The 265,000-nt window shown below is 39.0% G+C and overlaps 14 protein-coding genes and 1 long non-coding RNA gene across 37 annotated transcripts; 7 read left to right on the plus strand and 8 right to left on the minus strand.

Annotated features, from left to right (window-relative positions):
* The first annotated feature begins 10,210 nt into the window (after positions 1 to 10,210).
* Positions 10,211 to 23,756, plus strand: LOC114481223 (uncharacterized). 5 transcript variants are annotated; one of them, XM_028475911.1, is made up of 8 exons: positions 13,555 to 15,900; positions 16,725 to 18,374; positions 18,794 to 18,883; positions 19,950 to 20,033; positions 20,413 to 20,577; positions 20,680 to 20,853; positions 21,015 to 21,106; positions 21,931 to 23,756. In XM_028475911.1, the coding sequence occupies exons 2-8, from the start codon at positions 16,878 to 16,880 to the stop codon at positions 22,118 to 22,120; spliced, it is 2,292 nt and encodes a 763-aa protein (XP_028331712.1). In that variant the 5' UTR covers positions 13,555 to 15,900; positions 16,725 to 16,877; the 3' UTR covers positions 22,121 to 23,756. The 5 variants fall into 5 exon arrangements, 4 of the variants coding, with proteins under 4 accessions (XP_028331712.1, XP_028331792.1, XP_028331875.1 ...); XM_028475991.1 differs by lacking the exon at positions 18,794 to 18,883; XM_028476074.1 differs by lacking the exon at positions 21,015 to 21,106 and having other exon boundaries at positions 13,559 to 15,900; positions 21,931 to 22,078.
* Positions 23,757 to 25,176: 1,420 nt separating this feature from the next.
* camk2d2 (calcium/calmodulin-dependent protein kinase (CaM kinase) II delta 2) lies at positions 25,177 to 71,255 on the minus strand. 12 transcript variants are annotated; one of them, XM_028476463.1, is made up of 22 exons: positions 70,835 to 71,254; positions 64,910 to 65,004; positions 47,050 to 47,109; positions 45,902 to 45,956; positions 45,042 to 45,107; positions 44,387 to 44,459; positions 42,132 to 42,234; positions 41,906 to 41,989; positions 41,046 to 41,140; positions 39,876 to 39,998; positions 39,691 to 39,774; positions 39,423 to 39,465; positions 38,399 to 38,436; positions 36,827 to 36,886; positions 35,513 to 35,557; positions 34,715 to 34,763; positions 34,283 to 34,381; positions 33,877 to 33,897; positions 33,407 to 33,482; positions 33,204 to 33,298; positions 31,267 to 31,495; positions 25,177 to 26,798 (listed from the first exon to the last, which is right to left on the minus strand). In XM_028476463.1, exons 1-22 carry the CDS (start codon positions 70,894 to 70,896, stop codon positions 26,795 to 26,797), a joined length of 1,659 nt encoding a protein of 552 aa, XP_028332264.1. In that variant the 5' UTR covers positions 70,897 to 71,254; the 3' UTR covers positions 25,177 to 26,794. The 12 variants fall into 12 exon arrangements, with proteins under 12 accessions (XP_028332264.1, XP_028332093.1, XP_028332423.1 ...); XM_028476292.1 differs by having other exon boundaries at positions 38,399 to 38,439; positions 70,835 to 71,253; XM_028476622.1 differs by lacking the exon at positions 36,827 to 36,886 and having other exon boundaries at positions 70,835 to 71,255.
* Positions 71,256 to 72,534: 1,279 nt separating this feature from the next.
* On the minus strand, positions 72,535 to 73,461 carry cxcl8a (chemokine (C-X-C motif) ligand 8a). Its single transcript, XM_028477263.1, has 4 exons — positions 73,224 to 73,461; positions 72,973 to 73,105; positions 72,792 to 72,878; positions 72,535 to 72,677 (listed from the first exon to the last, which is right to left on the minus strand). The coding sequence occupies exons 1-4, from the start codon at positions 73,285 to 73,287 to the stop codon at positions 72,665 to 72,667; spliced, it is 297 nt and encodes a 98-aa protein (XP_028333064.1). The 5' UTR covers positions 73,288 to 73,461; the 3' UTR covers positions 72,535 to 72,664.
* Positions 73,462 to 78,654: 5,193 nt separating this feature from the next.
* On the plus strand, positions 78,655 to 80,453 carry LOC114464690 (interleukin-8-like). The gene is made up of 4 exons (XM_028449155.1): positions 78,655 to 78,793; positions 78,939 to 79,068; positions 79,142 to 79,227; positions 79,801 to 80,453. Exons 1-4 carry the CDS (start codon positions 78,742 to 78,744, stop codon positions 79,839 to 79,841), a joined length of 309 nt encoding a protein of 102 aa, XP_028304956.1. The 5' UTR covers positions 78,655 to 78,741; the 3' UTR covers positions 79,842 to 80,453.
* A 5,840-nt stretch (positions 80,454 to 86,293) lies between these two features.
* Positions 86,294 to 99,118, plus strand: fbxo10 (F-box protein 10). Of its 2 annotated transcripts, none has more exons than XM_028456726.1 (11): positions 86,294 to 86,625; positions 86,840 to 87,468; positions 88,460 to 89,293; positions 91,685 to 91,834; positions 93,869 to 94,005; positions 94,849 to 94,919; positions 95,026 to 95,178; positions 95,268 to 95,609; positions 96,782 to 97,086; positions 97,172 to 97,359; positions 98,601 to 99,118. In XM_028456726.1, exons 2-11 carry the CDS (start codon positions 86,884 to 86,886, stop codon positions 98,779 to 98,781), a joined length of 2,946 nt encoding a protein of 981 aa, XP_028312527.1. In that variant the 5' UTR covers positions 86,294 to 86,625; positions 86,840 to 86,883; the 3' UTR covers positions 98,782 to 99,118. The 2 variants fall into 2 exon arrangements, with proteins under 2 accessions (XP_028312527.1, XP_028312537.1); XM_028456736.1 differs by having other exon boundaries at positions 86,854 to 87,468.
* Positions 99,119 to 99,906: 788 nt separating this feature from the next.
* On the minus strand, positions 99,907 to 106,234 carry polr1e (RNA polymerase I subunit E). Its single transcript, XM_028456750.1, has 12 exons — positions 106,141 to 106,234; positions 104,719 to 104,822; positions 104,561 to 104,637; positions 104,334 to 104,419; positions 104,208 to 104,263; positions 103,977 to 104,121; positions 102,432 to 102,542; positions 102,238 to 102,334; positions 102,022 to 102,152; positions 101,850 to 101,931; positions 100,303 to 100,434; positions 99,907 to 100,166 (listed from the first exon to the last, which is right to left on the minus strand). The coding sequence occupies exons 1-12, from the start codon at positions 106,202 to 106,204 to the stop codon at positions 100,001 to 100,003; spliced, it is 1,251 nt and encodes a 416-aa protein (XP_028312551.1). The 5' UTR covers positions 106,205 to 106,234; the 3' UTR covers positions 99,907 to 100,000.
* A 1,383-nt stretch (positions 106,235 to 107,617) lies between these two features.
* zbtb5 (zinc finger and BTB domain containing 5) lies at positions 107,618 to 115,264 on the plus strand. 2 transcript variants are annotated; one of them, XM_028455596.1, is made up of 4 exons: positions 107,618 to 107,888; positions 109,690 to 109,903; positions 109,993 to 110,832; positions 111,666 to 115,264. In XM_028455596.1, the coding sequence occupies exons 2-4, from the start codon at positions 109,694 to 109,696 to the stop codon at positions 112,818 to 112,820; spliced, it is 2,205 nt and encodes a 734-aa protein (XP_028311397.1). In that variant the 5' UTR covers positions 107,618 to 107,888; positions 109,690 to 109,693; the 3' UTR covers positions 112,821 to 115,264. The 2 variants fall into 2 exon arrangements, with proteins under 2 accessions (XP_028311397.1, XP_028311406.1); XM_028455605.1 differs by having other exon boundaries at positions 109,993 to 110,826.
* On the minus strand, positions 115,238 to 119,231 carry grhprb (glyoxylate reductase/hydroxypyruvate reductase b). The gene is made up of 9 exons (XM_028455617.1): positions 118,934 to 119,231; positions 117,950 to 118,083; positions 117,806 to 117,878; positions 117,579 to 117,695; positions 116,795 to 116,883; positions 116,614 to 116,718; positions 115,947 to 116,082; positions 115,673 to 115,803; positions 115,238 to 115,558 (listed from the first exon to the last, which is right to left on the minus strand). The coding sequence occupies exons 1-9, from the start codon at positions 119,098 to 119,100 to the stop codon at positions 115,437 to 115,439; spliced, it is 1,074 nt and encodes a 357-aa protein (XP_028311418.1). The 5' UTR covers positions 119,101 to 119,231; the 3' UTR covers positions 115,238 to 115,436.
* A 2,443-nt stretch (positions 119,232 to 121,674) lies between these two features.
* Positions 121,675 to 132,978, plus strand: uba6 (ubiquitin like modifier activating enzyme 6). The gene is made up of 32 exons (XM_028444544.1): positions 121,675 to 121,738; positions 122,145 to 122,228; positions 122,485 to 122,579; positions 122,672 to 122,700; positions 122,839 to 122,933; positions 123,070 to 123,181; positions 123,419 to 123,499; positions 123,587 to 123,709; positions 124,977 to 125,100; positions 125,406 to 125,509; positions 125,608 to 125,670; positions 125,890 to 125,966; positions 126,434 to 126,500; positions 126,582 to 126,725; positions 126,868 to 127,014; positions 127,110 to 127,190; positions 127,284 to 127,361; positions 127,488 to 127,669; positions 128,361 to 128,466; positions 128,545 to 128,634; positions 128,716 to 128,796; positions 128,882 to 129,010; positions 129,098 to 129,149; positions 129,251 to 129,314; positions 129,397 to 129,466; positions 129,543 to 129,614; positions 129,700 to 129,823; positions 129,927 to 130,120; positions 130,810 to 130,937; positions 131,110 to 131,197; positions 131,287 to 131,381; positions 132,347 to 132,978. The coding sequence occupies exons 2-32, from the start codon at positions 122,188 to 122,190 to the stop codon at positions 132,489 to 132,491; spliced, it is 3,081 nt and encodes a 1,026-aa protein (XP_028300345.1). The 5' UTR covers positions 121,675 to 121,738; positions 122,145 to 122,187; the 3' UTR covers positions 132,492 to 132,978.
* Positions 132,979 to 133,493: 515 nt separating this feature from the next.
* Positions 133,494 to 152,451, minus strand: polq (polymerase (DNA directed), theta). Of its 3 annotated transcripts, none has more exons than XM_028444526.1 (35): positions 152,179 to 152,451; positions 151,996 to 152,077; positions 149,732 to 150,204; positions 149,428 to 149,648; positions 148,410 to 148,586; positions 148,193 to 148,323; positions 147,956 to 148,112; positions 147,592 to 147,703; positions 147,314 to 147,515; positions 146,348 to 146,489; positions 146,088 to 146,234; positions 145,788 to 146,000; positions 145,573 to 145,715; positions 145,257 to 145,446; positions 144,977 to 145,119; positions 144,634 to 144,827; positions 144,258 to 144,382; positions 143,394 to 143,637; positions 141,366 to 142,707; positions 139,875 to 141,267; positions 139,650 to 139,781; positions 138,587 to 138,789; positions 138,065 to 138,272; positions 137,795 to 137,988; positions 137,549 to 137,677; positions 136,818 to 136,992; positions 136,619 to 136,730; positions 136,310 to 136,410; positions 136,140 to 136,222; positions 135,961 to 136,062; positions 135,770 to 135,881; positions 134,766 to 134,890; positions 134,557 to 134,692; positions 134,367 to 134,473; positions 133,494 to 134,297 (listed from the first exon to the last, which is right to left on the minus strand). In XM_028444526.1, exons 1-35 carry the CDS (start codon positions 152,244 to 152,246, stop codon positions 134,184 to 134,186), a joined length of 7,932 nt encoding a protein of 2,643 aa, XP_028300327.1. In that variant the 5' UTR covers positions 152,247 to 152,451; the 3' UTR covers positions 133,494 to 134,183. The 3 variants fall into 3 exon arrangements, with proteins under 3 accessions (XP_028300327.1, XP_028300319.1, XP_028300333.1); XM_028444518.1 differs by having other exon boundaries at positions 146,088 to 146,237; XM_028444532.1 differs by lacking the exons at positions 151,996 to 152,077; positions 152,179 to 152,451 and having other exon boundaries at positions 146,088 to 146,237; positions 149,732 to 149,856; positions 149,937 to 150,110.
* A 4,498-nt stretch (positions 152,452 to 156,949) lies between these two features.
* Positions 156,950 to 159,537, minus strand: LOC114463114 (uncharacterized). The gene is made up of 2 exons (XR_003674067.1): positions 157,653 to 159,537; positions 156,950 to 157,166 (listed from the first exon to the last, which is right to left on the minus strand). It is a non-coding gene; the product is annotated as an uncharacterized LOC114463114 (long non-coding RNA).
* On the plus strand, positions 157,679 to 169,469 carry ptpn9b (protein tyrosine phosphatase non-receptor type 9b). Of its 3 annotated transcripts, none has more exons than XM_028446361.1 (13): positions 157,679 to 158,153; positions 160,377 to 160,520; positions 161,653 to 161,742; positions 161,912 to 162,036; positions 162,489 to 162,621; positions 162,928 to 163,038; positions 163,123 to 163,988; positions 165,499 to 165,595; positions 165,823 to 165,892; positions 166,365 to 166,443; positions 166,530 to 166,680; positions 166,797 to 167,004; positions 167,583 to 169,469. In XM_028446361.1, exons 1-13 carry the CDS (start codon positions 158,121 to 158,123, stop codon positions 167,804 to 167,806), a joined length of 2,331 nt encoding a protein of 776 aa, XP_028302162.1. In that variant the 5' UTR covers positions 157,679 to 158,120; the 3' UTR covers positions 167,807 to 169,469. The 3 variants fall into 3 exon arrangements, with proteins under 3 accessions (XP_028302162.1, XP_028302170.1, XP_028302179.1); XM_028446369.1 differs by having other exon boundaries at positions 162,489 to 162,594; XM_028446378.1 differs by having other exon boundaries at positions 157,679 to 157,896.
* A 129-nt stretch (positions 169,470 to 169,598) lies between these two features.
* On the minus strand, positions 169,599 to 181,511 carry adamtsl7 (ADAMTS-like 7). Its single transcript, XM_028439397.1, has 12 exons — positions 181,377 to 181,511; positions 179,281 to 179,410; positions 177,447 to 177,622; positions 177,207 to 177,312; positions 176,372 to 176,560; positions 176,079 to 176,202; positions 175,101 to 175,323; positions 173,113 to 173,286; positions 172,634 to 172,807; positions 172,364 to 172,543; positions 172,080 to 172,224; positions 169,599 to 170,882 (listed from the first exon to the last, which is right to left on the minus strand). Exons 1-12 carry the CDS (start codon positions 181,509 to 181,511, stop codon positions 170,728 to 170,730), a joined length of 1,911 nt encoding a protein of 636 aa, XP_028295198.1. The 3' UTR covers positions 169,599 to 170,727.
* A 2,736-nt stretch (positions 181,512 to 184,247) lies between these two features.
* melk (maternal embryonic leucine zipper kinase) lies at positions 184,248 to 197,761 on the plus strand. Of its 2 annotated transcripts, XM_028450153.1 has the most exons (18): positions 184,248 to 184,374; positions 184,462 to 184,546; positions 184,624 to 184,709; positions 184,900 to 185,016; positions 185,122 to 185,265; positions 185,381 to 185,449; positions 186,157 to 186,249; positions 186,436 to 186,534; positions 186,670 to 186,738; positions 186,904 to 187,002; positions 188,265 to 188,351; positions 188,473 to 188,604; positions 188,710 to 188,871; positions 189,846 to 190,125; positions 194,249 to 194,345; positions 194,790 to 194,946; positions 196,592 to 196,695; positions 197,035 to 197,761. In XM_028450153.1, exons 2-18 carry the CDS (start codon positions 184,468 to 184,470, stop codon positions 197,210 to 197,212), a joined length of 2,052 nt encoding a protein of 683 aa, XP_028305954.1. In that variant the 5' UTR covers positions 184,248 to 184,374; positions 184,462 to 184,467; the 3' UTR covers positions 197,213 to 197,761. The 2 variants fall into 2 exon arrangements, with proteins under 2 accessions (XP_028305954.1, XP_028305944.1); XM_028450143.1 differs by having other exon boundaries at positions 184,275 to 184,546.
* A 17,278-nt stretch (positions 197,762 to 215,039) lies between these two features.
* pax5 (paired box 5) lies at positions 215,040 to 261,052 on the minus strand. Its single transcript, XM_028447032.1, has 11 exons — positions 260,896 to 261,052; positions 253,528 to 253,693; positions 251,127 to 251,324; positions 250,260 to 250,324; positions 245,408 to 245,533; positions 236,981 to 237,081; positions 225,281 to 225,413; positions 220,821 to 220,922; positions 217,822 to 217,908; positions 216,766 to 216,852; positions 215,040 to 215,200 (listed from the first exon to the last, which is right to left on the minus strand). The coding sequence occupies exons 1-11, from the start codon at positions 260,936 to 260,938 to the stop codon at positions 215,118 to 215,120; spliced, it is 1,191 nt and encodes a 396-aa protein (XP_028302833.1). The 5' UTR covers positions 260,939 to 261,052; the 3' UTR covers positions 215,040 to 215,117.
* Between the last annotated feature and the right edge of the window lie 3,948 nt (positions 261,053 to 265,000).

Genomic DNA, 265,000 nt, shown 5'->3' on the forward strand with positions numbered 1-265,000 from the left:
CAGGGCCTTGTCCCCAGAGTCCGTGTGTTTCTGGTTATGATTTTTCACTCCTGAGAGACTGGCTGGCAGATTTTAAGAGCATCGTCTCCAGAATCTGTGGCATCCGTTGAGCAGACTTTTGTCCACTATCAGAGTACACATTGTGAGTACTTTTTGGACTATTTTAATGGCAGACCAAGATCACCCTGTCAATGTTTTCAGATGTTGAAGACTTTGAGTTTTGTCTGGATGAATTGTTTGATGACAGCAGAGCAGATTCTCCAGATTTCGCTTCCTTCGAGCATAGGAAGCAAATCGCTGAGCATGCCTGTGACCACCTATCCACTGCTTTCACCAGTAGACCTTTGTCTTATGCAGAGTTGTGCGAGGCATTAGGCCTGAGAATCCGCTGATGCTCCTTGGGGCCACAATACTTCCGAGATGAGAGTGTTATGGCCTTGTTTTGATTGTTAGAAGATGAGGAGAGCCTTTCTACAACCGAAATTTGGGAATCAGAATTCAGACCATATTCTCCAGAGTCAGTGTTGTCTGAAATTGAACTTAGACCCCTCTCTCCTGACTCTCCTATTCCAGACTTCTCACAGGTCTTTTTTGACGACCATGAGGACCTTTCCAGGCAAAGGTCCTGTACACCAGAATCACTGTATCAGACTGGGAAGGTACGGATTTGTGTTTGCAAAGCCTGTTTCATGAAAGTAGACCAACGTCTCCTCAGTCGGGTCCTTTCAGACTTTGAACTTGACAAGGTTTTTGGAGGTAGCAAGGCCTTGTCCCCAGAGTCAGTGTGTTCTGGTTATGATTTTTCACTCCTGAGAGACTGGCTGGCAGATTTTTAGAGCATCGTCTCCAGAATCTGTGGCATCCGTTGAGCAGACTTTTGTCCACTATCAGAGTACACATTGTGAGTACTTTTTGGACTATTTTAATGGCAGACCAAGATCACCTCTGTCAATGTTTTCAGATGTTGAAGACTTTGAGTTTTGTCTGGATGAATTGTTTGATGACAGCAGAGCAGATTCTCCAGATTCGCTTCCTTCGAGCATAGGAAGCAAATCGCTGAGCATGCCTGTGACCACCTATCCACTGCTTTCAACCAGTAGACCTTTGTCTTATGCAGATGTTGTGCGAGGCATTAGGCCTGAGAATCCCGCTAATACTCCTTGGAGCACAATACTTCCGAGATGAGAGTGGTTATGGCCTTGTTTTGATTTGTTAGAAGATGAAGGAGAGCCTTTCTACAACCGAAATTTGGAATCAGAATTCAGACCATATTCTCAGAGTCAGTGTTGTCTGAAATTGAACTTAGACCCCTCTCTCCTGACTCTCCTATTCCAGACTTCTCACAGGTCTTTTTTGACGACCATGAGGACCTTTCCAGGCAAAGGTCCTGTACACCAGAATCACTGTTATCAGACTGGGAAGGTACGGATTTGTGTTTGCAAAGCCTGTTTCATGAAAGTAGACCAACGTCTCCTCAGTCGGTCCTTTCAGACTTTGATCTTGACAAGTTGTTTGATGCAGGGCCTTGTCCCCAGAGTCAGTGTGTTCTGGTTATGATTTTTCACTCCTGAGAGACTGGCTGGCAGATTTTAGAGCATCGTCTCCAGAATCTGTGGCAATCCGTTGAGCAGACTTTTGTCCACTAGTCAGAGTACACATTGTGAGTACTTTTTGGACTATTTTAATGGCAGACCAAGATCACCTCTGTCAATGTTTTCAGATGTTGAAGACTTTGAGTTTTGTCTGGATGAATTGTTTGATGACAGCAGAGCAGATTCTCCAGATTCGCTTCCTTCGAGCATAGGAAGCAAATCGCTGAGCATGCCTGTGACCACCTATCCACTGCTTTCAACCAGTAGACCTTTGTCTTATGCAGATGTTGTGCGAGGCATTAGGCCTGAGAATCCCGCTGATGCCCCCTGGGGCCACAATACTTCCGAGATGAGAGTGTTATGGCCTTGTTTTGATTTGTTAGAAGATGAGGAGAGCCTTTCTACAACCGAAATTGGGAATCAGAATTCAGACCATACTCTCCAGAGTCAGTGTTGTCTGAAATTGAACTTAGACCCCTCTCTCCTGACTCTCCTATTCCAGACTTCTCACAGGTCTTTTTTGACGACCATGAGGACCTTTCCAGGCAAAGGTCCTGTACACCAGAATCACTGTTATCAGACTGGGAAGGTACGGATTTGTGTTTGCAAAGCCTGTTTCATGAAAGTAGACCAACGTCTCCTCAGTCGGTCCTTTCAGACTTTGATCTTGACAAGTTGTTTGATGGCAGGGCCTTGTCCCCAGAGTCAGTGTGTTTCTGGTTATGATTTTTCACTCCTGAGAGACTGGCTGGCAGATTTTAGAGCATCGTCTCCAGAATCTGTGGCATCCGTTGAGCAGACTTTTGTCCACTATCAGAGTACACATTGTGAGTACTTTTTAGACTATTTTAATGGCAGACCAAGATCACCTCTGTCAATGTTTTCAGATGTTGAAGACTTTGAGTTTTGTCTGGATGAATTGTTTGATGACAGCAGAGCAGATTCTCCAGATTCGCTTCCTTCGAGCATAGGAAGCAATTCGCTGAGCATGCCTGTGACCACCTATCCACTGCTTTCAACCAGTAGACCTTTGTCTTATGCAGATGTTGTGCGAGGCATTAGGCCTGAGAATCCCGCTGATGCTCCTTGGGGCCACAATACTTCCGAGATGAGAGTGTTATGGCCTTGTTTTGATTTGTTAGAAGATGAGGAGAGCCTTTCTACAACCGAAATTTGGGAATCAGAATTCAGACCATATTCTCCAGAGTCAGTGTTGTCTGAAATTGAACTTAGACCCCTCTCTCCTGACTCTCCTATTCCAGACTTCTCACAGGTCTTTTTGACGACCATGAGGACCTTTCCAGGCAAAGGTCCTGTACACCAGAATCACTGTTATCAGACTGGGAAGGTACGGATTTGTGTTTGCAAAGCCTGTTTCATGAAAGTAGACCAACGTCTCCTCAGTCGGTCCTTTCAGACTTTGATCTTGACAAGTTGTTTGATGGCAGGGCCTTGTCCCCAGAGTCAGTGTGTTCTGGTTATGATTTTTCACTCCTGAGAGACTGGCTGGCAGATTTTAGAGCATCGTCTCCAGAATCTGTGGCATCCGTTGAGCAGACTTTTGTCCACTATCAGAGTACACATTGTGAGTACTTTTTTGGACTATTTTAATGGCAGACCAAGATCACCTCTGTCAATGTTTTCAGATGTTGAAGACTTTGAGTTTTGTCTGGATGAATTGTTTGATGACAGCAGAGCAGATTCTCCAGATTCGCTTCCTTCGAGCATAGGAAGCAAATTCGCTGAGCATGCCTGTGACCACCTATCCACTGCTTTCAACCAGTAGACCTTTGTCTTATGCAGATGTTGTGCGAGGCATTAGGCCTGAGAATCCCGCTGATGCTCCCTGGGGCCACAATACTTCCGAGATGAGAGTGTTATGGCCTTGTTTTGATTTGTTAGAAGATGAGGAGAGCCTTTCTACAACCGAAATTTGGGAATCAGAATTCAGACCATATTCTCCAGAGTCAGTGTTGTCTGAAATTGAACTTAGACCCCTCTCTCCTGACTCTCCTATTCCAGACTTCTCACAGGTCTTTTTTGACGACCATGAGGACCTTTCCAGGCAAAGGTCCTGTACACCAGAATCACTGTTTTCAGACTGGGAAGGTACGGATTTGTGTTTGCAAAGCCTGTTTCATGAAAGTAGACCACGTCTCCTCAGTCGGTCCTTTCAGACTTTGAACTTGACAAGTTGTTTGATAGCAGGGCCTTGTCCCCAGAGTCAGTGTGTTCTGGTTATGATTTTTCACTCCTGAGAGACTGGCTGGCAGATTTTAGAGCATCGTCTCCAGAATCTGTGGCATCCGTTGAGCAGACTTTTGTCCACTATCAGAGTACACATTGTGAGTACTTTTTAGACTATTTTAATGGCAGACCAAGATCACCTCTGTCAATGTTTTCAGATGTTGAAGACTTTGAGTTTTGTCTGGATGAATTGTTTGATGACAGCAGAGCAGATTCTCCAGATTCGCTTCCTTCGAGCATAGAAAGCAAATCGCTGAGCATGCCTGTGACCACCTATCCACTGCTTTCAACCAGTAGACCTTTGTCTTATGCAGATGTTGTGCGAGGCATTAGGCCTGAGAATCCCTCTGATGCTCCTTGGGGCCACAATACTTCAGAGATGAGAGTGTTATGGCCTTGTTTTGATTTGTTAGAAGATGAGGAGAGCCTTTCTACAACCTTAAATTTGGGAATCAGAAATCAGACCATATTCTCCAGAGTCAGTGTTGTCTGAAATTGAACTTAGACCCCTCTCTCCTGACTCTCCTATTCCAGACTTCTCACAGGTCTTTTTTGACGACCATGAGGACCTTTCCAGGCAAAGGTCCTGTACACCAGAATCACTGTTATCAGACTGGGAAGGTACGGATTTGTGTTTGCAAAGCCTGTTTCATGAAAGTAGACCAACGTCTCCTCAGTCGGTCCTTTCAGACTTTGAACTTGACAAGTTGTTTGATGGCAGGGCCTTGTCCCCAGAGTCAGTGTGTTCTGGTTATGATTTTTCACTCCTGAGAGACTGGCTGGCAGATTTTAGAGCATCGTCTCCAGAATCTGTGGCATCCGTTGAGCAGACTTTTGTCCACTATCAGAGTACACATTGTGAGTACTTTTGGACTATTTTAATGGCAGACCAAGATCACCTCTGTCAATGTTTTCAGATGTTGAAGACTTGAGTTTTGTCTGGATGAATTGTTTGATGACAGCAGAGCAGAATTCTCCAGATTCGCTTCCTTCGAGCATAGAAAGCAAATCGCTGAGCATGCCTGTGACCACCTATCCACTGCTTTCAATCAGTAGACCTTTGTCTTATGCAGATGTTGTGCGAGGCATTAGGCCTGAGAATCCCGCTGATGCTCCTTGGGGCCACAATACTTCAGAGATGAGAGTGTTATGGCCTTGTTTTGATTTGTTAGAAGATGAGGAGAGCCTTTCTACAACCGAAATTTGGGAATCAGAATTCAGACCATATTCTCCAGAGTCAGTGTTGTCTGAAATTGAACTTAGACCCCTCTCTCCTGACTCTCCTATTCCAGACTTCTCACAGGTCTTTTTTGACGACCATGAGGACCTTTCCAGGCAAAGGTCCTGTACACCAGAATCACTGTTATCAGACTGGGAAGGTACGGATTTGTGTTTGCAAAGCCTGTTTCATGAAAGTAGACCAACGTCTCCTCAGTCGGTCCTTTCAGACTTTGATCTTGACAAGTTGTTTGATGGCAGGGCCTTGTCCCCAGAGTCAGTGTGTTCTGGTTATGATTTTTCACTCCTGAGAGACTGGCTGGCAGATTTTAGAGCATCGTCTCCAGAATCTGTGGCATCCGTTGAGCAGACTTTTGTCCACTATCAGAGTACACATTGTGAGTACTTTTTAGACTATTTTAATGGCAGACCAAGATCACCTCTGTCAATGTTTTCAGATGTTGAAGACTTTGAGTTTTGTCTGGATGAATTGTTTGATGACAGCAGAGCAGATTCTCCAGATTCGCTTCCTTCGAGCATAGGAAGCAATTCGCTGAGCATGCCTGTGACCACCTATCCACTGCTTTCAACCAGTAGACCTTTGTCTTATGCAGATGTTGTGCGAGGCATTAGGCCTGAGAATCCCGCTGATGCTCCTTGGGGCCACAATACTTCCGAGATGAGAGTGTTATGGCCTTGTTTTGATTTGTTAGAAGATGAGGAGAGCCTTTCTACAACCGAAATTTGGGAATCAGAATTCAGACCATATTCCCCAGAGTCAGTGTTGTCTGAAATTGAACTTAGACCCCTCTCTCCTGACTCTCCTATTCCAGACTTCTCACAGGTCTTTTTTGACGACCATGAGGACCTTTCCAGGCAAAGGTCCTGTACACCAGAATCACTGTTATCAGACTGGGAAGGTACGGATTTGTGTTTGCAAAGCCTGTTTCATGAAAGTAGACCAACGTCTCCTCAGTCGGTCCTTTCAGACTTTGATCTTGACAAGTTGTTTGATGGCAGGGCCTTGTCCCCAGAGTCAGTGTGTTCTGGTTATGATTTTTCACTCCTGAGAGACTGGCTGGCAGATTTTAGAGCATCGTCTCCAGAATCTGTGGCATCCGTTGAGCAGACTTTTGTCCACTATCAGAGTACACATTGTGAGTACTTTTTAGACTATTTTAATGGCAGACCAAGATCACCTCTGTCAATGTTTTCAGATGTTGAAGACTTTGAGTTTTGTCTGGATGAATTGTTTGATGACAGCAGAGCAGATTCTCCAGATTCGCTTCCTTCGAGCATAGAAAGCAAATCGCTGAGCATGCCTGTGACCACCTATCCACTGCTTTCAACCAGTAGACCTTTGTCTTATGCAGATGTTGTGCGAGGCATTAGGCCTGAGAATCCCGCTGATGCTCCTTGGGGCCACAATACTTCCGAGATGAGAGTGTTATGGCCTTGTTTTGATTTGTTAGAAGATGAGGAGAGCCTTTCTACAACTGAAATTTGGGAATCAGAAATCAGACCATATTCTCCAGAGTCAGTGTTGTCTGAAATTGAACTTAGACCCCTCTCTCCTGACTCTCCTATTCCAGACTTCTCACAGGTCTTTTTTGACGACCATGAGGACCTTTCCAGGCAAAGGTCCTGTACACCAGAATCACTGTTATCAGACTGGGAAGGTACGGATTTGTGTTTGCAAAGCCTGTTTCATGAAAGTAGACCAACGTCTCCTCAGTCGGTCCTTTCAGACTTTGATCTTGACAAGTTGTTTGATGGCAGGGCCTTGTCCCCAGAGTCAGTGTGTTCTGGTTATGATTTTTCACTCCTGAGAGACTGGCTGGCAGATTTTAGAGCATCGTCTCCAGAATCTGTGGCATCCGTTGAGCAGACTTTTGTCCACTATCAGAGTACACATTGTGAGTACTTTTTGGACTATTTTAATGGCAGACCAAGATCACCTCTGTCAATGTTTTCAGATGTTGAAGACTTTGAGTTTTGTCTGGATGAATTGTTTGATGACAGCAGAGCAGAATCTCCAGATTCGCTTCCTTCGAGCATAGAAAGCAAATCGCTGAGCATGCCTGTGACCACCTATCCACTGCTTTCAATCAGTAGACCTTTGTCTTATGCAGATGTTGTGCGAGGCATTAGGCCTGAGAATCCCGCTGATGCTCCTTGGGGCCACAATACTTCCGAGATGAGAGTGTTATGGCCTTGTTTTGATTTGTTAGAAGATGAGGAGAGCCTTTCTACAACCGAAATTTGGGAATCAGAATTCAGACCATATTCTCCAGAGTCAGTGTTGTCTGAAATTGAACTTAGACCCCTCTCTCCTGACTCTCCTATTCCAGACTTCTCACAGGTCTTTTTTGACGACCATGAGGACCTTTCCAGGCAAAGGTCCTGTACACCAGAATCACTGTTTTCAGACTGGGAAGGTACGGATTTGTGTTTGCAAAGCCTGTTTCATGAAAGTAGACCAACGTCTCCTCAGTCGGTCCTTTCAGACTTTGAACTTGACAAGTTGTTTGATAGCAGGGCCTTGTCCCCAGAGTCAGTGTGTTCTGGTTATGATTTTTCACTCCTGAGAGACTGGCTGGCAGATTTTAGAGCATCGTCTCCAGAATCTGTGGCATCCGTTGAGCAGACTTTTGTCCACTATCAGAGTACACATTGTGAGTACTTTTTGGACTATTTTAATGGCAGACCAAGATCACCTCTGTCAATGTTTTCAGATGTTGAAGACTTTGAGTTTTGTCTGGATGAATTGTTTGATGACAGCAGAGCAGATTCTCCAGATTTGCTTCCTTCGAGCATAGGAAGCAATTCGCTGAGCATGCCTGTGACCACCTATCCACTGCTTTCAACCAGTAGACCTTTGTCTTATGCAGATGTTGTGCGAGGCATTAGGCCTGAGAATCCCGCTGATGCTCCTTGGGGCCACAATACTTCCGAGATGAGAGTGTTATGGCCTTGTTTTGATTTGTTAGAAGATGAGGAGAGCCTTTCTACAACCGAAATTTGGGAATCAGAATTCAAACCATATTCCCCAGAGTCAGTGTTGTCTGAAATTGAACTTAGGCCCCTCTCTCCTGACTCTCCTATTCCAGACTTCTCACAGGTCTTTTTTGATGACCATGAGGACCTTTTCAGGCAAAGGTCCTGTACACCAGAATCACTGTTATCAGACTGGGAAGGTACGGATTTGTGTTTGCAAAGCCTGTTTCATGAAAGTAGACCAACGTCTCCTCAGTCGGTCCTTTCAGACTTTGATCTTGACAAGTTGTTTGATGGCAGGGCCTTGTCCCCAGAGTCAGTGTGTTCTGGTTATGATTTTTCACTCCTGAGAGACTGGCTGGCAGATTTTAGAGCATCGTCTCCAGAATCTGTGGCATCCGTTGAGCAGACTTTTGTCCACGATCAGAATACACATTGTGAGTACTTTTTGGATTATTTTAATGGCAGACCAAGATCACCTCTGTCAATGTTTTCAGATGTTGAAGACTTTGAGTTTTGTCTGGATGAATTGTTTGATGACAGCAGAGCAGATTCTCCAGATTCGCTTCCTTCGAGCATAGAAAGCAAATCGCTGAGCATGCCTGTGACCACCTATCCACTGCTTTCAACCAGTAGACCTTTGTCTTATGCAGATGTTGTGCGAGGCATTAGGCCTGAGAATCCCGCTGATGCTCCTTGGGGCCACAATACTTCCGAGATGAGAGTGTTATGGCCTTGTTTTGATTTGTTAGAAGATGAGGAGAGCCTTTCTACAACCGAAATTTGGGAATCAGAATTCAGACCATATTCCCCAGAGTCAGTGTTGTCTGAATTTGAACTTAGACCCCTCTCTCCTGACTCTCCTATTCCAGACTTCTCACAGGTCTTTTTTGACGACCATGAGGACCTTTCCAGGCAAAGGTCCTGTACACCAGAATCACTGTTATCGGACTGGGAAGGTACGGATTTGTGTTTGCAAAGCCTGTTTCATGAAAGTAGACCAACGTCTCCTCAGTCGGTCCTTTCAGACTTTGATCTTGACAAGTTGTTTGATGGCAGGGCCTTGTCCCCAGAGTCAGTGTGTTCTGGTTATGATTTTTCACTCCTGAGAGACTGGCTGGCAGATTTTAGAGCATCGTCTCCAGAATCTGTGGCATCCGTTGAGCAGACTTTTGTCCACTATCAGAGTACACATTGTGAGTACTTTTTGGACTATTTTAATGGCAGACCAAGATCACCTCTGTCAATGTTTTCAGATGTTGAAGACTTTGAGTTTTGTCTGGATGAATTGTTTGATGACAGCAGAGCAGAATCTCCAGATTCGCTTCCTTCGAGCATAGAAAGCAAATCGCTGAGCATGCCTGTGACCACCTATCCACTGCTTTCAATCAGTAGACCTTTCTCTTATGCAGATGTTGTGCGAGGCATTAGGCCTGAGAATCCCGCTGATGCTCCTTGGGGCCACAATACTTCCGAGATGAGAGTGTTATGGCCTTGTTTTGATTTGTTAGAAGATGAGGAGAGCCTTTCTACAACCGAAATTTGGGAATCAGAATTCAGACCATATTCTCCAGAGTCAGTGTTGTCTGAAATTGAACTTAGACCCCTCTCTCCTGACTCTCCTATTCCAGACTTCTCACAGGTCTTTTTTGACGACCATGAGGACCTTTCCAGGCAAAGGTCCTGTACACCAGAATCACTGTTATCAGACTGGGAAGGTACGGATTTGTGTTTGCAAAGCCTGTTTCATGAAAGTAGACCAACGTCTCCTCAGTCGGTCCTTTCAGACTTTGATCTTGACAAGTTGTTTGATGGCAGGGCCTTGTCCCCAGAGTCAGTGTGTTCTGGTTATGATTTTTCACTCCTGAGAGACTGGCTGGCAGATTTTAGAGCATCGTCTCCAGAATCTGTGGCATCCGTTGAGCAGACTTTTGTCCACTATCAGAGTACACATTGTGAGTTCTTTTTAGACTATTTTAATGGCAGACCAAGATCACCTCTGTCAATGTTTTCAGATGTTGAAGACTTTGAGTTTTGTCTGGATGAATTGTTTGATGACAGCAGAGCAGATTCTCCAGATTCGCTTCCTTCAAGCATAGAAAGCAAATCGCTGAGCATGCCTGTGACCACCTATCCACTGCTTTCAACCAGTAGACCTTTGTCTTATGCAGATGTTGTCCGAGGCATTAGGCCTGAGAATCCCTCTGATGCTCCTTGGGGCCACAATACTTCAGAGATGAGAGTGTTATGGCCTTGTTTTGATTTGTTAGAAGATGAGGAGAGCCTTTCTACAACCGAAATTTGGGAATCAGAATTCAGACCATATTCTCCAGAGTCAGTGTTGTCTGAAATTGAACTTAGACCCCTCTCTCCTGACTCTCCTATTCCAGACTTCTCACAGGTCTTTTTTGACGACCATGAGGACCTTTCCAGGCAAAGGTCCTGTACACCAGAATCACTGTTTTCAGACTGGGAAGGTACGGATTTGTGTTTGCAAAGCCTGTTTCATGAAAGTAGACCAACGTCTCCTCAGTCGGTCCTTTCAGACTTTGATCTTGACAAGTTGTTTGATGGCAGGGCCTTGTCCCCAGAGTCAGTGTGTTCTGGTTATGATTTTTCACTCCTGAGAGACTGGCTGGCAGATTTTAGAGCATCGTCTCCAGAATCTGTGGCATCCGTTGAGCAGACTTTTGTCCACTATCAGAGTACACATTGTGAGTACTTTTTAGACTATTTTAATGGCAGACCAAGATCACCTCTGTCAATGTTTTCAGATGTTGAAGACTTTGAGTTTTGTCTGGATGAATTGTTTGATGACAGCAGAGCAGATTCTCCAGATTCGCTTCCTTCGAGCATAGGAAGCAATTCGCTGAGCATGCCTGTGACCACCTATCCACTGCTTTCAACCAGTAGACCTTTGTCTTATGCAGATGTTGTGCGAGGCATTAGGCCTGAGAATCCCGCTGATGCTCCCTGGGGCCACAATACTTCCGAGATGAGAGTGTTATGGCCTTGTTTTGATTTGTTAGAAGATGAGGAGAGCCTTTCTACAACTGAAATTTGGGAATCAGAAATCAGACCATATTCTCCAGAGTCAGTGTTGTCTGAAATTGAACTTAGACCCCTCTCTCCTGACTCTCCTATTCCAGACTTCTCACAGGTCTTTTTTGACGACCATGAGGACCTTTCTAGGCAAAGGTCCTGTACACCAGAATCACTGTTATCAGACTGGGAAGGTACGGATTTGTGTTTGCAAAGCCTGTTTCATGAAAGTAGACCAACGTCTCCTCAGTCGGTCCTTTCAGACTTTGATCTTGACAAGTTGTTTGATAGCAGGGCCTTGTCCCCAGAGTCAGTGTGTTCTGGTTATGATTTTTCACTCCTGAGAGACTGGCTGGCAGATTTTAGAGCATCGTCTCCAGAATCTGTGGCATCCGTTGAGCAGACTTTTGTCCACTATCAGAGTAAACATTGTGAGTACTTTTTGGACTATTTTAATGGCAGACCAAGATCACCTCTGTCAATGTTTTCAGATGTTGAAGACTTTGAGTTTTGTCTGGATGAATTGTTTGATGACAGCAGAGCAGATTCTCCAGATTCGCTTCCTTCGAGCATAGGAAGCAAATCGCTGAGCATGCCTGTGACCACCTATCCACTGCTTTCAACCAGTAGACCTTTGTCTTATGCAGATGTTGTGCGAGGCATTAGGCCTGAGAATCCCGCTGATGCTCCTTGGGGCCACAATACTTCCGAGATGAGAGTGTTATGGCCTTGTTTTGATTTGTTCGAAGATGAGGAGAGCCTTTCTACAACCGAAATTTGGGAATCAGAAATCAGACCATATTCTCCAGAGTCAGTGTTGTCTGAAATTGAACTTAGACCCCTCTCTCCTGACTCTCCTATTCCAGACTTCTCACAGGTCTTTTTTGACGACCATGAGGACCTTTCCAGGCAAAGGTCCTGTACACCAGAATCACTGTTATCAGACTGGGAAGGTACGGATTTGTGTTTGCAAAGCCTGTTTCATGAAAGTAGACCAACGTCTCCTCAGTCGGTCCTTTCAGACTTTGATCTTGACAAGTTGTTTGATGGCAGGGCCTTGTCCCCAGAGTCAGTGTGTTCTGGTTATGATTTTTCACTCCTGAGAGACTTGCTGGCAGATTTTAGAGCATCGTCTCCAGAATCTGTGGCATCCGTTGAGCAGACTTTTGTCCACTATCAGAGTACACATTGTGAGTACTTTTTGGACTATTTTAATGGCAGACCAAGATCACCTCTGTCAATGTTTTCAGATGTTGAAGACTTTGAGTTTTGTCTGGATGAATTGTTCGATGACAGCAGAGCAGATTCTCCAGATTCGCTTCCTTCGAGCATAGGAAGCAAATCGCTGAGCATGCCTGTGACCACCTATCCACTGCTTTCAACCAGTAGACCTTTGTCTTATGCAGATGTTGTGCGAGGCATTAGGCCTGAGAATCCCGCTGATGCTCCTTGGGGCCACAATACTTCCGAGATGAGAGTGTTATGGCCTTGTTTTGATTTGTTAGAAGATGAGGAGAGCCTTTCTACAACCGAAATTTGGGAATCAGAATTTAGACCATACTCTCCAGAGTCAGTGTTGTCTGAAATTGAACTTAGACCCCTCTCTCCTGACTCTCCTATTCCAGACTTCTCACAGGTCTTTTTTGACGACCATGAGGACCTTTCCAGGCAAAGGTCCTGTACACCAGAATCACTGTTATCAGACTGGGAAGGTACGGATTTGTGTTTTGAAAACCTGATTAATGAAAACAGACAAAATATTCCACTCTCTTTTTTAAATTTAAAAATAAATCAACTATTTGATTACCCTGATATGTTGTCCGAGTCAGAGGACCGTTGTTTCTTTCACGATGTCTTCCAAACGAGTGACCGTTCAAAATATTTTAAATCAGAATCACTTAACTCTTTGTCAAAAGTTGACCAAAGCTTGTCTCCTTATACATTTTATCAAATAAAAAGTAAATCCTGTAACTACTTTCTGAACTACAACTCAAAATATAAAGCAGCTTCAGAGTTCTTCACTGCACTCGATGTTGAGACATTAAAGTCTTGCACTGTGAAGACGCAGGAGGACTCAAGACCAATTGTCCTTGTTTCAACTTCACATGTTCAACCCCCCATTTTTAATTTAATGGAATTAAATCCATTATCATCGGTTTTAATCAATAACAGTTCTGAACAACAACTGTGCATTGAAAATCAAGATGAACCTTTATCCAATTCCCTTCAGACAGTTTCCCTGGAACAGAACATCATAAGACAACAATGTCTAAAAAATCTAATGTCACATGTGTATGACCCCATTTACAAAGGAGGTTGTCCTTGTTGTCTCATACCTTCAAACATAGATTAGATATTTAAAACTTTTTAAGCCAAAATATTTCATAATCAGAATACACACCAAAGTTAGTATACCTATGTTTCTTTTGCAATTTATCTGACTTTTTTTTTTTTTTTTTTTACTTTTTGTTTCTTTTATTTATTAATTCGCTTATGAACAGTCTAACTAAATAAACTAATTGACAGATTTTAATGACATTTTCAGAAAATATCCGAAACTGGATTACGAACACCTAATTAGATTTTGGGGATTACTTGGGTTAATTTACTGAGTTTGAATCAGTTTTGAAAATATAAAAATCCCTATCTCTCATCATTGGTGAAATTTCAGAAATTCACAATTCGGTTCATAATTGACCAATGGTTATTAATGGTTATTGACTCTGAAATTTAGAGGTGGTTCCTATTAGGAATGTAATGGTAGGAAAATGTCACACCGCGGTTATAGTGACCAAAATTATCACGGTTATCTGTGTACCGCATGTTTTTTTTAAATGTCTTGAAAATGTTGAAAAAACACTGATAAATTGAAATAATTTCACCAAGATTTAAATTTAAATAGATTTATTATATATTAAAGTCTTAACACTAACAACCTGAACAAAACACTGCAAAGTTAACATTAACTAAGTCGAAAAAACTGCAAAATAAACAATAAATACAGTAAATAAAGACGTGCGCAACATTAACAATAATCACAGTAAAAATATATATAAAAACAGTGCATAATAAACATTAGATAGATTTTAACTCTTGTGAGGAAACAAAAAAGTACTAATAAATAAATAAAAAAAACATAATTACACAAAACAAGTCAAAACAAAGTAAGATACAATTATAAGGTAGATATAAGCTGTAGTGACAGATTATTCTGACTGCTCCTTTTTAATTATTTATGTCATATAAAGATGCATGAGAATAGCATTAATGTCACCCAATTTCCTCTCAGGGATCATGGTTTACTGAATCGGAGCAGAAGCCTACACGCTTCACTAGCCAAACAGGATTGGCAGATTGAGAAAAATGCTTCTGAGGTCTGCAGATAGAGGTTGCATCCCTTAAATATTATGAAATAGAACCTACAATTTTTCAGACTTTGCAATCCCTGGCATCAATGGTGTTAGCAACAACAAAAGAACAGCTTCTCTCACCGATCTTCTGTAGCACTGATGAGATGTTGTTTAAACACTCAGCAGGTAAAGATGATTCAAGCTGACCATGTTTCCAATGCCGCTGCGCTTCTTGAAAAACGGACAGAGTTTCACAGGCACAGCAAAGTTAAACGGGCTCTGGTGGCTCTGTATTTAGGAGTCAGTGATGATTTGCGTAGTTTTTTGGCAGTTTAGACGCTGTTTGTGTTGGATTAGAGGGTGTTTAATGCAGCCAGGATGGGAGGGGGAGGGCGGTGCAACTAATGAGCGGTCCCCAGAAACATTTTACCCAAAAATAAACGTTCCACACCGTGGTTATCGACCGCGGCGGTTACCATGGTAATTAAAACATAAACGGTAATCTTCACCGTCGGGAATTTTACCGTGGTTTACCGTGATACCGGTAATCGTTACATCCCTAGTTCCTATGTCTTTTATCTGAATCAGACCCAGGATTTTCATTGGTGAATAACTTACTCAACAAATATCATAAATTACAAACAATTCTCAACGACATGTATGTATTTAAGTAGCAAGCGCTTCTTTAACTTCCAGTTGTAGTCATGTAAAGTGCAGGTTCTTGGCTCTTTATTGACTTTTCCTAAATATATTTATAGGCCCTTTTAGCTGAAAAGCTAGAGAAGTGAGTAGAAGACCACAAACTCTGCAGGACATCACAAAAATGTTTTTCAGTTTTTAATGCAAATATGTACAGTATTCAGTCAGATCACTTGGCACTACTGAAAATTTTATCCAAGTTAGAATTAAAAAAAAAAATTGTCCTATTTGAAAAAAAATATTTATATTTGTGTGTGTAAACCAAACGAACTGAAGGGAATATGAGGTTTATTTCTAAAGAACAATATGTTAGTCCTGTTAAGAAGTACTTACCTGCTGTAAACTATAAAATGTAAACTGTTATTCACTCTTTTTTTACGTAGGGTTGGGCTGACATTTCTAAGCACCACTAGCTGTATCATGCTAACTTTAACCAAAAATCCTGTGACACTCGAAAGTCGACTTAAGAAATGCTCCATTGGGGTGTTGTTCTTATCACCACAAAATATTTAGACCTGACCATGAAGAAAATTATTATCTATATTAGCTTACTTATTGTCCCATCAAAAATGTATGGATTCGCACATGCTGTGCTTCTGGCAGAGGCTTACCATGATGACATGAAAGAAACAAAAACTTGATGGCCCCTTCTGTTTGAGCTGAAAAGGACGTACTCTGAAAAACAATTGAAGAAGAAAAAATAAGTAATTCGTAAAAGCAGAGACAGAAAGAATGAGGAAAAAGCTCCTTTGTCGGTAAGACAGCACAAGCGCTTGCTTACGAGTGAATGTAGTGCTGATTTTAAATAATGGCCAAGTAGTAGCAGCTTCTACTAATGACAAAAAATTGTTTGCTGTCTTGCTCTGGCATGTGTGCTATAAACATGTGGAATGATCAACTACTAGAGGGACATTTATACAATTAAAAAACAATAGTGGAAAAACTATAAACCCAAATAATATTATGGGACAGATTATTGTTTGATACCATTCTGATTGTTCTACTTGATTGTTGTCTTATAGTGTCATTAATTATGTCTTAATGCAACATACAGAATAACTGCCTCTGTAATTTTGCACTGCTATTCTATCTTGTCTATTTGTGAATCCAGGTAAAATGGCTGAAGGTGCTTTTTATCTGTGCAAGTTGAGCAGGTTACATTACCAGTGGTATCCTGTTGTTAACACTAGTAAAAAGTAGGCTAAGGTTATGGTTTGTTCGACATGTGCATTGCATTTTCCCTTTTGTCTTTTGGTTGAGCGTTCTGTACTTCATTCACACCCAAATCATTCATTTGGGCCCTTTGTTCATGTGATATGATCATTTCAGTCTGTCCATGTTATTTATATATGATTATTTGTTTTCACTTAATATTTTTGACTACAGTCATTGGAATATTTTTTATATACACCTTTAACTATAAAATAAAATTTTTAATTTGTGGGCTTCAAATGAATTTTTTTTGGACTAAAAATATTTAATTTTTAAAAAATAACAAATGCATGGTTTATTGACTATGATTTAAACCAGCTGCAAATGACCTATTTATTTTCCAACTCCATTGTATTATTTCTTTCAGATCTCAACTGCAACATCTACAAAATCTCTATCACAATCTTCAAATGTTTTTAGAAAGGTTCAAGTGTTTCAAACAGAGGTGCCTCCTTCCCCAAGCACACATTTCATTCAAAAACTAGAATTACCTCCCTTGGATGCTGTTGGCACTTGTGCAATGACACTGACCAAAGAACCTGGCTTGCGAAATGAATGTTCTTTGACCGAACAATCTGAAGGTTCTGGCTCTGTGACTGTGTCTCCAGAGAGACAAGATATCCTCACTCATGTGTCCTCAAAGCCTAGAACAAAATCACCAGAACTTCCCTCTCTGCAACTTCTGTCAGATTTGGACAAGTTGAAACTAGACACAATTGACCCTCCAGTTCAAATGTTGATAAATCAAAGGTTTAAATACAATCAAAATAGCAATTTTAAAGACGAGTTATATGAGGATGAATGCCCTAAAAAAAATACCTGTCCTTCCCCACGTTTACACCCTTCAAAAGAAATCAGAAATACAGGATTCACAGGGTTGACACACTTTCAGATGTCTATTCAAGTTGAACCGGAAGCGACCTCTGTGTCTCCTGATGTAGCAAGAACTTTAAGCTGCCACATTCATCGGGACAATTCTGTATTACCTTTTGAGTTGCCTTCAATCCTCAAATCTCCTCAAGAAAATTGTGAAGAAACAGGAACATTACAAAGTTTAGGTTTTTATCTTGACATGTATGAGTCAACAAACCATTTGGAAACTGCTCTTGATACATGTCCTTCAGTGGCTACAAACAGTCAGTCCAACATAGTAGATCTGACCAATGAAGAAAACCACAGAGCAGGAATTCTTCAAAATCAAGAAGGACACAAACAACTTTCTGTATTTGATGACTCAGAAGAAACATTTACAATGAGTTACCAAGATCAACTACTGCAAAAACATGATGCAATACAACTTGAAACAAACCACTGTGATGAGGTTTCTCCTCAGTTTCTCTCTGATTTCACTTCTGAGACAATAACAACTATAAAACATTTTAGCTTTGAGGAACCGATGCCATGCACCTCCTCAGAGGACTTTGAGACATCCTCAGATAAGCAAAGCCTGAAGTATGATGGACATTATTCAGATGACTATAACAGCCATTTGGACTTTCAATATGTAGCCCCTAAATCTAATTCTGTCAGCCCTAAACCTGGGATGACCTCATCCACCTCACTTGAGGGTTATGATACACCTTCAGGGAAAGCGGATGTGTATTCACTAGCTGGCCACACACCCATTACTTCTGAATCTTTTGGAGGGGTTTGCAATGGACCAGAGAGTCCAACTTTTGAAAACTCGGACCAGGAGAATTACTTTGACTGCAAACAAGCTTCATCTGATTTTTCAGAGACTGATCATGATGAGCCTGAGACACATGCTTTCTCAGGTCAACGTAAGCTTTCTGTTCAAGGGTCAGAAATGGGAAAATTGAAAGTTTTGCTGTCTTCTGGAAGTGAAGACTATGAAGATGCTTCTTTTGTCCATGAGCATTTTGATTACAGCAAAAACAAAGACTTACTAAACAAGTCACAGGCTTCAGATGAAGAATTCTACTTATGTGAAACTTCACATCAGCCTTGTGTCTATGACACTGGAACATTCGATGATAATAATAAATCACTGGCAAGGGTAAGATGAGATTTGGTGTGACCCTGCTAACTTGTTTCTGAATCTGAGCCGAACCAGTCAGTGTTTGCATTGAGGAGCAATAACTGCTAATCCAGCCTCTCGAGCTTATGAATGGAATCTAAACCTGCACAGAAATGTTTTGTGTTTTTTTCTAAAAAAGCATGTCAGTTTGATACTTTTGTTATTAACATTATTGACAAATGCAACATACTTCTATAATTTATCAACAATAAGTACATGAACGGTCTGGAAATTAAAGGCACGGGATCTTTTTGTGTTTTTAATTTACAATGCCATGTCGTACTTTCAATTTGTCATTATTTAACATGGGAAGGTGCAACGTTTTGCTTGCCTTTGGTTTTGTTTGCAATTAATCATTGTAAACCCACACATTTTGACATATTATGTTACTTGGTTAGGAGATCACCGCAGAACTCAGATCAATGTCAGAAAGTTCAGACGATGAATTTTTGACCACCAGAATAGTACGAAGAAGAATTGTCATTCAGGTATCCCTCTGAGCATGAGTGGTTGTGTTACTAACTGGCATGGTTATAACTGCGTGGAACTTGAGCTTAAAGGCACACCGTGAACTTTTTGACCTAAAGAGTTGACCCAAGAGTTATTTTAAATGATTCCTCAGGCCAATATACAGCGCTTGACAGTATTAATGCTCCGAGCGGGGCTTCCCTCTTGAAATACCGCCCATGTAAGTTTGGAGAGACGGACTGTCTTTGGCCAAGTCATGTGACCTGGAGAATGTATCACTTTATGGCAGTTACGTGACCACAGGCTCAGATATACTCATTGGGCTGAGGCTTTTGCTACTATTTTTCTGCCTGTTTGACTCCTGGTCATGGCCGAGGCAAGAAAAAAGTTCAAAACTGCTTCTGAGGCGGCTATAAAAACGTCGCCGAGACCTAGCCCCCTCCGCCGACCCAATCCTGGCCTCTGCACCGACCCCCGGCGAAGGAGACGGACAATGGTGGCGAGGCCAGGTAGTAGGGGGCAGCGCCACCGACACAGCGAGAAGGGCCGGGCGTCCAGCGGCGGGGAGAGGAGGGTGGCCAGCCCTTAGAGCCAATCCTTATCCCAAAGTTACAGGTCAACTACTGTCTGCATACACAATCAAAAGACAAGGGAGGCTGGCCCAACCGACTGTTAGTGGATTTTTGCAACAGTGCTGCGGCGCTTGTGGCCACTAGGGGCGCTTGATGTGAAAGTTACAGGTCTAGTGCCCCTAGTGGCCAAAACATACACAGTGTGCCTTTAAATAGTCATCAAAAATATTTTGCTCTTTAACCAATGTAATTTAAAGGGAAAAAGGTTTGTTGATTAGTTAACATGCTAGTTATTTTGTTTTCCTGACTTAACCTGCTGAAAATATTTGACACTAATGTGAGTTCCTATTTGCTGGGTTTTTTACCAAACTATAAGCTTGTTTCATTGAATTGCTTATTTTCTAAAATGCACAGCACACATCCTGTTTTCTCTGGAATAAGTGGAGAATCATGCTTATTCAAAATATAAGATGGTGTTAGTAATTCTGAGTTTTGTTTGTCTTTGTGTTTTCAGAGTGATGAACTGGTTGATCTTCCTGCTGAGTCAGTCACAGAAGAAAAGTACAAGGATGAAAATGGCCATGTAGTTGTCAAAAAGGTAACTTATATGTTTCCTGCATGTAATATACTGCTGCAGTGTTGTTTGTCTGCAATAACCGTTTGTTTACACTATACATACTTCCGTCATTTGTTCTTTTTTTTTTAATTACATTTTCATACAATCACCAAACAGCAACAACACAATAGCTCACATATAACTTAATACACCTTCATTCAAGTCCAAACCTATGTCAGTCCTTAATAATAAGTATATAAAGTATCAGTCAAAATGATATACATCATACGTACAGACTTCTGGGAGTTATAGTCAATAACAGATGAGGCTGACTTTGGGAGTCCCTGCAAAAGAGTTAATGATAGTGTGGGTCCGACATATTGTAGTAATCTGTTATTCTTAATAAACTTCCTGCCCTCAGGTCACACGAAAAATTATTCGAAAGTATGTGTCAGCGGATGGCGTCGAGCATGAAGGGCCATCATCCCATGGAACTTCTGAGGGGACCATCGCAGCGGCAGATGGAGCTGGTTACTCCAAGGTGTTCAAGCGAACGGTACTCAGGAGTGAGGGCGACCACACGGAGGTGTGTGTGTGTGATGTGTGTAAATGTGGGCTTTTCTCCAGCCACCAAGTCTCCTTCTTATTGCTAGTTGTTAACAATATAAAACAATGTAATCCTATCCAGGTGACATTTGCTGAATGTGAGGGTTCGTCGTCATCCAGGCAGGAGGTACCTGATGGTTGTCGGATCAGCCACACAGAAAAGATAACAGTGGTGGATGGTGTAAGGACAGTGACACACCAAGGAGATCCATCTCTGGCCTCCGATCTCCCTTCAGCTCATAGTGACTTTAAAGAGGTTTGTTGAGTCTACAATCATCATTTATTGATGCAAACTGAGCCAATTAAGTACATGTTAGTAATAAAAACACTGAGATAAAAATTAGACGATTATTGCCTATTCAAGTGTATTCCACCAGTTTTACCATGTACATCCTTTTCTTCCTCTCGTGCTAACAGGCACTTGGTTATATTAATGATTGTAGCAGAGCAGAGCTCCCCCATGTGGTAGAAAAAGAGATCATCAGTGAGGATGGAACTGTTGTCCAGAGGTGTGTGGATGATGGGGGTGACCAGATATTTATGTGTCCTTTTGGTGTGAAGTTGTAGAGAGTTTTTCAACAGTTTAAAAAAAAAAATTATATGTAACAAACTAATAAAATTGAATGTAATAATAATCATAATAATAAATGCCAAACCATAGTCATAATAATGTTGACGTTTTGATATAAACCTTGTGCTGTGATGGAGAAGGATTTGCTCTTTAAACACATCTTATTCTGGTTAAGTGTGACCAATAAAACACAATATACCGTGTTTACTTATACACTAACTTTTGATGTATGACTATCACACTTTTTTGTGTACTGTAGTTGTAGTTGAAGTTGTAAATACAGTACACCGTGTTTAGCTAAACGCTAATTTCCAACCGTAGTCCCTTGGTGCAGGGGGTAGAAGCAGAGTGTAGCAACATAATGTGTTGGGTTACTTACAGGCAGAATGTATTAATAGACTCTTGCATTTGTAGGTTTCAAATTAAATCTGAAATTAATTGAACTAATTTGAAAATTTAAATCTTCACAACCATGAAAACAGGAACAAACAGGTCAGAAAATGGATGGATGGATGGAGATTTTAATCCTTTAGGAACAGTTTTTGGATGAAATCTACCGCTGAGATGCTTTGGATAGGCTAAACATGTGTCGCTCTGTTACATGTGGTTTATACAGATTTTCAAGCACATTTGCAAGTTTGTTTGACATGATTTTTGTACTAACATGTCTAACAACAGCTGTGCCATCTAATCTTTGCCTGATTTCTGAGTAGGCAGGGCTTTGTTTTCGAAAACTTGACATGTTTTCTGCTTCACCCTCAGGGCCCACATGCGTAAAGGTCAAACCCTCAGCCAAGCAGTGTTGAAGGAAGCTGGCCAGCCTGAACAAGTCCTTGTAGAGCAAAAGGACATCCCAAGAGAAGTGTCTGAGCCCAGTGACCTCCGACGGCATCTCCACCATTTCTTTCACCACTACTACGATGAGGAGGACAAAGTGGAGGAGAAAGAGTAGAAATTGGACTAACATTCTCCCCCAACTTCCCTGCTCTGCCAATGCTAAAATCTCTCCTAATCCTATGCATTAGCCTCATGCAATCCCAGAGTGCACCGCTGCACCTCAAAGATACCAAGGTCTTCCCAATTACGTCCCTGGAAGTTGACCCTTTGTTGTGTTTTCTACCCTTAATGAAGAGTTTTTGTCAAGATAATCTTTTCATTTTCTCTTGTTGTTTAGCCTTTTTTGTGACCAAAGAAAGTCCTCTGGTGTTTTCTTGATTTCTTTAACTGTGACCGACAGAGTTCTTGTTATTCTCCGTTTTCATCCTGTGGTAAACCCTAGAACAACTCAAAATAACTGAGAAATACTTATCACACCAACCAACTGACAGTCCTGAAGGGAAAGATTTAAAACTGCCTGTTCTGCTCTCAGAGTAGGTGCTCAGACTCATTTACAGTATATCACATTGCACTGCTTTTTACACGTAAAGTTTCTTGGAGGATTGTGACTCATCTCTCTGCTTTATTATTCAGGTGGAAAAGATGTCACAGAAAATCTGACTGTACTGACACTGAATTTAATCGCTGATTCGCCGCTGTTGTGTTTCGTGTCCATGTGTAATCCGTCTTTAACTATATCGTATCTATACTCTTAGAACACCGACATCTGTAGCCTAGCAAATAGTAGTCACTCATTTGAAGTAGAACAGGCATGACTAATCAAAAATATGTCAGTCGGATTCTGGCTTCGACTGCTTTGTCCGATTGTCCTTCAACCTTGTCTCTGTCCTTGTTCCCCTATTTATTTTTGGCTTAACCTTCATTCATATTAGTTTACACTGTGTGAATGCTGAGTTGTACATGTGTGACTGACTTTCCTTGCATGTGTAGCATTAAATGTGTACGAACAGGAGTCATTTTAAACTTGATTTTTGAAGAATATTGTAGATTTTAGTTAACACTTGAGAATTAAGATTTTATTTTATTTTTTTTTTAAAAAAAACTTAGACTTTAATAACATGGGAACAAATTCATCACGGTTGTTAGAATCTGAAATCTGCGATAAGGTGATCAGGAAACAAACCTCGTGTTTTTCTTTTTCACTCTGAGAGGGAAATCAAATGTTGGCTGTGGTGTGATAAGTTACCGAGTTGTGTGTGTGTGTGTGTGTCTTCTTTTTTTTTTGTCGACGAAGAAAAGTTATGTTAATTTTACAAAAACAGTATTTGTACTCCTGAATGTCAGAGGAAAGACTTTCAAGCTTCTTGTGCACAGTATATGAGATACAGTATGTGTGTCTCACATTAACAGATAAGCAGAGGCAGGTAGAGTGCTTACATATATGTTAGCCCTCAGCTCAGAGCATCACTATCATATGTATCATGTATTTATTCCACTTCACTGTTTATTTTGTGATTCAGGAAAGTGTAAAATGGAAATTTGGACATGGTTCACTGTGACAGGTATGCTTTTAATTTGAAAAATCAGCATCCCTTTTCTGTGATGATAGCAGTTATATTCATATATATATATCGCATTTAGTACTAGGCCAAATTATAAAGGCATGAATGACTGTATCAACATGACAACAACTAAATGGCTGCAGTGTATTTATGGCTGGTAGAAAATAAACATCTACATTATCAAACATACAGTGGGGCATCTGCTTGTCATTAAGTCAATCAGAATCAGAATTCCTTTATTAATCCCAGGGGGAAATTGCTTTTGTTACAGCCACTTTATGAAAACTAAAATCACAAATAAAAGAATAAAACGTTTAACAAAGAAAGAAAAAATAAACATTAAGTGTATAATTAAGTAAAAGATTTAAAAATAAGGATCAGTTTTGATATTTCAAGAACAATTTAAAGTTGAATACCTGACATTTTTTGCAAATACTGATATATAATGTTTCATACATTTTAAAGAAGGGGCGTACCGTGTCGTAGTGGCCAACACATCCACCTCACAGCAAGAAGGTCTTGGGTTCTAGCCCTGGGGTGGGTGGTCACTTGAGTCCTTGTGCGGAGTTTACATGTTCTCCCTGTGCTTTTGTGGGTTTTCTCTCTCTACTCAAGCCTTCTCCCACAATCCAAGCATGACCGTTAGGTTGACTGGAGTCTCCAGATTTCCCGTAGGAGTGAGTGTGAGTGGTTGTCTCTGTATTTTGAAATACATGTTCATGAATAATAAATGAGAACACTCAAACCTCCGGCAAGCGCCAAATCCTTTTTGCCAGATACTGGCAGTTATGTGGATCAGTGATCCTGCTCATGGTACCATGATCATTCACACTGCAAAAGCTTGAAGACATTTCTAACCCTTATTATTAACGACACAGTGAGTTGAAAAGTATGAATCCCTATTTTCTTTGGAACGCTCAAACCAGATATGATCTGTGTGAAACTCAGTGGGTTAATTGAGGAACCAACCCGACATAAATGAGTGAAGTTTCATAAAGATCGGTCAATTAGAAAGTGAGATGTGAATGTTTGCCAATAATGAGAGGATTTTTCAATATTTGAAACTAATCCATAATCTGTATATTGATCCGCATCAACTCCAAAATTTTATGGAATCTTCCATGCCCTAAGGTCTATCTAAGTGCTTTTTATGTAATCATGCTAACAATCATAAATAAATAAACACCAGTGACAGAGGTAATAACGTCTTTCACTAATATATTCGCAGTAACATCTTTGGATCAACTAACTGCAGAGGGGCAGTTTTACAGTACAGCATAGGGAGTGAAAACCTCTAGTCTCAATGATAGAGTCCAATTTGGTCAATTGAAAAATAAAAAATCTGAAAAGTAAAATTTAAAGCTTTTGAAGAACAGGTTTGGAAAGGTAAAAGCACCTTCCTATGGTCTACTGTGGGAAATGTCTTTTTATTCAGGCACTTAAAAAACCAAACTAAACAACTTTATCTTCTCCCAACAAGAGTCTAATAATGATGTCCAATTCTAATCATGTCATGTTATCTGTAACCACTGTTTAAATATTGGCTTCTTATCTCACAATATACAAAAATCCATAAATCTACCATCAACACAGAATAAGTTCAAACACCTTCAGTAACACTTTAGGATTTATTTAATTCTTAAACATGTTAAGCCATCCATTGCCATGCTGGCAACAGGTACACACCTTAAGGAGTGGTGCATTGCATTGACATCATACGTTTCATCAAAAAAAGAAATGTTTATCATATTTTCTTCTTTCAACCCCCCCCCCCACACCACCAAAAAAACAGAACAAAAAACAGACTAAACCAATTGAAGAGAGAATACAGTGTGGAGGATGAAGACACGTCTATTATCCTGTATAAGCTTGGAAAGAATCACTAATAGTCGTGGAAGACGTCCCAGTATTTACACACTCCACAGTCGGACTTAGACACTCCAGTGTGAATGTTCCCATCTGTTGTTGTCTTTCTAGTTATAGGAGCACTGAGATGAATTATTCCAACCATCTGGCTATTGATTCCACAGACGAGTTTCCTTGTTCCGTCTTCATAGTCAAACACTTTCTCTATGCAAATGGTGACACGTTGCTATGACAACAGAAACCGTACACACAGTCATACAATACAAGTACAAACATTATGAAAAATGAGCTCGATTTTGTCTGTTTTACATACAAAACGTTGACAGACGGGGGATGAAGTGGAGTGGGGGGGAGGGGGGGTGGTGGTGGTGGGGGGGGTTGATTCAGCCACCAGGGGTTTAAAGGTTCCTCACGTATCGATATGAGATTATGATATTTGCACGGGATGTTAATTGTTTTTTACAAGAGGTCAGTGATACCGGAGGACGTCTGAAACATTTGGGACGGGACCGATGCACAGCAGTAACAAACAAGTCAGTGATGGACGAAGTCAACTGAAGATATAATAGTTTCATATGCTCTTAGTCACAATTTTACCCAGCCCTCCCATGCACTACACAATAGTCTTGAGTTTCATATATTACACATATGCTACATTCTCTTAGTTGTTATTTTACTGATATAAAGGCAAACATATCTCAATGCAAAGGGTAAGCGGCTCCGCTTTTCTTTACATTTTAAATTAGTACTATAGATTGAAATCTGACCATTTAAACAGTATGACTTAGCTCATTGCAAACATAAATGGAGCTCATAAACTAGATTTTACGAAAACTTTTTAAGTCCTCTGATAGCAAGAATAGCAATTTTTCTTTTTTTTTTTTGATTAACAATCACAATGTATATATACATCACCAGAACTAAAGCAAGCTCAAATTTTAAACATTCTGATCCTCCAAATAATTTTGATTTTTGCACACACACACATGAACACACATAAAAATACAGAGCTAACTTCTGGGAAAGGTTACAGTAGGAGGTTAATAAACAACTCTATTTTTTATATTTAAAATGCATACCAAAACATCTTAGAAAACAACCAAAAAAAATGTTCTCCATATGCTTCATTTTATAATGTCCAAATATGGTGTGCAGCCACCCAGCGGTGGTTTTAAATGATGTCCATTAACAAAATGCCATAACAGTAAAATGCAATACTTGTGTCCTGTGCGATGTCATATCCTTAGACGGGTCAAAGGTCAGAGCAGTCATGGGTTGGCTAGTTGACTGCCCTATTGGATTCTCATGATGGGATTTCTCTTTACTTATTGGTATTTTCGAACCATATGTTCAAACTCCCATTAACTGTAACAAAAAAAAAAAGACGTTATAAATGAATAGCAACAAAAAAAACAATACAAAGTAATACATGTTTTTTAATGTGTTTCGATTTCTTTTTTTCTTTTTTTTGTTGCATTTTACTAAATGTTTAAATGAATATAATGTGCAACATAAACTCTGTTGCAGGTGTATATTTTTTGTATACATACAAAATACACAGAGGGCTTATGTCAACAAAAGAGGAACAAAGATTAACAAGCAAAAGAGTAATTTAAGCAAAATTAATCATTTTTATTTATTTATTCATGATGTGGTCAAATTGACCTTGGCATTCTAATGCATATGAGCATTGAGAATAGATGATCTACTTCTCCATTAAATCTCCGAAACTCTTAGCAAGTCGAAAACAACCTTGGGGCCATGACTCCATGTGAGGTTGCCTGGTTTTAAAATGGGGTCGTCTGAAATGTCTAGTAATAGATAAAAATTGCTTATTATTATTTTTACATTTTGCTTTTAGGTAAGTTCATGGTTTGCATAAAGATGGAATGATAACGTCGTGCGACAAAATATCACAATATTAAAACATCACAAGACATATCGCCGAGGGTACGAGGGAGTGGGATGGGGGTCACATAGTAAAAATATCTTTAGGTTATTTACATAAGCCTGGTTCTATGAGTAATATGAAGGAGATGTCTCACTATGGGATGCAACCTCTGTCTGCATTCCTCAGAGGAATTTTTTCAATATGCCAATCCCGATTGGCCGGTGAAGCTTGTCAGTCCACGAGGGACCCTCCCACCGCCTATAAAAGGAGGACACGGACAGACGCGCACCATTCAAAATAAGCACCTCTTCTCCTCGTTTGAGCTAGAGGGGTTGTCTGGTGAGACATCTCACTCATATTACTCATAGAACCGGGGTTATATACATAACCTAAAGTTCTATTTCATAATATTTTGTGAGATGTCTCACTATGGGTTATGGAAACTCCCATATTGCAGACATGCTTATCGAGTGGCACCAGCCCTCAGGGCATGATCACATCATGACAGTAAAACCACCCGTGCTACGCACGGGGCGGGAACGTCCAGCATGTAAAAGCGGACAAACATGAGGGGCGAGGTCCAATTCGCTGCCACACAGATGTCCTTGACAGACACTCCCCTGAACAAAGCCCAGGATGTGGCAAGACCCCGAGTTGAGTGTGCACGCACACCAACAGGCGACTGCAGACCCTGTCTTGAGTAAGCCAAAGCAATAGCCTCCAACACCCAGTGTGACAGGCGTTGCTTAGTAACAGGCTTCCCCTTGCGGGTATTGGCCCAGGAGACGAACAGCTGATCGCTTCTCCTGAGGTGGTCTGGAGATGGGGAAGAGCCTGTGTGCTCCCAAAGTCATTTCAAATCAACTGATCTGCCGGTTTAGGCAGATCAGTTGATTTGAAATGACTGTTGTAAATTGCGCTATACAAATAAAGTTGAATTGAATTGAATTGGATGCTGACTCGTCGGTTTGTCCTCAAAACCAACGTGACAGGCGGCGATCGCCGCCAAATACTCTTTCACAGTGGAAAAGGCTTTGTTTTTGTTAATCAGGTCCTGCAGAAATGACAAAATCACTCCTACCGGGCACTGACAAGGCACCATCCTTCAAATATCCTCCACTTACAATCATAAAGAGATCTAGTGGAGGAGGCTCAAGCATTCTGTATGGTGGAAATTACACTCTGTGATAATCCCACGGCTGACAGATTGAGACACCCAAGGGCCAAGCCCACAGCACCAGACGGTCTGGGCTTGGGTGAAAAATTGTGCCCCTCTCCTGTGACAGCAGGTCCCTGAGCAGAGCGAGCTGCCAGGTACGAGCACACAGCAGCTGGTAAATCTCCTTTGGGGACCAGAAAGTACCTGGAGTAGAACCCCTCCCGAGACCGAGCGGGAGGGACCACCGAGATTGCTCCCCTGTGCAACAGGGAGGCAATCTCCTCCTGTAACGAGAGTGCAGCGGCCGCATAGGTCCTACAGGACAGGTCCGATTGAAGACGGTCCGTTCTGGACGGCAACATGGGCCTCCATGGAGATAATGCAGGCTGTCGTGGGAGCAGGTGAGCCGCAATGAGGGGCTCCACCGGCGGCATTTGAAGCAGTCCGAGGCTCTCCATCGCCTCACAGTCGAGGAATGCGGCACCTGCCACCAGGATTTTTACGGTAAACGAACGGTCCTTCCAGGGACGCGCTACTTCAACAAGCAGCTCAGGCAAGACGGGAAGGATTTGTGTCGGAGCGCCCTTGGAAAAGGAGAGCTTTTTCCCTTCGTAGCGGGACCTGGTGGTTTCAGTCACAATGGCAGGCCACTGAATGGAGCCCTCCATTTCCACCTGAGAGGCTGCAAAGGCGGAAGGAAGCCCGCCTCGAGCCGGGGTGATAAATGTTTCATCTTCATTGTACACACCCGAACCCAGAGGGTCAGAGGAGTCTTCATCAAACTCTCCACAGTCTATAACGAGGATTTATTTATTTATTTATTCAGTTTATTTCCGACATGGTTGCATTCACAGAAGTTTTCTTTTTCTCTTTTTTTTTTTTTTTTTGTACATGCCGAAAAAGGAGACGAGAGAAGCAGGTTGCTTATCCGAGTCCCGTCCCCTATTTTGAACACAGAAAATTTACAACAGAGCTCGTCTCTCTGGTCAAACATTCTTTGGTTCTGAACACAATTTCATTTCGTTTCTTTCTTTTTTTTTTTTGTCCTTTTTTGTGTAGGATTTATTCTCATCTGTAGTCAGTGTTGTCTTCTTTTTTTTTTTTTTTTTTTTTTTATTTTTCCTCTCCATCGTTGTTCGTGTTGTCCTTCTTCCCCGTAGATTTCATTCCCAAACATTGTTTGTGTTCCTCCAGTTCAACTCGTGAAGTGGGGAGACAGCCGCCAGATCACGCTGGGTACTGCAGCTGGAGCCCTGAGCAGCCGTAGTTTACATCAGCGCAGCCTCTTCTTCACATGCTTTGGTGGGGACGCCGTGAAGAGGGAGGAAGGGGTCCTGCTCGGACAGATTCACCTGGCGTGGCAGCCTCCCGTGGAGGCTCCGACTGCCATTCGGGCATGTTCCAGACCCAGGCAGTTGAAGCAGTCCTTGTGTTTGTCTTTGCTGGAAATTTTTCCACCACATGGACAAAGGTAAGCCCCGAAGCATCCCGCTCCCTTGGTGAGAGGGTTCTTGGCTTCCATCACCACATGACGCATTTAGGGAGAGCAGGTGGCTTAGCTTGCACTACCACAAGGTGGCTAACACAGGTGCTAGCAGGCCAACATGTGCTGGAACGTCCCAGACGTCGCGGACAGCGTTGGTTTTCAGAACGGCAGCTGGTTCACTTGCGTCCGAAGCTCGGATACCGTGGTATCTAGAGCTGGAGCCGGGCTGCACACTTTCATGAGAGCCCAGAGGAAGGACAAGTCCGCACAAGCCCGTAGGCGCTGAGAGCAGTGGGACCAAGACGAGAGTGAGGTGTGCTGAGGACAGTTTGCACGGGCTTATAGCAGGGCTGAGAGAGCCGCTGGAGGCCAACGTGCGCTGAAGCGGCAGCGTTGGAGGGAGCAGTCAGTCAGAGCTGAGGCTAAGAGGTTCAGTACCTTTCGGTAGTGAAGGACAGCAGTCACCAAGCAGAGTAAGGTAATAGCTGTGTTTTCTTTCCCACTTCTCGACCTGTTGTGGTCTAAAGCAGGCGCTAGTTCTGCCAGCGTCTGTCGACTGGAAAACAAATCTGCCTGTGGACAGTTAAACATAAAAATGCGAGATAGCTGACAGGAGAAAAGCTTTTTGAATGGTGCGTGTCTGTCCCTGGGAGGGTCCCTAGCAGACTGATGCGCTTCCCCGGCCAATCATAATTGGCAGATTGAAAAAATACTTTTAAGGAATCGCATCCCATATTGAGACATCTCACAAAACATTATTAAATAGAACCACATTATCAACTACACATCAGATTGTTATGTTTTTATAGTTTATTTATTAATTGTTTTTAAGTTTCCTATTGTTTCTTTTGTGTGTATTATTGAAAAACGTAACTTCAGTGTTGTGATTTATGTTAGGCATAAAAGCATTTTTGCTTCTGCCTGTTTCAGTCTTGTTATATATTTTTAAATTATGATTTATTTTTTAAAGATTCATGAAAAGCATGGTTATTTTTTAAACAGGATTTTCTGTTCTTTTTTTCTTTCACAAAATTATTATTATTATATCCTTTTGTTATCGTGAGTCAATTATAGTCTATCAAATCGCATTGTAAATTTAGTGTATCGTATTTACCAGCATGCACACTTTTCAGAAAGTGCCAAATAACAATCAATTTTTAGGTTTTTGTGCAATATAGCACCATTTGTAGCTAATTATTCCACAAGCATCTTACATTTTCATCTTGTGCACTGGCTTTTACTTACTCGCTGTATAGTGACACTAGTAACCTTCCAGTTGCACCATTATTTCACTTACTGGGAGGGGATGCTGGGCGAACCAGAGCGATGGAAGTGGATATTCTGCCACTTCCCGTCTCGGCGTTGCCAAACGCGGGTCTCCTCTGACTGCATGGTGCGGGGTAGGCCACCGCCGTCCATGTACTGGGTCAGACGAATGTAAGCAATACATGCTGCACTTTCCCCAATGAGATGCACATGTGGATTCAGGAGGATTGTGTGCACTGGCTTATTTCCTTTGGAAAGGGCTGTAATAGATACATATTAGTGAGGTTATGTGTAGTGTTAAACATTAAAGACTCTCAGTTTTTGTACGTAAATCCAGCTTTAAAGCTTTATATTTATATATACATAGTGTGAAAACTCAGCTTAGAATAAAAACCAGTGAAAATAAATGGACACACCTGCTAAGCAATTGAGGTTTCTGGGACAGATCTGGTATTCCTGAACTATTTTTATCTCTACTGAGAGCCTTCTGTAGCCACTACTTGTGAGTGATTTTTTATTTAAATTGTTTTTTTTTAGAAGATTTGTCCCTGTCCTTCTTGCACAAAGGCAAACAAACTGTTAACTGATTGAAATAAATTGGGAAAGACTAATATAATTTGGTCTCTTATCATCAATGAATTTCTTATATTGACTGTTTCTAATTACAAATGTGAAAATAGAGGTCAAGGTTTGCTTTTGGCAGTCAGATAGATGGATGGGAATTTTATAGCAACCTTTCTTACAATAAAGACAAAAATACATGCCAACAAAAGTATTCCATTTATGTTGATTTTGTGACATTTATTGCAATTTTTGTGTGCATGAGAAGACAATGCAGAACTTAAAACAGTGATTTTCTGATGGTGCAGTTAAAAACTGTAATGATAGCCAATAGCTTCATCAGTAAACTAAAATAAAATAACAGATGATGCACAGCCTGCTCATCTAGGCAAATTCAAGTTTATTTTGTATGCTTATTTAACTTCTATAAATTACCCGCACCACAAAGCTATACAAAATCAGGGCCATAAATATTTAGACATTCAGCTTTTATTTGAGTGCATTTACTTCCAAATCACAGAAGCTATCAGTGGGTGGAAATGAAAGCCTATTAAATGCTCTTATCTAAAAAGAAGGTTTGTCCACTCAGTCTTTGACCCTTCGATTTTAAAAGAACAAGTGGAAAAACACAGAATGTTGATATTTTTTCCAGTATACTATGGTAAAATGGTGAATGGACTTGATTTATAAAGCGCTTTTATGCCCACACTGAAGTAGTCCCAATATCATCTCATTCACCCATTCACACACCAATGGGACTGAGCTGCCATGCAAAGCACTGGTCAACCACTGGGAGCAACTTAGGGTTCAGTGTCTTGCCCAAGGACACTTGGACACATTGACAGGTATCGACTGGGATCAAACCCCGAACCTCTCGATCAGATGGCGAGGCACGGTCATTGTTCAGCTGTACATGGATGGTAGTTGCTGGCCAATTATGACCTTTACAGCATTCGTCTTCTAAAGACAAATGGCTTTAAATTATCCATTAATATTAATAGAACCGCTTTATAAGTCATTGTAAGTTCAGCCTAAAAATGACTGTAAAAGATAATTTGTTTTCAAATGTTTTCCTTTATGAATATAAAAGCTATAAGAAGAGTTCAAGTTGTTGTTCCTATTTTCTCACTTAATTTGAAAGTAAAGTAAATATTTCAAAACAAAATGTATATGAATGTGTACTTTAAGCACATTTGGATTTGGAATGCCCTTCCTCACAACTTTTAGTTTTCCTTTTTCCTTTGAGATCGCTTTTAATGTGAAGTGCATTACAAATAAAATGTATTAATACAGTAATAATAATACATTCTAACTTCTTTGTGAATGTTTTGTCCAAACATCATCCTACAACTAATATATCTGACTTTTGCAAATCTGTAGGCGTCTTTTAATTTAAGTTGTCCTCACCATTCTCAAAGTAAAAGCGATGAAAGTCATGTCCCTCCACCAGGTTCCCCAGTGCTTCAGGTTCAAAAGAGGTGAGGCCAGGATCACAAATCTTCCTATAAAAACATTTTAAAAAAATGATAGAATAAAGCACACGTCAGTAAGATGAAGTGGATAAATTCAGTTGAATGTGTGTGTAAAAATAAAGAGAAAGTGAAACTTACGCGTAGGCCTCAAAGTCCCCATTGTTGATAGATTCGATCAACTGCTCAGTGACTTTAATGATCTCCTGTTTGCGAGCTACAGAAGAGAGAGGAAAAAAAAATAAATCTAATTACTGATGATAAAGCCACATCATTTTTGTTCGCTTGGCAAACATTGGTCTGAATACATCAAAAATCTACCATTAAATCAGCGTCAAATGGGATCTAATCTACAATCCAGCAGGAATTCAGAAGTATTAGAAATGGAAGGCACTCAGAAAAACTAAAACATATTACACTGTATATATATTTTTTATGATTTATGACCCAGGAACCAGAGAAAAGGCCTTCCATAACTAATACTGACATCATGCAGGAAATGCAAGATGACATCTTTCACCCAACAAAGCTTTAGATGAACAAAACAAACAAACGCTCAGATGCGAGTATTTGCCACAAAATATATTTTACCAAGTAATAATGGCAGTTACCTTTATTGTTATTGGTGCAGGCTGGGGGATATTGGAAAAATGACTTATTTGTTGGAAAAAAAAAGACACATTCAATACTTTTATGTTTTTTAAAAAAAAAAATTACAGGATGTGATTTAGACAAACTATAGAATTACTGCCAGTGATAAAGACAGCGTGTGAGCACTGGAGTTTAGGTTGAAACATTAGGCAAAAGAGGCATGAAAAGTCCATATTTCTGCACAAAGCACAGCAACGATGAAAAACATATTCTAAAAATACAAAATGAATTGAGTGAATGGAAGATATAATTGGAATGAACAACCTTATCTTCAAAAATGTGGGTTTGGAGACATTTTACTCGGAGGTGGCTAGGGTATCACAACAAAAACAAAACGAGGGATCTCTTCATTATACGGGGACTTACTCTGAATTGAGGAGGTGGGAGTCTGCCTTGAGTCAGACATCTGAGAGGAACGGCTCTTAGAGGACAACATGCCGCTCACTAAGCTGCCCAGACGAAGGGCTAGCAGAGGTTTCACAAAACATTGTATGTTTGGGCGAGTGGAGAATGAAACCAAGATATGCATTTTTCAAAGAATAGGATTCATATGGAGGGGGTGAAGATATTTTCCACAAAACACAAGAAATAAAGAAATCAGGAAATGGAACCAAGTCAATCATGCTAAAATAAAGAGGATAAAAAGTTGCTTTCAGGCATGAAATACATGGCTAAAGTTCAAACAGCTCTTTTAAGAGTTCATGTGGCGATATTATTGATACCTGCAGAGCAAGAGGACTGATGTCGAAGTGAAACGTTTGACCATTTATGTAAAGATGAGATGTGAGATTGTCCTACCTTTGACATCCTCATCCTCAATAGTGGTGTTGGCGCTCTCAATTGATTCCTGCCACAAAACAACACAGACTGAATATATATAGTCTAATTACATCAGTCAAGTAGGTTTATTTATTCCTTTGTTTGTCTGTTAGCAGCATTACATCAAAAGTACTTGACAGAATTTGACAAAATTTTAACCAAATATAGATCGTGGAAGATTCCATTACATTTTGAAGGGATAAGGATCATTATGCTGATTCTGGATCCTTTTTAAAATATAAAAAAAATCTCTATTTCTTGTTTCAAAAATTAATGTCTCAGTTCATAATAAATTGATCTTTTTGAAATTTGGCTCAGTTATGTCAGGTTGCATTCTTGATTTTTTTTTTTAGTTTTTGCTTCACTCATACGTATTATACAAACTAAATTGTGTCTTTTACACAATAGTGCAATAAATAATGCAACTGAATAGAAATGTGCATGAAAGCATCACCCAAAGAAAGCTATTTCAATCTTAGGATAGGGAATATGATAGCAAATGCGCATTTCATCACAATTTTTCTTAAAAATGAGGGGTGCCCCTTGATAATCACTTTGTTTGTTCACATTCACACTCATTTTTAAAGTGTACCGACCAATTATGGCAGCAGAGCAGCTGTTCCCTTTGAGCTCTAAGAATACGCACATGAATGCTGCATATTCCTATCAGGCTAGAGTTTTCAATGTTCTGCTACACCTACCACAGAAGCAGAGATGATGCATTTGTCAATGATGGAGGATGTGAAACCGTAAATGAAATTGAAGGTGTTGTTTTACCTTGTTTCCGTCCACAGGGTTGTGGATCACAGTTGTCTGAGGTTCCTAAAGAAAACAAATGATGATAAATTGAAGAAGAAATAACTTAACATTAAAGATTAAATTAAATATGAAAACAAATTGAAAAAATAAATGCACATGGCTACGGAAATCAATGTTATTTTGATGATAGAAAGATGCCAAGAGTTTGTGTATGCTTTGTTTCACTTTATGTTTGGAGTTATACACTTTTTTTTTTTCCACTTGTTGCAATTTATCCAATACTAAATAATAAATAAATAATGAGTTTGTTCAACAACATGTGCTTTCTTCTTGCTGCCTGGTAATGTTATCTTCTATGTGTCTGCTGCACTCATCAGATGTCTGAGCTTTTGTGGAATCGATCGTGATGACCGGCTTTGTCCTTCTAATCACTCATCCAGATTACACTAGATTATAACATCAGCAGCCTCAGTGTGTGTGTGTGTGTGTGTGTGTGTCTGTGTCTGTGTCTGTGTGTGTGTGTGTGAAAGAGAGGATAGAGAGAGAAGGAGACAGATGTCATGTGTTCATGTGCCATCCACTCGACAGCCAATCGGGAGCCAGAAAGTCATCGACATCATGCAAAGCAGCGATCAGGTGACCTGATGCAGACAGCCAGTCAGCACGCACCGTGCACGAGCCAATCAGGGTCAACCAGGAGGCCCAGAACCTCACACACTATTCACAGCCATGCACAGGAACACTATGTCAGCATCAACATCCTGAATAATGCACATTCCTGTCAGGAATGTTCTAAGTCAATCTTTAGATCTGACAGAGGAAAAGTGCTTTTCATGACATGGTGGATGTAAATGCACTGAAAAGCAAGGAGGGAGGGTAAAGGGTTGAGGTAGAGGTTGCCCCAAGTACAAATTTTAAACCAAGTGTGTGTGTAAAGGCTTTTTTCTACAGCCCAATGTGACGAGAAGAAGCCAAACCTGCGTTTTCTACTCAATAGAATAAGAAGTGCGAATACAGACTCTGACCTATAGACATTCTTTTCACAACAGAAAACCTTGGGCTAGTTAATGCTGCAGCCATAAAAGCCTTTACACACTTGTTCATTCAGGGATAGCCAACTTCTAAACAACAAAACAGCTTCACTTCCTTCTCCCACCCCCATTCCCCCCACCTCTATATTACACTATACTAGCTGCGGTTTAAACAACTTGTCAAACACAAGAAGAAGTGACCCAGAGATAAGGGTGAACCTGTACCTCCTCCACAGCAAGACAGAGGGCATGGAGGTAGACATGTGTATGGATGGAGGTGAGGATGAGGATGTGTGTATACCAGTGCAGGGGCAGGGCCAGTGTCTTTAGGACTGGTCACTGTGTTGGCTTTGTTGTTGACCTGCAGGGGGCAGTGTAAAGGGAACATGACACACTTGTGCACTTCCGACACACACGCACACTTCCTTTCTCTCTCTCTATTCACTCTTTTTGGCTGCCACCCAAAAAAAACTGTTATTTTTAGAATCCATGTGTCGCCAAATCTGACGTAGGCACTGATTTCATTTCATTTTTTTTTTTTAAATTAAATAATGGAACTAAGGATTTTTAGTTTTAAACATACGGAAGGTCAAGAGGTGTCAGAACGCAGTTAATTCAACTCATCTGCTTTATTTGGAAGGCAAATCAAATTATTTCAATAATAATATAAGGATTAGAAACAATACAGCACAGTGGCAGCTCCATGGGCCTAAAGATGTTATACATTTATGTAAAGTTGAAGTCCAAAAACTAAAGCAAATAAATTAAAATAAGCATATCCTGGTTCTAATTATGTATGTTTGTTTTTTGTTTTCTATGTATACCACTTTAGACATTTTTTTTCAATAATAATCAAATTAGGTATATCAAATTTGATGAATTTATTATTTTTAACTAATTAACTTTCTTAAGCTAATTGCAAATATTTGAAAGATTAAAACTTCAGAACTGTAAATTTAAACAAACATAATTACAGGATAATGATACAATAAGGTTGAAAATTGTGGTTAAAAACGTTACAAAATGAGGAGAGTTAAATTTACCCAATGTTTAAAAATTTCTTCTGTTGGGGATTTTTACCTAGCCAGTCAATTTGAAGGTTTCTGATTATTGAATTATTTGTTTATTAATGGATATTTCAACTAAATAAAATTGCACTTTGAGCCTTCATGGTGATTCTCAATGCAATATAAAAAATTAAGATATAAACATAGGAACAAAATCGACATGTACATTTGTAAGTGGAAGTTACGCATTTTCATCAAATCAAAACATGTGGATAACGTTTAATCTTAAATAATACCAATTACAGATTTATTGATCCGTGTCACTACAATTTGTGGTTTTATTTGTGTCATGTTTTGTTTAATTTTTTTGGACATTTAAGAAGGAAAAAAACTTTCAGCAAAAAATCTCCAAAAAGGAGATTAAACGGTATCAAACAAGGTACACACAACTTGAATACTAAATCATCACACTGGTTTGGGAAAAAAAGACACAGGGTATTAGTCACACCAAACCAATGGAGCACAGCGGGGGCTCTTTGGGTCAAACCTGGATGACAATGAACATTATGGCACATGAAACCTCAAAAATACTCAGCAAGACGCCAGTCATTTATAAATGAGTGATAACGGCAGGGAAGTATCTTGCATAAAATAATGATGATTTAGTAGATGATCTGGTGCACTATAAAACCTACAATGACATCAGGCCAAGAGCATAACAACTACATTCTATTTATAGCTCGTAAAGACTGTCCCTGAATGATGATGCTTCAGAATGCACATTGCGGAAAAATAATCAATGGGGCTCCTCGGATGCAGAGAATGCAAGTAACAAGGCCTTTGTCTGAATGTTCAGAGTATCTTACCTTAACGCCGTCGGCCTTCTTGTTCAGTAAACTCTTGGCTGCTGTAAAATAGATAGAGAGAGGGAAAATGTCAGCACGAGAGTTCACAGAGTCCAGTGCCTGAGGATGCACCAACATGCACGTAAGCAAATCGATCCATATTTCATAATGCAGGTGCAAAATTCAGCCACAGATCCAAACCATCCAATGAATGCTTCAATAAGCCATCTTTTTTTTATTTTAAATCCTGCGACATTATGTTTCACTAGTGCAGGCCCGCAGAGTGACATTTAACAGGTGATCAAAACCTTCCAACTAACTATTGCAACATTGTAATTTGTTTTTAATTTGCATGCATATGCGTGCGTTTATTTAGCATAACTATTCATACATCCCAGCAATCTATTTGATTCTAATATACACAAGAGGGTGTGAAACTATTCTAAATACATGCTGCATGTCAGTATATCACAAATCCTGGTTATATGTTGGTGCGTTTTGGTTCTAAATCTATCATTATACATGCATAGGTGAAGGCAATTAAAACAGCACTGCAGCTCAGATGTCATATTTTATAGCGTGGCCCTGATTCCAACTATTTCACTGTTGTTCAATAAATCTTACCTCGAATGGAAACCACACAAAAGGAAAGGAAAATTGAAAAAGAAAGAAAATGATGAATACAAAGACACACCAACGCATTTTACTGTAGAGTGAGCAGAAAGTACCGGCGCGAGTGCAGAGAAATGCAGAGAAAACAGAGATAAGTTGGAAAAACAAATCATGCAACAAAACATGAAAGAGAATATAACAGAGACAGAGTAGCAGATCAGCAGCAAGAGAAGTATAGTCAGATGAATGTGCCCGAATCCCAGTTGTTCCATATGTTTCTGATCTGGGCACATATGCCTTTGAAAGTTCTAATTGACTTTATTTCATGGAGTAAATGATCAAACTTGTGTGAGGAAAGACTACAATTGTTCCCAAGATACATTGTTACGTGTTCATCAGCTCGGTTTTTGACCCCTGGCTGTGGGAGACATACCTGAGAAGTTTCTTGTGACCAGCAAAGTGGTCAGTATTGCTCCCTGCAGTGACAGAAAAGAGGGATAGAAGAGAAGAAGAAAAAAAATGAGGATGTTTCAAAGGAAGGAAGAGAAAGGTATAGCACAAGGCTCAAAGCAAGAAAAGAGAAGCAGAGCAAGAGTTCATTTGTAAGTAAATCAAAAAAGATGACAGAGATGAGAAGAGGGTGATACTAGAATCAATCGATTAATTACCGCAGCATGACGAGGAGTCGCAGAAAGACTCACCTTGAGTTTCCTCCTGGCATTAAACTTCTTCAGGCACTCCACCGTCTCCTGTCTGTGCATCATGGAAGCTACAGTGGAGCGTTGCTGCAGGAAGAGGACACGGGTTGTATGCGTTTAGGGCGGAGCTGAAAACAACCGGTTAAATGGTCAAGAACATTTGAAATCACATCAAGGAAGATACGTACGCAGATCCAAGGGTGCTTGAGCGCTTCTGTCGCAGTGATGCGTTTACTGGGGTTGATGGTTAGCATCTTGTTGATCAGGTCTTTGGCCTCAGGAGTTACAGTGTCCCACTCTGGTGATGGAAACTGGGGATGAGAGTTTAAATAAAATATCAATCTATGAGACAGAGGGACATGGGACGAAAAGGGGAGGAAGAATGAAAAGAAATGGACTGTCGGGTGCTGGTGTGCATGATGTTTGTCAATAACATACATTGTTCACAAAAGAAAGCTTTAGTTTTATTTGAGAACACCCCAACCTTGGGGTCGGGACCCCATGTGGGGTCGCCTGAAATGTCTAGTAATTGATAAAAATTTAAAAAAAAAATGAAATTAGACTATAAATGTATTTTTGAAATGTTTTAATTATTATTCTTTTACACATTTAAACAACACACAAACTTAAACAACTGTATTGTACAGTTTCACTTTGTCAAATATTTCTCTGGTTAATAATAATTGTAAAATTCAGTATAAAAATATCTGAGCTGGCATAATTTGTTACTAACACTGGCAGCTCTGCATGTGTAGTACAGTATAACAAAGTCGAACAAAAACTACGGTAATTCGAGGAGAAAAAAAAAGTCTTTGGGGTCGCCAATAGTTCTTCATATCAAAATGGGGTCACGATCCAAAAAAGGTTAGAAACCACTGCCCTATACCATTTTATGGAAGGACCTTATTATTACAGCACTTTCATTTTGATTGTGCCTCCATAAATATATCTGCAAATAACTGCTACTAGATAGGAGGAGGAGAAGAAGAAGAAGTGCAGAGCATATCCTAAAGTCTACTGGGGTTTTTCAGAAGAAGAGTATATCTTTAGTCTTGTGGGGTTTTTTTCAGAAGATAAACAATGTAACATTGCTGCTTTTGATCTGATTAATTGCATGTAACACATTATGGTTGTTAGTTTGGTGAGAGATTTGTCCCAGACTACTACAATCTGAGCAGTTAATGATGTACATTACCAAAAACGTGTGTGCATATTATGTTCATCCTGATTTGTTTGGCTCTCACTAAAAGTCAATATAGGATAACCATAAATGGAAAACTTTCCAAATGATTAAACAGCAAATATAGGTGGAAGAGTTTAAAAATGTTAATTAGAATAATTCCAACATGCACACGTACATCGTAGGCTCCGGCTTTGATTTGCTGATAAAGGCGGTGTTGATCCTCATCCCAGAAAGGAGGATAGCCCACCAGCAGGATGTACAAAATCACACCTGAAGAGGCAGAAAAGGAAGGGTTTAGTACTGGTAGTACATTTATTTATGCATGTTCATGTACGTACACCTACATGTTTTAATTTTCTCAGACATTCTAACTTATTATTAGCGACTAAAGGTGGGAAGATATATAATGCGAGAACATATTGCGATATTAAGTTGTATCGTCAAGGGTATGAGTGGAATCACAACTCAATTCTTATTGATTTGAAAAGGTGATACCTAGAGTAAGTGTCTCCAGAGTTAAAGTCGAATAGTTGTTTTTCCAACTGCAGTTTTTTTTTTCCTTTACAAGAATATCTAAATATATTGTGTCTTTATGATGAGCCAATTCTCGTCTATCGTTTCGTGAACTCAGTGTATCGCCCCACCTCTATTATCTACTGACTGTATGCAAACTTGTACAGAGTGATGTGCAATAACACCAGCATGTGACCAATAAAAAATGTCTTTCATTCTGAAATTTTTGCAATCCAGGTTAGCACGTAATCAATGGCTTAACACTCTAGTCGAGGGGTTGTCAAACTGGTCTCACCCTGGGACCCATATTTTGCCACTGTCATTAAATTGCGAGCGACCCACTTTTTTTTTTTTTTAGAATTCAACCAACTAAATTTAGTTTGAAAGAAAAGTTTCTTTCAAAATAAAAGTATTTATTTATTTTTGACCAGCTGTCCGCGACCCACATTTGATTCCTGATATATATATATATATATATATATAGGGCTGTCTCTTCTATTAATAATGTGAAAACTTGTTTACCACATGCCCACATGTCAACTGGTTTCCCATAAGGGTCTTTCCTCAGAACCTCTGGAGACAGGTAGCCTGGAGTGCCAGCAAACCCTGCAGGATTAACAATGAAAGAGGGAGATTGCTGACTGGTCATATGGATCCAATATTTCAGTTTTAGTGTTAGTGGGATATTTGTCAGCAACCGAAGTTCCAACTGTTTCAGGTGGAAATAAGGGAATGAATAAATACTCACCAAACCATGCCTGCTGATCCCCCTGTACCTCGATAGCCAGCCCAAAGTCAGCCAACTTGACCGCCGCCCCCTTCAGCTTACTGGCCAATAGAAGGTTCTCAGGCTGGGGGGGGCGGAGTCAAACAGGTTAGAGGTGAGAGCTCTGGGAACAAGCTGCCCACAGACACAGATCTAAGATCAGATTAGCCAAACCAAATCCTAATCAAGAGCATTAGGGGTTAAAGACACTAAACTGCCCTTAAATCAGCATCTGGGGCAGCTCCCTTTCTGCCACACAAAGGACAGAAAGACAAAAAAATGGGCACAGGACCAGATCTCTACGTGACCACGGACAGTTTTCACACTGGAGATGTGGACTTGTTCCCTGAGTCACATGAATTCAAAGAGAGTGAGTTGGTTGTAGACGTGTTGGGTTCGCCCACAGTGATACCAATCCACTGTTCAAATCCATGAGTGGGAACAACGTGCACGCTGCAGGGATATAGGGGGGGGGGGGGGGGGGGGGGGGTGTAGTGCAACAGGAGACGTGGGTGTAAATGTCCAGGTTTTTCAGCCACAACAATGACATACTGCACACAAACATGGTTATAAGTACAATGTATGGAACAGCACTGCATGCACACAGGAGCAGAAAGGTCTTTGATAATGATAACATACACAGTGTTCTCTCATCAGTAATACATTTTCTAACATTTTGGGGCTCCAAACCAGGGGTCGGCAACCCGCGGCTCTGGAGCCAAATATGACCCATTGACTCTTTTGCAATGGCTCCCTATAGCTTTAAAAAAAAAACTATTGAAATAAACAGTTATTTTTCTTAGAGAGGCTATTAATGATTAATGACAAATAAAATCAAAATATAACAATTTGTTTACCTAAAAATAAACATTGTGCAATGACTCAGCACCTTCCTACTTCACCTCCTGCAACATCTACAGACCATCAACTTTCCTGCACCTGTGGCGAACCTTAAGTTTTAAATCCCTGATAAGATAACTAAACCAACAAAAACACTATTCTAGAAGAAAATAGAGATTTTATTTGTGTGGGGACAGAATCATTTAACCACCAATGTGCCGGTTAATGTGCATGCTTTATGTGTGGCAAGAAATTAGCTATTAGCATGTGTTGACCACATGATCATGCGTTATCAAATTCAAGTTACTTTTTGTAGCCTTTCAAATACATTAACTAAAAAAAAATCTTCTTTATATAACATTGTGTTCATGTAAACTAAGATGTGTAAGAATTTGAAGATGCAAGATACTGTTTTATTTCTTGATGTCAATTTATTTTATTTTAAACTGGTTTAAGTTGCCAACATGATCAATATAAATCAAATCAAATGAAATCAAACATCAATATATAATTTTAACTGTACAGAATTTAATACACTGTATTGTCTTCATTGAGAAGGTATTTTTTCAGCTCCGGGGGGACTTTAATCCAGGTGAGATGAGCCAAAATGGCTCCTTTGAGAGTAAAGGTTGCAGACCCCTGTTCTCAGATTTGTAACTGTACACATCAATATAATACATTACATTACAATTATAAATCTGGCTAAATATGGAGAGCAAAAAGATTTAAAACTAATTAATAACTATCCTGATTTCTTGAATTATTATTTCACGTTGTGAAATGAAACCCCACACGCATATTTAAATGTTTTCCAGTTTCCGATTTCCATCTATCAAAACTCTTATAATCAGTAGTGAGAATCCAGGTTACCATTGGAATATTCATGATCCCGGGAATCCTTTACATCTCACAGTACTTTACATATATGCAAATTGTGACCAATCCAATTTGTCGTGATTGTATCAATTTCCAATCACTGCTACACTACGCAAAGTATGACAGAAATAGTCTCACTCACTTAAGTATTCACTCCTACACCAGAGCAGTGTCTCACAATAATCTAAGGTACTAACAGAGAAACAGAACAAGAGGAAAGTATATATATATATTTTTAAGTACATCAATTCAAACCAGATCCACAGCACATTTCAATGCTGTGGTCGAGGTCACATCTGCTTTATTAAACCTCCAATGCTTTGATAAAAAAAGAACAGACACAGTGTCTTGAGGTGGGAATGAGAATCCCCTGAGAAGATGGAAGGAAATGAAAACCTTTGCGTTAGCATCTTAATTTGCTCATATATACAATATTTTAAAAAGAAACGACCGTTGGCGATGGCTCGATCTGAATATTCATTATTCAGAGAAGTTGCAGCAATGGCTGCAGTCATACAAACCTTCAGATCCCTGTGGACAATCCCGTTAACATGGCAGTGATGGACACTCTCTAGGATCTGCTGTATGCAGTGGCTGAGGAGTAGACAGTGGTGAGCCAGAGAAGGATGGTGAGGTTAAGAAAAGGAAGAGAACAGAAGAGGTGACAGGAAACAGTTCAGGGGAAGAGAGTAAGAAAAGTTATTCATATAGGGCGGTAAGATGCCCTTAATAACACACATTTCATGTATCATTGTGTATTTTTGATGGATGACCTTAAGTGGCATAAAGATGTATTATATCATTTGTATGTTAAAAAAAAAAAAGAAGAAGAAGAAGAAGAACTGTCTTTCTTGGACTGTAGCACTTGAGCATAAAGCTGCCTGTGATAGCCAGGCTGTGTATGATTAATATTGCAGGCTATATGTCATTAATCACTTTTATAAATAGCTCTGAGGGACAAGCAGGCATATCACACCTCTGGTGGGACCGTATGTGAAATGCACAAAATGTGCAGGTTTCAAAAAGCACATATAAAGGCTTTTTATAGCATCTAACCTGGATGCATAATGGCTGCTGTGCTCAGCAGAATGTGTGTGTGTGTGTGTGTGTGTGTGTGTGTGTGTGTGTGTGTGTGTGTGTGTGTGTGTGTGTGTGTGTGTGTGTGTGTGTGATTACCTGGCGTCAGCCTCACTGTAGTACTCCCTGGCTACTATGTCCTCAAACAGCTCTCCTCCTGTCACCCTGTATGAAGCATGAACAATCCTAGTTTGCACCTTTTACTCAAAACCACATCACATTAATAAACTGTAATGAATAGCAGCAAATGTACTTACTTATTTTACAGACTCCAAAAGCCCAACGTATTATTAACTACCAATTTTTGGTTCTTATAAGGCATCATTAACATAGTGTAGAGCCCAACCGTAATGGGATTTTTAGGGCCGATGCTTGATACAGATATCAGGGGTTATTAAAAAGGTGATATGTGATCTATCAGCCGACATATTAAATAAAAACACACAGGATATGCACTGCACATGAACACAAAATCTTCAATATCCCAAATATGATTTAAGACAGAAGCAAAACAATACTTAATTTAAATAAGTAACTTTAAGTAGTAACACTGTCAACATAAGGACTGTAAAGTCACTGATAAATAAAAAAAGATTTTTTTTTTTAAACTGTATTTACGGAATACACGGTAAAAAAAAAAAAAAATTGCAAACAGAGGATCATGGATCCATGAAAAAATTTAACTGTCCACAATGATCACACTTTTAATCATTATTGTCAATTAAAAAGTGTCAGCTTATAATGCAGAAAGCACAACACAGAGCCACAGAATCTCCATGCAGCCAAAAAGTTCATACATTAGTTAAATATTAGAGCCCGACCGACGTCGATTAATCGGTGAAAATGCTAAAATCAGACGTCGGGCTCTGACGTACAGTAGTGTCCCTGCAACTTTTTATTTACTCTGAAATCATTAACAGAGTTGTGTGTGTGTGTGTGTGTGTGTGTCACAGACTCACAGATCAAACACCAGATAGTGGAAACCCTCTTCTGATATGCTGTCATGGAGTCTTACTGTGGAGAGTAAAGGGAGAGAAGAATAAGCCAATCAAAATACTCGATATAGCTGAACATTCTTTCCTCCTACAGTTGCATCAAATGTTGCCTCTGTAGATATAAATAACCATGTGATTTCTCACATTCAATCGGCAAGTGCTTTGAGATTTATCAACATTCTGAGTACCAGTTATCGTGATGTAATCTGGGAAACTGGGAAAATATTAGAGAAACAGGATTTGTTAATAAGTGTTAAGACGGACAGTGAAACCATCTTCAAGGATTGAAGAAGTCGTTACTGTCATGAAATGGAGATGAAATACAGTTGCCAGGTTTCAGATAAGCTCAGAGTATGAAAAAGAAAGGAGAGGAGAGAAGAATATGTCAAAGCCTGACACATACGTATGATGTAGGTCTTCTGGGTTTTTTTTGATGACTCGCCCAGTGGAATGTGCTGGTACATCATTGTTAAAGTCAGTGTAAAGCAGAAATAAATTTATGTTATGAGTTTGTCACACCACAGAAAAATGTGCCATTGACCACTGAGCCAAATTTGAAAGATGAAAAAAATCACTAAGTATATAAAATTAGGTCTCAAAATCATGGAAAAACAAGCACTTCTCTCTGCTCTGAGACGCTGGGGGCGTGTCAGTTAGAGGTGCTGGAACAACGCCCACACGCGGGAAGGGCACCGCCTAATTACAGTGTCTATGGGAGAGAGCAATGTGAAAGCGGCTCCAGCGTCGATAGTGCTTCCAAAAATGCTCGGATCGGGCAAAACGAGAAATCAGCGGAAAGGTCTATAAACTTGCTAATTTCATGAGTCCGAATATGTGGTTTGTTTTCGGCTCGGGGCCAAACTGCGCTTGCTGGAGGGTCGCGTTACTTGATTTCTGACCCGCCCATTAAATACGGAACACAGAAACTAGAAATACAGTTTTTGAAGCCTAGCTCCACAATTAAATTATAAATGGTTGAATGGCCTAGTACATGTGTTAAGGAATATATTTATGACCCATTTAATGTGTTTGGAAGAAAATGTCAGAATTTGATTTAAATTCTCACGTTTTCACTTGTTTTCTCAGTCTCATAGCTGTGTGTCCCGACTTACCAATGTTAGGATGCTTCAGTAAACGACAAATCCTCGCCTCTCTCTCCAGCTTCTGATGATCTAAGAGGAAAAAAACCCAAAGAGTGAGAACATGTTCCCTATTTCATTCCATTCTCCAATTCTAAAAACACTTAAACTACATCAGGCTATTGAGTGCAAAGACACCACCACATCCTGTTCTCCACGACTTCTTCAGATTCCAGTCCTTTGTTTACCTGTCCAAGGTCCTGAAATCTCAGAAGTGCTACCTCTCAGAATACAATGCTTCTACCTGAGACTTGTACTCCACCAGTATGTTAGAATCCTCCCGTGTACTCCAGTGTCTTCCCACTGGAGTCTAAAAATGGACCAGGTTACATATTGCATGCACGCATGGTTGTATTTATCAGTGTGTTAGCGCTGTGATGGGCTCCTGCTCAAGCCTGTGTAACCTGTATTCCACATATGGCAGATGTGGCTACTACTGTACATACAGCAAGTCATACAATAACTATTGGTGGTTGGAATCTTGCTCTAAGTCACATTCACAGCTGTATAATATTACAGTTGACAGAGGTGAAAGTAATGGATTACAAGTACTCAGATTGTTGTAATTGAGTGGCTTTTATGGGTACTTGTACTTTTTTGAGTATATTTCTAAATCAGTCATTTACTTGTACTTAAATACGTTTTAAAAGAAGTAGTTTGTTACATTTCTACACCCAACCATTACTGAGTAAATTATTATTATTATTTGTTTTAAAATGATCAACGGACATTGTGAAATTACGAAAATTGAAATGACCAAACAACAATCAAATGCATCACATCACAGCCGACCAATCAGATTAAACGTAACGCACAGCACCAAAACAGCATTGAATAAAGGTTATTTTCTGAGTTTTAGAGTTCATAAATGTAGTTATACTTAGAGCCTATTTTGAATTAAATTCAATGGTGCTATTTTATTTAAAAAATATATATTTTTAATTATTTCAAACTGATGCCTTTGTGGAAAATATATTAAGTTCCAAATGTGCAAGAGTATTTTATGTATGATACTTGTACGTGTACTTGAGTACAATTGCAATCAAGTAACAGTACTTCTGCTTGAGTAGGATATACAGTATCAGTGCTCTGTACACCTCTGACAATTCAAATAACTATAAATAACATTCTGGTAACTTTGGTAATGTGTTAACTTATGACTGGATTTGAAATGAATTACTTCTTTCAATAAAATACTTTTTGAAATTTAAATAAATAAAGAAATAAATAGTGTGATAAAATTTTATTCTGAGGTCAGACGTTTGATTGATGGTTTTTATGTGAATACATTTTCCTCTAATGTTTTCTGTTCATTGATGTAACCTTCAAGGGACTACAATAGAGACTGACCTGAGATCAGTCACTAATTTTAACAAATGGCAGAATACATTTTCTTTCCTTGGCAGATCTATACACACAGATATATATATATAGTACAGAACATTTTGTTCGCATGTAGCGTGAGCGCTCGCTGTGAGTCAGTGTGAGTTGTTGTGAGACGCCTACTGCTCCTCACCTACAAAGCTCCCAGACAGAAGAGACAGAAGCCAAGATGGCATCTTACATCCCTCCTCTGTGCGAGCTGATGTGTCTGGCTTTGTGATCATGAAGTGTCACTAATAAGTCACTATGAATTGAAACAAGTGAGTCAGAATGGCAGTCAGTATGAGTGAGATGAGACAGTGTGGAGGTGACCCATTTCGAACAAGAGAGAAAAAAAGAGCAGCAATGGGTTGTGGGTTGTCCTTCATTTCTCAAAAAAAAAAACAAAACACGAGGCCTTTTTTTTTTTTTTTTTTTACTCTCGCCACTGCCTCCTTCCTCAGCTCTTCTTGATGCTATGGAAACTGTGGGCTCAGTGCAGCTAAAACTATCTCTGAAAACCAGGCAACTTGTTCTTATGATGGGTAAGTATAATGGACTGATCCGAGTCAGCAATGTACTCTTCTCACAAACAACAGGTAAGCACAGGTTTGTTTGTTTTTTGTTTACTTTAAGCCAAAAGAACAGCAAGCTGTCAGAAGTGGAGGAAAAATGTAAGTGTTCAATGTTATCATTGTGATGTGAGGAAATGTGTCCTACGTTATTTTCTCTCTCCCTGCACAACCTGCAGGCCATTAGGGACCAATTGTTTCAGTGTTTGCTGTGATTTAAATTATACAGATATGTTTTTTAGTTAAGTTTTGTCACCTAATAAATCAAGAATACGATTTGGGTACAATCATTCTTTAGGCTACAATTCTAGCGCAAGAAATGTTAATGCTCAAAAAGAGTAAAGAAAATCATGTGTTCCATTAAAACTTCCATCCAGTCTTCTTCTTCTACATTCCAAGTGTTTAATTCAGAGAAAATTAAGCCACTTTTATCCTCCAGCGTTCAAAAATGTACATTTTCTTTCGTTCCAACAATGACAGCGGCAACACAAATGATAACAGAAGCTGTCAACCTCCTGCAGACCCTGTGTGTGGCTGCATGTCAGCCATACCGCCTGTGAGAACACGCCAATTTGGATTTCACAGAAGAGAGCTGCCAGCTTTGGAGACGAGCACAGCAGCAGAGAGGCGCACGAGCAATCCTGATAGGCAGGGCTGGAAACAAGGGCAGCGCAGCCATTACTGCATGAATAGCAGGACCCTCTGAGCAAGGTCACTAATCTCTCCATCTCTGCCTCAGTCTTACCACGTTGCTGAAAGGCTCATAATCCATTTGAATCTTTCCCTCTCACGCTGCCTCTATCTAAATCACAACCTATGCTTTTTCTTTGCCAGTTTCCAAGGCTTACTGCCAAAACTCTAATAATCACGCATTTAATGTTCAACCTGTTAGGTTATGGTTTTGGTCGTATCTCTTTTAACCTATTAGCATCTTGCCACAACCTATAGGGTAGGCCAGTGGTTCTCAAACGGTGTGGCGTGAGGCAAGTCCGAGTGTGCCGTGGGATTTTGTGACAACCATACATTATTTGCAATATAGAACTACACAAAAATAATGATTTTTTTTAATTTTCTACTTTGTATGCACTCATTTCCTAATACAATGGCAAACTATACAGTACCTAATTTATTTATTTTTTTAAAATTATTATTTCTTTAAATAGTTCATGAGTAATATAGTTGTCTTTGTCACAATTTATTTGGCATTAGTAGATAATTATGCACATTTACAGATATTGTAGATGATATGAGTGATAACATTTGATATAAAGGCTATTTTGCATAATAGGTGTGCCTTCAGATTTGAACTTGTCATTTGGTGTGCCACAAAAAGTTTGGGAACCACAAAGGAAGGGGTCCACCAACATTTCTGAAGCTGCGAGCTACTTCACAGATAGTGAATAGTCTGAAGGGGTACCATTTTAAAAAGCACTAATTTAATACAAAATGTTCCATGCAACACTTTATTTCTGCTCATTTATACAATTTTCATTAGGTTTCACAGGAAATCATCATGTAGCCACTAAAAATTTTAAATAATCATAAAACATGCAACATGTTTGTACAAATATAACCATTATGTAATATTTTATGAGAATCCACTATAAAAAAAACAAAAAAAAAACATATTTTATCACAACCATATACAAATCTATGACACTTGAAAATAAACATTCAAAGATGGTTAATTTATTTACACTGACTACATCTGTCATCTGTATTTATCTTTTTGACTTTGAAGCCTGACAGGTAAATCAGATTTTAGTTGGAGCTAATTGGTGACAAGAGCTCCAGAACAGGCCTGAGGGCACCTCACATGGTCCATGTGGGCTCCCTGGTGCCCACAGGCACCATGTTGGTGACCCCCGCTATAGAGTTACTCAAATTGCGGACAGTGGGTCAAAAGCAGCCATGCACTAAGTCTTAAGCCCAACATTGAGCGTTGGGGCTTCATGCAGCCAAAGATGCTGCAATGCTTCAAAAGTGAAAGAAAAGTCAAATCATTAAGCTCTGGAATTTACAAATGACCAGAGGAGCATTATTTTAACCAAATTAGATATTTTTTTATTCCCAATCTCTTGAAATCTTCCAAGGGTCATTTATTGGGCATTTGATCTATTAATGTATGTGTTAAACAGATCAAATGTCATTATTTTTACAGACAGTAGATTAAACAATACATATTCATGTCTATTAAAGCATGATTGTCTTTAAATACTATTTTTGTTCACTCAGTAATAATAGGCATCTGCTAAATTTTCATTGTGCAAAATGAAATATTTGGAATTTGTCAAGAAAGCATATAATAGGATGATACATTTCCAAATCTCACTTTGGCCAAACATTTTGCGCTTGCAAGAAAAAATACTGTTATATTTTAAAAATTCAGTACATTAGAATATGTTCTGTAATTTTCTTAACACTATAAAATAAATTTTCATCAAGGGAAAGAGAAAGCTCAATTAAAAAAACAAAAGTAAAAAAAAAAAGTAAGCATAATAACTTACAATGACAACACTGAAATGTTCATTATTCAGTTAAATAAAATACATTTTTAAAGAAATAGTTTAAAAATGTGGTTAAAATTCTACTTAAGATCAACAAGTACCATTGCTATTATTATTATTATTTTAAGTTAAGTTGGTAAGTTACAGGGCAACAAACAGACAAATTCAGGAGGTTATCTGTGCATAAATGACAGAATTTATCTCTGTGAATAATGTACTCCATGATATTCTTTCAATGGGCCAAGTACACTTGATGGCCCTGTTCAGGTCCACTGACTGTATGTTTGAGACCCTTGCTCCCAAGAAACAAAAGCCACAGAATAATTTACTTACAACCTGTAAACTTCCACATATCTGCTGGTCAGCTGTGCGAAGATGTAAGAAGTTGGAGTTAGTTCCTGTAGGGAACCCTGAACCCTAATAACTTTAAAAAAAAATACCATTGATCCTTGGCTTGGTAACGTCCTGCATGGGTTATTTCAATAGATATTTACAATGTGTCTCACCAATACCTTGGGGTGATGTGTAGTATATAGTTCCCACACAAATCTGCATCCTAAACTAGACCAAGGGTCAACCTGGGGTCAGTGTACCAAAATATTAATCTCCATCGTCTGTGATGTAAAGACCATATTAGTTAGTAGTAGCATGAGCTTCCAGCTTCATTAACTCTCGCCCTGCTGTCGGGAAAAGATATTAGACCTTTGGATTATTTTTTTATCCTTCATAAAACATAGCATGTTAACAAAATCAATCCGTTTATTTGAAAAAAAAAAATAAAAATAGTCTAACGTTTAAAAATCAATAAGACAATAACAGGGTTTCAAATCAACAGTAAATACATTAAATCAACAATAAAATGATTAAAAGATCTGTCTCTCAGTCATACACAGTAGAGAAAGAGAGTGCCTTTTCACAGCATAACAACTAAAAGCAGCATCACCATAATTCCTGTGAGCTCTGGGCTCCACTATCTGACCTGTGTCCATCGATCTGTGAGACCTGCTGGGTTCATACCTGACTAACATCTCACTGATGGATTCTGGACCAAATCCATTCACACCAGTAGCAGAACTTTAAAGTCTATTCTGAGGCTTAGTGGGATCCAGTGTAAATAGTAAATGGACTAGATTTATATAGCGCTTTATCACCACACTGAAGCAGTCTCAAAGCGCTTTACATATCAGCTCATTCACCCATTCACTCTCACATTCACACACCAGTGGGACAGGACTGCCATGCAAGGCGCTAGTTGACCATTGGGAGCAACTTAGGGTTCAGTGTCTTGCCCAAGGACACTTCGACACATAGTCAGGTACTGGGATCGAACCCCCAACCCCTTGATCAGAAGACGACCCACTACCACCTGAGCCACGGTCGCCCGTAAAGACATTAGAGCATAGCACATTAGTCCAGTTTCAGTTAAGACTCGAGCTGCAGCGTTCTGAACTAGCTGTAGCTGTTTGATGCTCTTTTGGGGGATTCTTGTCAGAACATTACAATAGTCCAGTCTGCTGGAGATAAAAGCATGGACCAGCTTCTCCTGATCTTTCTGAGTCATTAAACCTTTCACTCTGGAGATGTTCTTTAGGTGGTAGAAGCTGTTTTTATGATTGATTTAACCTGATTGCTGAATGTTTCAGACTTGGTCTTTAGCTTTTAAAGATCGAGGCTCAAGCTACTAACTGACAGCAGTCCTCTTTTCCCTGTTACCAGAGACAATCACTTCCATTGCTTCTATTCCAGCCATTGGGTGTATAGATGAACTCCAAGGCAGTAAATCTATGTATTCAATGGCTTGAAAACAAATGCATAAGTGGTCTTGGGGATGTGTTGGTAACAACCACCCAGAAACAGTTTGGTTTGAGCATGATGCAAACTGGAATTTGGCAATGACTATGGTTCATAGCAGGAGCATACTTGCATAGTGAACTAACTTGTTACATACATTTTCTATTTCAGGTACGTAATTTAGTTCTGTGCATGTTTACATGAACACGACTGCCAATTGAAGATTCTTGAGTCCTTGAGTTTTCAACTTGTGAATCTGTCAGTGAAAGAAAAAACTCACTTTCAATGAGAAGGAAGTTGCTTTTGCATCACTGTGAGAAAATTATAATGCAACACTATTCAAACTTTGAACACTAGAAGGCAGTAAATATGTACTTTTTATCTGATTACCTTGCGAGCAGATACAGAGTTAGAACATTTTGCATTTAAAGACATAATGCTTTAAATCTTTGAGATAATACTGCTCAAAAACCTAAGATTTGCTTCCCTTCTGTAGTGTTAGCTTTGATAACTAAGTCATTTGAGCTTTTGAAACCAACTCTTTAAACTCTTTAAAGCCAGAATGATGGCTTGACTGTATTTTTAATTATTTACCTCAGCAACAGTATGTTCCCTTGTTAAAATGTGCACTTTTCAGTATTCTATTAAAAGGCACTCAAGTCAAGGCATCTTTAACATTCCTGTTTGTATGACATTTTGGTTACTTATTTCAACCTTATATTTTTAAAACGATCTAATTATCAAAACTGCCTCATCTTTTAATTTAATGAAATTAGGGAAGAATACTTTTTGATTTGATTGTGGATGATGGTGGTTCACAGAGCTATACTGGTTGAAAGAAGCTGGTGTTTGACTTGCATCAATTACACTGGCAACAATAATTCAAATACAACGGTGGTAATGCCAAGTTACTTGTGTCTGATGCTGTGTGCCTCACTCTAGACTTTAAACGTTTTACTCTTTATCTCCTATATTTTTCACCTCCGCTTTCCGGTCACTCTACCTCCTTCCTCCCTCTCCCTCCACCACAGGTAGTCCACCTCCTCGCCAGCTGGACTTCTGTTGTCTAGCAACTCCTGCACCAATCAGAGCGTCAGGCCCTTCCTCTCCTCTGCAGTGGAACCAGCCTTGCATGCAAATGGCAGACATCGAGAGTTCACATACAGTTAGCAAACTCCTCACAAAGCACAAAATCAGTGGGTTTTCTCATTTTAATTATAGCATCTGTGCAGTCGATAAATGTCACTCAGGGTGACGGTAAATGGAAAGCCAATGTTTGGAGCAGCAAAAAATATGATGCATGATCTTTAAAAGCCATGAATGACACTCTGTGTTTATTTGACATTAAGGGGCGGATTCACTAAAACATTTTTGCCGTACACATAGTTGGAACTTTTAGACTTTGAGAGCAAGATACCCATTTGCAATACTTGCTGTAAATCAACAGATAACTATTTCTTGTTGTAACTGTATACATTTTATATTTATTTAAAAAAAAACAGTGAGTAAAGATTTAGAAATGCTTTTGGCATGCTACCTGCTATCTCTTCTATCACACAGTAAACACACCAACACCTCTAAAAATAGGCTGGATAGACAACTGTAGTGAGTTTAAGCTTCTTCTACGTGTTTGTATGGCTTCGTGATAAAGACAGCACAATTGAAATGCTCCGAATCATTTCAAAAGTAAAGCAAAAGTGAAGGATTTATCATGTATGGTATCCTAAAGCTGAATTATTACAGTAAATCATGTGTCAAACACATTTTCCTCCATCCCTGGAGGCAAGTCTAAAATCTGCCTGATGCTCACAAAGTCTCCACCTGACAACAATGAGTTGGGACTGGCTGACAAAAAGTGCTTTCCAGTACTGGAGTGTGTCTGTGTAATCTCAAGCACCAAACGGCAGAGAAAGATTCTTTTCTCATGCTGTCAAAACTGACAGCGGAGTGTCGACGATGCCACAGTGAGAGCTACAATGATCTTTAATATCGCTGTAATATCTGCGTTTATGATCTTCTTGTACTGCAGCTGTACGTGCTGATGTTACACATAATCCTAGCAATAGAAGTTAAGCTATTTGCACTCCTTTGCTGTTACATTTTTAAATCATGTCAAATCTATCAGACCAACAAATATATTGTTCCAACATTGAATATTTGAATAAACTCAACATGAGTATTCCATCTGTAGGTACTTTTTCCGATATTATGGAACCAACCAACCCTCTGCACACAATAATGATGCCAATCTGTTTCTTTGCTGTTTTTGTTCTAGCACTGATCAGATCAAAATTGTATCTAAACCAGGGGTCGCCAATCTTTCTGAACCTGTGAGCTACTTTAAAGGTTTACTGAATAATCTGAAGGGATACCGATTTGAAAAGCCCTTTTTTAAATACAAACTGTTCGCTGTAATTAGTGGGCAAGATAATAAAGGAACATTACATTACATATTACAGAAAATCGTTGTGTTCCTATTTTACAACTTTGAACTTATTTTAAAATGATGCATTTGCACATTTGAATAGTTGTGTAATATTTTACAAAAATCCATCGCTTTTTAAAAAAGAATATATATTTATTTATATAAATATATATATATATATATATATATATATATATATATATATATATGTGTGTGTATATTACAACCCGTACACCAAATCTGTGACACTTAAAAACATTTGTCCCACTCTTTTAGTACAAATAAACATTCACAGATGGTTAACTAATACAAAAAACTTGTCGAGTGCAGCAGTTTAAATCTACTAAGGCTCTGACTACATACTAGAACTCATTGGTGACTATAGTGCTCCTGTTAGGACAGGCCTGAGGGCACCACACATGGTTCCCGCGGGCACCATGTTGGTGACCCCTGATCTAAACTAAGCTTTCTCACACGGTCCCATATATGTATGCATGCTAGGTTGATAAAAGTTTCTGTGTCTGACTGTTTGGGTCAATGCACCAAATGAATGTTTGTATCTTATCCTCTGCACCCAAAGGAAGCTGGGTTAAGCTCCAGTTCACTGCGACTATTTAAACAGATAAAGACAATTAAAAAAAACAGATATATGCTCAGTATATAAGCTAGAATTTTAAGTAATTAAATACCAAGAATAAAACATTTGTTTAGGGTGTAAGAGTGTATTGCTTGTAGTTATATTAGAAGGTCTGGATTCTGTGTTTTAACTTAAGTTAGGTCCAGTGGTGAAAGTGACTGATTACAAGAATTCACGTTACTGTAATTGAGTTGCTTTTATGGGTACTTGTACTTTTTCGAGTGTATTTCTAAATCAGTACGTTAATTACATTTTAAAAGAAGTAAAGTAATTAGTTACATTTCCACACCAAACTGTTATTGTTTTAAAATAATCAATGGACATCGTTAAACTACAAAAAAATGAAAAGACCAGACACACATCATAAGCCGACCAATCAGAATGAATGTACTGCACCGCGCGAAAACAGTATTGAATGTTGGTTATTTTCTCAGTTTTAGAGTTCATCTATAGATGTAGCTATACTTAGAGCCCGAAATTTGTATTTATTTTGAATTGAATTCATTGGTGTTATTTTATTTTAATAAGCTTTGTACATTTTGACAAACCTTTTGTTTTATACAGATGCCTTAGTGGAAGATAAAATAAGTTCCAATTGTGCAAGATTTTGTCTTTTTCTAAAAATAAACATGGTGGGTAAAAGTAACTAGTACCTTTTACTTTGATTACTATTTAATTGAGCTATATATGTATTACTTACTTGTACTTGAGTACAATTTCAATCAAGTAACAGCACTTTTGCTTGAGTAGGATATATCAGTACTCTACACCTCTGGTTAGGTTTAGGTCTGCTGTCAGTGGATGGGAGTATTACAGTTCATCGACCTCCTATGTTCCCCACCTGTTTACTTGTATCCTAATTGCCTCGCGTGGATTGTAAGGTGTGCTTGCTATTGTTATCTCGGTCCGTGTTTCTGCGTCAGTTTTCTGTGGTGAAAAATTACACGGTCAATGAGTCCAGCAACTATTGCCATTTCGTCAGTCCAATCTTAAAAGTGGGTTTTAACTTGTGCCTTCCTGTTTGCCTGGAAGCTTCTTCCCAGTTCTCTCGTAGCCTCTCGTAGAATAGTCAGCCTGTAATCCTGAAATACCTGCAGTGAACTCGGCACTCTCCCTTTCTCTTTAACTGGAAGATGTTAAGGCCAATTCTTTCATTTTAGAATTATAACAAATAGGATTGGATGGACAGAATCCAAACTCTTTATATTTGTATTACTTATGTTTCATCATTGAGTTTAAAGGGTTTACAGTAAAAAAAAAAAAAAAAAAAAAAAAATATATACATAAAAACGATGCACACTGCTACTGCACTCAGTAGTGCCATTTTTATACCATTAGGCTGCCTTCATTCTCCCTTTCATACAAGCAACCAGAAGCTGGGAATATCACTGAGTAATTTGGGTGTAAAAGGATGGCATCATGAAGTTATTACAGATTTGCCGGGGACAAAGTTATCCTCCTCCACAACCAACGAATTTGAATAATTTGAGTGACTGCAGAGGCAATTTGGTCGTGATTAAGTAGCTCCATGAATGCTTTAAAATGAGAAACTCCCTTTTCATACGGAACCTTTTTTTTAATGCCTGTTGTGTGCCTGTCTGTTCCCTGACATCTGAGTTAAAAGGTTTTTTAACAAATTGTTCACTGCATCACTGCATCAGCAGACAAATGTCAGAATTTCCATAGCAGACCCCGACAAAAGCCCACCTTTATTCCCCCGCCCGCGCCCTGTCTCGCCATGGCTATTTTCTTTCTCTCACAGTCAGTTCCTGATACATTGGCAACCGCACTGCAGCAGAGTGAAGCGGTTGGTCTATGTGCGTTTCTTTTCACACACTGTGGATTCAAACACAGGCAGAGGCCAAGAGGACAAAGACGGACTTAAAATACAAAATGAAATACACGCATAACCTGGTGAGCAAACGTAAAGTTGTACAAATGCAAGATGCCAAAAAATGATGCAGTCTGCCATTAATAATAACAAGTGTGGAGAGCATAGCTTGTTTTTTGTAACTGTGGTGAATTTTAATTGCAAGCTCTAACAAAAGATCATACTGTATATTATACTATAGGTTTAGTCTGGTAACTTTCCTTAAAAGTCCTTGTAGAGTAGCTAGGATAGGAATAAACTTGGATGACCAGTAGACACAGTGGGGGCCATTTTGTGCACCTCAGGCACTGGTCGGGACGTTAGATCGTTCCATTTAGCTGTGCCAGACTCTTCTTAGACTTTCTTACTCTAAATCACTTCAGTGTCTTCTCAGACTTGTCCTTCTGTAAGTCAAACTCTATCTTCTACTCACTCATATCATCTCTGTCACACCAGTATGTAAAACGTGCAGCTGACTGCCAGCTGTGGCTGCTCCAATGCACAACAAAAGCTCGCCATAAACACAAAAAACCCAGCTCCCTACCCCTCAGTAAAACAAACCTAGGCATAAAATACAGCCATATTTCATCATTCAAACTTGATGAATGCAGATGATATCACTCTTTAACAGAAGCATTCATAATTCATAGTAATGGCACTTCAATGTGTTGGGAACGAGGTCTAATTTTGGTTTGCTACTGTACGCATTGCTACAATGTCACTGTAATAAACAATGTAGAAGCTAAGAATGCCATTAACTCCATTTGTCTTGTAAAAAAAAGCATTCTTTATTCCTTTAATATCACATTTTATTCACACCAAAGTTGCAAATCTGGTATGTTTTAACTGGGAACATACTGGGAATTAAAGCCATTAACAATCATCCCTTGGGAGCCAGTGATGGACGATTAATTCAATGTTCTTATCTAACCTCTACCAACAACAAAGTCTTCCTCCTTCCTCTTCACAAGGTTACATTCTACCACCTGTAGAATCAAAACATCTAATGAAATCATCCAAGAAGTTCAAACCACCCCCATCTGCTGGCTCCCACAAGAGGAACAATAATGAGACAGATCATTCATGGCTTTTATTTCTCAGGAGGAAACAAAGGCTGGTGTTGGAAATCTAATTCCACTAAGTGTCTGGCTGGGAGTCTCATATGGAATGTTTATGTCTGGTTTTATCTCATCCAGTGTCATACAAACAAGTGCAAATGAGGCCAATATTGAAAAGTGGTTGAAACTTTAATACGATTAGAATAGTAGTTGAAAGATACCTTGAAAAGAATATCATTACCAAGGGAAATAACGGTATCAAATGTTTAAAAATCACAAAAGGCCACGGTCTCACTGCAACAAAACCTTTCTCTGCTAAACAAAGATAACCATTGTTATAAATGAAGCTAAACAGTAATAACAGAAAGAAAAAGTCAGTATGCTTTAAGAGGTCAATACTTTATCGTCAGAGATATCTATCATCACCTATATCAGCAATGCTTCCAAATAGGCCCACACATTAGAACCAGTACTTTATTTCATTCTTTTGCAGAACAGAGAGTAAAAATATTTAGCTGTCATGAAAGCTTTTTATTGGCACTTTGTGAAAAAACAGCTGGGCTTAAACCTTAGATGTGCAAAGCAGCAAGACAACACATCACTGCCCATTTCAATTGTACTGCAAATTTCAATTATTGAGTTTATTGATTTAGAGGGGCTGTAAAAACATTATGACAAAAACACCTATAACCTACGGACTAACAATATTTGATCGAACAATCCTGTGTTTCTGTGTCTTTTTCTAGCGAAAGCTCTGCAACGTCACATACAGAGAGAGACAAGACTAATGCCTCTGAAACCCACCAACTGTAGCTGTGCTGTATAGGGACAATGCTGGGGAACAAGATAGAGACTAAAACAATGGCAGATGAACAATAGGCAGAATGAGAAGAAAAAGAGAGGTGGTAGAAGACAGAGGCAGATGCTGTACTCTGTAATTAAGAACGCTCCTGCCTTCTCCACAGTCCATTAAGCCTGTTCCCCATACACAAGGCTTTCTTCTGCCAAATGAAGAGCCGATATCAACATTCTGAGGTGAAAATAATATGCAGCAAAGAGTTTGGGATTTTACCTTTAACAGTGATTTTATCAGTTTAAACTGTCTTCATCCCTAAAATAGTGCATCTTCAGTTAAGCTATATAAGCTTTTTTTCTTTTGTTTTTTTATGTTGTGTGTTTAGATCATTTGTAAAAAGTTGTCAAGAAGCAAACTTGCAGGAATTAAGTATAAAAAAACTTAAAAAGAGAGAATATATATAATCCAGTTTGTTAGATTGCACTTCAAACTGATTCTTAACACATTATTGACAATACTATAAAAAGCTAAGCTTGCGTTTTCCCCACAGATTTTAATAGCATCTTTTCAGATGGGGTTTTCTCAGTTGCCATGGAGCTGATTCAGTTGTTATCACCTGCGTGCACAAGAAAATTCTAAAGATAGCCACAAAATACAGAGGAACGATTCAGTATGAAGTCCAGTATAAAACGAGATGACCTTTTTTTTCTGTTAGTAACAGTCAGACAGTTATGGGTTTGCTCCCTGATGTTTCTGTGAAGCGTTTTTTGAGAAAACTAGAGTAAACGGAGAATCTTATGGTTATAGCAACACACAGCAGACCCTGACCAGTTCAAATTCAAACCCATGATCGCTCCTTTCTGGTGACAAAATGGCCATAAACAGAGGATTATAGTTTTAATCTTTTAACCTACATTATACATATAACAACACTAGCCTAGCCATACATTGAAATGTGGAAGGTGAGTTATGTATTTTACTTTGATAAATCCTTGATAAAAGCAGATTTTTTTTTTATTTGGTCGTCTGAATTGTCATCCAAGAGATGTACGACAGAAAATAATAATACATATTTTCAATACTCGGTACGTGCATGCATGTGCAAGGGATAGAGACACAGAGAGTGAGAGCACACCAACATTTATTTTTAGCCTCCAAGTACCCAGTGAGTCATGTGATCCCCCATCTTCCCACTGATCCCTCCTTCTTTCCTTTCCCTCCTGTTTCTCTGTCTGTCTCCATATCCTTCCCCCTGTCTCCCACAATCCCACCCCCACTTATCCCTACACTCTCCATCCTTACATTAGGTTCAAAGTGAAACAAATACACGAGATTAAAAACAACACGATCACTCAAAATGCAAGAAACCCCGAAATGTAAATGTTAAATGAATCATCTTCCATTAAATGTACTAGACCACATAATGCCACTGTTAAGGAAAAAATATTAACTTTGAAGCATATTACAAATTGGATTATAATTACAATAATGTTAGAATTTACATGGTAATTTTGCTACATAAATGTCGTAACAAAGTGAACCTTTAAAAAGATTTTCTTATCTCCACATCAGGTTATTCTACTAACTCAGGGCAATACTTGTCCAACTACAAAGCAAGATTTCTCATTTTTAAATGTTAATTCAATTCAATTCAACTTTATTTGTATAACGCAATTTACAACAAAGTCATCTCAATGCGCTTATGAAAATGTTACATGGAAAACATTTACCTGCACAACTAAAGCCACATAATGAAGCAGTAACGCTATAGCAAAGATCCACACACACATCCAGGGAGGTTGCAGATAAGCACAGAAACAACACAAACACACACACAAGCCGTCACAGGCAAATGCAAAGTGACAAAAGATAGCAGACAGAGTCAAAGTGACAAGGACACTGACACAGGCATGTGACGAGAGGACAAACATTTGACTGCTGCCAGGAATATGATGTGCACAAACACACAGGCATGAGCAAGAACTGGCTTTTCTCTGATTTTCTTTTTATTATCCCTTTTTCTTTTGTTGCCTCGGCATTTCCTCTCCTTTTCTTCTCCTCTGCTGCCTCCACTCATTCACTGACTCATCTGCAGTTTTTAATGAAATGCTGCATAACCAGGATTGCAGATTGCAGGGCTGCCACTGCTCCTATAGGCCCAACACATGCACATGTGCGACTGCAAAACTAGAATTGCACGCGCGCGCACATACAAAACGGAGCCTTGATCTGCCTGCATCCCTGCCACCAATCCTACTATAAACCCCTTTCAACTTTATACACTTGCACATGTGTGTGTATGCTCTCGCATATGCAAATGCACTCGCTGTTGGAGAAGGGTTGGGGGAAGGTCACGATCCTGCCAGAGAGAAGGGAATCAGAGTTGCAATTCCAGGGCTTATCACAGAAAGAGGGTAAGACCATATCTGACACGCCAGCATGCCTGGTATGTAAACCTCCATATGTACACACAAGCCCAAGCATGGTCGCCCACACATACAAGATAGAAGAATTAATGCGTGCGTTAGTCTGTGCAGACCCACATGCATCAGCAGAGCGATTCTTTGTAGTAATTTTGGACAATCTGTCGCTGTAACGGTGAGACACTGATCCGTCTTTCAAGGTGTCCATTACCACCACAGCGCTCAAAGGGAAGGTCAACATGGGCAGAACAAAGTAGCGAAGAAACGGGATTGGTAGAAATGAAAGCAGGGATTAAAAACTGTTGCCATGTCAGTGTGGGCATTCTGTGTGGGAGCTGCAAGTAGCTGCAGTAAATGATGACAGACACATCATGATGACATTAAATGGGACTTTTGATTTCAGGTTCAGGTGTTAAGATTGTCAGTTCAATTATTCCAATCAGCAAAGAGTGACATTCATCACATGACAAGAAACAGTAAGGCTTAAAGACTTAATGCATCCAAGACGACTCCTTAATTCATGAAAACAAAAGATTTTAGATATCCATACTTTCTAAAAAAAGGTACCCAAATATAAATTATTTTAAAGATTCAAATGAAAACGACATTGTTTAAAATTTAAATATGGAAAGAAACTAAGGATGCAAGTAGTGGTAAGAAATGGCAAATGAACATACTAAAAATAAATGCAAATCAACCAAGATAATAGATACCAAGAGCACTCAGAGAGCACAAACCTCCACCAAGCACCAAATATCCTCTTTGCCAGACTGTTGGCAGTTATCTGAATCAGTGTTCCTGTTAGTACGATGATCATTCACACTTTAAAGGCTTGGAAGAAAATTCTGTCCCCATTAGTAGCCATATATGTCCAAATGAACGAAACGCACAATTATAATCCAATCTGGATGAAACTCAGTGGGATAATTTAGGAACCAACCCAACGTAACTGAGTCAAATTTTATGAAGATCGGTTTTAAACTGATCCAAAATCAATATAGTGATCCAGATCCCGTCCAAAATTTAATGGAATCTTCCGTGGCTTAAGGTCTGTCTTTGGTTACAATTTTGTAAAAATCCATTATGTATTTTGACATAATCCTGCAAACAGAGAGACAACTGTGAATGTATTACCTCTTTGGTATAAATAATAATCAATTATGATTTTTGGGCCTGTTATTCATATTCACAGAGATTACACCAAGTATCTCTTCTGACGACAACCATTGATCATCATAAACAAGTGCACAATGGAAAAAATTATCTAAAAATTTTTTTTTTTTTTTTAAAAAAAACAGACACAGACACACTGGTTCATGATTACCAGTTGTTGGCAGTTCTTCGGTCGTGACTGAGATTGCATGTGTGCACGTTTGTTCATGTGTGTGTCCGTGCGCGTGTTTTCGTGTGTCAGGGTGTGAGTGTGTGTCCTAATCTTGAGGCAAGCAGGCCAGTGGCTACAATTACAGTAACGGATGTGAAAGAACTGGGTCGGCCTCTCAAGAGATCTGCCTCTGGGACAACAAGACCAGCCATAGCCATGAATCAATACAGAAACTATGCACACACTAAACATACAGGGATGTATACAAGGTAATACTGTATCTGCATTAAATTGTACGGAAATAATAAAATAACACAGATAATAAAAAAAAATATACCAAAATCATATCAGTGAGTGCATGTACATACAGTAAGAGCATATATCTAGAGCAGTGGTTCCCAAACTTTTGATAATCCCGTACCCCTTCAGACATTTAACCTGAAGCCATGTACACCTAAAAAACATAATAATGTAATGTCATATACAATGTAGCCCTACAGTTAATTTAACCTATCCTGTTGAGGAATAATAATAATATTAACAACATTAATTTTGACCTAGTATTAGCTTTAACATAGCATTATCATTAGCCTAGCAATAGCATTAACCTAGAAATAGCATTAGCCTAGTATTAGCATTAACCTAGCAATAGCAATGACTTAGCAATAGCATTAACATAGCAAATAGAAGCCAAGCATTAGCATTAGCCAAACATTAACATTAACCTAGCATTAGCCTTGCAATAACAATAACCTAGCATTAGCCTAGTATTAGCATTAGCCTAGCATTAACATTAACATAGCATTAACATTAACTGTTCTATTTATATTGTAGTTTATATTCATGTACCTCCTATGACAATTTGCGTACCCCTGGGGGTACCCGTACCCCACTTTGGGAACCTAGGATCTCTAGAGTACATAAAATGGGGAAATTCATGATTTTATTCCAAACACATGCACATACTCACACACAGAGAAAAATTGGTTCTTCCAGAGACCCAAAATAGACAGTCACCAGTCGCTCTGATCCCATTTGTCATGTTTTATTTGCATTTGTGTTTCATACCTCTGGCAGAAAGTTTCTTGGTATTGATTATTTTGGCAGCATACTCCTGTCCGGAAGAGATCTTCACACACCTCCTGACTACGGAAAATGCCCCCCTGAAATAAACAGACACACAGAGACTTAGAAGAATGCGGTTATAACAATAACATTCATCATAATACTAAATGGTCAAAGCATCTCTGACTTATAGTGTGCAAGATGTAAAAAATTCCTGAAAGCAATGCTAATTGAAAGCTTTAGATGGGAGAGAAAAGTTTCAACGAGCCCTCCTGCAGTTATTATTCATGCAAACGTAATTCTATGGATCATTTGTGGATTGTAGTATTTAAGTCTTGAATTCATACAGACAGAATATTCACACGTAAAAAATCACCTACCCTAGAATTATCATAAACAGAGATATGGAAATTTGGAAAAGGTTTATAGCCTCAGCAGAATTAAAAAGCTTTTAAATGATGATAGAATAATCACATTAGATGCTTTTGCACCAAACAGAGTTAAATTTCTTGCATCTGCATTGAATGCATACTGTAGGATTACCTTGAGCATGAGACGTTATTTAGAGTATATTGCCTCTTAGCCTAATATATCAATAGGATTTTACATTTCCTGATATAAACTAGTATTAAGTAATAATCATGCACCTTATTTACAGATTTAAATGTATTTACACACACTATTGAACCTGCAGTTGCAGCGCAGCTACTCACAAAGACACACTAAACACACCTAAAGTACACTTTGTCCAAATCCCACACAACACCGTTAACACTATCCATTCTGCCAGCCAGTCTCTGTCCAAGCAATGTGCTGTTCTGGTGTTTCAGACACACGTATAAGTGATGAAAAAAAAATAAAAATAGGTTAGCTATTTTTACAAGAGTAGAGGAACCAAGAATCTCTCACATCTCTAACAGCATCCATAAAGCCCGTTCCTCTCTTTCTCTACACAGAACTTCTTTTAAAAAAAAGTTATCTTTCACAACAAAAGCCCTATTTTCCTACAGATGTGATCTGAAAATATCACAGCTAAAAGCGCACACAAAATGGACAACACCAGCTCATCCCCACAAATGAATCGTGGCCTTTGCTCAACAGTTGTCAGGCTTTAAAAAAAATCAAATATCATTAAGATAATGGTTTCATTGGGAGGGAAAATGTATAGTTTTGTTTTGTTATCCTGACTACTAATATACATTTTAATCTAACCCTCTATGAAGTGAGCAGCTTGCAACTAAAGATTATCTCTAATGTATAGGGGATTTGGTTAAAGGAAATGATCAGAACGAGGCATGTTATATAAGAATTGGGTAGATTAACAATGTGAAATAGATATTCTACAAGTGTGTCATACAGTATATAGGATCAAATATGAGTATATAACGCTTTATAAGTAATACATATTTCCTTTAAAACGTGTTTGGTTTCATTCATTTAGATCATACTTTGTAAATTTAATATATACAGTATAGTCTCTGTTGTTTAATCATGCAACAACTAGGGGTGTCCCGATTCGATATCGAATATCGGTCCGATATTAGGGTGAAAAGAAATATCTGATTCAAATTTCCCGATTTATCGATTTTTATTTTATTTCATAATTTTTTTTCCAATTCGCTTTTTATTTATTTTATTCAATTGTAAAATACTGTAGATATTATATTGAAAGTTAAAATGTATGTAACCATTTGGTTAATAATAAATGGGTCAGTTTTTCTCATACCTGCTTTTGCTGACTATTGTTCTTTGTTTGAGTGACATCACTTGATCAAGCCTTTTCTAACATTCCACACTACAAAATAAGTATTTTTTTTATTATTAAAGAAAAAAAAATGAAATGTATGATTCATGCTGATATCGGATCAATATTGGTATCGGCCGATACTCAAGGCTGCAATATCGTTATCATATCGAAAATGAAAAAGTTGTATCGGGACATCCCAAGCAATGACATTTTAATAAGTTTATAATTCAAGACAAAATTAACATTGCAAGACAATATGAAGTAAACTTATTTTTTGGCCACTGAAGCTTTTTTAAACTGATTGACATCAAGTGGTATTTTACATTATTTCTATGTCGGGAAGATATATCGTGTGACAAGAAATCATGATATTAAAAATCACAAGATGTATCGTCGAGGGTAGGGTGGGGGTCAGATAAAAATAGAACGCTTTTCTTTCTTTCCAAAAATATTGTATCGTTATCTTTGGCCCAGTATCGTCCATCATATTGTGAACTTGGTGTATCGTCCCACACTTCTATGTATTTACCAATTAGCTACTAAAAAGGCAAATATAATGACATTTGCAAATCAGTTGTCCAAAAATCTGTAACGACTACAACTAATATTTACCGTCATCTAAATGTTACTATAATATTTAAAATTGAAGATTAAGGATAATCATAGTATTAAATACTCATTTTCAAAGATTGCTTTAAGGAAATTTACTTTTATTGTATAAGAGCTTTGTACCTGAGGACGCATGAAGCTGAAGTTATTGTTTTATAGATTATAATTAGATTTACAGTATATTATTTATCAATCAGTTTACCACACCATGGTAAACTGTACATGTTTTGAAAACTATGGTGAAATGATGATGACCACATTCATACATAGGTATTAATAGAAATTTCTTTTAAAAAAAACAATGTTCACCACATTTGCCTATGGGTGAAATTTTGGTTATTAATATATGTATGTTTAGGTTTGATTAAAGCAGTGGTTCGCAAACTTTTTTGGATAGTGACCCTATTTTTGATATCAATAATTTCCTTTTTTTTAATACAGTATTACAAATACAGAGGAGTGACAAGTTGTGCCAGCTCAGATATTTTTTTTATCATTATTAGTATCATCATCATCAACAACTAGATTTATATTTGACAAAGTGAAAGACAGTATAGAAAACATTTGCTAGACATTTCATGCGAACCCACTTGGGGTCCCGACGCCAAGGTTGAAAAAACTGGGTTAAAAGATGATAAAAGCAAACCCAATCTCCTTGCACCAGGTCACCTTTAGTTCTCTATTGGGGAGGGCCAAAGGGATCAGGTGAGTTAAAAGGTACTCTACTAGCAAAATGACTGCATTATTGATGTTGGACTAAAATATGCTGCTTAGGGCAGGATGGGTTTGCAGTAAGATTTCCACTTCCTCTCTAAAAATGACACGGTTCAGCAGGTGGGCAATAAAGGGTCAACCTCTCCAGTCAAAAATGTGGCTACATTTGAATTCCTCCCGCCACCGCAGACCTATAGCATCATCGTCGTGTATCTCAGGGTCACCAACCTTTATGAAACTGTGAGCTACTTCAATGGTACTGAATAGTCCGAAGGGCTACCAGTTAGAAAAAGACCTCCTAAATACTACATTTTCTCAGTTTCACTTCAATTAGAGGGTAAAATAATAAGGAAGGCGAGATGGAACTTAAAAAGGTAGGAAATTCTGAGGTTTCAATGTGAAACACTTTATTTCTTCTAATTTATGCAAATGGTTAATACAATTTTATAAAAAAAAAAAATCACCTTGCGTTTTTAAAAATATATCAGTTATATATACTACTACTACTACTAAGCTAGTCCGTCGATATTTTTTTGCCTTTTCTTTTCTTCAGATATTGCTCCGAAGGTGACTGTAGAGCTCAATGCGCGAATCGTGATGAATGCTGCAGGTGAGACAGTCGAAATCGGTTTCTGTGGGGCCTGCAGCTTGCTGGTGCCGGCGTAGTCGAAGCCAGCAGGTGGGATTCCGCATTTCTTGAGGGTGGCCTTCAGGTGGTCTTTGTATCACTTTTTCAGTACACCAGCGCTTCTCTTGCGCTTACTGAGCACTCCGTAGAGGACTCGTTGGGGAAGGCGGTTGGCCGGCATCTGGATAACATGGCCGACATAGCGTAGTTGGCGACGAAGAAGGAAGGACTCGGCTGATGGAAGAGCAGCTCGCCGATGGGCCACTGTGCGAGTTACCTTGTGACACCATCACAGGCCAAGGATTCTCTGAAGGCAAATGATGAAGGCACATGCCGACGGTAGAGCACCCATGCCTCACAACCACAGCAGGGTGGAGAGACATTCGGCCTTGAAGACAGCTTTCTTCGTGCGGATGGTTGGGTCACGGTTGAGGAAGACACGACCCGCCAGTCTGCCGAAGGCCGCCAAGGCAAGGCGTATACGGCGCTCCACATCGTTGGTGATGTCGCAGTCAGTTCTTGAGGTGCGCAACGTTGACTTGGAAGGCGTGCTAAGTGACAGGAGCAGGTCCAGAGTGCTGTGGAAGCACCTCTGTCGTCGGCCCCCTTCGCAAGGTTCCGCACGGGGGTCAGGGCGGACGGGCGACCCTGCGCACGCCGGGTCACCTGTCCCCTCCGACCTCTGGCGAAGGGGGCCAACAACGTCGGCAAAGCCAGGGAGTAGGGGGAAGTGCTGCCGACTCGGTAAGGCGGGCCGAGCACCGGGTCTCCGGCGGCACCTGCTCCTCCAGCCCATGGACTGTAACCATTGCGCGAGCCCAGCCCTGAGAGCCAATCCTTATCCCGAAGTTACGGATCTGACTTGCCGACTTCCCATACTAAAGAATCCACATTTAACTGAACTACCGCGACGATTAGTGCACCATTAACCCAACGCAAAACTACCATGTTGTACTCTTTTGGCTGTAAACAGAGGCTAACTCAATTCAGCTGCCCACATCAATGGTGCCGGGTCAGGAAATTCCTGTATGTTGTGACGTCACGTGGTAACTCTATATATCCGAGCCTGTGGTCATGTGACTGCCGTAAAGTGAAAGATTCTCCAGGCATTCTCCAGGTCACATGACCTGGTAAAAGTCTCCTCCAAACTTACATAGTAGGTATTTCAAGAGGGAAGCCCTGCTAGGAGCATTGATACTGTCAAGCGCTGTATATTGGCCTGAGGAATCATTTAAAATAACTCATATGGGTTTTTAGGTAAAAAAAAGTCCACAGTGTGCCTTTAAGTAGGTGCAACTTTACAATCAGCGCCCCGTAGTATTTAACTTTGCTAACTACATCTTCCATATGTATTTATCTTTGTGAGTTTGAATCTTAGAAAGTAAATCAGATTTTAGTTGGAGCTCATTGGTGACTAGCTCCTGAGGGCCCCTCTCATGGTCCATGTGCCCGCAAGCTCCATGTTGGTGACCCCTGGTGTATCTAATGTACACACACTGAAGGTTTGACACCGACACCACTAAGGTTTGTTTGCGTTCAAAACCAGTGACTCCCGTGCATGTTGAGTGTCCCTCTGTCACCCTCTCCCTCACAGAGGGGTGAGGAATTCCCTGCTTGGCTCTGATAATTGACCACAGCTCCTTAGTGTGTGTCATCTCCAACTACTCGCTCTGCTGTCACATTACTGTGTGTATTTCTGTCATGGAGGACGGGGTGAGTGGGTGTGTGTGTGTGTGTGTGTGTGTGTGGGTGGGTGGGTGATGGGGCTCCAAATCTCACCCAGCCCGGATGCGTTTCACCCCATCGCGCCCTTGTAACAGTCCCTAAGGTGGCACCAGAGGTCAGGATTTAGGCAAACACACACACACACGCACGCACGAACACACACACACACACACACACACGCACGCACGCACGCACGCACACACACACACACACACACACACCGCCTTCTTTGGTCTCCAGCGACCCTACATGAATAGATTGTTTGCCCCTCCACCCACGCACGCACGCACGCACAGAGCATGGCTACACCATATCAGCAGCGCGCACACGCACATATATATATATATATATATATATATATATATATAAATCCTCTACCCAGACCCTCGCAGCTCAAATCCTGCGTCCCTAAACCCCGGCGGCAGCAGCAGTCCATTACATAACCATCTGACATTTGACAGTAGGACGATGCCTGATGATTGAAAACGTAAACATGGTGCCTTACTTCCCCAGCTCCTCGAACAGCTGGTATTCGTCGGTAAATCTCGTGCAGATCGTCAGTGCCATCCTGAAGCAGGTGCCAAACGGGTACAGAGGGTAAGGTGCACGCACAAAACGGAGATCCACCGAAAAACAGCCGTCAGCAGCGCACGGTTTTGTCCTGAGCCTGCGAACCAAACGGAGGGCTTCATGCACGGCTGCAGCAGCGCATTGGGTGGAGGAGGATTTCTTTCTGCGGCAAAACAAAAACAAAAAAAAAACACGGACTTTCCCTCGGTGCTAAGCTTCGTTTACACTTAACGGCTGGTCACGGCTCGTGGAGGCAACATTTTTGTGTGCGTGTCCGTCCGTGGTTATGTGCTGTCTGTAATCTGTACAGTGTACACAACAGAAACCGCACTACCGCACCGACCCCCGGCTGTGCGCCCAGTCCCGCCCCTTTAACCGCATCCTCACACAGGCCCAGTAAACAGCACAGGATGATGTTACATCTGTACCATTTACATTCATTTAATGAATAAATAATAATAAAAACAGGTATTTTCTATGGAGGACCAAACCTGCCAAATTTAAAAATAAAAGAATAACTAAATAAATGACAAAAAGGAAAATTGAAAATGAAAACAAATAAATAGATATAAATGGAAAAAAATCGATTAATTATCAAAGTGGATATGAAAAAGAAAATACAAATAAAATTGTTTTTTTTTTAAATATTTTTTTTATTTTATTCATTTAATCATTTATTTTATACATATAAAAACATTTTTGTTTATTTTATTTTTTACTTTTATTCTTGCATTCAGTGTAAATGAGAGGGCTGTCCTAAGTGTATATGTGTTAAACTGTTTAAACTTCATTTCGGAATTTTTCTTTTTTTCCCTTTCTTTGTTGCATTTATTTATTTAATGATGTATTTATATTTTACCTTGTGTATTTTTCCCCACTCATATTTATTTATTTTTATTTAATTTTAAATCTTCCTTTTTTAATCAAAAATCAATACATTGTAACACATTTTGAAAATACTAGATCTACTTTATTGCTATTGTACATTGCTAACAGAGAAGCTAGATTTTATGAAGCCAATGCAGGGAAGCCCATGAATATGTTCTCTCCTGTTAGAATTCTAGCTGCAACATTTTAGATTAATTTGTGACTTACTTTAAGTTACTTGGACAGTGAAGAATAATGATGTTCTTGTCTTGATATAACAAATACACTTATTAGTTTCACTCTGATCAAGAAGTTCCTGGTTTTAGAAACATTAAGACGGCAGTCCTTAATAATGCTAATTTTAAAGTTAATGGTCTGTATCAAAAATAACACCAAGAAATCAGTAACATCTTATAAATAACAATAATTTAAGTAGTATTGGTCTTACATTTTTAATAACGCTTAAAAACCGCAAAACTAAATCCATGCAGAGAATAAAAAATCAATCAAACAAGCAATATACAATTTTGATTCAACTTTAATAAATAAATACATATTTTCCAAAGATCACAACTCAGTTTAAAAACACACACAATGTATTCTATAAATACATCAATAAATATAAATAACATAAAAAATATAGGTGTATTAATGTCAAAAAGCTACTGGTTGCTAAATGCAAATGTGAAATACATATATAAATAATGTGTTTGATACAAACAACCTGAGAGAATAAAACCCTGTTGTCATTTTCAAGTTGATCAGGATCGGAAAATTGACAGTGCGACCTTTGCTGTATAAATATAAACATAAATATAAATATAAATCAGTTTGTTTTCTTCTTTTTGTTGTTTGCTGCTGTAACATCTTGCATTTGAGGGAAATCGCTCACATCCTTTCAACGCCTCTTGCTGCAGAAGAAAGTGACAAAAACAAATTAATATTTTGTGTCTTAAACAACATTAATTAGTTCCAAAGTATATAGTTGTGTTTAAAGGTTTGTGTCTGATTCAGGTGAGTCTTACCTGGAAATGATTTTCTCAATCACTCTCTTCACCCAGGGAGCCTCGGGGTCCAGGCAAACCTCCTGGCCGGTCTTTTTCAGAGTGGCACTGTAGCACAAAGCAACACATGCTGAGGTGAGTTTTGATGAACAAAGACGACAAACAGGATTTGAAATACAGTGATAAAGGCTTTGGGTCTTACATGATCTCAGGCTCCTCGCAGTGGGAGTTGGCAGGAATCAGTTCCACCTTCTCAATATGGCGGCCGATGCGTCTGCTCTCTGTCTGGATGCAGCGACAGTGCATCTCCACTCCCAGGCTTCTCAGACTCATCCCTGTGAAAAGACAAGTGCATACGATCAAAAAAAGGATACAAGTGAGAGTGAAAACTGAAAACTTGTTTTTAAAAAAACACTGAAAAGGCCAGAATGAGCTCCTGAACAGAGAACTTACCTTCACTGATGGCCAGGAAAGCAACGAGCACCACAATAGATGAAATAATGACTCTGCTCATCATTTTGCCTTTGACTTTTTCTTCAAAAATGAACAATGAAACGTCCTTTTAAATGTCCTTCAGGTAGTTGTCTGTTGAAAACTGAAGCTTTTTGTGGTTCTATTAGTTTTCTTAAGTCTTCCTTCTTCTTTCATCAACAGTTGTCTTTCAGACTTTGCTCTTCTGCACTGCAGCTGTGTTCTTCGCTGTTTGAATATACCGCTGAGAGGGCCCTCCTTTTATTGCCGTCTCCTGGAAGTGACTCACGTCAAAGCAAGTTGCGCAACTGGGTCATCAGCAGCAGGAACTGAGCGGGAAATTACGCTCCTGAATTTCCTTCTCTGACTCTTTTCTGTACCTCTGACTTATCATGAGGTTTAGAATTTGTCACTCATCATAAGGAAAACCACCCTGACCATATGAATGCAGTGTAAGGACTGATGTGCCAACAGATTTTTGTGCATTACTAATACACTTTTATTATTTCTTTCATGTGCATTACTAATACACTTTTATTCATTCTTTTAAGCAACTTCGTATACACAGCTGATTCATCTTCGGCCTCTTAAAATCTACATTAATGTGCAATCTGTTTATGAGTAAATGGTCAGAGCAACCCTTAGCTAGCTTAATTGTCAACGGTTGGTGTCTGAATATTGAAAGAATGTACTTGATTTGGTGTCTTAGATGATTATAACACTTTGATATTCTTTCTGATCATCATAGATGTTTTCCTACACGTCTCCAAACCATGGATCATAGATTTAAATAGACAGGAATGATACTCAGTCTTTGCGGAGGTTTTGTCCCAGGTGTAAGTTATGCCTTGTGACCTGTCAGCTATAGGACAGGCTCCAGCCGACCCTCCAAGAACGTGTACAAGCGTAGAGAATGAATGCATTCTTCAATCTATACTGTGATCAAATATATCTATCGGTGAACACAGATGTGAACTCATAGAGGTGTTGTGTGACTGCTTAGAAAAGGTAAAATGCTGGATGAGTGAAAACTTCCTTCAACTAAATCATGACAAGATGAATGGAGTACATCTACGTATGCATCTAATATCTTAGATGGAAGCAATGGAGCTGATTGTCTTTGGTAACAGGGAAAATAGTCTCGATCTTTAAAAGTTAAAGACCAAGTCCGGAACCTTGGTGTTCTGATTGACTCTGATCTGACATTCAGCAATCAGATTAAATCATTTACAAAAACTGCCTTCTACCACATAAAGAACATCTCCTGTGTGAAAGGTTTATCGACTCAGAAAGATCAGGAGAAACTGGTCCATGCTTTTATCTCCAACAGACTGGATTATTGTAACGGTCTTCTGACAGGAATCTTCCAAAAAAAAGCATCAAACATCTACAGCTGGTTCAGAACGCTGCAGCTCGGGTCTTAACCAGAACAAAGAGGTCAGAACACATTAGTCCAGTTTTAAAATCTTTATCCCAGTCAGCCTCAGAATAGACCTTAAAGTTCTGCTGCTGGTGTATAAATCTGTGAATGGGTTTGGTCCAGAATACATCAGCGCGATTTTAGTCATGAACCCAGCAGGTCTCTCAGATCTATAGACACAGGTGTAGCGCAGAGCTCACAGTAAACATGGTGACGCTGCTTTTAGTTGTTATGCTGCAAAGAAGTGGAACAAACTGCCAGCAGAGCTGAAGTCAGCATCCAATGTGAACATTTTAAAATCCAAGTTAAAGGCACTCTTTCTCTACTGCATGTGACTGAGAGAGATGTTTTTAATAATTGTATTGTTAATTTAAGGTTTTTGCTCATTTTATTATTCTTATTGATTTTTGAACAGTTTGATGTTTTCTGTTGCACTTTTTAATCATGTAAAGCATGTTAAATTGCCTTGTATATGAAATGCTCTCCACAAATGAATTTGCCATAATTTAGTTTTAAGCAAGAAGGTCATGATTCAAGCCCTGACATTTAGATCCTCTCTTTCTCACAGTGCTTGCTGTGTATTACCCAGTTAATCCTGTTTCTTACCACCATCCAAAACACAAGTATTTTTTGGTTAATTCATTATCTGAATTGCCTATAGGATTAATGGGAAGCGTGTTATTGGTTATATTTGTGTTCGCCCTGCGATGGACTGGCGCTCTTTCCAGGGTGTGTTTCTGCCTAGCACCAATTGAAAGCTTAAGATATTGAAAGACCCCTGAAACTCTGAACAGGAATAGGCCCATCAGAAGATGAATGAATGAGAGTATGGATATTTTTGTTTAGTCAACAAAAATAATGTTAAACATTGAAATTGAACAGACCTTGATATGTAAATGATCTCTTATGTTCTCGTACATGTTTTTATCAGCATAGATTTATAGGTCATTCCTATCACAGCCTTTCATATTTATATTCATATAATTCTTAATGCATTTTATTCTGTCTTTTATATCAATATATTAGGACAATGATAAGTCATTAAAGAAAAGTCATATATACATCATACATTGCTGGCTCATGCGTCTGACATTCCTGCAGTAACGTCAGGCCAGAAGCCAAAAAGTGCTCGTGAAAGTTTTGTCTGATGCATTCTCAGCAAGTTTGAACAAATCTTTGACATTTGTGACGTCACTTCAACCACTCTCTCACAACAGAAGGAAGTATTGAGTAATTTAGGAAACTGTCAGTAAATTGATGACTCTGGGTTACAGAATTTTTAAACATGTTACAGTTTTTTTGGTTTATAGTCTTTCATTTTGATCTGATTTTTTGGGAACTTCACATTAAAAAAAAAAAAAAAAATCTAAAAAGGCAAAAACAATATTAATATTTGGGGAAGTCAAGGCACCTCAGCGTTTGCTGTATTTAACTTGTAATCAGCTTGATTTTAAAACAGTTTGCATTGAAAAGTTTTTTGAATTGCATTGCTTTTGTATCAAAACTATTGTGGAAAGATACACACTAATAGCAAACTGCTTTATATATTTATTATAATACATTGAATAGTTTCATGAATGAAGATAAGTTGCACTAACACAGGATGTGTGATAATCTTTTTATTTATTTGATTGTTAAATAATGTTCATTACATATAGCAAAATGGAACTGATGATTATTCTGTATGATACATAATAAATAATGAGCATAAAATATTGTCATTGTAATCGATATAAACATATAATTAGTATATAATAATGTGTCTAATAAAGTGAATAATTATAATATATTAATTCATATGATACATCATTTAATATACTGTATATAAAATAAACAAAGGGGTGGAACTTAATAAGTGTTCACTTCTTTCTACTCAGTTTTGATCAATTTGTTTGTATTCATTCATCTTTATTTTCATTTTTTTGTTTTGTTGTTCCAAATAGAAAAAGTAAAGGAGGTTTTTTGCATGCATTATTGAGTTGCTAATGTAAAAAATGACAAAGTAATTCACAACTGTAAACGTACACACACATAAGCATGTCTCTGGAAAATTTGGCAACGACTAAAATGTATTTATCTGCAAAGTTGTTTTTTTCCCCTTGAGAAATAATATTCGCTGACACACATACACACAAACACACACAGGAAACAGTTCATGTGACCTCAGGCAATCATAGAAGCATTTATGATGAAAGATTCAGCCTGTAGATATTTGGTAATTCCCATATTTCCCAACAGTTCCAAATGACAATTGTAACAATACAAATAAGTGACACGTGCAGCTCAGTATTAACTCAAACCACAAACAGACCATTTTAATAATAATCTCTTTTCAACTCTAGCATTGTTCTGTATAGGCTTGTGTGGGTTTGCTCATGTGAATCCAACTGACATTGCGATGCCTTCCCAGCAGACTAATCAATCACAGAGCTGTCGGAGATGGAGACGTTGAGTTTGAACTCGTGTTTATTGCACAAAAAAGCAATAATATGAACAAATGTTTAATGTCTGGTTTAGAACTTCCAGCAACTTTATGAGAGCCACACTTGGCCCCAGCCATTCTGGAGAGGATTTGAATTCATGACCGGTCAAACACAGAGGGGGTAAACATTTTCCCAAAATGCTGAACAATAGAAATGTGGCCAAACTGTTGCACAAACCCAAACTAGCAAAATAAACAGTTTGTGTGAATGTCTTTTACTGATGCAAGTTGGATGTCAGAAAATTTTGGAAAAAGCATTCAAAGACAAAGTATAGTGCCCATAGCACAATATCATCTTTTTTTCCCACAACCCTCTGTATATAAGAAGAATTTTGCTATGTTATACATTTTCATTGAGGCTGTTGAGTTATAAACGATAATCTCTGTGATTGCACTCTCCAACGGTTTGGATTAAAGGTATAAGCCTGTGCACACAAACCCTTACACACTGATACTAGAGGAACGTGACATCAGGAGGTAAACAAGAGCAGGGAAAACCAGGAATGAATCATTCACTTGACGTAGCAAGGCCGTTCTTTTAGGTTTTTTGGTTTTTTTTTTACCTTTCTGTAAGTTGATAGGTATGGCTCACATGGATTGTAAAGGCCCCATTGTAATACAAGCAGCCTTCTAGAATTAGTTTCAGCTATGCAGAGGCAGAGTTGTTGTTGCTCATACATGCTGGTAGTGACATACGGCTGGAGAAAAGGAAAGATGAGCCAAATGCACTTTCGGAGGCAGTCAGCCTGCGGGGTTTTTGGGAAATGTCAAAATATTTACAAGATTTACGAAAACTGAATGAAAAGTTAAGGACTATATTCTTTCACCCCCTTCAACTCAGTTGATATCAAAATATTTAATTAAGGTTCTTAGGGGTTTGGCTCTGTGATTTACATGTGTGTTTATAACATTTTCCCGTCTCTCGATCAGTTCCCATGTTCACTGGCATGTCAGGACCTGCTGTTTCAAACAAGACTTTCTTTAAAAAAAAACCCATCAAATTAAAGTGAATAGCTCTATTTATGTGTATTGTCTTCAACTGTGCAAGTGTTTTCAGTGATGTTGTAAGACTTGGAATTTTTAAGGGTTGGGACACGGAAGAAAAAGTAAAATCTGGATTTGGCATTAATCTATTCATACGCTAATAAACGTTTTTTTTTTTAGTTATTATTTTTATTATTACTTTAACATTCTTAATGCTCTTAAAAAGATGTTTGATGTTGGCACAATTTAGTGGTCATTCTCCTTAGTGACCTTGAGGTTTACTGTGGCAGGACTTTAAATCAAAGTAAACGTCAGAACACCTAGGAATGAAAGGAAGAGAAAATACTGATACTTTATTACGTGCACTTTTTCAAAAAATTCCCTGGGAAAAAAAAATGAAGATCAAAATCCCCTTCTTATTTTTATAAGACTATTCTAGTTCTGAAGTTCTTGGCATGAGTGACGGAGAGAGCAATAAACAGAGTGGGAAGGGCGGGAGGGGGCTTCTTGCGCCTTGATTCACTATAACAGAGTCTTTTGCAGGTTTCTGCAGTCAGAGTTCCACTAAAGTGCTGATATTTGGATTGTGACTGAGATCTCTGTACATCTCCAACATGTTCAGCCTTCCGACTGTAGCGCTCCTGGTTTTTATTGCCATCCATGACGGTTAGTATATCATGTCTATTTTATTTGAAGTTGTGCTATTTCATGATTAATTATGCTATTGTGTGCATATTTTCCAGCAAGCAAAAGCTGGATGACTTCACATGTGTTCCTTTGACTTTACTCTTCCTGTTTTCTAAACTTGCAGGCGCCTGTGCTGGTGATCAAGTGGGCGATCGATGTCGATGCATCAACATGGAAAGAAAGCCTATCGGACGTTACATAGCAATGGTGGAGTTGCAGCCAGCAAACTCCCAATGCGCAGAAGTTCAGATTATGTGAGTAAAAAGCAGTTGGATCCGTTAAACTCTATAGGCAAACGCTAAACCTAATCCTGATTTGATGTTGCAGTGCAACAATTAAACGGAGTGGGATGCAGATATGTCTGGACCCCTACGCTCCTTGGGTCCAAAAGGTGCTGGAAAAGGCAAAACTGAGTAAGGCAAAGCCAATACACAGTATAAATTATTGTATCTTTCTCTTGATAACATAAGAATTTTAGGTTAGATGGCAAGGGCTCAGTCCGTAGGAACATGGGTTGGGAACCGGAGGGTCGGCGATTCAAGTCCCAATTCGGACGAAAAAAAAATAAAAGTTGTTCTGGTAGCTGGAGAGGTGCCAGGGCACTTCTCAAGCACTGCCGAGGTGCCCTTGAGCAAGGCACCGAACCCCAACACTGCTCCCTTCATTGTAAAATGACTTTGAGTACCAAGAAAGGCGCTATATAAAACTTATGTATGATAATAATAATAATAATTTATATGTATCCAAGAAAGGCCCACTACAAAATATGTCAAATGAGAAGGGCCATTCTAGTCACAAATTGAATAAGAATGAGTCAGTTTCCTGTTTTATATTTGTACCAGCATCTTCAAAAAAGGGCCCTGGCTTAATTGCAGCTCTGTCACGTACAAGGAAAACTAGAGTTTTATGTCAGTTTAATTGTGACTTTGCTATAATAGATTGCCAACTGTTTCCCCTCTTTTGTTCATATTCATTTCAAACTCTAGGCAGCAGCATTGAAAAGGGAGATCCAAGCTTACTTGGATGAGTTTGGAACATCAACATCTCAAAGTCCCATCTTTCATCTCTATAGATCATAAAAATGGAAGACATGGACTGCAGTAACCACAAGACGGCAGCTGGAAAATTATGCTTTGTTTGTAAGAATTGTAAAAGATTGATGGTAACTAAAGATGGTAAAATGGCATCAGTGGGGATATCATGGTGGATTTGTTATGTATGACAATATAACTACACAATAACTATTTACTTTCTTATACACACTATAATATACCACAAATGTGAACCCCAATTCATGTGAAGACTTGTGAAACTCAAGAAACATTGAAGCTTATATATGGAGTTTCTGAGAAATCTATGTTTATGTATGATTCTTTTACTATAGTTACTGCGGTGATCATTCATATACATAACGTATATAAGTCCCTCCTTCGTCCTATAGACTATACAAATGGAAATTATTGCTGAGTACGCCCAGCCAATAGGCTTCGTCTTCCTGCTTTTGAGACTGTAAATCAAACTGAATGTGGAACTGTGCACGGAAACAAGGCCGCACATCACAACCACAAACAGCTAAATATGATTTTGGCTCTTACCTGACCCTTCTGGTAGATTGCAGAGGCAGGGGGAGGAAGTGTAGCTGTTGAGGGCGGGACATCGAGACGTCCTCTCAGAAACTCCAGATGTCAGCTTTAAGGAAAAAAAGAAAAAGTAACTAAACCCCCAGATTTTGGCTGAAAAAATGCCTTTATTATGGGCGGGGCTCCTGGTGCAGTTGAGACACGCCCAGCCTATACAATAAAATCTCTAAAGAGCAATGTATGCTATGCTAACTACCTAATCAATACTTACTATGCATCTCTATTTGCAATTCTCTCAATTCAACCTGGCCACAGATTGTAGAGTTCACAGGTGCTAGATTTCATAGGAGGGGCGGGGCCAACAGTGGTGGTTTGTGACATATAAAGCCACCAAAATGTCACAAACTACCATTTACAGCCAATAGCAACATTTGCTTATAATAGTCGGGTTTTAACCCATAGAGGGCAGTCACTCTCACAATTTCACAACAAAATACGCCAAATTGAAATACTAGGATCATTCACCAACACTACTTCATGAACACTGGACAAGACAAGATGATAAATCAGGAAAACTGGCCAAATGTATTTCAAATCAAGTGGAAAAATCCTGAGCTTTTTGTAAATGCCAATCTCTGTCTTTTTAAAATTATTGTTGATGTGTTTTCTCTGTATAACACAAACAAGTAAATCCCATGTATTGTGATTTTTTATTACCACATTAAAACAATTTATCGTTTACTCTTTTGCCTTTTTTAAATATATATATATATATATATATATATATATATATACAGTATATATATATATATATATATATACATAAATTTGTGTATTTTTGTGTCAATTATAACAAAAATCTAAGCATATGTGTCTGACTTTCTAAAGTATTATATGTATATGTAATATAAAGTATTAAAATGTGTTTTTGGGCTAAATGCCCACCGTTAGCAAATATAGTAAAATAATGGCAAAAATATTTAATATGATACAATAATGAGCAAGGAGGAGCAGAAGTATTTTTTCTAATAGTAGAGGCATCAGACAACTGCTTTGACAAGAAAATTGAAAGTGAGAATTATCTAAAGAAAATCATTGTATCATCACATCAGAAGAAAGTCCTATACCGATGTTTAGCTTGTAGTGTATCTCTGTATGTTAGTGTTTAATATTTTTATTAACGTTTCGACAGAAGTTTGCAGAAAATGGCAACAACAACAATTTTTCAATAAGAAATAAATAAATAAAAATAAGACAAAAGATTAAAAAAAAAAAAAAAAAAAAAAAAAAACTCCACCCAAAAACTAAATCCTTGCTCCCACTGTCACTTATAAAAAAACAATCTGTAAAAACACAAATATATATAGACCATCAGTGAGCAAATAAGCCAGAATACTGAAAAAAAAATTCACTCTTGTACCTTTGCTGATGTTTGGTTAAAAAAAGTCAGAAAAGGCCCCCACAACTGATAACATTTATTTTCAGAACTCCTCAACACAAGTCTAATTTTCTCCATGAGTTTAAGATGATATAATACATCTTTCACCCAATGCGAAACAATAGTGGGCGTGCTAACAGAGTCGAAAAGGCAATGAGCTTCCGACCCCCAACAGGTAGTCCAAACCCCTCACCGGTGACCTCGAAAATCAGATAAAGGGGATTTAATGTTATATTTACACCAAGTACACAAGAAAGTGCTTCACAAATACTTTCCCAATACTGCTGTATTTTGGTACAAAGCCAAAACATACAGTATGTATTAAAGTGGCTTCCTCCGATTTACATCTGTCGCACGTTGGGTCAATATGTGCATAAATTCTTACCTTTCGATTTGTGAATATGAGCTCGGTGTACGACTTTAAACTGAACAAGAGAGTGCTTTGCACACAATGAAGATGAATTAATATTTTTCAAAACTTTAGTCCAGTCTGTTTCACCGATACCGGCCCCGAGATCCCACTCCCAAGCCCATCTGATTGGAAATCATTGAAGGAGAACCCAAGCCGGAAATCAAGCACAACATTATGGAATAAGCTTTTTTCTTAGTTGGGTTGAAAGACCCAGATCACCTCGTCAATAACATTATAGGGAGGTTTGTCAGGGAACCCCAGGATGGAGGCTAAAACAAAGGGCCTTACTTGCAAGTATCTGAAAAACGAGAAGGGGTTAAGTTCTATTTAACAGATAGTTGTTCAAAAGAAACAAAAGAATTTCCAACATAGAGGTCTTTAAACATTATCAGCCCCTGCCTTTGCCACACATGGGATGTGGCATCCAGCAATGAAGGAGCAAAAAAGGTGTTTGATGCTATTGGGCTGGAGAGACTCATAGGTCGGAGACCAAAATGTTTCCTAAATTGTAAGTAGATTTTAACAGAATTATGAAGAACAGGGTTATTGAACGTTATATTTGGAGGAAGTGGAACTGATGCACCAATTACAGTAGGTTGGGACAAGGAGCAACAGGAAAGATTCTCCATCTCCACCCACTTTGGTACACTATTACCAGAATAGCAATGTGTCCAAAAGGACAAAGCACGAAGATTAGCCGCACAGTAGTAATATCGAAAATTTGGAATTGCTAGGCCGCCATCCTGCTTTGACTTCTGAAAGTGTTCTTTATGCAAACGGGGTTTCATGCTGTTCCAAATAAAAGTTAATATCACTGAATCACGCTTCTTAAAATAAGCATTGAAGATTGACACAAGGAGTAATTGGAATAAATATAAATACCTGGGTAGGTATCGTTGTACGTTTAACAAACTAAAGGCCACAACCACAAAAAAATGTGTTACTGCTAAGTTTTGAAGAAAAAGCTCAGACATTGCGCACATAAAGAAAGGAAAAATAACAGAAGGCAGAATAACAGATGACGGAGAATGTCTCTGAGTAAGATTTTTATGGACATTGAAAGATTTTTAGTTTTAGAATTTTAATTGAGGAAATGTTTAAAGTTAGTTATAGTAGCATATATTTTTTTAACATTTTATTTATTTTTAAAGTTTTTGGCCCTTTACTGTTTTCTTTTTTTAATATAATGCAATTAGGGAAGTTGAAGTAATTTCCCATTTCCCCTTTTTGTGGAAATGATGCCACAAAAGAGTATTGCCAAAATCTCCCCCACAAATTGTTATAATTTGTCAATTATTTTGAAATGAAGGAAATTTGGAAGCCCTAGCCTCAGTCTTAGATCTTAACAAGAACCTAATGGTCACTATAGCAGCGCTCCAGTGTTCTCTTGTAGGGGAGAACCATAAGGAAGGTCAAGCATTGCTAATGTACTCCACCAATCAGACCCATAGGCAAAAGGCCTTTTTGGCCTGAACTGAATGCATAACAATGGTGGCAGCATCACACAGCATATATGGAGAAAGTGTTCAAAAAGAGTTGCTCAATAGTGCTCTGAACAAGGGCGTTGATCAGTAACGCAACAATGACTCGAAAGCAGATAGCCAAGATAACAAAGGAGTGGCTTTAGGAGCAGTTTGTGAATGTCCCTGAATGGCCTCACCAGAGCCCACACAATTCCAATCTAACAGCTTTGAAAGACCTAAAAAGCTTGTGAGAATTTCCAATGAAAGATAGGAGGAAATGAGGTAACACTTCACTTGACGTTTCATAGACAAGGCTGACATCACGCTGTCATTATCTGTCATTAGCATGAATAAAGTGTAATTAGGTAAGGTTAGGATTAGGGGTTAGGGTAATGAAGGGTTAGGATTAGGGTAACAAACAACACTTGATGACAGCATTCAAAACAATTATGACAGAGTAATAGCAGCCTTACGTATAAAACAATCAAGGAAAGTGTTAACAAAAATGCTTCAACAAATGTGTGAATATTTACCTGTTATGTTAACATTTTTACCAAAGTCACATAAATGTCTGAAAATATGTTTTAATTTTGTCAATAAGTGATATTTTGTGAAGTAAGTAAACTGTGCTAAAATCTCGAAAAGCTGGAGTGTGCATATTTTTACCATTACATAAATCTCACCATTTTATCTCTAAATGTCACCAGTTTGAAAGAGCACTGGTGTATTATTGACCCAAGAGAGTGGGAGAAACATCTTCATATCTACTTTTTCTGCAGTCCCTAGTCTCTGGAGGAACATCGCCACCTCTTGGACAATGGTGCATTGTCTCCCTAGTGTTTTCAGCTATTATTAGTCCTCTGCAGAGCTGCATGGTGTGACTTTCAGTTAATCTAGTTTTGTTTGCAGCAGTGAGACAGCAAGGGGAGCAGGGTGGCTTGAGGAGCGAAATAAAGGACATAAAACATTTACCATTACAAGTGCTGGAATTTCATATATTGCTTTTTACATTTGGAAACAAAGGAAGCATGCGTCAGCCGCTGTACTAACCCAAATAATCCACATTTACTAGGAAAACATAGGGGATCATATGGTTATACACAGGGGGGGACCATTTTCAAATAATCTTCTTTTTTAAATTTTTGATTCATTATCTTTACACAGGTTCTCCAATGTCATCTCAAGTCCAGACACTCCCCACTGTCTTGATCTAACCTTGGTGTTACAGCAATCCCCAGTTATCATATTCACATGCCCAGCTGCACACCTGCTGTTTGTCTCCACCTTAGTAACTGCTATCCTAGCATTGTTTCTGCATTACCTGCTGCAGCATCCTATAGTGTCTTTTTCACTGACTAGTCACAGCTACACAATGTCCACATGACAATGTGGAAAGAATCTAAAAGCATCCTGACCAGTGGGGCTGTGATGTGGTATCAGTTGTTAAAAAAAAATATATATATATATATATATATATATATATATTTATATATATATATAGTGCTCCTCTGTTTTTGCTTTATGACCTAGAGTACGTGATTAATCTGCTGCAGTCAAAGTGTTTACAAATATCAACAGAACTTCAACTTTTAAGACCATACACTTACTTAAAAATTAGAAAAAAATGACAAAAAATGTAATAAACCAACATAAAATCATATCTATTGAGCTGATGGGTAGAGTTTGATGTATAAAATGTATTTATTATTCAACATTGTAATAAACAGAGAATTTTAGGCTTTTTTTTAGAAAAAAAGATATACAATAATTGTTTGACTAAACCTAGACTATAACTGAAATATCATGATGATTAAAACCAAGTTGCATTTTACTCAATAGACTATGAATTTGAAATTTGACTATGAAAAATGAACAGTGCTTGTATATAACATAAAATGCGTTTAACGTATTAGTAATACCTTTTTATTTACTATGAGCGAATGTATTACAATTACTTTTTTGCATGATTTTTATAGCCATTGAGGTCATTACACACTTCACAGTGATACAGGTGTGCGTCATGTCCAGTATCTTATACTGTACATGCCATTTTAGGTTTGATGAATAATAGTTTTTTAAAAATTATATTCCGGACCTCCGAGCTACAGCTCGAGGACGATGGAGGTAAATTTGTGTCTTTATCATTCAATCAAAAAAAAAAAAAAAAAAAAAAAATTTTCAATAATACATTTTTTTTTAAAAAAAACATTGACTTCAATCAAAAATTAATATTTTCAATCAAAGAAAAAAAAAGTGCAACAAAAAAAAACAAAAACAAAAAACATTTGAGACCCAAATAATTGCATTTCAACACTTTTTTTCTTTGATTGAAAATGTTTTTGTTTTTTTTTCTTCCTTGTTTTGTTATTTTATATTTTTAAAAAGGGTTTTTTTTATTGAAAAGTTAATTATTATTTTTTTATTTAAATTTTTTTTAATTATAATTAAGACACAAATCTACATCCATAGAGGACCCCAGTTTGAGAACCACGGCCCTAAACCTTCCATAGGACTGAACTGGACAGCCTGGCGGGCCTGATTAGGCCCTCCGACCTTATGTTTGACATTGACGACATCAGAGACTTATCTGACCAGCCAACCAGACATGTTTGGTAGAAAGGAGAAGATGAGCCGTTGTTTGTATGAGGACGACCCACTAAGTCACCGCCCACTTTAGGGAAGCGGAAGATGGAGAAGTGTATTTCCTCTGCTGATATTCTGCTGCTGTTGTGAGACGGAAAGTGAGCGTCTGAAGTGTTTTAGAAACACGGCATATTAGCGGCTAGCATGGACTGCTGCTGTGGAACTGGGAGGACCCAGGTCTGCGCTAAACATGACGCCCGGAAGCTGCTTTCTTCCTCCACTCGACATGTGTTGTTGATCCATCCAAGTATGGCACACCGGTGAAAAACCTGAAGGTACTGCTTTTATCCAACAATGGTTGTCATTTTACCATCAAGTTTCAGCTGATTTACACGTAACACGACGGCAGTTTTGATCGTTTCTTGCCAGTCTGCTTAAAGCGTTATTTATCTGCAACAGATAAAACCACTATAATAATGAAATCCAACAGTCACGCATTGTAATACCATCCTGTAAGGTCTACCCAGTATTATTGTTGTTGTGTTACAGTTTCCTGTTTCCAGGTACCCCCCACCCCCCTCCCTCCTGCTGTCATGGAGGTGGGCAGCCTCCCTGTGGAGCTGTGGAGGGTGATCCTGGCCTACCTGCCCCTCCCTGACCTGGGCCGCTGCTGCCAGGTGTGCCGAGCCTGGAGGGAACTCATCTTCTCCTTAGACAACACCCGCTGGAGACAGCTGTGCCTGGGCTGCCCCGAGTGCCGACATCCCAACTGGCCCAGTCAGCCCCACCTGGAGCCCCCATCCTGGAGGGAGGCCCTGAAGCAGCACGCCCTCGCCACACGGACCTGGACTCAAAACGGGCCAGAGCTCCAGTCTTCAGCCTGCCTCTTGTTTTTTCGCAGGAGAAAAGACCGAAGGATTTGGCACGTGGGGCCTGGGTGTGAGTTTGAGACTCTGCGCGGGGCCCTTGGGGTAGTGGGGCCATACGATCGTGTGATTCTTCATCCAGGAGTGTATGAGGAGCAGGCTGAGGTGGCTTTGAAAGTGCCCGTGGAGCTGGTTGGACTGGGACGCCTGGGTGAAGTGGCCCTCCTTGTGTGCATGGACCAGCAGTGCCCCACTGCCAGACTCTGTAATCTAGTCTTCATGCCTCCTTGGTTCTCCACTGTGGTCTACAAGGTGGGATGACTCATCATTTATCATTTATGGAAGGTTTGTTTTGTGTGTTCATGAGTACGGTTTGGTCTTACCTAACTCATTCATCTTATTACTGCTAGACAGACATGGGCCACTTTGATCACAGTAGGGGCCACAAAATAGTGATTGTCTGATCTGAGGGCCACATTACAACCAGCAGTCATGTATTTATTACAATAACCAATCTAAATATAAATACAGGGAAAAAACTAAGGGTTTAGTCTGTTTTTGTGTGTTATATAAGTCAATTTCTGTGTTTTTGTTATAATTTTGTGTGTTTGGAGTCGTTTTGTATGATTTCCTGTTATTTTTGTGGTCGTCTTATGTGTACATTTTGGTATTTTTGTTGTCTTGTCGTGCAATTTATTTGTAATCTTGTTTTTTATTTGTTTTTGCTGTATTAATTTTGTTAATTTTTGCTGTTTTGTGTATTTCTTTCATTTTGTGCATTTACTTTGGAGGCCACTCAAAAAGTATCAAATCAATGATGCTAATTCTTTAGGATTTGTTTTTGCTCATTTTCCTTAATATAGATTTTAAGAAATTATGGGGACAATAACGGCCAGATTCATAGAGGAAGTCTTTAATCACTACAGCACTTTGTAGTCCTAGACAAATCAAAATTCTCTGTTTGATTAAGTGTCAGTGCAACAGAGATTAGAAAAAAAATACATCATATATACATTAAGATGAGTAAAAGATTTTTTAAATATGCGTAAAATTGACTTGTCTTTCAGGTCCATAAGCAGTTAATTCAATAAGTCAAAAGCTCTAAAAAAGACTGATATTTAGTGATTTAGTGAAGTTATGATTGTTCTTTTTTGTCTGAACAAGCTTTTGATAATCCATCTAAGTTCCTTTATGATCAAGTCATAAGTTTTATTAGTTTGGTAAATTTATAAATCTGTTGTTAAAAAATAGATTTTCTTCTCACTCCACCGACGCTGACACACTTTTCATTGTTTTCCTTCAGACGTCATGGGGTCACGTCCAACTTGACAACTGCAACTTCGAGGGTGCTCAGCTGCAGGTCCGCGGACCAGGAACGTGCCAGGCACGCTTTTGCTCTTTCTCACAAGGCAGCTCGGCTCACTTCCTGGGTGTCGTTCTCAGTCTGTTGGACAGTTGTGACTTTTCGGGAAGTGACACGGCTTCTGTAACGGTAGAGGGCCCTCCAGTGGCAGAGAGGAACTGGGCTTGTAAGCACTTGGCAGCTCTGACCAGAATGTTTCCAACATGTGTTGCTTCTGAAACCAAAAGCTCAGCCAAGGACCTGCCTGTTGGCTCCACCGGTGGGCCTCATGCTCCCCCTGCTCCTCCTCCTTCTGCTGCTAACGTTAAAAACAATGAGGACTGGAGGCGTAGGACCGGAGTAGACCCTCAGTGTCAGAGCACGGTGATTGGAGATGGTTGGAGTGATGGGGAACACAGTGAGGGCGATGAGGAGAGCAGAGACAGAGAGGAAACCAATAATGCCAAAAAGCAATTCAAACTGGATTACAAGATCCCATGGGATTGTCATGGCCTGTCCCATTTGCTTGAAACTCAGCCAGATGGCTCAGTGCCGCTCGCCTCATCCCCTGATCCCCCAACTACGACCCCTGAACCCCTCACCCTGCAGCAGGAACTAGACAGGGACCCAAAGGCTCAAATGTTGGCAGCATCCACCTTTGGCTGCATCCTCCGACGCTGTCTTTTAAGGGATGGGAAGGGTGGCGTGCACTTGTCTAATTATGGACAAGCTCGGCTGGAGGAAAATGTGTTCCGTGGGCTGAATTACGCTGTTCGCTGCATCCAGAACTCCACAGTAAATAAGATCAAACCTTTCCTGTCATCATTACAATGTGATTTAATACTTGCATTAACCTATACTAGTGCAGTGCTCGTAGGAAATGTCTTGCTATAGAAAAGTGGAAGGTTAAAGGTCCCAGTCATGCTATTTTTCACCCATCGCCATTTGTTCTAAGAACCCCAAAAACATAGTATTTGAGGTTTATTTTCTCTAACTCACGTGTTTTCCAGAGTTTTAGCCTCTGAAAAGTCACTTTCTGAGCAACTCTACACAAACAGGCTGATTTGCAGCTTACTTATGCATATTCATGAGTGGGCATGTCTATAGGACACTGACTTCCTCCTCCCGCACGGTGACGTAGGGCCAGAGGACGGCCCACCCTCCACCCACCCACTCCGTAGCAAAGCTCATGCTGCTTTATAAACACGAAACGGTGCGTGGGGGCGGGGCGTTTGCCGGTACATACATAGACTGTAGAAAATACATACATAGCACTGCGCAAAGGACACTGAAATGCTCACTTTCGTGAGCATGTTTGTTTACATGTCAATCACGGCAAAGAGCTTCCTGGAGGCGTGGCTTCTTTAGCTCAGTGCCACGTCAAATTCGTCATCAAAGTGGGAACGCGTCATCAAATTGGAGTGAGGTGTTTGGGCTCACCCTGCAGTTAGAAAGGAGCAAATCACCCTCTAACTAATGATTGAGAGAATCAATGAAAAAAACACTTTGGGCATGTGTAAAATGGATGTTTACATGGGAGCTTTAATTCCTCTTGTATTCAGACTAAAAGTAAAATCCGCATAAAGGTTTGCAACAAACAAAGCTAACATCATCTCAAATGGGATGAAATCTGGCAGTATAAACAGACTAACTTGTAGCTAGTCGACTGAATGACCTGTGAAGAGCATAATCATTAGCACTGTAATATAGGTTACATATATATAGTGAAAGCCTATTTTTATTTTAATATTTTTTGGTTATTATTATTACTCACCTTAGTTACAAATGTTGCTCACTGAGGACACCTGCTAGTCAATATTTATGTGCAGTGTTTTTTAGGATATTAGACCCACTCTAGACATTTTTAAAAGCCCTTTGTCCAGTCACTCCTGTAGCGTTCAACTTATCCTGAGTTACCATGACTACCTGTCAACATTGAGCAGTCCCAGTGGACAATTTTCTGAAATAATTTGTAAACGGCGTTATTGCAGTCCAAACAAATCTGACGTCGCACACCTTTGAACCAAGCAGCAGCCATGTTGAAAGTCTCAGGTCAATCTGAGACTGATTCGCAGAGATATTTGAGGAACAGACAGACAGACAGAGATTCCTTTCTTTATATATAGATATTAAGGCTGCACAATTAATAAAATTTTATTGTGATTACGCTTCAAGCCTCCACGATTAAATTGACCTGATCGTCCGCAATTTTTACATTTAAAAAGCGGGCTCTGCTGCATAGCCCCAGTAGTCAGCCAACCACCAGGGGGCGAACACATGATTAAGGCTTCGTTAAGCTACCTTAAGCGAGCAACGCTTCACACTGTAAACTAGACTGATGAGAGCGAGTCATGTGCGCTGCTTTTTTACTGGTTCTTATTAAGAAAAATGTATCTAATTAGGTCGGATTAATTAGTTAATTTGTTTCTTGATCAATGTTGTAATTGTGATTATAATCATGATTACAACATTACAAAAATAATCTTGATAATCATTATTATTATCATATTACCATATTAGGGACAAATCTGTTTTTATTGCACTACTTTTAAACAAACAATATGTGAACAGTTTACAGTGCAACATTAAGCTTTAAAATGGAATTATTCTTTTTTTTAAATTAACCCAAGAATGTAAAATGTATCAAAAGCTAACTAAATAAATACTCTATTACAGAGTGCAGAGCCCGTATATTAAATGTAAATAATGCAGAAGATCAGGTTAATTTTAATTGTGGCGACCAAAATTGTGATCACGATTAAAATTCTATTAATTGTGCAGCCATAGGTTAAAACCTGATGTGCTTAACTTTTCTTTATACGCTGTAATTGTTTTCATGGAGTTCCACTATGAGTCTGTAACAGTGAATTTGTATATTAAGCCCATAGTAAATTTAAAATACTTGAGTAAATTTGAGTATTTATAATTGTTCTTGTTTAAAGCTTTTCTTTTTCACTCTAAGCTGTTCAGATATTGTTTGTTAATAAGTAGTTAAGAAAAATTACAGACGTTTTCCGCAACATGATGAATAATCGTGAATACAATACTGATCCAAGTAATCGCGATTATCATTTTGGTCATAATCGTGCAGCTCTACTATATACTGTATGCATCTATTATTATTATAAATTCAGTAGCAGTTTCCTATTAAAGTGTCACTAGAGTTTTCTGTCTCTCCTCATTCAGATAATTATGCTGAGAAATGAGGTGTGCGAGTGCCGAGCATCAGGAGTGTTTCTGCGACTCTCGGCTCAGGGTCTCATCGCAGAAAACAACATCCATTGCAATGGAGAGGCGGGGCTGGACATCCGGAAAGGGGCTAACCCCACCATCGTGGTAATGCACAGAATTTTTAAAGATGGTTGTTTTCTCATCCAATTAATGTGGACGTGAACATTAATGCTGTAGAAATGTGCAGTGTTGAAATGAAAAGCCCGTTGTAGTCCGCTACTAGATGACAAATTAGTGCGGTTTAGTGAAACACAAAATTAAAATACCATAGAAGAAGAATTTTCGGTAACGCCTATTAACCATTAATTAGATGCATATTAGCATGCAAATTAGTAACATATTATGGACTCTTAATTAGTCATTATTAAGTACTTATTAATGCCTTATTCTGCATGGCCTTAATATACAACCAGAAAGCCATTAACTAAGAGTTTTCCCTCAATAACCTCATAATTATTACGAATTAGTAGTAAGTAAGGAAGTTGTTGTATATGAATTATGATTTCAACATGCTAGGATTTGGATTAGGATTAAGGTTAGGGTTAACGTTAACCCTAACCTTAATCCTAACCCTGTTTTATTGCCTTTGTTGATGAACAGAATTCACAACTAGGAATTTGCTTTTGGCTTTGTCACGGAAAATTTGCGGTTGACCTCATTTGGAGACATGATTTATTGCTCTGGTTGAATGATGGAGTCCAGGCGAGGCATTGATGATTTTATAAAAAAGATTTATTATGAAATAAAATAAAAAGGAGTAAAAAAGAAGCTTCCATCCTGAAAGAATGAAAGGCAAAAGGCTTGTGGCAGAGCAAAAAAGGCAAGACCCACTCTAACTAACAGTTTCACAGCTTAAGCTTTTATACAGATAACAGAAAAGTTCCACCCTGAGGTGAGGAGAAGGGGGGAGTCAGATGCCCAACAGTGGAAACATTTGAGGATGATGAAGACGTGTATATTATGAGGAAGGTTGGGCGCCACTCTAATCTATCCTTGATAGTGTGTGCGTTCGTGTATATCTGCATGTGAGTTTGAGTTTTGGCCTTCAGCAGAGACTCTGTGTTGCACTGCAATCTGTACTGTTTAATCTAACATGATTCAGCTGTTCAAAAGTGCAAAGAGTAATGGAGTCATCATGTATTAAAACATGACAAATTGTACACATGACCATACATTTGACGATATGATGATGAATATAAAAATTGCCATAACAGCTTACAGGTGCTTAAAAAAGGTGCAATAGCAAACAATAGAATAGATAGTATATATGCTATAATAATATAGTATATATACTAAATAAATATAATATAGTAATATATACAATAAACATGTTGTCAGTGCAGGTTATTAAGGACATAATTTTAATTACATTAATTCGATTTTAATTAGATTAATAAGAATAAGGCATTAGTAAGTACTTAAGGCTGACTAAATAAGAGCCAATATGTTACTAATGCTAATAAGCAACTAATTCATGGATAATAGGTGTTCCCTAAACTAAAGTGTTTCCTCTAGAAAGATCTGATTTAAATATTACTTCAGATAATATAAATTCTGTAAATTTGCAGGAAAGATGGCAAAACTGTTGGTAATGAATGAAACAACAGGGTGGGTTCATTAATAACTACCTGCACCATATAATGATATATTTACACTTTGCCTTCTGGAACGCAGCTATACTTTTGTGTTTGTGACCTAATTATGTGAATTTTGAAACAAATGGACTGCACAATATATTCATAGTTGCCACAGTATTTCAATTGTTATTCAGAAATGCTTATGGTTTTGTTTTAAAATTATTTATTTGCTTTATAAATGAATACCAAAATGTTTTCAATGTTGAAAAAACTTCTTCAAAACAAAAATTATTTTCTTTACACGACTGCTAAATTACATAATTGGTAAGCTAATTTATGATAAAAATGTAACTAACAAAATGTATTTCACATAATGTGTATTAGTTGCTTAATTTGAAGTTTTACAGTTAATTTACATTAATGCTGGGTTTCGATCAAACGTATCACTATCTCATCTGCAATTTTAGAGATTCTACAGTGAGAAATAGAAATAGAGACTTTTTCTACATTTGTCCATGCTGCTGTATTTTTCCTCACTTTTCTTTTTTCTTTCCACCCTCAGTGCAACAAAATACACAGTGGTTTACGTTCTGGAGTTGTCGTCCTTGGCAACGGAAGAGGTTCAATCCGGAGTAACCAGATCTATAACAACAAAGAGGCTGGAATATATATTCTTTTCAGTGGAAATCCTGAAGTAAGGTGGGTTATATGAGTCAAATCTGTCCTGTAGCTTAATGTAAGATACTGGTATTTTCTAATACTTGTTATTCAGAATATGGTATAGACACGTTTTCACACTGAGGAGGTACAACAAATACTGTAACATGAAGCTGTTTCTTCCCCTAAGTGAAGGATTTAGCTCTGTACACATTTTAGGTATACCCATGTTTAATGAACCATAATAATATCAGAATGTTGTTTGCAAAATTCATGCTGTATTTTCATTTTTCTTGATATTTTTGTTTAATATTTCCTATTTCAGCCTATGTTAATTGTCACTTTGGAAGTCACCCACAGGGGATTACAATCACACACGTATTTCCTCATGCAGCCGATTTCCTTTACTCCATTTAACCTAATATTTATGTTTATGGAATGTGTAACACGTGCAAATGCACCACAAACCGTCCAACAGGGTGCCAACCCACTGCCAATTTAACTTTGAATGAGGCTCTAGATAAACTTGAGTCATGGCTGCTATAATCCTAGCCCATAAAATAAGTTAGAAATGCAAATGTGTCTGTCTTTAATATTTTTATACACTCAATTGATCCAAAGTCTTGTCTTTGCGTAGATATTTTTGTTTGTTTTGATCTTTTCTCTAATATTGAAGCAAAACAATCATTCTCTTTGATGTTTTTTGCTATACCCCATGGTGGAGCAGTGAGGTTGTGTCGCTCTCTGAGCATTTTAACGTCACTGTTGCTTGTGTCGGTTTACACTGAGGTTATGATATTCAGGTGCTAACCGATAAAATGAATTTACTGTGCATATGCTATCCTTTTATAATCTTGTTTCCCTTTGTTTTGCTTCCTGGTTCAGTGGGAATCACATTTTTCAGGGTCAAGCTGGAGGAATCGCTGTCAACGAGAATGGTAGAGGGATGATTACAGGTAAATTGTAGATCATATTATGCTTATTTTAACACTGTGTAATGTGTTTACATGTATGGATATTTAATAATATCTATGTTTAACTATCAATATGCTTTATCGTTAGATAACGTAATCAGAGAGAATCAGTGGGGTGGGGTGGACATTCGCAGAGGCAGCGATCCTGTCTTGAGGAACAATTACATCTGTCACGGCTATTCGGACGGAGTGGTGGTGGGAGAGAAAGGTCGAGGACTCATCGAGGGAAATCACGTCTACTGTGCGTTATTTTTCAATACAAACTTTATCTTGTAATGTGACTACCCTTAATAGAGAGTATTTATGCTGATGTTCCTCTGATCTCTTCAGGTAACAAAGGCTGTGGGGTTTGGGTGATGTCATCCAGCCTCCCACAGCTCCTGGGAAACCTCATCATCCATAATCACATGTATGGGCTGGCCGTGTTCTGCAGGAAGGACCCAGAGAACATTGAAGCCAGGGAGGGGAACTGGCCGGGCCAGGAAGAGATGGTTGGAGATGGAGTGAGTGGGGAAAGGAGGGGGGTTGATGGGGACGGACAGGAGAACTTTAATGAAGAAAGAGAGTTGTTTGCCTGGGAGAGCGACCTGGACAGCGAGGATGGCCGTCAGTCTGCACGCCGCTCCATCAGCGTGGCCCTGGTGGAGAGTAACTGCATGAGTTACAATGGAGGTATGGAATCATCTGTTGCACCCAACACTAATTATCACTTCTTCTTTTTTTTGCTCGACTCAATCGTTTTATTAATAGATTTTAAATGAACAGAAATTAATCAACAAGAATATCAAGTCAATAGGAAAACAGGCACTCATCTAACGGAGCTGTGGGCCCCAGGGTCGACTGACCCCAACCCCGAATGTAGATTTTCTCAGCAGTTTGTCCAGTCGTTGTTATCTAGTGTCCCTCCTCACTTTGGCATGGCGCCTGGCTTGCTATGTGTTTTCTTTTGTTATGATACGTAAGATATTTGTGATTGTCAGAGTGGAAACATTTAGATGTCGCACATTAGTGTGGCATTTTTTTTTTTTTCCTCTTCTTACCTCATGTTATTCCACTTTTCATCAAGATACGGGGCACTGCCTTAGTGGTGACCCACTGTTCTCTCTGCTCCTGTCCTCCCATGTCATATGTGATTGTCTTTTCATGTTTCCTGGATGGGGATATAACTGAAAAGCAAATTTAAAGGATAATAAAAGATATCTCATCTCATGAAGACAAACATTTTATTTGAGCAAGGCAGGGATTTATAGTAGTCTTTAATTAGAAGGATTTTACATTTAGAAATCAGTTATTGCAATTAATTAACGATGACATTTACTGCTGATTTAAAGCAATACAAACTACGTACAAGATTATTATTGATCAGTTGTTGTTTATCATTTAGGGGTCTAAGGTGTATGCTTATTTGATTTATTTGGTATATGTATAGGAGTTGTTTAATGTACATTAAGTTTAGTATTTCATAGAGAAGGCAGATGTTTTATTTGTTAATCTGTTTTTTTTTAAGTACTTGCTGACTGTCTTTGAGGTTGTTATATCTGACTTCTCTCATTGCTTACGTAAAGCTTGTGTTGTTAATATATTTAGATTAAATCAGATGTTTTGAAACTATTTGTCCTTGTTCCAGAAAACAGGCCTAAAAAAAGTTGGTCTGACAAAGGATATATTTTATTATAAGGATTAATGTAATTATGTATTTTATTATGAGGAGTATTTCAGTCATTATGTCAAAAAGACACCATGAATAATAATTCATATCAACATTCCCTCCTACAGGGGAAAATATGAATAAGAAAATATTTATTGTTCCTAACTGTTAATGTCCGTTGTGTTTTTTTCAACAGTGGGACTTTATGTGAAGAGCAGTGAGGCTCTGAATGTCTTCGCTAACCTAATAAACAATAACCGCGGTCCCGGCGTCGCCGTGCTGCAGAGCGGTCAGCTGACACGACTTGCCACAAACTGTATCCTAGAAAATAGTCGAGGCGGCGTTTCCGTGGAGAAAGACTGCAGAGTGGAGCTTCGCGGCAATGGCATCTATGAAAACAGTGGCCACGGCATCTCTTTCAGTGGAAATGGGCAGATGGTTGAGAATGATGTTGTTGGAAACCGTTATGGGATCCAGGTCTCCGGTAGTGCTGACGTCAAAGTAAGATGCATACAGGCTTATTTTATTCGATGTTTTGATATACTGTATTTAGATTTTTTTTAATCCCTTTTATTTATTCTAATAGGTAATACGCAATCGTGTCCAACCAACCCAGGGCAGTGGCATCGCTGTGCACGGGCCAGTTAAAGGTGTTGTTCATGACAATATCTTATTCCAGGGACACCCGGGAAACAAAAGGTCCCTGCTACACATGGAGCCAGCCAATGAGAGCTGTGCACTGCAAAACAATAACATTCTGATGCATAACAACAGGTAACTAGGCAACAGAGAAGTAAACAGCTGGCATGGACCGACTATAATTGACTTTACAGGCTGTACTTCTATCTTCAGCTGAGCCAATATGTTATTTTTAGTCACGGACAAAAATAGAAAATTCAAACAAAGCTCTACAGTTAATCTCAAATGATCTCTGTTTGAATTACTCATATGTACAGTATACAGGTGAATATTGCCTTTTTAATTAGTCTGTATAGAGGTTTTAGGGATAGACAATTTACTTGATGCATTATTTCACACATTTAGCAATTACTGATTTTTACGCATCTTTACCTAACTGAAGTTGCAAAGTATTCTGGGGCCGTCTAGGCCCAAAACAGGCTGAACATATAGTATGTCAGAGGAATGAATATACTGGATATCTTTGAGTAACGCCAAACTGTGCTGCTAATTTGAAAGCTTGCATACTTTCATCTTTGTAAGACATACTGTAAGATTCTGACAACTAATAGATTGACATTATTTATCCCATTTTTTTTAGCACGTTTTACTTAATATAAATAAATGTGTTCAATATAGGTTAACAATTTAGGCAAGGCAACTGGGTGTCATACTCCAAAATTGATGCTCTTGTGAGTTTTTTTGAGTGCACAGGCTCATTGTGGCCATAAGGAGCAAACGTGCATGCCCATTTGTGTCAATCCTAATGATGAGATGCTGTATCTCAAATTGCTAAACAACTCCATGCAGGAATTGATAGATGTGCAGATGCACAATGCATCAATTTGTTGCAATGAAATGTAGTTTTCTTTTTTCCTAAACAAATGCTAGAACATGTCCTTGCTTACCAAAATGTTAATGTTTGTCAATATTTATAGATTTTTAGAATATTACCATCATATCTTATTCCATCAATACGGATGTTAATAAAAACAGATCAATAACAACTTTACAATCCTGTTTTTAAGAACAGATAAATTAGAATGAACTTTAGAGAAAAGGCCATTGCTAAATGTGATGTTTTCAGTGGAAAAGCTAAAACACAGTTGGCCCGACATCAGTGAGAAAGACTCAGAGCAGCAGGATTTGGCACTGAATCTGCCCTTCATGTGACATTTGAGGACGTTTACTTTATTGACTTCAAGTAATTTAATAGACACTTTTGTACAATAATGCATTGAAGATTGCATACTTCACATTTGTCATTTTGAGTGATAACAGTAGAATTGAACTACACCAAAGAACATAAAAATATTTTTTTCCTCCATCATTTTTAGCTTTTTAAGCGTTCCACCCTGGCGTTTGGAAAACCCACCTCCTCGCCCACAGACCAACTCCTCTGCTGGCCACTCATCCTCCCAGCATCCCTCTAGGCTACGAATCTCCATGACGACCAGGATCAGTGCTACAGTGGAAAGCGGTTGCCACAGTGGAAGCAAGTTCTGCTCCATCCTGTGAAACTCTGAAACCACCGTGAACCAGCGCAGCACCTGAACCCTCCCAGTGAAGGATTTTTAAACCAGAACCCTTTTTTTGTGTGGAAATCTACAGTAAAAGGGTTGAGCACATTAGTCTGTGAATTTTTTTTGTGATTCCCTTTATTCCCCAACACATTACCTTGAGTCTGTTTTTCTTCTTGATCTCACTGGTGAGGACACACATGTATAAATAAATATTCACTGGAGTAAAGGCTCCATAGATGCCAGCTGCAAGCGGTGATACTGAATAAAGCTGTGCCTTGTCTGACTTTTCATTTATGCCAAAACTTTTATAATGTGAAATGTACTATATGCAAAATGGAAAAAAAAAAAAAAAGGCCACAAACAAGCTTCTGCCTTATACGCACAACTGTTCAGTTTCCTAATGAGTGTTTGCTTCACTTTGTTTGGATATTTTCTTTTACCACTGCATAGATTAATTTACACTAGAGTAATAGGGCTCGATGCTGCCAACATGTTGCACAGCGACACTTTTGTGATAACTGTTCAAAGCTGTTTAGTCAGCACTGTGTGATGTCTTCTGATGTGCCTACTATCTTACGATTTATCTTATATCCACTGAAGCACGTGTCAAACTCAAGGCCCGGGGGCCAAATCCGACCCCTTAGAGAATCAAATTTAGCAGGCTCGAGAAAGTAAAAATGATAGAAAACACCAACTAATTGAGCGGTAGATATCTCAACCCCTTCAAATACAAATATTCATTAAAATCCACAACATTTGCAGTGTTCAGTTTTCCTGTTCTTATATCACATAACGGAATTTCTAACTGTTTAAGAACTTTCCATTTGAAGATTTTCCTCAAATTATTGCACAAAATGTACTCAAATTTCTAAAATCAGGGAAATTTAAATAAAGTTCTACAGGGACTGATTTACTCATGTAGTTTATCATTTCTAGGTGCAAACTAGGGAACAATCATGTTGAAATTGTTCCTTTTCTCACCTAAAGTCTGTGGCCCACTTAGGCTCTAACTGGTTTGTATTTGGCCCCTGAACTAAAATGAGTTTGAAAACCCGGCTTTAAAGTATGTTTATGGCTGTTTTTGTAACTTAAACTATTGTCATTGATGTCACATACAAGCCATAGTTAATGACTTTATTTGTTCCCAAAATACAATAACAAGTCTTGTTTGTGTTATTTTTGAGTCTTGGGAGTTTCTTTTTGTCGCTTTAAACTCATTTCATTTTCCTGCGTTTTCGTCTCTCTGTGAACTGATCATATTTGACCAGCGGTAGAACCAGAGTGGCCTGCTTGTGCTCATCTCGCTGTTCAGCCTCTGGAGTCTTGGCTCGGGGAGCTTTTATCAGGGTCAGGCCCATGGATTTCGCAACTTCAATCATCCTAGAAGAAAACGGATGACATTTAATGCTGGCAAAGTTCTGTGTCGTATTTCAGGTAAACCTTTACTCGTACCTGCTATTGGTTATTTTCATAATTGTTAATTTTGCATATTAAAGAGCTTTATTGTTTTTCCTACTTGGCCTCGGCGAGTCGAAGGTCACGGTGCAGTAAAGTTAGGTCAGCGGTCATGTGACCCATGTGTAGCAGCAGAGCCAGACAGTATGTTGCCAACTTGGCTCGCATCGATGACGACACCACATTCTGGATTCTAAATAAGAACATAAACAAAAGGGAGGCGATTATTTTCAGCTGTAGCAAGATGCTATTATACACAAACAAAATACTGTTATTCAAAAATACAAATTGTTTTCTAAATTAAATATTTGAAACAGTATTTTTTTTTTAGGAGTTAGGTGTGTGTGTGTATACTGTTAACGTTAAGCTTGTTTTATGTATGTATAATAAGTGACAAGTGGTAACATCTGTTTCAATCGGTGTAGTAGATTGAGGTTAATATTATTATTTAAATATCTGCAAAAATAGTGAAAACCTCTTTGGATAGAGAAGAAAGTCCAATAAATTTCTATAAAACAATGACACCAAACTGCTTTTTGTTCAAGCAAATTTAGATCCCAGAATAACTGCTATATTTGTAAAGGGTTTAAAAAAAAAAAAAAAAATGTAATACCTTTCTAGATAATACAACATCAGTAACAATTTACTTGAGGTTTTGTACATAATGCTGCATTCACACCGAATACGTCTTCTGTGGCACCAGACGCGTCTGCCGCACGAAACGTTCCGCAGGTCTAACAGGATCAAAAAATGTCCCCACTCTCTTCATATGTGCGTTTGAAGCGAAGTCCCGCCCACCAGCGACACATCAACTCGGTGAGTTTCACTGCCTGCTGAAGCGAGAAGCTGCACTCCTTTTTCTCCTCTCATAAACATAAACTACCAGTGAAAAAAGCCGGTGTGATTAGCGGCTAATGCTATCCTAGCTCAGTGCTACAGAGAGAACTTTTACCTGCTACTACCACCACCTCGCTGATTCTCCTCCACGCCAAATCCTTCCTAGTCCGGTCCCGGTTATAAAGGCCGTGTCATACAGCTCCAGGTGGTCACACAGCTTCTACTCCATGGTTGAACAGACCAGTGTCTGTGTTGATGGCCTGACGTCATCGTCAACAAACACTCTGATTGCTCTCGTCATGCGAAACAGTCACAGGAGTTCAAAATTTTGAACAGCCAACGCTCTTGACGCGCGGATCAAACCGCACCGCCGCACAGGAAAGATTTCGCCTCTGGGACGCATCTATCCATTGACTTTGTATGTAATCTGGATGTACGGACATTCCGTGACGCATCGAGTGTGAACGCAGCATAAGACTGACATTACGCTGTCGTTAGCATGAATAAGGTGTCATGAAGTCTGTCATTAAGTGTCATTCACTAAATTATGACACCTTTCGTTAAATTATGACATCTTTGGAGCGATGTTGGCATTTTTTGGGTTAGGTGGAGGGATCTAGTGGGGTTAGGGTTAAGGTAATGAACAACACTTAATGACAGTCTTCATGACACCTTATTCATGCTAATGGAAGGTGTCATGTCATAACAATGACAGTGTAATGTCAGCCTTATGTATAAAACTTCAAGTCAAGTGTTACTCCAACATCATACCTGCCATTCTGGAAACTCTCCACAGTGAAATCTTTCAGCAGTTTGTTCACAATGATTCTGGGGCAGCCCTCTTCATGCCCAACTGTGTGGTACAATACACATGAACTCAATGACTGCTGTTAACATTACTTTTTTTAAATGCATGTGATAAAAGGAAGATCACATTACTCACACTTGCGGGAAACAATCTTCTGTCGCACCATTTTGAGGAGCAGAGAGAGGTAAAACGCACAACGAGACATTTTCTCTCTAAGTTCCCCTGAGGCTGGCAGATTCTCCAAGTGCTCCACCACAGACAGGCATCTGAGACACAAACAGGACCACTGGTATAGTAGCCAACTGTAGATAATTATGGAATGGAAAGAGTGAGTCTCTGTGTTCCACTCACCCTCCTTTGTCTTTTAACGTCTGCAGCTCCTCTTGGGTCAGCTCTGCCATTTTGGAACCTGCTTGCTCCAAAGCGTCAAACTCCACAGGTGTCAAGACTGGGTGTTAATTAAGGTTTAGGCTTCAACAAATTCTGGATTAGCTTTAAAATATTTCTCATTTGTACACAAACAGTTTGTCGGTAATACAAGATACGATTTTCAAATGGATAGACGTCCTCTCGGCAGGCGGCGTCTGGATTGCACGGAGGAACGCGTAGAGCCAGATCACTCTGAGACTCTGTGTCAACAAGTTCCTGTTGTAGAGCTGGGAGAGGGAAACACAGGGGTCACTGACCTTTCTGAAACTGTGAGCTACTTTATAGGTACTGTATAGTCCGAAGGGCTACCAGTTAGAAAAGCACTCGTTAAATACTACATTTTTGCAATTTCACTTTAATTAGAGATTAAGATAACAAGGAAGGCAAAGGTAAGAAATGTTCAGGTTTTAACATGAAACACTTTATTTCTTCTAATTTATGCAATTGTTTCATTTTCATAACATTTTATAGAAAATACACCTTGAGTTTTTTTTAAATATATCATATATATATATATATACATATATCATATATACTATACCACTGACCATACACCAGATCTGCAACACTTAAAGCATTTGTCACAATGTTTCAGTGAAAATAAACATTTAAAGATGTTTAATTTAATGCTAAAAGTGTTTAGCTTTACTAAATACTAGCTACATCTCTCATATGTATTTATCTTTGTGAGTTTGAATCCTGGAAAGTAAATCAGATTTTAGATGGAGCTCATTGATGACTAGAGCTCCCGAGGGTCCCTCCCATCATGGTCCATGCGGGCTACCTGGGGCCCAAGAGCACCATGTTGGTGACCCCTGGTGTAACATATCGTGGGTGACGTCTCCGTTTACAGACCTAAACACAACACCTACATCGAAAAAAGTCTAAATCTTACAAAGCATAACAATGTCCTTAAATGAACTTACATTGGCAAATGTGTGTCTGAACATTTCAGTATTTTGTCAGTAAATGCCCTTTACTGACTCATTTTTGTTGTTTTTTTAGCTGTTTCATCTGATTCTAATTTAAAAAATGGTGTACATTAATTTATAAGTGTAAATGCATCTTCCAGGTGTGTCGTGTAAAGGAAACAAGTACAGGTAGTTTGGCAGGGTAACAGAGGAGAAACTATAAAATAGGAAACGACCAAAATAGAGCTAGGAACAAAAAAATGGGGAAATTACAGAAATTCTAATATAGGAAAAAAAATACTAACTATCTTAAACGGTTTCTGAGAAAAGCTGTCACCTTTGAAGATACCTGGAACAGAGTAAAAAAAAAATGGAACAAGGGCACGAACTCTGGAAATAATATTTGCGTGCTTCTCATTTTCGAACTCCATCAAGGTATTGATACCCTGAAGCCACACACCAAATTTGGTTATCCCCTCTTAGACAATTTTTAGGAAAAGTTGTGCCCTTTACCCCAAGACGGATGGTCGCACAGGGGCCAAACCTACTGTATATCCCCCTTCACACTTTGTGGCGGGGGATAATAAATAAGTAGAATAGGAGTGAGAACAATCACATTTATAGAGATCCAAATGCTTATAAATCCACATTACACAGATGTTTGCCAGTAACAACGAGTACATCCTCAATGATTCTCTGTCATGCAGCAATGAATGCTGGGAAGGTGACCGACTGTATGTGCTAGCTTACCTTCCAGGCCTTTCTGGCTAATCACGGAGCTAGCAGCTTTAGCCACTGCATGATGCAAAGTGTCGCTGCCAACCTGGTTGAGCCTACGGGTGCTCAGAGCTCTCTTCTGTTTGTTGGTGCCAAAGGCTTCAATCAATGAGTCAACCTACGAGATGCAAGAAGTTAGAGTATTAATACGAGTTATGATGACTAGAGCAAAATACCTGAAGAAAAGAATATTAATCTGAGAACCTTGTCTCTGTAGGTCTGAGTGGTGTCCTCCATCTTTGACGACTCTGTATTCTCTCCTGGTGACACATCGTTGAGAAGTCAAAAAAACATTTTATTAATATAATGATATAGATTTTTTTGTCTTACCTGGGATAGCAGGCTGCATATTGAACAGCTGAGCATTGTGTATCTCCATTTGCATGGTGTCTCTATTCAGCACCCCGACATAATACCTGAATATGCGACACATATAAATCAAAATCACATTGAAAATCCTAACTGCGCTACAGTCAGTGCATTAGAGCGAGCCAGAAACACAACAAAGAAATACTCAGGATATGATTAAGTACACGATAAGAGTACTGGCAACGTACTGGCAAAGACTGTTGCATTTTAGTGATCCCACACCAAAATTATGCCCCACATAAGACAGTCGGTCTGATTCAGCCACCTAAACAGAGGGAATAATTGGACACACGGTCAGAAATGTGGCAAGAAGAGAACAATGGTTCATAATAAAAAAAAACTTCACCAGGATCCTTCTGGTCCTTTTTCTGGGGTTGTTCTCGTCAACATTCTTGTACATGGTGAAATCCAGTTGGTTTCCATTTTTGACATTTCCGTTTGAAAAGTTAACTGTGCAAAGAAGAAAAAACAACGAGATGATTTAGGATGTAGTGAAAGCTCAAGTGTTGCACTGGCTGGGCGATTTATCAATATTCAAGATATATCGAGTTTTCTATTTTGGCAATATAGAAAATGACAATATCGCTTATATCAATATATATATATATTTATAGCTTATTTAGTAGGGCTGGGCAAAAAAAAAAAAATTTAATTGATTTATCACATTTGTAGATAAAACAAAAATTTGAGTTAAAAAAATTTATTAATTTCTTTGTTTTTTTTTTTCCTCCACCACAGTTTTTTTCCGAGTTTTTCGCGTTCCGTCCTTGCAGGTTATCATAGCACGATGTGAGCCAGCCCCCTCTTTGTTTACATGTGTTTACCCTTTGAGTAGGCGATATATGTGCCACATACATGTTTAATTTTTTTGTTCAAACTATGCTGAAAAGCTAAGGGAAGAGTTTATTATTTTTTTAATTGTAATGTTTCATTATAAAATATGTAGTTATCTGATTTCAAAAAAATTAAGCTGCTGTGAAGTTGCTGTTGCACTTTTGCTTAAACCTGGGTTAAAGCTTGAAATTGTTGAATGACAGAGCCTCATTTACTTTTTATTTTGGGATTGTTCTATGCATTTTAACGCTTGAAGACTATCACAGCAATAAAGTTGCACTTTTGACAATATATATGATGTCTGCAGTCATTTTTAAGTGCATTAAAAAAAATGAAAATGGAATCAAAACTTGAATTTTGAGCCCTATTAAATAGTAACAAAATACTTGTTTTAGGAGTTGCTGCTTTCACTACTTCTCCGTACAGCATGAAAAGCAGTTAAATATATTTCTGATTTCTGGATTTCAGACCTTCCCCTAAACAAGCCACACTACAGAACTCACTCACACATGCTGTCCCTTAGAGGATAAATAAGACAAAAGTGGCACATATTGTTCAGCTGTGTGGATTATAATTTTTTTTAAAAATGTGCCTGTGTAGGAATTTGTATCAGCAAATTTAACCTACAGTTGTCTTTCTGTTCAGACTTAATTTTAAGAGACATACATGGGGTTACATCAACCATATGGTGATGCAGGGTTTTTTTTTTTTTTTTTTTTAACATTTAATAAAATAAAGTAGACACGTTCAAAAGACTGCTAAACTCCACAGTTGGTTGAACTAAACACGTGAGAAATCTGCAGCTTCACATTAACAGCCACTGTAGGCAGTTAAGTTCCCACGAGTTTGACACAAAATCTCCCAAAAAGCAATCAACAGCTGTGTATTAAAATATTACTTTTCAAACTAGCCATATTCAAGCAACTATATTTACCAATAACTGCCTTATCAGCATCCCGTTCCTCTCCACAACACACCAAAGTACAGGAGGCCGCCATGTTTGCTCACGTGTTTTGACACAACATACTTCACTGCTATGTACTTCCTGCTTCGTCAAGCAGAAGCAGGAAGTACATAGAAAAATTGAAAATAAATTGTAAATTATTCATAGAAATTAGGAAGAAATGGAAAAAAAACAATCCCAAATTATTTCGCATTAACCCTGACTCAGTAAGATACTTGAATAAGCATTGCTGTCCAACAGTAAAACGATTTTTAATTGTCATCTTGACAAAAACAATTGACTTTTTTCTCAATATTTGTTGTTCGTCTTCGTACTTCTGACAATGAAATAATAATTACAGTTAGGACAATTTCTGCTTTGAAAACAACATATTTTAAAAGTACGATGTGTTTTTATTATTCCATTTATATATTTATTTTATTTTAAGGAAAAAATTCAATATTGTTTGTTAAACTTTTGGCTCTTGTCTCGTCCCTCCGAAATATATTTTCGTTTTATATTTTTGTTACATTTCTATATTTTTCTCGCTCAATCTGTCAGTCAGTCCATCTGTCTATTTAGTAGTTTAATTTCTGAAAATCCAAAATATTGTTTTAAATGTGAGTTGTGAGCCTCGGAAAATAGCGCCCCCTTGTGAGTCTGTCGGAAAACAGCTGTCTGAGAGCAAGCAACCGCAATCCATTTTATCAACAAAGACAGGATTTTTAAAAGCGGTTTATAATCTTCGCATAAGCCTAATATATTTTAGTCTGGAGGACGCCCTGTGGCATGTCTATCCGTATAAAGAGCTGTGAACCCGCCACAGCAGGCAATCCGTTCCACTAGGTGATTTGGATCGCGTAGTTCTCCTGGTAATTGATGACCTACCTCATGCATTCGTGTTAGAATCACCTGACTAATACATTGTGTGTCTAACATAACTGTTTCTTACCAGTCTAGACTTTTACTCCTCTGAAGATGTGCTGCACTTTCAGACACCCATTGTTTGTCCACAATGTCTGACAAATATTTAAATAAAATCTGATATTTTGGTTTTGTTGCTCAAACCCATTCTGAAAGCTTTCTGCATTTGGATGATTCTCTGTAAAGACACGAGTTTTGAAATGGAAACATGTTGAAATAACAAATAAAATACAACAATAAATAAATAATTTTAACATAACAAAAAATGTCTTTCCAGTACAGATGAGTTGTTAATAATAATGCCATCACATAATATCGGATTTTTTTTCAAGCATTATTTCCTTTTAAACACTAGAAAACATATAAAAAGTAAAGGAAAATGATTAATATGTACATGGCATCATATCTTTATTGCTAAATATGAAATTAACACTCGCTATAGTCCCAGTCTTTCTTGATGTTCACTGTTAAAAACTGTCCGACAGTAACTATCAGCAACAGCAGACGCTTCCGGAAGTCAGACACCATCTAACAAGGCGACCAGTTAACCCGTAACATCCTGCGACAGGAGGTGGACCATATCGGAGAGGCGAAAATGTTTTCCTATCGTAATGGAAAGAACGTTTTATGAGAGGAAAAGCTATTTGGACAGTGTGAAAAATGTCTTTCAAGCTAAAGACTTCCTTTTTCCACCTTTGCTGCATTTTAAACACAGAGGCTATGTTGTGGTCTGCAGAGAGCTAGCTTTAGCCTCTCAGTGTCTGCTCAGGGCCCTGCTCTGTCTGCTCATTCCTGTCCTTTCACTGCCAATAAAGGTAAGGCTTTTATATTAACGACTACCAACATTTTTATTGTTTTACTGATAACACGTAATAGTTTAATTCAGGTCGTTAGTTATGCTGGTTTGTTATTACAGAGCAGTATGTTGACATGATGGTGAGGTCCTGACCCATTAATTGTCTTTTTAAATGACTGAACAATAACTAAACCCATAGTTATTAATGAGCATGTGTAAAATGGAAAAAAAAATGTCTGAGAATGAAAACAAACAACAGAATCAAATTTGAGTTTCAATTCACATCACATAGTCATATATTTGTGTGTTTATTATCCCTGTTGTTTAAAGGCAGGTTTTATCCTGCAAAGGTCACTAGTTTGTCATCACTACCTCACACATAATCAGGAGGAATATCTGTTTTACACTGTGTGAGGATGCTAGAGTTCAAGAGAGTGTTTAAATAAACTATTTTATGCACAACTCAAAGACTTTAAGGGGCAGATTCCCTAAGTTCTGAAATAAAGGGTGGTAAACGAGTTGCGTCCCTAAATCCTTTGGTGATGCAGTTTCCTCACCTGCTGTGAGGAATTCACTAAGATTGCAGCAATGATTAGTGCGCGTGCAGAAGTGGTGGAGACCGCCCTATTTACATGAGGGTTTTGCTCGTTCAATGTGGAGAAGCACACAATGACATTTGAAGAAGTTAAGGCAGAGGCAGATGGACTTCTCTGTCTACTGCACAAACATTTATTAATGTGGAAAACAAAATAAACAAATAACATTTAAAAACAACAACTTTAGAACCTAATGATATTTTTCCCCCTAATTTAATGTGGCTGCTCCGTTAGTTCCTGTAACTTTGCTTGGATCCGTCCATGAAAAATAGGCAGATTTGGACAGAAACGGTCCTGTTGATCTGCCATTGATCTGAGTTAATGCAGCAACACAGTCTGTCAATCAGTCTGCACCATTTGAAGATGATCTGCTGATCATCATCCAGCAGGTCTGAGCAGCGCTGTGTCACGCACACACTCTCATTTGTGAACATTGGTCCATCACTGATAAATTGCATTTGATCAGCTGATTCTGGCCTGACATCAACACGACACGAGAATTTATTGATGGTCAAAACATGGAGAGAAAGACACAGAAGCTCACTGGAGCTGTGCGTCCGAAGCGACATCCATGGCGCACAGCATCGACTGGCTCTGCACCGCAGTGGACACTCACGTACCGGACTCCACACGAGCTTCAGGCATCCAGCTTTTTCTCCCCCTCAAACACACTTTATTCACACTTTATTTTCTCATTCAGTGGCTCTTAATATTGACTATTGTTTTATTTAAATTATTTTTCTTATACTGGAAAGGTTAACTGAAGGATTTTTTTCCATCTCCGCTGTGTTTTGTGTAAACATTTACTGCAGCGGACTCTGCGTGTGTTTGCATCTGCTTGTCAGTCGTACTATTTTCCTGTGCTAAAACGATCAACGCAAACAGTTCCAGATTTGATGAATTGCATTGCACGCACTGTATTAATTTATTTGCATGTCCTCTTCCCATTTGTTTGCTCCCCTTGTGAGCTCCGCCTACTATACATGTTCATCAGGATACGCATTGCAACGTGCAACAGTCGCGCACTCCTGATTCCCTAGGGTTTGTACAGCTTATTAGCACGTGGAGTGACATTTGCACACGTTTTAATACCCCTAAACCTTTTGTGAATCCGTCCCTAAGAGTTTGGAAGAAATAAAGTTAACCGGTGTTTCAGTAAGTAAGATTTTCAGTACGTGTGTTGATTTGTGTCTTAATGAAGTGGCCCTCCTATTTTCTCTGCAGGATCATGGATTTTCCGGGCCACTTCGAGCAGATTTTCCAACAGCTCAACTACCAACGTGTTCATGGCCAGCTGTGTGATTGTGTCATAGTGGTGGGCAGCAGACATTTCAAAGCCCATCGGTCAGTGCTGGCAGCCTGCAGCACCCACTTCAGAGCCTTGTTCACTGTGGCAGAGGTTGATTCCAGCATGAATATGATCCAGTTGGATAGCGAGGTCAGTAGTTATCTGATGACTGAGTTGTTATAGGGGTTGGAGTTGACGTTGAGTTGTGTTTTCAGTTGAATGAATGATTGTTCCTCCAGGTGGTGACAGCTGAGGCCTTTGCCGCTCTGGTGGAGATGATGTACTCTTCGACACTTATGCTGGGAGAAAGTAACGTCATGGATGTCCTCCTTGCAGCCTCCCATTTACACCTGAACAATGTTGTGAAAGCCTGCAAACACTACCTGACAACTCGTACGTTGCCCATGTCACCGTCATCAGACCGAGCAGCCCATCACCACCCTCAGCAGGAGCAGCAGAGGCACAGGCAGCAGCAGCAAGTACCAGACTTAGCCATAAACCAGACGTTAGCAGCCAGTGCCAATTTATCAGCAAATTCTGCCAGCTCTAAATTACAACGTTCATTCCTACTACAGCAGCTTGGGCTCAGCTTGGTTAACTCTGCTTTGGGTGGAGTGGAGGAGGGTGGGTTAGGTAATGTTAGTGATGGAGTGATCGAACAGAGGGCTTCTTTTCCGATCCGCCGCTTTCACAAACGCAAGCCTTCACTAGGCCTGGGGCTTTCTGAGGAGAGGCCAAGACAGAGGCAGCGACCCTCTGCTCCTAACCTGGGCTTATTAGGAGAAGGTGGGGTAAATGTGGAGCGAGAAGAGGCAACTCTGCACTCTCCAGACTCTCACAAGATGGGGGATGATTCCAAATTAGGCGTGGCAATTTCTGGCTTGGTGAGCGTGCCGCAGGATGATCCACAGATGCCCAGTCAGTCAGACAGCGGCCACTGTGATGGGGAAAGTTTGAGGAGAATTTCAGGAGGAGGGGTGAGCAAAGAAGAAGACATGGATGAGCAGGATCATCAAAACAGCAGAGCAGGTGTGAAGATAAAATCAGGAACAGAGGATGAAGAGGAACAGAAGGTAAAGGTGTGTTTATGCTCTGATTAACTGTTTGTATGTAGCTTCTTCCAATGGCCACTGCACCAGAGTCAGTGCTGCAATCATACTAACGTATCCTATGATAGTCCATTAAGATTTTTTGTTTTTTTTTTTGTTTTTAGAAAGGAATTAGATTGAGTGAATTCAACCATAACTAAAGGTTAAACAAAAATATCATCACATGCGTAATGGTTTTTTCTTCCTCATTTTTCCCCGATATATATATGACAAACTTCCTGAGTTGAAGCTAGTAATTTTGCTGTCATGGTTGTAATTGCATAATTTATAATTAATTACAATTAGGACATACATATACTGTAATTGTAATTGGAAAAATGTGTTGCTGTTGTAATTGAATTGTAATTGAGTTCAGATGAATGACTTTGTAATTGGCATGGAAATTCTATAAACGCTATCATTAACAGTTTCATTAAACACAAACCTGGGTAAAAAGCGCGAACACCAAAAATATTTATACCAATACTTTCATTGATTAGGAAGCCTAACAAGGTAACCAAGAGATGAAAAACTAATTGGATGATGAATCATGTTTTTTTTAGTGTACTTTAAAGCTAATATAAGACATAAGTCAAAACATAAGAGATGTTAACACAAAGCTAACACAAGAGGAAGGTTAAGTTTTATGGGTTTATTTATTAAAGGCTCAGTAATTAAGAATGTAATTGTAATTTTCAGAGGAAAAATTATAATTTGAATTGAAATTGGACAAAATGCTGGTCACTGTAGTTGTAATTGAACATGGTTAATTGAAGACGTAATTGTAAAATGTAATTGACCCCAACCCTGGTTGCTGTACACAGGTGGTTGTTAAGCGAGAACCTCTAAGTTCACCTGAGCCAACTGATGAGGTGAGCGACGTTACTTCCCAGGCAGAAGGCAGCGACCCAACGGAGCCTGGTGGTCGGGAGGAGGAGGAGAAGGTGGATCTGAGTCCAGAGAGCAGCGACCGGAGCTTTACGTCTGAACCCCAGCCCAGCTCCGACTCCCTCCTTCAGCCCACCCCACAGCTCCACCTCAAAAACAGCATGGGTGGAGCAGGGGGTGGAGGAGGCTTCGGGTGCAGTAATGGACTCGGTGGAAAATTGGGTTTCAGCATTTCCAGCTTCCTCGGTCCTAAGGATTTTGAATGTGGCGGCTCAGGGTTAGTGAGAGAGGATGATCTACCAAACACAACAACTGGGGACTCTGTTGCACATCACTTCCTAATGAGACAAGAATCTGCTCGACCCTCTGGTTCTGCATCTTCTTCTCTGCTGCAGTCTGGTTCACTAAGTGGCGAGAACAGAAGCAAGTATGGTGACAACTTGCAAGCTGAATCGCTTTTCCTTCGTCCTTTGCATGATGGTGTGGGAAGCCCAACAGGAGGTGCTGGAGGGCGAGGAGGGGTGGACCCATTTGGTTTGGACTTCCAGCGCTCTAGTTTGGGACTTCATGCCCTTGGACGTCCACCAAGAGGACCAGGAGAAGCAACTGCATCAGCTCTGACTTATCCAGGCTACAGACGTATTGCTCCAAAACTGTCGTCTGGGGTGCAAGGAGAGGACGGTGTGAGCAGGGTTCTCCAGGATGCAGCCTCCTCTTCTTCTTCAGGTCTGGCGGGTCCTCTGCTCTTCAACGAGAGTGGAGGGTATGAGATGAACAGTGGCAGGCCCACCTCTCTCCCCCCTCAGCTCACTAGAGCCTCAGCAGACGTTCTGTCCAAGTGTAAGAAAGCTCTCTCTGAGCACAATGTTCTGGTGGTGGAAGGTGCACGAAAGTATGCCTGTAAAATCTGCTGTAAAACCTTCCTCACCCTCACTGACTGTAAGAAACACATCCGTGTTCACACAGGAGAGAAACCGTACGCATGTCTCAAGTGTGGAAAACGCTTCAGTCAATCCTCTCACCTTTACAAGCATTCCAAGACTACATGTCTGCGATGGCAGAACAATAACATGTCAAATTCCTTGTTGTAGGACTGAAGAGACACTTGACACATCAAGTGGTTTAGGCTTACAGTATTTGCATACAGATTTCATTGAAATTCGTGTTAAGTGATTGACTGCACTGCCCACGCGTTTATCAGATGAAGTCATAAGAGATGAAATATATGCACCCATGTGAAAAATGTTAATTTGCACACCTGGGAGATGCGTAGCTCTGTCCCACGTATGTCATCCTAACACCGGATTCCACTGGATGCGTAAATGCTCCGAAACTGCCCAGCTGCGTAACTGTAGTGTAATCTGCAGTCCGGCAATCCCCAACGCCTCCGTTTGTGATGCGAATTTGTTGCAGCAAGGACTCAGGGGATCCAGTAATTCATGTGTGATCGCACGATATAGTGAGTTGTAGTGAATACAAAGAGAACCACAAAGCCATACAAACAGTTCATTGTGTCCTACGAGAGGAGCAGAAGGAAATTGATTCGGTCCTGCCCTGTAGATCTTCTGCTGTAGTGGAGATTATTGTGATTCAACCACGGATAAGTGCAATATTTACATGTGAACTATGATCCACTGCCGCCCTGTCCCCACCTAGCGCCTGAAGACCACATATTTTATTATGTGTCTGTGCACTACTTTCTGTACTACACAAGCTAATCTTTGTTAAATTTATGCTGCACAGCTCCGGCGTCCAGCAAAAATAAAAGGGCTGTGCATTTGCTGCAGAGGGCTCTGGCATGCTGCAGCAGTTATACAGCTGTGCTGCAGCAGTTATACAGCTGTGCTGCAGCAGTTATACAGCTGTGCTGCAGCAGTTATACAGCTGTGCTGCAGCAGTTATGCATCCGGTGGAAATTGGGGGTAACTATAGAGATACGGTGCGTCGTTAGGGGTAGCCAGCACTAAACCAGACTGATACTTCGAATACTTAATCACTTTTTCTAAAAGTGTTCAATCAATTAAATTGCAATGGGGACATAAAACCCAGATGAAAGGCCTTGTATTGTTTTTAGATGAAGGCCAAAGCAAAGAGCCTCCCGAGTGATAATAAAATGAGCCTAAATTTTGTAAAGTTATAGTCGTGAGTCCACAGTGTCATACATAAAAGTGCTGCAAATAGCTTTTTGTTTTTTAGCCTGTTTGGCTAAATAGGTTTACACACTGTCCTCTCAAAACACATTCATTGTGACTTTTTGTGTGAAAAACAACAAAGTCAAATTATCTCAAAATGCATGTGTTGCTATAGAAATGTATATAATGCATAATTACAGTTTCTTCATCAGTTTTCTCTTGAAGGAGAAGTAAAACAAGTGAAAAAGTGCTGAATGTTTTGTAAAGGTGTACTCATGTACTACATAAGTCATTTTAAGATTTCTCTTGTTACTTGTAATGTTGCTTCTTTTACAAAAGCACTTAAACAAAACATTCTTTTTTTAACTAATGTGTTTACTGAAATGAGAACAAGGGGTTGTGTTGACGAACCATCAAGCTGTCTTGTTTTCATCATGTGTTCATCAAAACCCAAAGAGGTTAGTATTTGTATTTCCCCAAAGGAAAAAACATACTCACAAGATCTCAGTCCTCTGTAATTTATTTTAAACCACTAATGATCAGAACCTAAAGCTTTTGTGTAAACAAACAACTTGTTTCATCCATTTTCATGTTGAAAGTTTGTCACCTGAGCATGTTTTGAAGAAGAGTAGAACAACCTTTGTAGCAATAGAAATCTAAGTTCATGCGTTGTAGAATTCCAATACAGTAAATCATTGGTGACCATTTCAAACATTTTTTGCTTTTTTTTTGTCAACTTTATTGCTTGGTGTCATTCAGCTAATGCAATCAGTGGCCACTGCTTTTGTCATTTGTCTCTATAGAGTCATCACACTGTTGTTACATTTTACACATGTTACAATTCACCTTACATTCATCTTAATTTTGAAGACAAATAGTTTCTTGGCTTTTTCTTGTAAACAAAGCTGAGCCAATGTTGGACTTAAACTGTCTTTCGTTGTGCAGTTCATAAGAACACGTGATGGGTAATGTTTCTAATCTGATCTTTGTCAACATTTAGTGTCTTGTCTTTTTGAAAGACCTCACTGTGATGTTCTGAGAGCGCTTACAATGTCCTGTTTTTAAGGAATTACAACAGTGCTGTTATGATTAATGTGAATCTTTGAAAATGCACTGATTGTCACTGTACTATCACATGTATTAAGCCAGATGTTAAAAAAAAAAAAAAAACAATATGTCAAAAGTCTAAATGAATACATGAGGTTACTGCCTTGTGCCTCTTAGCTTGCAAAGCTAGGCTCTTGTTAATTTGCCAAAACTAAACCTTTTGTGAACCTTTGTGTGACACACATGGTGTAGCCACACAGTATCTGAATGCTTGTCACTTTACTGTTGACAGCTAAAAAAGATTGTATAATATGTTGGGTTGTTGTATATGGACTGAATAAAACCAGGTAAATTCAGATTGTTTGGCGTTTCCATAAATTATTTACTGATGTGAATAGGTTAGCTACTGACACAGGATTCAAGGGTGAAGAGGAAGTGTCACAACCCTATTCTGAATCCATCAGCCATTTAAAGAAGAAAACCAGCATTTCTCTATCATGAACTAGTCCTCAGAGCAGAACCAGCAACTCAAAGTTTGAGCTCTTTGATCATCGGCTTGCCCTGCAGGCCCAGGAGGAGGTTGTTAGCGGCTAGTGTTGACATGGCGTTACGGGTTGTGTAGGAAGCACTTGCAATATGTGGGAGAATCACTGAGAAGAGTAACGAAGAGAAATGTTAATCAGTGACAGGCCATTTCTGTCAATGGGTGCTCAAGCATCACATTTTCACATTGTTGAAACTTTGTAGTGCTTTGGAAGACTCACCGCAGTTTTTGAGGGTAAACAGAGGATGATCAATGGGTAAAGGTTCAGGGACTGTTACATCTAATCCAGCTCCTGCTATCTTGCCTGTGTTTAGAGCCTCATACAGGTCCTCTTGGTTCACTACTCCACCTCTGGAAGCACACAAAGAACAGCAGTTACTAAACTCTAGCTTGGACTTGGACACATTTGAAATGTGCAAATACATTTTTAAAAGGCATTTTGATCTTTGGTATCAGATGCCTATTTTTGAGTCTCAGCAGTGGTAGCTATGCACCGGCTTGTGTTGATAAAGATGGAGGTGTTTTTCATCTTTGAGAAGAGGTCCTTATTGCAGATTTCCTTGGTCTCAGGTGTTAAAGCACAGCACACAGCAAGAAAGTCTGACTGCTTTGCCAGTTCATCCAAAGAGACTGAAGGAACAGATGAAAAAAAGAGATGGATATCACATTACACCATTTATTGGGGCCTCTGCAATGTACTCTTAATTTTACACTACCAGAAAAGTTGCTTTAATATTAAAATCACAAGCATTGTTGTCAAGATAAGTCTGATTTCACTCCCAAGGAGCGTTCACACTGAAAGCATCTCTAGCGACGAGATTACATTCAAAATCAATGTAAATGATGCAACATCCCTTCTTGCGACGCGACTCACGCAATTCCAGTGATTCAATTGTGCAATCTGAGTCGCTGTAAGTTGCTCAACGTAAAAAGTTTTGAACTTTTCAAGCAATTTTGAGTAACGCTGTGTTGTGACATCCAATCAGCAATGAGTTTCTCTCTACGTTATGTCCCCAGTCACCACTTACAGTAGATGAAGTGAGCAAAAATCTTGACTATGTTCAAGCGACTGATCACGGGCAATTTAAGCAACTATAGTCGTTGAATTTGCGTTTATTGTGAACGCACCTTTAATTCTAACTATTGGCTGTAGTTTCTTACCATATTCTGCGTTGATCATATTTGCCAACTCTGGTCTGGGGGCCACATCTGAGTAGATGAACTTCTTAACTTTAAAGGGTGCAAGACGCTCAGCGATAGCCACACCTTGGGGACAAAAACAAAGTCAAAATGTCCAATCAATTACTACATGAAGGGAATGTTGAGCTTTGAAAGTTCTTACCAATCCTTCCCAAGCCAAGGATTCCCACAGTGCTGTTGGCCAACTCATGGCCACACAGCCAGAGTGTTCTCCATGTACCCCAACCACCACTGTTTCAACAAGGAAAATAAATTGCACTATACAATAGGGTGATTCACAAAATTGATTTTTACCAAATTTTGCCAGATCGCTTTTTGCCATGTTCCGATTGACATTGTATGTATCTGTACCAAAAATGGAGTCAATTGCTGCTCATTTAAGGGTGGTACACTTTTTCACACAATTGAAGTTTTTTTTTTTCCAGGAATGTTCTCACTCATTTAGTATAAATACAGGGAGAAATAATTAATGATCATACTTAGCTTTATATCATTCAAGTTTCTGAATTCTTTGGTTGAGCAATAAAAATTGTGAAAAAGTATGCCACCCTTTATGGACATTGTATTGGCAAAATTTTTGGTTTATGTGTTCAAAATATAAACGGGAACAAGGCTAAATGCGAACTGACCAATTTTTGAGAACTTTTTTTTCTACCATTACATTTTGAACATATGTGTATTACACATTTTTTATTTCTTCATGTATGCCAGGGGTGCCGGACTCCAGTCCACACAGTTGTTATGATGCTTCTGCAGAGCTTGATGACAACACATTGGTTTCAACGAGGTGTGTTGGTGCAGGCACACATCAAAAAGTCTCAGGAATCCGTCTCTCGAGGACTGGAGTCTGGCACCCCTGATGTATGCTTTTGTTATCTTGCTCTAGCATTAACAGATTTGTGAGCATTTGTGCATCTTTGTGTTACGTCTTGGCTTCGTGTGTTGCTTCGATGAGTCTTCTGGAGGTTGTAAGCAGCAGAGCAACGGTCAGCTCAGCAACAGCATCCGTCAGGACGTCAGGGGTGTAGCCAACACGGATCCCTCTGTTGGGAGAGCCACAGATATCACACTGAGTTACAAGGAGTGGAAATCAGAAACGGGTGAAACTTTGTGACCTCATGACACCCTGGACAGGAAGAAAGAAAGATAATACCTTTTCTTGAGCTCCTCCAGAGAAAGATGATCGAAACCCACAGACATGGTGCTGAGGACCTTGAGGTTTGGGCCTGCAGTAATGTATACCATACATAAGATCATGTGCACGCTCTGGATTTAACCCAACAATGTTTTAGCATACCTGCAGCATCCAGGAGTTCAGCATCAATCTTCTCTGTTAGCACACACAGGAGAGCGTCAACACCCTTAACCTTCTGAAGGAGCTCCTTCCTGGGCACTGGGACATCATCGGAGTCCCATAGCTCAAACTGCACCCTTTCAGCAACATAATAAAGCATTCAAAATTACCCATAAGGCATTACAATAATCTGTAGGATTAAACTTCAGAGAGTGTTCATTTGTAAAAAGGTCACTGCATGCATCCTGAGACCCTTTTAGCTCCCTTTCTTATCTGTTGACATGAGGTAATCTGCAGTCTTGTTTACTCTTAGTCAATGATGAACCTCACAAATCAGACAGTCAAACCTCATCAGAGAATCACTTCAAAACTGAAGTTCAAATTGAAATAAAAAAAACATGTTAATATGAATAACAAATATATAAAATGATTTAAAATCAGTGGTTTTCAACCAGATTGGCTTTGGGACCAAAAAACCTCCCTTAATAACAAAAAGCTGTGATCCAATCAAATCAAAATGCTTTTAATTTCTCATTTATATCATGTAAAGATGAAGCAGTTAAATCTACAATATTGCTGCAGGCAACATTTAAGAATACATTTATGATAAAACCATATCAGTGACACAAGAGCGGGAAATAAACCGATATGGACCATTACTTTATTAGTTTCCATTACCATTACTTGAAATTAGTTTCTGAAAATTAAATTGTGAAATACATTTTTTTAAAAGGTATCTAAAACAGAGCAGTTTAACAGGCAAAATAATTATGGATATTTTAATTTGTCAACATGATTATCATAGTTGAAAAATGTAGCTAAGTTTTGGAAAAAAAATAGGGCTTCAAAATAAAAGCACATAATGTTTATTTTTCTGGGCACAGATAATGGCCACTTAGTAAAAACAGCTTTTGTGTTACATTTTCATGTCCTGACCCATAAGTTAGAATCTCTGCTTTAAAAATTGAACAAACACAAAACACTCACTGTCCAGATGCCTGGAGGGTCTTCAAACCATCAGGTGGGATCTGTCGAGTGACATACACCCGGGGCAGGGTTGACATCTCCCTCTGTAGTCTGTTGCTCAGGCCCCCATATATTTTCAAAGGTGTGATCCTCCGAAGGTGACGCAGTGCCATACAGCTGCACCACATTGCAGAGCGTGTTGGAAATGTGTACAGCTGTCTGTGAGCTGAGAGTGCTTGGAGTTTAAAGTCTGCTGGTGGATTCCTCTGGCTGCAGTTCAGGGGAAAGATCCCATCTGAGTTTGACCAATGTGTTTTAAGGGGAGGGTCTGTTAGATCAGAAGAATGAACTTTAATTTGTCAGGGTCAAATCTAGCTTTAGTACTCAGAGGAAGCTTAGGCTCCACCAACATCAGATCGAACTAGGAAAACAGAAGTTTCTAAACAAACTGAGGCTCCAACAGATACAATTAAAACATGAAACTGACTTTGGGTCACCTAGACATCAAGCAGAAATAGTGTGAGTATAAGGTAAATGTTTCACTGGACTATTGACCTTTGTTTCTTCAAACAGCGAAGGGCCCCAAACTGACATTGCACGCTCTGTGCTGTTTCTCTGGCTGGAACCAGTTTGGCATCTCATTGGGTGCCCAGCTATAGTTTTATACAAAACAAAAAGAAATTAAATTACATGTAACATATTTGCATTGATACTGTGTCACACAAAAGTACAAAACTACAACAAAAAGGCTAAATGTTCAAGCATTTGATTTTTATACCTAAAATCCAAATGTCATTGGTTCGAGTCCTTTTTAATTCAATTTTATAAATGTAGTGAACCATAGTATACATTCCTTGTTCAGTCAGGAGGGAATAAAAGGATGTCCTCAGCACTATTTAATGTTTTAATTATGTTATCAGAGATTATATTATATTTATTTAGGGTTAGAAGGTAAAAATACATCATTCTGCCAGAAATCAGCAATCAATCGGCTTAAAGAAAGGAGGTCAATATACCTTTTCCACTTCTTGTGCTTGGGGCAAAAAGGAACAAATGCACTACTGTTTAAGAATGTAATAAATATACAACATTTGAATAACATAAACTATTGATTTGTTTATTTATAAACAAATTATGATATCAATGAATCCTATAGAAACAAAAGTTGTCAATGAATGTAGCTCAATTATCCTTTCAAATCAGTTGCAATAATTTTTAATCATATATACAGTATATAGCCAACACGTAATTGATGGAGGTAATGAAAACAAAGATAAAACTGCAATCATGTGGGTGTTATTAGTACAATAAAACAAAATGCTTATTTTTTGGTGTGGCAGACTTTATCTAAAGCATGAAAATGAACCAGGAATAAACACTTTTCCAAATGGAAATGCCAAAAAAAAAAGAAAGAAAGAAAGTGTTGTACGAACAACCCCCTGTGCAATTTGTACGTTTACCGAAGTACAGCGTGTTAGGGTTAGGGTTAGGTTATAACCTTTTATCGCAACAATTTTTAGGGTTAGGGTTATTGTTAGGTTTACGGTTTGGTTTAGTCTTAGTCACGTGACCTAAACTGGTCAATGAGGGGCGCTGCGTACGGATAGAATTTGGGTATATTTATATGGCAACCGTACAGATAGCCACTGCCAAAAAAACAAAAAACCACGAATAAACAAATTGCATTTCCCAAACAATATGCATGAGGATGCGTAAGCTCAACCCCTCGTAGTCAGTATAATCCCTCAGAGTTAGAATTATTAATACAATAAACTGTATTATTGATTAACAGCAAGAGGCACTTTGTTCACTGGTGAGCGCTTGAACTGGTTGTTCAAGTCCTGCTTTTTATATCAAATAATGTGGTTGTGCAATATTACCTAACAAAACTTTAAGGGATGTAATTGTGTGTAGTAATTATGAAATGCTGTGAAATCAATTTTATATGGAAGCCTGGCAAGTCATAATTATGAGTTAGTAAAATCATAATTATGAGATAGTAAAGTCATAATTATGAGATAGAAAATCCTAATTATGTGGTAGTAAAGTCATCATTATGAGATAGTAAAGTCATCATTATGAGATAGAAAGTCATAATTATGTGGTAGTAAAGTCATAATTATGAGATAGAAAGTCATAATTATGAGATAGTAAAGTCATAATTATGAGATAGAAAGTCATAATTATGTGGTAGTAAAGTCATGATTATGAGATAGTAAAGTCATAATTATGAGATAGTAAAGTCATAAATATGAGATAGAAAGTCATAATTATGAGATAGAAAGTCATAATGATGTGGTAGTAAAGTCATGATTATGAGATATTAAAGTCATAATTATGAGATAGTAAAGTCATAAATATGAGATAAAACCTGAGCATTTGCTGCAGTCTATAGCAACATTGACTGTTATCTTTAATTTCACCTTGAATAACAATTCATTCAAAACACATTTTTTGGCTGTTTATTATTTTCTCAGAATTCAACCCTTAGTACATAGTGTAGAAAATAGTGGAAGTACATGAATAAGTCTTTTTTGAAAAATGATTAATTTTACATTTGTGTATGTTTCTGTATGGAAGCCTGTTCCGTAACTAAATAATAATAAAAAGCACCACGGCATTCCATAAGCTTAACCGCGGATAGTTTTGACTTGTGAGTATAAACTTTTCCTACTTTATAAATATTGTTGGCCATGACTTTACTTCCGCACTGAGGAAAAACTCCTGAAACTGATTGGTTCAATAGGGGTCATGTGACCGTGGTAACCCGGATCCACATCACATCCATTCATTGGCTTTCACTCGTGCAAACTGACTAGTTATAAGGTATTTTTTATTTTATTATTTTACCCCATTTAAACTATGGACACTACTGGGGTTTATAACACGCTGTTAAATCTTTTGTATTTGTCTGTTGTGTGAATTGTGTTCTAGCTAAATGTACGCGTCTCTAAAAGGCTGTGACATGTGTCCTCTCTACCGGCTTCAGCCAGCTGGCCGCTAGCTGCTGTTAGCATCAGCTTCATTTACCCACCGGTGTTATTATTGTAGCATTCTTATTGTTGTGCTGACAGTCTGTTTCGAGCAGCTACATCATCTCTACACGGCCAGTGTTGGCAAATAAACACCACCTAACTAGCAGCGAGGCATTTAGAGTTAGCTAACAAGCTAACTGTCAACAGGGCGTTGGTTGTTTACATCACTAGTGCTGTCTTTGTTTATGTGTTTACAGACAGGGTCGTTTATCTCTGAATCCCCCTCCTTCCCCTCCCACAATGGCTGCAGACCTCATGGAGATTGACGACTCACTTTACAGGTACGTTTACCTTTTTCTGTGACTGTTAGCAGGTGATTTTCTGCTTATAGCAGTGTCTTCAATAACATGACCCAATGTGTTTCATTGACATAACATGTGTCTAACAACAGCAATATGTGTGCTTTTTCAGAACAAAATGTGGCACATTTTTGAAGCTGGTTTTGTTTCTTTGTCACTGCTTAAGCATCAGTTTGGATTAAAAAGTCAATAAATAAATAATTAGAAGTCACACCTTTTTAATTTCCTTCCTTTGCAGCCGCCAGCGATATGTCCTCGGAGACAGTGCTATGCACCAGATGGCCCAGTCTTCAGTCTTTCTCAGTGGAATGGGAGGACTGGGAGTTGAAATAGGTTAGCCAAAAAAACAATGTTTATTACATGATAATCAATGAAAAGGTCTGTTCACGTGATGCTTGCTAATCCCTTGCTTTTTGATTTTATAGCAAAGAATATTGTCCTAGCTGGGGTGAAGGTGGGACATTTTCTAAATATGCCAATAATTATTATATAATATTACCATTTCTTTATATGAATCATCACCATGAGGATTTGTAATAATACTAAAGTTTGTGTGCGCATACACATTGTCTGTATTGTTGTGTTTTTACAGGCAGTTACCCTCCACGACACAAAGCAATGTGAGACCTGGGATCTGGGCTGCAACTTTTTTATCCACAAAGAGGATGTTTTTAACCAGAGGAGGAGGTAAAACACACCATGATGCACATCACTCGAGATTTGATCTAATACATTTTGCTTTCCTTCACTTTTCCTTTTTTTTCCCCCTCATGTATTTATTTAAACACAACTTGTTGTTACTGACCTTGTGCTGTTTTTATAGAGTGGAGGTAGTGTGTCCTCGGGTAGCAGAGTTGAACCCTTATGTTCATGTTGACACGTCTTTGTGTCCTCTGGATGACAACACAGATCTCAGTTTCCTCAGAAAGTATCAGGTGAGAAACCAGCATTCAGAGTCTGTAAATTTAAGATTCAATTCTTATCCGGCACGTTTAAATATTTCCTCTGGGTTCTCACAATGTCTTTTGCCGTAGTTTCTCTCTTTTTACTCAAACGTATGATTGTGGCTGTGTGATAACTTCATAACTTATCTGACTTGCAATGCAACAGCTCAGGTGTTGTACCAGTGCAACGTATGGGTACTAACCATGTTGTTTTATTTTATTCTACAGTGTGTGATTCTGACAGAGGCCAGATTGAGCCTCCAGAAGAGAGTAAATGAGTTCTGCCACTCCCAACAGCCCCCCATCAGAGTAAGTCTACACCTGCATCTCAAACATTTCCTACCAATGGAAAACTTGGAGGCTGTTAACTTAATACATTGTGCTGTATCTTGTCAGTTTATCAGTTGTGATGCGTTTGGCATCTGCGTGCGGGTGTTTTGCGACTTTGGTGAAGAGTTTGAGGTGTCAGATCCAACAGGAGAGGAGCCCAAGGAGATTTTCATCCAAAATATTTCTCAGGTAATAGTCACTCTCTCCCTTAATCATCATGTATTCATCATTTACTCCTATCATCTTAAATGTTGGATATATTTGTGCATGCCTAAAGCAGAACTAAGTAACTTGCGCTCAGCGCTCCCCCTAAAGGTCCCTTTTGGTTATGTTGTAGTGATCTCTGCAGACATGACTATGGACAGTATTGACCATAACATGGAAACATTGGTATTTAGAGTTCTGTCTGTCGTAGGTTTAATGTAAACAGTGCGGTCCCTTTAAAGAGCGGTATGATGTGTGTAGCAGCGGCTGGGTTATGCGCAGGCGCCAGAATGTTTTTGGAGGTTTTTCTCTCAATAAATGAGACACACGTTTTGTGCTCAAAGTGAGAAGTTGTCTTTATCGTCATTACCATCTGCAACATTCCACAATATCACTGTTGTAAACACTCCACACCCCCCGCCGCCTGCCCCACCCTACCTTCGCTCTCCCAAGACAGTAGAAGAACGATAACACGAAGAAATGTCTGAAGAGGTGGGTACTATCAAACATGAAAATTGCCAAGTCTGCATCCAATTTACAGCCTTCTTTTCCTTTGAGCTCTCGCCATCCAGCATATGCTTACGCCAAGTGGATTTGTGTTTGAGTCCTCTGTCGATCCTATTCCCATTTTTTTTCCTCCCCTCCTCGGACAAAGCTCGGCTTTGCCTTTTTTTTACTGGCTCCACCATGATATAAGTTTAAGAAAAGTGAATTTGTAGACAACCGTGAGCAGCCACAAGGCTGGTAATAGTCAAGCACAGGGGTGACCAATCCTGGTCCTCAAGAACCACTATTCAGCATGTTTTAGATGTTTCCTTCTTCCAACACACCTGATTCAAATGATTTACTCATTGTCAAGCTCTGCAGAAGCCTGATAACAATCCTGGACTTTTCAATCAGGTGTGTTGGAAGGGGGAAACATCTAAAACATGCTGGATAGTGGTTCTTGAGGACCAGGATTGGCCACCCCTGGTCTAGCATTAGTTTGTATTGGGATGTCATTAAGCAGTACGTTTTGCCGCAAGAATGAGAACAGAGCTGCGAGACGTATCGGCTCGGAGGCAGAGAACATTGCAAGCGTGGTTTTCTGGCCAGAGACAGCGGAGGGAGATGAAAGACCCCCCCAATCACCCAATAAACACTTGTATTACCCCCAGAGGGACTACGAGAAGGATTTGTTAAGGTGAAACAGTTACTTAGTTCTGCTTTAAATAAGTAAATGTATTTGATGTTTGACATGTTCTCTCTTCAGGACAATCCTGGGGTGGTGACATGCATGGACAACCAACCCCACGGTCTCCAGACTGGACAGAGTGTCATTTTTAGAGAGGTTGGAGGCATGGAGGAGCTCAACGGCTCCGTGCGACAAGCGACAGGTATATTGTATACGTACAGATAGGACTATTTATATATGAGTGTCTGTGTACGGAATGCTTTTCTCTTTAGTTTGTCATTTTAGTTGTAGAACAAATCATACATGACAACAGTGATTTTATTTCATTGTTGTTAATCCTATTTGAGTTTACATGGATAGAAAAAATGTTTGAATTACATTTCTGTATAATAAATGATTCATTCAGGCCATCCTGTTGTTTCGATTTTGAAAATTGATTTAATTCAGTTGGAAAGACACTGCTCTAATTTGAATATTGTGTGTTGTTCTACCCGTGTGTCGTGTCAGTCCTTTCCCCTCACAGTTTTTCCATAGGAGATACAGCCCACCTCCATTCATATGCACATGGAGGTTATTTTGTCCTGGTGAAGACTCCAAAGACATTCAGATTTGTAAAGAAAATATTTTTTCCCTTCAGTTGGACATGAAAAGTTTAAAAACAAATGCGTTTCAGTGTAAGATACAGTTTCATTCTGCTTGGTTATTTCAGGAAACATTAGAGCAACAGTTGTACGATCCGCAGCTCCTCATTCCAGACTTCAGTAAACCAGAGGTGAGTTTAAAGAATGTTGGAATGATAATGCTCCGCTGAAAAGCCATATTTACAAATATTTCACATAATTGTATAGACCAGAAGAAACTGCCTGTGGTTCATGTGTTTTAGTGATATTTTAGCAAACAAGGTAAAGATGACCTGACTGATGTAGTCACGTGTCCCCATACACAAAAACAAGCTTTGGGGTTCATATAACTTTTCTCTTTTACCCGTCAGGCTCCACAACAGATTCATGTTGCCATGTTGGCATTGGAGACTTTCCAGGAGCAGCACAGCAGACTTCCCAACATCGGGTATTTCTGCATCTTTGTATCTCTGTGTTTTTTAGCTTCTACTTTCTACCTTATTAGTAACTTTTTTATGCTTTTACTGTATCCACAATAGGGCTGTAACTAAAGACTATTTTAATACTTGACTAGTCATCAATTATTGGAACAATTAATCAACTAATTGGATGATAGATTGTCCAATCTTTTAAATTTGGCTTGGATATGTAAGCTTTCTTTTAATGGTTTTTAAGGAACAAGGTTTTTAGGGCCATTCTTGGCAAAATTTAGGGCGTAATGTGCATATAGCTCTGAGCAAAGATATATAGAAGGTGAGATGAGCCACTCCTCATGAAAAACAATGTTCAGCTCCGGGTGTTGACGTAACCATCAATTACATTTGTCGGTGACTAATTCCGTTATCGATTTCTGTCAACTAATCGTTGCACCCTTAATCCACAATAATTTGATTATATTTGTTTACACCTCTCCAGGTGTTTACAGGATGCTGAGGCTTTAGTAAAGCTGGCTGGAGATGTTAGTGCAACTCTGAAGAACAAAGTAAGTTCACTTTATGATCCTCGAAAATTCATCTTTCTGCGTACACACACGGTTGGACTCTAGTGTTTTCTTTCCTCTCAGGCTCCTGTGAATACAGAGTTGGTGCTCAACTTGTCAAGGACAGCGAGAGGAACGCTTCCACCGCTAGCTGCAGCTGTCGGTGGCGTAGCCAGTCAGGAAGTGCTGAAAGCCATCACAGGGAAGTTTGCGCCATTGCAGCAGTGGGTATGTTGAAATGTAGGCCCTCTATGTTCTAACAAAAGACAATTACATGACAGATTTGTTCTTAATTTAACACATGGAATTGTCAATGACTAAAAAATCTTACTTACATGTGTAATTTATCTCCTTTTCCTTTTTGTTTTAGTTGTATATTGATGCCTTTGAGGTAGTCGGACCACTTCAGTCTCTTTCTCCTGAGGAGTTTTTACCCAGAGGCGATCGCTATGATGCTTTAAGAGCATGCATCGGCGAATCAATGTGTATTGAACTACAGAAGCTCAGGGTTTTTATGGTAAAGTATAAATTTTGTCTGTATTGTAATACTGTATAACAAGCTATTAATATTATTATAATGGTTGTTTAAATATCTATACCTATTGTTTCCAGGTGGGCTGTGGTGCCATAGGCTGTGAAATGCTAAAAAACTTTGCCCTGCTTGGGGTTGGATTAGCCAGAAGCTCAGGAGAGGTAACCAATTGATTCTTTCTTTTTTTTTTTTGGTCCCTGGACCTTGTTTACTGCTGTAGGTTTGAATAACGCCCAGTGTTTATCACTCCTCAGGTGTGCATCACAGATCCTGACCTCATTGAGAAGTCAAACCTCAACAGACAGTTTCTCTTCAGACCCCACCACCTACAGGTGAATAGATCTCCTCTCTCCGACGTTACACTTTCATTTTCTTTGTCAACGACCAGAAACTTTTTCACTAAAGTTTGCATTCTCACTGCATTCAACAAACTTGCTTTCATTTCTTTTTAACACCAGAAACCAAAAAGCACCACAGCAGCTGAGGCCACTCGTAATATCAACCCAGATATGCAGGTAGATGCTCATCTCAACAAAGTGTGTCCAGCTACTGAGAGCATCTACAACGACTCCTTCTACTCCGGCCTCAACCTGGTTGTCACTGCGCTGGACAACGTGGAGGCTCGGAGATACGTGGACAGGTTAGTGTTATGTATGCAAAAATGTGATTCTTTCAAGCAGATTTGATGTTTTTCTTTGCTGTTGCTTGAAAATTTACAAAACAACATACATGAAACGACAGCAAAAATACACACAAAAATGAAAGAAAAATACACAAAACAGCAAAAAAAAACAAACCACAAAACAGCAAAAAACCCACAAAATTTCTCCTAAAAACACAACTACAAATATACACAAAAATAAAAGAAAAATACACAAAATGTACAAAACAGCGAAAATACACGATATCGCTCGAAAAAAAACACAAGGCAACTACAAAATGATAGAAAAATATGCAAAACCACAAAAAATACAAAACAGCAAAAATACACAATGGGAAAAAAAATGAAAGAAAAATACACGTTGTCTCAAACAAAAAATATCAGTTCTGGCTAAAAGAAGTAGGTTATAAAGGTATTAATGGTAAAGTGTCTGTCAGGAAAGTTTTTTTTATCTTTTTTTTTTGATTAGGTTAACACTACATATATTGCAATCTTCATTCAAAAAAAAAAATAAATAGAATTTTATATTGCATAATTGTGACCAGCCCTCCCTAAGTAAGGCTAAGTTAGACTTCACTAGATGGAAAGATATAAAAAGAGGACAATGTTATTATGTTACACATGAGTGTGGGTGGAAATGCATTTTTGAAAGTGTTTCTATCATTTCCAGCCGTTGTGTATCCAATCAGAGAGCTCTCCTGGACTCTGGCACCATGGGAACTAAAGGACACACTGAAATCATTGTGCCAAACCTGACAGAGTCTTACAATAGCCATGTAAGGGTAGAACCTCATTTTGTCCCTGCACTAATATCTTTGGAATGATTAATATTAACATTGCTCTTTGTTGTCCAGAGGGACCCACCAGAGGAGGAGATCCCATTCTGCACACTCAAGTCTTTCCCTTCAGTTATCGAGCACACCATTCAGTGGGCCAGAGACAAGGTGTGTGCAGCAACGTTCTCTCCTTGTGATCTATATCAGCTTAGTTCATGCATTTCCTGATGTTGGCGTTTGTCTGCTCAGTTTGAGAACGCCTTCGTCCACAAGCCCTCTATGTACAACGCTTTCTGGCAGACCCATTCTTCGGCTGAAGTCGTTTTGCTGGTAATACCCGACACCGTCTGTTGTTTTAAGATGAGTCATCCCGTCAGTGCAGTAGTTCAGTGTCTACCATGTAATTGTGTTTTAGAGGATGCAGGCAGGAGAGAGTCTGGAGAGTTCCTTTCAGGTCATCAAGCTGATGAGCCGACAGCCGAGTCAGTGGGAACAGTGCATAGCTATAGCTCGGCTCAAATTTGAAAAGTATTTCAAAAGAAAGGTATTATAACAATATAAGTTATACTTGCTATACTTCAAACTAATTTTTATATTGCTATATTAATGGCCTGACATTGTATTTAATCAGGCTCTTCAGCTGTTGCACTCCTTTCCCCTGGACACAAGGTTAAAGGATGGAAGTAGGTTTTTGTTTTTTTGTTGTTATCTTTGTTTACAAAGATTATCTGTATAAAGTATAAGTGAAACCAAGTGAAAAATGTCCTTTTATTTTCCTCCTCAGGTTTGTTTTGGCAGTCTCCTAAAAGACCACCGACACCAATTGAATTTGATTTGCAAGACCCATTGTGAGTGAGAGCCTCGTTGACATTTTAAGCCTATTAATATTCTACTAAGAAGCTTTTTCAAACTCCTCTTTGTTTCTACCAGGCACTTCGATTTTGTTGTCAGCACTGCCAGACTCTTTGCAGGGATTTACAACGTTCCTTACTCAGAAAAGGTGGATTAATAACATTATCCTAAATAGAACTTCGATCAAGTTATCGTTTTACTGACTTTGTTTTTTTGTCTTTCAGGATCTCACCGAAGAGACTGTGAGCAGGATTCTCTCAGAAGTGAAAATTCCAGAGTACAGGCCATTAGAGAAAGTAAGGTTTTCCAGTCAAGCATGTCTGATCTCCATTTTTTAAAGAGAAGGTAAAATATAATGACTTTTCTTTTTGGAATGTTCAGTGCATCGAGACGGATGAGACGGCAAAGAAACCCGATCAGGTAAAGTTGCCTCTGAGCAGTGAGGAAGAGAGAGAAGCCATCCTCCACCTGGAGCAGGCTATTTCTACTGACAGGGTCACACCAGGTATTAACACAAGCAGGAAATCAAGTCTTAGAGGAAATTCACCAATGTGAACACACCCTATCAAATCAAAAGCATAGATTCACACGTTACACCAACTGTGCAGAGTGCTTACGGATGAGCCCCCTGCAGTTTGAGAAGGATGACGATAGTAACGGCCACATAGACTTCATCACGGCAGCGTCTGCACTCAGAGCCAAGACTTACAACATCGAGCCGGCTGACAGACTGAAGACCAAACGCATCGCAGGCAAAATCATCCCTGCCATCGCCACGGCTACAGCCGCTGTCGCAGGATTGGTGAGAACTGAGATTTCAGAATAATGTAGCTCATGCACACATGCTGTAGTCATACGTTTATACAGTATTTAAAAGTATTTCCTCCCACTACAGACTGTCAACACACCTGTTAGTAAACTATTATATCCACTGCTCTGGTGCGCTTCCTTCATAGTAAAAGCAGCCCCACTCTGACATCTTTCTATTTAATGCATATCCTGTTTGATTTGGACCTAAGTGTGTGAGAAGCATGTCCCTAAAAATAACAGTGTATGAAAACAAAACAGAATTTCCACCTGGGATTAATAAAGTATTTAAGTAGGGCTTTTTTTTTTTTTCTTTAAACCAACTATTATTTAATCATACTATAAAATGTGTGATAAATGATAATGTATTAGAAATTATGTGTTAGTCTGTTCACTTTGCCTTCGGATAAGTATTTTTGTGTGTCTGTTGTTTTAAAGTAGAAGTGTTTACCTTGTCTGATCATTGTGGATGAAATTAATTTAGAATCTCAGATTAGATTGTTATCAATTTAAATCCACTGACAATACTGTATAAATTTGTCTGCATTTTGTGTTTGAAATTATTGAAATAGTTGCTATATTTATTAGAGGCTATGCTAAAGTATCTGTATTGTATTTAAATAGTAACATTTTGTTCAGCCTGAGCCTTAATGTTAATGTTTTCTATGGCTTTGCTGTTCTCAGGTGGCCTTGGAGTTAATAAAGGTTGTCGGAGGCTACGGATTTGAATCCTTTAAGAACTGTTTCTTTAACTTGGCCATCCCTGTGTTTGTGCTCACTGAGCCTGCTGCGGTGAAAAAGACGCCCATCAGGTGAGAAGTCACCCAGTAGCTCTGAGAAGTGTTCCAGTTTGGACATGTCTCTTTGTTTTGACCCAATCAGTAAAGCAACATAGGGATATGTCTGTACTGTATTTGAAATGCCAAATGCTGCAATGCTTTACCGATAAAGACCTTTAGTGACTGTTTGATGATGATGTTCAAGGAACAACATCTACTTCTCCATCTGGGACTGTTGGACCATCTTTGGCCATGAGGACTTCACTCTGTCTGAATTCATGAATGCTGTGAGGGTGAGGACCTTTCTCACTCCATCCAGTGCTGTGCAATTTATTTTAGTGATCACTTTTTAAGTGTATTTCTTCTTCACGTGTCATTGTAGGAAAAGTATGGGCTTGAACCCACCATGGTGGTCCACGGTGTGAAGATGCTTTATGTGCCTGTGATGCCCGGACACTCTAAAAGACTTAAAGTAACGTAAGTGCTGACCTCGTGCTTTCCTTTTTGAATTTGCATTGATTTTTTTTTGAAGACTCAAAGGTATGTAGCTTTGTGTGCAAAACAAACATTTTTACTAACAATGGCGGTAAATATGGTTTGAATGGACTGGGATGTTTCATTTTACGTCCTATTTAGCCATCAAACCTCTTGTTGGACACAATCACTTGATCTCTGCTGCACTTTTTTACTTCCATTAAAATGTATCCCTTACTTAAATAAATGAGATATTGTAGGAATGGGATGCACTGGTGCTGTTTTTTTTTATTTCATATTCAATATGAAAAAGCAGTTTATAGAAGTTGAAAACAAAAATTAGGGCTGCTCAAATTCGATTGTTACACCCAACGATTACAAAATAATATAATCAAGAAAAAACGATAATGTAAAAAAATAATAATTTTTTGGAATTTTAATACATATGTTTTATTCGCTAAATAAAACAAACACTATTTCGGACATCTACAAATAATAAAGCTTGGCACACACGTTATTAATACTAACTTTGGGTTGTTTAATCCACGCACATGCAAGTTCCTCCCCTCCGCCCCTCTCAAAGCTAAAGCTAGCCTGCAGGCTAACACGAGTAAAGTTGTTGCTAGTGGTCTTGAAACATGGCAGGAGAAACGCAGCAAAAACACTTGGTAAACAAATGGCAAATCAAATTCTCTGATATGGGAACACTTTGGGTTTGATGATGAAGATCTAGAGCAAAGACACATCACGTGCAAGAAGTGTTTTGTTTTGTGCAAAAGTGAACATACTTGATTTGCGTTTGAAGGATTTTATTTATGTTTAAAGAATATATTTTATGCTTCTTGTACAAAAAATAAATAACTTTAGTTGACAAATAATCGTGATTTCAATTATGACTAAAATAATTGTGATTATTATATTTTCTATAATCGTGCAAGCCCTTACAGAAATGTCTGACTGTCTCACAGAATGCAGAAGCTGATCAAACCAGCAGCAGATCGTCAGTACGTAGACCTCACTGTGTCCTTCGCCCCAGAGACAGACGGAGACGAGGACCTTGCTGGCCCGCCCATCAGGTATTACTTCAGGCCTGATGCAGCGATGATGCCCTGACACATTCCTGGATGTCATCTTGGGACCGCTTGTGTCCCTTTTTTTTTTTTTTTTTTTTTAATCTTTAATAAAATCTTGAATGTAAATTGTTGTATCTCTAAGGAAGGCCAGACTAAGAGTCTCCCTCCTGTCTGACATCACAGAGGCTCCAGCACAAACCCCTGAAAGACCACTGGGTTTCTGATTTTTCTTTATAGCCACAGTTTGGCTGCTCTAGTTGCTTTGTAATTGTATATATATATATTTTCTCTGTTCTGTTTTCTACTCTCACAGCTTGGCCTGTGGTGATGCCTTAATGAGATGTGACTAAAACGATGTTTACAGAAACTCATGTCACACATCCCTGTATTTCAGATTTTGGTTTAAACTCCTGCGTTGTCTCGAGGGGTAAGAAAAAGGATGTTAGTGTAGTAAAAGAAAAAAAAGGTGTCTTTATGATCACATCTTTTTTTTTCATTGTCAACCAAATTATTTCTGGCAATGTAAACCAGAAAAACAACAAACCAGTGTTTCTTTAAGAGTTTAAGATACAACAGGTTTTTGACAGCTGGCAACCACCAAAGATCCAGTGTTAATGTATCTTCATGTGTTTAAAAAAAAAAAAAAGAAACTTTTTAAAGCCCCAACCTCAGAAAGATTCAGATCTCTCACTTTCATACTCTGACTGATTCCTCATTAGTGCACGTTTCATCATTTGTTGATGAATGCATTTTTATTCTACACCTAAATGACTGCCTGATCCTGGTGTGTGCTGATTTATTGCCACTCAGTTTGAAAACTGCAGCATTAAAAATTAAAAGCAAAACCATCTATCATTGATTGATTCAGGTGAAATGCATCAACCAGTGTCTGCAAATCAAACTTATTTCTCCCTTAAAAAAATTCAAACCAACCTGTTGAATGTGCATGAGGTGGAGTGTGTCGAGCTCATTAAAATATAAATAGAAAAACTAAGCGAAGACGTAGTTTTATTAAACAATGTATTCATGTTTAGGTTCAGAGCAGGCAGAAGTTTGTTTAGCACGGACAAACTTTGTTTTCAAACATTAAACATTTGTATCAACTTCTGGGATCACATTTATATTCTTATTTTAGAACCATATTCATTTAAAAAGAAAAAATCGCTGTTCATGCTTTGTTGTATTGTTTAAGGTTGTTTATGACATGTACGATATTTATTTACTTGATGCGTTTGTATCAAACTGAGCCTCTGTTGATGAACTCTTGATGCACTGTTGAATTATTAAACTGAAGTCATCCTAAAAGAATAAACTGTATAGGTTTACTTTCTATTGACAAAAACTGGGGATGAAATCAATCAAAAGAAACAACTGGCTTTTTGTTTCCAGAGGAGGCTACATCTGCTTTGTACACCTAATACCATTAATAAACCTTAAGCAGTGAATTTACTAATGTGAAAACTGTTCCTGATTGATCTTATTACTTATGGCTCAAAATAAAACAAGACATTAAGCAGAAAAAGTTGAAATGTTGATTTGGAATAAATCCTTCAACTGTGACAAAACATATTTAATTTCTTACATAAAATGTCAAAACATCATTCTCGCTTACATACAAAACATAGATTTTGATTCTGTACAAAGGATTACAAATACAAAGTTCATATTTCATACTAAAAATGTATTCAGTCATTTAAATATTTACTGATCAATTCATCTGTATCAATTCATCTCATATGTCTAAGTCCTGCAGGTCTCCCCAGCTGGGTCCTACTTTGACTTTAGCCTTTAGCTTCACATACAGTTTGACTGCTGTCTCCATCTCCCGCTTCACTATCTGTGCAACCTGATGGAAAGAAACTGGTGGAAAAAACAGCTCCCTATTGTGCTAATGAAGTGCATTTCAAAGGCATACCTGTATAAGGTCCTCTTCTGCTGTTTCATAGATGAGTTCGTCGTGCAGCTGCAGAACGAAATAAGCTCCTCTGAGGTGAGAAGTTGTAGCTCTGCGTGGCTGACGCACTGACACAAATATACACGCAATCATTATTTACTAAAGGTTCAATTGTCTCAGATAGAGAGGTGAAACATCACACATGACTCACCGATGCGTGTGTGTTGATGCGATGGTGCAGCAGTGGGATACACTTTACAAAGCCTTTTCTGGACGTTGACCGTGGCGAGTTTAACAATATCAGCAGCTGAGCCCTGTACGGTCGTGTTTACTGCCTGACGTTCGGCCTGAACGCAAATAAAAGTGGATAAGGAGAACACCAGTGGTTTTGTCCGTCATGTTGAACTTCTGATGTCTCACGTGAGCTTTAATGTGCACGTTGTTGCTGGTGATTCCAGGTAAATATCTCCGTCGACCCATCAGCGTCTGAACATAGCCATCCTTCGCACAGTTTTTCACGGTTTGTTTGAGAAACGCGTTGATCCCTGATTAAACAACAGGAGACGAATAAAAACATGCAGGACCTGCTTTTGGCTTTTACATTGAAATTCTGATGCTTTTGATTGCAGTAAGAAATAGAAAATGATGCAAAACTACGGCTTGTGAAAGAGCTTTAAAGTCACACTTGTATGTTTCAGAGCAAACTTTCTGGTATCAGACAAATATAATCAAATTAAATTAAAACTGACAAGTGTTTAGTCAAGTTATTGCTTACAAGTCAGATTCAGGGTCAAATGGACATACATTTATTTTAAACCTACTTAGTCTTATAATACTCTTGTTTTACTATGTCGATAAAAAAAAGGCTTTAAGGCTTGAGTTTTATTTTGGCAGTCTTCACAAAAAAAAAAAAGTACAGAACAACACAATTGTGTAATTCTTATACACACCTACCTCATCACAACAAAACAAGGTTCTCTGCATAATATCACTCAAAACATATTTGAATTGATATTTTCACAACAAGTTTCATATATACAGTTTATACATTCACATCAAATATATGTACACACATATACATAAGTACACATGAAAGTATCTGACATGTACATAATATTAATATTATACTATTTCATATTTACGATGAACATTTCATCAATTAAATTTAGAGTGGCAATATATAAATTAACAAAAACCTTTTATGTATTAATATATTTTATACCAATATTTACATATTTCCTAAAGGATTTAGTAAAAGTTAAAATTCTTTGAGAAACTCTTGAGAAGTGTAATCTCTAACAAACAACAAATGACTGATAAACCTAGACGACAAATAGACGTTGCTTTTTCATCTGTAAGTGATAAAAATAAAAAGGTTCTTTTCCCATTTAACTTTTTCCTCTTTTCAAACTCATGGCGCGTACCTTTATATCTGGCTTTGAAACTCTCAATGTAGCAGGCGGCATCATTCTCTTCCACTCCCATTTGTTCCCCTAAAGACTTTGCTCCCATCCCGTAGATGATGCCGTAGCAAATCTGTTGACACAAACACACGTCCGGCCTGGTGAGTTCACAGGTGAATGTATCTCCATTCCTCTGACTGACTCTCACTGACCTGTTTTGCCTGTTGTCTGAGGCTGTCCTGCACACTCTCTGGGTCCAAGTTTTTCCACTCTGCGGCGATGCAGCGAAATACATCCGTTCCTCCATTCAACACCTTATTATCACACACACACACACACGTCCAAATTTGTTCACAATACATTCATTGTTTGTGTAGTAAATGCAACAAACCTGCAGAAGACGTTGATCCTTCGAGAGGTGAGCCAAGACTCTTAACTCTAACTGGGAATAATCTGCTGCCAACATCATCCCACCTACAGGTCAGAAGAAGTGAGGCGGAGTTTAAGAAACGCACAGAAAGTGAAAAGTTGAAAATCTCAGCCGTGATGACCTGTAATGACCTAGAAAAGGAATGAAAGCATGTCTCATGCTGACAGAGAAGGCCACGCCCTTTTCTGTGAGACCAGCAGTTACGGATGATGCTGCAGAGCGTCTCTTCTTCCTGTAATACAGAATATCATAGTGAATGCAGTCATTACAATACTCAAAAATATGTATGTCGACATAAATATGTAAACAAGCGTACCAAAAAAATGTAGTGCAGTATTTAATAAGCAATATTCATTTTACCCTAAAATTATTTACAAACACCATGAATGATACGATTCAAGAGGAAAGGAGCATGAGCTTCTGAAGACGACTGTGCTTACCGAGGGCAGGAGCTGATTTGTGAAGGTGGGCTCTCACCCACCATGGTGGGCATGGCAATCTCAAAGTCTTTGGGTACATTTTGTAAGTTGGGCTCTGTGAAGCTCACTCTACCTGGAAGTCGGGTTAGAAAAGTAACACAACCAACGTCATCGTGGGCATGTAGAGAAATGTTCTTCAGATGAAGGGTCCGCGTTCCACCTGTGGCTGTGTGAGTCTGAGCGATCGGGTAAATCCTGTCCATGTCCAGTGTTGGGTGACGCTGCTTCTCCCTCTGCAGAGGAAACACCACCTTAGTCAAGGCGTTGGTGATGCGCCTCCACTCCAGGATCACCCCTGGCAACGGGTGGAGTGGACGAAGCTTCTCCAGGACATCCTGACAACAGATATAAGAATATCCTGTTGGTTGAATCAACCACGTCCTCGAAATCAGACTTTAAAAAAGGATATGTGACACAAACATTGATTATGAACTGACAGAAATGAATCCATTTATGCTGCTAATGTGAGTAGCCGACACATAGTGGATGACAATACAGACTCCTCCTACTCTCATCTAGCCACAGCAATAACTTTGCACCATTATGTAATAAGAATAATACAATTACAAACAGAAAGGTTTACCCAGTTAAGGTTAAATTGGATGTAAGATACGTTTGATATAAATTGGAAAAGGATTTGTTGCTTAATTTTCTCTGTATCTATTACGTGTGTACACACTCCTCGGTTAAAGTTGTAAATAGTTATTAAAGAAAAAGACTCAAAAATGCAAAAACAAGGGTAAAGGGTATAGTGAGAGAAAAGTGTTTTAATTAAGTCATGTCAGAGTAGCCTTATTTTACTGTGGTTCTTTTCAAATGTAAACATGACTGTTAATGTGTAAAATGTCCATGAACCTTTGATAAATAAAAAATTCAAATATTAATAATCACCTTTGTGGTGCTAAATTGCTTCCCAAGTCGAACTCTGCCACCGCCCCTCCTCGTGTAACCAAGAGTCTTCTTATTTCTTGATCCACCCACGTCACCGTTTGGAGGAAGATGGAGCTCTAAGAACAACACCTACAGCGTGCAAAAGCCTGTAAAACCTACAGCGCTGCTGCTTTCTTTTTTCCAGAAAACTTTGCACACGCAGTGCAGTGGGATCACAAAAAAGGAAAAGGAATAAAAGTGTCGAACCTGTGCTATGTCGTCAACACTGGTGAGAGAGAAGCTGTGTCCAGCCAGGCTGTAGGCCTCTGCTTCCAGCGCTGACAGCTTGGCTTGCATCACATGCTTTTGTCTCTCACACTCGTCCACACTGAAGCCGATTCCGTTCAGTTCCAGCAGGGCCAAGCAAACCTGAGACGGCATCTCGATGCTCCTGAAGAAATCTGACAAACAGGAACAATAACGTTGAAGCGTCAAATACCAAGTGTTCACCTGCAGGTTAAACCAACTTGTTCGTACTTAGTAACCCGTCTTTCTCCAGCACATTGGTGAGGTGGCTCATCACGGCAAACACAAGCACGCTGGTAGTTGCCGCCCTGACACGAGGACAATATGAATGTGCGTTGCCGAGTCCATCCAGCAGAGGCAACTCCTCGGGACAGTGGACAGTCACCATGTTTGGCAGAGTTCTTTCCTCACTACCAGGGTCAATTAGCCAGCATGCAACCTGCATTAATCATTCACAACATTAAATCGCTGCTTTGTCATGGAATCTGACTGACTGTTCAAAGAATATGTGGTTTTATTTCAATTGTAATACAGGTTTAAGATTTTAAATGTTTTTCTCAAATCTTCGTCAAATATATTCGCTGAATCAAAGTCTAGAAGCGAGCGTCTGTCGATATGCTCAACTGTGCTTTTCACTCTGAGGAGACCATTAGCGGCACCTGCCCTCTCCGACCATGGTCGGCCAATGTGGAGGCAGTGTTGTGTACGTGACGTGTGGCGATCACAAATCAACATGTGATGTCCTCTTCTCACCTTTGGATCCTCACAGTTTCCCTCCAAGCTGAGGCCACAGCTCAGTACGAGTGTTTTGTAAACCTGTATGATGTCGTAGGTGACGACAACGCATGGTTCATGGCCTGCTGGATGTCTGCTGATGCAGCTCCTCAGCTGCTCTAGTCTGTCACTCACTGGTAAATCACTGTCCAGTGGTGGAGGAGCCAGACTGGAACTCAGACCTGAACATTAAAGAAAGAGGTTCACGCCGTGTCATTTCAACGTCACATGTCATGTTACGTGGTTATTAAATACACACATTGTACATTTTTCGTTTGATCAGACGAATGCTTTTTTGAGATATGGAGAATTTAGTGAGGGGTGTATGTGTAGATTTTTGCACAGCCAAATTTTTCTTCCACTTCCAGCCTCCAATATCTCAGGAACTACACCACATAGGAAACTAAAATTTGGTATTGTACTAATACAGCTCCACCTACGACTTAGAGTATTCAAAAAGATATGCTACACATTCTGTCTGGTGGATATGCCAGCTCCTCAAATTTGGAAAAAAGTTTGTTGGGGTTTCAGACGAACATCTTTGGGCCTTCAGTAAAAAACTTTGCATGTGCCTCAGCTCAATGTAATTTCATCAGCTTTGAGTTATGTACATAGACTGTTAAAATCACTAATTATTAGTCAGATATATGCATTCATTCTTGGGTGACAGTCTCTTAAAATGAAATGAAAATACTTGTTTTACTATTTTCATTGGCCTATAACTGCACGTGGAAATGCAATTTATAGTATGAAGATTATTCGTTCTTGGGATATGAAACAATTTCTCTTAATGCAAATTCTTCATTTTTATTTTTGGGTCCCAACTTTGGGTTATTTCACCACTCGCAAATATTGAAAATCCTTTACATGAGGCCATTGTAGCTTGCCTCTGTGTCTTATAATCATGTATTGTTTATTAGTGTTTTACAAGGAACATAAGAAATATAAAAAAGCCACTGCATCAGAAAAACATTTATTTTTGAAAAGAATATTTTTTCATGAACAAACTTCTCTTTCTCTTTGTGTGTTTGTGGGCTCCTACCTTTGCTCTGCTCTTCCTGCATTGATATGTAGTAAGCGTCTCTTCCTCCCCAACACACACAAAGTCCAATCAACACAAGTCCATCACTGTGTCTGATGGGAAACCCGTCAGCTGTGTTGAGCTTCTGATGACCTGCACACAGTAGAAAAAACATTTAGCTTAAGCTAATGTCACCAGTTACATCATTGATCTCCATCTCCAGATTTATTGTAGTGTTACAGTCACCTCTGTTGTGTTTCTCTCCAACCTCCACAGGTGGCCGTCCGTGCTCCAGCTTCTCGCAGGCGAGAGCCAGAGAGTAACGACTCTTAGTCTTCCACTCGTTGATGAACGTTTCAAAGAGGAGTCTGTTACTGGCTACATCTATGACAGAAAAATCCCTGCTTGAAGACAGTGATGCATCCTGGGAAAGCTGAAGAGTGAAGCTTCCATTGTTGACAGGCGACTCTGATGGGGCAGAACAAGATGTCTGCCTATGGATGGTGTCGGAACTTGAGTGATGCTCTTGCGCAGGTTCAGCTGCTGTTTGTTGTTTGTGCGTGGACTGATGTCTTTGTGTGTGATCAGGTGGAGGTATAAGTATGGGCTCTGAAAAGGACTTTGGGCATTTTTTGACAGTGGATTTCCTTGGAGAAAAACTTGAGGTCTTCTGAGCCGTGATTGGCGAGTGGACGGACGCCATGGTTAGTTTCACCCTGGGTGTAACAGGTGGTGTTTCCTGAGTTGGAGGAATGAGGTCACAAGCAGAGCCTGGTCTGTCTTTTCTGTTCTTCTTTTCCTCATATTTTGAAGGCTGCTCACTCTCAGCAGCAGGACATTGCGCTGACGTTTCAATTTTTCTTTCCTCCTTTGCGGCTTCTTTGTGGTTTTCCCAAGACTGGTCAGACATACTAGGCCAGTGATCAAAGATTTCCTGTAAACCAGGGCTGCAATATGGATCAGAGTTCATCAGAACACTTTTTATCTCTTCAGTATTCCTGTTTAATCCTCGGTTTCCAAATTCAGTCCTTTCACAACTTCTTCTTTCAGCTGGCTCTGTGTTGATTTGCAAGTCATGATGAAGGCCAGATTGTGCCTGATTACAAATACCAAGCCTGTCCTTCTCCTGCTGAGCAGCCGTGCTAGTAATATTCATTTCAGAGGATGGAGACCTTTCAAAAGCAGCGTTGTTTGCTTGATACTCGTGTTGAAAGCTGGATTCTTGTTCTTCTTTCTTTTTCTCTGAAGATCTTAAACTCTGCCTTTCCAGAAAATGTTCCCCCACCAAGAGTGAGTCCCCCCACTCTGAGAGGTTAAAGAAAGACTCGCCCCATTGGACCGCTTCTTGCATCTCTGCCTCCTGGTTGGCCAGCAGCTCGCTGCGTCGTCTCTCCTGTGCTGATGGGAGAGGACACTTGTCCTGGACATCCTGGCGAACAGAATCCTCTCCTGCTGATTGGCTGAGGTTCTGCTGTGGGCTCAGACAAGCTAGCAGAGGACTTTCATAGAGGCTGTCAAACAGGAAGCTGCTGCTTCTGTTTGGACTCACAGATGCGTGATTTGTCTCTGAACTCTCATCCTCACCCACACCTGCATCTTTATTTGTATCTTCACGAACACCACAGCCTGTACCAGCAGACTGTGGGGAGAAAATTTAAGAAAGGAAAAAAAACAATTCACAACAGCAAATAATCATTGATTATGTGTTTCACACGTGTGCGCATAACAGTGACTTACCTGGTGACTGGTGTTGAGGATGAGCTCCAACTGGCTATCAGTAAGAGAAATATTGAACTTTTTAGATGCTCCATCAGGGCCTTGGAGCTCCTTTCCTCTCTCCTCTGTGTGCTCCTCCTCCACTACAGCCCTGTCTTCTTCCACAAGCAGATCCGTGTCCATGTGACTCTCCGCTCTTTGATGCAAAGCCTGTTGGACTATGATCTGTTCAGTTTGAGTGTCCAATTCAAAGCTGTCTCCAAAACTCTCCTCCCTTTTAACTTCTTCATCTGTTCTATCTTTTGTGTACAGCTCAGGAGATGAAAACTTATCGTCACTCTCAACTCGTTTTCGCTTGGCCTCAGGAGAGACGGTAGGAGGAGTGCTGGGAGACGTGAGCATTGGATCTTCTGCAGGTGCAGAGACCCCTGGCATTGGTTCCTGGGCAGATCTAGTAGTAGTCACCTGATACGAAGGTGGTGGATTTTGAAGTGAAGTCACATTTGTTAGATTTGTATTATGAGGGTGTACATCGTGTACATTTCTGTCGTTTTGAATGGATTGGAGGACTTTGCTCAAAGCTTTGGCGTGTTCTAGTCTTTCGAGCTGCACAGGTGAAGCAGTAACTCGTTTGGTGCCGTCTGCTTTAGTTTTATTCAGGGGGAGCTTTTGATGTTGCTCCACTCTGGACATTGGAGCTCGGATTCTAGGAGGAGGCATTGGAGAAGCTGATGGTTGAGGTTTTGGCAGCGGTTGAGGAAGAGGGCTGGATATAATCTCAGCCAGCTCTTGAGTTAGACTCCTTTCAGGAATGTTTGTTTGGAGACTCTCTGGTCTCCCAAGCACCATTCCTTCTTCTTTTTCAGGATTTACTTTTTCACACTTGCCTCCTTCTTGGTCTGATCTTTTGTCATTTGTGTTCGATCCTTTTGTTTCTTGCTTCCCTGTTCCTGCTGAACCTAAATTAGTTTGTCTAATTTGTGGTTCACCCACATCTTTTCTTGACTTCTGTGATATTTCCTTTACCGTCATCTCTTCCGGTTTGGATTTATCTCTTTCTCCTCTACGTTTCTCACTTTCAGTAACTCGATTAGTGTAACATTCCAACACTTTGGAGGGTTCAGCATTATCACTTTGATAGTCTTCACAGTTGTCTATGGCAGGACCTCCGGGAGGAAGAGTGGTTGGATCCCACTGAATTCCTAAACGGGCCAAGTCCTCTTGAAGAAGGAGCCTCGCCTCAGACACTATCTCAGCAGCAGCCTCCTTTTCTGTCAGGGCACGCCCACCTGTAACCCAGACGCAGCGAAGGCTTCTTCTCTCTGCTGCCTCCATCTCACTCTCATCTACTGCACGCTTTGAGCTGAGGGTAAAACATCACATTTTCATCACATTATAATAATTACAACGGTTCTCAAATGTTTTTGGTTCAGGTACCCCCTTTCTCTTATTTCTGAATCCATGTACCCAATTTGTCTGGCTACATTTTGCTCAGAATACTATGAAAAAACAACTATAGAGCATAATAATGGATGAATACCGGTAAGTAGAATGAAACAGTATTTGGTGCCTCCTATATTTCTATAGTTTTTTATCGTTTCTGGTCATTTTCTGTTTTGGGACCAAGACTAAGCTTTGTATTTTCAGTTCATGTTCAAATCAAGATCATTTCCATTGTCATTATTATGATTAGCATTTTTAACTTGAAATAAACATTATAAACCCCCCATATTTGTACTGCTTTCATTTGTTAATTTTTCACTCTCTCTAAAGTACCCCCTGTAGTTCCATCATGTACCCCCAGGGGTATACGTACCCCTATTTGAGAAACACTGCTGGAGGAATGAAGTTAAGGAAGGGCTATAAAAGACTCGATCTTTATGTCTGTTTCAAAATAAAAGTTATTGGAGTGTTTGACTGTACAAAGCTAAGCATTTATTTCTGAATTACTACTCCAGTTTTAGGTGAAGGATGTTTCTCCTTGGCATGTTTTCTCAGGATTATCCCTCGCCTGTGGCCATTACTGTACAGTATTATATGTGCACTCACCTCTTAAATGGAACTGCGTTCCTTAAGGCCTTCTCTATGTCAGTCACAGTAGCTCTGGCTAACTCTGCTACTGTACAGAGGCCCTGAGTGTAGAGTGCTCGAGCACGAGCTGCATTTAGAAGAGAAACCCTGACAAGGTCGACCAGCTCTCTCTGGACCCCAAAGCTCAACCTGGTCTGATACTGGGACAACAGGAGCTCCATGTTGTGCCAGCCAAGGCGCTTGCAGAACACCGTTACCATACCTGAGAACAGAGGAAATCATCTTTATTTGTTTGGATTTATGGATTTCTTGAAGGACGAGATAATCTACCGGACAAATAATAGATTAGCACCTCAAACTTAAAATTAATATTTCAGTAACTGATTGTAAGAAAGACATTGATGAATGAAAAATGGTTTATACTACCACATCTACCATAAATGTCATTAGGTTACTTTCTCTCAAAAGTGTATGTGTTCCTTATTTACACCATAACCTGCATCACTGATATTTATTCAGGCAACTTTTTGTCAGGAAATTTACATTGATCTCCTGACATGTTTCGACCGCGAACTGTCAGTCTTCCTCAGAGACATCTACTTATCGCTTTGCCTCTGAGGAAGACTGACAGTTGGCAGTCGAAACATGTCAGGAGATCAAAGAAATTTTCCTGGGAAAAAGTTTTCTGAATCAATTAAACCTTAACATTTTTTTTTTTAAAAGACTGAATTTGCTGGAATTACTGAATCATTGATTGGACATCATTGCACAACTCGGGTAACAATTATTTTAGAGTTTATTTCTGCTTTGTTGCACTGTTAAGGGTAATGTAGGCTATTCCTGTAGACAGCTTGAACCAACCCTTCTCAGCGTGTACAGTACCTGCGTATGTGGAGGCAGACTGCTGGAGGGACTGTAACTGACCCCGATTGCAGTTGTATTTGGATGCTACAGTCCCCAAAGGAACCTCATTTACCAGATCCTGCAGCACAAGTGTGGTGAAAAACCTGAGAAACGCATTTAAAATTAGAAGTTTGATAAAGACATCACATATCATTAAATAGTTAATGCGACCATATAAGCATTAAAAATGACTCACATGAAAACCTTTGAGGAAAAGATGTTTGGACATAAAATGTTCAAAAATTAAACGTGAAAGGGATTTTTACATACTGTCACAACATTTACATCTAACCAACACCAGAAAAACTATTAGAAAAATGACTGAAGAGAGATGAGAATAGACTATGTGCTGTACCGTTTATGAATGGCCATCTGTCTGCGCTGCTTTTCAGTCCTGGCAACAAGTTTTCCACTGACAGATCGTGCAAGAAAACCCTCCTGGATGCCGACCAGTTCGGCGACTCTCTTCATTGATGATGAGAGCTGCTCCCACAGACAGAAAAACTGATACCAATCAATGGTGGTCCATTCTGCATATAGTGGAGTGATCTGAAGAGACATATAGCACAAGATGTTCACAATCAGAAAGCTTCTATGGCTTTCAAACATTGTCAGAGTAGGAATTTCAAGACTAAAATATGATGCATGTTTCAGACCATATATTTAATAAAGGTTCATTTCTAGTAATGTTCATGTACCAGATAGAGAATGTGCAAATCATTTTCCAGCACAAAGCCCTTCATTGCCCGCTGAAGATCTGCGAATATTCCCACAGCCTCAGGAGGAGAGAGGGAGGAAGACAGGGTGGCAGCACCCAGTTGAGTAGGACAGTAACGCTGGTCTGGATACACAGTGAGGCCAGAAAAACACTAATGAAGTCAAATCGTCTTTAAGCAAAAACAAATTAGCAACAGACAAGAGTTTTTAAAAATCCAAATGAATGCTTTAGTGCTTCTGAAACCATTGTGATCGTGTTACCCTGTCCATCATTCTGGATGCTAATAAATTCATTCTCCATTAACCACTCCACACAGGCATCTATGGCTCCTTTGCTGGACTCTCCTTTAGACTCTGTTTTACCACCGTTTTTAATGCTGGCAGCCAGAAGTGAGCATGATGCATAAAGTTTAACATCGTCAGGAGAGCTAGCTACACCTCCAACTATTATCTGTGAATAAGAACAAAGACATTTTTTCATTCTAGAGAAAATGTCACTTTTCTTTAAATCATGAAATTACAATACACGCTGTATAAATGCTTTTTGTCAACTTATTTCTGTCAGATGTATCTGTACCTCCAAAATGGCACGTAGCATGCTGGTGGTAACACCATCACCTTCCCTCCTTACCAGGCAGCTGCTGATTGGCTGAAGAGTGCCTTTGAGCAGACTGATGCCTTTCTGATGCTCTGCCTTCTTACAAACCAAAACACTTTCACCTGGAGAAGAAGAAATACAAGAAAAAGGAACTTACACTTATTTCATAATATTCCAACCACCTTTCCTTTTACCTGTGGTGTCTACTCCTTTTCTTCCCGCTCGTCCTGCCATCTGTTTGTACGTGAGTGGGTCCAGCAGGTGCCCATTGAAAGTGGGCGTTCTGATGATGACTCTCCGGGCTGGCAGATTGACTCCGGAGGAAAGGGTTGAGGTGGCAACGAGGACTCTGACCACACAATGACGGAAAGCTCCCTCCAGCACGTCACGCTCATCAAACGTCAAACCTGTCCACATCAAACCCAGTTGTGAATACATTTTTCATTTTGAGTCCAAGGTTTTTTTTTTTTTAAAATGTGGAATAATGTGTTTACCAGCATGATGGAAAGCCACTCCCCAAGGGACAGAACGCTGCAAAGTTGGGTCTAAACCAACTGGAGTTCGTCTTAACTGGGCGATCACATCTATAAGACCCTCGTGATCCAAACACACTGGCTGAGCTTTGGCTTCACCCTGACATTCTGCTAAGAAATAAAACTTAACCACAGTAGCTGCTGTTGTATACACAATTTTTACTCAAACATGAACATTTATTTACACTCAGATTTCACCTAAGAAAGGTTTAAAAATGTACCAGCATGCTTGAGGTTATAAAACTCCCTTGCGATGGTGTCTGCCAGCTTCTCACACCAGTTCTTTGAAGGACAGAACAGCAGCACAGAGTGACCGTCTCTCACTGTCTCGTAACACAAACTTACAACGTGTTCATCATCACCCTGCAAACAATAACAGTGAATAAAGATCATTTGGCATACCGGGCATTGTTCCGTTTAGCCGTCGACCCCAAGTGGGCTGGTCCGCTACGTGTTTTTTTTTTGGACGAGCGAGTGGAGGCAGACATGTTAACAGGTGACCAAAAGTGGTCCAAAAGTGGCCAAAACGTGGGAAGAAAAGAGTGAAAAGGTACTAAAATGAGCCAAAAGTAGTCAAGAGTTGACAAAAAATGAACAAATAAAGAGGAACCAGGTGGTATCTAATGGCAAAGGGTAGCCTAAATGGGCAAAATGTGACAAACAATAGCGAAAAAGTGCAAAAATGTGGCGCAAAAAGATGGAAAATGTATGGAAAGAAGGAAACAAGTGGTATTTTTTGGGCAAAAGGCAGCTTATTGGGATGAAAAGTGACCAAAAAAAAAAAAAAAAAAAAAATTAATGAAAGGACAAAAATTGGACAAAAGTGTCAAAAAAAAACCTTGCAAAAATAAACAAAAAGAAGAAGAAGAAAAAATGGATATTTATTGGCAAATGGTAGCTAAAGTCTGAAAAAAGTTTTGAAAAGGGGCAAAAATGACCAAAGAAAAAAAAGGTAAAAGGGGGTTAAAGTCCCCCCTTTTAAGGTTTTCTAGGGGAAAAATAATTAAAATTAAGACATAAAGAGCCACATGTTGAGCATCGTTGACTTAAAAACGGCTTCTACATGGTGTCCACTGATAATCTAGTGAGCTGGTCTGGACAGAAAATGCCAGGGCTGTATTGTGGTCCCAGTCCACCCCTGGTGTTGATTATAGTAACACGCTGGATCTTCACTTTAGTGCAGTTACCTTAACGGTCAGGGCTGGGGTGAACCGGCGGACAACAGATTGGCTTTTGTCATAGATGTCGCAGCCCACCTTGAGGTGCTCCTGCAGGGGTACAGGCCGGTAGTCTGTTTGGTAGAGCTCTGCTCCTAACCAGCCTGCTAAGAGGGAGAGGTTGGGCAACGTAGCACTCATACCTATAATTTGAACACCCTCAGATAGAGGCCTGTGGGGATATATAAGAATATACAGTGAAAGTTTGAAAGAAAAAAAGCATTATACAGTGAGCTGTGATCACACACCGTGTGGTGTTTATCTTCTGGTCGATGTAGCGGATTTTAGTTAAGAGTAATTCCAGCAAGTATCCTCTGCCCGTGTCTCCAACCATGTGCAACTCGTCTACCACCACCACACCTAGAGCACATGACCAACAAACAAACCCAATCTCCATTTACATTCTTAAATGAACACAATTAGGACATTAGATCAGTTCAAATAACTATTTATACAGCAAGATTTTAGAATTTAGAGACATTCAATGTGGAGTAAAACTAAAACTCAGCAAATCTACACAGCAGTCAGTGTTTCTCCCTCTTCTGAGTGAAAACATGTATCATATAGTTTTCAACCGTAAACAAGATAAATTGTATTTGCCACATATATTACCAAGGAGATCCATATTGTCCTCTTCGATGAGTCTGTTAATGAGAGAATTTGCTTTTTCAATGGTGCACACAGCAACATCCAGAGCAGTGAAACCTCCAGCCGCTGAGGTGGTGCCCATGTACCCTTCCACTCGGACACCACCCTCTTCAAATATGCTCTAGAGTAAAACAGATATATAAAAAAACAATATTTTAACTTATACACAAAATAAATATGATCTACAATTGATTTGTTCACCTGAAGGTAGTGCATTTTCTCTTTGGCCACGGAGACAAAAGGAAGAATGAAGAGAGCTTTTCTTTTTGTCTCCAACACACGCTTTAATATCAGCAGCTCCGACACCAGAGTTTTTCCTGCACTCGTAGGGGCTGAAAATATTCAGAAAAATAAAAGACAAGTGATCGATGATGGATCAAATATAATTGTTTTTTTTTTTTGCCAGTTTGCTTCTTACCAGAATAGACCAGGTTTCCCCCCTGCAGCACGTGTCCGACGGCGAGGCACTGGGCCTGCCATTCAAACATGTGAGTCACCCCGTGTCTCTGGTAACGCTCCAGGACAGGCTTAGGTAAACCCCAGCTGGACAACAGCAGCTTTTCTTCTTGTTCTCCAGGAGCATGCAAAGCTACGCCTGCAGTAGAAAACATGTAATAATAAAATCAACTCACAGTCGAAAAACTGATACACGGTCACACAGACATCTAACGTTTAAATCCATTCATCAATGAATAAATAAATACATGGTTTAAAAAAAGAAAATATGAAAAGGTAAATATGAAAATAGTGAATCTGGGATCAAATAAAATGCAAGCATATCTATTGTTTTGATTCATATAATACATTACATTATGATGGGCAGTATTCAGTTGTATCAAGATATATCGAGTTTTCTATTTTGTGGATATAAATGATTCCATAGATATTATAGCTTATTTTGTTTTAAAATATTTGTTTGAGGAGTTTTTGCTTTTACTGCTTCTCAGAAAATCATAAAAAGCACAGTTTGATGGGTTGCTGTGTGCGTTTTAACTCAGACCTTCCCCTAAACAAGCTACACTACAGAACTCACTCACACGTGCTGCCCCTTAGAGGAGAAAAAGACTAAAGTGGCACATATATGTGCCAGTGTTTGTTAGTAAATGTGCCTGTGTGGCATTTAGATCATCAGATTTAACCCAGAATTGTCTTTCTGTTCAGACTTCCTTTTAAATAAAATCATCAAGATTTATATTGTATAATTCTATTTTGAGAAAAAAAATATTGAGATATGAGTTTTGATTCATATATGATGGTCCAGCCCTATGTAGGGTCTTAAAAAAAACTACAGTAAAGTTCTTTCTTTGTTACCTTTTTGTTTAAATGATAAATCATTTTTCAAAACTGTAATCCTACATTCATTTTTAAGTGACTCATGATCTTATTTTGAAATCAAGTCCTAAACAATGAAAGTCTACATAATGAAACTAATTTACCTGCTTGAGGTAAAGTATCTGTCAGAGTGCTGAGCTCTAAACCAGAGGGAATGCTGAGCACTGATGCAGAGTGACTCTGTAGCGACTGCTGAAGCTTGGCCTTCTTCAGGGCTGCTGCTGCGAGGCGGGTGGGGCTGAACAAGATGTAGTCCTTGGATACATCCGACAGTGGAGCGTCTTCATGTTTACTCAAGGTCCTTCTTTTGGCTAAAGGTTTGTCCCTGAGAGTGAGCAAATCAAACAAAAACATCTGGAATACATGAAAAGGAAGTGATTGTAAATTACAGCTTAAGATGAGACTTACTTGCTGGAGCCTCCTGCTCGTTGACTACTTTGTGTTTTCTGACTATTGTGAACGATGACAGCGGCTGAGACCGGCTTTGGAGGCTTTTCTGAATGACTAGGAACATGTGCCACATCTTCCGAATCCTCAAAGAAAAGAAGTTTTTGAGCAAGGTCTTTGCAGTCAGCACTCCAACCTGGTCTCCTACAGTCTTGGCTTGACTCACGGATTGCCTCGAGTGGGCTCGAGGCATGTCGGGGTCCACCACCTGCTCTATCATGAGGCATATCTACATGTGTAGAGTGGTTTGCAGCAGTCCTTGAAGGGGCAGCTGCCACTGATGAAGCTGCTTCTTTATTAATGCGTTTATTTTCTCTTGCAGTGCGATCCCTGCCAGCTAATGGTTCTGCCTTATCAACAGCATTGAGCACCTGCAATATCTCCTTATCGAGAGCCAAGGTGGAATCTCCCAACAGTGATTCAGCTCCTCCATCCTAAAAGTAGAGAAAAGGACACTATTTTTCTCTACTGCGTATGATTGAGAGGGAGATTTTTGTTCATGTTGTTGTTGATGTTTTGAAATGTTTTGTTGCTGACTTTAATGTTCTTATTGATTTTAAGCTGTTGTCTGTTGCACTTTTTGATCATGTAAAGCACACTGAGTTGCCTTGTGTATGAAATGCGCTATACAAATAAATTTGCCTTGCCTTGCCTAAAATAAAATATTATCATTAAACATAAATTAATAAACACAAGGGTTGCAAAGTGGCGGAACACAAACTGCAACTAAACAGAAAAATTAGCAATTATTCATCTTGAGGAGGAAGGTTATAGATGCCCATTGTCCCATATTATATACAAAGTGTCTATTCAATAGACCCCGGGACTATTGACACTGAAACGTACGTTACGGAAACATATTAATAGAATCCGGGACAATTGACACGGAAACGTACATTACGGAAACGTATTAATAGACCCCGGGAATATTCACACGTTTTCCGGACCTTTTCTACATAAGAGTAATGTGTCTGTGTGCTTTCACTGTGTGAGGATGGCTGAGTGGTTTAAAAATATTAGGGTATTTCCTGGTTTAGGGCTAGGGTTAGAGATAGGGTTATGGTTACGGTTAAAAATACATATATATATAAAAAAAAAACATTTTAGGGTATTTCCTGGTTTAGGGTTGGGGCAAAAATAAAAGGGTTAGCGGGGTAGCTAAAAATTATTTTTGAGCTAAAATAAAACTGAAGGAACTTTAAGTCACGTGGTGCACCTATCACGTCAGCTAAAATGGCCAATGAGGGGGCGCTCCGTACGGATAGAGGGGGCATCAATTGATACGTTTCCGTACAAATCGCCACGGCCTATTATATAAGCCCCAACACTAAGGCTGCACAATTAGTCCAATTTTAATAGTGATTACAATTTTGGCTGCCAAGATTAAATGAACCTGATCATCGGTGATTTATTTATTTTTTTTCATTTAAAATGCTCTGCTGCATATCTTCATTTTTTCTTTCTTTTTAAAATATCTTTTATTTACTTTGCAACATATGTACATCCGAAAAGATGTACAAATCCTTCGCCTAACTTGTTTAAAATTTTCTTTTGCACTCTAAACTGTTCACATATTGTTTGTTAAAATGTAGTTCAATGAAAATACAGAGGTTTTGCCTAACAGGACGAATAATCGTGATAAAAATATGAAAGTGTCTGGAGGTACGTTAAAAGTAGCCATAGCCACCAGGACTAAAGATACATTTACGGAGCTTTTCTACATAAGCGCTATGTGTGCAACAGGTGAGTGGAATAGGGCGCCGCACTCACCACTAATGTGGGTTCGAATCCCACATTTGACAGTTTTTTGTTTTTTTTTCATTAAAACATATTTAACACAGCAAATTCCACCTTTAAAAATACATTACTGACAAAAAAAAAAACAAAAACCAAACTCAGGGTTAGAGCTAAAATAAAATGGTTAGCGAGGTAGCTAAAAATAAAGATGAGCTAAAATACAAATGACGGAACTTAGTCACGTGGTGCGCCTATCACGTGACCTAAACTGGCCAATGAGGGGCGCTGCGTATCCATACAGTGGCAGTCTACGGATATGTTTAACGTACCCGTAGCCACGGGCTAAAAGTATTGATGAAAATAATCATAATTATCATTTTGGCCATAATCGTGCAGCCCTATCCAACACATATCACACTAAACTGAATGGATGAAGTAACCGATAAAGTTTGTACAACAGGAAATTCATCTTAGATTTGCTGACTCACGTCTCTGTTGACATTGTTAGTTTTGTCTGTTCTCTTGCATGTTGTCTTTAGTCCTTTGGGGTATTTATCAGGAGCTCGAAAGCTGTGTTCAGAAACATGTAAATAAAAGTGAACAGACAAGCAAATGCAATACCAGTAATAGATATTAATAAAATTAAAGAGATGAATAAACCATGAATCTACCTGCTTTTCTGTTTGATCGGATGCAGTCCCATGTAGCTTTTCTTCCTCACAGGTCCTGAGCTGCTCATGTTTACAGTGTCTCTCTGCTTTGGAGACCAACGGCCATAAATCTGTTTGAACTAACATGACATTCGTTGTACTGGAGACCTGGCGATCCCAATAGGAGTCTGTGTTACTGTTTTTTTTAATAATCAATGGACGTTACAGTGAAGCATTGAGTTAAACAGCGCTACACACATTCAGGTTAAAAACAGGCGCCACAGCACGGTTTGTGTTTCACTACAATACGTCCGACGGGAAAACGTCTGCGGACGCACGAAGGTTCCCATTTAGCTACACTGCACCGCCATACTGCAGTTATCTATTGTACATATTGCTTATCCTAAATACATTTATTTCATTGCATAGTTGTGACCATCACCAGCCCTCCCTTAAGGAAGGGAAAGAACAACTTTATTAAAGGGAAGCTCTAAAAAGAGAGGGCAGTGCTGCACCTTGGTGAGGGGGAAAGGAACAAGTGGGAGAGTGAGGGTGGGACATTGCCAGGAGTGGGGAAAGTAAGCAGTCAACTATTTGGTTTGTGCTGAAAGGGTAATGTGATGCATATTGTGTTGTATAGGTGTAATCTACTGAGTCAGTCTGGTGACAGATGTGGAGAGCATTAGAGTGAAGTTACTCGAGTTGTTCAAACCTGAAAAGCATTCAGAGAGATAGAGTCAGAGGTTTTGCTTTGCTTGAATAAATTCATTATTTATTTTCAGATTTTAAATGAACAGAATGAATCAACAAGAATATCAAGTAAATAGGAAAACAAGCACTCGTCTAACACAGCTGTGGTCTGGAGCAGACGCCCTTTCTGAATACACAAAAGACATTGAACCAACAGGTTCAGGGTCGGCTGACTCCAGCCCAGAATGTAGTTCTTGTCAGCATTTTATCCAGTCATTGTTAAGTGAGGGGTATTCCAGAAAGGAGGTTAACAAACTCTGAGTCTATCCATAAGCTCTGGGTCAACATATACCCCACGTTGGGAAACTCTGTGTATCTGATTGCATTACAGCTGGTATGTAGTGGGTCAATCAACTCTGAGTATGTAAATCTTGGGTTTCTTACATGCAAAAGCACAATAAAAAGCCATCATCAATTGAGCAAAGATAACACGAACTACCATGGCAACCACCCGGAAGAGAGCGATTTATTTCATCCAGCGTTTGGGGAGTATGAACGCCACTTCAGCAACTATAGTGGCTTAAATCACCGATGATTAGTCACTTTTTGGTCGCTTCATCGCGACCAGGGAATAATATGAATAAAATGTGTCTGTGGAGCCTGGGCAGCATCACTGGGAGGGCTGCATGCATTGATTGAATAAACTGTGATCCGAAAGCACCCCTGGCTTCATACGCAGCTGCAGTGAGGAGGTGGGTTAAAAACAAGGTGAGCGGTTATGATTGGCTAAGGCGGCGTCATGTTTCATGGTAGCCAATCAGAGCCAGCGTTTTTACACATTTGCCAGTACATGCGCCACACACACCACCACTACAGATTTGATGAAGCAGCAGAGATGGCGAGCGTGGAGCAGTCCGATGAAAAGTTGGCATTTTTAAGGTGGCGATACAAGCACTACTTTAAATTAATTGTGGTCAAAGGCAAGAACGTGCATGTGAAGTGTACATTATGTCCAGGGGTGAAGACTTTGTCGACATTTGTTGTAAGCAACTCGAATTTAATGAAGCACCTCACAACAACACATGCATCTAAAAAATCTGAATTCTTTGACATAGAGCAACAACTAACAGTAACGCAAATAGTTACTTTCCTTGGTAATGAGTTACTTTTATTATAGAGTAATTCAATTACTAACTAAGTTACGTTTTGGATCAAGTAGTGAGTAACTCTAACTAATTACTTTTTTAAAGTAACGTTCCCAACACTGCTTATCATAGACAGATCCACTTCTACTTACGGTTTAAATGCTCAACTTACGGAGTTTCTAAAGGATGCGTTCACTCAAAATGTAATTATAATTTAAAAGGTATATTCAAGGAATATTCCACTTTCATTTGGCCCCAGTAAGTGGGGGAAGTGTACAGCCCTCCCGCTACAGTGGCTATAAAGACAGCGACGGCCGATGATGTTGCATCATTTATATTAATTCGTAATGTAATGTAGTTGCCAGAGTCGTCTGGACGTCCAAAAAAGACGTCATAAGAAATATGACTAAGTTTGGATTCAAATCCCTGACCCTATGCTCCCAAGCGCACTTCCTGACCCGCTACGGCATCGTAACTTTCAGACTGATTCCTATACATCCAGCTGTATTACAGTATGAATACTGTATGAAAATTGTTGGAGGAGATTTGAATATGCAGTAGTACCAAATGACAGAGAAGACAGGTTCCCTGCACATCAAAAATCCCAGCAGTTTAATTACTTCATTAAAGATTTTTGTAATCTTCTTGATTTGTATGATTTTTGGAGAAAAAATTATCCTGAATCAAATGAATATACATGGAGTAATAACTCAGAGCGTTCCCTGTGTTCTAGAATTGACTATTGGTTGACATCTAATAGCTTGATCTCATTGGCCTTGAAGTGTGACATTTTCCCTTTCCCTCTTACTGATCACTGTGTTATTACATTTTCTATTTCTTTTGATAATATCGTATCAAAACCAAGGATGATTCACAGGAAATTTAAAAGCAACCTTTTAGGGAGCAGACTCTTTGTGAATTAATCAAAAAATTAATACTGGAGAGAAAATCAATGACTGATTTCTCACTTACCAGTAAGTGGGAATGGTTAAATTATAAAGTTAGACAGTTAAGAATTGAAAATGGGAAAATAGGGGCTAATTCAAAAAGACAACAGCAAACCGAAATTGTCTATAAAATAAATTTCTGATGTAACATACCACAATTAAGTGATGAAAATATTTTAGAACTGTAAACCAGCTAAAATCTAAATTTGATGATTTTTACTTAGAGAAAGCTAAAGGAGCATTCATCCGCAACCACTTTAATTTAGAAAAAAAATAAAAGACAGTATAAAACAAGTCACTAAATTGAATATTGACAACACAATAACTGAAGATCCAGAAGTCACAAATTATTTTATTGTGAATTTCTACAAATCTTTTTATACATCTAATTATTCAACCCAGGAAGCAAAATAATTTATTTCATGGACAATCTGGACTCACGTATCTCTGATGTTATTAATGTTATTTTAATGGGTAAATATTTTATTCATACTTCTAAATAGAAAGACTCTACTCCTTTGTGTAAAGTGTTTATTATTTAGTTCACTACCTACTTCAAGTCTCTTAAATTAATCAAACAGACCAATAAAACAACCAAAATTTATAAAGCAATTAAAATGTCCTTGCTCTTTTAAGTTGCCATTGCCTCGTATGTGTCCTTTTCCTTTTGTCTGTATTAAGCGTATACATTTCCTGTCCTTCTTTATTGTTTATATTTTGTTTACTTCTCCAGCAAGTGCCAGAGTGTATTATTGTGCCTTGTACCCTGATTTAAAATGTATATGTATTGTATGTATTGTTTGTAAAAAATAAAATAAAAAAGATTAAAAGTTGGGGCAGGGGGTTGAGGAAGACAGGACCGCGAAGTATGGTCAGCCATCAGAGACTGGAGGTTTGTTTATCAGTGCAGACATATAGAAATATATACCAGGTTAATATTCAGGCCTTTATGCATCACAGGGCTTCTTCTCGTGTGGGGGGGATCTAAATCTAGTATAATGATTTAAAATGTATAGTAATGTGTTTCATATATTGTGTTTGCTGTCACTCAGAGGTAAACAATCAGATGAGTGATGGAGAAAGACAGGGAGGGGGAACAGATAGTGCTCAGGGAGCAGGAGAAGATGCTGATGATGGTCCTGCAGCAGCATCTCCTGCAGAAACAAGTGCAGCCAAACCATCTGATATGAACATGACAGAAGTTGTTTTGCATTCTGTTATAAATAAAATGTATCTATAAATGCTTGGTATATCAGTGATGACAATGTTGATCATTACCTCATTTAATGTTCAATTAAAATATATCTATGATCTTATTAAAGTAACAGTGACTTGATAAGCTATATATATATATATATAATGTGTTTGTTTATTTTTAAGGAAAAAGAGCAAAGAAGAGGCCCAGCCAAGAGAGGTGGAGCAGCTTATCCTACAGACCTTCAGGAGACCTCCTCCTCACCACCAGCTCTGACTGAGGATGAGATGTTTTTGAGAGGCCTGCTTCCTATCCTGCAAAAAGTGCCACCAGAATTTAGGGAATGTTAAATTTCAAAGTTTTTAACTTCTTGATTATCATCCGGTAACACTAAATTTGGAACATTTTAATTAGGTTTTTGATTGGGCTGGATGGGCTGGGGTGGGGGGCACTCTTTGCATGGCAGGAACCACATTGTGAATAGTTGTTTATACTAGTTTATTATGTAAGTATAATAATATTGAAGTAAATAGTATGTTTAAAATTGAGGTATTATAATGTTAATGAACATGGTGTTCTTTCAGAACTGTTGATTAAAAACAAATTTTGAAGTGTACTTTTGCTTTCTTTTAAATTTCTATCAATGCGTATTAACAGCTATGTGTACACCACATCAAGGTTATATATTTTGTTCATACAAGAATATATAGTTTCCTCATATTGATTCTCTGTGAGACCTTTAATGCCTTAAATTACTTTCAGAGGTGAGGTTTCTTGGATTATTTCTTTCTGGTTAAAAATGAAGCTGACAGACATTTCTCTCCCCATTCTTCCATATTTATTATACACATGTTAATACAGTAGTCAGTTTGCTCTATAGAGGTAGGTGGTTGGCTCTTAAAATAGTCGTTTTGGGTGTGCTGGTGCAATATGTCTAGCCATGGAACAGCTCCTGCAGAGAAGTACGATGTGAAGACCTCTCGTCCATAGCTGTTAGCTGTGGTCCTGAAGGAGTCACCTGTGGCCAGATACCTGCACAGTTAACAACATAGAAAAGCTCAGATCATTGATAATCAGATATGTATAATGTGGGTGTGTGTACGTGTGCATAAAAGGTGGAGAGATTAGAGAAAGAACAGGCCTTATCTCCTAGAATGTGTTGCCAGATGACAATAATTAACAGTAGTAAATAACTAATGAATTATTAATAATATATGAGTTAAAAACAATAATTAATGAAACAAACCTCATCTTCCAGAATAGGTCTCCAGAGGACTATAAATAACAATAGTAAATAATTTACTATAATGATTAACTTTTATTTTAATTGTAATATATTTATGATAAAGACAATAATAAAGCAGGCCTTATCTCCCAGAATAGGTATATCCAGAAAACAATAATTTTAATAATTCTGCTTTTAAATTCCCTTGGGATTAATATAGTATCTATCTTTATTGTGTATGTGAGAGATGTGTCTGATGAATCATGGCATCTTCGGTTGCTTATGAAACTTACCGGAGATAGACAGTCGTTCGGCTGCAGAGATGGAGCTCCGGTAGTCGGTATCCTGCCGGGACATCCGTGGGCCAATCCGACCCAGCATGTCGTCGGATCGGGCGCTGGTCATCCACAGGTACCGCTGGAAGCAGTCATCATCCAGGCGTAGCTCCTGAAGCAGGCAGTGAAGCTCACCGAGTTGGATGTGGCGCTGGTTAACCTGGTGAAGCCAGGAAAGCCGACGTTTCTTCCCCTTCCGAGGGTAAGGAGCAGTGATGGCTCCATAGTTGATGGTAGAAACAAACAGAGTCTGGTTGTCGCCTTTTGGGAGTCTGGTGGGCGGAGCTTCGCTTCAGACGCGAATATGAAGCAAATAGGGAAACATTTTTTGATCCCGCGAATCCTGCGGAAGGTTTCGCGCGACAGACGCGAACGGTCCCGCAGAAAACGCGTTTGGTGTAAACGCAGCATTACGGAGGCTTCAAGATGGCGGAAGCCCTCACAGCCCAGGAGCAGCAGGTAAGAGGCTGTGAGCGAGTTTTCCCTCTGAGTCCCTTCACATTTTAACGTATGTTCTTGTCCGTTTTATAGTCCTTACTAACAGGATTGTTTGTCAGTGTAGTAAACGTGTCTGTATCCAATCGCCTTGCTCTCCAGTGTGACTGACAACAGCTAGCATACATGCTAGCATGATGGCGTTTGGTACTAGCAGTGTTGTGACCGAGGAGGATCTCAAGCTGTAAACTGACAATCGGGAGCGCGCCCATTCAGACAACCACATTCACAGCCTGTTACATTTTACACATACTGTAAACCTTCCGATTCAGTTTAATTAAGGAATCATTTTGAATTTCCTTTCTCCATATATTTCACCTCGAGACGGACTAATCGCAGTTTAATGACGCAAACTGTTTACCTAAGTACATTACATCTTCCATATGTATTCACATTATTACTGCATAACATAACAATTTGAATATCCCAGTAGTACAATAAAGGCCCAAAACAGTTACATAGGTAAACCAATCAAAACACTGTTTTATTGAGTAATTAGTAGCTCTATAACACTAACTAAATTTCATATTGAATTAGCCATATTAATCTTGGAGTAGCTACTTTTAGATTTTAGAAGCAATTTAAAAATTGATAATGATAAACAACCTCCCCAAAACAGCTGGTTTTGCTGTTTAAATGTCTAAATCGAACACACCGGAACAATGTGGATACATTTAGTCTTAAATTCTTATAAACTTTTTTTTTATGTGAATGTTTAAGAATGTTTTATGAGCTGTGACTAAAAGAAACTACTGTACGATTACAACTAAGATATCGAGTACAAACTGTATTTGACTGCTTTAAACGGTACTCAAATGCATAAACCATGTATGCGCTCGCTCCCGCGGATAATCATTTGTTAGCTCGGGTGCTCTTTTTGCCAATACAGCGGTAAAGTACCTGGGAACCGCACTCCGGTAATAAATGGTATCTATGTTCACCGCACAGTTGTTTTCACATGAAATATTCAAACTAACATTGACGCTGTTGCTTACAGCTGTCATAGCTGCGTGTTTACTGCTGTATTCGCGGCTGTCGTTAGCCCTTTGCTTACCACATGTAACTTTAGCCTCCGGCTGATGCTAATAGCTATTGTTGACTGAAGTGAATTTCTTCGACAGCTGCCTTGGCGCAGGCAGTAGTAACAATGGCGTTAGTTTGGTATTCTCGACCAAGCCAACAATTACCTCGACTGTCACCTGTAACCGTATGTGACATGTTAAAGTCAGCTAGGGGATTGGGTTGAGTGAGCGGACACGCTGGCGGTGTCCCGGACGCTGGTATTTATGGCGTAGGATTCACAGAAGTGATCACCGCTTTCCGAGTATTTTACCTTCTCTTTCTAGTAAACGGGTTGAGCCTGACTGATCACCCTCATATATTATCAACTGTCACCAATACGCTTCCAGGAAACCATTGAGCTGTACATTTTTTTGTCTATAACTTTGTTGATGTAAAGCAGAATAGAGGGAAACATGTGATGTTTACATAATTACTAATTAGGGCTGCCCCAGGGGTTCAGATTAAAAATAATAATCATTTAATTAATTCACTTCCTGAAACGGAAATGGCATTATTGTTGTTGTTATTAAGTGTCTCAGAAGGGCACATTCACCCATATTTCTGGTTTTGTGTTAAATTATCTATAATAGTGGTTCTCAAACTTTTCACAGTCACGTATCCCTTCAGACATTTAACCTGAAGCCATGTACCCCCTACTCCTGCACACTTAAATACATAATAATGTAATGTCATAGACAATGTAGCCCTAGTGCATACAGTGAATTTCACCTATCCTGTTGAGGAATAATATATAATAATAATAACTAGAATATTTACATTTGAGGATGCAAGTGACAATGCAGGTGCTGGCCTGCGTCGTACTGCATTAGCTTATCATTGGCATTAGCATTATCTAACTTTAGCCTAGCAATAACCAAGCAATAGCATTAATCTCGCATCAACATTAGCATTAGCCTAGCATTAATATTGACCTAGTATTAGCCTAGCATTAGCATTAACATGAACATAACAATAGAATTATCCTAGCATTAGCCTAGCATTATCTCTAACCTAGCATTAGCAATAACCCGAACTGCTCTATTTAAATTCTAGTTTCCAATGTTGTCAGTGTTTTAAATTTTCATTCACATGTGTGTCCTCTTATTGTCTGCTTCATTCTTCCAGGCTGTGGAGGAGTTCCTGAGTACGGTGTGCAACTGCGAGAAGCCTCACATCGCTGGGCTCGTCTCCCAACCTACAGCTGTCAAGTTTCTTATGGCCCGCAAGTTTGACGTATACAGGGCTATTACTTTATTCCAAGCATACAAGGTACATCATTGTTTCAGCATGTTTTCAGTAAGATCTTTAATTTAACTCTTGTCTCAACTTTAAAATGACACTAACCTCTCGGTTAATAAAGTCACTGTAGTTGAAAGAAAGTTTAATTAAAAAATGTATATAATTCTACTGATTTGATTACCAATGCTTTTTTGTTAAACACCAACATACTTATATTTAAGAGACAAATAACACCAAAGTTTTAAAAGTTTTTGAACAAAAAATAGTATATTAATTTTCACACCAACACAAGTTTAAAGAGTGGGAAAAAATTAGTTTTTGCTTAACGTGATACTATAGCTAAACCTTTAAAAAAAAAAGAAAAATTGGGGAACTTGTTCTTGAAAATGTTGGTTATCTCTAACAATTAGAGATGTAACGATTCACTCAACTCCCTATACGATTTGATTCACGATACTGGGTTCACGATACAATTCTCTCACGATTTATTTTACAAAATGGGACTGTAGACAAATGATGACTGAAAAATATTCCTTTATTTTGTTGTGGAAAAAAAAAACTAGAAAATACTGTACTATTTTCCTTTTATTTTTCATTGTCAAAAGAATCCCTTGATAAACTATTCAAAACAATACAATTTAACTCAAAATAAATCCTGAATGAAATAAATAAAGGAAAAATACAAATGGAGAAGAAGCCTATTCATTTAAATTCTAGTTCTATAGTAAACAATGCAGAACTACATAATAGTTACTTTTCTTTTTAAAAGTACAACTGAAAATGTATTTTGTGCCTTAACAATTGGACTTTAAAAAAAAAAAAAAACAGTCCGCGCTGTATTTACGGCAGATATTTGTTTGGACCAGCAGAGGGCGCTGATACCCCAGTGGTCAGTTGGCATGCAGCTAATCTAGCAGTAAAGAAGAGATGCTATGCTAGCAGACAGAGCTAATTGAAAAACGTGACTTTTACAGATATTCACGTAATATTACAGATAATTTTTCGGTGCTAAAGGGGTAAGGAATCATTTATGAACATGTTTAAGAGTAGGAGGCGGCCAGAAAGAAAATAGTAGCAGATACCCCCCGTTGCTTCAGCATTTCAAATGTTTATTGTTCTTTGAATGCAAGCTTACGGTCATATTTCTGTCATAACTTACTAGAACACGAGAATCAAAGAGGGCATCATCAATATCAACCCCAATGAGGAGCCGCTTCGCTCTGAACTGCTGAGTGGCAAATTTACAGTCCTGGTGAGTATCAAATTATTTTAGGCTCTGTATAACATTCACAGATTCTTTAATTTATTTCTGGAGTTGCTGTGTGTTCTTGTATCTTTGTATTTGTGACGCGTCTTTTTATGAATACAGTTGTTTAACGTAGTCTTCAGTTAATTACTTTGGCTTGCATTCTTTTTACCAGCCTGGGCGAGATGCAAAAGGTGCTGCTCTTGCTTTGTTTACCGCCCGCCTCCATCGGCCAGATATCACCACACACAAAGTTGTTCTGCAGGCCATCATTTACCAGCTGGACAAAGCCATAGAGAGGTGAGAGGCCAAGGGGTTGCTGCTTACAGTGTTTCCTAAAAGTTAGTGCATCCTTTACATACAGGTAGCAGCTAAATTCGAATTCACACAATAATGTAACGGCTATTGTACTTTAATCTATAAGGTTCATATTTGAACTACTGTCCTATAAGAAGGAATAATAAAATATTTGCTGAAAAGTGTCTAGTAGTTAACTTCCATACAGTTATTCTGAATGGTTTTTTTCCCCCTGTTTTGTGAACTGTCAATTACTGTATCTTTTAAATTCTTCAATGAAAATGACACAAATTAAATATTTAATCAATGTACTATTAAATAAATATCACTACAAACTCTTAAAAGTATTTCCAAAGGTATGTTTTATGAATAACACATTAATATTGGCGTTTTATGAGCAGGTAAGCTTCTTAGCCTTGACTGTGCTTTTAATTTCAACATTTCTTTCCCCCCAGTTTGCAGACTCAAAGAGATGGCCTCATATTTATTTACGACATGACCAACTCAAGCTATGGAAATTTTGACTACGACCTCTGTGTCAAGATTCTCAATTTACTAAAGGTAACATGTATTCACGGCAATTCCAAGGTAACTTCCATCACAAAAGCTATTCACATTAAAATGAAATCGTTCTGTTGCTCATAAATGTTATTTTTTTCAACAATATTTTTATTGAATTTTTCAAATGTAGAAAACAAAACAAGGGGCCAACAAAGTAACACAAATAACCGTGTAATAAACCACATATTTTACCACTTAATGAGATTTAAAGCGACTATGATGTGTTTGTTATCTTGGAATGGCTGCTTAACATCTTTGCCTCTCAGCATGCTTTCCAAATGTAGAATTGATCATTTTTCTCAACGTGTCCTCTTTTTGATTCTTGTTTCCCAGGGTGCTTTTCCGGCTCGTCTTAAATGCGTTTTCATAGTGTCATCGCCACTTTGGTTTCGAGCACCTTTTGCTGTCCTCCGCCTCTTTGTGCGAGAGAAGCTGAGAGAAAGGGTACTTATTATTTTATTTGTAGACTTTATTTTTTTTTTTACCCTTTACTTAATTGAAATGTTGTCTACTGTCTCCATTCTGTAGGTCTGCACCGTGAAAGCGCACACGTTGGCGAGTCATGTCCCGATCACCTCTCTCCCCGAGCATCTGGGCGGAACATCCCAGTACAGCCACACTGCCTGGATCCAGTCGTGTGTTAACATGCGCACCAACACCCATCAGGAGGGCACAGAGGAGCATGACACACATGACTGTGTGGGAAGCCTGTTGCGTTCTTATAGCGTGGAGAACAGCAACACATGTGTCGGCGCTACGTTTACCCATACCCATTTTTACACACAGCTAGGTCATGAGCAACCTGTTGTCAACTCCAATTGCTATGATGATAGCAATGCTAACCCACAGAACCACTGCAGCTTAGTGGAAGGCAGGACTCAATATTCTGCTGCAGATAAAACACAGATCAACCACCAGCACTGGAACGGCTCAGCAGTCAGTGGGACCAACACGGCTGTGCGTAGCTCCAGTTCCAATGCTAACATGAACGGCCGTAGCTGCCAAGCTCCCCCTCAGTCAGACACACCCCCTGACACGCCGCTTTCACAGAAAGAGGATTGTGATGCAACAGACTCTGCTACACATTCACAGAATGAGGGTGCAAGAAATGAAGTGGATGAGCAGGAGCAGGAGGTTGATGTGCCTCCACTACCTCAGAAATCACTGCCTCGTCCACCCCATCAGACTACTTCTCTCTCCCCGCCCCTGTCCTCATCATGGGGTCCTGACGACGAGAGTCGATTCATGGAGGTGTCTGTTCATATGCCAGAGCAGGGGGGCATGTCGGTGCATGACCTGGTGGATTACGTAAAGCAGCAGAAGAAGAAGGGGATCTATCAGGAGTATGAGGAGATCCGTAAGGAGCCTCCAGCAGGAAACTTTGATAACTCCAAGTAAGTCTTTGTGCATTTGTATGAGAACGCATGAAATAATAATGAAACCGATTAGTGATGCTCATTTTTAATGTTTATATCATCTATGGGTGTCCTGATCCGATGTCAATATCAGATATTGGATTCAAATTTCAGAAAAAATTCCGATTTTCTTTTCTTTTTTTTTTGCAATTCATTTTTTTTATTTTATTCAATTGTAGAATTCCTTAGATATTATGTTGAAAGTTAATATTTATTTAACCAATTGGTTAATAAGAAATAACATCACTCGATCAAGCCTTTTCTAACATTCCGCACTACAAAACAACTAATTATTATTTTTTTATTAAAAAAAAAAGTGATGCATGCTGATATCATATCGGATCAATATCGGTATCGGCCGATACGCAAGGCTGCAAAATCGGTATATCGTAAATGAGAAAGTTGTATCGGGACATCCCTAATATCATCGATAACTGACACTCATTAACCGATTAATTCTATTGAGAATCTGTGAGCAGGTGTATGTATGTGTGGGAGTCGGTGTGAGGCGCTGCTTCTTCACAGTAAAACAATAAGTTGATAAGTCACACGGACACAGATGTTGTAGTTCCATCCATCTATTTTCTGACCTGCTTGCTTCTTTTTACTGCGTAACGTGGAGCTATTGTAGTTCTGTGGCACAATTCTGCAATACGTTTTTACCAAGTATAATAACACAGTTTAATAATACTGTAATCCTGCAGGCATAAGGCCTGCAATCCCAAACTGTAACAGACTGAATGACCCATTCAAAAGTACAATGAGGAAAAAAATAGTTTTTCCGTATGACTTTTGTTTTGCACTTGCAAAGGAACATAAATAACAAAATATTAGGATTTATAAAATCACAGACCTGCAGCACTGCTGATCAGCTTTAAACAAGGATAGGATTTGTCTTTTTTTGCTGTTTTTTTTGTTGCCCAACGGGTCTCGGCTTGGTTCAGATAAGAATTTCGTTCACGGCAGCTATGCTTGCGCTTGTTGCCCCATGTGAGTCGGGACACGGGCCACACACAACCCGTATGACTCAGAAGCAAAATTCACGTGATAACTAATAATAGAGGCACCCCAGCGCGCACACTACTAACTTATCATGGAAATGAGCCGTACTCTAGGTGTTTGTGGGCCCCCACATAAATTGCACCCTGAGCAGTCATCCACTTTGCCCACAGCACAAACCATTCCTGGCTGTCCTATATATTTTTCAAATTACCTTATCATCTTTTTGGGTGAACTTGTCCCATACAGAGCTCCGTTTTGAACGCTTCATTACTGCAAAGTGGCCAACTGTTGCACGTTTCGGTATGTGTTGCACATGTCGACACTCCTCCATGTACCTAATTTTAAAGAAATGAACTGTTAGTGTTAATCAGGTTTAAATTTTGGTTAAAAGGGTTTACTGTGAGCGTCCCTGCAACCAACATTAGATGAAACTGTTGTACTTTATTCAAACAATACAATAAACCCCAAGCTAAATGTGTTTGTGCAGAAAATTGGCCAATCAGATGAAGAATCGTTACAGTGATGTGCTCTGTCTGGATCATTCACGAGTGAGACTTTGCCAGCTTAGTGATGATGAAGATGAGGTAAAACACTTCCTCCTTTTTGTGTGGCCGTCTATAGGCATGCATCGGCCATACTTTGAATAACACTGACTTTCTATTGAATTAAAACCTTAACAACTTTCAATCTAGGACATTTTGTGTGTATGTTTATAACCAAAGTGATTTTGTGAACTCACTCAACTCTATGTATAGCCTCTTCTGTATCTCTGAGCAATAAACCTCACTTCTCCTTTCTGCCTCCGTTGTAGACATCAGATTACATCAATGCAAGTTTCATGGATGGGTATAAGAAGAACAACGCTTACATTGCTACTCAGGGTGAGCAGCTGTGTATGAATCTGCCTCATTTCTCTTAAAGTGAAACATGAAAGTCATTTACAAATAGTTTATTCATTACAAGAGTTTTTGAAACGTCAGAATGATTTAAAATAAATGATGATAATTGGTGTGACTATGAATATTTCCAACTGCAGTAGATTCAGCTTAGAAGAAGACGGGTCTATTTTGCTACTTCCCTTTTTATGATTTGTAGACGGGAGGATGCTGTCACAGCCACAACTTCCTGTTCTCTCTAACACAAACTTTAGCATCTTAGTTGAGTCGAATAATGGATTAAAATGTTAAATTTAAATTTTATTTTGATTTGCATCACAGGTCTATTCATTTAAAATACATAATATATACTCATATTTTCTTTATTGTGTCCTAAACGATATATTCCAATGCGCCTTTTATTATTGTAAGTCTGATGTTAACAAAGCTCTGACAGATATTTATGTCCCTCCCTCAGGTCCTTTACCAAAAACATTTGGTGACTTCTGGAGGATGGTGTGGGAACAGATGGTACTGATTATTGTTATGACCACCAGGTGAGACTGCCTCAGATATCTGTAGGGGACATAAGAAATATAGTAAAATATATGTACGAACCAGATATTGTCTTTTTGCTCCTCAGAGTGGTGGAGCGTGGGCGTGTCAAGTGTGGTCAGTATTGGCCTCTTGAGGAGGGCAGAACGGAACAGTATGGGTACTTTTTGGTCAAGAATACCCAAATGCAGTTGTTCCAGGACTTCAAGTTATCTCATCTTGAACTCTATAACACACAGGTTAGTCACCCTCTGTTGCCTGTAGATGTCGCACTTAGTTTTAGGATTATATTAAAGTGAAACTGTGCTCTGTTGTATAATATCCGTTCTGTGAACGTGACTGAAAACATTTCTAGTCTGGAGAGAGACGAGAAGTGTACCACTACCTTTACGTCAGCTGGCCGGACTTCGGAGTGCCTAAGAGCGCCTCAGCTATGCTGGATTTTCGTGAGCTTGTACATCAGAGGAGAGAGGCTGTCGTCAAAATCCTGGGGTCCAGCTGGACGGGATCTCCTGGGGGGCCCCCAGTGGTTGTCCACTGCAGTGCTGGTATTGGGCGCACAGGTAAATAGAATAACCTTTTGGGGTTTTTTTAAACAAACTTCCGGCTTGACTTAGAGTTTAGTAACCTGTTGCTGATTTATTTTTTTAAGGGGCTAGAGATTTAAGGCTGATACAAAACATTCTATTACAAATTTCAATGTTGGCTGTACAGACATTAATCCTCAGACAAATGGCATTTGAGATTAAGTGAATTTACATTTTTGCTTTATTTATGTTGATTTATGGCATTTTAATTTAGGTGTACCAAGTGCAGGTAGCAAGATGCTAGTTTCAATTTTCCTTTAGGAAACATTTCTTAAAGTTTGTGTAGAGAAGATTATTTTTTAATAATATTGTTTTAGTGCAATAATTCAAATCCTTGAGGGCTGCAGTACTATATACTTTTAAAATCTACTAACTCCAAAACTTTAGACAGTAAAAAGAAGAAACTGATTATCTGCAGATGCCATGTTCTTCAATTTAGTTTTCAAAATATTATACCAATCAATTATTTGATGACAGATTAATAAAGGACTGTTAGTTTTGCAGTGTTTTTTTTTTTTTTTTGTGCGCTTATCAATTTTTTGGCTTCTGTTTAGGCACGTTTTGTACTCTGGACATCTGCCTGTCCCGTTTGGAGGACATCGGCACAATAGATGTTCGTCAGACGGTGCGACGGATGCGTACACAAAGGGCTTTCAGCATCCAGACCTGGGAACAGTACTATTTCTGTTACACAGCAGTCATTGAATATGCTCAGCGCCATGGGAAACTGACTCCAGTGCAGTGGTCTGACTCCGATCTAGAGACAGACAGCGAGTGAGACCAACACGCACTCACAAGGATGGAAGCCTTCAACAGAGGCCATAAAAATTAACAAATGAAGAGTCAAGACTGTCATCGATAGGCGCAAAGAAACACAACCTCAGGTGTTGTCACTGCACATGAGTGAACAGACGGCGGAGACGAGTAGTTGTTTTGAAGAAAAAAAAACAAACCACGATGCAGTGGGAAGTGCACATTCATCATGTTAATGACGAACAAATGGACTGCAGATCTTTGAGATCATTAATATTAAGCAAATCCTGCAGAGACGGGGCCTGCCCTGAATCTGTAATGTTGACAGTGCGTACGAGTTGTAGCATAAAAAAAAAAAAAGATATCTTGCACATGAGGAATGACAACTTGAACTTCACTCACAAGAAACCCTCCAACTCCATCCTTTGTTTTACTTTTTTTTTTTAAATATTTGTTTTGTTCTTTCTCAACTCTGAACAAGTCTGGGAATACAGATCAAATGTGAAGGGTATGACAAAGTCAAACTTGAAAACACATTTGTTTTACTTTTTTTTTATTTTCATTTGTTTTAAAGGAAATGGTCCTCCATGAGTGTTTGTATGTGAATAACAAGTGTGTGAGCCATTTACTCCCTTTTTTAAGTTCTCATGGTGTTTTCTGGTGCTTTTACGCATGTTTTTCATATTTGTGCATATAAAGACAACCTTTCAAAGCCAAAGTCCTCACCCTGAATGCTTGGATGTACTTCATACTGAGATATTATCGACTGAAGCCCATGTATATCCTTAACCTACATTTTTATATTATTGTGTAATAACTGAAATAGAAAGAAAAACATGCAGTGTTTAATATTGACTTAAATATCATGAGAAATCTTTTCTTTGTAGCGAGCCAAGTTAAGAATCATAGTGTTGACTTAGTATTGAATTGCAGAATTTGAAATCGTCAGGGTTAGTAGTTTTACTGTCAGTCTTTCTGTTGGACGATCTTTGATATGTGGGCCTTAAACTGATTCACTGCCTCGTTGTAAACCCAACTTTCACCTCCGATGGATCCGACCTCTTTCTACCACAACCATTTTGTTTACACAAGGTGTAATCTGCCTCTAATAACTGTGCCTTCACATTTTCCTCTTAATATCATGCAAGTATAGTATCAACGCTCAAACTGGTGAACTTGTGTAGAACACGTGTTGCACAGGACACCCACATTACGCCTGTAGTCCTATACTTAGCACAGCATTCACACATTAGCAGTGAGCCTAATTTACACACATGGAGATTATTTTATCATTTGGCCTCAGGGGTAATTTTATCGTTTTCTGCCGAGTGTCAAGAAAAAAAATCTATATCAATCTTACTTTATATTTTTTACTGTATTGTACCCTATTTGTGACTTTTTATAGCTTCTATTATATGGAAATTGGTGAATGTTGGTACGAAGTCCTTAAGTAAACCATTTCTTGTATTTGATAAGCTGAACAAGTCGAAGGAGGAGTTTTTAAGTAGAATTAAGTAAATAGATGGTGAACTTAACATAATTTGTCTTGAGGAATAAAGTTGTTTAGATGATGAAGCATCAGGACAAAAACAATGAGAGGATGAGAATGTGGGGGTGCTCATTAGTAACAGTGATGTCCAATCCCCTTTGCCAAGGACAAAAGTAAAAAAAAAAAAAAAAAATGAACAGACATGTTGCTGCCATTTTTGTTTGAATAAATATATATAAATGATATCAATATACACTATACTAGGATGAGTTTACGGTTGTCAGCATGTTATTTGAGCCTTGAATGTTTCTGGGGGAAACACTTCTAAGCAATTTTCTCGTCAATTTTATTTTGTTGAGTTTTTTTTTTTTTTTTGAGAATGTGGACCCCTCACCCCTCGATGCCAAAGGCCGAGGCTCTTCTTGCCACAGAGGTTTCCCCTCACACATCCTATGAGCATGGACCTACCAGAGCAGCCTGGCATCCACCAACACCATAGAAACCCTGAAGCAATTTAGAAATCTTACTAACTGAAATGCATAGCTATACAGAACGAGTGCATACACACGTGTGTAAGAAACTTCTGCTCACTGTGCCGCTTATGTTTTGTTTTTGTAAGAAAGAATTTGTTGTATGTTTGTCAATGGTGTTCATTTAATATTTTATGTGCTTTACTGCCACATAATTAAAACATAGCCTTTTACATGCTGTTAGCCCAGCGGCCCCATTAAAGCAATGGTCTTACATCCTAAATGGAATCTGTCCTCATGTTTTTGTTTTTTTTCCTGACTCATATATTTGTGTTTTTTCTCTTTAAAACTAGAATGGACTTTCCCCAGTTTCTGTTTACTGAGTCCACATGTAACTACTTGTATTATCTCCCAGCTTAAAAAGTTAATAAGTATAAATATTGCTTCGTGTATATATGAATTACAGTATGACTTCACCAGTGAAGGTTTGAGGTTAAATGGAGGTTTCCTTGCAGCAACAAATGCCAAATGGCACAGGTCATTCAAAATTTATTAGGAATAAATAATACATGCACATCATCAAACGTGCAAAGTCAAGTCACATCTGAGTTGAATGCAGGGTTCGACTTGCAGTAACTCAAGATATCAATTTTCAACAGCAGCGGATCACAACCATTTGTCACACAAGACCGAAAACTAAAACACCAAAAAAATGAACATTTGATGTGGTTTATCAATCTAATCTTAATTATATTTTAATTTAGGAAATAAATTCACTAAAGAGGGTTTTGGTGATACTGCGCATGACATATCTCGGTGTCATACACGTCACACATATATCTGATGTGGTCGACAATCTAATCTAAGCCAGTATTCAACTGCAAAGCGGTTGAAGGCTAAAGAACAGTTGACATTCCCACAATATCAGCAGTTATCACAATTCTGTTTCTGATGCAATCTGCAGTTAGTCATTTCCTTGGAGCAGTATCACCTGCGGATGTGGTTCTTTTGAAATGAGCTTGGGTATGACTTCTGGGCCCGATCACAGGAGGCACAGCAGACCCTTCTGTAGTATGGATAAATGCAGAGTCGAGCCTGAACCACCACAAGACAATTATAGTACTGGTCAATGCACGACTGATCTGCAGGGAAAAGGGAAGAAGCTCTTAGCATACACGCACACAAACATTCCTTTTCAGCTTTTTTAACTTTAATTTTTTTTACCCTAAAATAAACTGATAAATCAAAATAATACAATATGGCGTTTAATTATTATTTTTTTCTTTTTAAACAACGTGAATGGAAACATCTACAATCTGAAGTTTATCTAAAGTCTCGTTCCTAAAATGTATCTGGACTTAATAACTTTCAATGACATTCATTTAAAGCAGAGGTTTCAAACTCTTTTTAGTTCAGGGACCAGTTTGATCTTAACTGGGCCACAGATTTTAAGTGGGGGAAAAAGAGCAAATTCAACATTCATTTTGCACTTTCACATATAAATGATAATATATGTGAGAATATCACATACTACTGCAGGATCTTCACTTAAATTGACCTGATTTTAGGAATTTGGGGAAATTTGGTGGAATAATTTGAGAAAAAAATAATCAGAATTTGGAAAAATTTTATCTCAAATCACAATTTCAGGTTAAAAATGACTGCCGTCATGTGATATAAGAACTGGAAAACTGTGCTCTGTAAATACAGTGGATTTTAATTTAATGTTTGTATTTGGAGGGGCTGAGATATCTGAATTAGTTGGTAATCTACAAACGTTCCATGTTTTTTCTGTCCGAATTGAATGCCCTAAAGGGCCAGATTTGAGTTTGACATAATTTAAAGGTTCACAATAAATCCTTTCAACTCCTCAGTGCCAAAGAAAATTTATTTAAAATAATATCACCTTCATTAGAAAAGTGTCTGTCATTTTTTTGGCCATTTTGACACTTTATGCCGAACTCAATTTAATTCAAAATTTACAAATTCTAAAAAAAATTTTTAAAAATTGCCAAAAAATGACCGTCAGTTTTGTTTTGAGGGTGCAGATATAAAACTGTCGCATCAGTTATCTAACTAAAGAAATCAAGATGATTATGTGTCCAAATAAGAAACAAAAGTTGCGTGTGAGGAACTTAAAAGTTAAAGTTTGTATGACACTCTTAGTAGGACAAAAACACATCTTATATATTGTTATTGTCTTACAATTAAGGTCTATACATGACTTTGGGGGCTTAAAATGTTCATAAATGCTGACTTTTGATTAATACAACAATGAGATCACAACATGAGCTCCATGTTTGACGTCTCTATTGTTGGTCGCTGTGTGACAGACTCACTTATTTCAGCCGTGCACGGTTGTTTGTTGCATTCTTCTCGACTCTCTGGGATCAGTTTGGGGTCACACTCATCACTTGGGACAATGTTGTCGGTAAGACAACGAACCTCACGTATGCGATAGCCGCTGTTACATGGGAGAGAACACTGGAACAAGGAGGACAAACTGTTTCAACTTATTATGAATATGAATTCACAACACTTTCTAACTCAGTAATCCATCATCCATTTTGACTGTGGCTGCTATGCTATGGATTTGGCGAAAACCTGTTCTTGTTGTACTTACTTCACTCCACTCTGTGACAAACCACTGGATCCCACATGGTTTCAGTCTGCAGGGCTGAGCTGTGATTGGCTTAGGGATACCAGAACATTTTGGTGGGTCTACAACCTCCGTCAGTCCATTGTTGTGGAAAACACAGGCCAAACTCCGAGTCTGTGTGCCATTGCCACACTCTACAGAGCACTTGGATTACCCACATACATAAATGAGGCTTGAAGTCGATGTTTATTTATCAGTCTGCTACAAATGTGTGTGTGTGTCGTAACAAGTTACCTGACCCCAAGGTCCTGCATACCACTTCAGCTGGTTTTGGCAGAGGCCTGAGTCACATGATATTACGTCTGATGGGCGTTCCCCCTCACAGCTGTCCAGAGGGAGATCAGTCACATGATCCATCAGGCATACCACCACCCTGGTTCGATTTCCCCTTCCACACTCTGCTGAGCACTAAGGGACATCACACATATGTCACATAAGGTCAGGGTCACAGGTTGGGTCTCCACTGTGGTTATTTGAGGAGTCATTGAGTTTTATTTTCTCATTAACATTACTTGTCGGCTTTTAGAAATCAGGATTTATTATGTGCTAAATGTCACTATGGCCAAATTGTTTCTCAGGTATTATTTCTGTAAACAAGAGGGCAAATATGATCCGTGCCGAAGGTTTCCAGACATTTTACCAGATAATTTTACATTAGCAACATTAGTTGCTAGAGTATTTCATATTTTCCACTGGAATAGTTAAAGTGTTACCCTCTGGCTCCAGAGGGAGGTGAACCAGCTGCGTGCACAGACTCCCATGTCACAGTTTTGAAGCACATCTGGCTTAAGGTTCATGTTGCACTCCTGTTCATCTTCCACATCACCCTGGTTGCTCACACAGACCACCTCCCTGCTGCGCTGGCCCACCCCGCATGGCACCGAGCACTGGAGGAGGACAAGGACAAGAGAACGTAGAGAAGTCATTCATCCAGTTACAGCTGCCCTCAGGTAGGGAACAGTCTGCATTGTGCACCTAGAGGATGACTTTTGTCCCATAATACACATAATATTTATGCAGGGTTTTCGGGGGTTCATATTTTCTGCTGTAGATATGGGATAAACATGCACACAATGGATTTCATAAACTATCTATTCTTTTGTAGTATGATACTGTAGAAGGCTGTGGATCTACTGACTGCAATGGTTTGTTTGTATCAACATTGAAAGAAAGCTCACTGTCAATGAAGAACAAAGGATGTATAGGATCATATAACAGGAAGGAAGAGACGGGACTGATAAGACACAAAACAATACAAAAGATGATCATTCATAAAATTGTTTGAACAGTTAAAAATGTCTCAGATGTGAAAGAGGATATTGAAAAAGAATACAAGCAAAGGATGTGAAATCTGTGTCAGCTCCCAGTGTGTGGTAAGTTTATTGCAAATTATTCTTGTTTTCTTAACCTGACGATATGATTAAATGTGTGGGTGTCCTATTTGTTTACGTCTCATGCCTTCTTCATTAAAACTTACAGTCCCAAGTTTTTAACTATCTATACAGCGCAAACAAAATAGCATAAATACATACTGTACATAGTTATACAATGACGTAAAATAACCAACACTGTTCCGATTCTTCAGTGGTTTAGGGATACATCAGTACATTCACATCTTAAAACAATTTACAGGGTCAACATGAACCTTTTCCATGGTCTCCAAAACTTTTCACATTTCTCATGTTCCATTCTTACAGCATATGTCAGTTTTTCCATTGTGTATATCTCTAGACGCAGTCCTCGGTAGTGGGAATGCTGTCACAAAGCCATTTTCTCGTAATTGATTTCTTTGCAGCCGCCAGTAGAACATTACACAGATATTTATTCACATTCCCTATCATCTGAACTGGTCTTTTCCCTAAATATAAAGTCATGTGGTATGTTCACACCAGTAACCTTCACAATAATCTTCCTGAGTTGGATCCAGAAGGGAGTAATTTTTGGACAAGCCCAGAAAATGTGATAGTGGTCGGCCCTAACAATATGATCCACACTTCGTCCAACAGGAGGTGTTTCTCCCTGAAGAGGCCCCTTGTGAGGGTACCTTAAAAAAACCTCCACTCAAATTCTCATCTCATTCTTAAAGGGTCCATTATGCATTTTCTTGTTATTTCCATGAACCTCTTTGTTCTTTATTTTTTACCCAAACATTGTTTCATTCTGCATCCCTTGTTTAAGCTAAAATTTAAAGTGTAAAGTGCTTTACATCACATTATATTGAAGAGTAATGTTCCGATGGTTACTGTATACACAGCAAGGCTTTCAAATAATAATAATAATAATATTGATAATAACTGGATTTATATAGCGCTTTTTTTCAACGAGACTCAAAGCGCTTCACAGAAACCATTATTTATTCATGGTGGTAAGCTACATTGTAGCCACAGCTGGGGCATACTGACAGAAGCATGGCTGCCATTTTATGCCTACGGACCCTCTGACCACACCGACATTCATGCTCAATTCATACAAGGCAATGTGGGTAAAGTGCCTTGCCCAAGACACAACTGACTTGGACAGAGTGGGATTCAAACCCTCAACCCACCGAGTTTACATTTCACGTTGTCCCTGTTGACTATTGTTTAGACATCTAAGGAAAATATTCTGTGTGTGTGTGAGTGTGTGTGTGTGTGTGTGTGTGTGTGTGTGTGTGTGTGTGTGTGTGTGTGTGTGTGTGTGTGTGTGTGTGTGTGTGTCTTACAGGGCTCCAATCAGATCGAACCTCCCACTGGCTGCAGATCTTAAGCTGACATGTGGACTTGGTCACAGGCATCTCAGCCAGCCCACACTGCTCCGATGCTACAGAAACAGAAGTTTCCATCCCGTCATTGAGAACATGGGTGACTTGACGGCAGATGACCTGGCGATGCTGGGTACTGGGTCCACAGCTGTGGATGCACTCCGACCACTCCCCTACATCCCAGCTGTGGACCATTCACACAGGGCAAAGTGGTTTTAAAAGAATGAAAGGATTGATTACATGATAAATATTGAATTAGGTGTGATAAGACATTGATCTGCTTGGTTCGATGGATGTTTTAGGAGAGTTTTCCTTGTATATACGACAACATTATAAAAACTAGTTCGAGGAAGTGAAGTGAAATACAACTGAAAAATGAAATGAAATACAAAACATCAAACTAAATATAACATGATGACTAAAGAATAGACCAACAAAGTAAAAGAAAAAATACATATACAAACATTATTTATTTCTATATAAAACAGTTTGGCCACAGAACTTAAAATGGGTTGTGTATAGCCTGGTGTGGATCTAAATGTAGGACACGACAGATTACATAAAGTAGGGTTATTAATGAATAATAGACAGAGGGTACAAACAGACATGCAGCTTTACTTAGAGCAAAGATTGAAAAAAACAAAATACAAAACACACCAAGCAATAGACACACTGTTTTAAACCAACGAATCTAAATTGGAGCCTTCAAACTATAAGGAAGTAATGCTCGCCACCACGTCAAAGCATCCTTCAAATCATCTAAAGATATATTTTTTTTTTTATTTATCCCACAAAAACACTAAAGCAAATTTGTTTGTGCAAACATACATGACCATAAAAAAATATTTCTAATTCAGATTCTAAATCTGATTAGACATTATTTTAGTGTTGGTCTTCCTGCTTTGTATGTGTACACATGCGCACTCTCATGTTGCTTACTATGCAGGACAAGCCTGAGTGCTGCAGACCTCCTCATGGTTTGTTGGCTCGGTGTCACAAAGGTCAGCAGGGACAATCGTGAGGGAATCCTTTTCAACACACTCCCAGAGCACCTGATGCTTGCCTAACAAATCACACACACACACACGCACACGCACACACACACCTGCATTATGCAGTCACAGTAGCCCGAAGCTTTTGCCCTTTTACTCATGTCAAATCTGTTCAAGCGTCTCAGACGTATGACTTCCAAATGTAGTTATTTATTTTATCATTTCAATGCTGTTTCTTACCAGAGCCGCAGGTTGCGCTACACGGTGTGTGTCCACTCTTTTTCCAGCTGTAGCTGGGCTGGGGTTCGGAGTGTGTGTTGGGGTTGGAAGAGCCCTGGTTGACAAGTGGCGTCTCCTCGATTATTTCATTGTTGCTGATTTTGTCATCCTCCAATTTCTCATCAGGGTCAGACAGATGTGTTTCCTCAGCTACAGATCAGAGACGTGAGATGTCACTCACTTTATTTATATTGTATATAGGTATGTTCCATTTCTTTTATTCTTTTAGTATTTAAACTTTGTCTGCCTTTCTTTTACCTCTTTCACACCAACGTGGACAGCTTTGCACTTTGGCTGTATTATCTTAGACTGTATGACGTGCAATGACAATAAAGACTATCTTATAATTCATATTGTTATGATATATACAGTGCCACCATAAATTATTCACATCTTCTTTACTTTGTCAACATTTTGTTGTTTTACAGATATATTCTAAAACTGGGTTTAAAAAAAAACTTGAAAAAGTTAAGGACGAACATAAACAATGCAAACAGTTGAAGTATGACGTCATTCAACAAAATAATACAATTAAAAGTAACGGGGACAAAAATGTACTTTAAATTTCCTCAGGTGAGGAATACAAAAGACCTGCTTTTTGTAAAAGAAGTAAGAATGCATGTTATGTGGCATTTCTCTGTCCCTGCAGAAAAAACTCAAAGAAAAAGGAGCATCTGCAATGTGTTATGATTCCTGCTGGTGTGTGAAAAAGCTCAGTATGAGACAGTGATTATGGCTTTTCACGGCATTTAGCATTTAATGTAGTGTTTGTTTCAGCTGTTTGTTGTTCACTCACCCAATGGCAACATATAGGAATAGGTGACTCGCTCAGAAGTGAGTTGTGTTTCTAAAGGTATGCTGTACTCAAAGTAAAGCCTGGGACCTGGCTGCTGGTAGATCAACTGTGAAAAGCAAAAACACACAAAAAAAAAACAACAGAGTCACGTTCTAGGAAATACATTTTATTTGAAGAAGAGATGAGGATCTGCTATATTACTGGTGTGTGTGTGTGTGTGTGTGTGTGTGTGTGTGTTACGTAAACATGAAGCTCCTCTGTCAGTGGTCCAGGTGCTGTGATGGACTCTCCCTTGCGAGAGCGTATTTCATTGGGTCGTTGGTATGTCAGCATTGTTCCCACAGCCACAAAGAAGCCGGGTCTGTCAATCACCCAATTTCCATTGATAATTGCAGTGCCACTCTTGGTCTTCAGTGCTGGAAATCACAGAAGTTAAAATCTTCAATCTTTCAATGTCTATATTAGATTTTTTATTTTCTTTTGGCACACTCAGCTGCCATAAACCATTAGTTACAGTAATTCCCACTGGATAAAAACTGGGAGAAAGTTCGTTTTCACTTCAAAGCTTGATAGCTCAACTTTTCTAATCATGCTGCAACCTGGACTATAAATCAGTCATTTTACTTATAATTAAGTACGTTTTCAAAGAAGTAAAGTCATTTGTTACATTTCTGCACCCAACGGTTAACGAGTAAATTGTTATTTTTTGTTTCAAAATGATCAACAAACATTGTGAAACTACAAAAAATGAAATGACCACACAACAATCAAATGCATCACATCATAGTCGACCAATCAGATTAAACGTAACGCACTGCGCCAAAACACCCATTGAATGCTGGTTATTTTCTCAGTTTTAGAGTTCATGAATTTAGTTATACTTAGAACCTGAGATTTTTTTTTTCAATTTTGAATTGAATCCATTGGTGTTTTTTAAAAAACAATTTTAATAATTGTGAGTTTTGGCTAAACATTTATCAGTCCTACCTTGACAGTGTTTCAATTGAATTCAACTTTATTTATATAGCGGCAATTACAACAAAAGTCATCTCAAAGCGCTTTCAAATTATGAAATTTGAAATAAAAAGGAAAAAATCCAACAAATCTATGATAATGTCATCGGTCATACCTCCACAGTGATGATGTCATCAGTCCTACCTTTATAAAGGCAAGGATTCTCTGTCTGTCTGTCTGTCTGTCTGTCTGTCTGTCTGTGTGTGTGTGTGTGTGTGTTCCTCAAATATCTCTGCGGATCAGGATTAGACTGACCTGAGCATTTCAACATGGCTGCTGCTTGTTTCAAAGGTGTGCAACGTCAAATTTGTTTGCACTGCAATGACACCGTTAATAAATTAATTCATAAATGCTTTACAAACTCTGTGTGCATCTAAACTGACTGTTGTGAATTAATGACACGAAACGAGTCCGGACTGAGTCTGTTCCAGTCTGAGAAGATCCAGATTCGCGAGTACAACAAATTGGAATCAGAAAAGATGGGGTTCAACTCCGTACAGTGTTCTTGCTGAAAGCCAAAATATATGAAAACACAATAGTTATCGCTCTACACATTTCACTACAAACCTAAATGTCCCTGACGTCCCACCGTCAAACACAACCTCATTTGGCAATCCATGAAAAAGCTACTTAACCCCCTTCTTTTCTATAGCAACACATACTTCCTATAGGCACTGCACTAGTTTCATAAATGCAAGGGAACCGTGGCAAGATTTATTACCAAAAATAAACATGGGGGATGAAAGTAACCAGTAACTTTTACTTTGAGTACAATTTAATTGAGCTACTTTTTACTTGTACTTGAGTATCTCATGTATGACTTACTTGTACTTGAGTACAATTTCAATCATGTAACAGTACTCCTACTTGAGTAGAATATATCATCTGGATTATAATCTTAATGCTGAGGCTCAATTAGAGCCTGAATCCCATAAGTCTGAATGGAATGAAAAGGTTTAGGCGAAGGAGCCATAATAAGTGTTTCAGTAAAACACTGAGATCGTTCATACCATGTGTGCATGTGTGTGTGCGTGTGTGTGTGTGTGTGTGCGTGCAATACCCAGATAGTTTCGACTCTTTATGGTCTCTTTAATGCTGATGTTGAACGCTCCTGCAGGAATCTCTGCAATCTTATGGTAGCCAACGCGAAGAAAACTCCTGGAGAAGTTTCCTTTAATCACCTCGAAACCCTGCCAACACACACACACACACACACACACACAGCCACAAATTTGAACCCTAAATGAATCTATACATGTGTACAAAAACTGTTGGCAGGACCTTTTCACCCTAAACAGAGCAGGAATGTGTTTCCCAGCGTATGAATACCATGCAAACAATGAATTGTATGTATGTGTGGAATCTGTTAATTGTACGAACTGTCTGTAAAAGCAAGCATCTCATTGGGTGACGTTACAGTTTTTACCCAATGCTTGAACACTATAGACACATGCTTAAACCAAAGTAACATAACTTGAAGCTGTTGTTGCTATACCTTAAACAGAATGTAGCCATGCCTTAAACAAAAGCGCTGCTTTGCACTTTAGTAACTTGCAATGCTATAACACACTTGTTCCTGCACACTACACACTGTCATACATAAGACACTTAGTTCAAAAAGGAAATCTCAGTGTACCAATGGGAAAACACATTTATTCAAAACACAACACATTGGGTATTTGAAAACACTTAGACAAATACCTGAAAATACTTACTGACAAAACTGAACACCAATCAGCCAGCTACAAAAAGCCATTTTGAGAACTTTGCATGCATGGAGGCAGGATAGCCCAGAGCAGCCCAGGTTGGTTGTTGTCTAGGATAATGTTAGTTTCCAGTGGGGTGTCCTGGTCCAGAACTGGTTCACCAACCATGATCAATTGGAAGTTGTGTACTTTCCCCCTTACTCACCATTTCTGAATCCTATAGAGGATTTTTTTTTTCCACACAAAGGAATATTTTCCCCGATGCCGAACGAGAGAAGACCTTGCTTGGGATGTTGATAAGACGACAGGATCCATAAGCTGACTTGCGCCCAATTGTGTTTTTCTGTGTTTACAGTACTGTGTTGTTTGTTTTCTTTCTGCTTTAACTGAATTTACTGAACTGTAAAATACATTACTGTAATGATTTTGATTTGAGTATTTCATTTTTTGTTCGATGTGAAAACTAGGCTTCTGTGGAACTGAAGTACACTTCTGTGTTGCAGATCATTTGAAAGTGTATTCATGTACTGTAGGTATAATTTTGTCAACACAGTGACATTAAGACCAGTGATTCTTAACTGGTAGGTCGGGACCCAAAAGTGGGTCGCGGACCTGTACTGGGAGGGTCGTGGACAGCTGGTCAAAAATAAATAAATACTTAATGTCTCTCATTTTGGACTTGTCTTTTATTTTGAAATAAACTTTTCTTTTGACAGGCATGCTGTGAAATGCATGTTGCACAGGAAAATAGTTAGATTTATGTTTTTTTAAAAATGAAAAAATAAAAGATTATAAAAATATGTGTGTATTCAACAGCTGTTTTTGAAAAACTAAATTTGGTTGGTTGAATTCCCAAAAAAAAAAGTGTGTAGCGATTTAATGACAATGGCAAAATGTGGGTCCCAGGGTGAGACCAGTTGAGAACCCCTGATTTAGACAAAGGATTGTCAGGTTTTATTAGCAGAGTTTCATTTTGACATAGATGTGAATGCTTTTTTCCCCCAGTGTTGTGTCATATTTGCTTGTGTTTAGAGTTTTGACACAATGAGCCAAAGTTTGCAAAATGTGTTCAAGCAATGGGCAAAAACTGTAAATATTGCTGCTAATCATTTGTCTATTTTATGCATGAGATCTGATTTTTTTTCAGAATAACAGTTGCATGTAAGTATAAACATTGTGGTCATCCTTAAATATTGTATCTGTTCCTCTCTTATTCGTGGTCATTCTTTTATGTTGCCTATTTTTTTTCTTTGTAAGCTTTCTGGCAACCTTTTGAAAGCCTAAAAGACAAATATAAATGTATCTGCATTCTGAAAATCAGGGCTCAGAACGACGACTATCTTTAAAAACTAAAATCAAAGGTTTGCTCACTTCTACTTCAGGGGAAGTAGATGCTCTTGGAACAACACTCCTATCTTTTCTTGCATGGCTGTACAAAAAAAACTCTTACCTGTACAGAGTTAGTGATAGCTTTGGTATCAAACGGGACAGCATCTGAATTTGGTGATAAAAACCAGATGAAGTGGAAGAAAGCCAGGGCTCGACCCTGCTTTTGGGAGAAAGGGTGCTGCCTTAATCCAGCCATGGATAGAGTATGAGCAAGAAGGGAACTTAGACACGGACACACACATGGGAGTGTGTGTGAGTGTGTGGTTGAGGTAGGGTTGGACCTTTAGAGGTGGGAGGGAAGACAGATTGAGAGGGATGCATACAAGAGTTTTTAGAGAACGGAATAATTGTAAGTACATTTTCAAAAAGAAGTGCATACTAGAATATTATTTTCCTCCCGATATTAAATAATGTTCAGAACAGAGTGGGTGTTCTCAGCTCTTGGTGTGTAACTGTGTCAGTTAAGTTTATATTTAGCATGTTATCTCATTGTGAATTGCCCTGAACCTAAAGTAAAAATAGGCCAGAAGGGGGATAAAAAAAATGATGATTCATAAAAAACCAACATAATAATAATACATTAGATTTTATATAGCACTTTATCATAGACACGCAAAGTGCATTACAGAATTAAGGCTAGAGATGTCCCGATCCGATATTGATATTGAATATCGGTCCGATATTAGCCAGAAAACGAATATCGGATTTTATCAGACTGCATCTAAAATCACTAATATAAGCGTTCCGATAAATTTTCCGCTCCAGCACTTCTATCCATAGGTGACTGTGGTTCACACTCCAACAAAGTAGGTGGCGGTAATGCACCTTAACGTTGGTGCTGGTCTTATAATTTATTTTATTCAACTGTAGAATATTGCAGATCTTATGTTGAAGATTAAAATGTACTATATGTCATCAATTGGTTAACAATAAATGTGTCAGTTTTTCTCATACCTAATGTTGCTGACTATTGTTCTCTGTTTGAGTAACATCACTTGATCAAGCCTTTGCTAACATTCCACACTACAGAATAAGTAACAAAAAGATGTATTATTCGTGCTGATCTCGTATCGGATCAATATCGTCGGATACGCAAGGCTGCAATATTGGTATTGTATCAGAAGTGACTTCCCTAATTAAGGCATTATTCTTTTACTCCACATTTAGTGGTGGTAATCTACTATTGTAGCCACAGCTGCCCTGGAGCAGACTGAGTAGTGCGCCATCGGCCCCTCCGACCACCACCAACACTCACTCCATGCATACTAGGCAATGTGGGCAATAAATCCTTCTACATTGGACTCCATTCTATCGCAGGCTATGACTGATCCTAGTTTGGGGGCCACCAACTGGACTTGAACCCATGATCTCTGCACTGAGAAGCAGCACCGGTCACTAGTGCATAAATCATCAGGTTGTATATGAGCACGAGTTGAAATGTGTGCACAGAACTTACTGTGACATGTTGTGATGTTTATATTGTGATGCAGTAGGTAAATATGTTAGCTGCTTGGGCCAAAAGTTTTCAAGCAAAGGTTTTTCTGAACCGGCAAAATCAACACCAAAGGGACACCCTTTTAACTTTTATTTGAGATTTTTCAATATTCCAGTATTGTCACCACTAAATAGTTAAAAGCCATCATTAGGTGTTTCCTTTCTCCCTCTACTTTCCTCTTTTATTCTTCGTTTTTCTCCTCACACTCGCTTTCCCCGCTTTGTTTCTTCCAGCTGTGTGTTGTTTGATGTCTCTCCGCCCCATCATGACCACCTGTCTCAGAAAAACCAAATGAGGGGTCCTGTCATCCTCCCAACACCTGGACGTCCCCTAAATACTAGTTACTGCATAATGACCAGCTTCTTTCTTGACAACTTCAGAAATGACCAAAATTCCTTCTCAATGCTTAGTTTTTTAGGGGCTTAGATTCCGGATGTGCTATTTTTTTACATTGTGAAAAAGCTTGACTTGCAGGTTATTTCTGCATTTGTTAAAGAGAGGAAAAACCTACAAGTGAAAGTGTTTGCATCACATTGAGCAGATGAAAAAACAAAAAGAACTCAGGTAAAATATGTGGATATCTTTCAGCTGACCTCGTAGCTTTTCCTAATTACAGGCTTAGTACAAGTGCAGGTGAGACGCTCACCATAAATAAGGTCACAGTTCCTCTGTCAGTTACAGCAACCGCATACCAACAGGTTCAAAAGCAGACGCATCTTTTTCCTTTTATCCTACAAACCATGGAACACAGCCCAAATCATTTTCACAGTCAGACACATTGTTATTGTATCATGTGATTGAATGTGACTGTCATGTGAGTCTCATGTGATCACAAAACAAGCAAAATGCAAAGCAAAAATGTTTGAATACTGTATGTAAATGTTCACATGTAATTTAAATAAAGACAAGGTAAGAAACAATGTAATTAAAAAAAACAAAAAACAAGGGGTAAAACAATGTGTGAAAAATGCATTTAAATGGATAATGAGCTACATTTGTCATTTTTTTCATCCCTATTTATACTAGTGCATTAAAATCTTAGATTTACGTGTCCCTATTTTTCAAAGGAGTCCCGCTGACATAAATCAGCAGACTTAGATTAGACACAAGAACACGTTCCAGCAGAAATGAATTAAAATAATCATACATTAAAAATATAACACACTACCTAGTACTACTACTACACTACAGGATAGTTTTAAAGTGTTAAAGAGGCAGCAAATAGCCGAGGAATATTGTGCATTCTTTGTGTGACAAACAAACAACTTTAAGTTTAGAATATAGAATATTATGCCTAAGATAAATAAGTACTGTCTTTGCTTTATTTTTGCTGATTAAACTTCACATAATGAATATTATTCTACTTTTTCCGTCGCCCTTACTTATTTACTGTAGTACTATGAATGACCACGAGGAGGCAGGGCCGCAAACCGGAAGCAGGAAATGAAATCAACATGAGCGAAATTCAAACTTGAAACAAAACATTTCAGTAGGCAGACGCCCTTCATTTCCAGCTCACTTTAAACAAAACTCACCACCTTTATCTGTTGCCTCTCAGATTCAGGTATGATTTAATGCTTTCTTTAACATATTTTAATCTAAACGTTGCACACAGCGGGTGTTTTTAGGCGCAGTTTTGTGGGTAAATCAGGGGAAAATGCCCGTGGAGAGGACGGAGCACCGCGGAGTCGATGAGCTCTGCAAATACTATGAGGTCTATGACACCATCGGCACGGGTATGAACAGCCTTGTGTGTTGCTGTTTTTATTTATTTATTTCTGCGTTCTCCGGTATAATCGTGGTGTTTGTGCAGGAGGCTTTGCCAAAGTTAAGCTGGGTCGACACATCCTGACAGGAGAGAGCGTCGCCATTAAGATAATGAATAAGAAAGACTTGGGGGTGAGTCAGAAAGGCTTAATAAACTAAAATGTTGCTAATATTCCCGTCAGACTACAGCAAACCCATTCATAAATGTGTAGTAATAATAATAATATGATGTGTGAGGAGGTTGAGGTAGTGCTGCTGCACCTTTTGTCAATTGAAACTGAACTAATTTCAATATTTTGTCACAAAATAAATCCTTTTGCAGGAAGACTTGCCCCGAGTGAAGGTGGAGATTGAAGCCATGAAAAACCTGAGCCATCAACACATCTGCAGACTGTACCAGGTCATTGAGACCTCCACACAGATATTCATGGTGTTGGAGGTATTATATGCTGGACTTGGAGAGAGAATATGACTGATTTGTGGTCATCTGTTTATTTGATCAAGTTTTTTCCTCCTCTTCATCTTCTATTTGGACTTATTACAGTACTGCCCAGGTGGGGAGTTGTTTGACTACATTATTGCAAAGGACCGTCTGTCAGAGGAGGAAACGCGGGTCTTTTTCAGGCAGATTGTTTCTGCAATGTCTTACGTTCACAGCCAAGGATACGCACACCGGGACCTTAAACCTGTAAAAGCAACACTCAATTTAAAGCTATGATTGATTGAGAAGACACAGTTCTCTTTTTTTCCAAAATGTCTTATTTATTGCAATAACTTTTCCTGTTTGTCTCACTGTGCTCCAGGAAAATTTGCTGATTGATGAAGACCGAAATTTGAAGCTCATCGACTTTGGCTTGTGCGCAAAACCAAAGGTACCAAATTTTCCAGTGAGATGTTTGTTGAACTTCTGTGAGTGAAATACTACATCATGGCCCACACGTATAGATTACACTAACAAGCATTTTGTCTGGTTAGTTAGTTTTTGTTGTTCATGTTTGTTATTTTTAACCTAAAGCAATTAAAGCTAACATCTGACCTTTATTTTGTCACACATAGGGATGTCAAACTTATTTTAGTTTAAAATCCACATGCAGCCAAATTTGTAACAGGAATGTGAGACAATAAGACAAGTCAAAAAATACTACAAAGGTAAACAAAAATGTTTTTATGTTAATACAAGGTATATATATACAATTGCTATTTTGACTTTTATTTTCAAAAGCGACACAAGAGCAAAAAAAGAATAATCTTCCAGTAACAAATCTTGAATTGTGTGTATTTTAGCTTTTAGATCATGGAGTACAAATTAATTTGTGGATAATGTTTTTGTTATTGATTATAAAAATGAAAACATGATTTAAAAAATATAAAGTAGAGACCCAAGCTTTTATGTTTGACACCTGGGTCGTCCTTACAAGATTAATGCATGCTATGGTTTTTGGTGTTTATCCTTATGTTTTAGCATATAATAGCAACTATGTGCTCTATTTTACTTTTTTTTAGATACAAGTTGCTCTAACTTTACTTCATACACATTAATGAGTGTGTCCCTGGTAAAAATGAAGTCTGCTTCCCGTAGGGAGGTTTGGGTTATGAGCTGATGACAAGTTGTGGGAGTCCGGCGTATGCTGCCCCAGAGCTCCTGCAGGGAAAAGCCTACATTGGTTCAGAGGTAAAACAGTTATTCATCTTTGATTATGAAAAGATTGAATTGTAAAATATTTAAAGTCACAGCTTGTTCATCACTGCTGCCTTTTGTTCTGTAGTCACTGATGCACGCCTCAGTGTGGCACAGCTGGGACTTGATCTCTGTATAAACGTGAAGCTGAGTCAATGCTGTGTGACGTGTTTCCTCCAGGCAGATGTGTGGAGTATGGGAGTGCTGCTGTTTGCTCTGCTCTGTGGTTACTTGCCCTTCGATGACGAGAACTGCATGGCTCTCTACAGGAAGATCACGGTAAGACCCTGAGTGTATTCTATTAAACATGTTTGATTTTCTTCCAATTAATGTGTTTTTAACCACATTCAGATAACAAATAAATAAAATTAACTTACTGAAAGATCGGATAAATGCATCTGCTTTATTCTTCAGCGAGGTAAATACGATAACCCATGTTGGCTGTCTACGTCCAGCGTTCTCCTTCTCAACCAGATGATGCAGGCATGTATTTTGTCTACACTTTAATTTATGTTTGTTAATGTGTATCTGTTTGTTTACATCAGAAGGTAAGATGTGTGACTTCATTATAGAATTATTTTACTACTTGCACTCTGCCGTGTGCTACATTGCTTATGTTTAAATGTAGTTTGTGTGTGCGTCCTGTAGGTGGACCCAAAGCGGCGTGTGACAGTGCAGCAGCTGCTAGACCATCCCTGGGTGACCAAGGACTACAACAGCCCTGTGGAGTGGTACAGCAGGCAGCCGGTACATGCACGCATCTAAACAAACCACACAGTTACAGACCCGTGCAAAGCTTTTACCGTAGATAAGGAAACACCAACCTGCCTACGTTCTACCAGGACGTGACAAGATTTGGCCTCAAAAGAGATGTGTTCACTGTTCAGCTTTGTGAAGTTTGTCTTATTTATTTTTTTTTTTAAAGCTTTAGACAACTTTATTTATCCCGAAGGGCAATTCAGTTTTGCAATCCACCAGGCCATACATACATTTAAAACAGCAGACAAAGACAATAATAAAAGTCAATACATTGACCGATATATGGACTTTTTTCAAGTGCGGCCATCGGCTGATTTTTAAAAACGTTTTAATGTTTTTATTTAGCACTTTAGAGTAGCCATTAAAGGAAAAAAGAAAGAACATAAAAAAAAAACCTCCATTCGGATGTATGAATTTACAAAATAAAAAGCAATAATATTAGCATGTGCATGGGAGAGGTATAAGCCAATAGGCTTACAAATTAAAAGCCGATATAATACAATAAGGATATAATATAATAGAGCCTGATCAAATATCCTTATCCTAACCACTTTTCTGGTTACTGTTTGATTGTATATTTTAAAATATTTTGTGAACTTAATAACTATAGATAATTTAAGTTAAGAAAGAAGCCTGAAATAGTTTAAACCGACTACTTGCACATTGTGTATTGTTGTTTACTGCTATTTACCTGTCTTGTACTTTTTGTTTTACTTGGTTTTGTACGGGTATATTTAAAGTTCAATAAATGTTAAGAGTTCTATTGGTGTATTTAATTTAATTTCTAATATATACATTTATATCATATGAGTGCTTCAATTGTCTTTCATAATCAATGTGCTTTAAAAAAAAAAAAAGTATATTGACTTCCAAAATCATCATTAGATATCAGCTGAGGTTTGAAATTTAAAAAAAAAAAATGGTATCTGCATCGGCCTTTGAAAACCCCATATTGGTCAACCTCTACTCATTTCCACCTCAGTTTTTAACCACCATGTAGTTCAGCATTCATGGGGTGAAAATAAATAAATAATACAAATCTATCAGTCCATGAGACTCATGTCCAGGTTTAACAGCCTGATGGTAGAAATAATAAGACTTTGCATATCTATGTCTTTCTGTAAGAAAATATCCTGAGACAATCCCACAGTCCTGAATATCCATGTTTGCCAAAGGTGGTGTGAGTGCAGACAGAGGAAATGAAAAGGCTCTGGTTTTGTTTTAACAATGTGAATGTGTTGTTGTTGCAGCACGGCCACATCGATGAGGACTGTATAACTGAGATGGCCGTCAACATGAAGCGATCAAGAGAAAGCACAACAGCACGTGTGAAAAAGGTCTGTAAGTGTTGCATATTATCAACTTATTTGGAATTTCCTGAATTATTTTAGGTTGTTTGTATCTTCTGTGTAAAGATCTCCCTTGTACATGCATGTTAAAATATCCTCTGTCCCCCAGTGGCAGTATGACCACACCACAGCCACCTACCTCCTGCTGCTGTCAAAGAAGCAGAGGGGGAAGCCTGTCCGACTGCGCCCTGAGGTGATGCTCTCAGAGGACTCCTGCTCTCCTCTGCATCAGGGACTACAGGTCTGACAGCAAACCACATCAATTCCCATAAGCCTTTGTTTTCACCGGCTTAGAAACACCAGTGATATGGCACGCTGAATTTGAATAGTTTTCTCTTGCTTTCAGACAAAGGAAACCCTTCATTTCAGCGAGGATGAAGATGCTGTTATCGTCGGTTCTTTGGACTTTGGTTCAGAATACATTGATGACTGCCCGTGGGTTTCGCTCACGCAGTACTCGCCTCAAAGGGTCAGAGGTCAACCAAATGAAACCCCTAAAAAGGATATGGTAGGTACTGGTTGAAGTTGTTCATTGTGGTGAACTTTTAGAAAAGAAAACTGGAACAGATTTACCATGACATGGATAACTTGAAGCCTTCACAGGCCTATGGAGTTGGTATATTTAGAAAAATATTTGAAATACCTAGTAGGCCTGGGTAATATATCGAGATTCAAGATATATCAAGTTTTTTTTATTTTGCCAATATAGAAAATTACATTATCGCCTATATTGATTTATAGCTTTATTTATATTAAAATACTTGTTTTAGGAGTTGTTTCTTTCACTACTTCTCAGAACAGCATGAAAAGCACAGTTAAGTGGATTGCTAAGTGCGCGCTAACCCAGACCTTCCCCTAAACAAGCCACAATACAGAACTCACTCACACTTGCTGTCCCTTATAGCATTAAAAAGCCAAAAGTGCCACATATTGTGCAGCTGTTCATTAATAAATGTGCCTGTGTAGCATTTTGTATCAGCCAGTTTAACCCAGAATTGTCTTTATTTCGTTAAAAACATTTTGAGAAAAATATAGAAATTTTGGGCCAAATCGGCCAGCTCTAATACCTAGTTGGAAATCATGGCAAACTGTTAAGTTTTTAATGCACAAATAAAACATTTAAGCCGTGTAAAAGATTTTAACGATGAATTTGTCAGAATTTAAAAGTGACTTGAATAGAAATATTTATTTACTATTATTGCCCACCGGTATTATTCTCCTGCCACAAGGAAGGATCCATGAATGTCCCGTAGCCAACGTCCCACATAGAGATTAGCATTGGTTTCTTTAAGATATTAATTCTCAGCCATTCACATTAACTTGCCCATAATTTAAGATAATTTGATTCCTGAATCCTATGTTGCCAGTATTTGTGTTGAAGTCGTTAGAAAGACGATTCGAGTAAAGGCGGCAGAAAGGACGGCTCATTTTATAAAGAATTATATTGTGATGCCACATTCGTCTCTGCCTGTATTCCTTCAGACATGGGTGTCTCCATCAGCCAGAAAAAAGTCTGCACTCAGCCCAACTCCAGACAGAGGGCGAAGCAAAACCCCTCACCGCCCCGAGAGGAGGGACCGGAACCCCGAGGAAGCCAATGAGAACAAAGAAAATATCACTGTCCAAGAGAAAGATGGAGACATTTTTGCTCTGCCCCCACCTCGGACCCCTGCATCCAACAGGAAGAACGAACGCACCAACAAGAAAGTGCTGACCACACCCAATCCAAATGGCACCAAACCCAGCGCGCTCTCACCCACAGGTAAGAGGAATTTTATATTCAAGCTAAACATGCACACTAAGGGTGTAAGAAAAAAAGTGATTCATCGCTATTTCGCCTCACGATTATCGTATCGATCCAAAACATTTACAATTACATTTTTCAATCATGTTTTTTGACAAAAAAACCCACTTAATTGCGGTAATATCTGCATATTACGTAAACGCCCGGTCACTAGGTGTCGGTAAACCATATCAGACCGTTTTAAACTACCTCACTCCTCACTGTATTTTAGCTTGGAAGTTGATTGAAAACATACTTTCCACTTCTATAGATGTGTGTTTTACCTATTTCTAAGAATTTAAGAACTTAACAGAATCAGAATCTGTTGCAGAAACCAAAGTTAAACTTTTTTGAAAAATGTAATTTAACATTTTGATAAACATACCACTTGTTTCTAATATTGGTGTTTGAATTACAGTTAGTTACATACCATTAACTTGTTCTCACAAATGTAAAAAAAAAAAAAACATTTTGTACTTGTAAAGGTGAAAATTGTAATTATTTATATTGCGATGTATATCGTATTGTTTAGTATCGGGATGTGTTGGGATATATTGTATCATGACAAACAAATCATGAATCATATCGTCAGACTAACGGCAATGCACACCCTAACGGACACATACTTTTTTTTTTTTTGATTCATGATTCAGTCCAACATGACAGTGAAACTAGGGCTGGGCAAAAAAAAATCAATTTAATCGATTTATCGAATATGTAGATAAAAACAATTTTTATTTAACAAATTTGAGTATAATATATATATATATATAATTTAAATTTTTGTATTTTTTCCACCACAGTTTTTTGTACTTTTTCGCATTTTGTCCTTGTGGGTTACCATAGTGCAATGTGAGCCAGCCCCCTCTTTGTTTACATTTGTTTACTCTTTGAGTAGGTTATATGTGTGCCACAGGCATGTTTAATGTTTTATTTACACTATTCTGAGATGCTAAGGGAAGAGTTTATTATTTTTTTTATTTGTAATGTCATATGTTATAAAATACGTCTTGTTGAATGACAGAGCCTCATTTACTTTTTATTTTGGGATTGTTCTATGCATTTTAACTCTTGAGGACAATCACAGCAATAAAGTTGCATTTTTGACAAAATACCTGATGTCTGCTGTCATTTTTAAGTGCATTGGAGAGAAAAAAAAATTGAAAATCAAATCGAAACTCAAATTTTTCTTTAAAAAAATCGGAGATTTTATTTTTAGGCAAAATCGCCCAGCCCTAAGTGAAACCCAGTGTAGGTGCAATGAGAACATGCAAGTGACAAACACAGATGTCACAATAAGCAGCAGGTTCCAATCTAAAACGACACTGTGGATGTGAAAACCCAATACAAACCAGTGCAGCCACACAATCCAACACAGTAATTGAGTGTGCAGAGGAGGCCATCACAGTTTATTTGTATACAGTAATTGTTTGTTATTCCAATTGAAGAATTGAAGTGCAGACGTGGCAGCATTAGAGCTGCATTAACCAGCTGCCCCCTCCACGTTCAGCCCTTTGCTTTGTCGAATGTAATCAAAAGTGCCACAGACACATTTGCAAATAAATGGTCTGCCGGTAATAAACTAATTTATTGAGCCTGTTTTATCCCAAAGCCACTCAAATTTCAATGAATTAGCCGTCATTCCTCCACAAATGGACGGACACACACACACACGGTGTATTGGATTCTCTCCAACACACACTTATCACTGTCACCTGGAAGGTGAGGTTATTATCAGGAAGCTAATTCTATTCACTTATCTAAAAATGAAGGCCACTAATATGAATGGAGGCTTTGGTAAAGGTCTAATTATTTGTGGTGGCGGCGTCTGCACTCAGGTGTCCGGCCTCATTAGCTTCTTTGATCGTTTTGTCAGCCAGTCGCAAACATGCTGCTGCTGACCTCATTTGGAAAAGACTTGGAATCTGGCTCAGTTCTGCTCTCCTGACGTTCTCCTCCCACAGCAGTACACACACACACGCACACACACACAGGCCGTGGTTTGTGTGTATGTGTGTGTGTCTGTCCCCAGGCATGTGGTGTGACAGGTGTAGCTGTCTCTTTCCTTTGCTTACTGTCCCAGATGAGCTGTAGTGACACGTGTTCTTTTGCCACTGAAGCCTTTACTCCCGTGCGTGTGTGCGCGTGATGCCTCTGAGCAAAGGGCTGTTACGGAAACACATGCTTTTTGTTGTTTTTCAGTGCTGCAGAGATTTGTTTAAAGTCGCAAACTCTGACTTTATTTTCCACATTTGTGGTCCCTCTGACCTTCAGTGTGGAAGTTGCTCAGTGAAGATGAGTGAATTTCATTGAAATACTGAAGAACAGTCTCTGTTTTATTCTATCAAATAAACCTCTAATCAGTTTTCAGTTATTAGGCTAATTAATCAAAGTGAAGGTGTGCACATTACAATCCCCTAAAGTGACCTTTGAGATGATTCTTCAACTGACAGGGAAAGAGTTATTTACAGTTATTAAAACATTCTTGATATTTTGACTGAATAATTTACCCTTGGATTATTAGCCATAGTAGTAATATGAAAATTATATTGTGATAATAAATACAAATGTATTTATAGTGCATTTCATACACAAGGCAATTCAATGTGCTTTACATGATCAAAAAGTGCAACATTTAACAGTTTAAAAATCTAAATTAAAACCAGCAGTAAAACATGAAATCAACAATACAATGATTAAAAATCTTCCTTACTTGGATTTAAAAATATTCCCATCAGATGCTGACTTCAGCTCTGCTCGCAGTTTGTTGAATTGAATTGAACTTTATTTATATAGCGCTAATTACAACAAGTCATCTCAAAGCGCTATCAAAAGAGACAGGTTAGTTTTACCCTACTGATGATGTGTTGTTGCAATAGTAATCCTTATATAGAATTTGTAAAGGAAAAAAATCATCAAATCCACATGAACGAGCATTAGCGACAGTGGGAAGAAAAAAACAGGAAGAAATCTCCAGCAGAACCAGGTTCAGAGGTGGCAGCCATCTGCTTTCACTAGTTGGGGTTAGTGGACAGAAGGAGGAGAACAGAACAGAATAGAGAGATAGAACATCAGAGTGTCCCGTGAGCCATTGATCAGGAGCTGCCATCATCAGCTTCACGACACCTGAAACAGAGAAGAGAGAGAAGGGCGAGGAGAAGGCACTGAATGCAGAAAAACATGATACAGTATTATCAGGTTTTGGGCTTTGTTCCTAGTGATTAGGTTCATGTCTAACGTCTAGCGGCGTCTCCATGGTCTGAAATGTACCACTACACTTTTTTTGCAGCATAACAACTAAAAGCAAAGTCACCATGTTTGCTGTGAACTCTGTCCATAGATCTGAGAGACCTGCTGGGTTCATACTTGACTATCTCATGTATTCTAGAAGAATCTAGAATAATTTCATTTGATATCAAATGTATAATTTTCAAGTCCAGCATCATTACCACTTACAGATGTCAAGTGTGATCTGTGCTTAGAAGGAAGACAACATCTCCTCTGAGTGATTCTAAAACTATTGGATGCCTTTGTAGAAACAGGACCAATATTTTACTCCTATTATTAATCTATATGGTATCACAGTGTGATTTATAGCCATACATTTAACAACTAAATTTTCCAGTGTCTTATAAACCTATGACGGTTGGACACATTGTGTGCATGACACAAAAATAAATTCAATGAATCAATCATATATAAAGATCTCTGCATCTCTTATTTTATTTGCATAAAGTAGCTGTTAATTTCTCACAATTGGTTATAATACAGCTAACAATGGAATTCAGTATTTATTTAGAAAATGTCACAAATGGAATTATTGGCATATGCATCAACCTATTACTGTTACAGTTTGGAGCTTTTGAATTATTTCCAATGGTTTTTCATTACTTTTCACAACGTGACATAGCTGAAAAATCATGATATATATATATATATATATATATATATATACACATATACACAGTATATACACATAGTTTTCAGTTGTTGTAGAAAGTGGCATCATTAGTGTGCTTGTTGATATATTTCAGGTGACTAAAGATGACAAAGGACCTCTGCTGTCTTGTTTCCTCATGATCTTTGTGTTTGTGTGTTGCAGGTGGTGACAGTGCATCAAAGGAGACCAACAAAAAGAAAGCAGCAGAAAGCAAGAACTGTGTCGACCTTGAGATACTGGCTTTCAGTCCAGAGCGACGGTGAGAGGGTGGGAAGGCTGGAAACTCAGAGGCCATTTTAAAGTGTTAGATCTCACTGTGTGAGCAGCTAGAAACATGAATCTGTGCTCAATAGGGGAAATGATTAGTGATGCTGGCCAGGATGTAAAAAAGGACCAAACTGACTGGATATGTATCTAATTATTTTTTTCATTCTTTTATACAAGCGATTTGGAATATATCAACACAGCCAGCAATACATTTTAGTACAACTCTATTTTAGACACTTTAAAAGCCAAGAAATGGCTCACACAACAAGTGCCTGCCCCCAATGTGGTTTAATGATGTTAATTACTACCATGTTTAACACAGATCTCAGGGAATCGGGAACATTAAGAAAGAAGCAATACATTTCTAATGAAATCCAATATGTGTGACACTCTGTGAGACTGCTTCAAGTAGAGCGAGAGACTGTTTGTGCTGCAGGTCCAGGTCTCTGGACATGGCTGTCAAAGGAGACAGTGGGAAGAAGAAGCGAGGAGGGAAGATGTTTGGGTCCTTGGAGAGAGGCCTGGATAAGGTGATCAACATGCTCACCCCGAATAAGAAGCGAGGAGTACGTGACGGCCCGCGAAGAATTAAGGTACCATGGTGCCCAAACACGCAAAAATCACCTAAGTCCACGTGTTTATTAAGGCTTTTTATATTAGCGTGAAACATAATAATTGTTACAAGATATAAAAATGTATAAATTATTGTTTCCAAGTTGTTTTCTCTGGTTTTCCCTCAAAGAAACAGTTTGTTTTAATTTTTTATCCTCGGCCGAAGGGTATTGTCATCCGTTCATCGTCCGTCTGTGTGTCTGTGTGTGTAGACTGGTGTAAGATTTTTAATGCAATACCCACCAACCAGCCTCACACCAAAACATTGGTACTAATGGGGGGATTACAGATAATGAAAAAAAAATTCTGGTCGGTCGATTTTTGGCGAAAAAACTGCATTTTTTAAAAAAAAAACTTTGTTGTGCACTGATTTTATAGAAGGAAAGGAGGTGGAGCATTGATACCTGGCTGTAAGGTGACATTCGCTCATGGATTTAGATTAGTGCTAAAAAATATTCCAATCTGATAATTTTTGACGAAAAAATTGCATTTTTTTAAAAAAAAAGTGTTTGGACTCAGATATTTTATGTAGGTGTGAATCTGAATTCATAACCCAGCAACTATTCATGCATCAAAACATTGGTTCTAATATGGGGATTCTATGTAATGAAGACATTTTTCCAGTCGGTGAAAAAACAGCACTTTTGAGGATTTTGAAAAAAACTTTGTCATGGACTGATTTTAAAGAAGGAAAGGAGGTGGAGCATTGATACCTGGCTGTAAGGTGACATTCACTCAGGGCTTTAGATTAATGGCAACATTTTTCGTCATGTTTGTCACAGAAACTACTACGTAATACAATTCTATCCATAAACAGGTGAGTAACGATATTTAATAATGTTTTGTTCCCCTACTGGTATTATAAATGTACTGGATGAATCATTTCTAACTATAAATTCACTGAAGTGCTTAGTTTGGTCACAATAAATCAATGTAAATGATTTTTCGTGACGGTTAATATTTTTAGGATTTTTCAAATGTCCGGCCGAGGGTTTTCAAGTGCGGGCACGTTATGTTTTATTTTTTTAATCTTGTCTGCACTAGCTGTCGAAGGTCAACACTACATGTAGTGCAATGCGACATCAAAAGAGAGGTCAGTGTTACACCTAGGTGAGGGGGAAGGGAACAGGGAATAGGGAGTCAGGGTAGGACAATGGAAGGGGTGGGGAAGTTAAAGAAAATAAACTGTTTAGAAGCAGAATTCAGTGGCAATGTTGAAAATATAATAACTTGGTTTTTATTTTATGACAAAAATGTAATATACAGTAATGATGATAGGTTAGTTTGACTAAATGATTTTACTTTACAAAGTCTGCAGATGATTTAGTTGGCTAAAATTACTTTTACTTGCATATACTGATAAATCTTCTGCTGTTGCCACTTAAAGAAATCCACCAAGCTCCACTCTTAGCTTCCCACTTACAGTATATCACTTGCTATTTGCTAATTCACACCATGTCACACTAAACTGTTCTAACTACAGAATTAGCAAGTGATTGGTTCAACTTATATTATGTTAAACCTTTTGGATTTTTTGACTTTTTCTTTTTCTGACACAGCATCAATCTCTATTCATAGTTTTCAACATCCTACATTTATCTGATTTGTTGCTGTTTCCCTTTGAAGGCCCAGTATAACGTGACTCTGACCAGTCAGACTAACGCAGACCAGGTCCTCAACCAAATCCTCTCCATCCTACCAGAGAAAAACATCGACTTCACACAGAAAGGGTACCTCATAGTAATTTATCCACATTCTACCTCATTGTTGTTCGTTATTTGTTATTTGTTGTCCGTATGTCTTTAGTTAAGTTATTTGTTGTATAGTATTGCCAGTTGTTTTTTTTTTTTGTGTGTTTGTTGTGTGTTTTAAGTGCTCTTTTTATGCACTGCAGGTTTGCACTGGGGGTCGGGGGGGGATTGCAATCTCATCTGTGCTGTATGTTTAACATGGGGCATATTTGACAATAAAGAACCTTGAATCTTGAATTGAATCTTGAAGACAGGAACGTCTTTCATTTACAAGCAGCACAGCCCATTCTGACCCTGTTTCCTCTGATCCTGGTCCAGCTACACTCTGAAGTGTCAGACACGAGGAGACTTTGGGAAGGTGACCATGGCTTTCGAGCTGGAGGTGTGTTTGCTGCAGAGGCCGGAGGTGGTCGTGGTGCGGCGTCAGAGGCTGAAAGGAGACTCCTGGGTTTACAAACATCTGGTGGAGGACGTCCTTTCTGCGTCCAGTATCTGAGTCGCTCTGTGTACCGACCCCTTAGTAGCAGCATTTCAGTACAGTAGAGGTGTAGCATTTCATGTGCATTTGCCTGTCAACGATCTGTATGTAGAATATTTAAAAACTATCCTGAGGCCAACTAACAATGATGGTTAATGTTGCTATAACTGTATGAGCATTAGTATTGTGTACAGTCAGTCTTGTTTTTTTGTGTAATTTGTCTTTCCCTTTTTCATAATTACTAAGCTGAGAGGAATCGCTCAGTCCTCTGGAGATGACTGCGTGTGTGCTCAAGTGTAAGAGAAAAGAAACGTAACTATTTACTCCATACCTTCCAGCTGCTTATTAAATTTCCATATTTATGCGTTGATGTTGTTTCCCCTCCCGTAGGAGCAAATGTTCACTGAATAACATAAAGAAGCAAAGCATTACTAATTTACACTCACTGTTTTTATTCATGTACATGTGTTTGCTGTTCTTTTACATGTCAATGTCAAATGTCATTTTGTAAAGATTTTCACTCGCAATATCAAATAATTCAAATAAATGATTTCTATCTTTATATAATGGAAAGGCTGCAGTGAATTCTTTAGTAGAAACCAACATGTTTGATGGTACATCACCGTGTGTTACGCTCCGTAGTCATCCTTCTGTTCGTCGTCTCAGCCTTACGAGAAATTAATAGTGATGGTTTGTTTTCATGATGGTTTCAGTGGGTTCACTACTAATAACATGAGCTGCGATGTTTTAAATGTTTCTCACCAGAGATGCTTTTTAAGGTGTTTTTCGATGAAATAAAGCAGTTTCAGGTCGTTCTGATCTGATATGGTTAACCCGAGTCTAACCATAGGAATGTATGTGTATTAGTATTGATTGTTCTGCGCCCTCAGTCAACTTTTCATGGGATTTTTGTGATTCATAATGAATCCATAGCTGTGATTGTGTTATGGACTATAGCAGGAGTTCTCAACTGGTCTCACCCTGGCACCCACATTTTGCCACGGTCATTAAATCGCGACCCACTTTTTATTTTTTTATTTTTTAAGAAATTTAGTTTTTCAAAAATAGCTGTTGAAAACACTCACAGATAATCTTTTTTAAAACATATACTGTATCTATATATTTTCCTGTGTAACATGCATTTCACAGCAAGTCTGTGAAAAAAAAAGTTTCTTTCAAAATAAAAGTTAAAAGTCCAATTTGAGAGGTACTTATTTTTAACCAGCTGTCTGCGACCCACCCAGTACAGGTCCGCGACCCACTTTTGAGTCCCGACCCACCATTTGAGAATCGCTGGACTATAGTATCCTGTGATCAGTGCAAACTGCCTTAAACTGTGTTATCTGACCGATGACGTTAAACAATATTTAATGTTTTTTTAAAGAAAATTAGCCCACAACGCTTAACCAATTGACTACTCTTCATGACTGGTTCTCCTTGATGTCCCAACAGGGAGGGCTTAAATTCACACTATGGTTCAAAAGGAACCATTCTATGCTATGGTTTTATAAGGGCAGAAGTGAAGGTTGCATTATAAATATAGATGTACTCACTCTTCATTCGCTCATCTATTCACAGTGTGTGCTTTGCCTTTTTGAGAAAAATAAGTTTGAAATACCAGAGCTAGACATTAGTCATTTTCCCACCAACTGGGAATACCCGCTTCAATTTCACCACACCTGTCACCAGACTGACTTAACTGATTACACAACACAATATGCACAACTACAGTATGTCACATTTCACTCCACCCCTTCCATTTTCATACCCTGACTCCCTCTTCCCTGTTCCCTTCCCCCCTCACCTAGGCGTAACACTACCCTCTCTTTTTATATTCTCACTTTAATAAAGTGTTTCTGGTGATGGTCACAATTATGCAATAAAATTCGTTTATTTAATTGCAATAACATAACATTGCTGTTGTAAAAAGATTGCACTTCATGTAGTGTTGGCCTTCAACACCATATGCAGACAAAAAAACAAGGAAATAAAATATAAAGTCTCTTGCCTCAAATCTTTTGCGCAGTTTCTTACAGATTTGAACTATTTCTATGTTTCGATCCTAAAATTAGTTCAAATGAACAAAACACGCGTGAAAAGAAATTACATTTATCTAAACCTCATCACTAACAGCGGCAATCATTGGACACATGGATTAAGTTATTGTCAAATGGTTTGAAATAATTTAAAAAGTCAAATCTCAGCATTTCAATGCCATTTAAGTTTGGACTTGACTAAAAAAAAAAACTCAACTCAAACCTACATTTTAGAATATTCAGGCACTTTCCCATGAACACGGGGAAAAACTTTAGTCCCCATTATAGTTTCCCCCAAAATCTGTGAGATGTTTGCTGACCAATGTGAGATTAGTGATTAATGGTTTTGGACAGCAGTGATTTTGCCTTGCCTAAAGCACAGGTGGAAATTGGAAAATGTTACTTGTTGCAGCAACTTGATATGAGGAGTCGACTTATTTAAAATGTGAGAAAATCATTGGAATGAGAAAATAAGCTGTTCTGAGCTGATCTGACTCTTGCTTCATCAAATGAAAAGAAACTCCGACACAGGATGAAAAAAAGTGCTTTGACCTTATCACAAAAGACATTTAAACCTCTGAACAAACCCCGACATGGTTTTCATTACCCTTTACAGCAGCATCCATTATTGCTCTCTCTCTCTCTTTCTCACACACACACACACACACAGCGACAGTCATCCTCTGCTACTGTGCTATGCTACACTCATTAAGGTCTTCTGGACACCAGAGATGACATGAAACGCAGCTCCATCAGGGGTTTCCTCCCACTTGGCCTGTCATTCACAATCACTCAGTCATAGATAAAGCCCACTACATGTACTAAATGTCAGAGAGCACCGTGTGTGTGTGTATATGTGTGTGTGTGTGTATGTGGGGGGGGGACCGTTGACAGGCATGGAAGCAGCTTGTTGAACTAATAGCCTAACTAATGTCGCTACATCCCCCCCTCCCTCTCTTTCTGTCCATCCCCACCACCTTTGCTTCTTCTGTTAAACTGACATCAATGCACTGAGCAGAGACACGAGGGAGAGATAGAATAAAAGGAAGAGAAGTGTGTTGACGAGTGGCAGGTTTGATCTCCTCCTCAGTCCCTGAGGGTTTATTGCTAAGGATGGTGCTATGATGAATCGGCCTGTTCCAGCTAACCTTAGCGGAGACCAATTAAGGAGAAGGGAAAGATAAAGACGACCGAGAAGATGAAAGAAGAATAGCAGAAAACAATGAGGGGAACTGAAACAAAGCAGGAGAAGAAGCTAAGAGGTAGAGCACAAAAATGAAAGCAGGAGGTAAGAGGACCAAAGTGGAAAACAGAAGACAGCGAAGTGGGAAGGCTGTTGTTTGTGTGTGTGTGTGTGTGTGTGCGCGTGTGCGTAGCTGTCAGCACCGAGGAAGGCGTGATGTGAGAGGGTCCGGCCTCCAAAGTCTTAACCTCGTCTGCTGCTGCAGGAGAGGCTTTGACAGCAGAGACGCACAAACAGGAGCGACCCTCACTAAAACACATCTTCCTCCTCCTCGTCCTCCTCTGTTAGACAGCACTTGGCCACAGCCCTCATTGTTTTATCTTCCTTTATATTTAGTCAGGTATGGTGGACCAGGGTGGGATCTAAAACATTCTGGGTTGGGGCTCTCCAGGACCAGTCTTGGGCATCCCTGCTTCCCTCTTATTAACTAAAAACAACAATTACTGAATCCCAATTTCTCTGTTTAATGGAAGTTGAATATATATCATCTCCATATGTTATGACCTCTTTGGTCTAGGAGTAAAGGAGAGTAACGCAACAAGTTGGAATGGTGTAAATAACCAACAATGTATTTATAATTTAACAAGTAGAACAAATAATTCAAATTAACGAGTGGGAACCGTCACAAAACGCTTTAGAAAAATCCAACTAAGAACAAAACCTTGCAATTCAAACAATTAAGATACAACTAAAAAAATCACAAGGTGCAAAGGACTATACAGAAGTGGGAAACACTTTTTTTTAATACATAAGGCTAGCATTACGCTGTCATTGTCTCACATTAGCATGAATAAGGTGCATTAAAGCAGCTACTTTTGAACCATGATAGAGGGCCATGGCTGAATTTGAACCATAAATCCCGACCCCCACTGTGATAATCCCTCCCACTCTCCTCCTCTCACGGAAGTGCACGAAGAGCTGAACGTGCACTACCGGTAAAACACATCGCCGTGCAAAAGGATGCACACAAAATATAAGAAAATGGAACATTAGATCACTTGTCTAGAAGGAAAACAGCCACTCACACGTCCAAAGTTAGTCCAAGACTGAAAACAAATAAGCACCGTGCACTTGACTATATATCGCGGCAGCCAATGAGGAGGCTCCTTCGTGGGCTCTGCTCACCCCTCCTTTCTCTAAATCCCGCCAATATTTTGTCTTCTGGGGTTTTATTAACCAAAATACTTAATTATAAGGCACAGACAGCATGCAGACATACAATTTTTTTTCAGAAATTATTACTTTTATGATACACTATATGATGCTAATAATAATTTTTTTTAATTAAAGAAAATAACTGGAGTACCCCAGCTTTAAGTGTTGTTTGCTAAATTATGACACCTTTGGAGCCATGTTGGCATTTTTTGGGTAAGGTAGAGGCATCTAGTGGGGTTAGGGTTAGGGTAACGAAGGGTTAGGGTAACATACAACACTTAATGACGGCCGTCATGACACCTTATTGACGCTAATGACAGGTTTCATGTCATAATAATGACAGCACGTCAGCCTTTGTGTATAAAACTTCCACTAAAGTGTTCAAACAAAAAAAAAAAGCACTGCAAAGGCAAGTGACATTCAATCAAAAAGTGATAACAATGAAAATACCCTATCTAGCACTTAACACATTTTCTGAAGGTAACAGTAAAACGAGGTAAACTGCTAGTCAGTCGCCTCGAGTGAAAGTGAATGAGGCCCTTTTAACAGCTTGGCTGATTGGATAATGTCACCAATCGAGAAACCTTTTTACAGCAGTAGAATGTCAGAACTTTCAGTTCAATAATTTTGCCATTTATATATATATATATATTTTTTTTACTCTGCAGCATTTAATTGTACACAAAAAACAATATTCAAGGATAAAATACTGCGTTCATTTTATTCTCTGCCTCCAGTTGATAGGGGATGCACATTTTCTAAGGAGTTTTCTTATGAACACACACATTGACCCAAACTGGCAATTTATGCTGAAACTGAATGAACTGAATGAACACATGCATTTGGATCGTGGCAGGAAACAGAAAACTGAGGCTGCATTACTAAGGTGTATCAGATGTGTCCAAGTCTTCTTTCTAGCCTGTGTCAAGCTTTATTTTTATCTTCACATCAAACATTGATAAATGGGCTTCCCCTGCTCCTCTTACTAAACTGGACAACTCTCTCTCTCTCCTACAAAGGTCCTCCTCCATCCTTTTCCCATCTCTGAGACAATTACAAACAGCCTGCTTCCCATTTATCACCAACAATTAAACGGCACAGAAGCTGGCTACTTCGTAACCAGCATGGAGACAAATGTGAGCGAAATGAAGTAGAGTCAACACACAGTGAGAAAGCGGAGAGGAAGGCTGACAGCACAATTAGGGTTTTTAATTCTCTGCTTGAGTGGGCCAGTCCAGTCTTTATGCTAATTAGGATGCCACGACCATGTAATAAATCTCTATGATCCAGCCTCATTTCCCCCTCTGTCTCTCTCACACACACACATACACACACACTCAGAGCAGCACACAAAGTTCATCCATTACTTCTTACAGCTGGATGGCTGTGAATTTGGGGATAAATCTGTTATTTTTTTTACACCATTTTAATGCTTCCTTTGTCTGATCAGGTTTTCGTGCACACACTGTTTACTGGTTGGCCAACCCTTCACCAACTCCACAGCATGTAGTTTCGCTCCCTGTTAACTCCCTTTATTAGTGTTTTTCAGGAAAGTGGTTTGCATGTGCTGCCCTGTTGCACTTAAAAGCACAGAAACAACCAATGCAGGAATTTTCCCCTCACTCTTCTCTACTTCTTTATCCGCTCATCTACATTTGACAGACATGTCTAATGACAACATCTGCACACGGGAAGCAAAACAGCATAACAATCCGCACATAATTGAGGGCCACATTCGAAGACGACTAGAGAGAAAAGGAGAGAGGCAGTTAAGTGGACAACTGCAGGCTGTTTATTAAGGGACTGACTCGCTGAAACGTTCACACCCTCATTTAGATCACAAGGTCTCACACTAGTGCCATTATGTTACAGTGCTTGTTTGGGAAAAAGCTCCAAATCCAATTTAGACATAAACTTAAAGTCACCTATATTTTTACATTTAATTAATCAATGACGAAGAAAGTAAAAGTGAACCAATTGGATGTCCAATGACATCGCTTGTGTAACAGATGTCGTACTTAAGTTTAACCCTGTTTTCCTGCACACTCTGTACTATACGCTACAAACTCAATGAGCATAACCTGTCTTCTACTTTCTATATACTAAAGTATGATTAGGATGATGACCGTTCCCACTGAAGTCAATTTTGAAGTTTCCCAAAATGCATTTTAAACCTACGACAAAAACCTGAAGCACACTGAAGCTAAATATCTCTGTTTATTCGCCGCCTTTGAAAGTTCTGAAAGCGTTTTAAGTGAGAAAGTGACCAAGTAGAATATCAACATGCGGTCATTTGATTCATAAAACTCGCGGAAACACAATTCAAGCCAACATTTTGGAGAATTTCAGAGATCCTCAGTTGTGCTACTGACAAAACCTCCGATTAACTTCAAAACAAGAGCCTTATTTACAAAAGAGTTAAAGAAAAAAAATAATTGAAGATTAGAGAATGTTTGACTTTTAGCTTATAGCCAGGACAATTTTACCTTCTGCTCTCAATGCATCATGGGGTGGTTGAGTATGACTAGTGTGCACACTTAGGAAGTATACTCAATCTTTTCATACTATCTATGGGAACGCACTATATAGAAATGTTGGTGTCAGATAGTACGTTAGTATGCGATTTCGAACGCAGCCCCTGTCTTGTAAATGTGTTGCACTGAATGAGTAAAATGGGTCAACACTGCAACCACAGGGGCCAAAAGACACAAGCATTAAAACACAGAGTGACACAACACCACGTGTGAGAAATCCAATTTTTGTGTGTGTGTGTGTGTGTGTGTGTGTGTGTGTGTGTGTGTGTGTGTGTGTGTGTGTGTGTGTGTGTGTGTGTGTGTGTGTGTGTGTGTGTGTGTGTGTGTGTGTGTGTGTGTGTGTGTGTGTGTGTGTGTGTGTGTGTGTGTGTGTGTGTGTGCGCGCGCGCGCGCACGCGCGTGCGCGAGTTCATTCATACTACACATTCAATGTGACTCCAGTTTAGAGTTTGAACTGAATGTGACCCTGAAGTGACCTGAATGCACAAAAGAGGTCCTGAGGTAATACGTGTACACGCAGACATGCACTGTGTTTATGGAAGTAAATTAGGAAGTCAGCACCATAAGACCTCACTCTACTTCCTCTGTCCACTTTCTACTCCATCCTTCACCATGGCTCTTTTTTTTTGTTTTCATCACTGCTCCTCCTGGGATGCAGAATTATCACATTTCAATGATGTAAAGGGATGGGATAGATGTGACCTGGTCGTTCAGATACAGTCACTGTAAAATATCAGGACGACCGTGGCTCAGGTGGTAGTGGGTCGTCTTCTGATCGAGAGGTTGGGGGTTCGAACCCAGTACCTGATTATGTCGAAGTGTCTTTGGGCAAGACACTGAACCCTAAGTTGCTCCCAGTGGTCGACTAGCGCCTTGCATGGCAGTCCTGTCCCACTGGTGTGTGAATGTGAGAGTGAATGGGTGAATGAGCTGATATGTAAAGCGCTTTGAAACTGTTTCAGTGTGGTGATAAAGCGCTATATAAAATCTAGTCCATTTACCATTTATCACATATGCATCAGATTTAGGACCACATGTGAAAGTGGCTTGGGTTGAATTTGTGGGAATGTTCAAACTGTCTTTAACAGATTGGAAACAGGTTGCATATGGACAAAAAAACATAATCAGATTTGGGCCGGATTTGCCTGCAGTCTGAACATAGTGATTCCAGGAGTTGTGCGTTTCTCAAACTGATTGTAACAAGTTGTTTTTAGGTGTGTAATCAACTGACATAAAAAATGGCCACTTATTTAGTGTGTTTTGCTAATCTGTGGATGCTTAGTGGACGTCCTAAATATGCATCACACACATTTAGCTCAGCCTCTGCTCTGTCCTTTCCTTTGGTAGTTTTCTCCTCATCTTTTCTCTTGCTTTGACTTTTTGATTCAAACTCTCAGTTTTCTCACTCTAAGTAGCTCTGGAGCGTTTCTCCTCCTGATTTCCTCTCCTCTGCCTTCAAAAACTCCGTTCACTAATTATCTAGGGTCCAATTACACTCAGCTGGCCCCACACCTCCGCTCTACGGGGGCCCTGGAGGGCCAAAGTACAGCTATGCTGACTGACGTTAATTTGCATGACTTTTTGGCCTCCATAAGTACAGCTGTTGTCCGTTTTCTGCTGTTGTATAGGAAGCCAACAGAGAACGAAGAAGATAGAAGAGGAAGGTGTCAGTAGTTGGTTAGGAGGAGCGGAGCGAGGGCAAACGGTGTCATTAACGCATTTGAACTATTCTAACACTGTCAAATCTAGATCTTTGATATGACATTGATCCATGCATATACCTTGTTTTTAGACATTTCTGGACTACTGAGGGAGAGATGTACAGGCAAAGGAGGCACAACTTCCCCTGTTGTCTTGACAAGTAAACAATTTAGAATTTTTATTTTCATGGTATTTATCCACTAAAGTGTGCCACAATATGTGTGCATTGTGTGTACAATATTTCTAACTGTATTCATTGCAGTGGTTTTTGGATATAGTGAGAGGCAGCAGTGAGTGGAGCATCCTCTCACTGAACAGTTCCCATACAGATGAGTTAGACCTCTAGGCTGAGTGATGGTTGGTTTACCTGATTATCACCTTTTCAGACACTTTTAAGAAAAACACACAGCATCCTCAGTATCCTTATGGTGTTACAGTTATTTCAGTTTTGATACAAAATCAATCAAACACAATAAATGGAGGCACTGAGTACCAGTTCCCTCCTGTAGGGGTCAATGTTATGCACATTAGTTTATGCTCGTTCTGCTGTTAAAGGCACACAGCAGACTTTTTGACCTAAAGAGTTGACCCATATGAGTTATTTTAAATGATCCCTCAGGCCAATATACAGAGCTTGACAGTATCAATGCTTCGAGCGGGGCTTCCCTCTTGAAATACCGACCATGTAAGTTTGGAGAGACGGACCGTCTTTGGCCAGGTCATGTGACCTGGAGAATGCCTGAAGAAATCATTTTACGGCAGTCACGTGACCACAGGCTTGGATATACTCATTGGGCTAAGGCTTTTGCTAGTATTTTTCCACCTGTTCGACTCCTGGTCATGACCGAGGCAAGCAAAAAGTTTAAAACTGCTTCTGAGGAGGCTATAAAGATGTCGCCAAGACCTAGCCCCCTCCGCCGACCCACCTTCCACCCAGCGCCGGACACCGCCCCACGCACGCCGGTTCGTCGATCCCCTGTCCGCCCCGACCCCGGCCACTGCGTCGACCCCCAGCAAAGAGGGCTGACGATGGCGACGAGGCCAGGGAGTGGGGGGGAGTGCTACCGTCATGAGTCCAGCCCCGTTTCTCACCCCAGCCAGACCGACCCAGCCCTTTGAGCCAATCCTTATCCTGAAGATACAGGTCAACTACTGTCTACATACACAATCAAAAGACAAGGGATGCTGGCCCGACTGACTGTTGATTTTTGCAACAGTGCAGGGGCGCTTGACATGAAAGTTACAGGTCTAGCGCTCCTAGTGGCCAAAAGTTATACAGTGTGCCTTTAAGTTTTCTTTATAAACATTATTAATAATAATAATGGCTTGGATTCATATAGCGCTTTTTTCTGTGAGACACAAAGTGCTTCACAGAAACCATTATCCATTCACACCAATCATACCAGTGGTGGTAAGCTACATTGTAGCCACAGCTACCCTGCTGGGTCACACTGACAGAAGCGTGGCTGCCATTTCATGCCTACGGCTCCTCTGACCACCACCAACATTCATGCACAATTCATACCCATTCATACAAGGCAATGTGGGTAAAGTGCCTTGCCCAAGGACACGACGACAATTACTTGGATAGAGCAGGAATCCAACCCCAACCCTTTGGTTATTGGACAACCCACTCTACCATGTGATCCGGGGTTACCAATGTGCTACCAATAACTAATAAAATAAAAAATGACAGAAATGATCAAAATGTAAAATATAGAATATAAAGCAATACAACAAGATTTACCATCCAGTGTTTTCATTTTGTTGATTGAAATTTTTTGTCATAGTTTTTGTTGACTACATTTTTTTAAAGTGATAGTAGCTAGACTAGGCTAGTTAAATGAAAAAGAACATGAACAAAATCAACATATGATATTTTGGTCAACTAATAAAAACAAAACTACAACGTTCACATGGGATGAAATCCAATCAGAACTAAGTTTCTTAATTGGAAGGTATCCAATCAAAGCTACTCTTGTTGTGTGGAAGGAGGGACAAGCCGTTAAGAGTCTTTATATTTTAAAATCCTAATGTCATTTCATTTTAGTTGGCTGTGACTAAGACTATGACTAAAACTAAATACCAATGTGCTCTCTAAATAAACATCATCATCGTCATGGGCACAAGCCGTGGGCTAGCATCATGGCCTCCTCCTGTATAATACACAAATTAAATTATTCACACTTTGTTTAAACAGTGGTTTTGGCGATTTGGCAAGAAACCAAACACACACATACACACAATCTGTGGACTGCCTGACCAGTGTCTCAAGCTGCGTATGTGCTGTTTTCTGTGTGTGTAGCGTGTTGTCGCCATGTCATGGCTTGTGTCCTATTATCACCAGTCCCTCCCTCTCACAACCTCCCCCGTCTCACACACACACACACACACACACACACCAGACCAACACACAACTGCCCCCCTCATGGACTCGGCCAGTAGCCAAGACTGCAGCAGTGAAGCACTACATTTAATCTGACTGGAGGGGGAGTGTGTGTGTGTGTGTGTGTGTGTGTGTGTGTGTGTGTGGTGTGTGTGTGTGTGTGTGTGTGTGTGTGTGTGTGTGTGTGTGTGTGTGTGTGTGTGTGTGTGTGTGTGTGTGTGTGTGTGTGTGTGTGTGTGTGTGTGTGTGTGTGTGCGCGTGTGTGCGTGTGTGTGTGTGTTTCTAAGAAGAGAGCAGCACTGTGGGGGATCTGACACTGAGGCACAAACAACCTTCAGCGCTGTCACAGGCCTCTGACAGTCTTGGCTGATGTACAGGAATGTGTAGTTTTTTTTCCACTGAAGGAATTCCTAGCAATCACAGAAGACCTTTGACTTCCAAAAATTATTTTTTATTCTCAGGGACCAATAAAATTATGGCAAATATTTACAAATAATTACTTCTTAGTTTCACATTACAGGTACATAAATGGAATAATTCACCAACAACAGTCACTCAGGTGGACGGGTGGACAGGTACACAGACTGAGTATGAAGAGATGCATCAAGCAAACTTTAATTTAAGATTTCACAGTAAACTCAAAACCAGGAACTTAAATTACAATAATATTAACAATAGAAAACAAGCATAATATCAAATTCACAATTATTTCCAGTTTTATGATCAAAACTAATAGAGCGGGAAACAAAGAGAAAAGGTGAAATCAAATGACATGATATCTTTGGCAAATTGGCACTGCAGTAAATTACATTCAAATATTAAGACAACACACGACACAAAGAGAGAAACACCAAGTTTTGTTTGCAACTACTAGAAAATTGAATAAAAAAAAACATACACATTTTCTTAAAGAAGCATTTATTTTTAAATCCTCCCCTATACGGAATATTTGAAGGTATTTTTTTTTATTATTTTTTTTTTCATCTTCCTTTGTGTTTGTATCCATAAGTGATTTGTTTATTTTATTTTTTGTACAAGAAAGATTTATTCAAAACAGGCATCACAGGCTTTGGTGATCTTTACAGATATGTTTTTATTTTTCTGAGTTTTGGATTTTCAAGAAGAAGTATTTAATTATTTTTCTCATTTTAAGTTGATATTTTATGCCTTCTTTATTTAGTTTCCACCTTTTATTCATTATTTATCATCTTTTTTTTGTTTTAGATTTTTTTTTTTTTTTTTTTTTTTTACCAAAATGTCACAGAAAAATCTCTTCAACATCCCAGATAGGAAGTCATGGACACAGAACAAACTCCAGATTGTTACACGAAAGGCCACAGTAAGGTGAAAATCATGTATCTTTTTCTTCTTTTTGATTGAAACATCTGCTTAAAAAGCACAGTCGATATTTGTAGGCTGAGTCGTGTGAACTATTTCTCTTCCACTGTTGAATAATATTAAGATGTACAGAACACTGTAACGCTGCAGTATGAGATCTTTCCAGAGCTTAGTTATATCAGCAGGCATGAAACAGATTGTGCCACTAATTGCTGTCAAGGCGTGATGCTGAATTCCCCTCAGGTTTTAAAGAAGGCAGTTGCCCTCTTCATGGATTTGTATTGAGATACAGCCAGGCTGTGCACACTTGGTGAGAAATCATAATAGAGGAAAATAAGTCATTTGCATTTATTTCAGGTCCCTGTTTGACTTCAAGCTGGGATCAAAATTCAGGATGCAATTTATTTTTGTAGACATTGAACTGTCGAGAAGCTGAAGAAAAAAAAAATAGGATTTGTTTGATCTGGACTGTGTGTTGTGTTTTCAGTGCTCTACAGCTATACATAAGGAGAGAAAATAAGTCTGGACCGCAATAAGAGCATTGAGATGACCAAGCTTTGGAAACTAAACACAATGCTTCATTCCAATGCAGAGTGTTAGAGAGGACACAGAGCATCACGTCTGAATGGTCAAAAAGAAAAGTAAGAATGGAGGAGGAAAAATGATTAATAGTGCCATCTGAGAAAAAGAGGGAGGACTTTTTTTTGTGAGGAAGGTCACAAGCCTGAAATCAACAGAATAGTTTTAATATTCCTAATCCTGGTGGTGTGGCAGTAGTCTTGGAGGGGAGGAGAGGAGAGTGCGTGAGATATGATGAGATTAGGACTGAGGGCGGGGCAAGAAAAAAAGATGAGCTTCTGATGGCGCAGCAGGTTTGGGCTCCCCTGGGGAACACGGGGGCGCAAAAGGAGGGGCGATCGCCACTTCGCAAAGGACAAAAGGAGGGAGAAGGTGTGCGTGTGTATGTGTGTGTGTCCTGTGCCTCCATTTCTTACAGTAAGTACCACCCACACTGGGTTTCGTCGACATCCGACCATTCTCATCGCTGCCTTCAATGTCATAGCTGCCAATCGAACACAGCAGCAAACCAATGAGAATCTGCACTCCCTCCAACATGAACCAGTCAGGTCAAAGCAATGGCAAGGCAAACTCTCCCTGTGTGATGCAAAGTGAACCAATAATCCTCTTAATGTATCAGTGACTCCTCAGGTAGGGTGGGTAAAGAGAATGGAGTTGGGCCTGTCTAATGCTTGATGATACTTCCTCTCACGCGAGCGGACACAAGAGACATAACTGGATTGACCCTCTCAAGGAGACTACATTTCAATCAATAATTTGTCCTCCTTACTGTACAGTGTGAGTGGGAAGTTGTGTGAAAATGATGTTCATTCATTTGAAGCTTGTAATATGTCACGTATTTACTCCTTTAAAGCTGCTGAGTCTTCCATAGCCTGACCTGTGTATCATAGAACTACATCCATCCATCCATCATCCCTACTGAGATTCAGAATCCTGGCTAATTGAAATGGGTTAAAAGGCCCTAAACGGGTTGGCAGACTAGTGCAACGCAAGTTTGTATATTGCAAGTATAAGGAATATTATGTATCATACAATACCAACCTATCATATAAAGACCTACATTGGTAATTAGTTCAGCATGTACATCATTTTGAACACTTTATGGTGTATTTTTGTGGAATAATATATGCCAACAATGCATAAATCTAACGGGAATCAACTTTAGATCATTTTTTTGTTGCATTTGCCAGTAGACACAAAGGCATGGCTCAGATTGTGTATCGATCGTCTTCTGATCAAGAGGTTGGGGGTCGAGCCCAAGGCTATACCTATTTATCACTACATTCACACTGCAGGTTTTAATGCACAATTCAGATAAAAATCAGATTTTATTTTTGTGTGGTCGTTTATATTACAAATTATACGCGTCTTCATTCAGTTTGGAGTAAGAACGGAATGTGACACTGAAGTGATGCGCATGTGCAGAACACGTCCTAAGGTGACACATGACCCCACAGTGTTTGCGGAAGTAAACATGGAGGCGTCCAGTGTAGGACTGTGTGTCGCGCTGAGAAATGTTCTTTCCAACAGAGTCAGAGTCAACAGTGGTGGGATAGGGATGTTCATTTCGAATTTCCGAACAACAAAAGGAACTATTCATTATTGATAAATTATTGAATTGTGACTTATACTCAGTGTGATGACGTAGTAGACCTCGGCCATCCAGAATGCATTCGCAATACAAAAAATCGAATATTGGATTTAAGACCACACATCAAAGTGACAGGGTAGGATTTGAAAAAAAAGGGAATTGTGCTGTTCAGACTGTTTTTAATAGATAGCATACAGGTGGCATATGGGCAAGAAGATCAGATTTGGATCACATTTGCCTGCAGTGTGAGCGTAACCCGTGTCAAACTTTTGTTGCGAAAAACTTTAAATTTCTCCTAATGGTCGAAGAGTGCCTTGCTTGATAGCTCTGTCCCATTGGTGTGTGAATGTGAATTTGTGAATGAGCTGGTATTGTGAAAGGGTTTGGGGTTACCATGGTGGTAATGAAAGCGCAATATACAGTAAGTCCATCTATTATTTACTAATGAAACTGGTAGCATTGTTTTCTGCATCTCGTGCTTGTAGTTGTATGGGAAGAATGAAAAAAGCCTTGTGTGAGTATTTTCTCTCTTTGACCTTGGCTTTTGCAGCTGCCTGACACGCTCTCAAGTAGCACAAATTGCTTTATTAAGTTGGTTTATTCTCCTGTAGATCTGTGACTGAAAAGTTGGATTTTCTGAGTTTTTGCTTTTTCTCTTCTGACAATGTTACTATTGATGCACAGTGGGAGATCTGCTCTGGTACTGAAAATATTTATTATTTAACTAGCTGTCAGCTTTGGAGTTATTCACTTAGTTTTAATGACTCCTGGTCTACAGGGGAGGGGTGCTGACATATAAAACTAAAGGCACTGTCCTTGTTTTAAGCTGGTGTGGTTCAGGTTTATTAATAATGCCTCAGAGGGATCAAGAGAAAAAAGGCGGAAAGGCTCCTATTGTGACGCGCACATGCAGAAAGTACAGTGGGTGAGTCATTAAAAGAGGTTTTTCTTTAGAGTTGTGTGCACAACTTTAATTTACACAAGTGTAAAATTATTCACTCTCGGAATATTCTTTTCAAAAATCAAGAAAGACAGAGAGAGAAAAAAAACTTTAGGTGTGTATAAATTGTATCGCATCATTGATTTGTAACCTTCATTCTGTTGCCACGTAAAAAAAAATATATGATACTAATGAAGTGCTACCATTAGCCACACTAACAAAAAACAAAAACGAGATGAAAATAAGTAAATACTAAAAAACAAACAAAACAAAAAAAAACTGCTATTTTAGTGTAATTTTTAATAATGAAATGCAACATTATTAAATACTTTTTATTAGGCGTAACCAAAAGGTTTTTTTTAACTGATTAATGTTACTTATTGGATAAGACTAAGGAACAAGTTTGGGATAGTATTTCCTGATTAAGTGCTCAGGGCAAATCTTTCCCACTCTGTTTATACATGAGTAAGGCCTCTACCCTGGTATCATGCATTGTCACAGCGCAGAACGGATGTGTGAGTCAAAGAAATTTGAAAGATTTCTTAAAAACGAATACAAAAACAAACAAAAAAAAACCATTAAGTATATGGGTGTGAACGTTCAAGAGGCAAAAGGAAGGATATATTGGGAAAACATTCACAGTTCTAAAGGGAAGTCAAAAAGTAAAAGGACGCCTTAGAATGATGATTGAGTCTCTTTGTGCTTTTGTAGTTAGTCAGCCGATCCACAAGGGGGGGGCATCTTTGGGGAGTTTAAACAGAGAAACTGAAAGAGCAACAGAAAGAAGGGGAAGAAGTACATCTTCCTAATTCTTCTTTTGAATATTCTGAATAAAAAACAAGTGGCACCAAACTGATACAAAGTAAACAAACTGTATTCAAGGAAAAATCTGAGCACATTTATAAACAAAATGTCTTTCATCCAAATGTAGATTTTATATTTCACTGTATCAATATCACTACTCTAGCACAACAGCTTGACACAATCAAAATTATTACAGGCATTCACTCACCACGGAGTGCAGCACAGAAAAGCTACTTTAATATATTAACTCTGTGTCTCCTCCATTATAAATAGCTCTTAATCAGGACTTCATATTTGGAGGTAGAATAGCACCATACTCGGCAGCAACAGCTGATTTATCAATGCTCAGACGTACAGATGCGCAAAGCTCGGTTATTTATAGTCAGGGGCTCGTATCGTGTGCTGTGCTTTACTAAAAAAGCCCCACTCTTTGACAGTTGTATTTAGTCAGGCAAAAATGGATTCCAGACATTAGCGTAAAGAAAGAGCCGAAAAACCGATGGTGTGTCTTCCTAGTGGCCACTAATGGTATTGCACCAAAAAGTCCTCAGCTGCTAACAAGCATCTTTGTCATTAATTAACATTGCTGATCGAACAAAATCAGGGATGAGAGACTATTTTGTGGTTTTGTGATCTCCACAGCAAATATCACAAATAAATCAGTGGGTCTATCGATGGAATGTCTAGTAGGGAAGGTAGATCAAAGGCTAGCTTATTTTTATTATGTGTAAACTTTTTAAACATATCGATATCTTGAGGATGACGTATTTGTTTTTGTGGAATCAAACTGGTAACTTGAAAAAAAAATGCTAGAAGTAACTGTTTGATGATAAACCCCACTGCCTTAATACCTTCGCTTAGCATAAACAAGATCAACAAAGGCCAAGTCAACAAGGGGCCATTGATGGTGGAACTTTTATGGTGCATTATATTCAAGTCATTCGCTCTAATCCACTGTAATGTTTAAAAACCCTATAAACAGATTTAATTGTAACTTAAATTCACATTCGCTATGGTCTACTTCAACCGAAACTCCCAAAATGGTGCTTTTTAAGAATTATTGTGCTCCGTAGACTGAAACACTGGCCTGTTATAAGATATGATTAAAACATTTAGGGTTTTACTTACATTTGTGTAACAGACACTTCCCTCTAAATAAGTCTATCGCCTTTCTTAAGAGCAATATGATCGCAGAGGTCTGGTATTGAATGTACAGCAAAGAGACTTTAATGATGATATGGATGAATTTGGTCATTCGTATTAGCCATGTTGATTGGATTGTCTTTACTTCACTGTTGGATTTCATGGAAAACTTGTCAGTTCATGTAGAATCGAAAAACCAGTTTTTGAAAAGAATCAGAAAAAAATAAAAAATAAATCATGCCTTTAAGAATATTCCCAGCATGGGAATAAAACATGTTAGCTCCATAAATCAAGTCACAAATCAATGATACAGGCCACGGACTCTTGAGATGACAGGGGAAAAAACACAACAGTGATGTCAAACCTTGATGATATAGGGCATTAGAAATCTTAATCAGTCTTTACGTAGGACATGTAGTACTGAGCAGCGCTGGTGCTATCCATCCCTCCTTCACTCATCGTCATAGAACTGGTCAGTGACGGTCATAGGCAGAGGCTGTAGCTGTGGCAGCGGGGCCAGCTCCCCGCGATGTCGCTCCATAGTAATATGGTGATCCTAAAATGAGCAACAAAAACAAACTACTGAAAGATCTCACAAAATCTGGTCAAGTTCGCAACTTTAGAAAAAAGTATTTTAACGCAGTATAGATGGAAAGTGGTTCCCTCACACCTATCACATAGTGTGCTGTGCCTAAAGAGTGACAGCTGTGCAACATCCATAATCTGCATTGACATAGTTTCTGATGATAATAGTGCAGCACTGACTGCACAACTGAGGAAACAAGTTACAATGTTAAACGAGGATTTAACGTGTTTGAAGTCATAGAAGCCATTATTTTTTTAATTCTATAAATCAAATATATAGGGAGGCATCATCTAAAATAAATCAATAAAACAACAATAATATTATTGTTATTGCAATTGCAAATTTAAACTCAACTGATAATACACCATAACGTCACTGTCCTTGGTTTAAGATTATACAGTATAAGATGAGGATAAAACACAGAATATACTGTAAAATATCCCTTATATCTTATACAATGACTATGGTTCAGATTGCATTGGATGAACCAGTAATTTGGTTTAATACTTGTACAGTTATCTCTACCTTCTGTTTGCTTCTTCACTTTCACACCAAAGTCATCACCTTCATATATCTGAGCGAGGAGTGACTCTTTTTTTAATTACAGATATGAACACTAGTCAAAAAATATCACACGGTTGTAATAAATCTGAATTCTCCTTTAACAGCTTTCGGTTACTTAAATATGGTCTAAATGTCGACGTCTGAGGTGCTTCAATTTTCTGTTGAAGATTATATTTGACTCAGAATAGAGGCACAAAAGAAAAGGATGAGATGACATGACCTGATGAAAGTTAATGACGGGAATAAATAGTTCGCCTTTCCCCGCACAATCAATAAAATGAACAGTTTTTTTCTGTGCTTCTTTTAGAATTACAGCCACGCTCACACTAAGTGACAGTCGAAGCTGACACGCTGAGCACAGCTCTACTAGCACTGATCCCCGGGGTCTATTCTCTCCACGGAGGAGAGGTCAATTCAATACTGTAACCCCAGAGACCCACAAAAAAACCACACTCACACACCTGAACACACATAAAAAACGTTCACACACACACACACACACCTGTCTCTGTCACTGCCATCAATCAGCTGAGCTGTGAGTTGACGGGCTATGTCTGTCCACAGTCCAGGTAATCTCAGGAGCCTCTTTGGGAAGTGAGGCATTAAGCCGACCTGACAAACTATTTAGTCTTACTCAAGACTTTGGACGCCCTCTCTCTCTCTCTGCTTTTCTTGAACTCCCCGTTCTTTCACTCTTCACTGCTTCCCTCAATCGTCTTCACGTTCTCTATCACTGCCTTTCTCTCACTTGCCATCATTCTTAAGCCTTTCACTGTCTCCAAATGTATTTTGTGTCCTCATATTATGTGTCCACTCATCCGTTATCACATCAGATATAGGCTCCACCGTCTCCTCTCTCCTTTTCTTTTTTTTCTCTCTCCTCAAAATTTCTTCCTGATTGCATCTCACAAGCTTTGTTTAATTTTCCACCTTTATGTTTTTTGGCTCGCTTCTTGTCCATCTCCACCTACCTTGCATCTGTCCTGCCTGGCTGGTGAAGAGACTAGAGGAGCAGCCGATTTCCGTCCCCAGGAGAGACCCATAGTCCTGCTGGAACACTGGGGAGACAAGGATTGAAAGAAGGGGGTTAAAAGAGATATGAGCATGGGAAAAGTGAGAGCTCACTACAGGTCTTAAATAGCTGACCTTTCTCACCTATTGACCTTTTTCACCGTCACCCCCTCGACAAATACACCTCTAAATGTGACCGAGGAAATTACTCCCCCGACACTGACAGTCACGGTGGTTTTTGGTGAATTGATGGTTAATGATTCTTCTGAAACACTGACGCAAAAAGTGAGGGAAGGTGGAACCTATACACTAACTTAGATGATAAATAACGATGCTAAAGTATCTTCTAAAGGTCGGGAACGCTGTGATCTCCATCTTAATGAAGCTGAAATTATAGACAAGTAGACAAATAAAGACCATAGGACAGGACGAGACAGTAAATCACTTACCGGTGTACTGATACAACTTCACATTTTTGTTTGAAGCTTTTCTTACAACCAACACATAATTGAAATACCTCCGAAATGAAAACATTTACCCCACAAATACAAACTTACATGAATTTTTGAAAAATTTACCATTTAGAGCAGCAACAATCATTTGCATGTTCTTCTGAAGCGTTCTCCAGGCACTCAAATGTCCTCCAACCAACCAAAACAATGAGTGTCAGTTAACGGAAGTCGCAAATGAAGTGAGTGCACTTCATAGTGGACAGCTGGTGCTTCGTTGGTGTGCTTAATTGTGTGATATGAGTCGTGCACATGTCACTAAATATCTTCATTATATATCTGAAAGTTTGCAACAGTAAAAGCTTCTTAAATAATCCCAAATGTCTTTCTCTATAGCCATTCTTTCTGGCAATAATTCAAAAAACCATTCCTCTAGGCATCCATGAGTATTTCTATAATGGCCTATAACAGAAGGAAAAATATTGTAACAGGAAAATTAGCAGTGAAACCTGAATGACACAGGGCCAGACATGTGCATCAGTTTACAATGATGTTAAATACACAAACCTAATAGGCTGGGGTTGGGAAATCTCCATGATTCATTGTACGTGGAATACTGCGGATGGGAGTATGGACTTCCAGAAAAATCACTCCCTGAAAGCAAACAAAGAAAAGGAGAGAGAGCATGTTTAGACAGAATCTACTGCAGACAATGAAGCTGTAATGAACAAGTGAATCGATTAGTTTACATTCATGGATTAGAAAAAGGCAAAAGATAATTTTCTTTCTCTACACATTTCTTTAATACAAAAACTATTCTGTACTGCATCTTGGTGTACACACAGCACTAAGTGGCATGATGAATATTAGGGGTGGGTTCTAGACATGCTTTAGAGCAGGGTGTCAAACTCATTTTAGTTCAGGGGCCAAATAAGGACCAGTTTGATCTTATGGGGGTGGCAGATTTTTAGACAGGAAAACCAGCATTTTCAACATTATAAGGCTCTAGTTTACACTTCCACCTATTAATGTTATATATGCAAGGCAACAACATCTCTAAGCAATAAGTCCCTGCAGGATCTTCACTCAAATTCCCTTGATTTTGTGCCCATTTTTTCCCAATTTTGGGAACATTTGTGGCATAATTTGTGGAAAATTACGAGTTGGGATTTTGAAATGACCGCCAACATGTGATAGGCATGGAGAACCGGTGAGGTCTACAAATGTTGTGGAGTTTCATTGAATTTGTGCATTAGGAGGGACTGAGATTTCTACAACTGAATGAGTAAATAATTGACATCACGATTCTTCTTTTCTGTTATATTTTTATACTTTATTTTTCGGGCCGAATTAGATGCTCCTAAGGGCCAGATTTTTCCCCCCAGGCCTTGAGTTTGACACATGTGCTTTAGAGAGTTAAAAACCACATATAGTAAAGATCTTGTATGTCCCCTGAAAGTTTGAGAAACCTTTAACTTTAACTTAGGCAAAATGGTTTCAAATCAATTAGTTCTCAGCATTGAAACTGCGGCTCAAGCTGGCAGATGCATCATTAAAATCCTCTCAAATTATAACATTTCAATGATGTGGTCAATTGTTAGAAACAAACAATGCCAGACAAACCAAAATGTGAGTGGGTAACCCAATGCAGACCAGTTGCTTTAGACTGAGCTGAAGTGATACTGCACTGGTCTTTCCTTTTAGCGGATGATGGTGTAGCTTTTCTCCCTCATTTGCTACCTACTGCCTAGGGGGTCTACTCTTTCTTTTGTCTTCTCATCACCCTCTTTCTCTTCATTTTTCTCCCTCATCTTTGAACTACAGGCCGCCCATCACCGCAACCATCAAAATAACATTCTCCTCCATGTCTCTACCTCTTTTTCCCAGTCTTTTGCTCTTTCTTTCTTTCTTTCTTTCTTTCTTTCTTTCTTTCTTTCTTTCTTTCTTTCTTTCTTTCTTTCTTTCTTTTCTCCTGAACCTTCATTCCTCCCAGGGGATCTCTCTCCCATAGCTGACAGTCACAGACCCTGATGCCCCCTCTCTCCAGCCTCTACCCCCTCTCCACCCATTCCTCCTCTCTTCGCCTCGTTCTGTCGGTTCTGCCTCACTGCTCTCCTACACCCCTTCTGAGTGTCAGCCCCCCTGCTGCAGAAAGAAAGACAGAGACGAGCGGGAGAAGCAGAGCAGCAGAAGAGAGTTGCTTGCTTAATGAAGGTATGATATTAGACAGAGTGAACAAAAAGGAAGATAATTTGCCTGTGAGGTGCTGTGATAAAACACAGTGAAGCTGGAGGAGTAAAGTTTGGAGATCGTGCTTTGAAAATTTACTGCAGGAGACTCAAACACTGATGATACTGAGTGTGCGTGCGTGGGTGTGTGCATGTGTGTGTGTGTGTGCGTGCGTGTGTGTGTGTGTGTGTGTGCGTTGGTATGTACTATCAAAGTATTCTTTGTGGGAGGTTGTGTGTCTTTTTAGTGTGCATGTTTAGCTCCCTCTGTCAGGTGGGGTCGGGATGCGGTCTCCATGGCATCCCCGGGTGCGAACATTGTCTCCCTTGTCATCACCGTAGTGACGGCAAAGTGTCAGGTTGTTTAGGAGACGCGGGGCGTAGGAGCGAGAGAGGAGGGGAGAGCAGACTCGGGGGTCTCCCAAGTGTAGCACAGTGTCAAGGTCGCACACATACTGTCAATAACAACACACACACACACACACACACACACACAAACAAGTATGCTGTCAAACCTGAGGACAGGACATTGAGCGCAAGGGGACTGGGTTACCCATCTTTAGACGTGCTGCTCTTACATGCCCACAGAGAGTGTGTGAAGGTGTGGGTGTGTCACAAACTCAGATATTGGGAATACACATAAATATAAAACATTTTTGGAGTTTGTTTCACCACTGTTGATCTTTCCCTCTTCATTTCTTTTTGCGGGATACTTAACACTGACTATGAACTGAACTGCCAGTCTAACAAGAAGAGGAAGAGCATGGAGAAGGAAAAAAAAAGCTTGAACAGCATCCGGCATGGAAAGACAAAAGCATTGTCGGAGGCGGAGTGGAAAAGAATGAATGAATTAGTCGTGGGTCACTGGTGATTCTCATTAAAAACAAATTACTAATGTTGAGGAGGGACAGCTGTGCAACTGTGGCTGGTTTCTATGATGACACACAGAGAGATGTACAAACACACACACACACACCAACCGCCCCCTGGGGGAGTCCTGTCAGGCAGAGACGGACAAAAAAGACAAAGTGGCAATGTTAAGTATGCCCCCAGAAGATACCCAAAAACACACAAACACCCACAAGCGCATACACATGTTCACTCACACACAAGCACCCATACACTTACTATATGAAAGTATAGATTTAGATAGGGATTAAAATGTCAAAAACTCTCCTATACAGGCACTGGTAAAAGCAGTGTACCTGTTGAAGTCCACATCAAGTCAAGATCAGCAAAGTTTTTCGATAAATGTCCATTATCAGGTTTAGTTTCAGTTTGTGTGAAACAACTGCAAGGTCATTTCTTTAAGAATTTGTGTGTACATTGGGTACCCACCAGGTACCATTCCAGTGAGGGAGGGGGTGGAGTAGCTGCCCTGTCCGGTGGGAGGAACATGGGGAGGGTAGCCTGGCAAAGTAGTGCTGGCGAGATCTCGACCTGTAAGCGACCAAAGAAAAACATGTTGATTTCTGTCAAACATATTATTATTATTGTAGGTGATTGCTGAGTTGTGTTCTCTGTGTTCTTTGCTTTTAACCCAGTGGTTCCCAACCTTTTTTGGGTCGTGACCTCATTTTTATATCACAAATTTCTGGTGACCCCAGAGACATTTTTTCTCGAGAATTCGTTTTTGATCATGTTTTTTTTTAATACAGGATTAGTGCCCAATTTTCTTACTGCATTTTATTTGAACTACATTTTATTTGATAAAGTGAAAGTATACAATACTTTTGTTTGATATTGTGTGGTAAATAATAATAATAATAATAATAATAATAATAATAATAATAATAATTTAAAATAATAATTTAAATATGTAATTTTAATCAGTATATTTTTTATCAATTACTAGACATTTCAAACGACCCCACATGGGGTCACAACCCCAAAGTTGAAAAACACTGTTTTAACCCATCCGTGAGGAACAGTGTGCAGCCACAGGGCAGCACCCAGGGAGCACATAGGGTTAAGGGCCTTGCTCATGGGCACACAGCGATGGCCCACTGCAGCACTGTAGTCTACATCATTGTGTTTGAATAGTAAGTTTTATACAGTGTTTTCCCATCTACTGTAATCTAATCCCTACCTCTAATGCACTGGCGACCTATATTGTGTATTCCTGTCTCGTGCACAGTCAGCAGAGGTCAGCTCCAAATGTCCAGACTTTGATATGCAAAAGTGGGTCCAGAATTTGAATGGATGTTATCGGCATCCGCTACTGTGTTTATCTCACGCCATATGAGAGAAAAACCAAAGGCTAACATCAAATATGCAGCACTGAACGTCTGTAAATTCAACCCGTTAATGCTTCCTTCCCTGGCAGTTTTATTATTCACAAATGATTCAGTGGCTATTTAAGAAGTCCCTCAGCATTTTGATTCTTTCCTCTGTTTCCACCTTCTGAAATCTAATCAATCACAGACTCCCCCCATCTTGTTTACAACACCCCTCCTGTCCGTCACTTGGTGGATGGGAAATATAACTGCATTAGACTACATGACAGTGTGTCGACCCAAATAATTTCTCTACGTTTGCACGTGGTAGACATTGAGAGTGCGTGGGTAGGGTGCCCTCCATTCATCATCATCATCATCATATAGACACACACTCAGGCACACATAAACACATGCCCACTACACCACCACACATTTATCACCATCAGTAACAGCTCACATGCTAACACCATCAATCCCCTTTTTATACTTCCCCAACACTTAACCATCACTGGCTAAATGACGGGAGGGGGAAAGGAAAAGAGAGAACAGAATCAAATAAAGGACATCCACAGCAACAAGAAATCAGAAACAAGAGTAGAGAGACAACAGAAATACACACTGACAATCACACATTCACCCAGTGAACCTAATTTACAAGTTGAGGTTTTGTTTATTCTAACAAGGATTTTCAGGATTTTTTTTTTTTTTTTTTAAATCTCCTAACATGTTTTGATTGTCAGCTGCCAGTCTTCATTAGAGGAGTTCTGCTGATCGCCTTTGATGGTTCCTTTGAAGTTTCACTTGACTTAAATGTGATAGTTTCAGTGAGATTCATTTTGTCTTCTTTTTGAATAGTATGTTAAGTTGAGGTTTACTTTATTCAGACAAGGTTCAGGAGATAACAAAATTAATGAAAAACCTTGTCTGAATAAACGAAGCCTCAACTGAACATACTTTTCAAAAAGAAGACAAAATTATAGCTGGAACTGATCTACCTGAGAGAACATGCAAACTCCACTGTGATCAACCAGGCTCTAATTTAAAACCACCTAGCATAATTAGCTAATTTTCCCCTATTAACCTACCTGAAGAAACAGTTCTGTGCACAATGTATCAAAGAAACAGGGATAATGTTAGGGCAGATAAATGTACGTATTGTTTTGCAGAAATGTAAACTGCTGAACAAACGACCTCTCATACTAACTTGCTGCTCTGATTAGGAAAACAAGCGGGATTTTACAACTGATTGAATCATTTTTATTTCTGATTTGCTTCTTCACCTCCTTCCCCTTTCTAAGCATAATCTTTAGCCTCCCTGTGTCCCTTTCTGCCTCCGCTCTCCTGTCTCCGTGTTGCAAAGTTTTTCTCTGTGTTTGACGCGACAGCGAGGCATTAGTGCAGACGGGCTACTCATCCGCTCAGGGTCAGTGAACAGGGCAAAGAGGAGAGGGAGGAGAGAGCGGATAGACTTTCCACAGCCTAACTTAGAGAGGGCAGACAGGGCCACATCCATTGAGCTGTGTGTGTGTGTGTGTGTGTGTGTGTGTGTGTGTGTGTGTGTAGCCATGTTTCTGCGGTCCATTGTTTTGCTGTAGAGGTCAACAAACAAGAACAGGTCTTCTCTTCGCCCACTTGCGGCTACAGATGAACACGCTTCTTTTCACAGTTTCCGATCTCACTGCTAAACATTACACAGCCTTCAGACGAGCACATGTCCAAACTACAGGGAGCCAAAATCAAACAGTGTGTCCCTGCCACATCATTCACTGGAGGAAGCTCATTGGACAGTAATGTCCCTTAGGACCTAAAAAAAAAATGAAAACAGCTAACTAACTAACTAACTAGCTAAGGTATCGTCAATGAATCAAGACTGAACTAATGTTGCATCAAGTGCATCCCCTAGAGGGAGCTCTATTCTGGAGGATGGGACTAACAAAACTGATGCATATTATTAAGAGAGAGCGTGTGCATGTGTGAATATGAATGTATGTGTTTGCATGCATAAGCAGAAATGGAAATTTCCCCCCTCTCTCTGTCCTGCACTCTGCCCTCTTCTGCAGGTAATATTCCTCTGTGGTTTCACAATGAAAAAGAGCCCATTCCCTGATATCCCAAATTCCCAGCTCTATGATTCCCCTCATTACAAATGGGAATGTCAAAGCCATGTCCAAGTGCTCCCTGGTCTACTCTTAATTAACTATCCACTCTCCCTGTGCCCCCAAATGGGGAAACAGGAACAGACATGGCTCTTCTATCAGCTTGCTTTTCTTTTCCTCTTTTTTTCTCCTACTTGTCCTGAGGTCCAAATCCCTGAGCTCTTTAACCATTTACAGAGCATCATAGCCTGTCACTGCTGAGACAAATCTAAAAAATAGGTGGCAAAGTGCTTTTTTTCTAAAGTCTGTGTGAATGATTTATACTCAGTTAAGATACACTGATTGATCTGAAATATAGTTTTTTTTGATGTTGTTGTTTTGTAAATATTATTAAAGTATTTATACCCAATTAATGAGCTTTTGTTAAAATAAATAAATACAATTCAAAATACAAGTTGTTTTGTTTTTTTTTAACTTTGTAGTTTGATTGGATTTGGGCTTGTTTGTAAAAAGTTGCACAAAGTCGACTATGACTTCTCAGAAGTCACAGAACGTGATAAAAGAGATCACGTTCTGTGTAAGTTTTTTTTTTTTTTTTTTTTTTTTGATAAAAGAGATCACAGAACGTGATCTCTTTTATCACGTTCTGTGACTTCTGAGAAGTCATAGTCGACTTTGAAAATTTGTTACAATGGGTAATTTTGATATGTACAAAAGACTTTGCTTTGGATTGGTCGCATCTTTTCATCATTGTCCTTTACGCTTTAACATACCACCATAAATGAAACCTGCATCATTTCCTTTAGTTAAAAACAATCTCTTTCCATAATATACAAAAGCACTCAGAGAGCGCAAACCTCCGTCAAGTGCCAAATATCCTCTTTGCCAGATATTGGCTGTTGTCTGGATCAGTGATCTTCATCATGGTATTATGATCATTCACACTTTAAAAGCTTGTGTAAGACATTTCTATCCACATTAAGAACAATTCAGTATAGGTCCAAATGCATGCACCCCATTTTTTCTGAAAAATCACAATAAAATGCGCAATCCGGATCGGATCCGTTTGAAACTTGATGGAGTAATAGAGGAACCAACCCAACATAACTGAGTCAAACTGAGAGATATGGATTTTTGGAACTGATCCAGAGTCGGTACATTGATCCAAACCCCCTCCAAAATGTAATAGAATATTCCATGGTGCAAGGTCTATATTTGATTAAAATATTTTTGAAATCTGTTAAGTAGTTTTGATGTAACCTGCTAACAAACAAACAAATAAATAAATAAACTGAGGTAAAAATATTACCTCCTTGGTGGAGATAGTAATCAAAGTCAAAGCATGCAGTAATGAATAAATGCTCCAAGATAATCAGGTTTGATGTTAAAAATAAGTCTTTTGAAAAACAGTTACCACTCATTCAAGAAGACACATTTCTGTTTTATTCCCCTTAATAAATACTGTAAAGAGTGAAGAGTTTACCTGGAACTAATGAATAGGACTGTGGACCCGATACAGTAGCTCCTAGCTCCGCCCCTGAGCCTGGATTGGCCAAACTGTTCTTCATCTCGTCCAGTCCGCCTGTTAAAGATGCCATGGCTGAATAGTCTGATGTCTAAAAAACAGAAGAAGAAGAATATAGAGATGAAGAGATTCTTACACTCATCATGAACAATAACTGTTATTGTCAGCAATAGCATGAGTGTGTAGAGGAGCCTGATCACTGTGTTTGTTACACCTGCACCTACATGACCGATACAATAGTATCCAGTGGAAGCTCCTGATGGGACACAAGCCTCAGGCTGGACGGAAGTGCCTCTGAGGTGACAGTAGAAGCTATTTTTCAATGCGACAAACCTCAAATTTAGCCAGTAAGTGGAGGCAGTAGCGGTTAGGGTTAGATTTAGGGTTTAGGGTTAGGGTTTAGGGTTAGGGTTTAGGGTTAGGGTTAGGGTTTAGGGTTAGGGTTAGTGTTTAGGGTTAGAGTTAGGGTTAGGGTTTGGGGTTAGTAAAAAAGAAAGGTAAGTATAGCCAGGAAGTGGAGGCAGTAGCGGTTAGGGTTAGATTTAGGGTTTAGGTTTAGGGTTAGGGTTAGTGTTTAGGGTTAGGGTTAGGTTAGGGTTAGTGTTTAGGGTTAGTGTTTAGGGTTAGGGTTAGGGTTAGTAAAAAAGAAAGGTAAGTATAGCCAGGTGGTGGAGGCGGTAGTGGTTAGGGTTGGGGTTAGTTAAAAAGAAAAGAAAGTATTGCAAAGTTGCCAGAACAGTGGATAGGATTACTGATTACTGGTATTCTACATCACTTCCGCCCAGCCAGTGGTTAGGATCCCTTCAGGGGCTTCTGCTCCGGTGGAACTGCATGGATACTACTCTACTGACAGGCCGCAGCATCCTTCAGGCTCAAAGCAAAGGGCTTTAGGAAGAGCACGCACACTCGCACACACACACATACACACGCACACACTAACGTACAGAGCCACACTTGCAGTGGAGAGATTATTGATCTGTTTACAAAGACAGGGATTTACTGTTCTACCAGGTCCAACAGTCTATAACCACCGGATCAGCACGGTCTTTCCTCTTTATCACCCCCAACCACACACATTCACATACATACTGTATAGTACTCACACACACATACCCTTACAGGTATTTTTTTAACAACACACACTGGGGTGTTTTATCGACCATGGTCTCTCTCCCCAGATGTTACCAAAAATAGGACATCCAACAAACAGAAGTGACACATGTATTGAAGAATTTTGAGGATTTATTTGAATGCTGATGTATTATTTAAAAAAAAAAAAGTTTGGTTGATTTTATCTCATTAATTAATTTAGAAAAGCTTTTAGTTTATTTGTCCTTTAATGTTGCTGTTCTTATGATATTTATGCACTCTTGTTTTATTATTCTATTGTGTTGCACTTGTACTTTTACCACAACTCTGTACAGCACTTTGTGATTTTATCTGCAAAAAGCGCTTTATAAATAAACTACTTACTTACTTACATTAATTTATACCAGTTCCATCTTTTAAATATTTGCCCGGATAGGTAATGCAGTAAGCCAGGGCGCAGCCTGAACTTTCACAGGAAAAATCAATTTAAACTAATGGTGACCTTGACACACCCTTCACTACTAAGGACAAATTTGAGACTCCCTTTAACCTGACATACTTGTTTTTGGAATGGTGTCGGAAAAAGATGAAATATCAAGCAGAAGGAGCACATGTAAACTCCAAACAGTCTTCACTCTGTGAATCAAACCAGGGTTATGTGTTTTACACCAAAAGAAAAACTAGAATCATAATAATATGTAACCAAACTTCTGTATAATATACTTAGAGAAAATATAAAATACATCATTCAAACCTAATAACATAAATCTTTTTTTCAACACTATGGCAGAGGTTTCTTTGGTTTAAATGTTTAGATCAATCAATAACTCTCCGTTACCCATCATTATGAATGTATGATCATCTGTTTGTATATTTATTTTGTATTGCACTGACAATCTGTCTGAGACGTATCCTCCTTTTGACCCCTTCTGATCATTTCTACCTGTAAATGTTGAGCGTAAGCCTCAAATACAAGCAAAAACTAAATCTGAAGCAAAAAAATTGCTTTGGTGTACTCATGCAGAAAGCAGAAAATAATCTGCTGAGACTACACACTGTGGGTTTTGACCTTTGGACCAATCATAATCACACTGACAAAATTTTGAGAACGCTTCTGCGACAATACCGACCTTCCCAATGGGTGGATAATGGAAACTGTCCCCTCACCCATGTTTGACCTGCAGCTCAGAGCCATGACCCATTCATCCTGTTCTCTCTGTCCCATGTGTGAGTCTCTGTGTGTAAAGCCTTGTGTGTAAAAAAAAAACACCAAAAGTAATCTGAGCTCACAGGGAATATTTAAAGACGAGTAAGTACCGCAATTTTTAACGGATGACTCTCCAAAGAATCACGTGACTGCAAAGGTTGACATCAAGTGACGACTGTGAGTATTCACGTGCTCACAGGTGTGCCAAATTAGTGGGTCTGAGGTTTAATGGTTTAACCTGTGGTTTTATATCAATGAATGTGAAAATGAAACTTACAATTAGTTTGTGCTATGGAAAAAAAACAGGAGAATGTTTGTTTTTAGACAGTAAAATAATAAAACTGAAACGTAAATGAAAGATTCCACGAACAGCAGAAAAACGACCATTTCTCAACAAATTAATACAGTTTTTCTTTTAATACATATCTACTTGCTTATCTTTTATTTACTTTCTTATGTCTGCCAATGGCGGCACATCAACAGGGAGCACATGGAGACCTTCACTTTAAAATAATGTGACTAAAAACAATAGTTTTTATCATGTTAAAAATAGTTTATGTACATTAGACTGTGTAAACCATTACTTTAGGATACTGTTGATTTGTATGTATTTGTGTAAGTGATACATTCATTTTTCTTTCTTATTTGTTTTTTACACTGTTGTCTTTGTCATTATCTTATATGTATATTGCAAAGTAAAAAAAATAAAATAAAAAAAGATACATAGTTTAATGTTTTGCTCTGTGATGAGCCGAGGTTTGTACTGTACTGTTCTACTAAGAACCACAGAGCACTGAATTATACTGATTAATGACGTGGCCACAAGCTCTACTGCTGTATTTAAGTCTGTCATATCTGTCGATAATCTGTTCTAATCCATTGACACAGACGGAACCACATAGAAAGCTGTTCACAGGCTTCAGATTTGCAGTTAACTTCACCACAGACGTTTCTGTGGCTCCTGCAGTACATTATTAGGCCGTCAATGAGCTAAAAAGCTATTTCAGCCATGGCTTACCTAGCTGCTCTCAGTAAACATTGAGGAAAAAGATGGTTAATGTAAAAGATGAAATAAGAAAAAAAAGATGGATTTGACCTCGAGGAAACACGATCTTTTGATATGATGCTCAGAGCAGAGAGAAATGGAAGTAATGAACCCAAAAGTGAACCAAACAAAAGTTGACTTATTCAGAAGATATAAAGAGATTGGATATTAGAAATGTTTTCAAATCTTCAAGTAAAAAGGCAGCTTTTTTGTAAATTGTTGCTTTAATCCAACAGCTATTCAATGACAACAATGAGCCATGGTTTCAAGATTTTTTCCCTCTTGAAACCATTCATGTTGTGAAAAAGGTTACAAACAGCAATCAATGACATCACAGCAGCAGTCAATCAAAACCCCAACATGCAAGAAACAAGACACGGCTTTTTAGCATGTGTATAAATAGAAGACCCGTGTAGCGTGTCATGGTATTGTAGTGCAGGTCTTTGCACACAGGGCTTCTTCTGACGTGTCGGCGTGCGTGCTGTGCAGTCGTGCACATACGCTGATGTCACCGATCAGAATTTCCTTTAGGTGATGAGGTGAGAGGTTTTTCGCTGACCCTTTTAATACACCAGCATTTGTGTGTGAATTTGTAGGTGTAGGCTTGTATTTGTGCTCACTGACCTCTTTAACACCCCTTTGCTCGTCAACACACAACACAACCACTGGACTGTGACCTGCCAAATAAGAGCTTACTCTGTACACTACACACAGCTAAACTCTCTCTCCCTCTCTCTCTCCTTCCTTGAACACAAAGCATTTGATCCAAAATCAAACCCATCACACCTGTACCTTTTTTTTCCCCTCCTGTTCATAGATTCTATCCTCACAGAACCGACCCCCACACTGTCTTGTTATAATGACATCTAATTCATCCATGTTTCCAAGTGACAACGGGGCCAGGCATCAGCAGCAGAGAAAGAAGGGGTGTGCGCTGGTAATTGGCCATGATGAAGTTTGGCTAGTATGGTGACAGGCCTGCTAAGGAAGATGGATTATTCTCATTCGCCCCCGTAAATGTTGTCAATTCCACCACTCATACAGCGCCATCAGCCTCATCAAAGCGGAGAGACGCAGCTGGGAGAGTTGGGGGTAGGGAGGAATTTTATGGGGCAGGATGTTGGCGGTACAACTAAAGATGCTGGACCTGGTACAGTAAGGCACAGCCAGAAACAGGGAGAGCATAAATTCATAATTAAAGAGCTTGCAACAGTTTGGCGCAGACTGACAGTAGGGTCCAGAGAAAACGCTGGAGTCAGCCATATTTGTGCTCAAGAGTGAAGATTAAAGATTCAAAAGTGCTGGAGATGACATCAGATAATGACATAGTGTATATAGACCTCATGCATCCATCTATGGGACTCCACATCCCACAATGCAATGCGTGAAACTTTTCTGACAATGTCAATAAAGGAAAAACAAACTTTCCAGCAGCAATATTAACCTTTTATATCTTTTTACAAGCAAATGACCTCTGATTTATTGATAGATGAGTCCCACACTATGTCTTTATTTGATAAACAATATTTGTCTCCAGTTTAAAAACATTAAATATTTTAAAACGCCGTTGACAAGCTACTCTGGTAGTCGGGGAAGGACTATTGGTAAATTCAGCTTGTTTTTATCAATCGCTTTTATCTGAATGCGTTCTTGAGAATAAATGAGAGTTAGGGTTAGGGTTAGGCGGAATAAAGTGGATGTTGACATTGGTTCTGTTTATATAGTCTTTGTTCCATTTTGTGGTTGGTTCATCAACAGAAAACAAGAGTTATATGTAGATACTTAAAAAATACAAAATTTAATGGAGTTTAACTACTGACTAAGAATGTTGTTAAAGTCTATTTTAGCTGTGGAAATGGTGACCTGGCAATTTTAGTGCTTATTATCCCCCGCCACAAAGTGGAAGGGGGATATAGGTTTGAGCTCCGTCCATCCGTGCGTCCGTCCATCCGAGTTAAAGGGGACAACTTTTCTCAGAAACTGTTTAAGATATAGGATAACCAAGTGTGTGACTTCAAGGTACTAATACCTTAATGGAATTAGAAAATGAGGTGTGCAATTATTTTTTCCGGAGTTATTGCCTTTATTGCATTTTTCTTTACTCTGGGTGAGTTTGTGTGTTTGGACTTACCATTGTTGCCGTAGTAGTCAGAAGTTGCCATCTTGAAAGCCCACGGCCTACTGGTCTCTACTAACTACGTTCCTGTATTTTCGGCTTTAAAAACACATGCTTGTGAGTATGTTTAGGTGTACTGTTTGATAACACTCCTAAGACTGTGTTTGTGAAAGTTAAGTCTAAACGATGTGTTAAATAAATCACCGCCGACCGCAGTAAATGTTAGCATGAGCATATACATGGGTTTTCCCTTAGACGTTAGAATAAAGCTAGTACACTTTTTGTAGAGTGGTATTTTTTGTCCTCCACCACAAAGTGTGGAAGGGGAATATAGGTTTGAGCTCCGGCCGTTCGTTCGTGCGTACATCCATGTGTACGTCCGTACATCCATGTGTACGTCCGTCCGTTTCTCAGAAACTGTTTAAGATAGGATAACCAAATTCGGAGTGTGGCTTCAGGGTATCAATACCTTGATGGATCTCGAAAATGAGAAGCGCGCAATTATTTTTTCAGGAGTTATTGCCCTCCACATGGCAACAGTGTAATTTCTTGATCAATCCTCTAGATTTGTTTAATATCAATCGTTGGACGCTCTTTTTCACACACATATTTTCTCTGTGGTTTCACTTTTTTTTCCCCCTGTTTATTGAATCTGTTGCCTCAACAGTCCATTTGAGCTACAAACCGTGGGTTAATTGCAAACAAGAAACCTGTGAAGTTCCTGTTATGACAGTTAAATGGCTTTTGTCTCACTCAGCGCACCCTACTCACAAAACGCAGGTTTGTTCGCTGACTCAGATAAAAGAAGGTAACAGTTTAGACAAAAAAAATTCCATTAATACTAGATGAGGACACACACACGCACACACACACACACACACAGACACACGCGCACGCACACGCACGCACACACATACACACACTCATTTGCATAATAGTATTTTCAAATAGGTCCCTATTTTCCCAGCACCCGCCCTGTCTTGTGTCTTCCTGATGGAAAAGGGCTTGACTATAAACAAAAACAATTCCCTCAGTGGCTCACAAACTGAGACAGGGATTGTAAGAAATGTATCTGTGCTCAAAGTGAGCAAAGTGAGCGTGGCAGCAGCAGAGAGGATTGTATTTTTCACACAGAAAACCCACACAGCGCTACACAACGATGAGAGGTTGGGAAAGTTCAAAACTAAGCAATAATAAAATTGGACAATCGTTTCCTAAATATGACTAACATTTTGAAATAGATTTAAATAAACTTTTTTTTTGCCTTGGACTGCAGCAACGGGAAAAAAGACTTAAGGCTAGCTCATCGTGAGATTTTGTACTCAAAATAGTCAAACTTAAACATAAATAGGTTTGCTCAAAGTTGATCAAACAGTTCAGATATACTGTAAATGTTCTGTATTGTGCTTTGTTTTTTAAGGTGTTGAGATAGAATAATAGGTTTCTTTCTACTTAAATGGAAACTGACGCAATCTACAGTATCTATCGTTATTAAATCCACTTCTCAAATATATTTACAAGACAAAAGATAATATTCACTTGTTTTATTATACATTTTGGTAGCAATATATGGGTTGTTGGGTATTGTTTGTGTTTAGTTTACATATGTTTATGCTCATTTGGTTAGTGGCGCTATTGTTTGGTAATCTAATGGTGGTGGGTTCAAGTCCCAGTGGGACACTTTTTAAGTTAGTTATAGGGTTTTGATTTTTCTTCAGTTGAACTGTGTGGAGATTCAAGCACCTCATGTTTCCCAATCAAGATATTAAGACAGTTCAACACACTTTTCAAGTATTAAGATTGATTTCAAAAGAATAATTTAATCCCCTATTTGGACTAATATATAGTATTCTAATACCCCTCTTATAAAGGATTGACATCAACCTTTGAGTTTTTAGATCAGAGATTCTGTCGCTGGTTTAGCACTCTACCTTTCGTCTTTGGAAAACCTTTGACCATTGACTATACTTGGAAAAACACAAAATTGTTGCAGTTTTGGAAATACTCTCAGCTTATCATCCAGCCTGTTTGGTCCTTGTTCATTTTACCACTCACTGCTGGCTGATTATCATACGATATTAACCATAGAAGAATACTCAAGCAATCTCTACACCCCAGTATAGACCTAATAGTTTGTACTTTTGGACCTGGTGAACCCCAGATGGGAGGAGGCTGATTTATCACCTGGGTAATAGGAAGTGATTGAAGCAAAATTCAAATGAACCCGTTCTGACAGGCACACATGCAGACACACATGCAGCCATGCACACATAAATTATTAGCAGGACTTAATAGACTACAGGGAGAGGGTGGACAGGAGCTGGAGAGCAAGATGAGATAAAAGGGTGGCTTGTTATGGAAGAAAGATAAAGAAATGGTCGGGAAAACTGGATACTGGAGTAACTAATGGTGACGGATAAAATGAGATTTGCTTCTGAGAAACGTGATCAATTGGACTTTTGGTCTCTAGATGTGATTAGGGATTAAGTGACATAACCACATATATTAGAGTATATTATTTTTGATAAACATGCAGTAACCAACCAAGGCCCTTTTTGTGGAATGTTTTTACTTTTTCTGTTGCCCATTTTACTATTTTACTCCTGCAGCTCCACCAAACATCACCAGCAGGGCCAAGTCCATCAGATTGTCAATCAAAACATGACATGACCCTCCATGACTGACTCCCCCCACACACACACACCTTAGCCCACATACCAAAGCGGTCGAGCAGTGGCTGTCAGTGTGTCAGTGTTCAGGGTATGACGGACAATCATTCCCCCTGGGAAAAGACGACTTTGGTAGAAGCACAGATAGTGACACAGTCTTGTGCGTATGTGTGTGTGTGCCCGAGTGTGCGTGTGTGAGTGAATGTGTATCTCTCTTTGTGATGCAGTTCCCAAAGCCTGTTTGACCCCCGCTCGACCTGCAGTTTTAAGCCACTATCCCAGACTTGTGACACCATTGGCTTGACCGGGCTCAGTGAGGACACTGACCTATGAATTGTGGGTATTATAATCTATAGTCATCTTGGGTCGCTGTCTATAGAGGTACTATAGCCAATCCCTGTCGACCTCTCGCCCTGTGCCACTCCACTCCCCATGTCGGTCAGAGGAAAGAGAATGACTTAAAAAGCCCAACTCTGCCCCTCTGGGTCTAAGGCTGCAACCTATTTTTGCTTCCCAATAGTATTACTTCACTAAAGTCTGTTTGTCCTCTTGCCCTTGACACAGACTGAATAAATAAACCAGATCATGGGTAACTTGAACGATTGTGGAAACATTTGTGTCATTTTGAGACATTGGAGAAATATTTCCTTAATACTGACCGGAGGGTTGAAGATTAGGAGACATTTGATAGAAGGTGGAGAGAATACAAATGTTTGCTTTTAGTCATTTTGTTATTCAAAGCATCGCTTACACCTGTCTATTCCACTCACATTTACATTAATTTACTGCTGGTAAAGGGCGGGAGGTCAATTTAGATGCAACACTAAGACAACTCAGACGCACCTTTCCTCATTCTTTGTGTTTATCTCCTCTCTCACTTGCAAAGAACACACACATATGCAGCACATTCCCATGATGCATCAGCCTCCTGTCAGCAGCATCACTGTCCACAGCATGTGAGGTCATTATGAAAGTGGGGTCAATATCATTCATTAACCTTTGCAGTGTGTGTAGATAATAAAAACATCAATGGGGCAACTGCGATCCATCAGGCAAACAAAAGAAAATTACATTTGATGCTGAAATGATCACACAACTCATTGATTAAACAACTAAACAGAAAAGAGCACGGGCGACCGTGGCTCAGGTGGTAGTGGGTCGTTTTCTGATCGAGAGGTTGGGGGTTCAATCCCAGTACCTGACTATGTGTCGAAGTGTCCTTGGGCAAGACACTGAACCCAAAGTTGCTCCCAGTGGTCGACTAGCGCCTTGCATGGCAGTCTGTCCCACTGGTGTGTGAATGTGAGAGTGAATGGGTGAATGCGCTGATATGTAAAGCGCTTTGAGACTGCTTCAGTGTGGGGATAAAGCGCTATATAAAATCAAGTCCATTTACCATTTACCATAATCTATGAAGATACAATGTTTTAAAATGTTTTACTTTAATGTCCTCAAGAAGGAGATGGTGGCAGAAGGAGTAAGAAGGTTTTCCAGCTCAAAGCCAAGTGGAGCACTTTATTATGCAGTCTGAGAAAGCATCAAACAGTATAGTAGGAGTCTCACTGATAATACTCAGTAAGGTTCACTACTAAGGGATCAAGGAAATGGGACTAGCTTCTCTAATACATATAAATCAAATGATTCCTCATCTTTACGTGAAGGCTTCCAATGTGTTCAGCTTTACCTCACAGTGTAAACGGTTGTTCTGTTTCCTGCTAAAGCACAATAGTTTGTTTTAAAAGCAGTGGCGGCGCTGAGGATGTGGTTCTTTTTCTGTACAAGTCAAAGTCAAGGACCAGGGGCCAAATCTGAGCATTCAATTTGTCCCACAGCAGAAAGTCATAATGACAGAGAAAACATGGATCAAAAACTGCAGTCCAAATACAGAAACACTATTTTTTCTGAAATTCTGCAATACTTTCTCACAAACAATACCACAAAATACAGCTAAATGACATATTTGTTACAAGCATTTTATACTGTACAATACCTAATTTTTACATGTAATTAAAAACCAGAGATTTGCTCTATATCCCACCTGTGGCCCACTTGTGATCAAAGTGCTCCAGATTTGGTCACTGTGCGAAAAATAGTTTGGCACCCCTGGTATACAGTAAAAAAGTCTTTATTGTCTTGTTCACAAAACAGTATGAAGGAAGACTTATATATATATAATTGTAATGTAGTAAGAAATCGCTATGTTTTATAATCACATTTTGTTTTGTTGTGGGGTTTAGAATTATTTTGTAATCACCCCATTGACAATGAATGCATCACTAGTGTTTACAGGTTATCAATTAGGCCTCCTTCCTAGGATAATATTCACATTTGTTCTGTGAAATTGGCTGAGAAGCTTAGAAGGGTTAGGGGTTTGCCTTTGATATTGTAGCGTTTGCGGCCCGACACTACGGGGCTAACTAGCCGAATGACGAGGACACAGAGTGGCTGCCGTTTAACCGGATGAACCGGGTTTTATTACCCTCAAGAACAGGCTAATACTGGGTTGGAGGAGTGCCGAAAAATAACAAAAACGGATAGCTAACTCTACTAGCCACTGGTCGAAGTGTCCCCTTTTTCTCTTCCCCCTTTTTTAGTTCCTCTTCCGCCTTCTTCCCCCACACTACCCTGATCCTTCCGCTCCCAACAAACACTGGCCTATCCGGCTAACTAGGGCAACTCCTTCCCCCACAACTTCCCATCAATCCCCCCCAAAGTCCTGCAGGGTCGCTACAATATTCAATTTTTTTTTTTTTTTTTTTTTTTTGCCTTTGATATTGCCTTTGATATTTGATAAAGGAGGAATATGACCATGAGTTTTGGAAGAGTTCGAGTGTGATCCCATCATTTGATTAGGGATCAGTTAAAGATCATGTCATCAACTTTGGCCTACAATATACTTCTGTAAAACTATATTATAAACACTGTAGAATCCAACACTAGTAGGATATAGTGAATGGTATTGGTTTGAGTAGATAATATATCATTTAGGAGCCATTCAGCCCCTATAACAAAGCAGCAGTGCCTGGTCTGCATAGTCAGCTGTAATCCGGACTCAAGTTGTCTTGCCTCAAGTGGTGCAGTAAGTTCAAGTATCTCAGAATCTTGTTCATGAGTGAGGGTAGGATGGAGTGTGAGATCAACCTGTGTAGAAGTTTGATCTAGAATTTAGAGAGTTAGAGTTATAGGTAAGTTAGTGTGAAAATGTGCTTTCACCATAACTCTAGGATAACTGAAGAATGACACTAAATCTGACCAACCCAAAGACAACCAAGCCACTGCTGTTCTAACCAGCTGAGGAAAATAATTCAAAACACTATGTTAGGAAGAAATAAAACACGTTTTTTTATCAGGGGACTAAAACTTCATGACTAAATCAAAATATGCTGTCAAAGTAAGCCTGCCTATGACCTGTCTGTCTCCCTGCATCATCAGCCCAGGGCCTGCACAATGCCACCATGTTATCTTGCCAGAGTCAGAGAGAGTTTGATTTGATTCGGCAGGTTGGCTGTGTGTCAAAGAGGTGTTTGATTACCTCGATCTGCTGCGGCGAAAACAGCTCCCCTCTCATCTGCTTCCTGAGGAAGTCCCGCCCACTGTGGCCATGGCCATTTGCCAATGGTGATTCTTGTAAAGCTGTGAGGAAAAGAGTAAACAAAAGAACTGTGTCATGATAAATTAAGATTATTTATTAAAGAAAATAGAGGACAAGGTTACTTGTATTCCAGAATTAATGCGATACACTGCGCTTTAGCTTACGAATCATACATACAATCATATGTTGTGGAATATTATGAAGAATATATACAATAGGACAGTGGTTCCCAAAGCTTTTGTACCCAAGGCACACCGAAGGACAAGTAAAAATCTGAAGGCACACCTATATCACCTTTATAACATGTGTATCACTCATATCATGTACAATATCTGTAAATGTGCATAATTATTTACTAATGCCAAATAAAATGTGACAGAGAAAACTATATTACTCATGAAATATTTGTTAACGAAATATTTCAAAAAAAACAAATTAGGTATAGAGTTTGCCTCTGTATTATGAAATGAGTGCATACAAAGTAGTAAATTAAAAAACAATAATTTTTGTGTATATTGCAATAATATATGGTTGGCACACCATTTGGAAACCAGTGCAATAGGAGTATATTGCTATATATACGCAGCTCCCTGTTCTTTCTGTAGTGTCACATGTCACTCATACGCACACAGACACACAAATATATATCACTGCAGTATCAGTATTAAACTGTGAGCTCTCATATCCTGCAGTTATTGCAAAGCTGAGGGACTGAACGAGACAATTATAAGAACTGTGAAGAGTCGTGGCCTACAAATGATTAGAAAAGAGAGTACGAGAGAAAAAGATAAAGAGAAAAAGGGGCTGAGGGTGAAAATCCCCTGCTATAAAGCCAATTCATTGCTACAAACCGCTCCCGAGCACCTATTTTAGTCCTAAGGTGTCACTGTGTGTTTGGTGAGAATGAAAGTGTGTATGCCTGTGAATGTGTGTCCGCGCTAGTGATATGACAGACGGGTTGAAAGGGGGAGGGGGCATCAAATATATATATTTTTCATTTTTTTCTCCATCTAGACTGAAAATAAAGGGTCATTTGCGCCAGGCAGTAGTTTAGAAAGAAAGAAAGAAAGAAAAAAGAAAGAAAGTATACTGCTTTCACCAATCTTTGCACTCTATAACAATTGTTGCATTGTCCTTAATAATAAATCCTCAAGATAATAGTACAATATAATATTTGTGCATGAGTCTCTTTAAAACAACACCTTTAATGCACTTTTTTTCAATCTTTCCACTCACTGACCCAAATGTAATGATGCAGTGCATTGTGCGTAGCCACAGGTTCATGTTTGGTGGTTTTTGGTGTTTTAGCATCAAATGAGTTAGAATAGCTGTAGTGAATGAGTGTGTGACTGGGATCATCTCTGTATGTACACTTTATGGCAAATAATTATTATGATTGGTAATGAAACAATAAAACAGATACGTTGGGATTAGTACTAAATGATTGGATGGGATAAGATTTGTCACCAAATGTCATGTGATATTATACAGTATGAATTAGTTTCATACAATGTGATACAATGTGACATGAGGACAAATCAAACACCACAGCAAATCCACATATTCTCCATGCAATGCATATGTTTTATAATAAGTGGGAGTTTTAGAAGTATAATTCATGGTTTGATAACATTAGAATGAACAGATGTTTTAACATATCTCAGTTTGTAATTGACGAATTTTAATGAAATTTGACTCAGTTATGTCGAATTGGTTAATCAGTTATCCCACTGAGTTTAATCTAAATCGAATTCGGATTGCGCATTCCATTGCGTTTTTTGCAAAGGTTGGGGGTGCCAACATTTTGGCCTGCTGTATTGGTAATTAATGGGGATTGAAATGTCGCCAAAAATCGCACAGTGTATGAATGATCATTGTACTATGATCACGATCACTGAAGTTGTTTTGAATTTGACAGAAAAAACGGAAGTAAAATAATCTTTGCACCCAATTCAGACCATGAATATATATGTATATAAAAAGTCCCACAATGACATAAGGAATACAAGGAAAAACATTTGGTGTTTTATTTCCTACTGTTATTCTTTGCCATTATCGTCATTCTCGGATAATTATGCGTGTGCTATTCTCACACAGGGCACAATGTGCACAATGTGGTGAACCATTGATCATTAGAGAGTATGTGGTTTGCAGCCCAACTCCCAAAACATTTCTATACACCTCAGTACACAATACCTCACACAAACACTCTCCTTGATCATAATCTCTTTTTCACTTCTACACAAACACACATATGCACGCACACGCACACGCACACACACACACACACACACACACACACACACACACACACACACACACACACACACACACACAAGGGCAGGTGGAAGCGGCCTGAGTGTATATGGTCCAGGTCCCAAGTGACAGACCAATCAGGGGAGAGATAAAGCCAGTGTGATGCTTTAGCCTGGTAACCCACGGCAACCCATTTAATCCCACTGGCCAGTCTCCATGATGGAATTCAATTGATCAATCATGTAGCTCTGATGGCACCATTTCAGACAGCTTATTGCTTTCTTCTTTCTCTCTGTGGCATGGTCATACACACACACATGCACACACACACACACACACACACACACATACGCGCGTGCGCTCACACACAATAAAAGAATGACTCAAACCAGTCATGGTGACGTCCCCACAGAAAAGCAGAGTAAAACAGGATGAAGAAGAGAAGAAGAAAAGGACTTACAGTAAGCAAGCAGTAAGAGTGAAGCACTTTATAGTAATCCATATTGTTCATGTGGGAGTGTGTGCAGGTGTGTGTGCATGCATCATGCTGTGGATGTGGGTGTGGGTGTGGGTGTTGGTGGGTGGGTGGGTAGTCTGATTTCCGGCTGGTCTTATTGTATCCATGGATGGGTAAAGAAACTCATTGGCGTGACGGGTTAAATCCTATTCACTATCGGATACACACACACGGAGACGCACACACACACACACACACGCGGAGACGCACACACACACACACACACACACACACAAACATGCGTTCGCAGCTGCCTCTATCTCTGTGATTCAGTCTCAGAAGGGAAGCACTTCTCTTTCCTCTTTTGCAGAGCAGAACAAAACAAACAATGAGGCCTCATTGTTCCCCTCTTTTTTTTCTTTTTTCTTTTTTCTCCATCTTCCGCCTTCTCTGTCTCTGAGCCTCTCTCCCTCCTGGTTCACCATCACCAACTCACTCACCAACATAGAGATATTATAAAATCAATAGTTGATTTCCACACAAGTGCAAACCCAGGAAAACAACAAGTATTTAACTGTTGCACTGCTTCTCTAGTCTGACATCATCGCCTCTGCCAGTACCTGTATGTGTGTGTGTGTGTGTGCGTGTGGATGTGTGCCTTTATCTGAGCAAGTATGTGAGCCTCCTCCTCATTCACAGATCAAAGTTTTGTTGGGCAGGAGGCAGTGAGGGGAGCTCAGGGTGAAGGACAGAGACCCCCCCCCTCCTTTGTCCATCACTTTCATCGTCTTTTATTCGGTAAGGTGCTGCATGTCACAGTGGATGCACAAGGAGGTGAGAGGTCAACTTGGCATTCTGGGTAAATGCCATTGAAACCACTTCCTTCTACATGTAAGCAGAGAATCACCATAAACTGTAAAATGGTGATGATTGTAATGTTTTTTTTCCAGTTGCATGTTTTCGTGAAATAGAATGCATGCTAGCACATTTACGCACGCGCACGCACACACACACACACACACACACACACACAGAGAGAGAGAGAGAGAGAGAGAGAGAGACAGATAGAATAGGTTATAATACAATAGTCCCCTTTTGGCCCCACAAGTCAAGTTCTTCCATTCATCCCCATTCATCTCTATTCTGCCCCGAGTCACCCCTAACTTCCCCACGCTTTAGCTGAGAGCAAAGGTCACCAGAGCTTTACCCCCACACACTCCTTCCTTCAACCAACACACACTCACACACACACACACACACACACACACACAACTGAACCGACTCTCCAGTGTTCCCATCACTTGAACAGCTGTTGTTTTTTTTGGCATACTATAGTAAGGAGGAGTTTTCTACACTTGTAAACACACAATGTTATAATCATATAGGATAGGCACACAATACTGTATGACATGATAAAACATGTTGGGAATTCATAGGGTAAAAATAGTTTTTTTTGTAACAGTTTGCTGAATCAGCGTTATTTGCGGACTTAGGGAGTCATATTCTCAAAACCTCGTGTACTCCATTGACTTTATGCTAAACTAACAATTTACTGTAGCTAATAAAACACAATAATCAAATATAATAAAAATTGAAGAAACAAAAAATGATTGAGGAATGATGGCCTATTGACCTGATAAAGTCAGTTGTCAATCTAACCAAAACAAACACAAAAAAACAACTATTGAATGTGATTATTTGGTTTGATAAATTTAAAAGAATAATCCCTCCGTTTGTTTATTTTTTATTTCTTTTTTTCATCAGTAGGGGATGGGCTTTGAAGATTTACAACGTGTTCTTTGTTTTAACTACTAATGTACATGAAAAGACCCCAAGGTTTACCTTAACAGCCCCATTGCTGGAAGCAGAATATTGTAACATGTGCACACAGAGGCAGACAAGACAAATTGTGTTTATGTCTCTTTCTTTGTGTGGCGAGGGATGTTCACACATACGAGCATGCGTGTGTTTGTCTGTCCATGTCAGTGCATGCTGTTCTCCCTGTCGCCCCTCGCTGCGTGTGTGTGTCATTATCCAGCGGGGGCTGCTCTAATGGAAGCTGTGATTAGCAATGCTGTTAATTAGACCACAGAGCCAGCCGGGAAAACCTCTGCTACAGAAAAGATGCAGATAAAGCACACGAGCAAAAAGAAAAAGAAAGGGAAAAACCCGACAAGTAGCAACATAATGCCCCATTGACGCTGAAAGCTCTGTGTAAAGATGCACTATTCATTTTAGATATGAACTACTGTATAAAGACTATTTCTAATAGACAAGAGACAGATAGAAAACACATGTACCCTGTGCACAAAAAAAGACCATAAATAAACAATAAATCTATTCATAAATAATAATGCTATTATTTAGAAAACAGTCTTCCTCAACTACATTAATAACAACAGAATTTATTGTGGACTATTTTTGGGTAAAGGAAGAAAGTCATTCAGTATTAAAAACCAAATATAACAAACAAAATCACGAGCGCAAACCTCCGCCACGCTTCAAATATCGTGTTTGCCAGATATTGGCAGTTATCTGGATCAGTGATCCTGATCTTGGTACTAGGGGTGAGTATAGGCAAGGATGATGCAATGCGATACGTATCGTGATACGTGGGTCACGATACGATATTATTGCTATAAAACGCAACATTCTACCCAGTTAATATCAAAATTGAATGTAGAGATGAAAAATCAAGTTGCTGTATATGTTCATCAGAAGATATTGATCATTCAGAGTCAAAACTATTTGCTTCAAAACATCCTATTTATTATTTATTATTAGTGTTTTTGCACATTTTCACTGAAAAAAAGAAAATGCAGTGTTACACACTGCCATCATAAAATAAAGTGCATCAAGTTTCTTTTCAATGAAACTACTGTGTAGGAGTCTCAAAGTAACCATGACAACATAATGACGGCATTGTATTGTAACAACTGTAAGTGAGAACATTAAGGATAAAGCACCCTGAGTTACTGACAATGCACAAAAATAAGAAAAAATAATTTATCCTATTGTGTCAGTTTAAACACTGTTCTGAACAGATTATATGAAAATAAAATGTCTGCGCATACATAAATATTGCAGGCATTAGAAATCAAGTACATCAAATAACCATTGCAACACATTGTGAGCATTGTAACCACCACTGACATATTGCATAAATACACAAAAATATTGATTAAATACCTCCAGACCCCCCCCCCCACCAAAAAAATAAAATAAAATAAAATAAAAATAATATCGATTTTTTAAATAAAAAAATCAATTTAAAATCGGCACCCAAAAAATTGCAATATATTGTGAAATTGATTTTTTTTCACACCCCTAATTGGTACCATGATAATTCACACTTTGAAGACTTGGAAGAAATTTCTAGTACTTGGCTGTACTGTTGTCAAAACAGAAAGTGAAACAGAACTCATGACAAGAGCATGTAATGCACAAAGTCACCTGCAGGAGGTGTTGTAGACCCGGGCTCAAAGAGTTGCACATAGGGAGCTAAAAAAAAAAAAAGTTTAACTGATCTAAATTCAATATATCAATCCGGATCATCTCCATACTCTAATCACTCGTTTCTTATCTCATTTTGGATATTTCCTGAACATTTCATCAAAATCCGTCAATGACTTTTTGATTTTGACTGTTCACAGAAAACTTCGGCTTCTTCCCACAATCCAAAAACATGACTGTCAGGTTGATCACAGTCCCTAAATTGACTGCAGGAGTGAATGGGAGTGTGAGTGGCTGATTGTCTGTGTATTGCCCTGCGATGGACTGGCACCCTATCCAGTGTGTACCCCCGCCTAACGTCCTATGGGAGCTGGAGACCCCCGTGACCCTGAAAAAAGGAGCAAGCAGCTCAAAAAATGGATAGATGGATGTTCACAGACAAATAAAATAAAACCAGCAAAAACATAACCTTCTTGATGGAAGTAAAATCCTTCAGTTTGTTGGATTAAGATCAGAATTTAAACCCTTTGAACCTTTTGGCCTGTTATTGCAAACTGGAATTTATTTCTTTAATCTTGATTGGAATATCCAGACTGAAATCCTCTAAATAATATAGAATTTTTAATTTAGTTCATGACTCTTTAAAAAGCATTTTGTTATGAATTTGTTAATTGGTACGGATACAGTATCTTTAATACTGATGTCATTAAGAGTGTGGATTGTTGTCTAATTTAAAACCTAACAATAGGAGAAAATAGGTTGTGGTCAGTTAGAGCTAAACTATGCTCCATGTGTCCTGAAATACATGAGTGTTCGCATGTCAACATATCTGTGCCGGGTCTAAAGTCTTTGTGGTCGACTGATGGGTAAGTGGGCTGCATCGGAGCGTATCAAGGTACACCTGGGATTCACCTGGAACATGCTGGAATGTTTTGAAAATTCATCAGCAGCGGGAAAAATACTGTGTGTGTGTGTGTGTGTGTGTGCGTGTGTGTGTGTGTGTGTGTGTGTGTTTCTGTGTGTGTGTGAATGAGCCCCCAGTGGCGCTCTGTCACCCCCCCTAGCTTCAGCATCTGGTCCTGTCTCATTTACCGCAGGAGACCGTCTGTGTGATGGCTTTTTAATGCCACTGACACTGCCACACACGCACACACACTCATCGGGAATGTGCACTAATGTATACTCACTGTACCCTCTTATACACACACAAGAAGACACACAAACCCACTTGAACATGCAATATTGATCCTGGATGACAGTGCACGTGATCAATGCTGATTGCATAAACTGACTTCTTGGGAAGCTCTCCTGTAAGCCGTTTGTATTTAACAAACCTAGGATTGGGAATTAAGATGTTTGCTTATTTCATGCATGCATTATTCCTACGAGTTATGGTTGCTTTCCTTATGAGAGAACATCAAAGCAATCACCTCTGAGGAAGACTGGCAGTTGACAGTTGAAACATGTCAGAAGATAAAATTTCCTGAAAAAAAACTTTAACATATATGATATTGGGTTGGTAAAGTTCTCAGGCACTGATAACATAGAAAATGTTCAATAACTTTTAGTTGTCGCTTGAAATAATTTTAAATTGCCAAGAAGAAGAAAACCCAACTTCATGGTTTTTTTTTTTATAACAATTGATATACTCTGAAGTAAACTTATACTGGCAGGATGTTTGCAAGCGTTAATTTCAAATGGTATTTGGTTTCCACTTCAACGTGTCGTAACGCCATTGTTTCTTCAGTTGTACTTCTTTGTAGGGCACAGAGTCAATTTGATTCTATGGAGAGGATGAATGTTTTGCTGATGGCGTACCTGAGGTGGGTTTCTCATCAGCAAAAGCAAATTTCTACTCTAGACACTAACCCTAGATTTTGACTGGTTGTGGCTAGACGTGTGTGTACTGTGAGAGATACAGACGGCCCCACTGGGAACCATCACGTTGTCTTTGTGATTATAAGATCATCTAGTTTGTGTTGTTGTTGTTGTTGGTTTTCATCCTTTGGTTCTTTCTGTGTGTAACAGCAAAACATTCCACATCATCACATTCATTACAAGAGATTGAATTTGTAATGCGTTTGATTCTGATGACTTTCAGAGCTTGAATGCATGCCATAGGTTAAAAGCCTTCTCAGTGTGGAGCCACCATCTGCCACTGAGGATTTGTAAGAAATGCACTCATACACAGAAGAGCTCACCTTCATCCCTCTTCCTTTTTCCCACATCAGCCGCTGAGCTGATACCCAGAATCCCGCTGATGGAGTAGGAGGAGCCAGCCGAGTCGCTGGTCACCGCTGAGACTTGTGTGGCAGCCACAGATGTCGCTGTGAAGAGATGACATTATATTTCTTTAGAATAAATCAAGAAGACCCGTCAGGAATACAAAAATTACTTCTCAAAACCTAATTTTTAATTTTCTCAATGTAATTATCTCATCTAAGTCTGTAAAAACAATTACCAAGGAGTGTTTGTTATTCTTATATCAGAAGTGCATTCAAGTTTGTGGGGTTATGGCTTTAGACCAGGGGTCACCAACCTTTCTGAAACTGTGAGCTACTTCATAGGTACTGAATAGTCCAAAGGACTACTGGATTGAAAAGCACTTACTCAATACCAAATATTCAAGGTTTCACTTTAATTAGATGTTAAGATAATAAGGAAGGCTAGCAATAACTTAAAAAAGGTAGGAAATGTAGGAAATTCAACATGCAACACTTTATTTCTCCTAATTTATACAATTGTTTCATTTTTATTACATTTCATTGAAAATTATCATCTTCCTATTTTCCTAGCTACTAAAAAACAACTTTTAACTAATTGTAAAACATAATATTATTGTAAAATGTAACAAATATGTCATATTTTACAAAAATCCACCTTGCGTTTTTTTTTAAATATATCTTATATACTGTATTATATTATTCAGTATATACCACAACCTATACACCCAATCGGCAACACTTCCAAACAATTGTCACAATGTTTCAGTGAAAAAAAAATGTAAAGACGGTTAATTTAATACTAAAACTTTATCAGGAATATTTAATTCTAAGAAACTAACCACATCTGTCATATGTATTTATCTTTGTGATTTTGAATCCTGCAAAGTAAATCAGATTTTAGATGGAGCTCATTGGTGACTAGAGCTCCTGAGGGCCCCCCCACAATGTCTTTGAGGGCAACCGGGTGCCCCCAGGCACCGTGTTGGGACCCCTGCTTTAGACATATCACCAACGGGAGGGGGAGGAAGGGGTGGAGCTTAGAGGAGGCGCAACTTTCAAATCTTGCTAACTCTCCAACATTGTAGACTAAATCCTTCAACTAGAATGCCATACATTTTTTTTTCTTATTTAGGTGCTTAAAATCATTGTAGTTACAGTTAAAACTGTCAAAACCATTAAAAGGTAGACTGTGGCTATCTGTACGGTTGCCGTATCAATATACTGACATTCTATCTGTATGTAGCGCCCCTATTTGGCCAGTTTAGGTCATGTAACTAAGACCGAACCTTACCCTAAACCTAAACCTAAACCTAAACCTAACCCTAATCCTAAAAATTGGGTTATAACCTAACCCTAACCCTAAACCTAACCCTAACCCTAAGACGATACATGTACTTCGGTAACTGTACCAATAGCACGGGGGGTTGTTCGTAGGGCAAACGTACACTTTCTAAAAGGGAACCATCCCTGAACTCGAAGGTAAAGGTCTGTGTTTGTGTTTGTGTCCCTTTCGCTAATCTTACCCTGGAGGAGACAAGTTACAACAAAGCGGCATACTTTGTAGTTCTTCAGGCATGCACACACACACGGGCACACACACAGTGACGCACACACACAGTGACACACACACACACACACACAAAAGCCTCAAACATGCAGTCACTCACTCCCCAGTCTCTTATCTGTTCCCCTGTAAGCGGACGTGGGGCTGAGTGACAGTATAGTATCCCAGGAGGGACAGAAAGGTGTGGCGACAGACGACCTAATCCTTTCTCCCAGCAGACCCCCCAAACACACGACGACAAGACCGAAAAAGAGAATAAAGAAAGGAGGAATAAACAACAGCACAGGCAAACCGGGGATCAAAGTCCTTTCCAGCCGTTACTCCTATAGTAACGACAAGGAGAGCATAATGAATGCAGATCCCTCCTTTTCCCATCACTTGATTTAGCACTTCAATTATCTGATTTTCCTTTCTCTTTCTTTTCACTCCTTTTTTTAATCTGAACGTAACGCTTTTATTCTGCAAATCCGAATGTTCAATTTTCCGCCTGGGAGTGGGAGCCATTTATCTGTGTAATCTGTAAGAGTGTGTGTGGGTCTGTGTGTGTGTGTCTGGTAAATGTGAGTAAACGGTAGGAGTCGGGGAGCGGCATGTGTGAAATTAATTTAGATTAATGGACGATGTGAGATTATGAAGATATTAGAGACACCGAAACACAATCCACTGTGCAGGGCACAGGGAGGAAGAAAGGGAAAGACTGTTTTATTTGTGTGTACTCTGTGATTTATTGAATTAAAATAATCCCTCGGGCACTTTTACTAAAACGTGTGAATTCAGTCAAAAATATATTTAACTTCTCCCTGCCAAGGAAGTAATAATTTCACAGGTGTTTAGTGATGTCTTTATATTTCTGTTATATTTCAAAAGTACTACACAAATTTTGACAAAATTTTAACATAAAATAGACCTTACGCTATGGAAAATTCTGTTAAATTTTGGAGGGGATCCGGATTAATGTACGTGATTCTAGGTCAGTTTCAAAAATCCAGATTTGCTATCATTATTTGTATCTGACTGATATTTATGAATTTGGGTTGATTCCTTAATTATTCCACAGAGATTAATCTTGGTCAGATCCGGATTGCGCATTTCATTGCAATTTCTCGAAAAAGCAGAGGTGGTCATACATTTTTACCTACTGTAGCATTAATGGGGATAGAAATGTATTACAACCCTTTTAAATGTGAATGATCTTGGTACCGTGATCAGGATCCAAATAACTGCAAAGAAGATATTTTGCATTTGGCAGAGGTTTGTGCTCTCTGAGTGCTCTTGTTTAATTGCCCACTTAGATTTGAGGACTATTTTTGCAATGTAGAGTTGAATTGTACATGTTTTTTTTACTCAGGCTAAAAGCAGTGTTTGTCATTTGCTTGTGTAACCCACAAGACAAACTTGGTAAAAATCGCTACAAATCGCTGAAAAGAAATAAACAAACTTTGTACCTCTTTTATGCTTCTTGAATATCAGGGTTCTAAAAATATTATAAAATTCAAAACTCTGATCAGATGAGAATTTGGTTAATTTGAGTAAATATAGTATTGCATATTGCATATTTATTTGAACACAAAATTGAACACTTTCAAACATGTTTGGCTTCATTGTGCTTGTTTTAGTTTATAACATTAATCCTTGGGCAGATTTTTTTTATACTTTGTAATTAATTAATCTCATTAATCTTAATTAATCTCATAATATTTTACACGAGAAGCAACATTTTTTCCAATAGATTTTGGTATATGACTGAATCACCGAAAACAATAAATGAGCTTAAACAACTAAATTGTTTATTATTTTCATCACTGAGTGCTTACATAATGTGCAATATGAATATAAAGAATATTATGATTGCATTGTTTACACAGCACAAACTTGAATTTAAGTAAGCTACATTCAATGCTCAGGATGCTGCTCCCTCGACCCCACCCGGATAAGATGGATGGATTAATGGATGGTTTTCCGGAATTTTTGTAAACTTTGTGTTTTTGTGTATTTAAATTAAAAAAAAACAGCACTTAGTACAGAATATTCCAGAGAAGTGGAAACTGAACAGTGCAAAACAGTTAGAATATATGTGGCATGAAATAACCACAGCAACTGATAAAGCTGATGAATATAGTATAAAATTGTCTTTCTACATAGAAGTTCATAAGATGGGTCAGACGATGCTACCTGTTGCACCGCTTCTAGCCCCGCCCACATCCTCTACTACCGAGAGTGGTCGACTGTCCACTACAGTCATTTATCCAGTGACTTCATTTGTCAGTCATGAACTTGTTCATTTTGGCTCTGAACCCTGTCATCTTGTCACCACTGCCTGCTCGGTCTAGTGTAGCGTCCGAAGGGCCATTGTCCTTGCAAGCTGCTACATGTTTAATACTGAGGTGGAAAAGCTCCTCTGGAAGAGGACCAGTCTTCGGCAAATTTAACTCTTTCTTGCACAATTTGCACACAACTGTGCTTTTGTTTTCTATGCAGTGTTTTGTTTTTTTTTTTAATAAAATGAATACGCATGAAACACAACATCGACTTCTCCTCAGGTTCTACCATTGTAGCCGGTGCATCAGTATTATGTTTGAACACTTTCATAGACCCAAGTTTGATAACAAAAAGTGGAAATGTCAAAGTGAAAGTGCAAACTCACGTGTGTAAGGTGTTAAAAAAAAGATTTGCTTTCTTTAAAAGTCACAAAGATTTTCTGTTGGCACCCCATATCTGGTACAGACAATGTTATTTCCATTGTGCAGCCTGATCAATCCCCATTATTACTGTAATCCATAGTAGTACTCCGTGTGAATTAGCACAAATGCATTTCTTTTCTGTAGAAAATCTCTTTGGAAGTTTAATGTCATGAATATTTTGTGAGTTGCTTCAATGTCAAACTATCACTGATCCAGAGAACATACCTGATCACACTATAGAAGCTCCTTTCTTGTGCCAAAATATGGCCCTAGCTCTTGTTTCTTTTAGCTCTCGTGCACATCTTGAAGTGCATTTTATTGTCTAATTTCTCTTGTGTCTACATTTCTGTTGAATGGATTTGGAAAGAGATTTTAATGATTATAATGTATTCACATTATCCCCCGCACATTATTCCCCATCAAAGTGTGCATGCTGTGACCATAACATGCACAATTTGTACTTTCAGTACAATTTAACATGTTTGCATCTTCAGTTCCAGAGAGATTCAGAATGAAACGGACGTGCTGCAAAATCATATTTTGCTTTGACAGTTGGAAAGAGGCTTTGACAGCAGCAACCTACCTAAGTTGTGAGCCGACACTGAGCCCGTTTGACCGGGCGGCGTCTGCACTTTAGTCCGAATGATCCTGCAGAAGCAGAGAAGAGATATTAGGGTGTGAAGTGGGTTTGTGAGAAGGCTTCTCAGTGATGGAGAGAACACGACCATCGTGGGAGCAAAACTCTCTGTGTGTGTGTGTGTGTGTGTGTGTGTGTGTGTGTGTGTGTGTGTGTGTGTGTGTGTGTGTGTGTGTGTGTGTGTGTGTGTGTGTGTGTGTGTGTGTGTGTGTGTGTGTGTGTGTGTGGTGTGTGTGTGTGTGTGCGTGTGCTGTGTGTGTGTGCGTGTGTGAAGTGGCTTAGGCAGGCTGACATGGCAAAGGGGGCCTCACACTTCCTGCTTGGTTGCTCATGCAAGCCTTTTCTTCCTTCTTCCTTTCCTTTCTCTTCCTTTCCTTGTTGCTCCTTTTCCTCTCATCTCATTTCCTCTCCTCCCTTTTCCTTTCTTTCTTCTCCTTTTGTGTTTTTTTTTTCTTCTTCTTCTTTCCTTGCCCTCTCACACACCTTCCCTCCCTTTTGTCTGCACCCTTTTCCTCTCTTATTTCACTATCCCTTCCTCTCTCTCCTCCTCTATGCTCAGGGGAAAGGGTTGTCATTGTACCATCGTGTTGAACCACTGAGCTGCAGCCACTTCATACATATGGAGACCAAGGCCTCTTTACTATTCTCCATTCCAGCCTCAAGACTCTCCCTCTCTCTATTTCTCCCTCTCCCTAACTGGACTATAGCGCTAAAGTGGTTTACTTATCAAAGCCAAAATACATTTTCAACAATAACATTATTACAATGTGTTGAAAATGTACTTTTTTTGTATTAAATATTGACATTTCTCACCTGTTGATGGAGCTGACGCTAGGAACACTGTCGTTGTCACAGACTCTCTCCGCCAAGAGCCTGTCCCGGATCTCCCAGGCAAACATGGTGGGGTTTTGGCGTTTGTAATCGGCGATCTTGTCGACCACTTTGGGTGTAGCAACCTTTGGTTTGGATCCTCCTATTACCCCAGGGCGGATACTGCCTGTCTCATAGTATCTGCCGATCAAAGCGGAGAGGATGTTGGCAAAAAAAACGACTGCAGCGCAATGAAATCTATCGTTGTTTAGGTCAACTGTAAATACAGTTTTGCATGGACGAATCCGGATCTTTTTTCTAATTCAAATAAAATGCTCTTTTGTTTGTTTTTCTTTTGTTTAACAAACACAAAGTCTGTGAAACTAAAACCAAGTTGAGCTGAGCAATTTCATCAAACACTGAACCTTAAACACATACAAACGACTCTGCTACTACATTTGAATTTGACAATATTGACAGAATAGCAACTAATATTGCTACAAGGACTCAAATTGTGGAAACTGTGCTCTTCAGCAGGGGGACGGCTCTCCTTCTTTGATCAGGGCTGCTCTCTGTCTGACAAACACATTCACTAATCACCTTATCTCCCGCCTGAAGCTACATTCAACTCTACAACCGTCAAGTAATGATGCACTCAGTAATTACAACCATTGTAAAGAAAAGGCCATGCCTTTGTCTGACAGCCCTGGGGCAGCTGTAGCCACAGATATATCTTACCTTCACTGGTATGTTTGTGGTGTGTATGAATATTAGTTGCGCTGAGACCCTTTGAGTGTCTGGATAACATAAATCTAGGCGATGATTGTAATTATTATATTGCAAATGTTCTTGCAGTCACACGCAAACACACACCAAACACACACACACACACACACACAAACACACACACTCACAGATTAAAGCATTTTGTCCACCATGGCTATTTCATGAATGCATTTGCATGCAGAAGTGACATGGGGGGGGGGGGGGGGGGGCACAGGCTTGGGAGGACAGCAAATGTGCTACACAGCTTGCAGAAAAAGGGGGATCCAGTGTGTGTGTGTGTGTGTGTGTGTGTGTGTGTGTGTGTGTGTGTGTGTGTGTGTGTGTGTGTGCGTGTGCGTGTGTGGATGCAAGCTGTCAGTCAGTCTTAAACCTGCTGCTCTCACTTCCTCTCTTTCCCCGGTAAAGTAATCCTTCTTTTCGTAGAGATGTTTCTGTAAATATGTGCTACCTTGTGTGTTGCACAAATCCACAATTCACAGCTGGAGTATAAACACTGCTGACGGAAAGAAAAAAAACTATCTATTTCGCATTGGAAAACTATTTAAATTATCCACAGATGAATCATTAGTGAATAATCAAGTGTGGTGGTTACTGATATCAATGATGAACCAAAACACACACACACACACACACACTGACACACTGACACTTAAACACACACGGGGTGGTAGAGTTGGTGTTTTTGTTCTGCTGGCACCAGAGAGACAGAGAGGAGAGGATAAAACAAACCCTCCCTCCTTCCATCCCCTCTCCTCCCCCTCATGGTAACGCTTCAGTGAGTTGAACGGCCAGGAGAGAGAGAGAGAGAGAGAGAGAGAGAGAGGTATGGGAGAACAATGAGCAACACAATTTTTGATATAGCTTTGGGTTGCTGTAATCCTTCCCCTCTGTCCCCACAAATGGTCTCTCAGTCTCTCATTCATTTTCATTTTCTTGCTCTCCCCCTCTTTAAAAAACCCTTTTCAGTTCGATTGTGTCCCTTGTTCTTGTCTTCTGCGTTTTCTCCATCGCCCTCCTTTTTGGAAGAGGTGGGTGCAGAAATATTGGTGCCACTGTCATTTTGATGCTAATTCTGAAAAAGTGATGAATCTTTTTTCCCTTTTGTCCGCTTTTCTTTTCTATGGGACGTTACAAGCATGGATTTACTGATGAATTTGGCACTGCAAAAGACAGAGGAAGAGGGAAAAAAAGGGGTAAAGGGAGACAGAAATATTGTGGGGGTCAGAGGGGCAGTACAGGATACGGGGAGGGGGTGAGAGACAGGGGGAAAAGGCAATGAAAGAATAAAGAGGTGGAGGAATAAGAGGCAAGAGAAAATGAAGACAGACAGAAGAAAACTGAAGCAATGAGCAGAACTGACAATAAGGGAGGGATTGCAACCTTGTGGAGCTCAGGTTGAAGAAATGTTTAAGTCTTACCAGATCCTAGAAAAACTCAAACTAGACCTAAAACGAAAACACATACGTAGGAATCCAAATAATTTTACAGGAGCGTACCCTATTCTACTAATGCAAATGACTCATGTTAGACCAACAGAAGCATGACTATTATAATGCTGATAAATTGTCTCCGTAAGCATTTCCAACCCTGGCAGTCCAGATGTTTGTGTGCCTTTTACCTGCCCAGTATCTTGCTAACACATCCGTGGCTCACTCGTAGCTGGCGTGAGATGTCACACGGTCGAACACCTTGATGGGCAAGTTCTACTATTCGCTGCCGGACAACGTCTGGGAGAGGCCTTCCATTGACAAACACACCGCCAAGCTGGTTCACTCCACCATGTCCTGGAAAAGAGAGGAAGGGCATCAATTCTGATCAGGAAACATCCAAAGATCAGTTTTATCTTTTTGGATAGGTGGTCTATAGAAAGTTTACACGCAATACAATACAACATCTTTGGCGTTTGTCTACCTATAAAGGAGATATAGTGATTAACAAATATCTATTATTCCACCAAGCATTGATTTTTCTCAAAACGAATTTATGTTGTGAGGAACAACTCGGTCAAGCCTAAAAAAATACCAACTATTAAATTACAAGCTAAAGAAATCGAGTAAAACAATTCAAATGTTGTGCACCTCAGTGGATTTTTGTGTCACATATTCTCGTCACGATTGTTGGTGAGGATTACCAAGAAGAAGTCAATTTTGGAGCACCAAATCGGTATTCAATGTCATCAAATCGCTGATGTATTTTTCAACTCTAAACATGATTTTTGAAATTTGGTTTAAAATACAGTCAAATCACCATCACACACACACACACACACACACACACACACACACACACACACACACACACACACACACACACACACACACACACACACACACACACACACACACACTCCTTTAACTACAATCCCACTGCTTTCAGACTCAACCTATTATTTCAAATGCATGTGATTTGTCTCGTGCTGCAAATTGACACTGCTCAGCATAATAACACCAGTCAATCTGTTACAAAGTGCAAACTTTGCCCAATTTCACCAGGGGCGGTCAAAGCAAAGATTTTGAACAAATGAAGGGATTTCAATTAATTATTGACTAAAGCTGTGCCTTTGCCCCTTTAGTGAAAGATATCACTAATATTCCCCCTGAGGAATGAATGGATGAAATAAAAGAAGTGAGAAAGAAAACACAAAAACAGAAAAGGTCCAAATTTACTGAAATGTTCCCTCTTTTGGGGGATTGTTGTATGCTTTTCTATATTAGGTTCAGGCAAGTGTAATCTACAGATTGAGGGAATAAAAGGAAAACTACTCAGTAAAAACTGGGAAGAAGTTTTTGAGCAAATCATACATGCAAACATGTGTTGAAGCACAGTGTATGGATGCATGCACCAAAGGCAATGTATGAATCAACTAAAAATGTCTTTCATTTAATCCACTGGTTTTTTTTTGTATTACCATAGTGATTACGTCTTCAGGGGAAACGTGCACACGTTTCCTTTTGCACACACAATAATCCTAGCTGTGGGGGTGATAGATTTTAAACACATAACCCCAGCAGGGATACCCCCAAAAACCTGCAAGCTGTCCCCTAAATCAGTGCCTCAGTCCTCGCCTTTAAGCCATCAGCATGGAATAAAAAAAAACATGCACACACACACACACGTAGGTTAAAAAAATGTCAGGTATAAACAGAACTTCACAATGCTGCTGAAGCCAATCACTCTGGTCCTTAATGCCTTATATTTTTGTTTACAGAAAATACCATTAGCTGTCATCTGATGCATCAAATAAGACTTCCTGTTTGCACTTGATTATCTACATTTGTTTGTATCTTTTTGGTGGGAACAGGCCAACATGAATAAAACCCTTCAGGGTCATGAGTGACTGGAGCTTATCACAATTTACTCTGGGAAAGGAAACCCTCACAACAAAGTCAGTGCATTGCAAGGTCAACAAACACAGAATTAATCCACATCCAAAATATATAAATCAACCTATAGAATAATGTTTGTGCTTTACAGAAAGACTGGAGCAACTGGCACTCTGACTGGCACTCTGACCAGTGGGTTCATCACACCTATATATTGGGTTATACATTGGAACAAGTGATGGTTAATCTAAATTTACGCAACCTTTTCCAACCTGACAAAATGGTCATAAAACAGGCAAAAAAAAAAAAAAAAAACAGGCGTATAAGAAATGCATTTGTCTAATAAGCGACTGAAAATAATTCATCATATACTGTATTGATTAACAGAACTTATATGTTACTATAGAATTTACCCTAAAGTGCAAATGGGAGTTGTTTGTGTTTTGTGTCTGCCAATAAGTCTACTGCAAACTTATTGAATTGCTGGTTTGTTCATTTATCCCAGCATGCCTTGCAGTGATAAATCTTTTTTTTTTTTTTTTTTTTTTTTTTTTTTGCAGTGATAAATTTTTTTTTTTTTTTTTTTTTTTTGCAGTGATATGCCTTAAGACAGCAATTCTCAACTGGTGGGTCTGGACCCAAAAGGGTCGCGGACCTGTACTGGGTGGGTCAAGAACAGCTGGTCAAAAATAAATAAATACTTAATGTCTCTCAATTTGGACTATTCTTTTATTTTGAAAGAAACTTTTCTTTTGACAGGCTGTGAAATACATGTTGCACAGGAAAATATATAGATTTATGTTTAAAAAAAAAAAAAAATTATACTTTAAATGTGTGTTTTCAACAGCTAGTTTTCAAACACTAAATTTGGTTGGTTGAATTCTTAAAAAAAAACAAAAACAAAAAAACAAAAAAACACACAGACACAGACCACTTCTGGGGGTACAGGTGGCAGCATTACCTCAGTACTACAGTGAATGTTTCTTCTGCACACATCACTAATCACTATAGGCTAATGGAAGGCCATCTACTGGCAAGACGTATGCATCACTTTCACCTTTTTTAATCTGATGATTCATCTAAAGACAGGCCAAATAAAGCCAGACAGCAGTATCTATATTTTCAAATGTGACTAGACTTTAAAAGATGAAATAAATAGTATTTAGTGTTTTCTGTCTTTTGTGGGCATTGTGCTTGCATTGCACAAAAACAGTACAGACAAATTGTCACAATGTCATGTTTTTCTTCAAAATAAATAAAAAAGGAATCACATCTGGAAACCTGCCTCTACTGATCCCACTGTAATGTTGTTCCTAACTGTCATTATTTCCTTAACGTCACAGATCAAGTGTTTGGCTTTGTATGAAAAAACTAATAAATGTCTTGGCTATCAGATTGAAAGATGACATCATTGATTTAAAAAAAAATAAAAATAAATTTAAAAACCATGCAGATACCCAAAGATCTGTACTTTGTATGTGTTTTTGCAGCTATCTGCATCTTTTTAAATAGATGATATTAACTAAATATGAAATCAAATAATGACTTTCTGAGGTTTCTATCTTTAGAAAATAGTTTGTTTAAGCTTGCAAACATTATGTGCAGATACACTAATAAACACTATGTCCATCATTCATTAAAAATATGTTTTCAAATGCATTTAGAAATAGTTGAACGTGTTTAAAACATCATCCCAAAGATCCCCAACAACACCTTGTGCAGCTCTTCTAGAAGTTTGACCACTGGGACAGTCAAGACACTTCATTCTTAAAACAGAACCTTTGGCATTATATTTTGTTGTTGTTGTTTTTTTTTTTTAAAGTCATTTTACCACATTCAGAGGGAGCATCTGCACACCGACATGCAATTCTGGACACCATATAAAGCAAGAAAAACCCTGCTGACCTACATGGACACATTGAATTCTTTTCCACTTGCTTTAGCTTTCTGTGAATGCTTTGTATAGTTATTATTTCTCCCTCCTCTATATCATTACTTCTCGAATCCTCTCTGTGAATAAAAGCCAGATTCTTTTTGCACATACATTTATAGAAGCCTGATGTGTTACGTCCTCCTCACCACAGGTATCTGCAGAGAAGACTCGCTCTTCCTCTCCCTCCTTTTCAGATAAGAGTAAATGAAATGGTTCCTTTCACCCTTCCTATCTGGGCCAGGGCATGAAATACGCCTTGCTTTGTAAAGAGATGGAGAGGAATGACTTGTGACCTACAAAAACCTCCCGATAACTATTTATTCACTTATCTGTGTATTTACAGTTGCCATTAGGCGTTGAGGCTCTCATCATTCTTGGGGTAAGCAATGGAAATGATGTGTTGGAAATGTCTTTTAGAATAAATCCTGCTTATAAATACTGTTGGGGACAGATGTACAAACGCAAGATTATTTGAAAGCTTTTTGTTTAATTATCTAAATACATTAGAAATCTACACCTTTTTTTTTTTTTGGTGGAAGGGATCTAAGTCTACAGAACAAACATGACACTTCTGTGATGCTTTACAATGGAGGAGAAAGAGAGAATTCAGAACAGATGCTTTCTTTACAACTGTTTGGTTTATGGACATCCATCATTTTTAAATGAATGAGAAAGCCACTTGTTTGCAAATATGTAATCAGAGTTGGAAGCATCAGGAAGCATTTAGTGGTGAAGATGTCCAATTCTTTGCCAAATTTGGAGTCTGGACCTGTTAGTGGTCCTCTTTTAGAAGCTGAACCTCATTTCTTTCTCAGGGGGAAGTGTTGGCAGAGCCAGCAGCTTCATTTTCATCCTGCTGAATCAGAGAGGGACGGAGACAGCCAGGGGACCAGAGGTCATTATGCATCCCTGTTGTATTTTATTTATTTACCCTTTATAGAAGCTGACTTAAGAGCCCTGCCCTTCCTTAAATGTTTGATTGATTCACTGTTTCTGCAGGTAAGAATATACAGAGATAACGAAAAATATATTTGAACTCCCTCATCCATAAAATAAGGTCCATTATGCCCTCTGTCTCTCTCTTCCAGATACATTCCTCAGTCTCTTTCTCTCTTTCTCTGAGTCTTTCCCTTTGTCCACCTCTCTCTCTCTCTCTCTCTCTCTCTCTCTCTCTCTCTCTCTCTCTCTCTCTCTCTCTCTCTCTCTCTCTCATCTCTCTCTCTCTCGCTCTCTCTCTCTCATCTCTCATCTGCCTCGTCACGGCCTGACGATTCAAAAATAAAGCAAAGCAGGAAAGAGAAAGAAATCGGCAACAAACGCCACGACTCCTGTCGTTTCCTCGCTCTCTTTTCTTCACTTTTCTCTATCTCATAAAAAAAAAAAAAAAAGACAGAAGAAATGACTTTTGGCTAGAAAAGCTCTTTGGAAAGTTGCCTGCAAGAATACAGATGAAGCACATTTCCTTGAGCAAACATACTGAATAGATGTGTGAGATGTGGAAGACAAGCGATGTGGATGCATGTTGTTATTCTGTGTTTTTCTGAGAGATAATTAATATTTCGCGGCTCAGGGAGGCTGGTTAAAAAACAATTATCAGAGGCTGTCAGAGGAGGTCTGTTTGGTGGCGATCCCCCGGAGAAAGCAATGAGAAAAGAAAAAAAAAACGAAGAAATCATAAATTCAAATCCACAACAATGGTCCATTTGACACAGCCTGGTTTGGTGCGTTGCATAACTGGATAAATGCATTAACTGTGAGTTGTTTTCATCTTTTTTTCCCCTCTTTTTTGCTTTGGCAGATCAGATTTTATTTTTGTTAACTCACTGGCCAATAAGGTAGCCCATGGCCTCCTCTGTTTAATATTCGCTTTGCCCTCTATTACCATTACAATAGGTGATTATGAAATTCAGCTCATTATCATTACAATATAGGCCTAACTTGTATATGGCATTTTTTTTTTTTTTTTTTAAAAAACATCTATGCTATGTAGCCTATTGTAAGGCGTTATTGGAAGGAGTTATTATTCTATCGAAAAATCCAATATGAACAACGAAATAAACCTGATAACCCCGTGCGTAAAAGTAGGACTTTCTGTGGAAAACACGTAAAAATTACACAACGCTGGATATTCTAAATGTTGTGTTTAAGTAAATCATAAAATAAAACATGTTAACACTGACGCGCATCGTCTCACAAACCCGCAACGATGCACAGAAGTTGAACATTTTGTTACGGATGTGCACTTTACGCAGCGCTCGTTTCCATTCACCATGAACTACTGCACATCTCCAAATTTTCACGCATCACAGGCGATTTATTTCTATCTATGCGTGTGAGTGTATCTCTTCCCCTTTGACATTTTTGGTGTAATCGTTTTAAAGCGTCACCCTAGCTTTGACATATATAACTTTAGCTCCGCTGTCAGCCCCGCGGATCATTGGCTTTGGTGAGGTGGCGAGATGTGGGAAACTCTGATTCGTTCTAGCTTTTGGGGATGGAGGAGTGTGTCCCGCTTTTATTTTAATCCTGCGGGATAACACAACGCTAGACCTCTGTCAGTCATACGGCTTCTCTATCGTTGTACAGCAAAAATAATAATAATAAAAAAGTGCATTAAATACTCATGATACGGTTACTGTTTGAAATTAATGTGCTTTGTTTTTTCGTTTTGTTTTTGCCTATAGTGTCTAAGGTCTCTAGCCTTTTAAGAAATAAATTATGTTCGCGTTTAGGCATTTGTAACCAACGATTCGTGCTTTAAATCAATTCATTTGGCATGGCATAAAGTTGTTTTAATAATGCAATATTTTAACGAGTGAAGTTTAAAGAGTAAAGTAATTAAAAATATATATTTTTAATTACTTTTTGTTCAATGTTAAGATAAAGAAGAAAAGCATAGGGCCGCCCGCAAAGTTGATCCGATTTAACCAGAGCAGCACAAGCAGCTGCCCTTTAAATAACATAATTACTGCTTCAAATAACAACGAAAAATTACTTTGCTAAGATATAAATGTTTTAAATATTCATACTGAGACTTTTTTCTTTCTCTTTTTTTTTTTTTTTAATTTTTTTTTTTTTTTTAAATTCTGCTGTTACTGCTTCACACCCGAGAGAACGTGTGGCTGCCTAAAGTGTTTAGGCGGAAACACTGCTGGAAGTGTGGATCAAGTTCAGCTTTTAGTCATGCTTTGTTGCCCCAGCGGGTCTCTCTCTCTCTCTCTCTCTCTCTCTCTCTCTCTCTCTCTCTCTCTCTCCCTCTCTCTCCCTCTCTCTCTCTGTCACTCCTCTGACCCCTTCACCACGCAACACTGCACATGGTTTCTCAAATGGCACCAACAAATAAAATGCATGTAGGCCTTCAGCCAAAATTTCACCGCAGTATCCAAAATCCCTTTGAGCTCCTTATCGCATCTATACCTCCAAAGACTTTACACCTGCTACACTTTTACACTGAGTACATTCAATATACACAGGGAGGGATTATAAAGGCAATATAAAAGCAAGAAAATATCAACATGCTAGATTATTTCAATAGAAATAAGTATTGCGTGGAAATAAAATACACTTACTAATGTGTATTTTTTGTTGGTTTTATATTTCTCCAGAAAATAAAAATAAAAAATTTCAATAAAATGAAATGCATACAATAAAAGAGCTCTGCTGCTGCCAATAGGTCCAGAGGTTCAATTAAGGGCAAACAGGAGGAATTCAGAAAAGCTTGTGAACTTACTGTGCATTGCTGCAAACGGGTCGTGCTTACAGTGGATCTCCATCGTTGTTTCAGGGATGAGAGGATGATGTGCAATGGTTGGTTTTTGTTTTTGTTCTTCTTTTCTCCGCCGGACGCCCTGGTTGTAGTGAACCAACTAAAGAGAGGAAAGCGACCAGGTCCCTATGCCAGACCAAGGAAATTAATTTTGCTCTTATCAAATTAATCACCGAGTGACAAAATGACACTAGGCTCCTGGAACTGGAAAAAATATATATAGACAGGAGAATTAAAAAAATTAAAAAATTAAAAAAAAAAAAAAAAAAAAGAGAGAGAGAGCGTCAAAAATATGATTCAAAGACCGTCTCCAGCTCGGATCAGAACTCTCCGGAACCAAAGGAAAACAACGATGGAGTGCATTCCTTTAGCAGATTGTAGCAGTTCCAGTGCGAAGACAGAAGAAAAACGTCAAAGTTTTGCAGAGGAGAATGAAATTCTCTGAAAAATCAAAATAGTATCTCCTTTCTGTCCTCTGGTGGGTCCGCTGACCATGGCCCCTGTGCCAGTGTCCTTTCAGCTCAGGAATAGTTTATAGTAAACATGGAAAGGTTCAAAGAAGCAGAAATGTAACAGTAATTCTGCTCCTTCCACTGTGCAATTCTGCAGAGACTTTGTAAACCTTTTCTTTTTTCTTTTTTTTTTTTTAATATTTTTTACATCAACACTTTTCTCAGCTTAGAGCAAAAGAGTTGACATTTTGAAGTCTCGTATACACAAGAAGAAAAATAAACGACAAAAAATAAAATGACCAGAAAAATAATCAAAGTGGCTTTTCTGGATCGATTCAACTATTGAAATGATGTTGTTCTTCTGGTCCGTGTAGACGAGCAGCAGCAGCAGCAGCAGCAGCAGCAGCAGCTGTCGGTCACTCTGTGTCAGTGAGCACCAGGACTGGATGTGCAGCCTTATCCCAGCTGATGTGAGACTTTGGAGCGTGGATTCTTTGCCTTGTCTGTGAAAAACTGTCCCGTTCAACATTCCAAACATGTAACAAACGTCTTCCTTTCGTGACGTGCTCCCAAACCGGCTCCTTGGACCGGGGTGAAGAGCGCCCTACGCCCAGCTCCCGCAAGGCGCGCGGCGCGTTTCAGGACCTGCTCTCGTGCGGACAGCGCTCGCGCTCACAGCCCCCCGGTACCCTAACCACGCGCGTCGGCCAGCTGCCCGTCACTCACACAGAATCCAACCAATCAAAACGTGAATATTGAATCGACGTCACAGCTAGCCTTCTGATTGGTCCCGATGGAGGAAGGCTCCTGACTGGTCAAAAAAAAAAAATCCCCTCAGCCAATGAGGTGCCGCGTGCAATATCCGTCCACCAATGAGCAGCTGCGCTGGAAAAGACACTGGGTTTGTATAGTTGAATACTTTGATTTCAATTATCAAATTAAAAAACGTAACACGGTCAACCATTTATTCTCGTTTGCGTTCAATTTATCACGTCATTATCAAATGGCTAATTAATTAACAGTCATTGAAAACGGGGCCTTATAAAGGCAGACAAAGCTCAGTTAGTAAAACAGCAGATTTCGTTATTTTTGGACTAAATAGGCCTACAGATTTAAACATAACAATAGCTAGCATTATTATAGCATCACTTTTAATCAAACTTTGTTTTGTTATTATTATTTGACACATATCATAAACTATATAGTTTACAGAAATAGGAAATCCCATATCAGAATAACATGCATCTAATGCAATTCTAAATCCTTTTTATCTGCAGTTGTTTTAGTTTACCTTTGATTATGTATTGTATTTGTAGATATTCCTTGTATTTCATTGTATATAACCTAACAACTTGTTTTTCTCTTTCACACACACACGTTTTCTACATGCAATTTTCTGAATTAAATTTTGTTCTGGCGTTGAGGGGTTAAATCATTTGTACTTGCATAATTATAAATCTGTTCTAAATCTCTGGCTTGAGGAGAACTGGAAGGAAACCTATGAAACGTGCTTATTGCCTAATTGATTGTTGCCTAACAGACTGTGTATTAATGAAATGCAATTGGTGAGCTCCGCTTTTTCACTCCAAAGTGGAAGAGAAACAGAGAGCAGGCATTCAATACACGTTGTCCCACCTGATTTGAGAAAGCATATCAAAACCTCTTCCCTGTAATATTAACCACACAAATAGCCTAAAGCATGAGCCGAATTAAAAAGTGTTATTTTCCCCTTTTTCCCCGTTTCAAGACATTTAATCATTTCTCCTCCTCACTGATTGGCCCTCAGATTAGACACATTTTGATATATCATACTTCATAGTGTAATTGTCAGTCTGATCCAATGCTGTATGTCAGAGGCCTACATGAGACAAATACAACATGAATCCATTTGAACTTATTCTGTATATTTTTCCAGATTTATCCCAGAAGAGTAGTGTGGTTGAAGTACCTCAAGGCAATGTGCCTGTTACTGAAAGGTCAGTGAATATTATTATGGAATTTAAAATGTATATATGTTAACATTTTACATGTAGGTTTTCTCATCTTTTCTGCATGCAACGTGCCTGGTGTGAAGCACCATAAGTGTATTCAATATATATTATTACCACGTTTAAAAACAACATGGATTATTTCCACAAACGTCACACATAAATAAAAAGCTAATAAATCTTTTTTGTCTTAATTTGAGCCCCGAAACCTAATTTATTGTCTTGCATTTTTCAAACAAATCTTCACAATGTGAACCACTAGGGGGCGTAAAAACTTCAAACGTCACACATTGTGCAGGCAGCCATACATCCACACTTACAAGATAAGAGTCACACCGCAACTTTTCCACCGAAGTGATCAACCACCCAAGTCATGCAGCTGAGAAATAAACTCAGGTTATAATAAACACCTGAACGCATCATCATCTAAAGCACCAGAACCAGCACGCAATAAGGACATACCTTCCATTCTGTTCACTGACAAACTCTCATCTCTCTTATTTTCTATTTCATATTTTACTGTATCTCTGCTGTATTGTACTATGACAGACATAGTAAATCTGTTAAAGAGAAAATAAATGAAACATTTATTAATTCTTCAGGGTACAATTAAGGTACTGGATGGATTTAAGGCCTTGGTTTAGGCCTTACTACGACCAAATACAGCAGTGGGAGTAAAATATGCACCAAAACAATCTAAAAATGGCTTAAATAAAAATAAATCTATATATTTCTTACTGTAATTGATCTATATTTTTCCTCTTACAGAATGCCTAATATAAGTCATCGTGTTTAAATAAACAAGTCAACTTTAGTGTATTGGATATTTACAATGCTGAATCGAAATACTATAAAATACATGCAGACAGTTTATTGAGATACAGACACAGTGATCTCCTTTCCAACATGCATAAAATAAATAAATTGTTGTCCTCACTCTGATTTGCAAATGAAACAAATACGCAATTAAAAAAAAATAAAAAATATTCCAAACACAATCAATCATGTATACAAATTGTTGTTGCTTTATGGGTTGAAAAATTTGGTAAAACTTCCATCAGGGCAGGACGACTTTAATCCGGGGATCCAACCCTTATTAGCATATTTCATTACCTCTGTGTGTGTGTGTGTGTGTGTGTGTGTGTGTGTGTGTGTGTGTGTGTGTGTGTGTGTGTGTGTGTGTGTGTGTGTGTGTGTGTGTGCGTGTGTGTGTGTGTGTGTGTGTGTGTGTGTGTGTGTGTGTGTGTGTGCGTGCGTGTGTGTGTGTTTTATAAAACATTACTAAGAAGTTGAGTTGTGATAATCATTTTTGGAGGCAAATTAAAGCCAGTGTCGTTGTCTGAGAGTTTTACCTCCTCCATCCATCCACCATGACAGCGGCTGTTTTGCGTTTTACGCCCGAGTCTCAAAACGAAAAAGCAATGAAAAATTAATAGCGCATGTTAACTCCACCAGCTCGTTTATTACACGCCCGCTGACTGTAAACATAATGAGAAAGCTCCCGTATCTCTTCTTAAGTTTTCATTTGCTTCCGAAATGTTAAAAAAAAAAAAAAAAAAAAAAAGTTGCAGCTGATAAATAAAATATATGAATTGGACTGGAGAGAGTGAAGCCATCTCGACAGAGCAG

Source organism: Gouania willdenowi, chromosome 1, assembly GCF_900634775.1.
Source record: "Gouania willdenowi chromosome 1, fGouWil2.1, whole genome shotgun sequence".
Classification (NCBI taxonomy): domain Eukaryota; kingdom Metazoa; phylum Chordata; class Actinopteri; order Blenniiformes; family Gobiesocidae; genus Gouania; species Gouania willdenowi.

Coding starts and splice junctions, on each gene's coding strand:
- LOC114481223 (XM_028475911.1), top strand. CDS start 16,878: ATGACACTGACCAAAGAACCTGGCTTGCGAAATGAATGTTCTTTGACC. Junction 20,854..21,014: donor CTCATAGTGACTTTAAAGAG/GTTTGTTGAGTC, acceptor TCGTGCTAACAG/GCACTTGGTTATATTAATGA. Junction 21,107..21,930: donor GATGGAACTGTTGTCCAGAG/GTGTGTGGATGA, acceptor CTTCACCCTCAG/GGCCCACATGCGTAAAGGTC.
- camk2d2 (XM_028476292.1), bottom strand. CDS start 70,896: ATGGCACTGACGATCTGCACGAGATTTACCGACGAATACCAGCTGTTC. Junction 38,440..39,422: donor GGTCACAAGAAACTTCTCAG/GTATGTCTCCCA, acceptor TCTATTTTACAG/CAGCCAAGAGTTTACTGAAC. Junction 33,299..33,406: donor GGGGACTTTGAGGCCTACGC/GTAAGTTTCACT, acceptor ATGTTTTTATAG/GAAGATTTGTGATCCTGGCC.
- cxcl8a (XM_028477263.1), bottom strand. CDS start 73,287: ATGATGAGCAGAGTCATTATTTCATCTATTGTGGTGCTCGTTGCTTTC. Junction 73,106..73,223: donor TTTCCTGGCCATCAGTGAAG/GTAAGTTCTCTG, acceptor GTCTTTTCACAG/GGATGAGTCTGAGAAGCCTG. Junction 72,879..72,972: donor TGCGAGGAGCCTGAGATCAT/GTAAGACCCAAA, acceptor TTTGTGCTACAG/TGCCACTCTGAAAAAGACCG.
- LOC114464690 (XM_028449155.1), top strand. CDS start 78,742: ATGTTCAGCCTTCCGACTGTAGCGCTCCTGGTTTTTATTGCCATCCAT. Junction 78,794..78,938: donor TTTTATTGCCATCCATGACG/GTTAGTATATCA, acceptor CTAAACTTGCAG/GCGCCTGTGCTGGTGATCAA. Junction 79,069..79,141: donor TGCGCAGAAGTTCAGATTAT/GTGAGTAAAAAG, acceptor TTGATGTTGCAG/TGCAACAATTAAACGGAGTG.
- fbxo10 (XM_028456726.1), top strand. CDS start 86,884: ATGGAGGTGGGCAGCCTCCCTGTGGAGCTGTGGAGGGTGATCCTGGCC. Junction 89,294..91,684: donor GCTGCATCCAGAACTCCACA/GTAAATAAGATC, acceptor CTCCTCATTCAG/ATAATTATGCTGAGAAATGA. Junction 94,006..94,848: donor AGTGGAAATCCTGAAGTAAG/GTGGGTTATATG, acceptor TTCCTGGTTCAG/TGGGAATCACATTTTTCAGG.
- polr1e (XM_028456750.1), bottom strand. CDS start 106,204: ATGGCGGCCTCCTGTACTTTGGTGTGTTGTGGAGAGGAACGGGATGCT. Junction 104,420..104,560: donor AAATGCAACAGTCTTTGCCA/GTACGTTGCCAG, acceptor TCGCATATTCAG/GTATTATGTCGGGGTGCTGA. Junction 102,543..103,976: donor TAGCCAGAAAGGCCTGGAAG/GTAAGCTAGCAC, acceptor TCCCTCTCCCAG/CTCTACAACAGGAACTTGTT.
- zbtb5 (XM_028455596.1), top strand. CDS start 109,694: ATGGATTTTCCGGGCCACTTCGAGCAGATTTTCCAACAGCTCAACTAC. Junction 109,904..109,992: donor TGATCCAGTTGGATAGCGAG/GTCAGTAGTTAT, acceptor TTGTTCCTCCAG/GTGGTGACAGCTGAGGCCTT. Junction 110,833..111,665: donor AAGAGGAACAGAAGGTAAAG/GTGTGTTTATGC, acceptor TGCTGTACACAG/GTGGTTGTTAAGCGAGAACC.
- grhprb (XM_028455617.1), bottom strand. CDS start 119,100: ATGTGGTGCAGCTGTATGGCACTGCGTCACCTTCGGAGGATCACACCT. Junction 118,084..118,933: donor ACCCTCCAGGCATCTGGACA/GTGAGTGTTTTG, acceptor TGTTGCTGAAAG/GGTGCAGTTTGAGCTATGGG. Junction 116,083..116,613: donor TATGATCAACGCAGAATATG/GTAAGAAACTAC, acceptor CTGTTCCTTCAG/TCTCTTTGGATGAACTGGCA.
- uba6 (XM_028444544.1), top strand. CDS start 122,188: ATGGCTGCAGACCTCATGGAGATTGACGACTCACTTTACAG. Junction 125,510..125,607: donor CTCCAAAGACATTCAGATTT/GTAAAGAAAATA, acceptor TGGTTATTTCAG/GAAACATTAGAGCAACAGTT. Junction 131,198..131,286: donor AATTCATGAATGCTGTGAGG/GTGAGGACCTTT, acceptor GTGTCATTGTAG/GAAAAGTATGGGCTTGAACC.
- polq (XM_028444518.1), bottom strand. CDS start 152,246: ATGAGCAGCTCAGGACCTGTGAGGAAGAAAAGCTACATGGGACTGCAT. Junction 152,078..152,178: donor CCGATCAAACAGAAAAGCAG/GTAGATTCATGG, acceptor TTCTGAACACAG/CTTTCGAGCTCCTGATAAAT. Junction 141,268..141,365: donor TCCTCAACACCAGTCACCAG/GTAAGTCACTGT, acceptor TTCTCCCCACAG/TCTGCTGGTACAGGCTGTGG.
- ptpn9b (XM_028446361.1), top strand. CDS start 158,121: ATGGCGGAAGCCCTCACAGCCCAGGAGCAGCAG. Junction 163,039..163,122: donor GAGAGAAGCTGAGAGAAAGG/GTACTTATTATT, acceptor TCCATTCTGTAG/GTCTGCACCGTGAAAGCGCA. Junction 163,989..165,498: donor GGAAACTTTGATAACTCCAA/GTAAGTCTTTGT, acceptor GTGTTTGTGCAG/AAAATTGGCCAATCAGATGA.
- adamtsl7 (XM_028439397.1), bottom strand. CDS start 181,511: ATGGCTGGATTAAGGCAGCACCCTTTCTCCCAAAAGCAGGGTCGAGCC. Junction 177,313..177,446: donor CAGAGGAGCTTCATGTTTAC/GTAACACACACA, acceptor TGCTTTTCACAG/TTGATCTACCAGCAGCCAGG. Junction 175,324..176,078: donor ACTCAGGCTTGTCCTGCATA/GTAAGCAACATG, acceptor AATGGTCCACAG/CTGGGATGTAGGGGAGTGGT.
- melk (XM_028450153.1), top strand. CDS start 184,468: ATGCCCGTGGAGAGGACGGAGCACCGCGGAGTCGATGAGCTCTGCAAA. Junction 188,352..188,472: donor CAACAGCACGTGTGAAAAAG/GTCTGTAAGTGT, acceptor TCTGTCCCCCAG/TGGCAGTATGACCACACCAC. Junction 188,605..188,709: donor CTCTGCATCAGGGACTACAG/GTCTGACAGCAA, acceptor TCTTGCTTTCAG/ACAAAGGAAACCCTTCATTT.
- pax5 (XM_028447032.1), bottom strand. CDS start 260,938: ATGGAGATCCACTGTAAGCACGACCCGTTTGCAGCAATGCACA. Junction 225,414..236,980: donor TTTCGCCGCAGCAGATCGAG/GTAATCAAACAC, acceptor TCTGTTTTTTAG/ACATCAGACTATTCAGCCAT. Junction 215,201..216,765: donor CCAGGCAGGACAGATGCAAG/GTAGGTGGAGAT, acceptor TGCTCATTTTAG/GATCACCATATTACTATGGA.